Below are 288358 nucleotides of genomic sequence, written 5' to 3'. Positions count from 1 at the left end.
GTCGTTTTTTGACACATACAATTTTTTATATTGCAGCTATTTGGACGCAAAACCAAACAATTTTTTTTCAGTCATGGATAAAATGAGAAAGATATGCCAAAAGATATTAAATGTACACTCCTCACTAATAATATGAAGCAAATCAAGCAACAGCCAGAACTAGGAGTGGGAACTGCATAAAGATATCCGTAGCGAAGTGAGAGCCGAGCTGCTCTTAAATAAAATAAGGCAGTTATGTAAATGACGCTTTGCTCCGTCCCCGACTGCACTGTGTAGCAAAAAAGCCTTTGTTTCAGTATTAGGGTGAGGACATAGTGGGCTAGTGCATAGGTTACCTGATTGTAACGTTTTAGTCAAGTATTTTTCATTGTGAACCATTCATTATATTGTCCATCGTTAACTACTTTAACGGTAATATTTTTACATCTATCAAATTATTTGCAGGTAAACAAAATTGAAGTCGTAATTTTCCATCATTTGGCTATGAAGAAGTCATAATAGTTGTTTTATTTACTTCCAGTGAGAGCCTGGCCCCATTGTTACGTTGCGTTTCGTCGTCCTCCGTTTCATTGAAGTCCGTCGAGGAATCAACATAGATCAATGCAGAAATTGTATGAAGTTTTGACGTACGTCACCGCTCGTCAATGTCAAAACCGTTGAAAGCAACGGCGCACAATGGAGCCGTAACGCGCTGGGGTCGCCGCAATGTAGTGCAAGATAACAGTGAAGCCTGGCTTTTAGGCATTTGCTTTTATATTAGCTGCGTTAAGTTGTATAGTACATTATATCAATTTTATCAGAAAATGGCATTAATTTTCCGCTCGCTTCTTTTCCCACTAAAGACACAACTTAGAACACGAGCGTTACACAATCCGAAGCAGGGTCGCGAACCAGATTACAAAGGCACGTCCTCTATGACGGCCTAATCACAGCGTGTCAACAGAATTATTACTTCCCGCCATCCGACATTTGCGTATTCTATCACATGTAAATGATATCATACAAAGAGGTTAATTAAACGAACCACTTTTTGTTGCATCCATTTTGAAATAATCATGTTTTTTGGCATCCGGCCTAGTGAGTGCGAAAACAAAATGGTATCAAGAAATTCCGTGATTAAGATAAAGCTATTTTATTAATTAGTTTTTTCTAATTAAAGATATGATACTTTATGGGTGGATTGCATCGTTAACTTTGACGGTAACTTTAACGTGCGCTGAATAACGCAAAGTACGCCATCTTGTCCAAACGTCATCGGCGCGCCGGTTAACGTTAAATTTAACGGTACAACTAACCCATGAGCCTATCGTTGCAGATTACATAGAGTTAAAAGTCACGAAACTTAGATTAGGATAAATGATAAAAAATAATTTATCCTGTTTATAAAATTATTTAGGTAAACTGTGTTGTACTATGGTGTGAATAATAATAGTATTTGTGATTTAACAAAATAAAATTAAAAAGCATGATACAAACAGTCTGAGAAATGCATAATCGTGAGGATGTTTATAGCTGCAGTTCAAATCGTTTAACATTACTTCATGCAATTTTATAATATCAAGTTACATCGTCATATTGTAGTCAAGAAATTGTTTATGAAAAAGTATAATATAAATTGAAGTGCAGAGTAAATAAAGCCATTTTCATGGCCGAGAAGTATGGTCAGAGATGTATATGGATATCGCTAGCCCCGCGAGATGCCTATGGTGACCATGATTTGGGATTTTGAAAATAGAACATTCGATGAAAATAAAAAAGATAGTGATGTCGTAAGAGATGACTACGAGACACAGACTTGGCAGCTGATAGGAAACAAAAGTATTCCCAACGAGGTTTGATTTCAGGCTTTGATTCAGGTTCGGTTGTAAAATCACAACCGAACCTTTAAAATTTTAAGACATTTTTTATGCCACAGTGGGATACAAATAGATAAAAGAAATATGGGATACACGAAAATAAAACACCACACAATTTACAGATTCTACACTAAATAGTAATATACAGAGCTCTTGTATGATTTATTCCCATGAAAGCACATTTTTTCTGTTTTACAAGTTACTAGCACAATAAGAAGGATTCTTTAAATACAAACGTGGTACGAAAATGTCTGATGTTTTTCTTTTTCACCAACTATTATTTATTCATATAACTAAGATCGATTATAAAAATATAACTACATAAATAAAATTAAAACGAAATAAAAACATACAAATTACATAATATTTACAAAAATACTTTTGAGGTTGTGTTCTTTTTACTGATAAGGAGTATTTCAAAATATCCCGAATCATAAAACGTGCGGTTTATAGCACAGTCACCATAGCTACGACAAAGAAAGACCAGCCCTCCACATAATCGCTGACCATCGGCCAGGATTATGATGTATTTATTTTTTACGCAGTTCCTCCAGCAAATTATGGATAATTTTGCTGCACTACAACTGTGGGTTAAGCACAAAGTAAAGATGCAACAGATATATAACATAAAAATAAATATATACTACTAACAACACACATACAATAACATAAAATATTAAAATATGTTGTTAATCATGATGTTGAGATATTTCATAGAGTTCCTAAATGCTAGTAGTTGTTTATAGCTTTTTTGAGAAATACTATATTATCAGTAAAAATTAGACAACAAAAATCTGTCTATGAAGGTCTAATTTCCGAATACCTCTAAGTTTCGATTAACGTTTGGAATAAAGCATGGTACCTATGCAACTTAAATATCTGCAGACTACATATTTTTCATTTAAGGTTTTATGATATTTTAATAGAGGCTCGAGGCATTACTCTGTGTTCCCATAACGCCAGTTTTTTACAAACGTTTGCTAAAACATTATATGTATCTCAATTCAATATGGTATATTTTACTCTCTTTTCAATTTGCTTTGTCGTTATAAGGTTTAGTTTGAAATTTGAGTTTCATGTTTTCGATAGTCGAAAGGGTCATGATGGAAAAAGACATATGTATGGACAGAGATAATATAGAAAAATTAAATAAAAATATTTTTATTCGATATTTGAAAAGCTTTCTTTAATTGTCGTCAGAAAGATCTCGTTGCATTCACTCCGGAGCGATCGATCTAATGCGGGATAAAAAATCTTGTGTCCGCGAGGTAAATAATTGAGGTGTTCTCTCTTTGAAGCCGATCCTGGTTGCACCATCTGGTCATGCATATCATAAAAATACATTGTTACCCAAACTAAGCCGGATATAATAGGTTTCAAAATTGAGTCGCAAAATTCCAAACGAACAAAATTTATGAAAGAAATATTGCAAAAGTAGTATAAATATTGAACTGGGTACGAAGCACGCCATATCGTGACATGATGATTAGTCAAAAGATTTACCACGTCTTAGTCGAATTCCGTTCCATTTTCCGTTTCTTTCTTGTGTTTTCACTTATTTACCTCTACTTTAGTTACTTTACCTCAAATTAGGTAGATGTACTTTGAGTTTAGTGTTCAACTATTTTCATATAACATAATTACAACGAATGTTATATTTCTCTTGAGTGCTGTCATTTGCAGTAAAAGATAATTTAACGCCATACCCTACGACAATATTGTCTTTATGGAAATATGATCGCAACATTGTTAACCTAATTTCTATCGCTATGATAGTGTAGGTAAAGGAGATCGTAAAAGATAACTTTACTAGCAAATTTTATGCTTTTATGGTAATTTTTTAATAACTTTACTTTAAAATAAATTGGTTTTGATAAACACAATGGTAATTTTAAAAGAAAATGTATGCATACACGAGCATAAGAGGCGCTCCGACAATTCTAAAATTCTCTTTCTTCCTTGCGTATGTTCCCGGCTTAATTAGTGGCTGTGACGCCGCGTAGCCCGGCGGCAGCGTAAAAAACGAAACCAAAATTTTTTAAAGATTTCTAAAAAACTATTGAGACACAATTTACATTTTACTGTTATAAGGATTGATACCTGTATATATATCTATATACAGGTGTCTAAATAGATTTTTAGAAAATAAACTTTAAAAATGTATGTCGTACGTGTGTCGATGTATGTATAGATATACATATATACATCGATGTCTATAGTTTACTTACACAAAAGTCTTTTAATTGAGTGCACAATTCATGCGTACCTATCCCCATGTTGAAACTTGGTATGTATTTTTTACCAAACAGCATGCCTGGATCGTGTCCGATTCCTTTAAGCAAAACACGATTGGATGATTGCATTCATCAATATTTATAACCCTCCCGGTTTCGCTTGCACCGATGCATCCGAAAAAGTGCATCTTAAATTGTACAGGCTATAAATTAAGCAATTAATGGTAATGGAATCATCTCGTCCGCTGATGATGTAATTGATCATTAATTTAATTGAATAAGTATTCAATCACATTCTAAAAAAAATTATGTTTAGTTGAATTATATATGTAATTTATTTTAGGTTTCATTTGTGAGTTTCCACATATAAAACAAAAATAGTACTTGATATTCTATCATGTAATTTACATTTTTCAAGAAATCATAAAATTGTTATCTAGCAACACTTCGGATTGATGTGAATATTATGAGACCAATCATTGTAAATTAATTTTCCTATTCCCAAATGTCAGTTTTCCAATATATTTTATAATCGAAGCCTGTGCGCACATTCTACTATTAGCGCCATCTATTGATGAGGTAACGAACTATTCGTTGCGAACTTGTTTCGATAGATGGCATTCATGGTCCGATGTTTTAAAATATTTTTTATTAAAATTATAATATGGTTTAAATTAATGAGATGGTTGTTTTGATGTAATCATTAAATTATTCAGAAGTGCTGAAAAATTTATAATAAAAATAAATACAACCAATTAGCGTTTAAATAGCGCACTGGCGGGTCTAACGTTGGGTATGATTTTAAATTAGTCCCTCAGGATCGTTAAATAGCTTCCCAAGGATCGCATAAGGAATATCTCTTGAATTCATTTTCATAACTAAGCAAGTGTTCTTAATATGGATATTTTTGTTTCCTCTGAGTAACGTAAAAATATATGTAGTTTTATAAAGTTTTAGTTTTACTGAAAGTATAATTTAAAATCTATGGAAAACTTGTCCCTAGATTTTACACTCGTTTCTAATGAGTAAGCATATACTAAATTTGTTAATAGATATCTATAATGCTGGCTACACATTATCATATCTTATCATATTTATAATTTGTAGACGATCTTAGAAATGACAATATCGCGGTGCAGTTCACCGAACTTTGTGGATTCGGTATACATTACTGGTTATTCAGAAATAAAAGCTCTTATTCTAACTATACAATTTTTATGTGTTTATGTCGACATAATATATAATAATAAATTTTACATAATAAGTTTATGTCTATATGTCATAATAAGTATATATATATATATATATATATATATATATATATATATATATATATATATATATATATATATATATATATATTTATGTCTGAGTTCGGCGATAGTGTTAAGTCGGTATAATTCTGATTAGAGGAATATATAATAGGAATACCCACCCAGACCTAAATGATTACTTTGAAGCAAGTAATTTCTATAACGTCTCAAGGAGAAATTGAAGAGGTATTTTACAACATAATGTCTTGTCTGTATGTCCGGTACAGGACATAAGGCGCTTTCCCTAAATAATAGACACGCTCAAAGGGAAGTCCGAGGTTCAATTTTCTTAATCTCTCAAAAGAGCATTTCGAATTTACCTGTTCCTTGGTCTTTGGGCGATTGGGACCGCAAGATTGGCGAAATATTCTGTTCACCTAATTATCTGAACGTATTTATTGGGAACCTCATTGGTTAGATTGATTCCTATGGACTTTTATAGGGTATATTTTATATGGTGCTCATGGAAAAAAATACTAGATATGCTGTTAAGAAACTACATCTTTTCTCTCAAAACAGTTCGGTAAGGATGTCAATTCCTAAAAGTTCTTGGATTACTGAGGCCGCGGTCCCAATGTGACCATTCAATTACAGTACATAACGATTGGGACCATAGTCGAAATATTTCATCGTCCCTATCGCACAGATTATATATCAAACACTTATCACCAACTACCCGTTCAAGTGGTCTTTAATCACTAAATAATATTAATTTGTCTGTCGAATAGTTTTAGAAATATTGACATATTTGCCATAGGCTGCGGTGACCACATTCCACCAGGAGTGCCGCATAGGTACCTGGCTAGCTCAGTAGTAAAAAAATTGCTGAAGTCGCAAGGAAAAATAAAAGATATACATAAACAAATGTAAAAATAATAAAGTAGATGTTATTAAAGGATACTTATCTCTCTCATATTCACGTATTCCAGGTTGCATTCCGGCTATGATCCCCAAAACCCTGAGTTCGCGTCAATAATGAACTTTTTTTTTAATTCGGCAGGAATTTCACTATCAGCACGATAAAAAAAATTAATTATGGTTTGCTTATAACATGCCGCGTGAGAAAAATATGACTCACTACGACGTAAGAAGCAAGCTATGTACTACCTACTTTATCGTATTTCCATTTTAATGTCAATACGAGGGACGCATTGATTAGTAACCGCAATGGCTCAGTAATTATCTAGACAGTCGTCACAATGGGAATCGACAAATTAATAGAGAGCGACAGAGCCCAGCTAACTACTAATCACCACTTCAATAGGGAAATGGTGTGAAAATCGGTATTTTACATAGATAAATATATAAATAGACAAGCGATTTCGAGTGCCTAATACGCTGTATTTTTATCTATATCTTTTATCTATAAAATAAGTGTTTAAAAAAGGTAATTATTTCCTAGAAAGTCAAAATTAAAAAATATATATTATAGTTTTGTTTTGGAGACAGTTGCTAATTCATTAAACTGAACATCTACCACCGAAATGCGTATAGAAAAATGTGTCTACATAATATCATGGAAAATTAAAATACTTTCTAATAAAAACCTTTTCCTAGTGGAGCATAAATTAATAGATAATTTTTAATTTCTGTGAATAAATAAAAGATATTAACTTAAAAGACTTAACTTAGATATTAATTACACATAAATTTAGCCTTACTCTAAGATACCAAACCTAACCTCCTAAGAAAGTGATTGGTGTTGACGACTCTCAGTTACGACTCGACGAATCATCTTAACAAATCGAAAGTATTGTACATGTAATTAAGTATAAACATGTGATATTGAACTACATAAAATCGTAATACTATAAAAATCTACATTATATTTCAATAATTTAGATCAATAATCAGAAAATACTATACATTTCTGTGACACTGAATCAGGTTAAAAATTTAATTTTACGCGTTTTTAATAACATGCTGATTTTCGTTTGAAAAATAAATTTGATTTACACAATATGAGTATGTTATTAATTTTCCTCTTCATAGTTATTAACATATGTATGCTGTGTTGTCTATTCCTGCATATTGTCAATAGTATTCGCGATTATCTGCCGCTCTGCCAACGATTTACTGCTGTTGCGATGATTGATCGATGGGAAACGGTAAATTCTCCCGCCAATAATGTTTTTAAATGTGGAATCCTTTGTTTTGGCCTATTTGAATACCTATTAGATGAAACACTTCACTTGTTTTACTGTTAGGAATTTCGAGATGAAATATTAACTATAGAGCTACTCAGCTAATCAGCTATGACAAATCCTAATAAGACTAGTTAGTTTCCTTAGTATTCCAGTATGATGTGAAATGCATTTTTTTTAATCTTGTGTTTTGAAAAGCAGATTTTTGAAAAGTGTTTGAAAGAAATTCATTTTCATACGAATTTATATTCAATTTGGAATTGACAAATTTTAGGTGTGTCAAATACTACATTTTTTATTTCGAATTTGAGAAAAGTAGAATCGAGATTTTAAACGGTGATGAAACTCAATAAATTATTCAAATAGAGTCTTTTTCACACTCGACGACAGAAGAAGGGGAGTTATAAGTTTTTCTTCTTTCTTATAACTTGTCTTTGTATATGTATGTAGATCCGAGGCATCGTGACAGCCAAAGGGCTAAACCAAATTTGACCGAGAATGTTCTTAGCTATGTTTGGATTTTAATCATAACACACCTTTTTTTAGCGATATATTTCTTAATTATGCCTAAATGTTCGAAGAGAAATTTAGTTCTTTTTATATTCCAGTTTACGCACTTTTGAATTTCTATGAGTTTTCTCCGATCAAGAGTGACATTCCATACCTTCAAATCAAACATATAAGTATGTACAATTTTCCGAGATTAAATGAATAGTCAGTATATGTCTTGTCTTAGCCGTAGATTCTGGACCAAGATATCTTTGGTTAATTGATCTAGCAACTTACTTCTGATGCACAAATATATTTTTATGCATATCCGATTTGTCTACTTTTAAACTTTAATATTTAATTTACAAGCGAATGTCTAGCAGATATAGAATTACGGGCACAATGCTTCTTTACGAGAGCATTACACCCACACATCTAAAGATACATGACTAACCATCGTAAGCCGTAGTCGGTCGACTATTACTAAGCCTAGGAACTATATTTTAATTATTTTGTTCTTTGGAGCAAATTCAAATAAGTTTAAAATAAGGCCACAGAGAATAGTGGTAAAAAAATGGAAGGCGTAGAATTGCCAGAAAAAAAATCAATGAATAAAAAAAATATTCATATTTACGCATTGAATTATATATTCGTATATTATAGTTAAACTAAGTTAAAATTCAAGTATATTACAATATATGGGAAAATAGAAAGCGCAAAAGAAAATACAACATAAAACAGGTTGTCGTTACTTTGGAAACTCTTCAGTTCCTTATCTAGATAACAATAATGTAAAGGCTTTATTATAATACGTATTAAATGCAAGCTTTCATAGAATAAACTGTACTAAGCGGCGATTGCTGAGCTTCTAGCGCATAATCGTTTATCAGGGAGCAAACGACGACCTTTATGTCTGTGGAGTAATAGACAATTCCAAAGATTCCAATGAGCGTAAATTCTATCAACAAATATCAGTGCCGTTAAATTAATAGAATCCGAGAATATTATAGCTGATCGGTTTTATGTTCTGCACAGCAAATTGAGTTTACTTTAAGTGAGAAATTATGGAATCTATTTAAACCTAACTAAAAACAGTACAAGATGGTAAGATAATTTTCGAACCATTTTAGCAATAATTCATAAACGAAATTAACTATTTTTATAGGTAACGTATGACATAGTAACAGTTTTTATCTCGTCTTCATTTAATTAGATATGAATAAAAACGTAGGTAACTGAGTGATAAATTGCTTGTGTCAGTCAGAATTAGTCGCCTAAAAGTAAATCCATAATTTGCCTTTTATACAGTCTAGTAAAAGCGGTCAATATGTCTTTTGAGAAATGCAATTTAAAATGGTTTTCTAGGATGAAGTCGATGCAGCGGCAACTGGCGAACTAGCTCACTGGACATTTGTTGGATTTAAACCTCAAACGGTTCAATTGGCTGCGACAAGGGTGCATTTTTGAATTAGGAAATACTTCTCAATTCAGCTTCTTGAAAATTGTAGTGATTTTTGCAATTTGAAGTCTTGACTATGTTGGAAAAATGATAAAATTAATACAGGTATAGCTATTGTTAAATAAAAGATTTCTTGCTAATTAGCGCACAAGTTTATTGCATCATAGTCACAGATCGAATGCCGGGATTGCCGGATTAATACAAACAAGTAACATTTGGCTCTTGATTTTTAAATCATAAACAATGTTCATTCTATTTTTCATAATTCATTCAACAGTTCGTTCTATAACGTTTCACACTGTTGCCATTCCTATAAAATGTCGGTTCGATAAAAATCTTGTATGAGGAATGAACCGACTCAAACGATTTACACAAATGGCAGCACTGCTCACAAGTGTCAATAATATTTACGTGTCATAATAAGTCAATTATTTTCACTAAATGACATTACGGTTTGAATAATGATGATGATAATTTGAGCCTAACTGTAGATTAAAACAAAAGGGTAAAATAGATTAATGGACACTATGTAAGCTCGGCTAAATCATATTTACGTTTCTGTCCAGTTTATTTCCAGGCATACCACCTCTGATACAGATTTATTTAGATGACAGATTTCGAATTACGTTATATTGTTCTAATGATTGATGATGCTTTCATCAAATGGTATCGCATTAGAAAAAAAATGTTGGTCCTAATTTTCACATAAATAAATAGTCATTCTTAAATAATATTATTAATTGAATATTTACAACCTCGCTTATTAAAGTCACGGTCCGCATCAGGAAAAATATGAAAACGAGACCTTCATAAAGGCTCGATTGAAGGCAAAAGTCGTTCGTTGGTGGCTCAAAGTAAAAGAGTCAATATAAAGTAATTCTTATGCCAGACGCGACACAGGGCTTTCATCCCTTCCCATTCAAACTTCTTATGCAAATTATATAATGGTCTTTACGACATGAGATGGCGAACTTTACTTAAGAGTAAATATTTATGTACGTCAGTGAATTTTTGCTTGGCCTTTGCTTCGGGTAGTTGGAATGTTCGTGGCGGTAAGTGTATGTAAATATTTACACTAATACATCTTTTATTTATAGGCACCTACCTACTTGGTTAGATTTTGTAAAATATATTTCATTAACCGATCGATATTTTATGCGATACAATTGAAATAGTTAACAGAATTTGTATGAGCTTTCGAGATACTGCACACACAGGGATATTCTATGGCCTGGGTTCATTCAAGATTAAATGTTCAAAATTGCCTGTTTTTATATATTTATTTAAACTTTATTGCACAACATAATAGTTAACATTAGGGTGGACTTAATGCCATGTTTATATAGATATGCGTATGATATATATTTTTTAATTAATTTGTTTTACAGAAAAGGACAATTTTTCTAAAATAATAGCCTAAATAAGTGTGAGGTGCCTGAATGGGACATCTGTGATCGTCGTGAGCCAAATTGGAGGAGTTTGGAGGTCGTCCAACTGGCGCTCGGTAAGTGTGATCCGTATTAATAAACAAGCCTCAATGTTATCTAGTAGTCTGATTTCGTACTTATATTAGGTTGGTTTCCAACTATAGATGTTATTTATTGGATGCCAAATATCAGCCAGCACGGAGCGAATATTTTTTATTATTTATCTACCGACTTTTTGTACGCGTCTACTTAATGTTAATGAAATATTTTAAGTTTCTCATTTTAAGTGAATTTTGTAGATTCTTGAATGAAAATAAATTTCTTCTTAAACCTTAAATATAATATAAATTATAAGGTCGTGCCGTTAACTTTGACGTGCGCAGGAAAACGCAAAGTTCGCCATTTTGTCTACAAATCAGCGGCGCGCCTGTTGCCGCGCCTACAAAGTCTGATTTGACGGTGCAACTCACCCCGTTACATAGAGATTTATGTCTATGTCTTGTTAAAGATTTTTTGAAAGAGCGCTAATTCGAAAATTTTCTGCTAACATTGCTTCGAAAGATAATATTTCAAATATATGTTTCACTTCGACAATACTATAACAACTAAAATCATCGGCCCACATTGCACTAGTAAATGCTGGTAACAAGCTTGGAGTTATCTGAATAAATACAGTATTTTGCTGGCCAGAGGCAAAAAATAATTTGCCATATTGCAACCCGATACATTACACCGTCGTGTTTTGTTTCAATTTACTCCTAACAATTTATATTGACAGAGCGAGCCAACTGGGTCGGATTTATTAATACTCCAATATTAAAGTTATCACATTATTAAATAATGATGCTGTTGGGACTACTACATTAATTTGGTCTATATTCGTTAATTTTCAATTATTTTGTTCATAGCTTTTATATTTAACTTACAGCTTGCATCTGTGTTTTGGAATTTCAGAGGGTTACTATTATCTATTAGTGTGATCCAGTAATATGCATCGCAAATTCGTAGGTACCACCTAGTTAATTTTTAATATTAATACAATTCATTTCAAGTTTCTAATTGTCCTGCATTTGAATCGGCCTGTAAAAGCTGATGATTAGCCTAAAGATCACGTTTTGTACAAGTAAAAACTTTCTATAATTTCTGAACGTATATAAATTGGCGTGGCGTGTGGTCCCTAGAATATGACCCCTCCATGCATATAATCTCCATGCACCCATGGATGTCGTACGAGTCTACATAGCCTCAATACCAACAATAATATTCCCAAAGAGGGTTGATATCACGCACCGGCCGGTTGTAAAATCATTGCCAAATCTTCAAAATTTTTCTTTTATTTTTTCCACAAACCCAGGGCTTTGGGCAACACATTTTAGCAAATATACCGAAACCTTGCACGTTTTTAATAACGCATATAAATTGTAATTTACATTTCTACACACACCCCTTGTTGGTCGATTTTTCAAATTTTAACAAAGGTAATGTCTGCTATAATAAAATTTTATGGTAAGCCGCACCAAGATATAATTGGGCTGAATATGAGTTTCTCTAATCAGCATCAAGATAAGGATTCAATTTATATTTCCGCACAACCCCTGTCCCTTTCTGTTTTAAATCAAAACCACCCTTGAACCTAAATTTGCTGATCCTTATCGAAAGATTCCGCCCGCACGAATATTGAAATATCGATAAAAATCTATCAAAACAAATAGAGTTATTGCTATTGTAGTCATGGGAATGGTAACACCGTTCAGTTATTATCTGTGGTTAGTTTTTGTTATATTTGATTTATTAATTACTGATTTGAGTTCATACAAAATGATATCATGTAACGATTGAAATGAGCACCGAGGTTTTATAGTCATTTTCAAATAATATTATAAGTTAGTGTATGGTTACGAAATTTTAGGTATCAGTATCATTTATTACTACGCGAATTTCTGATATCAAATTCTGTTTGACTGTCTGATTCTGATGTCCTCTCCACTTGCAAAAGTACACAGTACGAACTCCTATCCTTATGTGTTCCTGTTTTCTTTCTCTAGCTTATTACGTGGACCTTAGGCTTCTGGTGTCACACCAGAAGCCTAAGGTCCTAACCGCTAAATTTTGAACATTCAGTTCTGATTTTAATATAACTTTAAAGGCAGCTGGCCTTCCTGACATCAACACTTTTTGGGAAACGAAAATTCATGGCATTAAATTCTTAATTTTTTAAGAGGCATACATATCAATTGAATTGTTTGACAAACTAATTACACCGATAGTCCATACCAATTCCATATAAATTACATCAAGTCTCATTAGTCTAAAGGTCTAAAGCTAAATTCCTCATTAGTCGGCTGTAGTCATGTTGGCGACCATCAATCCTTCACAAACTATAGTGACGTCTATTAGGACGTGCTCCCATAGAATTTTATCAATAGCTTACGTGGATTAGATCTAGTGTCCGGGGACATTGATTAGGAAGAGGCTTCGGAAGGCTTTGTGGCATGTAATTTCGTTCTCTCTATAGATTCAGTCGTGGTCGATATTGAGTTTTGCATAGAAACACTGTTGAAGAAAGTTATGTCGTTGATAGTTAATTAATTTTCTTGCATCGGTCAAATTTGACGTTTACTTTGACATGCGCAGAAGAAGCAAAGTACGCTATTTTGAAAATATGCCAACGTTAATGTTGACTGATGCAAACCACCCTATAGAGTTTAGTGTTTTTATCTTCAGGAATACACGTGTCAAGAAAGAATCAAAGAAAATGTAAAGAGCGTTGTCCACTTTGTCACCTAAGTCTATTTACACAATACCATGTCATTGTATTGGCCGTCCCACCCATCAAACTGGTGGCTGAAATGGCATGTCATATGTTACTTATGCGGACGTTTTGGTATTTTTATAGTTTGCAGTTTAGAGAAATATTATTTTCAGTGTCTGTAAAGATCTAATTTCTGAAAGTTATTATTTAATACTGATAAAAATTACACTATAATAATTTGGTAAAAAGTATTAAATTACAAAATATATCAAAAATTGCACTCCGAATCGTACCCGGCTAAAAGGAGCCCATAATGTTTGGGCGTTTCCTCGCTGAATAGAGAACCTTGAATAGAATATAAAAATAACGTGCTTAATTTCCGAATGAATGTATTGACTTTGGACCACGTTCTGTCTTTGTTTAAACGTGCTATATTTATGAACTTCCTGTGACATTCCACTAACCATGGTGGCACTTGCACCACTAAATTCTAACATCCGATTCCTGACACTTAATACACGTTATAATGTTTGCACTACCTATTATTTATACCACAAACATTTCTTTAGACAATCTGATAGCATTTTGGGTCAACGTTAGTTGGCGTGCTTCAATGTATACGGGGAAATATTATATGAATGCCTAGCATGCTATGGTAGATTCTGTAGCGTCAGTCACTTCATTTTTATTATATAGAATGGAAAAAAGGGATACTGTTACACAACTTAGAAAATCAAAGTGTACAGAAAAATTAAATCGTAATAAATTCATTTATTTCAGACAACTAGACACATGAACGTACAAATTTTTAATAATTCATTACATGATGCTAATGTCACCGCACAATATTTTTTTTTGCGGTCTGCACATCCCTACGTCTTTAATGTTGGCAACATGCAGTAGACTTGTCACTATATTATGCTGTAGTGAAACCTGGTCAGATGAAACTGTAGAGGATCTGAGATTCCTTGTTATCCTCTTAGATCCTGTAACTTTCATAACATGACTTACATCATTGTAATTAGAAAAGTTATTGCTAATTTAACTGCCTAGTTAAGCTGAACTGCTTAACGAAGCAGTTACTTGTTACATACTGTGTCTATTTTTAGGCTCAGTTACGGAATAGTTCTGTCGCCAAAATGGTTCCGTGCAAGCACTGCGGATTTTGCAACTCGGATAGGCCATAGAAACTCCCACGCCATCCTGTCAGTTGCTTTCAAAACAATTACATCCATTTCATAGTTCACGGCATACTGTGAGCTTGTTTGAGAAATCATACTAATGTTACAATAAGTGCGAAAAATGATGTTCGTTACTGAAACTTGTGAAATACTCATGGGAATTGATTCCCGCAGCGCAACTAAGTACTAGTGAATATTTACCAATAGATATATGAATAACAAATAAAAGAAAAAATGAGAAGTAAAAAAATATTACAATACAAGTAGTATGTCTTTGTATTTTTAATATTTATATATCTATCGTTATTATACAAAATAAAATATTTTTTTCAACTGAAAGAGACAAAAACATATTTGCAAAAAACTTGAGTGAGCCTACACTGGTATATAGATTTTTAATTAGAAATTTGATCTCTATCTAGCCTGATGGGAAGCAGATATGAACTCTAAAATGTTACACGCGACTGCGTGTAACATATTATTTGAGACTTCAAATAATGTCTATTCACTCTTGCCTTGAAGATCTCTAAATTGAAGGATTCGGGAAATATCGAAGCGTAGAGAGAATTCCAGACCTTTACCTTAGCCAAATCAGGAGATACGATGATGTGTAATGTCAACCACATAGGAGTGGAGACTTTGCCCGCACCATGTCGTTCTATAGCGAAAAGGTAGGTACTAGGATAATGAGATCATGCAACTCCTGAGCACACTCGCCGAAGGGCAGCCTGTGGGAGATACACAGACTCTCTACTAGTCGGCGATGATCGAAGCTCTTGAGCTGTTCAATCGTGTCTCATCACCTAGTCTTCTTGATGGTGTTAAAATGAATTTATCAACATCTCAATATTCAATTTCCACGATACAAGTCAAGCCTTTTTGTTGAAGTGTTACGTATTAAGAATATTCGGTCTTCGTTTCTCAAAAAATAATCTATCAAAAAATAATGCATGCATGTATGAAATGATTTTACATATACTTATTTTATTCTATCATCTGGATTCGGTGCAAATTTGGCCTTGCAGTAATATAGTAACCAAGAAAATAAAATGTCTAAAAGTAGGTAGGTATACCTATCTCAGTGCAATATGATTGTGAGAGCCACCCACTTGAGTCCGTTTGATGCACCAACAAGCTCCAATCTAGGCAGCCATCGTCACGATTCTGTTATTTGCATATAATGACTACTTAAAAAGCAACTAACATGAATTGTGTGGCAGTTTGAGGCCATGATCCGCGGAAACATTGAGGAGTTTCTCCAGTTTGAAATTTGATTAAACCGCTGTCTGTTAGATGTTTAAAACTACGTAACGTATTTCATGCGGTTTTATAAAATAGATAGAGTAATGAATAGTTTATATGTATTTAACATGCATAATATTGCACCCGTACGGAGTCGCTAACGTCAAATATATAAAGAAGAACGTATATAACCGCTTTATTAATAACGATTCGTTGCAATGAGGGTGTTCTCAACTAAGCTCTTGAAGCTAAGCGGCTGGAACTGATATTTTGTGTTGAGTTTTTAATTAGTTTCAATGTATATAGTATTCTAATTAATAGTTTTCTCTTCTTTAATAAATTAAAAAAAAGTTATCTGTTTGATTTAATATTTTTTAGTTTTAGCTTGTGTCAGAGTCAATATTGTCTGCAATAAACACATCCCGCATTGATATTGCTTTAGTTATTAAAAGGAATATTTAAAGGAGTTTGAATTCATTGATTGAATTTTAACTCAATTTTCAAGCTAATCTACGCTTTAATGTACTGTAACTTACCTGGTAATAATTCTGATGTTAAGTTTACTAAGTATGTAGTTTAAATTAATAAAGCATCTAGCAATATTCAAGAAAAGGAAAGTAAATATTAATTCCGAAATTCAACAGAATCTGCAATATACTTCCTACATATAGTACGTACAAATCATATATCTAGTTTGTGAAGTGATTGAGGCATATTGTGTTAGAACCTTGTCGTTTCCAAAGCGTTAACTCTGGGATCTTGTACAGTTTCGCTGTAATCTCGGATTGGCCCGACGTGTCATGTAGCCACTACACGTTGCTAACTAATTGGGAGCCAAACCACAAAATAATAACCGTTGAGAAGAATCACCTAATTCTCCAGTTATAACCTAGTTATACATGTTTTTACTGTTGTAAGTACGTTCATTTTGGCTAGTTTTATTTGCATTTAAAGGTCTTGGATTGGACAAAATTGGCAATATCGTATATTTTGTAGGTGGTAAAATGTTAGAACTGTTTTCTATTCGTCTTAATAGAAATTATAATATAAACGTAGTCAGTCATTGTATATTGTGAGTATTACTATTAGTTGATGAGGTTTGGTAGTACATAGGTTAATGATGTTAATGATTTTGTAGTTCTTTCATTAAGAAGCATTAGAAACATTCTAGTTCAACATAGTTCATTGTTTTCTCTTTCCATAAATTCATCGATATGCTTTGAATGACCTATAGTTTTATATTTATATTAAAGGTATATTATAGATAATAAGTATAATGATTCTATTCTCTACACACATTATTGTGGTCAGACTAATGTACAAATGTTTCGGACATAGAACGAAACTTAGATCAAAGATATGTAATTGAAATGTATAGGACAGTACATTGTTAGCAATTAATCCTGCCCTTCTATGGATTAACTTGATAAATCCTTTGATTACCAAACAATTTGTAATAGTACAAGGGTTGTTTCGTATAAGGAGTATTTACGAGTATCATTCAGGAAATTTTGGTTTACTTGATACTGATCCTGATGTGGTTAAACTAGCTTCGTTGAGCAATAATCTTCATATTTCATGATTTCGTGAATAGACCCAAAAATAACGTGAGGGATGTATAGTTTAGTCTTATTAATAGTCAATTACATCTCCGGGTTTAATTAATAGGAAGGTAATTAAGATTATCAACCATTACACTGAAATATTCTTCATATATTAGCAGTATTACAAAATCAGTGCGACTATAAGCTTGGTGTAATTAAACTATTAATTAACTAATTTAGGAAACCCCCGACTCAGACTCAATGAAAATAGCTGACGGTTTCCAAACGTTGAACGCACATTCCACTCATCATATCCTTATCTTTTAAATATAAAGGTAAAAACTATAAATAAAAAAATAATAATGTAAGTTTTAATATGTATTTATATCTGTTTTATGTATTTTTTTAAATTGTTATATATATTTATGTTTTTATTTATATATATTTTATTTTTCCTAAGTATATTCGTTTATTTTCTTACAATTTATAGTCTTCTCTGTTCATATTGTACGTTATTACTTCTAACTTCTCAACATATCGCCGGTTGACTGTAAGAGATCCCTACATGAGATAAGACCGTTGTACATGTATCTTTCTTGTATTAATTTTGATTAATGTACTTATTTTCGTGCAATAAATTTATTACAAACAAACAAACTTTATCAAAATCGGTTCAGCCACTTGGCTGCTACGAAGCCATGGAAAGACATACACAGACACATCAAACTTTTAACGTCCTATCGTCGGGGGTTAATCAAAAGGACTCTGGAATATCTACATATTCTGATAGATAGCTAAACAACAAAGTTATAGGCTACTGTCATAATGCTTTTAAAGATAGATCAAAGACCAAACGTCTGTCACTTACACCCTGATTTAAGTTCCTTTGTTATAGTTAATCTAGCATTTTCAATTACAAGCTTATAATCCGTATCATTTATAAACACGATGCTTTGTATACAAATCGCGTTGTAACCATAGACCACTCTAAATGTAGGTAGAAGACCGAATGATTGAATGATTCAAGTATTCGCGTTCATTGTCTGCGGCATACGGGCACCCAGGGCAGTACCATTTGTCAGGGCACGTCGTTTGTCGTGCGTCTACGTAACTAATTGCAGTTGTAAATCGTGCCCGCACGCGTCGACGAAGCGACGACCGGATGAATGAATGACCGAACGAACGATTGGTGAACTCTTGTAGTGCCCTTTGTGTTAGGTCCTCTACTTTTACTCGTGGCACTGGAAATATTTAATATTGATGATTCGCTGTTAAGTAAACATAAGCATCATGAATCTCAGTGATTCACTTGTTTAAATCAATTAACACAATTAATCAGCCACAAAATAACACCTAGAATATGCTTTTAATATAACATTTTTTAATAGGTCTCAATGTTTCGTGTCTCATGGTCATCAAATGTTCCCGAAATAAAAATTGTAACAATTTTAAAGTAAGTACTCATGTAAAGAAGATAACTAAATTGTTGACATGAAAATGTATCCAAAAAGTTAGTGAAATTTAAATAAACTCATACAGAGTTTTGAAACTTACTTTAACTAACTCGTAACTATTAAAATGAAAAAGAAGACTTGTATATACTTGCATATACCCGCAATATGCGAGAATCTTCTATGGCTTATTGAACCTTAATTGGTGAAGACCAATAAGGATTATATATGCTATAACCTAGCACACGAGCAAATTCTAATATCCTAAAGAATTGAAATCGATAGTACCAAATAGGTAGGATCAACAAGAATATACCAAATGACCGCTCCTGTGAGATGCGAGTGATATGCCAAATGCATTGGCTCGATGAACGAGTCGATACGGTGACTAAGACCGAACTGGATTGTCGCAGAATGTTTGAGAACCACTGGAGATTAGTCATCTAGCTCGGCTTGTAAATGTGGATAGCTGACCGGATTGCGAAAATTGATGAATGAGTCGTTGGGACACGTGAGATATCTTGTATTTGATAAGCTATGTCTTGGTGATTAGGTACCGTTAGATTTACGTCGGTATCCAAGATGAGCGATCGCAGAATACTCAATGTAATAGGATTCAGAAATTAGGCCTTTGTAAACACTTTTTTGAGTTTAAGCAATACTCATATTTCTCTCAAAAGCTCCAAATTAATTCACATTTTAGAATGATCTACTAATTATCATGCTTGTCTCAATCACGCTAGAAGAGCTCGCCATTCTATTTTTTTATATAAGATTTTTTTTCAATAATATAACAAAGGACTTGAAATTCATAGTAAAAAGATAAACATTTTATGAGTGTAGCTGATATAAATCGTTTTCCAGTCAATACTCACACAAGTCAGTAAATTTTACGCGTCGCGCTGCATATTATAGAAAACTAAATTTTAAGGATATTTATAGAAAACTAAATTTTCATTTAACAAATTAAACTTATATTGCACCAATCAAGTTTGACGTTAACTTTAACCTACGCAAAAAACGAAAACCATGTTATCTTAACGATGGCGGCGGCACGCAGGTCAAAATTAACGTCAAAGTTGACTGATGCAACCCACTCTTAAATATTCTTACATCCCAACTATTTTGAGTGACACAAAGTATTGAATTTACTCAAAACAAGGTGTAAAAAATATGGGATGTCATTAGGCATCGGTCATACCACGGAAGGGAATGGAACAGAGACGAATGACTTCCTTGACTCAAAAATATTAGGGTATTTTACTTATTTATTTTAAAGTCCTGGATGGACATTGAAATTAATATGTAGTTTTTCTATGTGTACAAAAATTTATTGAAAACATTTGGAATATAATACTTCAAAAATTCTTAGACGCTTTCAGTGAAGTTATATAAAAATATATTGCCTATCTAAGCCTTTGTACCAGCAAGAACTTTGTGAACTCTAAACTTGCGCGCAATCGTTTAGATAAAATGGCGTACCTTGCGTATTTCTGCGCAGGTTAAAGTTGACATGAAAGTTAATTGGTTTGCACCAATCGACTCTTAAAAAGTAAGACATACCAATTAGTCTCACCTGCGTCACAGAAAATTGATTTTTAGGTTATATGATCAAGAAAGCGCATTACAAGTATATAATCAAATCATAAGAAAATCTTTTAACGCATATAGCTAAAAATACACGCACTTCAGAACACCCAGGCGACACATGGGTGGGAGGTGTCGTAGTGACAAATGAGGTGTGTTAGTGGTATATAACGATGTCTGTCAGGGAAAAGAGACGAAATCTCGAGTACCTATTTCGAATTGATGTTTTTTATCGAATTTGCTGTCTTATATATAACCTAGACATTATAATACAATCAGGAAATGCGCTCAATCAGCGGAATGAATTTCCAGCGTTTTAAATTCTTTATTATTTAGGATGTGTGGCATCGTAAATGTTTTTCTTCTTTTACTGTTCTTTTCTTCGCCTATTCAATTAACAGTCAAAACTACATACAAATCATGTAACTTGATTACTTCAATTAGGCACCGGCACACTGGTTCACTGCACTGGAAAGTTCACTTGAGTGGTGTATGCATAAATTTCAGATTTCTTTAAGTGATTTGAATAAAATCTTACTACATTATTAATAATAAAATACTATATAAGAAGAATATGAATTCAATTATTTCGTGGTCAAGACAACGCATGGTGAAACTACTGGGCGTATAAGTTATTTGTTGACGAAAACGGGAAAAGTTATCAGCATATTAAACATAGAAAAGAAAAATCGTCTCTCTTACACAATACTTTCCCCATCACTAGTTCTGTGATAGACGCAAGCAGTTTGTAATGTTACGATATTTTTACCGATACAGATTTAGCAACGATTGAGTGGTGTGCGTAATGGTATTAAGTATTTAGAAGAAAGAAAACATATTTATTTAGTACATTTACATAAGAAGAAACTAGAATTTATAAAAAACGTACCAAGAGTTTCTACCAAAATGGTTTTCGCTTAACAATATCTTGGCATGGCATGAACCAAGTAAAATGTAGATATATACCACAGTATGGTATTTATTTTGTTTTATTAACTCCCGACGTAAAAAGAGGGGTATTATAATTTAACTCTGTCTGTGGCATTGTACACAACCGGCCGGCAACCGATTTTCGTTAAGTTTTTTGTATCATTGATAATTTTATCCCTAGTGTTCATAGCCATGTTTCATGAAAATTCGGTTTAGCCATTCGAAAGTTGTAGCGAAATGAATATTGAAAATCAGGGTATTTTTTTAATTTGTTTAACAAATAAACTTGTGATTTAATCGCCTGTTTATTTCATATTAGTTCGTGGCCATTCCATAAATAAATGATCGCGCCGAGAGTCCGATTTCATATGATTTTATCCACTTCAAGTGTACTTTGTAGTTGCCAAAACATTCTTCCAGGTCAGTATTTCCTTTCTCCAGTACCAATAACTATTGCATAGATTAATTAACCAATTATATTGATATTAGTTAACGGTAACCATTAAATAATTCGATGTATGATCCCGCTATTGCAGTTGCATTTATCGAAATGAAATCAATTTCATAGTGCTGTATTTATTACAAGCAAATATGAATTTTACATTAGTATGATAATTGCTTGAATATATATTTTAGCAAGGTCAATTTCAATAGGCGGTTTGCAATTTGTTGAATATTTTTTTTACATAATATAAATTTATTTAGCATATATATTGTCATCTGATTTTGATGTGTGTGGTTTCTGCCTTAAAATAGTACCACTCCATATCCGGTTGTGTCGTACGAGGTGTCTAAGGTATAAAAAGCCTTGGCAGCTTAGAGGTAGCAAAAATAATCCCAAAGAGAGTTCACGTCAGAGGTCGTAAAACTAAAGACGAGAAAGCTTAGAATATGGATACCAGGTTACGAGGCAACATAGACAAGAATGAATACAAGAACTACCGATTTTGATTAAATTTTATTTGGGTGTGCAATTTGATAGCAATATGTTTGTAATAATATCTTATATTAAGAGCAAAAACATCTTAAAATTATATAGAGCTTGACTATTTAAGATAAAAAATAACGTCTTCCGGAATCTCTCAATTCAAATTTTTTTTAGTCCCCAAACCATGACAAGGCCATTATTACATTAAAGTATCTTATTTTTTATGCCAAAAATAAGTTTCAAAGGGCGACACACACAGATTATCTCGTCAACGCGTTTAGCTGCGCAGGCGCCGCGCGTCACGAGATGAGATATTGCTTAATTAATAAACGTACACTTTCAAAGAAATCGACGTGAATTTTAAGCCTGTAACCATAAGGGCAGTTTTCGATTGACTTTTGTACAAATTATTATACACGTCATAAAAAATAAAGACGCAGCCGTAGTTTAATATCATATTTATGAGCAGTTATTGACGTGTAGGATAAATTTGATAAAACTTTATATCGATTTTTCATTTGAATTGTCTTTTATTTTCACATACTTGGAATTTCACAACAAATAATTACAGCTTTATTATAGATACATTTATTTAAACAAAATGTATAAATAAATAACAATAAAACAAGTCAGTTATTAAGTCACTGACAGACTTAAACATTCATGAATAATCATCATTTTAACGAATGCCCATGAGCATTTTATTGACTCAATCATTAATCGATTTTTTAAAAGGTTTTAATTATTTAATAATTCACAAATAGGAAACTAAGTACAAAAGTACAACTTATATAGAAAATTCTCCCAGTAGACCCGCGAAAGAAAAAAGCGACCACGACATGTGCTAAGAATTATGGTAGGTACCGATAAACTTCAAGTTTTGTTACATGAAATCTGAAAAATATTTTTTAGGCATAATGCGTAAAACGTAAAATTTCAGCAGCGTTTTGCGTAACTGTGTCTTTATTTATTGTTGCTCGGAAATGAGATGTGCATGCGCTGGGCGGAGTAAATCAAACAGAACACTGAGAGGCGCAATCAACATTCCCTGATGTCCGGCCATTTCCTTGCTTATTTGGGGACTTTATTTATTCATACTGGCAACTCAAGCAACCTTGGACCGGGTGGTGTTGAAATAAAATACAAAATATCAATTGATACTAAAGAAAGTGACTAAACTTCATTGGCTCGGCCACGTGAAGAGGATGGAAGAGGATTGTATAGTTAAAAGAGCATATAAGAATGATATTGAGTCCACAATCTCATAGTTGAATTGGTAAAATGATACCAGTGAGACCGATGAATAAATGATATATTTATTTTACTTAGCTTATATACATACTAATACTAATAATGACGTTGTTGCATCGACTCTGCAGTTACACGTTTCTCTTGAACGTGAAGTGCTAACACAACATTAGATGAAAATAAATAGTCAGCCTCCAGAGCTGATATAAGATTACCTATATATAACAAAAGTATTAAATGTTATCTGATAATAATATCTTTTAATTAATAGCGATCCCAATCGCTACAGTACTTACTAAAATTTATAAGATCTTTCAAAATCCGACTGGCAAGAGGTGGCAGAAATAGAATTGAGTGGATATGTCTAGATTAGGAAGCCATGACCTTCCTATTGTACAAGTGTGATACTATTAATAAATAAATTTATTAAAATTGGTGCCATGAATATAAACTAAATTCAAGTAGAAAAAATGCTGTCCACAAAGAGTACTTTTATAATTTAAAAATATTAGTTTTTGTATATTTTCTACTCTCCTTATTAAAATCGTAATCCTTGCTCATTTACTCTTTAGCAACTAGTTATTTTTCAGCAACTAGTTATTCTTATTATGCATATTCGCTTCATATAAGAGAGTAACCGATTAGAATTTCCCACATCTCATTACGATACGCGAAATAACTCCGCCAATCGATTTCGTTCCGCCATCCCACAGACTAAAACATAAATAGATAATATCAATTATCTATACCCAATGTGATATTATTATATGACATATTACTATCAATACAATTATAACACGTAACTATCTAGTACGTATATAGCTAGGTGTCTTAAGTAAATTGTATGTATACACTTACGTCTTAAGTAAATGTATAGTATACAATCGAAACAATATCGGTTGGAAAATTTAATTTTATTAAAAAATACTCAATAAACAAAACATTACAACTTCATTAATAGAATTATAGTGTAAAAGCCCGAACGCTTATTTTACTCGTACTAATGTCACATTTGATGATGTCCTACATGATCTGTCGACATTTTTGTTAAAATCTTTTTCTAAATTTAACAATTTGCAGAGGTTAATGAAAATTTGAGAGATATAATTTGAACTCGGAGTGCAAAAATATTACATATTCGTAGTCTACTGAAATGAACAGTCAACGTATTAGACACAGTATTTTGTATGCACGCTTAATGCAATCTTCTGAGCCAGTGATCCAGAACCGTAAATATTTATGCAAACCCACGGCCGTACTCCGCTACGCTTTAGGGCGTATCATATGTAGGGACGTTGTGTTTTGACTTAAAAAAATAATTATTATATCCCATCCCACTAATATTATAAAGGCTAAAAGATGGGCGACAGCCAATATGAAGAAATAAATAGTAATAAATAAAAATCTACTATCAGGGTGAGTTGCTTAATCAATTTCAAAACTGACTATAGCAATTCACCCTGTACACACACAGCAGGCACACTAGCACCAGTCAGTTTTGAAGTTAACCTTAGGTTATGTAGGCGTCGCTGTGGTTAGACAAAATGGTGTACTTTGCGTTTGCACAGGTTAAAGTTAACGTGAAAGTTGATTGATGCAACTCACCCTTTCTGATTATTAAATATTGATTATTACTAAATAATTTCTATTATGAGTAGTACGCGTGCCATAGAAAACACAGTAACCTATTTGAATAGAATAATGATTATTTAAATAGGTCACTCGCAATATTCTTTTATTAGGCAAAATGGTTATATTACGCAAAAGCACGTTCGAATTGAATATGTTATTATATTCCCCGAATTGAGTCTTTCATGTTATTTTAAAGGAGCAGCCCAAAGACCTTTCAAGTATGTTTTATATGAGGAAAGTAATAACAGAAGTAGTCACAATAAGAAATGAACATTTGTGCGTTGAGACCCCTTTTCCTCTGAAGGATTTATACAAAGGTCCTTTCGTAAGATATTTATATCAGATGGATTATTACATCTTGTGTTAGTAGTATATTAGCTTGTTTATAAATAAGGTTATGAATAAATGCTTCGTTGTAATGGGAATTTGTCTATCGGCGAAACTCAAAACCTCAACGACACCAAAAATATTATCAAAGACAAGTTATCACCCTGGGCTTCGCTCCCATAGGAATTTTGAGATAAAATAGAGCCTATAGCAATCTTGGATAATGTACCTTTCTAATGGAGAAAGAATTTTTGAAATCAGTTCGGTAGTTTCGGAGTTTACCCGCCTTAAACATACAAACTCACAAACGCTTACCTCTTTAAAATAATAGTAGTAGGTAATGCTAAAAGCTGAGTAACAGACGTGTTTATAAAACGAGGTCAGAGGTGAAACTAAAATAATAAAAAAAAGGCACTAAAAATAATGAATAAATAATAAATTAGCATCAAACATACATTAAAGATGTCTTTGTTTAATAATTCAACCGCCCGTGATGAGCATTCCTTTGAAGCATGCATAGCTTATAAATTTACAATTCGCCACGGCACTTACCTCGAATTCGATTTTGCTAATAAGCCACGAGGCAAGTGGGGTAAAACAATCTTGGCTGGTCACCCCAGCATCCTGGGAGTTGAAATGGCCTCATTTGCGACACCAATGCAATCTGTATAATTCGTTACGGCTCCCCCCATGATTAAGATCGAGGCGTTTGGGATTAAAAGAAAATTAAACGTTTGGGACTGTCAACCCCACGAAACGAACACTCCTACAATATTAACTTTACCATCTCTTTCGCTTTTATCATTGAAGACATAAAGATGATTTTAAATAATTTTATGATTGGTTATAAATGGTTAGTTATCACCACAGAAATCGTGAAATGATCCTATCCCTTCAAGAATTTATTCCACGTTTGGGGCGTTTCTTCGGTAACGGCTGTTGATTGTAAAGCTTAATTAAACTGTATTATGCTGGATCGGTGCAATTCCATCGAGTGCTCAGATAACATCCGCCCTTTTGATGCTAACAACTCTGTAGGTAAAGTTTGCTTAACTTTGTTTTGGTATTTATAGAAATGTTTATAAATAACAGAGGGGAGAAAAACATACAGACATATTGAAAATTAAATTTAACAAATGTAAAAATACTTAATTTATACTGATCATTCACAATGATTTGTTTAATATCACATAAAATAATGATGCGTTATTTAATAAATTTACAAATTATGTGTATCACTTCAAAAACGACAAAGTGTCATATATACTTGCAACACCTATTTCATTCTCCCGTAGGGATGGAATCAATTCACAATTTAACCTTCTTGTCAAATGTAATCTTTATGGGCTTAGCATGGAATTAGTAGGTACTACGGAGTATCTACTAATTCCATGGGGCTAAGTGATTTTTGACATTTCTGTAAGACTTTATTTTTCATTGAATAAATAAAATACATCAATAAGATGAGATTTCGAGATGAGTGAGTTTTTTCACATTGTGTAGATTACACCTGTGGTTGAATGGCATTAAAAAAATAAGTATACAACACTAACACCACAACACAAGATGTATATTTATAAACTTACCTGACATATTGATTCAAAAAAAATTTTTGACCTCAATGTAGTCTACATACAAAACTGCAATACAATTCAAATCAACAAAAATATTTTGTACATAAACATAATTGTGTAAATAATTAGGTGCTTAAAAATATTTTTTTCCAGTTAAGCACATGTTGTGTAATTATTGAGTCTTGTTATAAGATCTCGACAATAATAATTATATGTTAAAGATACATATCATACATTTCTTTATGAAAGACAATGAAAAATGTATAGATTACACCTGTGGTTGAATGGCATTAAAAAAATAAGTATACAACACTAACACCACAACACAAGATGTATATTTATAAACTTACCTGACATATTGATTAAAAAAAAATTTTTGACCTCAATGTAGTCTACATACAAAACTGCAATACAATTCAAATCAACAAAAATATTTTGTACATAAACATAATTGTGTAAATAATTAGGTGCTTAAAAATATTTTTTTCCAGTTAAGCACATGTTGTGTAATTATTGAGTCTTGTTATAAGATCTCGACAATAATAATTATATGTTAAAGATACATATCATACATTTCTTTATGAAAGACAATGAAAAACCTTTTGTTGCACTATACAGGTATATTATAAAGCATATTGTGACAATGGAGAAGTTAAAATTGAATGCTCAAGAAACGTATCGCTGCAAGCCTCCCAATAATATTTAAAGAATAGGTTATATATAGAATACGTAAGGCATTAAAGAATTATTAATTACACTTTATGCAATTTGGGATTACGTAAAATTTCGACAAAACTTTGAAAAATATTGCTAAAGATATTGTGTGAACTCAAATTTTCCACAACCTTCGGAACAACTTACGTTATTTACACAACAAAATTTATTTTTTGGTCAATTTGAAAGGTAAACACGACGGCACGCGACCAACACTTGAGTTTTGTAAATAACACCAATAGCTAGGCTAATATTTGAACGAGTGTTGAAAGTTACGCTTGCTTATTAATGAAATTATAATAAATTGACAGCCTGTCCCGGTTTCGCTCGGGTAGGTACCATAATAAATTATACACTTCTTCAGGAATCACGCTAATCTATTGGTAAAAACCTTAGTACTTACATCATCAAATCATTCGTAGCTGATAATAAAAAACCACGTCCAAAACTTTGAAGTTCAAAAAGACATCAGTCTTTTCATTACTCGATCTCAAAATGTGATTGACACATCCCTCCTAGCACTCAGCACCGAACTATCAACGAATTCCCTCACAAAGACACGTGAGTGCGCAAGTTTTTGATATTGGGAGCATCGCTATTGCATGATTGATAGTGTTTTGTGAAAAGAGCCTTATCTTGGGATGACTATCTCTTCAGGCTCATGGCCGATTTGTAAGGATATTAGAATTTTATAAAGCAGTTTGCTTATCTATTCACAGTTACTGTAACAGGATAATAGGATCTTTTGGAGCGTTATCTTCTTTCGACATGATATTTTGCGAATATATTACATATGTACCCAAAACATATGAACTATGTTGTTAACATTTAGGTAGGTACTTTTATATAGAATACTATAAAGGCATTAATGATTTGTATCACTTAATATTAAATATATGGATCACTTCATAGAATATATATAATAACGTCGAAGCACGACTGGGGACTGGAGCATTGCTCTAAGAATTCATTATTTTCATGGCTTTGTTTTACAAGAACTACAAGAAGATCACTGTCACGGCTACAAACAAACATTTTATTACATTTAATGTTGACGTCAAATTCACAGATGGATGCAAAATCACATAGCCATAAATTTCCATAATTATTACAATTACAGTCTAGTTCTAAACTAAATTACAATATCAATTGTCGGCCGTTATATCAACAAGGAAGGCGTTGACGTAAGAAACCTGGTAGATGATGCTCATCGCCGCCGGGCATTCATCGCGATCAGTCGTGTGCAAACCTGTGCTAATTTTAATCATATTGCAAAATCACCATTGGCTGATTTCGAAAATTACAATTCCTGCTCACTCTTGTTGCCCTTAAATTGCTAAACTCCTCCCATTGGGTGTGTCGAGAGTGTGATAGTTATAGAACAAGAAGACGTCGTTAAAATCGTAGCTGTTTTGAACATCTTATTGGGTGCCGGATTCGAACCCGGTGCGCGCTGACTGCGCATGGAGAACGGAGCCGCTAGACCAAGTACGTATTTACAACATTGAGTCAAAATTGCATCAACAAGTTATCGCCTACGAGAGCACGTCACTGCGTCTACGCAACCATTACCCCCGCCGCGCGCCGTGCCCCCTCCAACACCCTCTCTCGCCCGCCCGCTTCGCTGCTCTGCTACGATAACACCCCGCGCTGCCCTCGCGCCTCCGCCGCCGGCTGCCTGTTGCCGTGCTACGTGCTACGACTGCTACGAGCATCTACGTAACTTAACCGGTTTGCTACGGAGCGCTGACTACATTATTGATATTGCTTGCAAACTTACTGTATTGTGTATTGTTTTGATTGTAAGTGCGTAAGCGATTATTTGTCAATTTTATCATATTAGTTTATCTCACCGCAGTGCGGCATTTACTCTATATCGTTTTGTAGTAATTTAATATGCCGTTAAAAAGAACTCCTCCGAACACTCCGGGAACATCACAGTCTGATCCGGATTTGACAGCGCTAGAAAAATGCGAGTCTCATGAGGCTTACATCACCACCAGGGGCAAACGTATGCGTGCGGAATCTTCATCTCCACGGGACGAAACTAGCTTCCTGAGAGAGGAAATGAAGGAAATGAAAAGCATGATTGAATCTCTTCAAAAAAGTCAATTGTCTTTGTTTGGTAAAATATGTGATGATGTGAGTCTTATTAAGAAACAAAATATTCAGATCCAACAAATGAATTCCGACATTGTTAAAGGCATGGAGAACATGCGAGAAAGCCAGGAAAAACTAAGTCGCAGAATGGACTCCATGGAGGCTGAGAAAAAGAATTTAGTTGCCCACATTGAGCAATTACAAACCAAACTCAGTGACTTACAGATGAGTACCCGACCGGCTGCAGTGGAAATTAGAAATGTCGCCTACAGTGATAAAGAGACAACTGAGGACATTTATGACCACATCATAAAAATCGGAGCTGTGATAGGTAGCGAAACCCAGCTGTCTGATGTTAGGGATGCCTACCGCTTACCTGCAAAACCGGGTAAACAAAGAACAATAGTTGCCGAATTCTTATCGGTTGCAAAAAAGAATAATTTCCTTATGACAATTCGTAAGTACAATGACGGCCGAACAAAAGCAGACAAGCTAAATTCCTCAGTCATAGGGATCACCGGTAAAAGTTGTCCAATATATGTTTCGGATTATATACCAGGAAGCGGTCGTAAACTGTTTTTCCAGTGTCGGGAGTTTTCAAAAAATAATAATTATAAATTTTGTTGGACAACCAATAATAAGATTTATATTCGGAAAAACGAACACTCTAAGTCCATCAGGGTGGACTCAGAAGCTGCCCTGGCAGCCCTTGAGTCACAATGACTAGCCTATACTTTAAACATGTACTATGTTGTTTACCTTATGTTTTTTATGTCATATATTTCATTAGCTTGTATTAACACATGTAAAAAATATGCGTTGCATTTAAAAAAGTTGAATTTGCAAATAATTTTAAATAGCTTTTATTACCTTTACGGTGTTTTTTCTGATAAGAAATTTTTTCAAGGCGTTTTATATAATAAGTACTCGTATTGTTTTTCATTATTTAATATTCTACACTATCCCTCTGCCAAACATCACTTTGTGGTAACAATCTGTAGTATAAAGTGTTTCAATTCATACGTTGAGTTTTGTGTCTTGGGCATCCATTGGTTTTGTATTTTAGAAGTACATAATCTATGTTTGCATCGGTCACATCTTAACACACAATATAAAAGTTGCCATAACGTAAAAATTCCGCCCTTTTACTTCCTTTGTGCTGTGTTCTCGTTGGCTAAAAATCATGCTGGCGATTCTACTAACACCTCTAGTTCAGTTTACAAAACCTTTTATTTAAAATTATTTTTATTTATTTCAAATTTAGTCAAAACATGATTAGAAGCAATTTCAGTAGTATAACATCGGAACTAGAGGATATAGGTATGTCGAAAGCATTTATGTGTCGACCAGAACAATGCACAACTTATTTACAGCATAAAAATAAAACTATAAGTATTTTTCATTTAAATATAAGGAGTATCAACAATAATTTTGACATGGTTAGAGTCTTATTTGCCAATATGGAAATCGCACCTGAAATTCTTATTTTCTCTGAATGCTGGTTATCTGTAGCATCATTTCTTCCTGATTTGGAAGGATATAAATCAACTCAAACTCAAAATAACGAAAATCAAAATAGTGGGATTGTTATATATTGCAAAGATTACATCGATGCTAAAATTTACGAGCCAAAATGCATAAGGGACGCTGGTTGCCTGGTTCTTGAGTATGGTAAAGAACTTGCTGTGGTGGCTATTTACCGTTCGCCATCTCACAAAGATGCTGATAATTTTATTGGCAGCTTGCATGATTTACTTTCAGCCCTTGCATCTTTTCAGATGATCAGTATTCTAGGAGATATTAATATTGACATTAAGCAAGATTCCGAAGATAACTATAAAGATTATTATCTAGATTTACTTGCTTCTCATGGACTCCTCTCTACACATGCTTTCATTACTCGAGGGCAAAAGTGTCTAGATCATGTTGTAGTGAAATCCAAACTGCCTTCTACTACATTAGTGTTGGATACTCAAATAACAGACCATCTTCCAGTAATGCTATGTGCACATCTAAACGGAAAATTGCTAGGCCCCCCGAGAACCAGAACTTATATAGATTACAATTCTATACACACTGCCATATCAAACACTGATTTTTCCCCTATCTTTTCTATGGGGGACGTAAATGATGCTGTTAATCATCTAATATCCACTATCTCTAATATTATAAAACAGAATACACATGTAATCAAAATTACACGAAGAAAGAATCAAATAAAGCCTTGGATTACGCCTGGTCTTATACGTTGTATAAAGAACCGGGATAATATGCACAGACAACTTAGGCGTGAGCCGGAAAACATAATCCTAAAAGTAACTTACGTGAGATATAGGAATTTTGTTAACAAGCTCCTTAAAAACGTTAAAAATAACTATCATAAAAAGATTCTACAAGATGCCAAAAGTAACCCAAAAAATACATGGTCAGCGGTTAAACAAATTTCAAATATTAATAAAAATAAATCTGTGGCGAATAGATTACTGGCCTTGCATCAAGATCGTAAGGTCTCAGCTAATAAAGTTAACCAATTTTTTGCCAATGTCGGTAAGGATTTGGCGGATAAAATATTAAATCGACTGCGGTCATCCTCTATATTACCTACTCCCCACAGGGAAAGGGATTCAATTGTTTTAACACAGGTAGATGAACAGGAGATTGAACTTTTAATTATGGGATTACGGAGGGACAGCTCTGTTGGTTGGGATGGCATATCTTCACGAATCCTGCAAACTTCAAGTCAAATATTTATTCCGGTTGTAACATACATTTGCCAGCTTGCTTTGTCAACGGGGGTATTTCCAACTGCTTTTAAGAAAGCTGTCGTAACTCCTGTCTTTAAGTCTGGGGATGAAGACGGTATCACTAATTTTCGGCCCATTTCGGTATTAACAACTCTTTCTAAAATACTAGAGAAAGTTTTAAATAAAAGACTAGTTAACTATCTAGAGTCTAAAAATATCATAGCTCCAAATCAATTCGGTTTTAGGAGAGGACTTAGCACGGAGGACGCTGTACATTGTTTATTGAATGATGTCGTACAATATTTGGATAGCCAAGAAAGATGTCTTAGTATGTTTTTAGACCTCTCAAAGGCCTTTGATACCGTCTCTATTCCCCTGCTTCTGGCAAAGTTGGAGCGCATTGGAATTCGTGGCCTGCCTCTATCTATATTTAGTGACTATCTTCGAAATAGAACACAATGTGTTAAAATAGGTGATGTTATCAGTGACGCTGTGGAACTGGTTTTTGGCGTTCCTCAGGGGTCAATTCTTGGGCCTACTCTATTTTTAATATACATAAATGATTTATGTAAACTTCAACTCCAAAATTGTCACTTGTACACATATGCAGATGACACAGCGCTCGTAGTTTATGGTAAAAATTGGACTGACACTTTCACAAACGCTGAGCTTGCTTTGTCTACGATTATGACCTGGCTAGACTCGAACCTTCTGACCTTAAACCTTGCTAAAACCACCTATATAACTTTTTCGATAAATGCGTCCACACTACCTTCCGAGGATGAATTTGTACTTAGAGCTCATAACTGTCAAGATCAGTCTTTATGCACATGCACTGTCATATCTAAAACATCTGCAGCCAAGTACCTTGGGGTGTACGTAGACCAACATTTAAAATGGGACAAACATTTGACGTTCTTGAAAAACAAGATTAGGAAACTAATTTACATTTTCAGGAATTTAAACTCAGTGGCTGATTTGGGTACGCTTAAGATTGTATATTACGCACTGTGCCAATCAATTATATCTTATTGCATTACAGCTTGGGGAGGAGCTGTTAAAACTTTACTTTTACCAGTTGAACGGGCACAAAGGGCAGTTATTAAGGTTATGACTAAAAAACCCCTTCGGTATCCCACTCATAAACTCTATTCGGAGACTTCACTCTTGACCGTTCGTCAAGTGTTTTTTTCTATGCTGCTACTTCGTAAGCACTCTCAGTTGGTTTACGACCCCACGCTGCGTAGGAGAAGGCGCAGATGGGATCGTGTCTGTGCAACACCTACACACAGAACTGTTTTTGCTGCGCGACACTTTAAAGTGCTTAGCTGCATAATGTACAATAAGGCAACTAAACTAATAAGAATTTATCCGTGCACAAAAAGAATCGCCAAACAAAAAATAAAGGAATGGTTGTTGACATATAATTATGACAACACTGAAAATCTTTTGCCTAATAGTGAAATAATAATAACTTAGCACCGCCTTACCTACATATTTCATTTAATACTACACGTTATTATTACAACCTATGGAGCTTCACTCTCGCGGGAGGAGGGTCAGGATGGAGGGTGCACATTATATTCTTTCAAAATTTCAGGCAATTTATTAGAGAGTACCTAACCATACAATTAGTTGCAACTATTTATTTATTAGTGGGATCATGAACATATCATTATAATTTTATATCTATTCTTGTACCTACTTATTATATTTTGTTACCACAAGGCGGCTGAGAGCATTTCCATTTTTTCTTTTTATCATAGATTTGTAGACAATACTCTAAAACTAATTAATTCCCAATGTACAGTTTTTTACTAGTTTGGGAATAAATATACTCAAATGTAATACTTTTCTGTTTCGGTGTATCATTTGCAATGCCTTCTGCCACTCGAGATACAGGTTAATTCCTAGTTCGATGGCAGTTGGTTGAGCATGGTCACAGTACATTTAGTATTAAGTATGTCATATGTTTTTATTCAATAAATGTTTTTTTTTTTTTTTTTTTTTTTTTTTTTTTCATTAACTGCGCCTACGCCTATCGCCAATATTGAACTAGCACTTGAAACGCAAACTTGACATTAGCTGATCCAGTTGGAGTCATTAGAGGTCGGTGTGGGTTGTCAGTCTGTCACGAATGATCTCTGGATCTGAGACATTAATATTAGTCTTGATGGTTCCTGTATAGTCAATTGCACACCGATTTACCCTGCATGAACCACTATGTCGCGGTAATAGCGGCGAGTTTGCAATGCATTTGGGTAGATTGATGTGCTGTTGAGAGGAGGGTAGTGTTATGTTTAGGCAGGATTCAACGAAGATAATTTTCTTAAGATCTAGATTATTTTCGGTATTTGTTTGTGATATCTCGAGTAAACTCGAGCTACTATAATGTCGAGAAAAACTCGTAGAATTTCTACATGCGATACATTATTTGCCTTCTAAAAATATAGCGTTGCGACTAAAATGCTTTTAATTGAGATATATTCTACACTAATGAACACCATAACTCACAAATAGTAAACATTTGTTGCCATTTTCCAAGATAAATTGTTGACAACGACAATAAATCCAGAGGCACATTAAGATAGCTGGTCCCAAAAACTATGCATTGCTTAAAATTCATAATGCACTACTGTATGTGGGCTGAATTGGTACTAATCTTGCGTTTTATCTTACTGAGATGCCTTTATAAGACCCGTTTTGTCAACATTTACCTTCATCTCAAACATATTTTGATAAGGGTTATCTTAACGACACTGTAATACGGCTTACAAAATTATACTGGATATTATAATATCTTTATCGGCATTGAAACACTTTTTTATTCTGTAAGTTGCAGCTTTATGAGTGTGTATACAGTAATTTGTTTTATCTCTTTCAGATCTGACGGCGGAATATTATTTTATAGTCTTGTCCATTAAGGTAATGATGGTTGTGATAAACAAAATGCGGAAGTTTGTCGTAAACTTCACTTTATAGCAGTTTTGGTACAAAAAAGTATGTATAAATTGTTCTCCTTTTCGAGCATTTATTGATCTTTTTCTTAGGCTGATTTGCAGTGTCAAATTTGACGTTGACTTTAACCGGTGCCGCTGATATTTAGACAAAATGTTGTATTGCGTTTTTCTGAACACGATATAGTTTACGTCAAAGTTGATGGTGCGACTCACCCTTGCGAACAATAGCTCTAACGTAGAAAAACTCATCTTCGCGATAAACTCAAAAACTAACACTAAACTCAAAGCAACTAAACAAAATAGCAAAAAGAGTAAAGCTATAAAAATTAAAACAAAAAGATATATCTATAAATACAAGTAAAATGCATGAATATAATTTATATATGTATATAACCAATGTAATTGGTGGTTTATGCAAGTTGTCCACTTTTTGATCATCTGATTCAAAATTATTATTTTAATTCACATGTCCAAATGGACATTGAATCATTCTGTGGTAAACAAAACGAATAGTTTAAATTATATCCCGTGGGTGGTTAAGTCCACCTAGCACCTCTGAGAGGCAATAAATGAGTATTAATAGCATAAAACATTGTGACACTTATGTGACCGCAAACGGTCGTAAAATTCGACACTTTTTACGCTATGTCGCAACACACGTCATACTTGTGAGATTTGTCATCGATTAATGAAGAAGTAATATTCATTTTTTTTAATTATAAAAAGATTAATTAGCTAAATAAATAGATCACTTGTATATGAAAAGTAGTGATAAGAAAAGTAATGCGAATACCATAAAGTTATTCCAAAAATGTTCTTTTCTCCCTGTATCGTCTTTTCGTTAAGTGATAGAAAAAGAAACCTTTTCCATGTACTTGTAAAAAAAGTTAAATACACAAAGTAACAAGATTAAATATACATAATAATATATAATATTTGTGACAGATATTGGTAATATAAATTATTCTTTCATTCATGGTTCAGTAAAGGAGATTTACTTTACGTAGGTTTCCACTGTTGGGCAAAAAAGAAAAAGTTTTCTTTTCCCATAAATCTCTATCAGTGACTTGTAATTTAGATTTTTCAATACATAAATTATTAATTAAAAAAAAAGTTTAATCAACCATAGAGATAAAAAATATTTTTATAAAAAAAATAATCTGATCACTTCTAACATTTTGATAGTTCTATTAATTTAGTCTATGACAATGAGTGAATGGCTTCGCAACACTTTTTTAAGCTCGGCGCTTGGCAAATTTTATATCGCGATCGCGACCACAAGAATGTGTTCATCACGGCTAGTTAGTCACACTAACTGACTAATTCAATATAGTGCGGTGGAATTCTTTGTCGGCTTTATATTGTTTGCAGAGGTCTTTTTGCGGTGTTCTCTGTGGCTAATTTATCGTTGTTATATGTGGTGATTTCTCAGCTGCTTTTATGCAATGATTATGTATTTGAGTTATAGAATACGCTGTTATTTGTCATGCTATTCAATCAAATAAAGGTTAAAAAAATATTTTGACACATGACACTAGAATGTAGTTGTTTTGACAGGTTTTGATACTAGTTAATTATACTTTTAAATGTTATTATTGGATAGAAATAATTACCTATTATCTAACAAATATTCCATAGAATAACAATTATTTCTTTCCATTTTATTTTGTTACTCTTTCACGCAAAATCTACTGGACGGATTGTTATGAAATTTGATACACGGGTAGAATAAAACTCGGTTTACACATAGAATACCTGGCCCCGAAATTCCCATGGGAGCGAATCCCAGGGCCGCAGCTAGTAAACTATAAAAATAACTTGCTTTCCACAGTATATGTACCAATCAATAAAAAATCTTCAAACACCACTCAATAAAATAGCTATTAATCAATCAAAAACCAATCTCAGTTAAAACTGAACTATTATTACCTACATCAATTTATTCAAAATGTTGCTTTCAACGCGTCCGAATTAAAAATAAAAATAAATTCTTTTTTGGCATATTATTAAGGTTTCAAAGTAGATTTATTATATTTGTTTCGTAATAAATATCGGGGCTTGTTAGCCTGACGTGGGATATAGAAGGTCTATAAAAATAATTGTATGGTCTGAAATGTTTAGCCCCGGGAGACCACCGGAACACACGGATTAAAATTTTCGGTCGAGTTATAAATTTGGCCTTTAAGTCGCATATTTTCGACAAAATTGATATGTACCTACTTATGCCGAAATGTCATCGTACGTTTGACCGTTTTATTTTTTTGCCCGATAACGATGTAAATATAATTTTTAATGACTACCTGACGTCAACTCTCCTTGGTAATGCTATTGTTGCGTATCAGCTACCTAGGCTGTGTATCCCTTAGTCGCCTCGTACGACATCCACGGGAGGATATTAACTACTTAACGTAACCACACGCCACAAAATAAATAATTACAGAAACAATAAATTTGTTTTTGTATAATATCGTTCTTGAGTTGTTATTAAGTAGGTTACTTAGAAAATAATTGTTACATTATTGACATTTAGAATTGTAAAAATAACATATAAAATTTCAATGCGCTGAACTTATTTCCAGTCGTTCATACTTATTAGAAGCTAGTAGCGCCATCTGTGATTTGACCCGTGAATCAGAAACTCGAACCGCGGCACGTCAGAGGCTGCTGTTCTTACTTGAATTAATTTAATTAGTTATTTACAACTTTCTTCAAACTTTCCATTAAGAAAATTTAAAATACTAGTATGATTTTTTAAACATACAATGGAGTAAATTTTATACCTTTTATGGTTTTTTTAATTAACGACAATGCAACGCGTCCGTGAAAATCGCGAGATTTTTTTTCATCAGGAATTGTTTTGCAAAAGATAGATAAATTTTGCGATGGATTTTTTTCAATCAAAAATGTAAACAAATCTCTTTACAATGGCGCTATTAACATAATATGATACGGCAAGTATTCAGCTGCTAACATATTTCACAAATATCCTCTACGTGAGAAGTAAGCAGAGTTAGGATTAAATTAACTTAAATAGGACCGAAGTGACCCAAAGAATAATTTAGCAGGGGTTCTCATCTGTTAATGAAGAATAGTACTCTCTTGACACCTATTTGCGATAAACTTACCCCATTAAGATATTACTTCGGTTCGGGATACCAGGGTATTCCCATAGCATCTTAAAATATAAAAACTTCGATAGTTAAGCGACTCCATTGTTTTTATACCTGTATCTTTTTAAATTTTTACCGTTTTATACCTTTACATTTTTATTCATTGTTTAAGTGGGATTCAAAGTTATATTCCATAGTTTCATAACTACTTTTGCTGAAGTCAATTAGTAGCCTTCGCTATTACTTTACAGTACACTGTTAATAGCATAGTAAGACAAAAAAATATAATTGCGTAAATCGGAATAATCGATGTCATAAATCAGGTATGACTCATTATAAAACCTCGCGATTCACACCCCAAGGCTGTAAAGGGGAAGTGACTCACAGGGGAGAACAGTTTCAAAATATTCGAGATTATCGAACACTACTATGGACCAATTGGACTATATAGTCCGAGCGACAAGGTATTCATATTTTTATGTCATTAACTCAATCTCATTATAAAATTTCACTGTGTGATGATAAATCAAGATCAATTTCAACGATCATGTTTCACATTTGTGTCGATTAAAATGTAGAAACAAACAATTATAATGTTTATCACATGACACATAAATTACTCGCTATCTTGCAGACGACGCCGGGTGAATAAATCAGTATTATCTCTTTTGATAGAAAATTTGAAGTTGTTTAATTATTCGGAGAGATAACAAGTTTAATTTGACTGATAATATAAGTGAATGAATTTAACCATAAAACTAGTTAGTAACTGAGATCATTGACGCATATATATTGAAGCATATGTATGTAATAAAAAAGTAACAGTTTTTCGAGGACAAAATTTTCAAATTCTATTCTGTTTAAGTATTAACATCTCTGCACAATGAAAATAGACATTTATTTTCTTACTAGCGAGTGTTGCCTGTACCAGCAAGCCAATAAATCAAATATATCAAAATCGTCTTATCAATTTTGTGTAAAAAAAGGTAAATACAATAAAAAAATCTATACGTCTTCGATAAACATCGATAAAATCGTTTTCGATAAACATAACATAGGTACATTTTCAACCTTTCTTCACTTTATCGGTAAGTCATGAAACCGAATAGCATTTAAACCAGAATATTCCAGATCTTTGAATCAATTGAGTCCACTCGGCCTTTATATCCTCTCGATAATTTCGAAATTCGGTTAGATATTGTTTCAAAGTCGAAGTGCCTGGGTCGTCACTTGACGCGACCAAATTCTAGGATGCTCGAAAGTTCTACCTGATATTATTGGCTGCGTCAGATTAAACATGCAATTTGATCTAATAAGATATTCAAAAAGGTAATAAATGAACGAATTGCAGCATTTAGAGAAGAAATTTGAATTATATTTAGGTATTCGAACATAAAACGGAAAAGCGGACAGCTATCACAAAAGCGATTTTTTCTAGCCAATATAAATAGTGTACTTATGATATTTTAAAATTGGTTTGGAAGCAAAAAAAAAGATTGTGCCCGTTGCTTCCCCTGAGGCTGAGATTGTAAAATGTCACTAAATATTCTAGAATCACAAATCCAAAAATACGCCCATTGTCCATAACCTTCAAAGTTCACGGCTTTTGGCTCTGTAAAACTCGTAAGGAATAAAGACGTGAAAGGTACTCTAATTTAACTTATAATATAGGTATAACGCAGCCAATATATTATATACTATCATTATAATCCCGTAAAATTATAAATATAATAGAACTTTAACACCTCAATGTCAAATGGGTGACATTTGCAAGCTCAAGCAGACCGTTAAAAATTAATCATAATATTTAAAATGAAACTTAAAGGCGTGAATATTATTTATATTATTGCTTCACGCATTTTAAAGTTTGTAAGTTTATTTTACATTGTGCGATTTTATGGTGCAGGTTTAGTGGCGAGTGGCGATTATTTACAGTTGATAAAAAAAGCTAAGGTATCTATTAAATTATGTAGAATTAAGTCTTTTTGGTTGTCTTTTTACATCTGCATAAGACTTATTTTTTATAATTAATTAGCTATCTTATCTGTCATAGAAAAAATGTTAATAAATGTATTCTGTTTGAAATAACAATTCGTAAGGATTAAAAAGTACTGTTTTATAGCCTATATTGATTAGTTACTATATTATTAACATAATGTTCTGATAACAATGAAAAAATTTTCACAAAATAACCTACCTACTAATCAAACATTTTCACTTGCCATCCCACTAGACCATTATGACTTGTAGCCGTTGCAGGGTCAAAGTATTGGTAGCAAGCTGGCTCCAAAAAGAAATTGGATTTGCAACCAGATCCCCAATGGACGGTTATTATACTTACTCCTTTGTTCTTTTAATAATATCCGCAGTTGATGTTTCTATGGTAAACTTACAAAATGGAAGCCATATATTTTAACGCTAATTTTTGGTATGACGTAGGTATTTATTAGCTGTGGATCAAAAGGTTCCAGGTTCTAATCCTACTCATGCCACATGAGTTTGTAAACCAATCTAACTTTTGTATAGTAGTTTTCATAGACCACCTGATACCGGTGAAGGAAAATGTCGTGAGGAATCCTGCATAGGGGTTAAGTATTAACTTGTGTGTGAAAATTTTAAGGTCTTTTTTACGCTGACCTCAGGCTTCGCGGCTTCACAATCCTGAACGTGAGAGGGAACATGCAGAAATGAGAGAGAGTTAGAAAAATGCGGCACTGCTGATTAGTAAAGACTGCGGATATTCTTAATTATCAAAAACGAAATTTAAACACAGTTAATTATAAAAACAAATGTCGAGGGTAGATCAACATGAATATGTGTGTACATCGCCATTAGCCCGCAATCACGAATGACTAATCTAGCTAATTAATGCTCGCCAACGCTTGTGCGTTACAATTGACAAGTTGTACGTGAAAATGTGAATTTTCAACTAGAAACTAATGTAATAATGTTTTAAAACCCACCTAGTATATATTTCCGGGCTGATTAATCAATAACTGAACATTTATGGCTGCATATAAAATTATAAATAAATATAACAGATAGTAAGCAGCAAACTAGTAATCTATAATAAGAGTACGACTATCGTCTAGGAATTACGAAACTATATAAAAAATATGCCTTCAAGTGTTATAAATTCTGACATAAATATAAATGTTTGTGTATTTCATTTTACAAATACACTAAAACCAATATCAATACTACGATTAAATAAATAATAAAAATGATTATAAAGCAACTACGATCATTGCTAAAATATTAAAATTACATCTCCAAAACAAATACGTAAAGACATCTAAAAGATTGGCTGAGGAAATGGCAAATGAATTCCAGGAGGAACCTGAACGCATCCCGTTTCCCTTTCAGTCACCGAGGAGACTTATCACGCTTTAAATAAACACAAACATGGCTAACGAAGTGCCGAAGGAAAGTTAAAACGGCAAGGAGTTGCCTCTACTACGAGAATTTTATCGAACAATCGTGTTGTAAAAGAGATAACGTCTTTTAATTTACTTATTATCATTATCATGGGTTTTATTTTTATTGAAAATCCACTATTTTACTCAAGCTTCTCCCCGTGTTATTAAATTGTAATGATTCAAATTTATGGACATAGGCAGAATAATTATTAAAAATGATTGTATTTCTACCTAGATCATAATATTTTAGTAACAAGTTATTTCAGGATATATATAGTGTTATTTGACTTTACAGCGTAATAAATTTACTTGCTCGATCGTAAAACGTAAAAGCGGACCAAAGGTAAGGGTTCTGAATTTATTAATTCCAAAAAAGACCTCGCCACTCCGTTAAATCATATCTGACCGGGCAACTAAAAATTGTTTGAGATCTGGATGCTTTAATATTAATGATTTTTTTTATCTGTTTCTCTGTATATTTCAAATGAATGATGACTTTTGATGATATTACTATAATCATATTAACAAATGAATCATGAATTTGGTAATTTAAGACTCATATTTAGAATATTAAATAAAAACATGATTTTGTTAAATAATTCAAAGACCTTGAACTAGGAATTGTAATTTACTAAATTTCAAAATCCTCTTAGCGGTTTAGGTGCGATGGTGTATCTAGCAGACATTTCCAACTAAATATTTGCAATATTTTATTTGAACCAGTGCTTAATTTGTCATCAAAAGGAAATAGTAGTTCAACGTCCTTTGAAATATCACAACATCTTTTATCTTATCTAAATCCATTTAAAAGTTAAATCGACATGAGTTTCAAGTTTGATTAATTCAAATAACAACCCATTAGAATAACTGGCGTATCTGGCTGGGAGCTGAGAACAGTGAAGGTTGAGATAAGATAGATTTAGATGAAAACTAACCGCCCGTCCCGGCTTAAAGGCTAAATAAATTTTGAACCTAAACCTTCCTTAGGAATCAAAATATCTATAGGTGAAAATCGTATGAAAATCCGTGCAGTCGTTTTTAAGTTTATCGCAAACAGACAGATGCGTCAGAGGATTTTGTGTTATAATATGTAAGGGATATAGATATAACTAGAAGATAAGAATAGATATAACTAGAGTATTATTCAAATATAAGGTATAGATATTGGTCGACAAAAAGGAGATACGTACCTATGATATGATGACCGATGAATAATGTAGGCGCACTAATCAAACTACATCAAAATTGTCTCATTCGGTCGTGTTTAATTGAATAGTATTTTTTTTCATTCTTAAAGTTGACTCCTTTAACTGTAATAAATACGTAAGTGTATTGAAATAGTCGATCGAAGTATGTTGTACACGCAAGAAGCTGCTGTAGGTAGGTTTAATTGAATCTTCTCAAATTACATGTTCAACACGAGAGGCAGGACCAACAAGTCTTCGCACGCTGATTGTGCCAAGAATCTTAAGGTCAATTGATTTGACTTCGGAATCTATCTCTCTTGCGTCTATTGATTTTATGTTCTATTTCAGATTGGTACATCTTGATTGCAAACTGAAAAATATTAAACTATGGCATCATGGAATTTCCGAAAAAAACACGTTATTATAACAATTTAAATAGTGTACTTGGATATAAACCATAATTAGTTGTCTTCTCTTGCAAAATCTTAAAAGTATAAAATGGTAAGTTTGAACGAATTTATTAGTCGCTCATTTCTTAAAACAGAAAATATGCTTAGTAAGATCAAGAATGATAATATCAACATTATTTTCTTTTTTTAATTTTCTATTTATTTTGGCATTTTCTGTAATCAGTCTATGTTTCCCATGGACCTATCAATGTGATTGATTTATGACTGCAGCTGCTGTAGTTGGCAAGTATCTTAATATGTCATCATCGTTTCATTCGATGTTGTAAAATGAAGTCGTCGTGGCCATAGATGAGTTTACGCCGAACAAAAACGTTTAAACTTAGATTACGCCTGGGCGTAAATAAATCTTTTGTAACATCCGCTCGGGCTTTTACGCTCAGTTGAACCTGGGCGTAAATCCATTTCTGATCACGACTACTGCTCTCATGCCGCTGGCCTGAATTTCACCACGCTATTTCATAATATAATTATTTTGTTATCTGTAAATAGTTGTTATATGAAGGTGTAAGGAATTTTCTCTTCATCTAATGTATAGTTGTTTTTATAGTGTGGTGTTAAAATGTGCTTAATAAACTTTATAAACTAAGTTTTTAGTTTGCTTCTCGTGTTATAAGCATATATTACATTGGTCTTAGCAGAAACTGTGGCAATTTTCTTGAAAACAAAGTTTTGTCTACTATACCTAGACATACTAATATTGTTATTATGATAAACGTAAAACATATATTTTTTACGTTTATCATAATAACAATATTATTTTATTTAACTGGTCCGACAAACAAGAAACACTTTGAAAGTTTACAATAGTTTTACATTATTGTAAACTTTCAAAGTAAAATGCCAGCTGCAAACTCAACATTCCGTATGGTTTCATTTCATCCTCGATATGTTATTTAAACAATTTACCATTGTTATTCGACCTTGTCCCAATTTGGTTCACAACGTAAATTTCTCAATTGTGTTTATTTATATTAGAATTAGATGATGATCTTGAATAAACTGTTCTAATACTCGACATTTTGGCAGTGGCATTGTCGAGCTCGTTAGAGGTTCTCTTGATAAATGTCACGATTTCTTTGAGAAATTTCACAACGGACACATCGTGGGTATCGCTAACTACCGAAACCCATGATAAAATAGTTATTCTGCCTTGACATACATTAGAATTCAGTCGTATCAATTCATTGTTACGTCCGTTATAAAATTTTATTAATATTTGTGTAACCTATTGTTTATTGTTATCTGTTGCAATCTGATTCCTCACGACCATTGACCTTTTCTTTCAAATACCTGTTATAAAATGTATTTCCTAATAATTGTATTTATCTTTTAACAACAGGTATAAAATGAAGATTATTTCTTAACTTTTCTGGTTTACTACCTAATTAATGATGAACTGTGATATAAAAGGAGTTTATTTTGGGAACGAGCAAAACGTCAACGATACCTCTAACGGAACCTGTATATCGTAAACTTAATCATACGAACTATAAATTTAATGGTCTCATTTATAAGTAATAAAACCAACTATAAAATTCAAAGCGATGTCTCACGCACGCCTTTTGACTCAATGACAGTAAATCGGATACAATTGAGCTCATGATGTTGACTGTACCGTTGAAAATTGGTCAAATTGATAAATATGAGTTCAAATTTTATGACTTCTTTTTTTTAGATTTAATGTTTTTCAGCCATCACGTGGTTAAGTAATTTTTTATATTGTACTTTAAAAGATTTTATTATGTTACAGACATACTTAGTATCGCGTTTTTATTCCTTGCAGAGTCAAGAGTCAGTAGTCACAACATTCTCCACTTTTAACAGATTAGTGGCCTTTTTGTATGTTTAATACCTAATTTGTGAAAATCCCGCATAAAATGTGAAATCTCGCATAAAACCACAACAGACATACTGTATTATTTTATATCGTCATGTCCTGAGACAATATCTCAAAGAAGTTTGATTCTGAATTAGCAAGCCATGACTTGCTCAGTTAATTTGCTCGACTGGGTAAAGATAATCCGTCCATTAAAACGTTGATCCAATCAGAACTAGCAGTGTAATCTTCGCCTCATTAGAGAGCGCTCGAGCGGGTAATGTTGCGGTCAGACTGAACGAGCTGGTGACCGCAGCTTGCGCCCCGGACTTAAATCTTTTTGTATCTTCACTCCTAGTACGATTTCTGTTCTCGCTGGGAAGTTGTTAGTAATAATATTTTGCTTTGTATTGCCAATAGTTTTGACTAAACTGTCTTAAAAAAATTGGGAATCTGACAAGGATGCTCTAAGGACTAGGTAGAAAATTGTTAAAATATGTTTAGCACGAAATTTTTGAAGTGAAAATTTCTTTAGAGACATTGTGCACTTTTTGTGATAGGTAGAATGTTAAACTAGCGTCAGAACATGCGACCCTGATCGAAAATTCGTAAGACGTCAAAAATGCACAACGTTAACATTATTCAAGTTTTCACTTCTGCCCGCACTCCCGGAGTGCTACCCGTTTTTTTTATGAAACTTGATATAGTGTCATTTTGTGCAAAAGTGTTACTAGAGCCATGGTCGTAAACAGACATACAACGGTTAGCTACAACACTACAACTAAGTCCATTCAAAAAGTTATCGCCAAATTCTTGAAATCACTAAAAAGATGATCGTCAGATTAACAAGAATTAAATCCAAACGACTAAAATCCAAAAATAACCTGGTCTTTACTAGAACAAGAAAATGTCACTCGGCTCGTCGTGTCCAATCTATTGGGTAAGAAACCTGATATTCGGCGCTCCGGTGTCTTGGAGATGGCGTAAACGGTAGCCAAAGGATCGGGTGACGGCGACAACCCCCCGCCGCGTCAGCAATTTGTTTCGATAAAGTGTCATTTTTCCCAGATTTGTGTTTTGACGTGACGCACGCGAGTTTTGGCGCCGCCGGTGTTTTGGATTACTTTTTAGTTGATTTATTTACTTCCTTCAAATGCAGGAGCTGTTAAATGTGAAGTCTAGTCGTTCAAATGTTCACGTTTTTCATTTGAAAATAAAGGAAAGAAATGAGCTTTTATACTAATACGTATTAAGTCTACCCGTCTGTCTGTTGGCTTTCCCTGGTAAACCACTGGTTCGATTTTGATTAAATTTGGTATTATAGTTAATGACCCGAGCTACCGGCAATGACATTATAGTAACAATATAAGTTCTTCTTTGATGTATAAATCCTGAGTTGCATTTCACTAGACTAGCATTACAACTGAAAATAATTATATTTCGGAAGAGACAGTTAAGTACCCTCACTTAATCCATGAGAGGTTCCCAGTGCGCCACGAGACAATAAAATTTAAGATAAACGATTAACTTTCGCTGCTTTCATCCATCGTTAGCGTTTTGGCTGTCTTCCAGTTAAAATGACGAAATTAACAACCAGTCCCGTAGTGTTTTGGCATAAACTTGTACAGATACAGGTTTTCGAGGCTTGTTTTCGGGTCCAGTCCTCAAATCTGTGAAATTATAATAACACCATGTCGCTATTTTCCCTTCAGTGTGGTCTAATTTAAATACGAACTCATCTATTGATATTTACTTTTATTTGAGTACCTATGACCTTTATTAAAATGGAAATTCTAGATACCTAGAATAAAATTGACAACTATAGGAATATTACCTGGACAAGTTAACTCATTTCGTGTAATTTTTCATTGGACATGGAAAAAGTCGCACGTTTTTGTAAGTAGGTTTTTGTTTTTTATGAAGTACTTATTTAAAACTAAATAAACCAATTTAAATACTACAATATTTTTTTCAAATAATTCAACAGTTTTAGTGCGCACATCATTATTTTCGAGCCACGCTATAAAACTGGAAGTATCGTAGTTTTTTCAATTCCGATTCAAAAGTAATTTTAATGATAAATGTTCTGCAAAAACAGATTGGGGCGACCGCTACACGCAATCTTCTGTAATCACTTCGCAAGGAAAGCTCAAGTAGTGATGTAGCTCATTTGTGGTTATTTATTCCAGTTTGTGAGTATAATATGCATAGCGAATAACATCATAAAATATTTGTTTACACGATTGTTCTATGAGCTTCATATAAGGCGTCATAATTCGTTCCTAAATAATACGACGTGAAAAAATCTTCATGTACCACTGTACATGAAGATTTTTTCACGTCGTATTATTCGTAGTCGTATATATTATTATTCGTATTAACTCATGTCACTACATGAGTTGTTGCCCAGGTTAAAGTTAACGTCAAAATTGATTAGTGCACCTTATATGCGTTTTAAAATTAAAATGATGCCAATGCCAGAAATTTATCACTGTTGATTTCTTTATAACAATATGATGACTCCCATTTATAAAATCAATTTTTTTCCTTTTGAGGTACGGAACCCTAAAAATTGTAAGATTTGAAGTCATAAAATCAATTTGGTATATAAATAATTATAACAGCTAATTTTCTACATAACTATATATCGAAACGTCGCGTCATCTTATAAGAAACTAATTCAATTAATGTCAATAAAAATCGTCTTATGCCCATTTTATTCAAATATATTACTGAAATTATTCTCAAAAGAATACCATTTCTGTTTTCCCTTATTCTGCTCAATATGCTATAAATTTTGATCAGTGTCCGCTGCCGTGGAATGGAAGTAATCTTTAATTTTCATGGTAATGTTCCAATGGTATTTGGTGTCTATTCTTGAATTTTGTAACTTTCCAATATCAATTGGTGCAAATTGAATAAGATTATACTTATGTGTATAGAATTTGTATAGAAAAAAATTAATGGTGTAATTTTTATTACGCTGTCCGATGCGCCGGCTAGTTGATATTTTGGAATAAAAACCGTATTCTATTAGGTATCCTCTTTGACGACCTCGGTGGCGCAGTGGTAAAGTTCTTGCCACTGAACCGAGAGGTCCCGGGTTCGATCTCCGGTCGGGTCATGATGGAAAATGATCTTTTTCTGATTGGCCCGGGTCTTGCATGTCATTATCTATATATGTATTTGTTATAAAATATTTGTTATAAATCGTTGACTTCGATCTTACTTTAGGGCTAGCTTAATCGGTGTGATTTTTGTTAATATATTTATTTATTATTATTATTATTTATCCTCATCCATTCATTAGACACGATGTGTAATAGTGAACGTTATGTCAGATGCCTTAAGGCGACTTGAATAAAGTCTGATATCAGTGTTAGCAATTGACACACTAGAAAAGAAAGCAGAAAATACTCGTTTACTGCATATATATTTCGTATGTAAAAAATGATTTTTTTTAACTAATTAAACATAACATCATTTATTCCACATCATTTTTAAATGAGTAACATGCAAATATATTACTTAGTAAAATCATAAGACAAGAAAGAAAGGTGAGAAGTGAACGATTTAATTACTGGATTCCTGCACATTTTCCTATTAGGAAAAAGGAAGTGACGTCATAACCTAACAATTGTAATTTCCTGCGCGACTGCATCGCGGAGAGAAAAATTCTGTTCTCCTAGAGCGCCCTAAACGGTGAGTTTATTTTTTATGACGTCATTAACTGGAGGAAGCGGGGTAAGTAGACCCCGAGGTCGTGGTTTCGAGCTGTTGATTGCAATCTCACTGCTTCAATTTCTGTAAAAATATTTAGCATGAACGAATGTATAATGTTAAATTGGTAAATACAATTTTTATTTTGATCAATTTCATTTACTTCTTAAACCTTGTTGAATGTATTTTGATACAAAGCCTTCTACATAGAATATTTATTTGAATGCATTCGAAGTCGGTAAATATTAAAGATTTTTCCCGGCAAAAACTTACTTTGTAATTGTGTATTTTTACGAACAACCTTTTTCGTGTTAGCATCCATACTAATATTATAAATGCAACGTCTACCTGTCTGTCTGTTCCGCATTCACGGCTAAACCGCTTGACTGATTTTGATGAAAGAAATAAAGAAAACATTTATTTGCCAAAAACATACAAATATACAAATTGATGTCAAACTGAATTAAACCTACCTACATGTTTTACCGAATATAGGTATGCAAATATAAATAAATAATATAATACAAATAACAAAAAAAGAATTATAATGTATACTAGCACTAAATTATATCCGAGTCTATCATTAAAGAAATCATTTAAAGTATAATAACATTTATCAGTTAATAAAGACTTGAGGTGCTTTTTAAATAGATTTAAATTTAAGCTTTTATATTGATTTGGAATTTTGTTGTAAATTTTCGGTGCCAAACATACTATGCTATTACCGAGTAAAGCAGTTTTTGATGGGTGCATGCATAATCGATAGATATCTCGATGATTCCTCAATACAACATCAGCTAGACGAGGGAATAAATGAGCATTGGTTTTCACAAATGTTGCTACCTCAAATATGAGGTATGACATTTGGTATGCATGTAATTAGAGACCGCCATTCAAACATACGCTACTTTTTTATTTTAAATAATGCCCCTCATATGACTATAATGGGGGTTGAAAGTTTATATATAAATCATGTTTGTTTTAAAATTCACGCAAGCAAAGCCACGAGCAAAAGCTAGTTTCAAATAAATGTAACCTATAAGTAGTAAATGCACTAGTAGATTTGCACTTTGTAGATTAATTGTACCAAATATAGTTAACAGTGTAAATTTAAGTTTAAGAATATAATGTACAGTCAACATCAACCTACCTAGATTCATCGCAAACTCGCCGCTATTACTGCGCCATAGAGGTTCATGCATGGTAACATGATGTGCTCATGCAGGGTAACTGTTGACTGTACTTTAATCAAAGCATTCATACAAAATATACCCTTGGAAAATATCAACCGTAGCATTACTGGATTTCACCAAAATAATCAATTGTGTCAGACATGTTCCTTTATTAGAAGTGATTTTTGCTGCCAAATACAAAAGGGGTCTTTCCCGGATGTTACATTTGTCATAATGCTGGAAAATGTGTGCGTCAGGAGGGCAATACTTAAATATTTTATGTGAAAAAGATTATTTTTTATCAGAAGAGTCACATATTTGAACACATTTTACATAGGTCAAATGTGAGAATTATAAAACTATGATTTTTTAAAGAAAATTACTTCAGAAATTTTCTTTGTCGACACATCTGCATATTTTTTCCAAATAACCGTAGTCCGTAAGTAAGTTTTTTAAGTAAGTTTCATTAAATTAGAATAGTACGTCTTATAAGAATGACCAGAATTCTCTTATACTCTTATTTGACCTTCATTGAAATATAAAAATAGGAAAATGTTTGTAATATCTATGTATATGTGTCATTTCATTGTATACATAACATATTAGTAGACAACGAGGACGATATTTTAACAAACGGTCTTGCCATATCAATGCTCATAAACTATAGTCCCCCATTGAGACAATTCGTTCCAGCCAAGCGTATCCAACCTGACGTGCGCCTTCTAGTCCAAGCCACGCGCGCTCTTATCCCAGAACTAGAATAAAACCAAGATAACCTTAAATACAACATATCCAAAACAAACTATATCACGTTGACATAAAGAATATGTAAGATGCAGAAATAGCCGTGTACTTATCTACCTAACGTAGAATTAGTCGAAGATGATGCATTGATTTATGGACAATGAATGTCACATCAGGGATATCTTGGAAGCCGAATACTTAATTAGGGGATTAGATTTCTGATAAGCAATGGGGTTCTGTTTTCTTGTTGGATTTTTTTAAAGTAGGCTGTACTCCCTTCTTTGATTTATAGCTCTTCTTATAAAGTGTACAATAAATCGTTTATTAGCTGTTGTATTAGAAATGCAATATAAAATTAATATTACACGTTGTTTATAAACGTTAGACTTATAATGTTATATTATTAAAATAAATTCAAGAACATACACGTACTTCTGTTGACGGAAATTGACAGTAAAGGGTAAATATGGTAATAAAATTACTCCAAATTTACATTTAACCTTTCATATGTGATTTATATAACAAATTGTATTTCTATCCGGTCTTTTACTAGTTATTCAGTTGAGTCGAAAAAAATAGGTATGTCATTAAATTGATTTATTGAACCGGACGTGCTGACGCATACTAAACTCAATAGTCAAACCATCACATCTCTAACAATGCCAAATTAAGTAATCGTCAAAGACAACCGAAAATGTCAAATTAAAGCTTTTGGACCGTATTTATTTTTCAGAGCAACCTCTGATGTCCGTGACAGGGGTTCGACCCACAAGACAGGAGTCACCATGCGTACAAAGATTCGATTAGGGTGCATCTACGTAGGGACGCTGACATTGCACCTACGAGTACACATTCCAACAGCTAACCGAAATTCGACCTTACTAACTAGAATTTAAAAGTTGAAATCTTGAATGAGGTTTATCTTAAAGTATTTGCCCAGTCGGTGTGTCATTTCATTTCATACACAACACTCGCGAAATAGATCGGTGACGAATGCATGTGCCATTTCATAAAAATGAAATTGCAATATATTGCGGGGCGAGTTTTCTCATTCAAGTTATGAGATTTCTGAGGGTCCGTCATTGAATTGCTTAACGAGGTGATGTTAGGATGATGAAAGAAAATCTAAATGAAGACCAAGGTTTGAAGACATAGGGTCTTCAAAACTTCTATTAAAATTTGTACTCCTTTCTTCAAAACTAGGGTGAGGTGCATCGTCAAATTTGACATTTATTTAAACAAAAAGACGTACTTTTCGTATTTTTTCGCATGTTAAAATTAATATCAAAGTTGACGGTGCACCCAAGTATAATTGAGCAACAATCGAATTTTACACATTTGCCGAAAAAGAGGGTAATGACGCCAATTTGAAAATTGTACAATCCATTAGCTCTACATGTGAACATGTACAGTCATGCTCTCAATTTTGACAACGTAAATGTCGTGAGATGGCGCCACTGATTGGTAAAAGCTCGTCACGTTTAGAGGCAATTTGGAGCGAAATGTCGGTGTTATTTTGTTGTACAATATTGTCTTTTAAGGTTATTTGTAATATATTGTAGAATAGAACTCCTTTTCATGTTAAACTAATTTATTATATCTACGTAAACTACCTGCTACTCACATAATTAGATAATATTTTTCCTTGCTTTTCTGTCGTTATAAAAAACTAGCTTCACACTCAGTAGAATATCGATGAACATATATGAAAAAAATAACATTATAATTTGTCGCAATCTTTCTTCCAATCTAACTATTTCGAACTACATTTGTAATTATTATGTCAAAGACGAAAATGGGTACCTACCTACACTGGCTGGATCAGATTATAGTTTTATCAGCAAACTCATCAGTAGTTTCCTGCTATGAAAAGATGAATTCATTTGCTACGAATTGAATTGAAATGAACAGAGCCCCTAAAAAGTAAAATACTGAGCGGGAGAAAAATAAAAATGGGCGATTCCATTCGTTAGAACAGCTTTCTTGTGCTAGAACTCTTAATATAATGAGAGCTGCAAGTGTTTTTTTTTTTATATTTCAACCTTCTTGAAACCCAGTAATCTTTTGACAATTGTTATTTTAGAATGTCATAAATACATACAATTGATTAATTACATAGATGAAAACGTTAGTCTGCAGTTTGTAGAAGCTAGAAGCTAAAAATATTAACTCTGGGCGCACAACATGATTTAGGAACATGTGTGCTGTACTATAGATAAAATAGCTACTCTAAGGGCGGTGTTATCTAGATGTAGAATTGGAGGATTGTGGATGGTAATGAGGGGAAGGGTGGATGTGAAAGGGATACGGTTCGACCCGGCTCACTTGAAAATAATTGAAGTTAAATTTGTTCATTTATATTGGGCGCATAAAATGACAGTGGGCTGAATGCTAATTTTGTAATTCGGAATAAGTATATATATTTTTTTAAATTGTGTAAATAAATAATGTACTCTTTAATGAAAATACAACGTTAAAAATCTACAGTGAATCTATTAAATTTATCGAATTATAAATAAAGGCACTATTTGAAATATCACAGACAAAACAACAAAATTGATTTCACTCCGCACCTGAATTGAACAGTGCCACGAATTTCCAATAAATTTAGAATTTCCACATTAACACTGTGTGTTCAATGGAATTGGACGGCCATAATTGCCCACAGAGCGTGTTAAAGCGGACTTCGTTCGAACTGTTTCAATTGTCCGAAGCACGTTCAATCCCAAATTAATAGGGACCAGCCGAGATTAGGGTTTGAAGATGGGTTAAGTGCTCACTAATCACCTCTTCAACCACGCATGCTCCGAATTCAGCCAATTAATTTCTATTTCATGTACAACTACAAAACCAATTGAAAGCAAAAACCATGATTCAGTCATTGTTTTGATGACACTCGAGATTGTCATACCTATATAATTTGTGTTCCCACGGATGACAAGTTAAGTGCACCCTCCACTATTGTAGAAAGTCTGACAGAGTCACGTCTGGCTTAGTTTGCATCTCAAACTTTCCCACTATCTGGCTTCGTTGCATCTGTCGCGGTTACCTGATACAGAATTGTGCAAAACAAGTCATTAGGTCACCAGAATGCGGCACAATGGGGTTTACCTCACAATATGAGCAATCGTTATTATTCAATCTTTTGAAATTGTTAGAGGATTTTCCACACGTGTAGGCGTGTGAATTTTGATACAAAAATCATGGAGTTATTATAAAAAGCGACCCAAAATCGCAACGCACGTCGATTGCGTCACACAACAATGGAGTATCCGTGTGCATTGTGAAGAACACGTGGAGAATGGCACTAGAATCATTTAACGTTAGCTCAGGTAACGCATAAAGAGAAAGTACGAATTCTGGCGAATTTCTGCACGATATTTTGACTTTCCCATGTCAATCATAAGTTGTGGGAACAAGAATAAAATTTAGGTGTCTCAAATGTAAATACAAACATATTGTTTGATTTACTAATTGGTAAAAAAGAAGCCTCGTCAGGTGTGAAATAAAATGTGTCGAAAAGCAGGTGTCAATGTTTGTGTTTTATTCACCAGATGTAGACCCCTACACCTGTCTTAAAATCTGATACATTACATGATCCAGATGACTCTAACGCTTTGTATGCACAGGTTGTAAGAATAGTTAGCTTCATCAATAAGATTTATTAAAAGTATATCGGCCTCTGGCGTATTAAGCTTTAGTTCAGAAATATTTGAATATTTTTTAATATGTTATAGGTAAAATGACCTGAAGGGACAATCCTTTAATGGATCTTTTGCTCATACATAAATTTGTGTGTCGTGACCGGGGTAAACATTGCCCCGACTCGGTCATAATTAATGATCATCCACATCTATTTTACGGTCACTAACTCAAAAAGTTATTAACAAATCAGAAAAATGTTCGCCGTCCCTTCACGCACCTGCCCTCAGCCCCAAATTTTTATTTGTTTTTGTTACTAATGAAGGATACAATGGCGTTTGATATAGTAATTTTAAAGTTACTTTTTAATGTACTTCGTAGACGGTTATTGATTATGGAGCTAGAAGAAATAGTTTAACCAGTGATGTGAAACGCCCTTTTACTAGGAGAAAAATAAGATTTATTGCGTATAGATAGATTTATTTCTCGCGATGTTCAGAAGATGTCAAAAAAACTCTGTTCAGAGCATTCTGCGCTTCATTTTACACAAGTACCCTGTGGACTAATTATACAAAAAAATCGTACGATGCTTTTCGCATTCAATATGATAATGCGTTCCGGGTGTTGTTGAGGCTGCCTCGGTTTTGCAGCGCATCAGGCATGTTTACGGCGACGCGGATTGACTGTTTCTATACGAGCATGCGCAAGCGCAGCGCCAGCTGGTGAGGCGCGTGCGAGCCAGCTCCAACAACATCCTGGCTATGATAGCGAGCCGACTGGACTGTGTCTACATCAACCACTGCTGCTGTGGGCTTCATGTAGTGACAGTCAAATAAATTAATTTAAATTGTGTGCATAATTATTCAGTTGTAAACATGTTACCTACTAACCCTAGATTTTTAAATTTATTTATATGTTTACTAACAAAAATTTTGTATGAGTCTTGATGATCGAAATAAAGAATATTATTATTATTATAGATACAGTAAATAAACAATTCTACGTGTAATTATTAAAATAGTATAGATAATAACTCTAATGGATAAAAACTATTGATAAGTACCCTTACGAACGCCACCGTCCACTTTTTAAAATTACTATTCAATAAAAATAAAAGAAGTGCAACGGAACAAATGTTTACATTCGAAAAACAATCTAAAATCACCAAAAGATTTATTAGTTTGGTTAATTTTGATTGTTTTGTTTGAAACTAAAGTGGTTGCTTCAGGCATTTGTTCAATTAAAACTTTTTTGAACCGGTAGACGTTACAATTTGTGAAAGGGTGAGGCCATTATATTGAGTCATTGTAGTAGGCGTGACCCTCAATGATTTAAACAATGCTCTTAGAGACGATGACATAGCTTTCCTTGATCGAATCGTCTCTAACGATTTGTTTATTGGTCTTATTGTTTTCCAATTTTATGCTGTGTTGGGATAATCTATTGCTAAATAAATCCTTTCTTTCATTTCTTATTGCATCATATGCATATCACACATTTTTTTTAAACTTCAGAAGTGAAAAACTTCAGAAAGTTCGTTTAGTTGAATATTAGTTTTATATATTTTACAGATATGTTTTTTATAAAATCAACTGACAACTCAAAAAATGTTTAAGGACCTAAGTAATTAGTAAGACGAAAAATCCCTATTTAACTTTCAAAGTTAATTAGTAACAATATTAACCACAACTACTTTGAAACTTTCACGTTGCATAATTAAATACCTACTAAACAAAAGGTATTAATAGCGCACATACACACATATCGACCAGTGACCACGGATCCTTGTAACAAGGTCCGGAACGTCCGGGAAATAAAAAAGGTATGTGCACGTTTAATACCTGTTGTTTAGTATATAATGTTAACCGTAACCTCAATGGTTACAGTTTTCAATCAAATTAAAATGAAGATACTTGACGTTTGCCTTTACATCAGGTAAAACACTCGTCATACTTAAAAACCCACCGAAGCATTTTTAAAGTCTTTGATTAGTCCTTCAACCTGACAGTAAGTCCTATAAGGGTGTATTTAAATCACCCTAGTAGTCTTTTTTAAACTGTTTGATCTTCACTGTTTGTGATATCAAAGTGGGCCCTTGGGCATTACAGCTAATCTTGTAAAACCTGCGTATTTTTAAGATGCAATTTCCAACCCCTGTTTTTATGCTGTTTAGGAGTCCTTTATAATGTTAATTTTGCCTTCATCTCCTGGACTCTCTACTTGCTCTTTTGAAGACTTAATTATGTTGCTTTTAATCGTTAAGAGGCTAGTAGCACTCTGTTGTTGTTGTGTTTTTAAAAAGAAAGTATTTCTGCAGAATATATTTAATATTCACAAAATTTTGAAGTGCTTACGAACTTGTAGGCCTTCGCGTAGCACACAATGGATATCGCTCATCTTCCTTATATACATAATCTTTTCGCAAAATGCGATTACCAGACGTGTAATTGAAATTTGATTAGCGTATGATTTTAAAAAGTAAAAGTTAAAGATTAGGAAATTAACAAAATCTCTACGAAAGTTGAACAAAAAATAAAGGAACATGCTCAATGAAGCCACTAATAAATATATAATGAAATAATAAATAATGATCTATAAACACAATCAGTGTCCATTCAGGAAGGGTCTTCAGGTTATGTAATACAGTATTAATGGTTAAACAGAATCGATGGCTCCCGTGAGGTTGTCCCTCTGCTTTATTATAACACTATAATATGTACGAGGGACGTTTTATTACCAGCCTATCTTGAGCGATGAGGTCCTTTTGGTGATTGTAGAGGATTTATGAATAGGCTTTTTATGGTAACATGTCCCTTTGAAAATATTGGCAGGAAGTCAAGGTTATAACATGTGTTGAATTTCGTGGACTTATGGAGGAATAAAGGTGATAGACGTACGTTACGTTTTTTTAGATTATATAATTTTGGACTTTAACCATAAAGAAGAGAAATATTAAAATCGTTTTTGACTGTAAAATGGAAATCAGTTAGAAATGCATTTGTTTTAAATTTCTGGCAAAAGTGTTATTACATCATCATTACCCTCACCCACCATTGCTGCGTGTACAGTTCACACTATCGTGCAATTGACACTGTAACATTCTTTATTTCTTAGAGTGGAATGCATCAGTCGACTTTAACGTTAACTTTAAAGTTAAAATGGCGTACTTTGCATTTTTCTGCGCAGGTTAAAATAAAATAGTTTGAAATTTTCTCATTGCTAGCAAAGCAATTGAATTTAAATGCATATTTGAAGGAGGTCTTTGTCTTTAATCGCAGATTTAGATCGCTTTAAATGCTCTCTAGCATTCAAAAGTTCCACAAAAGACGTCAGCCGGTCAGTTTCCACAAAGCGCGGACTTCAGAAGATCAATGATCAAAACACAACAGGACTACGTGTAAAAGACAAAAGACTGTCTGAATCAATTCGATTGCTCTCGACATCTAAAACAAGTCGTAATAGAATTGTACGGATCCATCGGTAGTCTTGTTTGTTATCTTTGAGCACGAACCAAGGATGCGTCCACTAAAGTTTATTCTTAGTTTAAGATTAGTCTTTGATTTTTACCTGTGTAGAACGTACTTATTAATTTATTATTTTAATAAGAATTAATAAATACCTATATCACATTAATATACCAAAGTTTAAAATTTAGGCCTAAGTTTAGAGTTGAAGAATGAAAAATACAGCATGTGTGATTGATCTAAATATATCTCTACATCTTACACTCTTACAATATTTTCTTAGAAATAAAATTGAGATTCACAATAATAAATGAGATACCGATGTGAAAATTAACAAGTACCTATTAAAACATTACTTAAATAATTAAATGTACTTTATTTGTGAGTCCAAACTTTGTAAATGTTCACCTTCGATACATTGTAAGTTTACATTACAAGAAATAGTACCGCCACCTACTGTGTTCACATACAGTACTCAGCGAGTCGGTAATCGATTTAATTCGATTCGCACCCAATGATCGATCATAAAATTACCGATCGGAACAAAATCTTTGATCACAGCGTACGTTAATTGCGATATAAAATCATGTGAAGATTTCTAATTACGTTGAGGTTGTAAACTATATTCAAGTGTTTTATTGGTTTTAAGTTCGTTAAAGTAAACTGGAAGGTAGTGATTTTGTAACAAATAAAATAGTAATAAACTTTTAAGTGACATTTATCTCGTTGTTAATATCCAAACTAATATTACGAATGCAAAAGTATTGCTGTCACGTTTTATAGGCTAAGTTACTGGATTTTAATGATATTTTGAATTGATATTGTTAAAGACCCGGCGTCAAATATAGGCTGCCGCGGGCAACATCTTGTGTTATAATAAAATATATATTTTTTATATACTTTTGAAAGTAGGTATATAGGAATCTCATTTATTCAAGACCAATAATATTTTATAACCAATCATAAAACATGAAGTAAAAAATAAAAATTAAATATATGATCATCACATGTAACATTGAAAATGGTTAGCTTGTTCTTAGTCAGTTCGTTGTTTAACAATGTCTAAAGTGTGGCACAGTATAACAGTCTAACAGTCCCCCACTGTTACCCCCACACGTAAATCACTTACAATTTCAATTTTGAAATTGTGCATTTCCACAATTTCACATTTCATGACTCGTTCAAAGATTTCCCCTGGATTTTCCTCTTATGTAAATGGTAGTTTCGTTTCCGTAATACGGAAAATATCGGAAAGTTCAGTGGCACTCACACCTATTTGTTGCAATTCAACTGGATTTCCTAGCGCTAACTGCAGTTTAAAAGTTTAGGTTTGAATTTAAATTCACCGGCTACGTAAAAGTTGAGTTGTTTGCTGAGATTTGTTGAAATAGAATTTCTGTTCACTTTTGGGTTTTGTTATAGCGTTAAAGTTTTTATAATAAACCTCTCTGTGAATCGTTTTTGTTTCATTAAAATTCTGAGTAAAAAAATAGTACTTCGATCATTGACAAGAGAGCAATGGCAAAAACTAAATTGTCATTTTTAATTATTCTAGATTCTAAAAACAACTTCATATAATATCGACATTCTATATAAAGTATGGAAATACAAATTGTTTGTTCTACTTCAATGTTAAAACTGGATATTCACTCCAATTAACTAAAAAGACAAACTGAAACGGATATTTTTTCGAACGGAAGAAATTTTCGCATGCAACCTAAAAATATCATACCGGCAAAGCGATATTTTCTACTGATTGTTCAAACAAAAACAACATATTATTCAAAATGATACCTCACCCAATAAAGACTATTATTGTATCAATATGCATATACACAACAGTCTGTAGTAATGCAGTATAGCTTGAGAAAGCCAACAGCATCGCAGGTCGGGCCGGCTTTCTATTTGGCCGTTATTAGCGACCCTATGGTAATTGCAGTGCCCTCGCTAATAGTTGTCATTCTGCGTGGCTGTGATTCCGTCACAAAATATCGAAATCGTAGAATTATTTAGCACTATTGCCATAAACTACCTACTACCATAACTATATAAATTATATTAACGGGAATTAGCGTGAATCTTTTTTATTTAATGTTGCTGGCGTTTCAACGACCTAGTAGTCGCGAAAGTTTAAATAAACACTACCTACTACCACTATTGCCAAAAAAGTAGATGCGTATTTTACGAAATAAAATGAGTCTAATATGAGTATTCAAATACCAAATCTTGATTCTAATTTTATACCTATCAACTTAATGCCGGCTACACATATCGGCAAATTGTTCGCCGAATTTGGCTGATTCGAGGTAAATTACTAGTTTTTTCTTGAGGTTAAAAGTTTTCTTACAAACTACATACTGAATATTCACTCATTCGCATCGGCATCTGTCTAAGTTCACCGATATTGTGTAGCCGTCATCATAGCGTATCGGTAGAGAAACATATTTTTTGTCGCAGTAGGCTAACAGCAGGCCATACTCCCATTTACCATATAGGCACCAAAAATATTTGTTATTGTTAGTACTAGGTATCTACTAGCAACAATAATAAATATTGGTATTTTTCGTACTTAGGTATACATTTTTTTAATATTGGAATACCATGACACCATGACCTATGAAGTATGTAGCTTGAATGTTGTCCATTTTAAATTTTAAGGTGTTCTCGCTGTTTCTAATTTATGTGTCAAATTTAGAGAAAAGTGAGCACACATCACTTCAGGTAAGCAATACCTCCTATGAGTTATTTTATATCTATACTCTCGTTAATGTATTCTGCTATTTCTGCAGGTGTTATTATGTGGCAATATTACAGAGTGCGCACCGCTCCGACAATGCTCATAGTATTCGTATTGGGAGTTTATGATAATAGTGTAGATTTTAAGCAAATATATTTTCTTCCATCTCAATATCTTGCAAGATTTATTCTGGAATTGTGAATATCTTGAAGTTTGCAGTATCATTTTCAAAGATTATTTTAGATTGAAACTACGGTATAGAAACAGTAGTTTTTTTTATATTATAACTGAATTCATATACCAATCTGACTCGTGTATAGTAGTTTTCATCGACCATCACCTTGCTTCCGGTGACAAAAAACATCATGAGAAAACCTGAAAATTGATGGACAGTTCAGTTCACTAGTGTTTATATGCGACTACGTGTCACTAAATGGCGGTAGTAGTGCTAAAAGTCATACCAGGTGCCTTTAGGCTACTTGAATGAAATCTGACACCAGTATTAGCAATAGCACATACGATATGAATGAATGATCAATGACATTAAAACGTAGATTTATGTAAAATTGAATATGTTCTAGAATGTCGAAAATTGTACGAACAAAAATTCTTCATGACCAACATACAAAAAAAAATAGGACTACATTTTGAATACATAACTGAAAAATATATTTTATCAAACTAAATATTTCAAGTACTCTTTTGAATTTTCAAGCAGGAAACTTTAAAATTAAATTGCTCTAGAGTAAACCAACAGAAAAACAAATATATTTAAAGCTTATCCACTTGACCGTTCAAGTTTTCATGAAGAATATTAAAAAACTTTGTTCAAACAAGGGGTAAGGTCGCCTAGTAGATTTAGGTGCATTTTATCATAATACTATATATCCATTATTTTAGGATGTACGATATCCATTACTCTTAAATAAAGCTAGCTATAGGAAAAACTACGATAAAAGCGAGCATGTAAGCTACAAATTCAGAAAATACCGTCCTGTTTTTGACTAACGGCCTTAGAGTCATGTTGACATAGGAAGTCACCCTATCTATTACTGTTTTAACAGATAAAAACATAAAATGGATTACAGAACAGTGATTGATGAAATGTGTTGAGATGTGCATTCAAATTGTATACTATACTATACACCGCTATAGGTAATATTATAACGTAAGTTGTTTTCTAGATTAGAAAGGTAGAAAATAATCTCCGCAGTTAACAGCAGCATCTCCAAAGAGGATTTACGCCAGGTAGGGGACGGCCGTAAAACCATAGAAGAATTTTAAAAAAATAGGAAGAGAAAAGAATTAAAAAATAATCTTATTTTTCAAGATTGTTTTGTGGAGTCAAAGAAATTGCGAAACTCGTAGGCCATAGTTATTTAATGTTCTCTAAAACTTTAGTATAATAAACAATATACATATATGAATTTAGCTATACTTATTTTATTACTAGGTAGGTAGTAGCTCGATTGTTTGTTTGCCATAAAAACATAAAATGATGTTATCGTTAAAGTTTCACTTAAATAATAAAAATGTAGTCACGCACGTTAATGTGAATAAATTTCGAATTAATGACGCTCTTACAAGAAAGAAACATTTTATTTTGACATTACACCATAAACATAATAACAGCATGATTGTATGTGCCCTTCAATAGATATTATCTTTTGAACTAATTTGAATCTTACTGCCTTGAAATAAGAGTTTGTCCAAATAGTAAAATTGAGACCAAGTCATAGTGGGAATAATACGTCATTATATTATTAACTTAACTTCTCACCCTTGACAGTAACAATGCCTGTTGAAATATTTGATATCATTATTGGTAAAAAGCCGAAATTTTACTGCATATAGACATGCAATACTTTAATTCAATAGGTTTAGAACAACAGGTGGGATTTAGTTCGGGAACTTTATTGAAGTCAGTGGTTCCTAAACTCACAAGCAATCAGTTGAAAAATACAGAAAAACTACAAAAACCTACATAGATGGAACTTGTTTTTTATAGCCACAAGATTATAATCTAGTAGTAGATAATCTAAAAACTAATTAATTTAATATTTATTATTTTAGTTTTAACAAATAGCTTAAGTGTGTATATACATATATATAGTCACAGAAACATATAGATTGGTAGTTCAGGTAACGATTAAGTAGATTGGTAAATAATTTTCGTTTTAAAATTATCTGACGAATCTAAAAACGATTTGTCTAGTTATATTTCTATGTCAATCTATAGTATGTAAACTGAATTGCTAATTATTTACCTTTTATACTTCAGGAATTAACAAGGCCGAGTATTTTTTTAAGTTTAGGAATATATATTTCTTACATATTTACATTGGAATGCATCGAACCAAATACATGTTTTTTAAGTTAGGAAACCACTGTTCACAGGAAGCGTAGACATAGCACAGTTGTTTAGAAAAACGTGAGTCTGATCATATCTAAACGGACAAAGAACGTGACTGTATAATTTGGTTATTGCTCATTTCATGTGGGACTTTTTGCAATTTTCCTAACGGGATTTAAAATTCTTAATGATAATATTGTATAAAAATGGAAATAAAACGATGCGGAAGGAAATTAATATCAATATATATTTTGCTCTCATTTGAGCAATTTACAGACGTATTTAAAATTTGAAATATATACGTACAAAAAAAATGAAAAAATTCATAAACTGTACTGTTAATACATTACCTGGGAATAATAACAAAATAATAGCTAAACTGTTCGTAACGCAAGCACACAAAGGAGATAATATAATCGAATACATTTTTTTCAATGCACAGATTTCAAGCGTTAATTGAAGCTGCTGAGGAGATACGAACAGAGACCGAAAGCGCACGTGTTTTTCATTTAATACGGCCAATTTCTTAAAAGGTACTAAACCACATATTCTTTTGTCCATGAAATGATGTCGTGCGTAATACTTTTTGTCTAAAATTTTTGGGTCGTTTCAATACTTCATTCACACAATGCAGTTTTATTTTTGAAGATGGTAGTTTTTAAGCATACAACAGAATAGTTGTATGTCAATAAATAACTTTTCAATAAAGACCTATTTTCCATATTCTTGAATATTTTTAAAGTGTTACTACATAGTAGAACCAACTAGGTACATCATAATATGAAGTCAAAAAATATAACATTTCCTAAATGTCCACTACATGTCAGAGAATTTAATATAAGAGGGGAAATACGAAAAAGACCGATTCTAAAACGATGTAGACATGTTCCACTGCCACTCGGCATAAAATAAGGAGGAAGCAGAAAATGAAACCATCTATGTCATACATTTTCTCTTATCTGGGTGACCAGGAGGATGACACGAGTCCATTGAACCGGCGACCACAGGTTTAGGTTATGTTGTGTACGGAAACAACATGGGTCACTATGACCACATACAAATATCTGTCATCATAAGTACAAATTGTATCTGGGAATCGAACTCAAGAACTTCAAATATCAGATGGGCGTGGTGACTACTACGCTATGGAATTCGTCAGATAATGGTAGATACTCATAATTAATAAATAGGTACCAAAATTTTGCACAGCAGTGAACGATAGTCAAAAGTTTAATTCGTTGTAATGTACACTATCCTGCTGGTCTAAAAACAGCCAGATAGCAGCAGAACATGTAGCACATACTTATAGACTATCAGTAGATGAGGCTTTAATATTTATCATGGGTAACAACAACAACGCGCTTGATATGAAGATAATTTTCGATTCAATTGATGCGAAGGTAGTTGAAATATAGATGTCATAAAGTTTGCATCTGTATCGCGTTATTTTCACGTCCATCTACTGGGCTGTTATGAAAAATTTAATACAGCCATTTCGCAACTCAAAGGACTTGGTCAAATAAACCTCTTAGTGAATTGCCGGAGATATAGCTAGATTTGCATAAGAAGGTCCAGGAAGGCTGGTGATCGTGTCCTGCATCTAAATAACGTCTTATATTTGCAAATATTGACTCTTGCCCGCACCCTTTCGAAGGGTTCAGATCCTTATTATCTTAAGATAGTTTAGTAAGTGCCAAGTTGCTAACGCGGGTCGAGTCTTTTTCAAACTTTGTAAGTATTCGGACCACAATGAAACCTGAGAACTGATTCGGATAAAGGATTATGTCCGACGACTTGGGTGTTAAATTTTGGGGGTGGATTTAGTTGTTGTTTGAAAGTTTTGAATCAAAGACGTTGTTGATGATTTCATTTAGTTAGAAAACATGATAGCAAAAATGAAGACCATGTATCTTATATAATAATGCTTTAGAAATTCAAATAAATAAGTATTTTGTTGTGAAAGTCTACTTTCACAATATAATATTTATTAGGCATCTATATGCCTTTCGGTTTTCCTTATGTTTTCAAGGAATACATGACACGTATCTATAAATTACATGAATCATGTTCCACGCCTCAAACAGTCTACTTGGCATTCAGGGGCTTAAATCCTTTAAGTAATATATTTGCAAATCATCGCTAGTGATTCACGGCATTATCTTTCGCGACCAGAAGAATGAGTCGTGGTTTTTAACGCAAAGGTTTTAGAATAAGATGCTATCAGATTATGCCTGCGAAATGTACATAAAACAGTAATGGTTACTCAGAATTTTTTAAATAAGTATCTGTCAAAGCTTGACAGATACTTATTTTAAATTGGTTTTTAGGTTATCTATTAAATTATGATAGTGATAATAACTACTTTATACCGAAGTTGTATTCCTTGGTTGGTTGGTTGTATTAATGTAATTTATTTTAAATTTCTATAATAAAATAATAATGGTCAAATTTCACCTCCCAAGACACCTCACTTGTCATTTAAATAACATACAATTGTAATGGAATTTCTCACATATTAAAATTCAATTCCAGAATGTGGCATCTCGAAAAATTTTACCAAGAATATAGAACAATTAGAGATGCGTTATAAAAATAACAGTTACATAATTAATGTAGCTACCGAATTAGAATAATTATAAACTCTGGTAACATGTTTTGAGGCGGAAATGTCAAATCTAATTCTCTAATTAAAAGTAGACCAACATGGGACTAATAATAGTTTATTATCATTTACGCTACAATAAATCTAGATATGGATAGATGACAAGAAAAATAACCTGATAAATTAAACCGAATAGAAATTACTACGTTGTTTGATGCGGAAATAAGTAATAGTATCCCGCCAACTACCGGCTAAAATTCCTGTAATAATTGGAGTAGCTACTTTTCACTGCATTAGTATAAAATAATAATGGTTAATTTGGTTGAACTAATGATTCCAAATCCAAATTTAGGAAAAAGTATTTCGTAAAAAGATGACCGAGAAGTTTTAATACATTTAAATTTCATTTCGGGTCAGTTAGGTAAATCGTATCAGTGGTAGACAGAGAGAGTTGAACAAAAAAAATTCGTCATTCTTAGAACACAGAATATATTGTGATGCAGTTAACATTTTTCTAGTGGTTGCTGTGTGGGCAGTGAAGAGGTATTTCCTATAGCTGGCTAACGATGAGTGACACACCCACTTGTAAGTTTCGGGCATGGACAAGACTATTACATAGATTGTCATTCACGGAAGTGATGATGGACAGAGTCTGCAATTAGAGATATTGAAAGTAGAAATTTATGTCAACGTTGATCATTTTCTTTGGATGGTACATATTAAATAAAATAATATACGTATAAACTATCAGATAGTTTCTTGAATTGATTTGAAGAAAAATGATAGTTGGGTACAATCATAACAAAAAGACAAAAATCTTCGTCATCCTACACTAGTTTCCGATTCTTACAGTCTGTATATTTTGCAACAATATTGCAGAATATTTACCAAAAAACCAGAGGAAGCGTAACTATAGATATCCTGTCGTTATAATAATATAAAATCTGTAACATGATAGATCCACCTTGGTCCCAACCGCAATATAAACGGAAAAAAAAACAATTGCCTGACACGCGCTGCGGTGCCACCGGATATCGTCAAGAATAAACTATTTGTAAGAAAAAAATCTAGTCTAGTTTGAGTTCAATAATTTATTTACCAGAAATATTTATGTAGGTATATAGAGAATCTAAAAAATATAATCTCTTAGTTAAATGGTATAGACTGCTCGATAAAGAAAGAAGTAGAAAGGCGGAACTTGGGCTCCGACACTTAAAGGCTGTGGAAAGACTCAGTTGAAAAATAAGTTTAATCGCATTAAAGCATTTCCAAAGCTACCTTCTAAATCAAAATCAGATCCTTGCTAGGATATATCTATTGTATTTCATCACTAATTAACAATTGAAAGTAGAAATGTAACTGTTAGCACAAGTAAATTCTTCAAATTGGTTTAAACAAATTTTTAAATTAAATTATTGTTTCTGTTTCAATTACAATGAAGTGACAAATCTGTGATTTTGTAACGTTTTCTTTTCAAATATTCTGAAGTAGTGTAACGTCTACATTACCAATGTTAACCGGCGAAGCATTGTCTAGTTCATTAACACCCCTCACCGTTATACAAAAAGTGTTAAAACCAAGTGCAGCACGTGACCATTGACCACAAACGTCCGTTCCCCACCGGTGGGCATTCTGTGGTTATTGGGCTCTGAACGGTGATTTTGTGCCGGTTGGTGATCATTTATCGACGGATGGGAATTGCAATTGTCGTGGAATCGGAATAAAGGCTTGCATTTATTGCAAATATTTATTTGGAAATTGGAAATTCTTTTTCGATTCTACTTTATGAAGTTTCTGGGAATTAATGGAATAATTATATATATTGCTGATTATTAGAGTAGTAATCAGCAAAATATATTTTTTATACTCTAAAATTTTGTATTCAATTCAAATTATACTGCTGTTGTTTCTAGATTGTTTACAAATTCATCTAAAAATATCTGATTTTGAAAAATAAACGCTAGATCAACAACAGTTGAACAAGTTTGAGAAAACACACCGTATGATCTGGTTCTGTTTCTATTCATGATAGGCTAAACGAAAAAGTAGTTTCCTAGCGATGATAATTATTCTCAGAAATATTTATTTTTTCCAATTTAGGATACTACATAACAAATGTACCAATGATATTTACACATACGTATAATGAGTAAAAAAGCGAGCACACGGCACGAGCACTATACTTGAGCAAACAGTAAATGAACTCATGAAAGCGTTGAAAAGAAACAAACATATCGACGCCAACGACTCTACTTTGTTTAAAGAAATTATACAAAAGTTCACACTATTTCCAAAACCCACGTTCTAACCAGCGGAAGTTTGGGCTCAACCAGTCCAACCAGTTCCCTAATTATCATAAAAACAAAGCTCAAAAATCATTGAACGATTTCTCCTAAACATTCTTCGGTGTCCAGCCACCCATCTATGTGATATCTGTCTCATCTAGCCCTAATCCTATAAATGACATCAGATAAGATAGAGAACACATTGATGTAAATATTTTATCGGTTGAATTAAAATAATGAATTGATTTAGACTCGAGCAACTCGTTTTGATAAGGTTCTCTCATATACTTATTTGATTGCGTAATGGTTTAATGCACTCAGTGGTAGATTAGCAACAAATAAGCCGAGATATTCTGCATGCGTGAGTTATTTGCATAAGAAGTGGGTGTACGCTGAACTACTTAAACGTGCATGGCTTATAATGATTTCTGGTCACAATTTTATACAAAAAATATTATTATAAAAATAAGTTTAGTATCAATTGTGTACATGAAGATTAAGTTTCTCATTCCGTATTTTGTTTGTTACGCGATTTTTTTTTTAATAAAAGGTATTTATAGAAATTTATTCTGAATATACTAACAAACATAAAAAAAAAAAATATACGATGTTTCTGCTGGTCATATTTATATACGTGTTTGTTTCATTAGTGGTCTTATAATGTTTATTTATATGACCATTGTTTTTAATGCAACATTATCCGCTGTATGCTTGTTCTGTAACATCTCCCTAAAACATTATCAGAGCCATCTCGGGCGACAATATACGATCAGTGACATCGAGCCGATCACTGTCGAAGGCTTTGAATTGCCCGAATCATAAGCCGCTTCGTTTATTGTACTGAGGCGCTATTAGAAGATTATTAATTTATGTTTTTATTGATGTACTCACACGTTGTGTAACAGGTACGATTACGCATCGAAAATATGTAGACAGGGTATTAATTTTCAATATTGCTTTATACTGAATTATGTCGCGGTAAATTAAGCAAATTAAACACGTCATATGTTATGTATAACTAACAAACATCTAACAAAGCAAAGCAAACAAAAAGGTTTGAAAAGATTTTTGAAAATATTTAATTCAATAGTTCCTGTTGAAATTATACTCTTTTCTATATAGTTTGCTTCTCGTGGCATTCGAATCTGTGACTTCCAATTAATAATGAAAATATCTTGAATATTAGACTATGGATGCAGTGAAAACTAGTTATAAATGAGAACATAAATGCTGAATAAGATTGTTAAAGGATTTAGTATCGATTGGAACCGGCTGGTCCGAAGCCAGATCAGTGTTGAAACAAAAACCTATATCGCTGCGCGACAATGCCGCGTAGAGTATTATAAGTTCAGATGTGACCATGTTTTGATAAGTAAGAATAGTTACTTCATTACCTTAGTTTTGAAATCGACACGCTTTCACGTGACTATTTTATTTTTTAGTATTATGTATTGTTGTAGTACTTAAAAACTTGAAATAAGAATGATTTCAGTCAAATTTATATTATTTTAGTTTATGCGGCGTCGTAATATTCTTGAATTTACTAATGAGTGATTTTGTAATAACTTTTTCAACATAAGTAATTAAAATATAAGTAATTAAAACCAAGATTCACTTGCTCCTTTAATTAACTTCTTAAAAAAATTTTGTACGAAATGATTTCTATCCATGGTCGTGAACATAAAATATTTTTATCTACATATACGTTATCGGTACTTAGCACGACCTTTTGAATGTAGCCGAGTCCCGTTAATATATATGTAGTTATGTATCCTATATATAATAACCTCCTACTTTTTTTTAAAGTAAATTATTTTTTTGTCAGTTCACAATTTAATGTCATAATCTTTGATGTCCAACCACCCTAGTCCGCGCAGCTGTCGCCGGAGTCACGCGGCAAATAAACTGTTTGCTTACAGATATATTGAATTAGTTTTAGGGCTATTGTTTACAGTTTTATGATTTTTTTGTTCACTATCACGTGATTAATAAATATCAGGAAGTTTAATTAAAATAGATTTTGACGTTTTTTTGTTTGTTTGTAATTGTGAGCGTATCGTGGTAACCAATTTTATCGTAGTCGTTTAAGTTTATAGTATCGTTTAGACTTAAGGCACGTAACGACATCATTATCATCATTGCAGCCCTTTCTTCATCTGTTTTCGGAAGTAGGGCTCCTCCGTCTTCTTCCATGACTCCCTTGTCTCTAACCTTCCTCGTCCAGTTATGCCCGGCATACTTCTGGATATCGTACACCCATTTCGTTGCTCGACGAGCTTCTCCTCTGGTAGTCTCTCGTAACGAAGCGTTTTCCCAGTTATATTCACGATATCACTATCGAATAAAATACCATTAAATTTTGAAAATTCAGGAATTTGATTCTATGACCGGCCTCCTGCGTAACATCGCGTGAATAAAATAACTTATTTTAAATGGTGTAATTTCACTTTTGTATGTAAATATTGGAAAAGTGGATCCGTATAAAAGTAATAATAAGTATGGGTGGTATGGTGACTTATTGGTTGAATAATATTTTTTGCTATATAATCTTCATCAATTAATTTAAGAACTTTGTTCTTGTCGATGGAGCACTTTCCATCTTAATCTGTCTTCAGCCATCAATTTCACCTCCCTATACGACACGACCTCTGCCTTCTCTTTTATTTCATCTAGGAATGCCCTTCTTGGCTTTCCTTTTCTTGCTTCGATTTTTCGTGCTATATAATCTTATGCTATATATATTATATATGTCAAAAAATATTATGTAGATTGAAATTATATTTCAGTATAGTAAAAATTTAAATAATGCAAATTCTAGAACCAAAATTGTTGGGTCATGTAATTTGCACTAATTTGTCGATTCTTTGAGTCATAGAGCCTAGTTCCATTCTCCTGTGTCAAACACATACTTTTGCAACATCTGTTAATATAAATTATAGTATCGGTGTAAATATGAGTAATATAGTTACCTACAAAAAGTTACAAATTGACCTACATTATACTACACTATGTTCGTTGAAGTTCAGAAATTAGCACCATGAAACTAAATTTTAAGCGGCAAACTAACCGTGTGAATTCTTCGGAAAAATTTGTTAAAAATATAGTATAAAAATGAGTCAACGTTAAAATTTTAGAAATAACATTCACATGTCTTTAACCCTTTATCACGGAATACAATCAACTAATTAGTTAGACCATTCAATGAAGCGACAAGTACGGGAATTTTCACTGCCATCAAATGTATATTTAATTGAATTTATTTCCATTGCATTATTCGGAAACAGGTTTAGGAATAAAAGTTATGAAGTGAAATGAAGAAGAAGACAAAATAAGACTTAACGAAAATAAAATGGTGATAACAAAACTCAGATAGAATCGATACAACAAACACAAGTTGTGAAGCGGCCTTTGTCTAAGTTGACACGTTACTTAGCTGCTCTATTTACGAACCTTTTAGCACGCCCTCTGGTGTAAATAGCAAACAGCATTCTGGCTTCACCCTAAGTATAGCTATAATGAATTATTGGGACGATTCTTAAATGTAGGTGGAGATATTTGGGACAATACCGCAATCAGAATTTGTCAATTTCACTGAATCCGTAGAACCAAATATTTAATCGGAGATAATAATCGAACTGAACTTGACTTTGTTTTTACATAATTTGGTATTCTGTAATTATAGTTATAGGAAGTGATACATGTAAGTAATAATACATATAACAAATATATATTTAATTTATTTTCATATATTTATGAGTAGCACTACTCATATATCATCTCACTATTTTACGGATATTATTAGTGATGATATTCATCCAAAATCTCTACAAATAACGTGTTTTCACGGCTATACGGCATATTAAAGCTATAATGTTTTTATTCATAACAATTTAGTAACGCCCCTTTTAGTATTAAAAAGTTTCTAAAGAAAGTAACATATGTAAAAAGCGTGACAAATCTACTTTAAGAGAATTTATTAATCCTGTGTGGATCTTTTCAATGCCACTAGTATTTATTGATAAAAAGTTAAAGTTTTTAACGGATATAAATTGGTCTTTGTTGTGCCGTGATACCCCTATGTCATAAAATTGTTACTATTCATTGTAACACTATTTAAATGACAATAATTTTTCACGATGCTTTTTTAAAAGGTGTGTTAAATGTCATTGAGAATAATGTTAGCCACTTACTTGCTCGTTTTATGTATGTATATTATTTTAACGTATTATTATTTATCTTAAATAAATAAACGCCGTTATTCATAAAAAAAATTAAGCACGCTTTAAGCTAAAATATGTTTTGTCACTATCGCACTTTTTAATTTTTTTCATTGACAAAAAAAGACAAAACATACTTTAACTTAAAGTATGTTTTAACTTTGTTATGAATAACAGGGAAAGTATCTTATATCAATTCAGCATTTTTAAGCAACGTTTGAAAATTCGTGTGAAACTTTCGCATAAAAATAGTTATTACCGCTTGTTAAGTTACTTCTGAATCGGAATCAACAATTATTTCAATGAATATACAATTTATTTTTAATTTGTTTGTGTATTCATTAATGATGCACACAGACTGTCAAGCGCACTTGCTTAATTAATTATTTTTGTTGTTGACAGTACCTGACGTGAAGTGTGTCAAGATGGTTTTCATGCTTCGCTAATTATTCTCTTTATCAAAACCATTATGTGGATGCGATTCGGTCCGTACTTCGTACAGTTAACTGCAAACCAAACATGTACAGACTCGCTCTCTCTCATTCATGTAAAATACCTTTTAAATCTCAAAGATTTGTCACTGATTTCACGACCGGCCTGCCCATCAATTACAAAATACGACTATAATTGAGTTTTTATCTAAATTTTCAAGTTCCTGTTGAAAGAGAAGCAATGAAAAGGTAGTTCTCTCTCTCTCTCTCTCATGTGAGCGTTTTCCCGGTTCCTTCCTCAGATGTTGATCATTGGACTCCAGGTTTCGTTTTCTTACTTTTTCATCACCAATTCCACATGTGGAAGAGAAACAACTCAATAAAATTATAGGCAGCATTTCGTATAAAAATTATAAAATATGATGTAACAATTTTGGAGAGCAATATATTCGAATAACATGTACGAGTAGATAACAAACATTTAAATTCTCATTACGATAACTAATGAGATTCACTCTAGATATATTGCCAGTCATAGTATAAACAGCTTCTATTGTACTGATTGCATTATAACAAACGCTAATATTAGGCCCGTATTCAATGCATTTATTATTAAATGATTATCAACATAACTATTATATATTCGATTGTACGTTTGCTAGTTATAGAATTGATTATGAAATCAATAAAGTGAGTCATTTTGAAACTAGTGGTTTTTTATTCCGTTGCCATTGCAGTATTTTCATTAATATGTATATTCAGCCGAGTTTTTACAGTTTCTTCCATTGCCATAGGGCGTCACCCAAGTCCGCAACCTCTGAAGAATGGAAGAGTCAGCTTTCCTACTTTTTTTCTAACTTTTGTACTTTCGGAAATCTCATTCAGATCATTTACACGCATATTATCATCATGATTTTTCCAAGCCTAGTAAATTTATTTGAGGCTGGTAGAAATAGTGTCCTCTTCTTCTTCACAGTCCTATTCCTCATGGCTGAGGTCGTGGTCATTACGTGGAATTAAACACACATAACAACTTTCTTGGCATTAGTTGTGGAGTGGTTTGCCATTGCCTTCTCCATTTCACACACAAGTTAATAATCAACCAGTGTGCAGGTTTCCTCACGATGTTTTCCTTCATCGGAAGTAAGTGGTGGTCGATGAAAACTACTATATATGAGTCAGATTTGTATACAAAATTTGTGCCACATGGCACGAGTAGGATTCGAACCTGGGACCTTTTGATCCACAGGCGGGCGTCTTAACCATTACACCACAACCGCTTCTTTCTATAAATTATTTATTTGAGATCAGCATGAAGAGATAAACCTAAAGAACTAGGAGCCCAGCATGCTATCATGTCAAACTTCAATACAATTAACGTAAACGATCGAACTAGACGCAGTATCGATGTTCATTAGGTCTTTTTTATCGGACAATCTAATTAATTAAACCAGTTTTGTTGGAAGCCGTAACTCTGTCATCTGGACATGGATTGGCATATGTCCGAACATCTCTGCTCGCCCACACTGTTGTAATTAAGCGAGAAGCATGTCCATTCTCTTAAGAGGAATACTAATCCTATTTAGAAACATGGTAGGTTGTTCATATTTCTCTATGACTTTACATTTTAACGACCGACGAATATTGATTTCATATACCCGGGAGTGGGTTACACAGTGTTGCAGATGATGATGATGATGATGGACTATTAATATTCACCTTTTCAAACTTGTAAAAAACATACAAATCGTTTGAAAAGGTGAATCTTTAATCAATAGTACCTACATAGTTACTACATCTAGTACCTTATTTTCACATACATACAACATGTTTTTTATGTGAAAGTATGGTAGCGGCGTCTTTGAGGCAGTCCCACTATCATATGGTCTCTGAAAGATGATAAGATCTTTTTTAGTCTTTAAACATAAGATTACGAATGAGAAAAAATCATTTTGTTAGACAATATTTTGATAATAATATATCAAGCAAAAAAGGAAAACCTTAGTACAACACCGATCTCCGCGAAGGTCCATACTGCTCTATGAAGAAGGAAACAATACAAAATAAGGTAAGACAAATATAAATAAATGTTATAGACGAAAATTTTCCCAGTCTTGACATTAACATTGAATGTGCCTGCTATACTGCAATCCGAACTGTTCCGAACGTCGATAAACAGCTGTTTGATTTGCATATAAAATCGATTGCCGCTGTAACTGCGTTCGTTATGAGACTGTAGACTAACTGACGATACTCTGATAATATCTCTGTGAATTATTTTTATTATGGAATGTAATGTGATATTTTATATTACACTTGATTCGGAAAATCACTTATTAGCAGCCAGCTACAATCTTTTTTAATCAAATAGATCATAAATAAAAATATTTTTAATTAACACCTACACCAACATTTACTGCACGTCACATTGTTTATCATTGCCGTTAGTATCATTGATATAATGTTGTACTGCGCTCTCAGAGTTTTCATCAAGTTTTAATGTACTAAATCTATGAATAATGTTTTCTCATGTTGAAAACGTATTTTACAAAATCACATACATCTTCCAATTTCTAAAAGCTTTGTAACCTGTAGTTGGCCCTATGTATACCAAATTTCATCAAGGTAGGTTCAGCGGTTTTGCTATCAAATCGTATGAATTGACTTTCGCGAGTATGTATAAAGTTAATTCACATTGACTTTATTAAAGTGACTTTAAATTGACATGTAGCATGTCATATAAAGATCTCATAAATATTAAATTCAAAAAAGTATAAAATACATATTGATATTTTTTCAAAAATTATCTCAGTCCACAGTTCCCATAAAGAGCACCCTTTAGTTATGAAGTGTAAAAAGTGAACAATAGTTTTAACCAGTCACTCGAAATCTCACAAAGTCACGGGCGGTACCCGTATTCGGGTGCGATTCGTTGCGGTGCGTAGCGAATGGGTGCCGACGTCTGCGAATGCGTTTGCGCAACGCTCTCGTTAGGCCGGAACTGAGTGTGTGATGCGACGGGTAAGCTTAGGAGTTGAGAAACATTTATAGCATTTCAATTAAAAAATATTTTCCTGAATTATGACAGAATCCATTCAGGTAATTTCATTAGTTATGCCCATTATGATTTATTAAAGCATGTACTTATACTAAGTATATTAACTATTTATTAATATTCCATCACATACAAACACTTTCTATCATTATATTTTGTCACTTCGAAACGAAATTCTGTGCGTGTCTCTATTAATTCTGATTAGAATGCTACTAGATTTTTGTATGTTGTTTGAAAACCAAAAATAAAACAAATTTGCATCCTACACTTCACAGTCACCGTGGCCGAACTTCACACTGCGTTGACCTAATTTGGTACACTCGGATAATAATCATCTCCGTGTAGGAAGTGAGTGTTAGGATAAAAATTGTTGTACACGCTTTTTGTTCATTGTTAGCTTTACTAAGGAAGGAAATAAATTGCAGCTCTAATGTTAGCAATTTGTTGTACACAAAAAAATGAAGGGAAATTTGACACCGACTGGGGTGTAATGCTGATGAGCGAGTAATATTTACTTATTAGATTTTATGTGATGAGATTTATTTTAATTGACAGATAGACGTTTTATTGTCACTAGTATCTTATGCAGTTCGATGACGGAATAGCTGAATTTTCAATACTAATTCCAAATGTTGATATTTTTCACTGGTATCGTTAACAGTTCCATGATATAACTACTGATGACTTTTTAATTACTTGTAATTTACCTTTTAAAAAGTAAATGAGACGATGGTCGTAACATTTTTCATAAGCGGCTCCACTCCACGTACGGCATATATTTTAATTTTAATTTTAAAATTGAAGCGGTGGTGGTGTAATGGTTAATACTGTGGATCGAAAGGTCTCAGGTTCGTATCCTACTCGTATCATATGAGTTTGTATACCAATCTGACTCATATATAGTAGTTTTCATAGAACACCACTTGCTTCCGGTGAAGGAAAACATCGTGAGGAAATCTGTACACTGGTGGACAGTTTAGATCACTAATGTGCGACTACCTGCCACTAGATGGCGGTAAGTAGTCGTAAACGACATGTCTGATGCCTTTAGGCGACTTGAACAAAATCTGATACCAGTATTAGCAATAACACACTCGATATGATGATGATGATTTTAAATTATACTTAATGAATATAATCAGCTGCCAGTCTATGAAAACAGATATGGTTGGGGTAATGATCATAGAATAATAATTATAAATAATTAAATAAATTAAATTATAATATAAAATGAAAATATAATTCTTGTCTTCTTTATCCACCACCGCAAAAACGGGATCGAGAATATTTTGTATGTTGTTTTTTGTTTTTAGAAAGTCCTATCTAAATACGAAATGAAACCACCAAATAAAATATGGAAACGGCGGGCGATTGAAAAAGAAATACTAATAATAATAATAATATATTGTGGGTTTTCGATAATGGTGGAATTTTGCGAAATCAGTGATGCCGCCTAATTGAACCGGATGGAAAGGAATCAAAGGGAATGATTGCATTCCCCAGGATCTGAGGGGACGCATCGCAGGGGTAGGACACGGACCGTGGACGGATTCTTTTAGGGTGCGGTACCCCACACCGCAGAGCTACTAAAGAAAAATATTGGTTTTTTTTTGAAAATGTTTGATCATATCGTATCAATTTTTTACATGTTTCACGTTCGTTAAATTATTAAATAAAAATTTAGATATGTTTTATTGCTCAGTGTAATTTAATAGAAGCGGTAGTGGTTTTTCAGTTACCTTGTGTATACCAAACTGATACAGTTTACTATATAAATATAGTAGTTTTGATAGACCAATACTTGTCTCCAGTGAAGGGAAACGCGAAGAAAGGAGACCTTTATCATGGTGATGATTTATCAGCTAGTGTGTGAAATGGAAAAGGCTGAAATAGAAAAGATAATAGCCATTCCATTAAAACTTGTGGAGTGTTTACAAGTCCACATTATAGGCTAAGAGTAAGAAAAAATTCTATTACACCAAAATTTTTAGTATGTCGTATTATTGTTAATTACCCGTCGTCTTCATTATTTTTTTAAGTTTTCATCATACTTTTCGATCATCATCATTAGCTCAGCCTCAAAGCTGTTGGACAAAAATTTTTCTAGTTATATTGTCAGCGATTGATTTTAATGTTACATTAGTAGAACGGATCATTATATAAGAGTTATTTAATAAACGTATCACCAAAAATGTCGTCGAATTAGTACTCCATGCAGCTTCTTAACTCCATGGTAACCTTTAGGTCACAAACATGGTGGGCGAAATACCGTTGCAGTAATGTCATTGCTAAGATTTGGGTGAATTGCTTCATACAAATTGTTGGATGGGGAGAAAACAAAGTACTATCAACAGCATTTCGAGAAGGCTTACATAGATCTTAATGTGGAGTAACAACGGCTGGTGTGTATTGATGGTGGCCGACGGCCGTACTATTTAGGATATCTGGGAAGTGCTAGTGTGAGCATGATAAATAAAGAGCTTAGCGCCTACGCCTCTTCTCTTAATAGGATTACTGGTGTTCAAAAGTTCTATTTTATGTCAATTCTTCATTCTCAAGTGCTATTTCTGTATTTTCACCCAACATATAGGTTTTTGACTAGATCTTTTACTTTTTTCATATATATTTTCAAGACGTGTTCAAATCTATAATTATATACTTGAGATGTAGAAAATGTATAGTTTACACGTTACTAGTTTTAACATTCCATGATGGAGTCATAACCAATCTGTTTTGACTGGTATCAAGGCTCAATAAGTATTAAAGACTTACAATAGATAATATTATGACATGCACTGTTCGATTACAATATTGTTCGTCTTCCCGCATTTACCTGCGCGAACTACATTATATAACCTATATTTCATTCCAAGCGACGTTATTTTAATAACAGCAGTTTGATTAAAACTAAAAAGAGGGGAGTTAGAAGGGAAATAGTAACATTCGTTATCAACAGATGTAGATGAAGGGTTCTATGAACAGAAATGGAAGCCACTTCAAAGTCGGCCCGACAAAGTAAACACTTCCACTATTTTTACGAGAACATCTTTGTGATGTTACGTTCGCTTGTGGTTTCGTTAAATCTTTCAGGTCAAAAATGTTACTATAAGAACAACATGTATAGTGAGAACTACGGATGATACGTGGTCAAATGTATAGAAGAGAAATCAAGGAAGATTCGTTAAATTTTCCAGTATTTTACCCAAACGTGTTCAGAAAAATATGCTATTTACAAATATAATTTCAGAACTTGTGGTTTTAATAGTAGTAAGATTTATAATAGTGTATTATAATAGTGAATAAATGAGTAATACCAATGAACATAAACACTCTTACAGCATAATAGGTACGATGAGAGAATCCGAAAGTAGCCAAACGCTAATCCGTTTTTACGCAAAACAAATACGAACATAAAATAAAGGCCATATTTCCGTAATATACCCTGATTTATCCCATAAAACGTTCACTGTTTTGTCATAAATTTGCGAAACTGTGCCCATGAATATAGAGTCCGGCTATGAAAACAATATTAACCCAAATATTTTGATCGCACACAAATGTGACCTATAAAAATATCCCGCTGATTTCTATACACAAATCAGGTAGGTATGATATTTTAATACACCTAAACTGTGTCATAATAAGATTTTTTCTCAGATGACCAGTATTATTTTCGGAATTCGAATGCTTTTTATGGCTTATACGAGTATTCTCGAGTGTTATAAAGGTAAGCATTGTTATACGTCCATTTATCTCTTGAATTTATGGGGTAGCGTCGCGAATGTGTTCCATTTGCGTCGTATTGTGACTTTTTGTGGTAACTACCGAGCCTTCTCGATCCGTCACGGTCTCCAATGCACTATTACCCATTGTTTGAGTCTTCGTTATGCGCCCAAGTAATTTACTTTGGTTTGAATTGTTGCACTTGCAGTCGACATTTATCAAGCGAGGTGCTAAGTCGGGAACAAAGACCACCAAGATTCGTTTACTTGATGGCTACTGTTCGGCCGGTTGCCCATTCATTAATTACAAAACCTTGCTGAAACCTCTGGTTCTTAGAACGGCTTGTGAGTCATAGCTATTAAAATGGGATTTGCAATAGGAAGTAAAAATAGATTGAACATGCTCCATAATAATTACAATAAAAAATGTGTCCCCATTTTAAATCTAAAGTGTTTATAACAACTTTTTATGAAGTTAGAGGTAGTCTTATGGATTTTTGCAATCATTGATAATAGCTAGATACATCAAATCATTAATTTCTCTTTCTGGGATTGGTTTATCCACAAGATCATCAAAGTCTTACTTCAAATGCGCTTTGATGGAATTCGATTCGTAGTTATTGAAAGCTCTTATTTTACTTGAATCTCGGGGAATATTGCAATGAATATATTTTCATTAAAGCTAGCAACTTCTACTGCATCTGGAGCGTAAATTATACTCATATTTCAACTGGCATGAAAAGCTCAACACGGAATATCGACTATTTAGGGCAAGCTACACGCTCCGATAAGATCTGCCTACACATTTGATAAAATATTTGATTAGTTCTGTTCATTAAAATTCTTTCACACGTACGTGATACTGTTTCTGTGGATTCAGTTTGATTGTTAATTAAAAAAAAAATTTCATAAATGGTTTTTTAATACCAGTCCGTAAAAATTCTGATTTGAATCTGATTATACTGATAAAACCAAAATGATCAGCGGTTTTTTTCCTCACATTTATGCTTAGATTAGGATTCTCGTCACGAGTTTACGTGTTATTATTACATTTATACATTTACATTACATATACATTTACATTACGTATACATTTACATTTGAAAATTACATATTAATAAAATCAAACCAATAACTACACTTGTAAATTTTATTACGGGTAACGAATAATATTGACAACAAAAGTAACTGTCGATTATGTTTACCAATTTTATATTAATATCATAAAATAATTCAGAAATGTCGAAAAATGTTTCTGCTTTTTGGGTGTCATTAGATAAAAAACTCTCAAGCTGTGAATGAAATATCCAGATGTATTAGACAGACAGGATCCATATTTAGCTCTCATATATAAGAAGGATAAAAGAAGGATGGAGAACTTAATCCAGCAGTGTGACGCTTTTTTACTTTAAAATGAAATGATCAAAAATCAAAAGCAATTTTCAGAACTGCCTACTTCCATATCCTTGTGATACGAGCATCTCAAACTAACCGTGGAAAGGCAGCGGTCGATAAAATAGTCATCGCTATACAAATCTCAGCAATTACATCGGACACGCTTGTGTTAGTTTTAATTAATCGGTGAATTACACACGTACTGTTTGCGTCCATATCGGGACCAATGCGACGTAAAGGCACTGGTTTATGATGGTATGTTTCCACTGTTTAAAGAACGAATAAGCGTTTGAAAGATTTTTGTAGTCTACCATGTCATTTGGAAATTGTTTACCGTGTTGTTTTGGATATCATTTTGTTATTACTTTTAATCTACAGATTAATGGGTGTAACTTTATATTCTAAAATCTGAATTTAAATTCAGAATGTCAAGTGTCTAACATATCTGCTCTAAGATTTTTCTACAAATGACTGCTTTATCTACTTTATTTAATACATAAAAACCACTTTATATTTGGATATATCGTCTTCCACCAGGATCTAACTGACGAGGTATGCAGGGTGACATGCAAGGCCTTTGCGCTATGGTCTAACAACTCTTTCGTTGTCATGCCAAAGATCGGTCAAAGAGGAGGGAAAAAGTAGGAAAGCGTACTTTGGGCTTCGACACTCTATGGCTGTAGAATCAGGAAAATGCTTACATTAGAAAGAGAGACAGATAAGTAAACGTTTATTAAGTGTCGTGCGAAATAACAGTGGAAACGCGCTCGTCCCATCAATTCCACGCGAGACGAGCAATCCGGCCTGTCGAAGATAGTTACTATTAATGTCACTGACAGCTCACTCTACCAGCTCATGTACCATTTGCACTCTGTGCCCTATTACGTCACTGATTGCTACTTACTACTTTGACGAGCTTATAGTAAGATGGATCTTATTAGGTTTTACGTCAACAATATTTTTATTGCCAAGACAATATATTGTTATTATGTAAATGAATGGTATTCATCCCATTTTTATTACTGCTTAACATTGTCTTTCTGAGAGTTAGCAGATAACAAAAAGTATATTCGAAATAAATATATTATCAATAGTTTATGATTCAAAATCTAAACCCCGAATTTGAATAAAATACAAAATCTAACAAGCTTAATAACCACGTAAATAATATTTACATACATGATGAGATCTGATGCCAATTACTATTAAACTATTGTGGAACCGTCCTTTGATCATTACAAAATTTAAATTCAATGTAGGTATTTATTTGATCTTCATACTGACAAAGTGAAGATGTTTATTGGGTTGTTTTACAACAATAGATTGTTATTTTTTTTATTTTATATTTGTACCTATTTGTTTTTTAGCAAAAATCCTTGATAATTAGTAAAACAAACGTTTTACTGTGTAGTAAATTGTTAACGTCATGTCAGAACCATTGAGTGCAACGTTGTTGATTATCATGTTGGTTTTTTTTTGTGTTATTGACTGACAGTATTTTCTCATTACACATTCATTATTATGACAACAATAACATACAAGTCGTAGTCAAAGAAAAAAATTACTAATAGACATCATCAAAACTATAAACATCATCACATATTTTGTTTCGGTTATAAAGAGAAATCTAAGTATTAAATAGAAATGGGACAGAGCGCTCTTTTGTCCTTCATCGTGTGCATAGTTGTACAATGCCAACACCTTCCAGAAATTGTATGAAAATATTCTGTCTCATTTGGTTACGCCAGCTCATTGTCTTTTGTTTTCTTTGTCTTTGGTATAAATGGTAGTACCTTTATAGGTACCTATTAGACTTCATAGTCCACTTTCTGTATCAATAACAAACGAAAATTTGGTGCTCTTTTCTAGATGAATTTGTTTCTCAACACATTTTTGTCAGATTTGTGTAACAGTATAACGACAACCCTAGCAAGCTAGCAATTCATAAAAGTATACTTAATGTAAATGTTATAGAAAATTTATGTAAATTAACTTTATTACATTACACCCGATACCAATTTACGTCTACATAAATATGAATGCCCGCTGAGTTAGCGTTTAATACGAACGAATATACTGCTTTTGTTGAATTGTAAAAATTGTAGAAAGTTCTCCTACTTACATTATTAATGGTTGTTTTTTCTAATATAGTTTGTCGTAATATTTTGTAGTTGTATCAATTTGTGATACCGGATTTGGTGACTAATTGAATATGTGGAAAGTTAGAAGGTCGTTAGATATAACTTGTTTGTCGTTTAATAACCCATTTAGGATTGATAATGGAGGGACAATGTCTGGATGACCTAAGAGATAAATACTTATAGATTTTGAACAAGTGCATAATATTTGTCGTTTGTAAATGTTAGATAGCATTTTCTTATTCACATTTATTCTTATGAGTATATCATGGAGAGTTCTTTGAAAGATCACAGTTTTCTAGATTAAGCTAATCTTCATGGCTTATATATTCTTACATTTTCATTAATATAATCAAGGAACGAGATGACAAATGGAAATCCCTTTTTACGTATGATATCTACTATTAGTATCATAACAAAACTGCCCAAAAGTGAGTAATATTAGTGTCTCAGTGTTATTAATTCACATAGCTAACAGGATACTCTATTTAAGGCACATTGCCAATAAGAAAACGTGATGCCCTTTAAACAATAAAGAGTCATAAATAACTCATAACCAGTCGCTGAGCTAAATTGTGACAAACAAACAAAACCGCATCGGAATTCTAATAGACTGAATACTAGGAAGCGCAGGTGTTCGTAAAACCAAACTTAAAATACCTATATAATGTTGAAAATGTCTTTACTCATGTCGTAGGTGTTGAGTTTCAATGTCAACAGTGATGCAAATGTTGAAGACCGGCGAATGTATCGATGATTTACTATACGGTGGTCTACCATTGATCCCACTAGTAAGTAGTTCTACCGTAGGACTATTCAATAATAGTTCTACAGTAAAACGAATGACACTTATTTTCTCACTAATTCTATGATTAAAAATAATATAACTTGTGTAACTTTTAAGTCTCATCTGTCCTATTGGTTATTATAATTCATAGGACTAGTGAGAAAAATGTTTAATTGTTCTAACGTAGAACTTATTCAACAGAACAGGTAGGTGTTCTAGTAGTGAAAACGCACCATCGAATAGTCCCATGTTTGAATACTACTTTAATCACATTATTACTAATCTTACTTATGTATGACAGTTTTAATAGATCACCATTTGTTTTTGGTGAAGGAAATTATCGTAAGCATACCTGCGCTTTTGCAAGGTAATTAGATTTAGATATACTTGTGTGTAGGTATACGATAAATTCCTCTAAATGTTGATAGTCGTAAACGTCATTAAGATAATTAAATTGTACCTTTATTTGTGATAATATTAATGACACACTCGATTCAAATTCAAAATTCTGTATACATTATATTGTCTTATAATACAGAATTTATATTGTCTTATAATACAGAATTTGATCACTTTTTGACGTCATAGAAAATATGTGTAAATTGTATTCGTTTTGTTTCTAAAATTAAATACATAAATTTAGCAAATACATTATTTTTGCGGTATAAGTTACTTTAACTGTAAAGTAACTTATACCGTATATATTCTGTAAAATGTAATATAATGAAGCAAAAAAAGCCTGTTCAGTAAGTATATAGTTCAGCAGACGAAAATCAAACAAATCAATTCTATTTGTTAAGTAAATGAAAGCTCGCCCGTATACAGAAAGACAGGATCATAGATTGTGTTAATAAAGTCTCCCCTATTTATTGGTACCATTGTCTCTGTCACAGATAAAGCAATTTACTTAATTAAAACTCCCACACACATAAACTATGTGGTTATTAAGACATTAAGTTGTGTGCTCGAATTAAATAATTGTGGCTTTTTTAACAGCGAATTTATGCTATAATTTATAGATGCTTCTCACGAACTTAAAGTGTATTTGTATATTTATGACAATTTAACCTTTTGTATTGATACTAGCTAACTAACTTACCACGCGGTGTTACCCGCCTATATATTTTCAAAAAATATCTAAGATTTTATGCGCATTAGCGCCATCTACTTTATAAAGCGCTTTTTGATCAAATCCTACTAATTAATATAATCTAATCTTTCGGAATAAAAAGTACACTATGTGTTACTCCAAAGTATCAGATAATTCAATACCAAATTTTATAAAAGTTGGCCCAGCCGAGCGCTAAGAAGTAACAAACATACTCACAAACTTTCGCCGGATGGAATAGTGAGATATCCAATCAATAACACCTAAAAGTATATTTCTCTCTTTCTTATTCTAGCGCTCATTTCTTTTTCCTGGTTGGATTCGGGGCTGTAAAGCCCGGGTATGGTTTCACAACTTACCACGTGCCTGATGTCGACTATGCTTGCGTATGCTACTGTTACCAAGCTGCCGAGGCTAAGTGTTAGTTTTCCCTATTCGCCTTGTACGACAATAATAACATAATAATACGGGAGGATATGCAGTGGTCATAAGACCATTCTTTGAAGTGCTGGCGTGTGGTTCATTCTATTTCAAATTCTCTTGTTTATACTAAGGTTACATATATGTAGTACTTATGAACTGATTGTATGCGTGTGTCAAAAAAGTATATTTTTTAAATCAATTTCTATACAGTTTTAGATTAAATTGGGTACACGGGTAAATATAACCTGGTAACAGCATATACGGTACTTTTATTCAAAAACTCCCTACGGTATTCGGTACCAAGTTTACCCAAAATAGAGTCATGTCAAATTTTATTAGTGTACGCTTTCAAATAAATAAAAGTTGGTATATTGTTTGAGAATCCAAAACTGAATTTAATTAAACACCAATTTAAGGTAAAAGTATTAACAAAGATGGCAAAATAACGATCCATTATAATATTTTAGAAATAAACTAAACCTTCTTGATATTCAATTTAATAATCTTCCCTTTTCGATAATAAATTTCCATTTTATTACGACATGCATTTTGTTCCATTAAAATTTATGAATCCACTGCCACGCCTATGCATCCTTGTTCGAAAACGATATTATTTTTGTTGGCAAGCCTCTCTCATCTTCTGGTGTTCCCAGTTTAATTCTCGGCTGTGTGACTCCGAAATTTTATAATTTTAAGACTGGATGTCTGCCTGATGTCAACTTTCTTTGATATGGCAGTTGTTGGTGTTCTTCTTCCACGCCTCGTAAGATATTCACGGGATAATAACTGGAGTAATTTGGTTAGCAACATCGTACCTTATTAAACTTATGAACGCTCAAAAAATCTCTCTTTTGTAGAGTAGTGTTCATCGACTACCACTTGCTTCCAGTGAAAGAAAATATTGTGAGGAAATCTGCACACTGGTTGACAATTATTAACTTGTGTGTGAAACGGAAAGGGCAATGGTAAACCAGTGCCAAGAAAATTTTTATGCGTGTTTCATTCCTCGTAATGTCTACGACCCTCAGTCATGAGGAAATAGAAGAAAGACATCTGACATGACTTTTACGATTACCTATCGACATCTAGTGGCATGTAGTTATATACACACTAGTGAAAATAACACTGATGAAGTAGTTCGTATATCATAAGTTGAACGTAGGAGGTAAGATAAATATAAACAAAGTTGGGAGACCTTATGCTAATTAGATTCTTCCTAAAAAGCCATAGCTATCAAACTTGGTATACTAATTGCTATGCAATCACCTGTCCGGTGGTTCGTTTTGGATTTAAACGTTTCCGTTAACGTTCAAGTCTATAATTGTCCAGGCCAAACCACCGTAGTCGATAATTACAGGTTTGGATTGAAAAACAAATATTGAACTAAACGGAATTTTAATTGATGCATTTTCGAATTTTAGACAAGTTGAACTATATCTCATTGCTGCAGAATACGAAATTTTGTAGAAACATTGTAATTATATTGACTGCAAAAAGTAAAGAAAATAAGTATAAATTATAAGTCTTTTGTTAGTTAATAATAAATATCTGATTTTTTTTTCTCACTCACTAATAAAAAAATTGTACGCCATCAGTAGAGACAAGAATTTTATGGATAATCTTCTATTTAAAGAATGTCATAAAACTATATAGAAATCTTTGCAAATTTTTATTGTCACGATAAGTATCTAAGTAGTTACTGATAAATGCGTATTAAAATATCAACATGAATCACGAAATATCCCGTTACAATAATTGTACATATCCCCTATATAAATTAGCTTAAAATTATGAATGGAACAAGAAAAAAAAATGTATGTAATGTAAATAAAAAACAAAATTTAGCATAGTTTATTCATTAAACTTAATATAAATTCCCATTTTTCATATGTACTAATACCATAAATGTGAAAAGATATATAGATGGGCTTCGGCACGCTACGGTTGAGGAAGAAACCAGGAAAAGTCTTAAATAGACAGATTATAAATCCAAAAGTATGTAAGTAACACTTTTCCACTACAAAACTGATAGGTCGAGTTTGATGAAACATAGGCTACCGTCAGGCTACGGAGCTACCATCAGCGAGAATTAAATGTGCAAAAGGCAAGGACCGATTGTTGTAAGAAACTTTTAAAATGCATAAATCGTTTTGGTAAAATTACTTGTTAAAAAAGTCATCTCTGAAGCACAGTCTCAATTCACATAATAATCACAAATTGATCCCGAAAACGTCGAGTCATACTCGTCATCGCCCTTCGAGAAATCGATGGGGTTAGAGAATACTTCAACAAAGTTAATTGGAATTCGATTTGCTCAAATTGGGGGGTAAACTACTTTATAGGATTTCCCTGCTGCACCCCAAGTTTTGAGGCTTGAGAAATCAATGGGTTCCGTCGGGGGAGCACTTGTATAAATCGCGATTTGATATAGTTTCATATTTGCACTAATTTCGAAATAAACCCTTCTCTAGATGTACTTTAAAAATTGATATTTAAAGATGAATATGTATGGTCAAAACGTCGAAACATAAAAACGTCAAAGAAGTATCGTTTTACTAGATATTAATGTTGGCAATGAATCTCTTAATTTTAGTTTTATAGGCAATAAGAAGCGGAATTTTGAATCAAATATACAATATCACCTCTTCATTCCTTACGGGAGAGACAGAGCCAAGAGTTGCGATACACGAAGGCCATGTTAAGCTGTGAATCAAATTAATATATTTTTCAAAATAAAACTAAATATCATCACGTGTCGAGATCTTTGTGAGTTTATAAAAGATGTCGAAGACGTTTTTCATTACCAAAGTCGTTAACAAATTGTTTCAAAACTTATCTATAATATAGTAATTGGTTATGTAAACATTGTTACAGACTGACAGACCTCCACTTACGTTTTAACTGTAGATAAAGCTTGTACCATGTAATTTGAACATTTATCGTAACGGATGTATATTATTAGATACTAAGTTATGAAGCTATGGGAATGCGCAATCACTGCCTAAACGTTGTCCAGATGTATAATTTTATTGAGAGAAACAAATACTATAAGGGCCACTTTACATGTACAACCTTCTTAAACCTCGCCTACCAGACCGTTACCTTGTTCTGGTAGCCATTTTTTTATTTACATATTGTGTCTTCATTTTTCGCGATTAAGGGATTTAAATAAATGAAAATTTAAGACATATAAAAATGAAATCTACATTAACCTTCAACTTTATTAAACTAATTTTGTATAATTTGTTGTTTGAAATACAAATATGAAGCCAAATATCAGTAATTATCTACAGAGGGCAGCATAAGACTGAGTTTTTGTACGATTCATGTCAAGGCAACGGTTATTCGTGATCAATGATGAGACATCCGCCAATTATAATGCAATGATCCGTAGATATATGTTGGATAATTTGTTTCTGTTATGCAACATTGATTTGTCAGTGCATTTGATATTAATGGCTTTCAATTAGTTTTTGTTCATAGTACTTACTCATGTATCTGTGGTAATAAAAATATACTCATAGATCTGTTCTAATAAAATGCAAAATTTTACTTATTTCTATTACTTGTAGACATTGTTATTAGGTACATACATATTCTTCACTTCCAATTATTTCACACATAATTCCCAGTGCGCAGAGACTAGACATATTATACATTATACAATATTTTTATATCACAGATAATAGGCACAGCAGTACCAGGAGGTATCCTTGGATACAATAAGAGTATAATACTGTTGACTTGGAGAAATTGGTAATTGGGTTCTATTTTTATTTGTTACTATGCTCACACATTTTCATTTTAAATATTAAGATTATAATAAAATTCTTCGTTGTGTACAGACCCTAAATCGCCTCGTTTGTCAAGTGCTCTATTACTTTTATCAACTATTTTATTAATCACCAGTTTATAATTACTACATTTATTGTTTCTCACAGCAATAAAATCCATTGGATTCAAGAATATAATGACAATAGAAGGCTACCTTCTTTAAGGGTATATTTTAATCACTGAATTGTTTGTATAGTGCTTGTATAGTTTGGTTTAGAAAGTGTATTGGTTTAGAAAGAAGTTATTAGAGACTATAATTTTTTGTAACAATTTATCTACTATTGTAATAATATTACTTTGTGAACTTAATTGTAAAGCCAAATTAACTGGATTAAAAAAATATATTTTGGGTCAACTCGGACAGTGATGTGAAATATTGTAATTTTTTTTTATTCGAAACAAATCGCACGCAATATGAGTCTCTCTTTCTCGTCTATGTCTTTTCCCAGTTTCATCCTCAGTCGTTAAGCATCGGAGCCCAGGGACCGCTTCCTATCATTTGTTCGAAACTTTCGACATCTTAATGCTATGTACGAGAGTCAATTCTATATTTTCTTTAATTTAATATGGGTGCTCACTGCTTGGTCACATTTGAAGCACTCCATTGAATTTAATTGCAGTTATTTATATAATTACTTCATTGGAAGTTACTTTCACGTCGAAAGCTCGTAGACTAATGCGCTCAATAAAAATATTATTTTTAGTACCTACACCTTTCTATTTTGTTAGACAATGCTAACGAGGTGGTTTTTATAGTAGGTTTATAGATTAATAAATTAATAACATTCAATAGGTACTCATTTTAGTTAGGTTTGTCATAACATAATTTAAATTTTATGGTCGACTAAACTGTGACTATTAAATACAACAATACGACAGTATAATTTTTAATATGGAATACAAATTAATAAAATCAAGTGTGACTAACATAAATTTGTTAGATTCTGTCTATATCATGTTTTTGCAAATAAATAATCTTTATTTTGTCTTTGGGTTCTGAGCAACTTGTCGCGATGTAACCTAAATGTTTTTGCGTGATGAGCTAACATATATAGATACAGTCAGATAAAAAGGCAGACAGACAAAAAAATGTTACGTAATAATTTTCCTTTACAGATATTAGCCTACTTACAATTTTATTATATGTATAGAAGTAGCAAAATGTATCGTATTGATACAACAACGAATATCGATCTATTAAACAACATTTAATTCAGAGCTTTTACATTATTTTGTTTACAATTTGCGAATTAACAACGCTGTGTGGCCCAAACAATAATAGTTTCTTCACGCCAGCTTTCTAAAATTAAACAATAACCCAATTCTTCGTGGTCGTATGCTATAAATTAAAAGACACTCAACAGAAACAGTCCATATGTCACCTCTTAAAAGCCCTTTCAAGTGTAAAACAAACAATATTTTGCTACCGTTCCTATAATTGTAAGACAGATGGGAACAATACAATTTCTAACCCTGTTCGAAGGAAGTAAAAGAATTGGGACAATAAGCAGTCGCTCGGACATTGAAATAATGAGTCTGGACTACTGTTGTGTATTGTGAAGGTACACCCCATGGCTCCTGATGTCCATGAGATTCAAATTCCAAGAACAAGGACCTTTACATTCGGACAATTTGTTTAGCTTTTGTTGTATTTACCTCCATTGTACTGTGTATTGTTATTTACCTATCTTAAAGGATATTGAAGAGCTACTGAAATATGATTTCTGTGTGTTGAAAGATGTACTTTCTTGTGCGCTATTTATTCTGAAGAAAATTTATAATTGTTAAGTGACTTAAATGTCAGATTTGAAAAATAAGTTATATGAATTAAAGTAGTTTTTGTTTTTAAAGGAAGGGAATTTACAATACATACAATACATAATGTACAATATACAACACAGAACAATTAATGAGACTCGGCTTTGATTTTATCAGCTCCAGTGAAGTTGAAAATATGAAAATCCATGGTGTCAGTTAGCTTTGTAATACAACTGATGGCTACATAAATATAAATGTCAATAAACTTTGTTTCGTTATTCTTAATAATTGCAAATTTTAATAGAATGTCTCAATCAAGCTTTTAAAGTTGCTAGTCCGATCTATATATCAATATAGTTTTATAGCTTAAGAACTAACAAATTAGAGGTGTGTGGTTCATATCCTTCTGCGAATGTCGTACGAGGCGACTAAGGGTCACATAGCATTGGCATCTGATAGACAACAATAGCATTCCCAAGGCGGGCCGACGTTATGCAGGCGACTGGTTGTGAAATCGCAACGGCATGGCGGCACAGCCTTAATGGCACCGGAAACCGAAAATGAAAGAAAACTGAGAGAGGTATATTGCGTATATTTTTGCGACAAACGGCAAAACGTTTTGCGTCAAACATACTTCTATAGTTTGAGCTTAGCCACGTGTATTATTATTTAGATTTTTGACAGCTAATCAGAAATCTGAGACCGTTGTGTGAGCCAACAAAGGAAGAAAAACATCAGGTATCGTGTATCAATGCGCAATTTATCTTTTGTGGGGACATTGCGACTTAGTATCCATAGCAGAATAACACAAATTGTGTACCAAATGGAATCGAATATTTTGACTACACAATAGTTGTTGAACAAAAAATTCCGGACAATTGCGTCTGTAAACTGAATGCTGATCATTATCTGGATTAGGGATAGGCTTATCTATGTTGTAAAGAAGCCGATCATATTATTCTAATTTGACCTACTGTTCGGATGCTTTCATGTATTTCCTCTCGATTACTCCTAAGTGATTTAATTTGGTACCTATTTCAGTTGGAAAATAACGTCTCCTTTGTACCCTACTTTCCTCAAGGTTTTTGTTCTAATGATGTCATCAAATAAGAAAAAACTGACTCTTTAATAAGTTAAAATTAATTATTAATGTATGAAAGGATGTTTTTATTTGTTAATTTTTAGTTAGAAAAAAATTTAAAAGTTTAAAATTTGACTCATATTTTCTTAAATAATTGAAATTCATAAAATTTTATTTATATTATTTAACGAAAGAAGTAAATACTTTAGTGATAGGTAACAAAAAGTGTCTTATTCCGACATTGATTGATAGAGCGCAGTTGGTTGCACAATGGCATCATGATTATGAAATGTATCCTAAGAAAATACATCCCAACTTTGGATATTCGGTATTCAGTGACTTGGTAAATTTGGAAGAGGGCTTGGCTATTGATCAGTAATATGGTTTGTTGCTTTAACTGCGGAGGGCCGGTTATACAATTTTTAATAAAAAAAAAATAAACCATGCTTTATGAAATCGCAAAGATTTCAAAACTATAATATCGAAAACATGAATAAATAATTATTTAACCAATGAAAATCATAATAAAGCAAAAGATTAAGATGGAATCATATAGTATGCAACATACATGTAATGTAAAAGCATTTATATCAGAAATTTAAAATTTTATTTGAAATGTGAGGTCTGAATACAATTTTTTTTAAAGATTTATCAATTGCTAACCTACTATTTTTCAGTTTTGTTACTTTTTATGAAAATGCTGAAATAAGTCGTCTGCTGTATTTCGGTAGGCTGTTAATTTCAAAGGACACCGTGTCCAAAATACATTGCAGCCGAGGGTGTGATCGACGAAGCGTGACCGCATAAATCGATGAGACTATTAGAAACCTCTCGAGACCATAGAAACACAGTATTGTACTCTAATCGATTGCTAACCGAAAACGACTGCGAAATGAATAGCGCGTCGAAACGGTAGGTGTGGCTCGATATTAAAGAAACAGAAATTGAAATTGAATATAGATTTTTAAATGTAACGGACCTATTGTGAATACGCGTGCGAGTTTTACGGTATGTTATGGCCATGAGTTAGAAAATCTAACAGCTGTCAACCATATCTTCGGAGGGTGACATCGAGCCTTTGTCCTCCAAGATACGACTTCATATAAACGCAGTTTATGTGAATCCCAAAAGAATGGACTCTCAAGAATTTATATCTCACGAAAAAAATACTATTGTTGATTTCCTATACAATACTCGTTGGTCGTATCGCTGGCACATTAAAAAGTATTCATGCGGTATCTTTGTCAGTCCGTCTTTGTGCCAAATCGCAGATCTTGACACTCTGATATTTTGTCATATTTTTTACCTCCATCCCCTGAATGGGTCGATTTTTGGTATCATTAAATTTTGTTTCGGTTTGGGTGCAGCGTTTATTCCATACAATTTAGTTGAATTTCTTAGAAAAGGCATTATGAATATTCGTCAATGAAATATAGGCAACATCATCAAAGTTGTTAAGAATTTGACAATTACTAGATAGATTATGAATTTAAGTGATGTATATTGGACCTAGCAATAAGATAAATGATCACTCATGATAATCTTAGTTAATAAGAAAATACATTTTGTAATTAATAACAAAAAAAAAAACAATTTATCTAATAATCACAACCAATACAAAAAGGTGAGAATGCAATCGAATCAAAAATAATAAAAGAAGCAGTTTTTACTGTTGTCTTCAATTAATGAGATAACGCATAACATCCTGTTGATGAAAACAATGTCTAAAACGACACCGTTGGATTCAGAAAGAGCACGCAATCGTCATTGGTCACAATTAAAGAGGCGTAAAAACAATTGCGAAAGTGGTAATGAACTGGCCGTGATCATTGAGCTTTTTCATGGTGAGGTTATGGATGGCCGATGGTGTGCCGTGACGAGTATTGTCTCAATCGAATGGCGATGGGGACGTTGACCGGGAATGGGGAACATTCTTCGGCATGCGATATTGCGATGCTTCAATGCCGCGAAGTGCGTTGCGGACGATGTTGCTAAAATGAAAACGCGTTGTTTGTCCACTTGCATCATTGTTAATAATTAGTAAATAGTTTTTTAAATGTGTGACATTTTGGTAATTTTGGGAAGATTCAAATTACGTTATTTCTTTTCTTACACGTAAACTTGATCGCTTTAGTAAAAGTAGATATAATTTTATTTAAATGACAAGCAATTTCCATATCATAAAATAGATCACTAATTACTAAAAATATTATTGACAATAATTAAATAATGATAGACGCAACCAACTATTTAAATGAAATTTGTTGGAATTTATTTTAAATCAATTTGAATTTGGGATCGCATCTATTCATTTTATTTTGATCTAAGATTAGAAAACGTAATATCTGGACTTAAACTATAGCGCGTGGCTGCGTTTGTGGAATAGCGATGTTCGATATTAACATATACATCGGTTTAAGTAATGTTTGTGTAAGATGTACTTATCTAGATACCCAGGTTGCATTATTCATGAATCTTTTACAATGTTACATATTGTGCTTATATACTGAAACTCCAATGCGTATAATATTCGATTCTGTATCGTCTACTAAATGAACACGATCAGATCGTCTTATATTAAAAGATTTGAATTAATTAAAATTTATTCAACAATAATGAAGACTTAAGTATATCATTCTAAAGACAAATGAGCGGATGAAGTCATAGGCAATGGTCAATTTTAGTTTTTATACGATTAAAACAAGTTTCTAAATAAAAACATTACGTCACTGTTAGTAATAAAAAACAATCCAATTATATAAATCACATCCACGAATGAAACAACAAAGAACATATTTTTTCTTAAAATACCAAAATTGTGTCCAATAAAAATAACGATCGATGAAATTCTCAAAAATTATTGTGGCATGAACACATATTCTAGGGAGAAGTTATAAATCTGTCATAGTGCTTGTTAGTGGAGCTTTGATTTCTACACGATCAAAGACATTCGCGCGAAGGAATCCTGGTGACAACTAATTGGTTTACTCACCAGCGGTACAACGAAATACGTAGAATACAGAAGTTAGCATTTTTGTTTTAGGTATTTGATTACTAATAATTTGTTTGACTTAACCAAATTAGTAATGTTTGTGTAATAGGATGCTAACATGCATTACTAAAGGCGAATGATAAAATATTATACCAAAAACATATTGTAAAATTTAACACCACAATTCATTTCCTATAATATTTAAATCTATTTTCGACACACTTGTCTACCAGCGCACTGCTAATGACGACACATGAAGTATCTTCTATAATTTATTTAATCTGAACTAGCCATAAAAAGGTAGTTGTTAAAATATAGATAGAACGAATTTATATTCGTAACACATCCTCATCTACATTGAAAGAGATCATGAATCGTCTCATCACGTACGCGGCGACGAAATTCCGATAGTGGATGTTAATGTTCCTATAATGACGTGGATTAGATTAGCTTTCTGTTTATGCTCCTGTTATAAATCAGAAAATAGTAGCATTTACAATTCCATTTTTTGATACATAAAGATAACTTTGCCGTTTTTGGCTGTTGTAACGAAGACAGGAAACTTACTAAGACGAATATGACTAAAAGTAAACTAATGGTGAAAGTATATATACATATTCTCGTAAAAGTTAACTTACGCTAGATTAAATGGAAAAGTTACAGAAACATAAAATAAAGTTCAAGAACAAGTTAGTATATATTATGTAATACCATCTATAGCGATATGTAGATTTTCTTCTTCTTCTTAGCGTTTCGATGGTAACACTAAATTGTTGCGGACCAGAAATTAGCCACCCTAGTCGGTGGCAGCCATTAGGTCCTCCTGCGTGCACTTGTTTGTGGATTATGAGAATAGTTACACATGTTTATATATTTATTTCCATGAAATGGGAGCCTGGTGTTAAATTGATATGTAATACATATATTCAAATTATATTATTAAATACATTTAAACGCTTTATTGGTAGTGAATAAAATTAACTGTCACGCAAATGAAAAAAATATCTCTATAATTAAAACATTGGAAGTATTATATTTAGCATTCAGTTAATTAGAACAAAAACGTTAGAGGACAGGCCACAATGTAGGTGGTTAAATCTTCACTTGTCCATCTGACTGCGTGCATCGGTGCACATGGCTGGGCGGATAAGGGTGATACTATAGTCGCAAGAGGTCTAGGCAATTGTTTATTTTACAAACTATTTTGATTTGCGATATATGTATGTATGTATGAAGGTAACTATGTTAGGGTGGAATCTAGTAACTCTATTTTGAAGAAATCTTTAACCGATTGAGCTGAAATTTTGTATACACTTGCATGCACGATAAAAGCTACATCTACATCTTTGTAAAAAATCATAAATCTAATTTTAGGAGATGCTCCATATCCTACCGTCGATGGCGTACGAGGCTACTCAGGGACACATAACTTTAATCCTTATACAGCATTCCCAAGGAGCGTTGATGTCAGGCAGATGGCCGGTTGTAATATCACAAATTTATCGTCAAAATGTTATGGTGTATTTTTCTAACCACAAGCTTCGCGGTGTGACAGCTCCGAATGAAACCGGGAGCATGTGAAGATGAAAGACAGAGACTTTGCAGGGAGTGGTAGGTATTGGTAGTGATAGAAGAAGAATAGAGAGAAAGATAGATAAAGTAATATTTAACTCGCTCCCTACCGACAGTATGTCACTTCCCGTGACTTCACACGCGATCCGCAGCAGAAACAAGCGTCGCTTCAGGTCAATCCACTTTGTTTTTGCACCGCCCATAAAAACAAATTACCTACGCTTCATTTATCGATCGAAAATTTATTCCTGTTGCTACAGAAGCACTGATTCCTTCATAAGTTGGTACGCTTAAACCAGTTACAGCGATAATGGAGATCTGACCATTTCTGGGACAAGAAGCAATGAAGCTTCATTATAACTTTTATTTTAAATTTTGAGGACTTAGAATGCTGAAAACTTTGCGAAGTAGAGAAAAAAAGCTTGAGGAGTGGATGCTGGACACTTAAGGGCTTCCGAAGAAAAGCTGATGAGAGAATGACAAGTGATTATAAAACGACACCATAATTTGGTCCCAAGTGGAACCAATCAAATCTAAATAACCGCATGCGACTAAGCTAATAAAGGAAGCACGCAACCGGTCCCTCTGAATAGATAGACAATTATTACTCAGTAATTTATAACTCAATTAAGGTATGACAAGTCAAACATGGAGATTCGCGAACGAGTTGACATAAAATGTACAGTCTTATGCTTGCAAAGTTTGATACGGAACTATATATATTGAGACAATGGCATTGACCTAAAATGACTTTGAGCAGGTTGATATTCTGTTGACTGTACCTGTAGTTGTCTTGTCTCTTCAATTTGGCGATATATGATGATAGATGGTGTGATTAAATTTATATAAAGTTTATATGGTCATTATAATGGAAAATAAAGTTCCATACAAATAATTTCATTCAAATGCGGTGAAGTTGTTGATCCATTTGAACAGAACTCCAAAATGTTGTATCTATAATTATTATAGAAGTAATATTCTATTAGGTTTCGTAGATTTAAATTGCATACTGTTCACAGTATCAAATGACGACATTATAGAGAATGCTCTATTATGACAACACAATATTTCTACGAATAAACTAGGAGTACGCTAACAGTACTAATATTTTCTCACGCTTAAGTTACGTGTTGCCAAACATTAAAGTTAAATTAAGATATAATTTGGGTTAATTGAAAGAATTTAATCAATATTTAAAAATACGCTCAGAATACTGATATAATTACAGAAAAGAGGAAAACCGAAATTAGTTATCTAACTAATTTCGTATCCTTTAAAATGATGCAGATGCAGAGCAGGTCATTCTAAAGGATTTGATATCTAGTAGGCCCTCAGACCACACGCACATAAGGATTTGACTAAAAAAACCGAAGTTCATAACGAGGTACCCTAGTATTTAGAAAAAGTCAACTGGACAGCTGTTGCGACTAGCAACATTAAATTTAATTTTAATACTGGCAACATTGTATGTATCATTTCTCTCTCTTCCTGTGTGTGCTAAAATAAAAGGATTGTCTAACTATATACCTGCAATTTAATTATTTAATTGTCCTCAACGACGAACCTAAGTACCACAAATACAGTCCACTAACACAAGGAACAACAGCTATAATGATGCATCCGAATATGCATAACGAGATTTTAGTCTTTAAGTAATCTAGTCATACCTGGCTATTTAGTCATATTTTATATTCTTAAAATTCCGAATAGATACCCTACTTGTAAGCATCCAAATACACTTGCGCAGTAAAGTATTATTTGAGGATGGTATGCAGCATACAAAGAGATAATTAACGATCTTGAGCGGAGATAACACAACTATTACTAAACAAGGCGCGTGGCCATTGAATACTATAGCGACCATCAGTAGTGCATTAACGTGTCTACTCTGCCTGTGTATTCCCGTTGTCTCCTATAGCTGAATCATAGTGGAATATAACAGGCGAATTGCGATGCTATGTTATTTTTAATCAAAATGTTATTTCACGATCGATTGGTTTTTTCTCTTTACTTGAAATATCCATTCTTTTCTCGAGTATACATTACAAATTATTATATTTATATGGAAACTTCACAAATGTTGTAGTACAGTAAGATGATCTTGTTTCTATTTATTAGCATGGATATTTATTAATTTTAACTGGTTTTACTATAGTTATTTCCAAATATTTGTAATATTTGTAATATTTTAACTCAGTAAAGGTTATGAACACCGTTATTTTTTTTTATTATCTTCGCCAGGGTCAGAAATCAGGGGATAATAGGAATCAATGGCCCTGCCCGACACAGATGACCGCATTTAAATGTACATACAAAATATCGATACGGCACAAAGCGAATACTGGCCTATTACAAACATATCTCTCCATATTCGCAAGCCAAGTTCTAATCAATTTTCTACTCTAATGGTAGCGATTTAAAGATGATTCGAGCTAGAACTTGTAGTACCTCGAATGAAAATGTAAATTGGTATGAGCACAATGCTGGACAATAATGCTGACATGTGCTTGAATGCAAAACAGTTTACATGTCATGCCATTTTAACATGGAATCTTGGTAGGAAGTTGGACATGCAAATTAGGTGTTTACTTCTGACTTTTCTCTCTCGTATGTTCTTAGTGAAATTCGTTTCTCGACAGTATAAAAATTTAAAGCTAAACATTTTTTACCCAGGTACTTTATTAGTAAATATAATTTTCGTTAAACAAAAACTACGTACTATCAAATTATTTTTTAGAGCACGACCGTGCGCGATCAATAAGTTTAATACAAACAATTTTAAAATCATTAAACTTTTCCACGTGATAAACCTTTTATTCTCTTTTTCATAAACCTACAATTTTCATGTCAGCTGATAGGCAGCTAATTGCGCATGTTGCATGTCACGCTATCTCAACAACGAACGTTGCAACATTTTATAGTTATCTAGAAAATTTGACAGCTGATAATTTTGCTAAAACAATTTCAACGGCAAATTTACAAACTTCTTGATATAGTTGATATATTAAAAAAAATAATAATAATAATTCGAAGATAGCAATACTTACAAAAGACCATTCACATTATTAAAAACGTTTTGAACCCGCTAAAAGACGGGCAGGTTTAATTTACACGGTTCATCAGGCCCCAGCCGACGTCCATTAAAGTGGCTATTACAGAAACAAACAAGAATTCAGACGATAAAATAATTATCGCCTTTATCTCCGCCGAACCTACGAATCCCCAAAGCAAACATAATATTAAGGAATTTCGAAGACCCTTCTCAAAAAAAGCAATCTAAAATCAGACAATTAAATGACGTAGCCGATTTTAAAAAAGGCACCGCCAACCATGATGTTTGTGGCCAAAACAATAGCGTGACGGCCTAAAACAAACTACGGGCTCACAAATGATATTTTGCCCTACTTTTCTACAGGATTACCCTAAAAAACCTACTTACACCTGTTTTGTGCACCTGTCTTGATGACCTGTTATTAAAAAGTTTTTTTTTTTTAAATAAAGACTACTATTTAAATTTACCTACAGCACTTTTTCACCCATGCATCGTCTAGTAAGACGTGCAGATGATCCAAGTATTAATTAATATAACTGAAACATCTAAATACAAGTAGATAAATAAAAATGTACTTAATAGTTCTAATATTTAATCCAGTTAATTAAGGCGCCTCCAGGCAATCGAGACCCCGAGGTATCATTGGCTATTGAGAGAGACCCATTGCCTCCTTCGGGGTTCATAGCATTGTTGTTCTCTTTAATAGCAAAAATGATTTAATGTCCCTACTGGGAACCAATTCTCATACGAAATTCATAAAGTTTTTAAAGTCTACTGTACCATTAAATCTGAACAAACGATCGTTGTAACATTTTGTTTTTAATTACTACGTTTTAAGAGATATTACGCACAAAATGTAGCAAGGCAAGGTACTAATTAAACCTTGGAACAAAGAAAACGTGTATCTATCATAAAAATCCTTCGGATCCCCCACGTAGCGGGTCTTCTTTTGAAATACGCGTTGTAAAAAAAGTTGTAAGATCACACTGGTATGCTATCGCTTCAAACGTGATTGAATAAAAAGCGCAACCCTTTTAGAAGTCATGGCTAAACGCCTTAAAGTAAGATATACTCTTAAGTACACTCTTAGTGAGGACGATACTAGCTTCTTTATAATCCTCTTTTAGACACCGCTTCTTTTGTTAGTTACCAAGACGCAGTAATCCATCTCGAGTATTATAAAACAAACGATTCTGAATATACATTTCACTTAAAACTACAATTTACTGTAAGTGAACAAAAGATTTCCGCTTCTGTGATATATTTAAATTTATTTTTGTTATCGTCAAGATTTCTGAAGTTGATTTACCTTCGGACTAATTCAAAAGGGGTAAAACCTAATCAGCACTGTCAATCTTAATTAAATTTATTAAAATGTATTATTGTTCAAGCAGATACTCATAAGACCTCGTATGTCTTAAAATACAATGGTCCAAATGTATTTTTTGTAGTTGTTAGGTGCACGGATCCTTGTGTGCGACAGCGAAAGGGTTGGCTTGGTTTTTAGAGACATCAAAATTATCGTCTCATCGCTTTTTACTATTCAAATTTTTGTTTATCTATCTTTATTTACATAAGAAAGGACATTCTTAGACCTAATTTCCGCGTGTATCACTTACGAAATTTTGTTTAAATATAGATAATTTTTCGATATTTTTTCTAATTTAATTTACATTAAAAAAACAAAAATGCACCGGTTGTTATTCTACAGTTATATTGTAATTTAGAGATGCAACCAAAAATTGATAAAATTAACTACACGAACCGTAATATTATCGACACTAAGGCATTATAAATATTATCTCCAGTAAAGCATACCTAATTATTCATAAAGTACCTTAATGCACAGATTACAGTCAAAGATAACCTAAAGGTAGATCAATATAGCCATTAAACACATTCAACTGTCCGTATATTATTGATGGACGTTGCAAAAAACGCAAAAGGAATTCATCTGTAAGGTACAATGCATCGGACCTGCAGTAAAAATTATTAATACCCATTGAGACGAATATCCCAACGCCGCTGCTGGCCGGCCCAGATGTACTCCTTCAAAAGCGACCCAATTAAATAAATGATATGACCCATATTCGTTTGCTTCGATAGAATAAAGACTTTGAAATGGAATTTAATATTCGTATTTGAGACTGAGTTGAGTGGGAGTGTTCAGTTGTTCGTGCCTTGCCGGAAAGATTTATATTACATGCATTTTGGTATGATCTAAAATTGTCGGGTCTGAGGTATCGGGGACTACCATTGTGGTCCCGCCCATGCACTCTTAACGACTATTCAATGAATAAACGATTGCTCTTTGATATAATTTGAGTACGCGATCATTCGCATGTTGAAAAAGATTGTAAAGCGATCTTGCGGTGTAGGGTTTACAGAGTCAGCATAAAGCGAAACCACATGGGAAGTAAGGACAGAAGTTTACGACTTACGAGTTCATAATTTTACATGGTTGGGCCCTGTATAATTAACAAGCTCTGTGTTATACGACGCTAGAGTAGTAAAATGTTGAAAATGTTAGGGTATATTATGAATTCCAAGGAATTTCTTTCATACTGCAAAACTTTACATTTTTAATAGGCACTGAGTTGCAGAATCACTAATTTGGCCAACAGGTCTTATTTATTGATTTGTAAATTATTAGTGTGTAAATAACATTTCAATGTAATTGTTTTACCTTGTATTAATAATAACTACAAAAATTGCCGCATGTGAATGCGTAAATGTTTGTAGGTAATACCAATGAGAATTCTCTTATAGATCGAAGTAAATATTGGTAAATAAACACCCAAGGCTCAAAGATAATAAATAAGTAGAAACAGAAAATACAAAGGAAGCGGCATGTCGTGTAACTAATCAACTCGCTCAAGTTCACCTTATCGGACGACCTAAAGGTTACGACTGAGCTGTGTGACGTGTGGAACGAATGCGACTTTCGTGTGAGTTTCGTTTCGTAACACCACATTTCTTATTATCTTGTCGAAGTTCACCAAAACTCGTCCAAGTGTCAGCGACCTCAAAGGTTAGTAGTTTCTACTGATGGTCTGTAAGGCCTGTATCCTGAACTTTTGGTAATTTTGTCCGAATAAATGGAACAGTAAGTGATGCTTCAATAATACATCTAAATTGCAAAGTAATGTTTGAGTATTTTAAAGAATAAGGCAAATTATTAAAAACGGAAACTTGAGATGACTCGATGAATATAGTTCAGTCAATAAGTATAAAAAACTTTCTTAAATAATTTTGCTTAAAATATGAAAGCTTTTTTGTAAGACGGCAGTTCTGCATAACGCGTTGTCTACAGGTGCTGTACATATTAGTAAACCTTAAGCATACTCTATGAATCCTTGTCGAATCAGAAATAAGATTGCGGATTAAATTAAAATAATTATTAGATATCCTTCCAACTAAATCCAATCATCAATAAATTGTACCGAGTGTAAATACAATACGTTTGAACAAAATAAATATTCAACTAAACAGAAAGCAGTAGCTACAATCGATACAAATGCATTATTGATACAACTCGTGACATTCGGGATGCACTCTGAACCATCTCAGAGCATTAGCTTGAAGTGGGCATTCTCACGAACCACTCGATTGTTCTACATCCTTTTAACTACGGGAGGCCACGACCCGAGAACGTAAAAGCATAAAAACTTTTTGTATCAACCATGGGAGATATGATGAGAAATTGTCTGGTATAATACGTTTTGTTCTAAGAAACCAGACTTCTTTGCTTGGCTACAATTTGGAAATTTATGTTTCCAAAATATTAAGTACCAAAAATATTAAAATTAAAATTTCTGGCTAATACGTAATAGCTTTTGGTTTTCAGTATAATCAACGCCATATGAAACTACCCAAATTCATTGCAAACTCGCCTCTATTACCGAGGCATAACGATCCAAGCATAACTTAACATGCAGTCGACTGTACATGTATTTCGATATTATCTTAGAATGTTACCAATCTGATGTTTGCTAAACATAAGTCATTTAGATAAGTTAGAGATTATACGAAAACGAAAGTATAATGTGATTTTTAATTTCATAACGTCATCATTCGCAAAAAGTAGACACAGGTCGAGGTTTTGTTTCAACATAACAAAAACGGCCTTTCTTATAAAGCCCTGAACAGGTAGTCCTTGTAATTAAAGGGTATGGGCCAGCCAGACATAACACGGCTCACATTATAGTTTCACATTATAGGTTAATTCAAAACATCTCTGAGCACCATCGCCCATGGCATACGAAGATTGATAACCTGCTAATTGAGAAACCTAGTTACATTATAATGTAGACTTTTGTAAAGAAATTACTTTTTTTATGAAATAATTTATATATCAGTTAATTTATTTGTTGGTATGTTCAATTTAAAGACTAATAAAAGATGTTATAAAACATTTATTTATATATCACATTTAAAAAATCTAGAATAATTCGTAAAAAGAATTCATAATATACCAAATAAAAATGAGATTAACATTTCCTGTCTTAAATTAATTAAGTTAAGAGTGTTCTAAAAGATTCCTAGAATTTCGCCTAGATTTCAGGAATTAAATTAATATGATGTCTAAAAATACATTAATAAAATACATCTAAAGCTATTTGCAATAGAAAATAATATAATATAACATTAAAACATTCCACGCACTGGTTGAAGCAACCACAAAAAATTTAACAGTGCAAAATTCTATATTAGTCATAGAGATAATTATAGCCCAAATGAGCCCTCTGGCGGATTTAAATTTAAAATCCTGAGAAGTTGACCTTCGTCAAGTAGCTTATTAGAGTAGAATTAGTGAATAGGTACTATAAAAGTATTATAGGGAAAAATAATAACCTAAGTATACTTTGAAGACATTTTTCAACTACTCTACTAATAAATTTTAACCAACTAGATATATCTAAAGAATTTCTTTGAAAAAATCCTTTGAGGATGCCGAGTTCAGTGTAAATTGTTATTCTTATCGTATATTATTTGGTTTAGTTTGAATTAATACCTATTTGCTTTTATAATTCTAATTAGCCATATCCTGCTTGTTATAAAGAATAGATTTCAAAGTAAATCTTAGATTTAAAATAACAATGGTGTAAAAAATTTCATTGTATAAACAAGAGATTTGCGTATTAAACAAAATCGCTGGTAAATACACATAACGAAATAAAACAGTCATTATCATACTTGCAGATATTATGCAGATTGCCTTTAATGTCATTGTAGTACTGTTGTATCCCCAAATTACAGATAATCAAGACATATAAAAAGTAACGGTTTCTGTGTAATCTTAATATCCCTGAGCACGTAATAGTTTCATTTGTAGTCTCTTATGAAGTGGCTGACATACTTTCAAAATTCTTTTGGATTTTGTGGCCAATCATCATGGATAATTTTCTATTGCTCAATTGTACAAAGGGAGTTGGAATTGTGTGCGAATTTGAAGCGAAGTAGACTGTAAAAGTCAATCAAAGGAAAAGGCATTTGAAATTCTTCTCATAGGCGATAGGCCACCAACCTATCACTAAGGAATTCAGTTTCTCAGTTTATTACTAATCGATACAGTTCAAGTAAAAATACTACAACTTTACAAAGAAATATTTAGTACATATTTGAACTAAACGTTTTCTTTTAACCGACGCTTTTTTATTACCATTTCATAGACATAAGGTACTTGAATAATTTCGCGGATCTGAATGATGCAAAACGCGCACAGAATACGAGATTCGATGCTATAAATCTCACTTAACTAGTCTCAAGTGACAGTCCAGTAACCATATAAATAAACCACTCCGGAGTGTCTTCATTATGTTTAATTATCACGTGTTTTGCGAACCAACATGTGTTCACTTGCTATGTTACTTTGGGATACATTATTTTTATACTAGCGATCAAAATGATAATGCAATGTGTAATTTATATTATTGCATCAACATTGGTTAGATAAATAAAGTTATATTATGTATCCAAATATAGTTTATTACTCATTAATTTTTGTGTCCCAAACTCCTAATTGAAGAACATCTGATGATATTCGATCCTATATTCTTACTAATAATATAGAAACTCTCAAAGGAGTACAGAAGCATTTTTGTTTGTAGGAATCTAAATTTTATTGAACTTGTGGGCTAAAACAAAAAAGCATGAAAATAGTTATAGCTGTAGTTATTTGTGAGCAAAATTAAAGCATCTTTGTACGAGAAATCTTAAGTATATAGACTTGGTGATACGCGTTATGATGAAAAACACTTCCATAATACTTGCCTGGTATGAAGTAAATTTAATACTTAAATGAGCAATGTAAAACTTGAAACAAGTTCTGACGTGAATATATTTTGAAATTAATGTAGACTAAACATTGCTTACAAAGTTGTTGCATATTAACAGTAATCTAATCTAAAGCGATTATGCTCGTGATTCTATCAAGCTTGAGTTGATGTGCTACAATTTCACAAAAAACTCTTTATGTTCCTACATTACTACTCTTTATGTAGGAACGTTAAAACCATCCTTATCACAGTTTAATCTCATAGGATTTAAAATTTTTGTATAGCCTTCTATGAATGTGTCTTTAAAATATAAGTAGAGAAATATATTTTTTTTAATTAGAGCAATGGCTTCCAAGACAAGTCCTTTAGAGAAAGTCCTAATAAATGGTAGGTAGGTAAGGTACCTATTTGTATTTATTAATGTAATAAATTGCTGTACGTATTGTGAAATTAAAGTGCAAATAAAATATCTATTAGTAATTCTTCTCGACTTTTTATATCTACGCTGTCTACTTAAGCCATTAATGTAATTAGTGGTATTTGTCAGGTTGATCTCAAAGATAAGAGCCGAAACAACCGGCTGATCTGATTTCGTAACGCTTCATCAGTATTAAGACACTGACTCAATGTGACCAAATCATTGATTTAAGATGATATATTCAGCATACTATTTATACTTTTATGTTCATTCTTTCAAATTGAACGTAATATTTTCAATTTCGTAATAATTTTCAGAATTATTATTTTATTTACTGTACCTTAGTACCTTAAATATGCATTTAAAGTTGACAATTTATTTGTTAATCATGTCATCATCATGCAGCAAATTATTTTAAATCCGTACTAAACTGACATTCCTTCCTTATAATTCCTAAATTAAGAAGCATAAGCTTTATAACAATACAATGCAATGATCTTTCAAAGTACAAGTACATTGAAACCCAATATGTGTTTCCATAAATAAAAACAGTAATTTAGATAAATACTTATGTTTTCTTCTTCATCTACCACTTTTGCCTAAAACCCCAAGTAAACTGTCAAAAGGGGTGCCTTATGCCAGTTTATTTATAGTGAGGTGTTTTCCGTAGAGGCTCCAAAGCGTATTTTTCTATTTAGAAAATTTTCCATATTGTTTAGTCATGTGTTTGGTTGTCTACCTAAACCGCGGTGCTCATACCATCTTAACATATCAGTAGTTACATTCACGGACATAACCCTGCGGCTCACTGTTAACGTTAACTAACGAACTAGTAATTTTAACCGTTCGGTGGTACAGATACAGTTTTATGTTAATTTTATGCGTCGATACAATATTATACGACTCGTCAACGTTGTCGATCGTCCCTGATTTTGACAGTCGTAAAACTGTGCCGTTAATAGACTGTTTCTTAATATTGTTGTAATTTTATAGATTTTTTAACGTGTTTTTTCATGAATATTATAATTTTACGACGTGTCGTAGAATGTATTTTAAAGTTTAGTGTTATGTTTTAAACTTACTTGTTACACACGTGTCATCAATTTGAGCACTTCTTATCTTTACAATATTAATGGTAGCAAAAATTGATTGTAGCGGCAAACTCTTTGGAGTTTTCTCAGTACATTCGATTTGATTCACTAGCTGATCGGTCAAATAATGATATGACAAAGCAAAAAAATATATATGTATTTAACCTATATGTTCTATTTCCTCACAGGAACTTTAGCTATGAAAGCCATTGTGTATAACTTAATACTTATTTATCAATAATTCTGATAGGTCTGATGGTAATATTTCAGCATTTAATATAAAAAGGAACCTTTAAAATTAATTATTACATTGAAAAGTCTTTAATTTAGATTACTTATTTTTGGTTTAAAGTAACAGCATAATAAGCCTAATGTACATGCACACTAAATTCCATTTTTTATTACTACAATAAAGCCTCAATCACGAGAAAGTCGTTATCAATATTAACTTAAAAGTGTGAACTTCATTAACTCGAAAACTCTCAAAAATATTTCCGCGTACATTCCGAAATCGGAACTTTTATTGGGCGTCCGTTAGGTGACACGACTTCCATTTTAAACTTCTATAAAAGTAAAAGTTTAATATTTGAAGATGCGATAGTTAAGATAACACCAAAACGAACCCTGAGATCCCACCTGCACTCATTTACTTAAACATTTTACGGGAGATTAATCTTTAATGTTCTTTGATTAAGACACATTTTGGTGTGTAACGTTTTGCCAGAAGGAATACTTGATGTGGTAATCTGGTATGCCAATGCTATACTCTCCTGCTGCCTGCATTACACAGGCCGTGATGCGACTATTAAATATCAATATTTTATAAGAAGAGTTATTTTCGATCGTTATCATAGTTAACACCTTGTTTGTTTATATAACTTTATATTTTTTACAATCTTTTGATACAGCATCTGCTACGGATGTTCTAATTGTCATCTCGTGATTAATGCGTTTGGAAATTATTAATGGTTTGTTAAAAATGTTAGAAAAGAGTATATCATATTTCACAATTGGGGAGTCATTAATGGTTACATCTGCCTACCTGTATACTTTTGATAGTATTTATAAATAGTAAGAGACACAGTTTATAAAATAAATATACTTATTTGTAATACTTTAAAATTATAACCTAACATCTTGTATTTGTTTTCACACTTTTTATAAATTATAATATTTTTCTATATTAGAAGAGAATGAGAGATGTGGAAGACAAATAAGGAGGCCTTTGCTCAAAAATTATACACTACACAAAACTGGCTTTAGTAGTATATGAAATATATGTCTTGTCATTTGGTCATAAAATAGATATTAATTTGTAAGTAGGCTGTTTAATGTGCTGTGGAGTTTACTATAAGGCTTATTTTTCTCAACAAAGGCCAAGATCAAGTCAAAACCCATCCAATTTCACATTATACTCCTCCCAATAGACGTGATCTGATATGCAACCTCATACATACGGGGTCAGGGCGAGTCATGAAATAAGAATAACATTCAAACAATGAGGCTTCGTAATATGCTATTTGTAAGGCAGTTTTATTCGCCATTGATAAAAAACAAACAAAGTAAAATATTTTTATTGATAGCCAGTTTCATATTGCCGTACGAAATGATGATTTATTTAAACGTTAAAGATCGGATTATGTATCTATATATTATCTTCGAATATATCACAGGATAATTTTTGACTACAATGAATGAGGCTTGACATTTGACAAAACGCGGATCCCATTAGAACACTCTCAATTTAACTTCAACATGTAGATCAAAATCCAAGATACCAAGATGCACCTAGCCTACTATACCAGCCTCACCCCGTCCTCATCTGTCATTTTTAAATTATTAAAAAAATAGAACAAGCATTTAAAAATAGTAAAAAAGTGACTGGCACCCGCTAGGTTGAGTTCAACTTTATACTTTTTCTGACACAAACTTTTGATCGGATCTCCTTGGACTTTTTTTAGTGAAATAGTTTAGCCGTAAAAATTGAAAGCGGGCATTTTATGTCAGCTATTAACTAATAAAATATTTCTGTTATTAAGGACAATTTATTGGTCGGTGGACATTAAAAGGGCATTTTTATAGTGTGGGTTTTGTAGCGGTTGGTTAAGCCGACTTAAAATGTAGCTGGACAAATATATTATTTTAAAGTGGCGTCTTGATGAGAACATCTTCTGAATAGATCGACCTCTTTTGTGTTTTCAATAATTTATTTAAATAAAAGTCGAAATTAAAATAACAAAATTATTCCCTGCTAGTAGTTTTGACGGTGTTGTTTTAATATCAGCAGGTAAACTAATAACGGGCGCTAAACTAAATACATAGTAATAAATACCTCTATACTTGATTCCCGCGATTTCGTTCGCGTGGGCGAACAATTTTTGGTAAGGAGTAAAAATTATTAGAGAAATTGAACTGTACAGACAAAGCGTAACGTATTTATATATTTCTAAATGAATGACCTCGTGCAATGCCGGGCTGGGACGCTACTCACCAGTTAGTAAAACAAATCACTTCGTCTGTTTTGATGTGATTTTTTTAAATAAATAGTGTTATTCCTGAGGAATTAGTTTCAGTTTTACCCGAGCAAAGTCTGTAATTTATAATACTAATATTAGTTTATAGTACAAAACTCACTATAAATGGTGTAACAATACTTGAACCAATAATAAGCATTAACGTAGTTGTAAATACAACATTATTGGCTATTAGCGAGTGCAGGTCTATAAAATACATTCAACTCAGTACGGAGGAGGGCCATAAACCACCAGTTTCATTTAGCACCTCGCGTTTATTAAAACCTAACAAAGAGTAAACGTCATTAACCTTACTTTGCTCATTGGACCTTTTAAGTTTGCCGCGGCGATAAAAATATAGGTACCTATGGGCTGTTGAATTTAGAATATTAAGACTAATAGAAGTGCCTTTTGGCCCTGGGTCATATGGTTCTCGTTCTATAATATAACTCCAAACTCATTGAAGATGTCGTAATAACAAGTATTGGATCAATATCGACAGCATTTCTAAAGAGGGTTAACGTTAACCCGGCCGACGGGGTAAAATCAGAGCCTGTTTAAAAAAAATAAAGCTTTGGAATAAATTCAAATAAGAAGTGGGAGAAGAGAAAAAATGTCACAACTGCTATCTTTTTAATGAAAATGTTTGTAGGTCTGGCTCGAAAAATCAAGTTCATTCATAGATTTTAAATAATATCCAACATTATCATAAATGTATTATGTGAAAGTGTATTTGTTCCTCCTTCTTTCAACTCAACGGAGCAATATGTAAATGTAATTATTGTACCTATGTAGAGATAATCTGAAGTGTGGAGAATATACAATTATACATACATAGGTTACATTTCGCAACGGGCGGAGCTACGGACGATAGCTGTGACGTAATGTATAAGACTCGTATAACTTTAGGTCGAATTTGGACATTTTATCCAAATTGTCATATTTACATCTAAGATTTGATAAAAAATCTAAATTCGATTTGAAATTCAATTCAATGTAATTTTTTTTTCAAGTTGGCACTTCTTTAGTCTTAATTCCAAATTCTGTGGTTGGACCCATATTAACTTGGCATGTTTCCAGTATGAGCTAATTTTATGAGAGTTGATAAGGTATCATAAGGTTCTACAACGTAACCTGTGATAGTAAAATGACTAGTTCTAAGAATAGACTGTTTTGTCCGTACATTTACACGTTTAATCAAAATCTCAACATTTCTGTATTCAATTGATTGTGAAGGTACATCCAATTTAATATTTACAGCTATGTACCCCGCTTTGCATGCTGTAGCGTATATTTGACTTTGGGTCATTAACTATCAAACTTTTAAATTTCATCCAAACCGGCTCAGCGGTATAGCCGTGAATATGTGACAGACAGACTTTTATAATATGGATAGTTTTGTTAGAACAGTAACAAACAAGAAAGTATATTTATGAAGACGAAGACTTAATATCACTGCAATGTACAATAACTGTTATAGATATCCAAATAAATGTAAGTATAATCATTAAACTTTGATAAACTTTATTTTGAACCCACGAGTGGACTTTCCCGCCAGGGTAACGCACACGATAAAGGCTTGGGATCTCACATTATTAGAAGTTTTCGTGAGCACTGCAAGATGGCGCTGCAAAATATTTTCGTAACTTTTGAAAAAACATTGTACCCAAAAAAAGTTCCTTGATTTTTATTCAATACAGACACACAGCTCATTATTTTTTATGTATATAGGCTTAATATTGAGCGTAATCATAGCTTCATTTGTCTGATAATATTGATTATAAAAATCATATTTTTACCCTATTACGTTCCATTAGAAACCAAATACAGATTAGTTTTACGAATTTAGACAAATAAAAAAACATATATTTGTAAATTTCATAATTCAGGCATTTTCACTTGTTAAGTTATTTTAAAGTGAGTATTTATTTTTTATATTCTTAGTGAAGATATTACATATACGTGTTTATGTATAAAATAGTATACACTCATATTTAAAGAAACATTCATTAATTTTTATTCATTTCGTACAAAAGAATAAAAATTAATTTTTACATTATGAAAAGTTAATATTTCACTTTTATTGCTGCATTGTTGTTCGCCATGTTTGTTCCAAAACGTACAGTTACGGCTCATAGACAAGACAACTTTTTAATTTTCGAACGTGCACTTCAATTACCTCAGTCATTCATCTCAGTCAGACTTCATAAGCTACGGACGAGGAAAAAATTATTTGATACTTGCCCCAAAGATTACTTTTGAATTTTCTTTTCGGCTATCTTGACCTTTTACGATAAAAATAACATCATAAATCTTTATTTACAAAAGTTATCTCTTAATTTTTATGGAGCAGAAGTTTATTTTTATTTTGATATTGTTTTTTTCATTCGTGTAATAAATGTTAAATTAGCATTTGCTTTTATCTTTCTAAAAATATACGTGGTATAAAATATATAGAAATTGGGTAGGTAGTATATAGAAATTTAAGTTGATTTAACCGGTCGATTTGATACCAATGTAACTTAGTCAAGATTGTTGTCTGCGCCCATTGTAAGCATAAAACGGTACCAATTTTAATGATAAAAAACTTTATAACATTTTAAATTAAATAAAGTTTATATAATATTAAGATCCTCAATATGTTTCCCTGTTAAAAATTGTCCAGAAATGGCGTATATTGATTATGCTAATTTTAACCAAATTTCAAACTTGGAAAGTATCAAGACGCCACCATCATTAAACATACAAGAACTCAAGATAGCACCAACCGTTGGCGAGCGAACAATCGGGGAGCTAGTGACTCAGCTAAATTATGATATTGCTTTTTTTAAGTACCATTGATTCAACAAAACTTGCTAATGGCACCTTGTTTTGTTTGGGAAGATGACGAGCGTTAAATATTATGAAGGCAGTCCCTAAGAACGATTAACGGAAAAATTAAAGATGCAATCGAAATAACACTCTATAGATTTCTGTGGCTTGGATGAATCACAAGTATCTAAAGCTACTAAACATTATCTTTGAATATAGATTAAGATCCTGTGTAGTCCAATATAACGTGCCTAGTACTTTGTTGTTGTTGTAGTGTTAAGTTGTACATATTTCTTAAAATACATGAATCATTATATAATAATAGCATCATAATACATCTAATCATACCACTTATATTTCTTTGTTAATTCTGTGGATGTCGGCACTAAGAAATTGACATTTTAAACTTTTGAAAATATTAATGTCTCCCATAATATACAAAATAAAACCAATAGTTTTCTTTTTATATGAACAATTTTATTTCTTGTAATCAAAAACCACTAAAGCATTGAAAACCTAAGTAGCTCATCTGAGATTTATTACTACAGCCAATATTATTGCGTAATTTATATCTTTTTACCTATTTGTAAGCAATAAATACTTCTCTGTTTCGAATAATATTTAAACAAACACGCCTTTCATCGCTATCTCAAATAGTATGATTTGCGTAAACCGCAACTAAGTACATGAGCGAAATAAAACACAAGTGTTTGGTGGGAGATGTATCTCCACAAAGATTATGAATAACCAGATACCGCACCTTCACACAAATACTGTCTAAGATCCCCTTTTTTACATAACTATGTAGATACAAATAATGAAATATATAAAGATTTTGGAATAAAGCCTTCATCATCATTGTGGATAGTAAAAAGAAATCATTATTTACATCGAACTAAACGTGTCCACCGTCCATGGGATAGTGCGATCAAGCATTTGTTACTAGTTACTACCTTTTTGTTTTTCTATTGAGCAACCAAACAAGCATGCAGCCCTCCTGATGGGAAGTGGTCACCGCAACTTTCAAAGTTTCTTGCATAATTAGCAATTTCTGGTATTTTGTCGGATTGAAATTGCACAAAAAAATTGTTTAAGACTAGATCGATATTGCATATGCAGTCGCCACACGGCGTGCGGTATCTTTCCTTACATAGATCTATGCATCTGACCTATATGGAATTCCGGGAAAATATTTACACAAAGCTACAAAACTTGAAATAAGCATTTACGGGCGGATTTACACAATATTTTATGGTCGAGACAAGCTTCCATGTGTTTTGTACGGGAGTATCCTGTCTTCAGTTCTACAATTTTATTACTCTACCTAGGTTATGTCACTCATCACATCTTTTCTCGTTTTGTGCTTACCCTTTGGTCATTTTAACGTTTTCATATTGCTTGTTTATATTAAATAAATAAATAAATAAATAAGTAAATATATTAGGACAAATCACACAGATTGAGCTAGCCCCAAAGTAAGTTCGAGACTCGTGTTATGGGATACTATAACTCAACGATACTATATTTTATAACAAATACATATGTAGATAAACATCCAAGACCCGGGCCAATCAGAAAAAGATCATTTTCCATCATGACCCGACCGGAGATCGAACCCGGGACCTCTCGGTTCAGTGGCAAGAACTTTACCACTGCGCCACCGAGGTCGTCATATTGAAATCGATAATTATAGAAACATATATAATGTTTGAATTAATGGCAATCTTATGATTCTTGTTAGTATTCCGTTTATAGTAAAATTATCTTTGCCTAACTAGTGACTTAAGAGGTATCACAACTAATAATATAAGCGCCAAAATAAGTTTGTTACCTCTTCACACTTTATCGTCAATGTTCTTGAAATTTTGCATACATAGTGTGAAGTACATAGGAGGCGAATCACATAGGATGTTATCCCGAAAAAATACGGTGTCTGTGGGAAACTGCGGGCGAAAAGTAGTTTAAAATATTCTTAAAAATAGCATCACTACTCAGTGTATAATATAGTGTATATGTGAAGTTTTACAGGCTCCATCTGCTTTGGGTTTGGCCTGTATTACTGAACATACCTACAGTGTGTAATTTAGGAAAAGCAATATGTTACTTTTATATTTAATTATTTTCCCAAACTTAACCTACCATTACAGAAAACATATTCTAATACGATAGGTTAACCTATATACTGTGTTATCTCTATTCGAACAAAACAAATGTGCAAACATTTAAATTAAATAAATGGAAAGAAATTTAGGTGTCCAAGACGGAATTTTTATCTTTCGATTCCAGACGCATCGTCCGAAGGGACATCCTCAAGTTTTTGTCCAGTTAGTCCAATTAAGTGGGTCAAAGCTACTTGATAAAATTCCTGAACACTTTCATTCACGAGCTCAGTCAAGCCCGAGTCTGGGATAATGAAATCGTTTTGTAGTTTCTCAACGTGTTTTTTGCCTCTTCGTGACAGTATTTTCGATGTGATTTATCCCGGCTCCGATTCCCATAGAGCAATTTATTTTTCCTTTATTGGCGGTTCATGGGAATAATAACAAGAAAAACAGTGGAGGACTGTTTTTGTTTTTTCGTTAGTCAAACAATTCGGCCTTTTGAAAATTTTGGATTTTCTTCGTTGTATTCTGTTGTTTGTCTTACATCAAAATAGGAACATTTATATAATAAAATGTAAATTAAATTCAAACAATATTCCACTCAATGAATACATTATACAAATTGTGTATCATACTTAGAGATGATTTACCGATCACTGAATAACTGATAGCAAAAATGTCCTCTGTATAAGATTTATTGAATGAATGCTTACAGTTAGCTTCATCAATGTAATTAACATATGTTATCATTTCTGGGTAAAGTGAGTCGTTTGTACTATCAGTAGCAGAACTAAAAGATGCACTGTGTTTACTGAATCATGCTAACAAGAGCAACGTTGTTTTCTGATATTTTATAAAAATGGGTAATTGTGTACCAGTAGATTTTATGCCTGTGGAAAACGTAAACAGTGAAGCTCTTATGGTCGGTATATTACATAGGTTTGTTTTTTGCAAGCATATCAATCGTATCTACTAAATTGTTGGTGATAACGTGTTTACGTCCCGAATTTTTTGTCTGTTTTTATTGATATATCGAAATTTCTTTTTAAATTCCGCCTTTACAATTAGCAATCCCAATATACCAAAAGTTATGAATACATTTTGTTACTTCTGATATTAAATGTTACTTGTATGAAAACAAAAAAGAAGTTGATTAACAGTCAAATTTCAATGTTTGTAAACAGCATGATGACTTACTTCAAGAACTACCAGAATTAGCATCTAGCACATGACAAAATTATACGAACAAACAAAACTACGCCTAACCCCAATCACGGCTCAAACATCTCCTTATTTGACTTACAACAATTTAGTTAGTTCCAAGTTGGCCCGTGTTCCCATGCTCCCATTACTCGTCTGTAACAACGGGCCAATGCATTGGAATTGGCCAGAAAATCACGATAAGTATCTCTCCGTTGTCACGATCCAATTCAGACCGAAGCGCTCCTGGTCGAGATTTGAGTGAGAGGACGTGACCTCTGAACAAACTTGAACCAACTTCGAGTGTGAATCGTCATACACAAAAGCTGAGCGTACAGAATAACAATCTGGCTTCGAGAAATGCACTGGTTCCATTCGAAGAAGACGCTTCTAAAGCTGTTATAATTTATTTGCTGAAATCCTTAACCATATACATAATTATGTGATGGTAACTAACAATATTATAGCCTTAGATCTGATCTAATAAAACTGTCGAAAGTATAAGAGAAAACAACTTGACTTTCGGAACTTGCCCATCTATTCATTTCTATGTAATTGATAATAATAATAAATGAATATTACTAAATGTGTTCACATGCTTAAATGAAAATACCTCTTCCATTGTTTCTTCTGTAGTTTTTATGTTTTGACCCTGAACCAACTTTGAGTGTGAACCGTCATATCTACCAGCGGGTGGCGTCGATTGACCGAGCCGTTTCGTTACGTACAAAACAGAAAAATGCTCGAGCACGCTTTCGGATATCAGACGTCGATCAAACGCCATGGTGGACATACAAATCTATCTGATTTGATTTGACCCTGAGAACTGGGATTAGTCACTGCTTTGTGTGATGGGAGATGTAAAAAATATGAAGAACATATCGTTACAAAAGACAGGGTTTGATTGATCGTAGGAAAATATTTTATAATCATTGACAGGGGTACAAAAACTACCGTAAAGGAAATGATTTAAGTTTGTGTCTTTGATTTAGAGAAAGAACAACGATAACAAGTATCCCAACGCATATATGATCTTTTTTGCCTTGAACAAGAAATGTATTTGAAAATGCTTCTTCGTGAGATTGAAGAAGGAGTACTTTATAATTTGCTAAATATTATAAGTAAACCAACATTATTTATAGCTTATAATAATAAATATTAATACTGTAGGCGTAGATTTAATCGTTATAAGGTCGGTCTCGAAGAATTCACGTGATAACAGTTTTTACCCTAAACGATTGTGACCTTATCAGTTCATCCTCCAATAACCAATGTATAAAGCCATTAAACTGAGAGATTTCAATAAAAGGACTTGGCTTGGATATCTGGTCAATTTCTTATCTAGTTTGGGACGAGACCAAATGGTGCGTTTAACCGTGAAAACCAAGATTATGTACGATATCCGTCGATATTGATAGCAGGTATCCCGTAACCAGAAAATAGTTTTGAAAATCTATTGAAGATAAAAGTTTGCTTTTGACATGTTGATTTTCAATTTGCCCTTTCCTATTTGGTAGATTAAGCTTGGAGTGCTCTGAGGTATCAAGGGTTACGCAGTAGAAAGAAAAATGTATTATAAGATATTATGAAACAATTTTTTTTCAATATCTTTCTTTAAAGCACCGCGCTTCCTTCCTGAATCTATGTGGCTATGAAATTCTTCATGGGTCAATCCTTCCCTACATATTAAGAACAAAGGCCTCGATCGCGTCTGTCTGTTCGCGAATAACTCAAAAACTACTGCACCGATTTTCATGCGGTTTTCAGCAATATATAGTGTGATTCCTAAGGAAGGTTTAAATTTGATGCTTATCTCTTGTATTTATTTCTTTAAAAAATATTTATTTATTGCACATTCATTAAAGATTTGCATCCAATATAATAGAATAGGCCCAACACAAACCTTATTTAGACACATAACATATTACGATCTGCGATGAAACCTTTGTGAATGAAACAGTGCTCACTAAAGGCGATAAATTTGAGAAATCGAATGAGATAGACATTCAAAGCCATGTCAGATGCCTTTAGGTGATTTGAATAAAATCTGATATACCAATGATATCTTCAAAAGACTGGTCTTATGCTCACTCTTTACCAAACTTTTCATTTGTAATACTAAATTGCATTCAGATATGCCCGCATATTAATTTGTTTCCAAAAATAGGAGCTTATTTATGTTTTTCAATTACTAAGAATCAGTTTCGACATCGATAGCCATTGCTTGCTTTCACTTCATTAATCATTCTAAGACCTCTTGCGGTTTGTCAAATAAGTCTATGGTATATTCAAATAATACAATTCATATATCATAGTTTATCTTGTTAGTAATTTAGTGCAGTATTTTCTAACTCAATTTGTCTCATAGTTTTATTTTATGTGCCTTACCTTCTTGCAGCAATGTTTGATTTGATAAAGTTCAAATATCATGGCCTCTAGTCAGATGAAGTGTCTTGTTTTTTTGATATTCTCAGTTGAAGTAAACTTGTGTCTGGCCCTAGTATAGCGAGTGCATAGTCAATATTCAGAATAAGCTAGTAAACCAATCAGACAAGGACGTCATTAAATTAACGTAGGTAGCTAAAAAATGTTTACGCACATATGAATTTTATTCGTTTTGCTTACGGCTTATAAATACTACAGAGAAATTTTATTAATTATTTTGATAAATATGACATTGCAATCCATTAAACATTTCAATATATGATATAATGGTAAGCCGATCTGGCATGATAGGGACCAACACTGTTCAAATTAGTTTCTTTCGGCATTTCTTCTCAGCAGTGGTCGTTCCGAAATGCCAGTAGTTTCTAGCTTGTGAGAAATAACTATAAATTTAAAGATTGACGAGAAAAAGTGCCTGTGAAGGTCTAATTTCTGAATAAATGATTTGAATTTGAATTTGAATATAAAAAATCAAAATATATTTTGTAATTTTATCTGGTGTTAAACCACAAACTTCTTTGCAATACTTGCAAATAATAAATAATGAAAGCAGTTTACGTTGCAACAATGTATGAAAAAATTATACCAGTCGGTCGGCGTTTTTATAAAACGTTGACCATATGTCACCAGCCGTTGAAGCTCACACTTTAAAAACTAAAGAAAAAAATCATTGGACCCTCGGACCTTGTCCATAAGGTCACGTAAATATACATCTAACAAGCCAAGAATATAGAACGTATTGTAAATCTCTTTTATAGCTACTAAGGTATCCGAGGCGGCTGATATATGACTTGGGAGCTTCTACCTGAAAAGGGACTATCATTATGGCGATGATTGTCGGCAAGCCGAAATGATTTCTAAACTTTTTGTTAAAGGACCTTCGTTTCTCAATATAGGAATGGAAACAACAGAGTTAACGGACATTTGGTGTTCTCACAAAGCGACTTTTTTGTTATCTTTCGCGGCAAAACAAAAAGGTTTCGTATCTTGTTCTTCAAATAAACCCACAGACTGTGTGTAATAAATGATGGCAATTAGAAACAGTAAAATTATTTTCATATTATTGTATTCGTGGAATCTGTTTGGTAACAGTTTAGTATCATTTGACCTAAAAGAATAGGTATTATTAGAATTTAAATATGGAACACAAAAAGTAAATAGGGTAACAGGGTAACATGTGCAACAAAAGTATTTCTATTTAACTGGGTATATGTATGTAATATTGAAGTATATTCATGCACAATACCTACTTCAATTAGTTGATCAAAAAGTAATATTATATGTATTTACTCAGAAATATTTTTTTTATTATAATAAATAAAAAATAATATTTCTGAGTATTTATTTCTGAATATTTTTTTTTATTATAATAAATTTAAAAAAATCTGAGTAAGTACATATAATATTACTTTTTGATCTTTTCACGCAAAATCTATCGTTTTCATAAAATTAATGAAATTACCAAGAGGTGTATGTGTAATATAGAAAAGTTAGGATACGGAAATAAAAAATTAAAACTATTTTGATAATATTCTTTTATTTTCTTTTAAATATTACGTAACATTTGACAATGATAATATTATTTAATTACACAAGCTACTAAGTTAATGACATTTAATTTACATCGAATATGTTCTAAACTACAACACTATTTGGCAGGTTAGGTAAATAAAATATCATTAACTATGTAGCCAGAACTATCTACAGTATTAACATTAATCAATTCCTAACTAATGACTAGGCCCTATTTCTATACAAGGATATATTTACAGAATATACATTTAAAATATTTCCTGACAAAATATTTGGTAACAGTGAGATAATATACTATACGAAAATACTTACATATGTTTGCTTTCCATATACTGGCTATCATTCTTAAATTATACAATGCATCAGTCTTAATATACAACAATCTACGTAAATCTATTTTGTTGTTAATACGCTTTTTACAATTTATAAATAACAGTACATTTTATAAGGCTCCAGTCTACATAGATACGTTAAGACATTATTTGACAACAGTCTCTTCAAATAACTTACATAATTATATTACTTTACAAAGGAACAAGTGTACCTACAGTTACAAAATTTGGCCAAAAGATCAGTGACACTGTATATTCATTCGCTTCCGGCCGATAATAAGGCATATTAGTATTATAATATATACAAAGAAAGGAACTTGCATGCTCCAGAAATTATCCTTTGATTTTTTACAGAAACAAAAGGACAACGATTTTTTTTAATTATCACGAATCAGTAAGGCAAGGCGAACATAAAATATTGCCTACACATGTGCTTGGAATGTGTCGTTCCATTAACAAATATCTTTCATAGATAAAAATAGATTTGAACTGCCTTATCATCTGTGAGCTGGATGGGTTTGAGGCAAGCCCTCGTGCACAGATGACCGTGGTTGTAAGTACCCTTGGTCGTCGAGCATGGAAGGGGAATGAGCTACGGGATGTTTACGAAGCGTATTAGGAGGCCTTGGCCTACCGCCATATGGCTGCTCGTAGTTTTGAGTGTCAATTGAAATGTAGCTATGATGTGGGTTATCACAGTCCTGAAGCTGACTCGTCAATGTCGTATTAGTTAACATCGACGTATCATCTTCGACGGTGATACCAACATTAGCAGTAGTGGGAGTCTGAGGGGGAATAGCATCGTATTTATACCAATGCTCGGGCGCGGTCGGCGATGCTGTGTAACGAGATGGATGCCTCCTCCCATTTGGACCGACGCCATGATTGTAATTCATAGTGTCTTTGTTCCATTGTAAGTTAGAAATGTCAGGCATGACAAACCTTATTTTCTCCCAAAACTTCTTTTCACCCCACAAAAGAACGTTGCATGTTTTTAAATAGTTTTGGAAGTCAACGTCTAAATTTAATGCACTTACATCCGTTGTTAAAATAAACACAACTCTATGCCGTCTGATAGAAGGGTGAATAGAAGTTATTATATGCTTGAGAGCTGATTTAAATAAAATTTTAGACCATTCATTCTGTAAAAAGTTAAAAGATACAAATACAAGGATTCGTTTTGAAGATTCAGCAGCATTTGTGATTTGGTCCAATAGATAATTTTCATGCACATGTTGCATGTCCCTGTAATGGAAACACATTGTATAACCTGAATGTTCCATTTCAGGGGCAACAACCTTAGATACAAAGTCGTCATCTAATAAACTATACACCGCATATCCATCATACAAACGGTCTCTATCAAGTTCACTTTCCTGAATCGAAGCACTTTTGAACAGTCTTACTCCGTATTTAGAATGAGCCCACAAACGCACATTTTGTCTAAACGAGAAAGCTAAGGCACCAAACAGTAAAATTAAAATTACACTGATCAAGACTACAGCTAAAAGTGGTACAAAGTTCAGTTTAATTGTGCTCACTTCATCATATTGGTATGGTTGGTTTTCGGTAGGGATAGTATTGTCCATCACACTAGATTCACGACACTTGTCAATCACATCAAACACAGTAAGATTCGAAATAAGTCCATTTTCATCAGCACAAAACATTTCCACTGGATCTTCATAATATTTCTTAAACCAATTTTGAAGCAACAGCACGTTATCACAATTGCAGGTAAAAATATTTCCTTCTACGTTGACGTTTTCAAGATGAATAATATGGGCCAACTTTTTGTCTAAGTCAAGCATCTTATTTCCTTGTAAATGCACAACTCTCAAAGCAGATAAATTCTCAAAAGTCTTGTTTGAGACACTTGTCAAAAGGTTATCATTCAAGTATAACTCTCTCAAGTGCCTTGTTTGTGAGAATTCACCACCAGCTAACTCTGTCAAGTGATTATTTTCAAGGTGAAGTACTGTTAACGAATGTAGTCCGTTAAACGTGTCATTATCTATAGTTTCTATCTTGCTGTTATTGAGATAGAGCTTGTGCAATTTCTTTTTGCCGATGAATAAGTGGCTGTTAAGTGAGCTAAAGTCATTACCATCAAGATACAATTCCGTAGCGTCCATTGGTATTTTTTCTGGTATCTCAGTATAACCAACATTTGAGCAATCAATCACATTGGAGTTCCAGTTACTATCGTGGAAACATGAACATCCCTCAGGACATGTCATTTTACAATCACATGCTTCAAAGTCACAACAGAAGCAGCTCGATGAGCAATGTGTTTCATAGGAACATAGAAATTGAGTTTCCGGAACATCCATCAAATTAGCCTTTCCGCCGTATTTATTGTTTACCACTTCACAAGTAACGGAATCCAAATCAACGAACCTGGGATATTGTCTCATATGATTCCATAAATTAATTTTTTGCAACCAAATCATGTGACAGTTGCAAACGAATGGATTATTCCCAATGAAGAATGTAGGTAATAACCTACTTTTTGGAATATGGGGCAGAGTAAACGCTGATAGTTCAACAGTTCTCAATTTATTATCCGTCACGACGACCTTTTCTAACTTCTTTTTTTGTAAAAATGTACCTGGCTGAATCGTGTGAATTTTGTTGTTATTTAAGAAAAGGATCTCTATTGAATCAGGTATCGATCTTTCATCTATATTTTCAATCGCATTGAAACTTACGTCAAGCATACGAATGTTTTGTTCGGTATTGTATTCGTTTTCCAATTTTGTTATATCGTTGCTGTGAAGATCCAACCATTCAAGACTCTCTGGCATGTAACTAAAGTCAAAATAGATAAGTTTGTTATCAGAAATATTGAGCCAACCAAGAGTATTAAGTTTATTAAAAACTCCTCGAATATCTGTTAGTTTATTGCCATCTAATCGGATAGCTTTTAAAGTTGGATTTGAAAGAAAAGCGTCTTGCTCTATGGTCTCAATTTTATTCGATGCCAAGTTGAGAACTTGTAGTGATGGCAATGTACTGAAGGTATCTTTAGGAACACTGGTAATATGATTGTCAACAAGTCTCAGTCCATAGAGTTCTTCTAAACCTTCGAATGAAGTATTGGATACCTTAGAGATATTATTTTTCCCAATATCGAGTGTTTTCAAAAACCGCAATCGTCTTATGCCATCCGGAACCATATTCAAATTATTACCATTTAGGCCTAGATCCTGCAAGTATGTTATATTTTCGAAACAGCGTTCATGAATGGTAGAAATTTGATTATTGTCCAAGTAGAGCTGACTCAATACAAAAAGATTTGAAAATAAATGCTCATTCAGAACTTTTATTCTGTTATCCGAAATTGAGAGTTGATGAAGATTTTTCAGTTCTGCAAAAGCACCATTTGATATGATTTCTATAGCATTGTTGTCCAAATTTAAAACTTGCAAGTTGTTCAAATCTTGAAATGACTTAGGATCCAGGCGAGTCAATGCATTGTTGGATAAGTTCAGAATAACTAATCTTATTAAACCAGCAAAAGTATCTCTATTAACCCAGTCGTTTGTCAGGTAATTTCTTGATAAATCCAATTTCTCCATTTGATCAAGCCCTTCTAATAATCCGGGAGCCAACACGGAAAGTGAATTGTTCGCTAATGAGATCTCCTTTATAACTCTCGACGATTGAAATAGTTCTGGAGGGACAGCGACTAACTTATTTCCCGACAAGTTCAAGATTTTTAATGAATTCAAGCCGACAAAGGCTCTATCTCCTATTTCATTAATTAAGTTGTTCTGAATATTCAACACTTCTAAAGATCTCAGGCTTGAAAGTCCGTTGTCGGGAAGACGAAGAATGTTATTATGCGACAAGTCTAGCATTTTTAATCCAGTATTGCAGGATTTACCTGGCGCAATAGGTCCTTTGCCCCAGTCTGAAAACCCAATTTCCGATATGTCTTGAATTCTGTTATTTGTCAAATTAAGTGATTCCAAGCTAAAGAGTGGACAGAAAACTTCTGATGGCAACATGTAAATATTATTGTCGCCTAAATCAAGCGTACGCAATTCCATCAATCCACGAAAACTCTCAGCATGAAACTCCATTGTCATTGCAGGCCAATCCGTATTGTAGGAGCGTAGAGTCAAACTAGTTAAATCACGAAGCGGAGACAATACAGTAGCCGGCACGTAACGTATTTTGCAGAATTCCACGCGCAAGTCTTCCAGTTTTCTCAGTTGTCCCAAGAAACTGCCGGTATTCATGTGTAAAGAACTCTCGAAGAAAAGTAAATCAGTGCAAGTTAACTTTAACTTGTTGATATTGTACGCCTGCGCAGTAGTAATATTTTTAAACAAAAAGTCTGCTGATCCGATGGTTTTGATGTTACACGTGAGAAAGTTAGATTCACTCAACTTTGCGTCCGAATAGTCCCACTGACAGCCGCTGGGGGCGGGCGGCGCTGAGCGTGCGCGCGCACCAGCCACCACAACCAAAAACATCCAAACTTTTAACGAAATCATTTCGTATAACTTTTTTGTCATTTTTTCACTATAAAATTGTTCATTTGTCACTTATATCATCACTTGAAGTCCGTGAAGAAACTTTGATTCACTTAACAGTCAATGTTCTAAAGTCTATGTTGTTGTATGCACTTCGGTTTATAGCGAATGTAAACATAGAGTACGGGTCCGCGGCAAAACTTTTGACGCAGCCATGCTCCCCTGCGGTCGGGCGGTAACTGACCTACGTAAGTTTGAACGAACGAAAGCCGCATGGGTGTCGGGCAAGGGGGGGGGGAGTGGTCGCGGGGCAAGGGGGCCACAATGACGGGTGGGACCCGCTCTGCATCGGCTCACAACAGATGGCACGCGTGTTTTATGAATACTCAAAAATATTGGTTTTATGCAGCAGCATGCTGCGTAGAAGACTTATTGCGTGATGTTTGGTTGCACCTACTCAAGTTTCATCTCAAAGGAGGTCTGATTTGAGTCAGATACGAAACAGTAGCACTGGTTACAATAATTATTTTTACGCACTTAACTTTTAATAAAAACTAACATACTACGTATTTTACTAGATCTCTTAACTATTTCTTCTATCGTACTTGTTTTTTTATACAACAGTTTAGTTTAACACTTTATTTGTATAGTTAATTTTAATTTCATTAATAAAAACAGCAATGTAAAACGGATTTTTTTGAGATAATCCTGGTAACATGGAATACTGTAAGAATGAAAGGGGGCGGACATTTTTGCATAAAAGTCTTGTATGAATGCAAAAATGATTGACAGTTTCAAGTAAAATGATATAGAAAACAGACAATACCGTATTGTGAGTTAATTCACTTTAGCTTTACTAAAGTGATTTAAGAGTAGATGTGTAATAACAGTATCTTCTGACTATATAATAATAGTATGATGACTTAAAAATTATATTGGTATGCAATTCTATCAGTCTTTTAAACAATATTTTTATTTCTCATAATACGAGCTTGTTGCCTTTATTGTGTGGTATTAAATACCATGGTAATGAATCTATTATTAACGTTAATTAAATAATTATAAATGTAAATTAGTATTTAGATGAAAAAACGACGTTCCTAAAAACAACAATTGTAATTATTATAAAATATTTATTTAATTGATAGACCTTTTTGAGAATGAGGACTTTGGTGAAGTAAATAATAATTGATTAAATAAAAACAGCAGGAATATAAACACTCCACAAACCAAACAATCTGACTAAAAATATAAGTACATAGTAGTCTATTCGCCATAAACTAAAATCTTAAACGTCATGTGAGCGAAATTCCGATTTTTGTCCTTAGCCATTAAGTGTTGGAGTCTAGGGTCCAATTTCCTAGTTTCCTCTCTCGATTTGCAGGCCCTTCAGCATTCATAGTTGTCAGACCATTAACACGCAAATCGTCTTTGATGACATCAAGCGATTACCTTTTGGATAGGTACCCAAAAAGTAATTGAGTGTATTATGTATGTCTCCTTCACAAGTACCAGACTGGCGAAACGGCATAGTTAAACATTTTTCTCTAAAGGTAACTGAAGGACTATGTTTATTTATGTAATATTTACTTTTTGAAAAGGGAAATATCTCACAGTTCATGTTAGTCTCTCCCAATATCAGTTAAGAAAATCTTAATTAACTAGCGAATAAAAGTTGCTATTATGTTTACTACAAAAACTAAACATTTAAAAAGCAAAGGAATTCCTCAACGAAGATAGTTAGGCATAAAAACACGTTCATTGAAGATGTAGAGGGGCTTCGTGCGTACGGTTACCACATAAGCCAAATATATAAGGACATTATGAGATAAAACAATTTTAGAGATATAGCTAGCCAAATATCCTAATCAAAAGTGAAGGACACAACTGGTTAGTAAATTACAGCATGTTCAGTATTTTGGGTGTTCTGTATACACGAAGTCATAGTAAAATTAGTGTACGAGTATAACCCAAAAGGGGCACCGCTCACGAGATAGTAGTATCCTTGATTTAAGAATTTGTAACCAAGTTCTGATCATCAAGGTTTGTCTGTTTTATATCATTATTATCATTTCAGCTTTTTTCACCCATTGTTGAGCAAAAGCCTTTGGTCATTTTGTACGCCATTCTTCCGTTTGCTTCTCTCAGCCTCAACAACTTTGGTTATATCGCCGGGCCAGCTCATTACAGGACGTTTGAGACTCATTTCTCCTACTCTGGTACTATTCAGCCAGTTCTATGGAATATATTTTTATCAGTTGCAGAGTTTCACCGTCCCATCAGAAGGTCTAGTCATAGATGGTCACCCTACCAGTGCGTCACCGCGAAGTAATCGCAGACCATCGGATGCTCCGACACGTGCGTGTCGAATTGAGTCTACCGTGGGAGACGATCTAAGTCCTGTAAGGCCCGTCCCTCACGTAACTCACTGGCGAGTACCTCTTTGAGAAATCATTGCGTTTACGTCTGCAACTGGTAAAAGTCTGAGCAGGAGAGCTAATAAAGAAACTATTGAAACATGAAAATTTTTACCTTTAAAATAAAAATAACGTAGATAACATGCAGTCGAAAATACATATACCTAAATAAGATGGCAATATACCGGAATGAATAAATCTGTTTTGATGATGAACTTATAGAGACATTGAAATAAGTAGTAGAGGATTAAAGATTAGACAAATGGATCAAGATCAAACCAAGATCACTTTAAGAAATATATTATGAATAAAAAATCGCATTTATCACTAATTACCAGGAAACTTGAATTTTTCAATCAATTTTTAAAGGCCTATAGAATGTTGATACTAAAAAATATAACATTGCTCCAAATAAAACATGTTCAAAGTAAATTTTTTGGTCACATTTACTCACAAAGTATCTTTTCGTGTACGCAAAATAAACAAGAAGAGGCCGATAAAAAACCAAACTCTTCAAAGGTTAGATAGTAGTTACTTGGTTCTTGAAATAAATCTCTTAAAAGGGGTTACAAGACGAAACATTTTACGATCACCGACATCAATTAAAATGTGACATTTAGGACCATTGATCGTAGTAAGTATTCATTTTTTGTTTAGCCATTGAATATTACTTTTTGATTCGTATACATATAGAAGTAGAATCGTTTTTAGACCTACGGTAATTATACCGTTTGTATTATGTTAGACAATAGATACAACAATAATTTCAAGCCGTACTTTAATGTAAAATTAAGTGTATTGAATATAGACACATTGATAGATATTGTTCTGCAAACTACAATTGTTGATCTGTTAAACCCAAGAAAGGATCTGAATCATTCTTAGAAATGCGGTCTCGTACATCAAGGTCGAAATTTATCGAAGTCCAGATACCACTGATATTCTCAGTCAATATTGAAAGTCAATATCTCACGTGCCTATACGGTCCAATATTTACCAGACAACATCAAACACAATATTACCACTTATCTCGTAACAAGCGTCTCCAAAAACATCTTATAGCGATCTTCCCTTAGGAACGTTACATAAGTATTCGAGAGAATATTGACTTTGCCCGATATCTGTGGGCTAAGTTCAACATGACTTTTATGTGAAAGAATGGCTTCGTTTATCTCAGAATATTTATGGCTCTCTCAATCTGTTACAGATTGGCTTTAAATAGGCACTTCAACGTGTGAACTTATGGAGTTCATTATAAATAAATTTCGATAAAAATAATGATCTCCGATAAAAATGATTTGCATTAAAAACCATTCATGAAATACGAGTTGAGGCTATAAAAAGAACACTGATTAAAAATCGATATAGAAGAGACAACGCCCTTGCAACCAATGCATTATTGATGATTGCTGAACCGATTATACAGTCATAGATATTGATAGATTAGTGGGACAACGGAAGGGAGTCAATTATCATTCATTCAATTGATGGATAGCGTTTTAAGTCGATTACTCCTGTAGCGGCTTTATTGAAAATATACATAAAGAACAAGTTGTAAATGACAAAAAAAAAGTTGTAAACAACACAGGAACGGAAGCTCTAAGAATAATTGAAACAACTCTACGTGAGACGAAATATGACAAAAAGAAACTGCAGTAAAATTGTAACCAAAACGGTGACGATAGGTCGCAGCCATTGAAAACAATTCTATTAGGCATAACCAAAAGCTGTTTACGCCAATCGAGGGTGGTTTTAAAACCAGTTACTGGAAAGAAGAGACAAAGCCAGATTGTATAGAATTCAAACAATAGATGACTAGTTTCTCGGATTTTGGACAGAAATATGGTAGGCAATAAAAATTTTTGGACGACCTTCGCTACACAATTGTCGTCTACCGCAATTACTACACTGGCTCTATAAATGTTAGTTGAGACAAAGAACTAACCGAAATGCAGAATTGCTTTACGGCTGTCAACACTGCAACTAAATGAGTATATTGTTCCGAAGACATTCTTGCAATAAATCCGTCAAATGTCATATTTGTACTACTTTGTGAGTGACTTTCTTTTGAACCTTTTCGTAATAAGTTCCAGAGGTTTAATGTTAGTGTTTTGTTTGGTTTTAAATATTTACCAACTTGTAAATTTAAAATTTTTTTGAACACAAATAATTCATGGTCAAAATTCAAATAGCCTAGAAGATTATAAAACTGATTTTACGCACCGTTTACCGTACAATTCAGTGCATGCGTGTTTAAATTTTTTTTTCCAGTTTTTATGATTATAGTTAAGTCTATAAAATCGCATTTATCAATTGATGGTCCTTATCAGCAATACTCGTGTTAGCTTTAAAAGCGTGATTGTTATTTGTTGAATAAGACGTTGCATCTGTTAGGCTCTGAACGTTAAGGTGTTTTAGAGATAATCTGGACAAAATATTGCTCGAGCCTCGATAAAGGTGGTCTCAGTAAACAGGTACTGCCAAGGCACGTTTTGAGTCAAATAACCGGAGAGGGACCGAAACAGAAAACGCTTTGTGCTAAAAACGTCGACCCCTTATCTCTTTCAGATGGGTCGCGTCCATAGATTTAAGAAGATGGTGCCACGGTCACTTACATAATTCGAATATATCAATTTTGTTACTTGAATTATTTTAGTTTGTATTTTTTTTTTATTTTTAACTACTATTTGCTAAAATGGTGATCTTATATTGTAGCTGGTTACCAAGATACGGCACTTTTCACAAATAATTTATTTAAATGTCGTGTAGACTGGACATGATGAATGCCACGTATTTCTTTTTAATCACGAAAGGGCAAAGTATTTTCAACGGCTGAAAATATGTAAGCTATTATAAAATATGTTTCTAACTGAATTAAAAAAGTTATCAAAACACGAATATTTTGAAAAAAAATATTTTCGCTATTGCCGAAATAAACCATTTGTGAGCTTCTCTAATTGAATTTATTCAGCCATTATGTTAGACGGTCATAATTTAAGCGATAAATTTCCATACTCGTGCCGTGTCTTCGCGGATTGAGTCTATCCTGGACCTGCTTCCAGAGGCTCAGCACGAAGTCATCATTCATACGAGCAGATATCATCGTCGCTCGTCGTGGCTTGCCTTGTTAACAATAAAAACGTTATCCACCGCGCACCAAGTATATCTCAAGAAAATATCCAAGGTATTGCTCGTTTTACTTTCTCAACGCATTTTTTAGCTCGTTTTATATTGTATCACACATTAAAGTGATTTTTAACAGCATGTTACCTGTATTCAAAAGGCGATCCTTAAAACTTTCTTCGAAAAGTTCGCTGCTGTATCGATATGAATAATATACAAATTTATTGCATCGGTCCTCTTTGTCTGTTATATATGACAGACGTCCTCCATGGCCTGATGGTCATCATCATCGACTGCAACATTGGACACGAGTTCAATCCCCGGTCGGTCAATCAAGATAGAAAATGCTCTTTTTCAGATTGACCTGATTATTGGATGTTTAATGTTTATCCATGTTATAGAATATAGTATCGAGTTAAGTCAATCAATTAAATCAAGTCAAATAAACAAATTAAGGGTTAACTTAATTTGTCCCTATATATTTATTTATTATTTATTTACATTGGTAAAGTCCATCCCACCCATATAAAAAACCTCTATTGTATGCAGTGTAAATATTATTAATTGCAATTATACAAATACAAATATATACATTAAATGATTGGTTCCATCCATTTAACAAATAATACCTACTATGGATTTTCAACACTAGTAGTAATTTTTGTATTTATTAATACAAAATAGGTTACAAAATGAACAATTTTGTAAAACTTACAAAAGTCTACTACAACTTCTAAGTTGCGTTGTGGCGTGTGGTTCCGCCCTAGAATAGGACAACTATATATCCCGCCGTGGATGTCGTACGACTAAGGGTGTATGTCACCTTTAGCCGTACGACATCCACGGCAATTATAGCTGATAGGCAACAGTAGCATTCCCAAAGAGGGTTTCCGTCAGGCAGGCGGTCGGTTGTGAAATCATAGCCAAATTTTGAAAATTTCTCTTTTATTTTTTCCGTGAACCCTGGGCTTTGGGCGTCACAGCTGCAAATGTAATACGCAAAAATTAGAGCGAGAGAGAGACACTAAAACTCCTAAGTTACAATGTAAATAACCTGTAGCCTATAGACTAGATATAAGAGCACACGTACAGACGATGCGACTAATAAATACAGCCATTATTCCCACAATCAGTTGCATCAGAATCAAATTAAACAGGGTTGTAGCCCTAAAGACACGCAATTAACACACACATTAGGACTTGAATTATGCATGAATCAGTGTACGACCTGTTATCTGCTCCCATTTACATAATTATTGATGTTAGTTCATTTCATATCTTCTCTAGTTTTAATTATGGATTGGGAACTATAATTTTTGTTGTTTTATTACTACTACTAGGGTTGTTTTCTTTCTTTCTATAGCTACGCCCTAGCATCAATTTTTATAGAGAAAAGTAAGGAATTTGAAGTAAATTATACTCGTTAGGTGCTTAGCTAAAGGTCGAACTTAATGATTACTCAAGTGCTTTCTACTATTGGATATATACCTCATTTAAAGAGGTTCACTTTTATATTGTATACTAAGCTTTTGCCCGAGGCTTCGCCCGCATGAGTTATTTTGCGAAAGCAGAACATAAACTTTCACCCCCATTATATTCAATTGGGGGTTGATTTTTTTTTAAATCTACCATATGTTTGAATGGGAGCCTTTAACTATATGTATACGAAATTTCATTAAAATCGATAATCTGTACAGACAGACAGATAGATAGACAGACGTACGCAATTATAATATTAGTATGGATGATTACTATTAGCAAATTTTAAAATAGTTGCGTACTTGTTCAAAATTGTCATTAAATATACCCAAATTGTCATTAAATATATACATAGTGCTAAATCACAAGTATCATTGTTATTTTATTATGGTTTGACCAAGTGGGACCTTACGATATGACCTTAGCTTGTGGTCACGAGCTAAAAGACTTTAACATTGATATATTTTTTTAATACAAGACGTGTTTTGTAATGGAAGTGATTTGATATTACGATTTATTTTAGAGAATATTACCGTAACTTGATACTTTCAAGTTTGTATTAGAATATTATTATTGTCAGGATCCTAACATGACTGATTATAATATTGTAAGACAAACTAATAAGGTTACTATTACGAAGCGAAAGCAGATACGCGTTATTGCAATTTATCAAACAAAAAATTCTGCACACGCGGGGCTAAGGCAGACGAGTGGGGAAGCGGTTTCGAACGCACTGCAATTTATTTTCACGGGTATATGTATAGCGAAGGATCTAACTTAAAGTATGGTATAGGCTTCATCGCGATACGTTGCTTAGAACCCGAGATATTGACAAAAATAATAACACGAAACGAACGCAGGCGACGCCGCGGGCAAATGCTACTAATAAATGTAATTAGTTAGTAACTTTCATTTCCATCGCTGGCTTGAATGAGATGTAAAATTGTGCCAATTGACCTTGGCATGTCGAACACAATGACATCTAATTGTACAGTGAAAGTGAGTTGAGAATTGATGACAAATTTTCACTATACGTACGTGACAGACGAGATATTTTTTACAAGCTTGTTTGCTTTCGTAGTAATAGCGTAAAAGTTTTGACCACAATGGAAATCGAATATTAGATTTGAAACTAAGTATTACTCTCCAAATGTTTAACTTTACCACCAAAATTTAATATTTCAGTTTGATAATAACATTTTACATGTTCAAATATAACTCGTACGAACAGTTAATTTTAGACATGTTATAATAAATGTTAATTTGAGAAGTTTTGCAACAATACGTGATTTCTCTTGTGTACTTAAACATAAACATCAACAATTTTTGCGAAGTATAAGCAATAATATTTTAAATTTTTGCAATAAGATTGTGTTTTTTTGATAACAAAATAAATAAGTAAGTGGCGATTTTAGGCGTTTTCGTCATAAATTGTAAGGACAATCATCTAGCTATATATATCTTTCTTAACTTTTGAAAACTAATTAATGTAAATTATGCATCTGCCATTTCTTAATTTCTGTCTTTATTCATAAACTGCATTTTGGTCAAACAGACAGTAAACAGTAAACTTTCATTGGAAAATATTTAAACTAAATTTTGTTTTAGAAATATAAAAGCCTAAACCATAAGCAAACATAAAAGCCTTTAATAATTCGAAGTTTCACCAATCACTAAACAAATTCGCATTAGCAATAGATTAAATTATTAGGTAATAAATTACCATATTGTTCACTCGTGCGCAACTTATTGTGGTCCAAATTATTCAAATAATTTTACAAAATTGCCTTATATAATTTATATAAATAAGGCAATTTTGTAAAATTATTTCAGCGAATTATGGTTTGGTTTTCCCTTAATTTTAAAAGCGAATACTAAATAAAAACATGAGTGTACATCATCAATAGATTTATTAGTACCAATGTAAGTAAATTTTGTAATACATTTAATGATCCTCGTCTTTGCTAGAGGTCTTTGACATTTAATTTTTTTTAACTCGCAGAGTTACCAGCCAACACGTATATTACTGGACGTCTAATAAGCGAAACGTGTTCGTGATTTTTTGTACTAATATCAATATATCTGTACTGATTTCTTGCATGATTGACGTTTACACGGCAATTACCAGCTGGATATCGTGTTCTGATGATTTAAAATCTTAAAAAATATATGTATAAAAAAGTCCTAATGTAAATAATATTAAAAATAAATTAATATTACTGAAATTTAGATACGTGTAAATTTATAACAAGAATTTAGTGCTGATTTTATATCAAATTGACATGATAATATATTATCTCCCATATAGGCTTATTAAGGCTTAACATTACTTCCTGCTTTAGTTATATAAATTAATTAAACTTCTTTTTAATTAAAAATAAATAATTCGATGTTCATTATATCCACATTATTCAAACGCATTTTTAATAACTTAATTATAATTATAAAATAAAATTATCGAATATAAAGGCTAGCAAAAAAAAAACATGGATTTCACGAAATTTTGTAAACACATCATTACATTATATATACTTATCTATAATTTTAAATTACCTTAGATATACACAAATTGCTGCAAGAACGTCTCAAAATAACGGAAATAGGCTTATCACAGATAATCTCACGTCTCGACTGATAAGAAAGGATCTAATATGAAATGATGCGTGGGTTTTTTGTCTGCACCTGACTGGCCCTCATTCAATCTTACAGGATGCATACAATTATTTTAATCTTATTAAAATCATGTTTTTAAAACTGGCTAAATAATATGGATAATCCATTCACTTTTATTTGTGTCGATAAAATACCTATACATCGTTTTTTTTTTTATTGAAAATCAAAATGTATTTTGCGATAAAAAAATATTTCACCATTTTTAGTACGTTTATTAACTTAACAACTTGAAACATTAAAACTATTTGTCAATAAAGTAAGCAGTTTTAATAAGTTATTGCTTTTCCATTCAAATATTTAATGATAAAATTACATAATAATATTTGTATTCGAAATTATACTCGATTAGTTTAACTACCTTTCGAAATTGAGTAATTTGTATAATTGGAGGGTACATTTTGTTAAACGATTCCTTCGTTTCTCCAGAATAAGTAATTTATTATATAATCCGAAACTTAATGTTATGGTAGCGTGTAGTGGTAATTTCATAATGATATCAATTAAAACTCTCATTAAAGAACAATGCTCAATTATTTTGATAAATTGCAATTTCACTTGCTTTTGTTTGCGACCTACCTGTAAAGTATTTTATTGATTTAATTATTAATGAAACTTTTTCGTTTCAACTTAAGAATATACTAAATGTATTTTATTTTCCACTAACTATTATGAAAAACATAATATCGAAGCTGTGTGGCGCAGAAAGTTCATACAATATTTTTAATTACATTACTTCCATATTCAAAAATAGAACAAACATATTTAAATTACATATATTCATCTGTCCGACTTTTTAGAAAGGGTCAAATTGCTGAGCAAACTTTTATTAAATTGCTGAGATACCTTGGATTGACATATAGGGGACATTTTATCCTGAAAGTAAGCGATTCTCAAATTATTTGGTCAAAAATCAATGGCGTTGAATAAAGTAGATATAGTAGACTGTGCATAAAACGTAAGTTTTTTTTTTCTAATTACGCGGGTACCACGACGAGCAGGTAGTGTATATTTTTAAGTAAAAATGATTATATAAATCACATCCACATTACTTTTAAGAGGACAGCATCCAACATCATGTAAACGGTAATAAGAATCGGACACGTCTCTAGTTAGACAAACATGAGATGCCCGATAACTCGGAACAATACGACGTGGGTCGTATGGGTGCTTTCCCAAACCGTGAAGCTTATTACATTTGTTCCCACTGTCTACTTGTTTAAAAAAAACTACCATTACACATAGTATAAAACAAAGTCGCTTCACGCTTACTGGCTGTCCCTATGTATGCATAGATCTTTAAAACTACGTAACGGATTTTGGGACGTGGAAATACAATACAATACAAATACAATACAAATAACCTTTATTTAGCTCCACAAGTATACAAGGACATAAATAAACACACAGATCACAATTATAAATATAAAACTTGTGGGAGCTCTGGAGACACCAAACTAGGCAAAAGCCTGTGTCTTGGGTCACCAGGTCCCCCTCACATGTTTGACATTACAAGGTATCCCGGAGTAAATCAGTATCTTCATTTATATATATAACTAGGTATTTGTACTAATTATTTAATAGACGTAACTATTTTATTACTTATAAAAAATTATTACTATTCAAGTATTTAATGCAATGTTATTTTAAATTATACACTTAAACCAATATTTCAAGTAGTTGTTCTGTACCATCATAATCAAAACTGTCTAACCAGTGTTTTAATTCCGTCTTTATTTTATAATTGTTTAAATTTTTTGCCGTATATTTTGCATTATACTTATTATAGAGATATGGAGCAAGAAAGTCATATTGAGTTTGTGCAAATTTAGTCCTAGTGTAGGGAACTGGGCAGCGGTCGACTCTTTTATTTTGCACAGGTAGGCTCGGGACTACTTTTGAATGATACCTACGAATGCAATTGTAAAAATATAATTTTCTTACAGAGAGGACTTTGGTAACCTTGTATAACTCACTCGTTGGAAATCGAAATGGTAGGCGCATAAGTACCTTCAAAACCGCCCGTTGTGAACGTTCTAGCTCCATAATAATAGTTTTGCCAGCACCTCCCCATGCACAAATACAATAGCTCAGTATAGATTCGCAAAGAGCTACATATATTCTCAACAACAGACGTGATTGTGCAACTTCTCTTATGTTTTTAAAAGCATATATTAGTTTCCTGACCCTTTTTGCTAGCATAGTAATATGCACATCCCATTTAAGTCTGTAGTCGATTAATACACCAAGATATTTCACACTATGAACTCTGGTTAACTCTGCACAATCCAGACAACACCGTCGGTCCATACGGTTACACGGGTACGTGTGAAGAGTTATTCTATAATTAGGATCTGGACTAGTTGCATCCGTTATTGAAAAACAAATATAGCTACATTTCGATGTATTTAATGTTAAAAGGCTATCTTCTAGCCAACAGCTGATACAAGCCAGACCTTCTTCAGTTAGGTTATTAACCTGTTCCCATGTTTTACCATGAAACAGGATCGCTGTATCATCAGCAAATGCAAATATGTTTGCTTGATTTATATTTAGGCTGCACAGATCATTAATATATAACAGAAAGAGACTAGGACCCAACGTACTTTCCTGAGGGATTCCGTAGTTGCTAACTGCACTGTCGCTGACATGGTTTCCAACTTTAACACATTGTTGTCTATCCTTAAGATAGTCCTTGAACCATGCCAAGGCATAGCCGCGTATACCAACATTCTCCAACCTTGTAATCAATATGGGTAAAGACACAGTATCGAAAGCTTTTTTAAAATCTAGGAAAACTCCGACACATTTCTCTCCTTTATCCAAGTAGGATGTGGCCAAACTCGTCAGTCTTAGTACCGCGTCCTCGGTCGATTTGCCCTGTCTAAACCCATACTGATTATCCACAATACGACCCTTTTTTTCTAAGTAACTCATCAACCTAGTATTTACAACTTTTTCAATAATTTTAGAAAGACTAGATAGAAGTGAAATTGGTCTATAATTAGATGGATCCAACCTATCTCCCGACTTGTATACAGGACATACATTAGCTTTTTTAAATAAATTTGGAAATATGCCGGTTTCAAAACTTAGGTTGCATATAAAACATATGGGTTCTACTAAAAATGGAGAAAAGGTTTTTAAGAACGACGTTGATATCTGGTCCCAACCAGGAGCACTATTTGATTTTAAGCTATTGATGATGTTTCTAACTTCTATTGGGTCTGTAAAAAACAATGCTAGTGATTCTACCGGTGTGTTCTCTTTTTTTGCTGATTTGGCTAATAAAATGTCATTCGTTTTTAGCTTATTTTTTGTTTTAGCTGCCAGGGAACTACCTACACCCGTGAAATAATTGTTGACTACATTCAAAGAATTTACTGGGTTATCTTTTATATTTAATATATTATCATTTGTTGTCTTTGTTCCATTCAAACGACAAATTTCCTTTATTAATCTCCAAGTTTCTTTACTGTTTTTTAAATTTTTGTTAAATTCTGTCTCGTAGTATTGTATTTTAGCATATTTGATAATATTATTGCAAATATTTCTATATATTCTATACGTTTTACTTAGTTCATCATTATTTACATTTCTTTTAGCTTGTTTATGTAATTTATCTCGTTTGCGTATTGATTTGATTATACCTGGAGTAATCCAGGGCTTCAGAGGACGTTTCTTATTAGCGACAACTACACGGTTAGTGTTCTGGTTAAGTAAACATTGCAAATAGTTAACTAAGTATTCAGTTGCTATATTTGCATCTTTGAAATTATATAGTTCATCCCAAGATTTAATTTTCAGATGTTCAAATATGCGGTTATAATCTAGTTTATTTTTATTAAGTGCAGGGTTTTTTTTATTTACTTGAGCGTCAGATAAGAACAGTAATATTGGAGAATGGTCAGTTAACCTATCAAAAACAACTGTCTGCCACTTTCTATCAGTTTTAATTGAAAAATGATCTAGACAATTATTGTATCTAGTCGGTAAGTTAATCCCTTGAAGCAACCCATAAGTCGCTATGAGATTGAGATATTCATTAGTATTACTGTCTGGGTTTGTAGAAATTATATTTATATTAATGTCGCCAGTCAAAATAATATTTTTCGTTTTAATTGATTTTAAGACTCTATCCAATGAATTTATATAATTGTTAGTATTAGAAAAACATGGCGGGCGATAAGAACAAATCAGAGTATAGTCATTTATAGAAACAAGTAAACAATTTCCATCATTAAATGGGGGTTCATCAACAGAGGTAACTACAAGGCCGTTCCGCACATATACCACCACACCATCATTTTGATTTAAACTGATCTTAGTATGATACATATTGTAATTAGGTATTATTGGTGGATTTCGTTGTTCACTAGTTCTACATTCTGTCAGTACCATAACGTCTATGGGTATTTCAATCCTTGAGACAAATACTAAAAAAGAATCAATATTACAATTGATACTACATATGTTACATGTTACTATAGTGAGTGATTTATCATTCTTAGAGCTATATTGCAGTAATTCTGGACAAGTACTAGGGTCCTCTACCCTATGACAAATAATTTGGTCCGAATTGTCAATTTCAGCATTAATAGATGATACTAATGTATTGAATTTTATATATAAAATAAAACAATTACACAAGTATGAATCATAATTTCTTCACTGTTCAAATAGGTATAGCACACATTATAATTTAGATAATCCTTAGTAAAGCATTGCAATACACTTAAAAATTGACAAAACATAAATTTGAGTTTTACAGAAACAGTCTTGACGCACTCATATCGATGACTCATTTCATACTCATGTATCCAATGCGGAATCAAGCCAGTGAATCCTACGAGACAGAAAATAACGGTGGGCAAGTAGTAGCTTGCAAGTTGGGCAAGTAAGTCATGTAATTGAGGTATTAATATTTCAGAGGTACAAAACGCACAAATTAAGTCATTGTAAATTTGTGATTGAGAGCTTTTTACATTGGTGTAGAACAAGGCAAGTATCGTATTCAAGTAAATAAATAATGTAGTTACGTTATATAGACATATTTTATGTATAAAATGTTTACAGTATTTTTTTATATGGTATTTCTTACTATAATATAGGCATATATATATTAGGCACTTATACAATGGTAAACATAATCTACCATGCAAAGTGTAGGTATTTCCTAATTGTAATTTTATGAAGTAATCTAAATCGTTGGAACAGTAGATCTTTATATATGATATTAAAAATAATGTTAATTCTAAATAAGTGTAAAAGTAATTAGTATGCGATATAGATGATTTTTGAGACACAAGGACAACTTTATCAATAGCATAATAATAAAAAGTGGGTAGTTTGACTAAAACAGCGGATCGAGTATTGGAATAGAGGTTTGGGATACACTGAGTTATGGTAAACTTAACGTTAGCAAAATTGAATATATCAACTAAGATTATAAAAATTAGTCATGCCTTTTTCAGTGCTTTTAAATTCTCTTCAGTTTTAATCTCTATACGAGGACCGCCTTCGGATTGCCGCATATAAATACGGCCCCGATTGGTCCAGCAGAATTTGAACCCCGAGATTTTGGCAGTATCCCGGGCCTGCCCGAAAAGTTTGCGATCCTTATTCGTCAAGCTTTCAGTTATGTAAATTGGCACTCGTGGTCCCGGTAGCCCAATCGATGTCGTTGAGAGTTTACTGTGGGGATTAATTTTATTGTACTCCTTGACTCCATCTAGTATTTTGTTTTTCGATAATACAGATGTTAATTCTGTCACCACTATTGTGGATCCAGTTTTATTCTTAATCCTATATATATCTTTTATGTCGGATTTCGTTATATCGACATTTATAGTCCCGCAGGTCTTTTGCATAAGGTCGCAAAGATCTTGTTGTGTTTCCGACCTATTTTGCTGTGTGCTAACAGGTAGGTTGCGGACCTCGACAACTGCGGACTTCGACCTTTTTTGCAAGTCCTCAATTTGATTCTCTAGCGAGGCTATATATGACAAGTTTTCTTTACGTTCTTGCTCCATATTAAGTAGTTTGATCTTCATTTCCTCATATTGTTTGGAAATAAACTGAATAGACTTTTCTACTTCCATGCTAGATGATTTGATACTGGAGTTCTGTTCTTTCAGTTCCGCTATATCAACTGATAGTCTATTTAGCACCACATCTTGATCCTTCTTCCACTGAGTCAATATAGTTAATAATTCTTCTTTCGTCAATAGACTACTATTATTATTTTTTTCTTGGTCCTCCTGACGAGGTCTTTTCATTCGTTTACTCACATAACTCAATGGTATATCAGGATCCAGGTTGGTAATATCATTTTCCGAGGAAACTTGATGTACACTGTTACCAGGTGGCGACCTTAAAACTTTTGACATTTTTCTTTTTGTTCCTAATTTCGCAGTTTATGTGTTTGCAGTACGACCAGATAGCGTAGATCCCCGTAGACACTGAGATTTTATGTTAATGTAGTTCTTGTTAAAATGGATTGAGAACAAAAGATGACCAGCCGATCGCCGCACAAAAACTTAGAAATTATAAGATCAGTACAACACGATATATATTTATCCTTTATTTCTGTCTTCTTCACACTTCGATAAACTTCACTGGTTTATGCGCGCCTAGTATTTCACTTAATTTTTTAGAGGGAATTTTAATTAAATAAATTGATTAAAAAATATTTATGTAAAAAATCGTGGGGCACACGTCTGTTCGCTTACGCGGTCCGAGAGGAAAGTAAAAGAAATTACAGGTTATGGTATGGAACTTGATAATATTCACGTTTATTATTAAAAAATTGTTACAAAAAACATATTTATTTTGTATTATTACTATAGAATACGGCACAAGATTTACGGAACCCTAAACTGCTAAATAAAAGAAAGAACTGGAAAAACCTTTGCAAATTGTAGATAATGTGTGATTCTTATTCCATTTAACCGAACAGAAAAACTACCCGAAAGGAAAACAAATTACGTTAAGAAGGTATCGTGTGTAACCCTCGAACCATCTTATTACTCCTTTTACTTAGTGGATAATAATATTACCGAAGTTCGTATAAGTTCTAAATGTAACCCACTTACCCAAACTACCTTGGTTTTTGGTGCATTTGATGACATAAACAAAGTTAGGATACCCTTTTACGGGACGAGAATACGAAAGAAGGGTCAACAGACAAAGTTTGTGCCAAAAGTTTCGATGTTGAAATTAAATAATAGGATATTAATGTATCTGCTTTTTAATATTATAATTGACGTGGAAAATGTCTAATTTCTGAATGATTTGAATTTGAATTTGTAATATCTATTGTGGAATGAGCTTGTCATGATTATCCCTAGAGACTACAATATAGTTATTTAAAAGTGTTATTTCAGGGCGGGCAACGCGTGTGTGACACCTCTAGTATTGTAGGCTGTGTGGTGAGCACTTCCTATCAGGTGGGTGCATGCCAATTTATTTTTTCAGTAGTATAAAACAAAAATTATGTATTGTGATTTAGATTTTTGGTGATGAAACGAAATATTGTGATAGTAATAACAAATTCTTCCTATTTGAACAACAAAAATTAACTGTCCGTCCGACTGTTTATGGACGAATTTTATTACAATTTGATGTATCAATAGAATGTAACCTGGAATAGCACATAAGGTATGAGAATATTTTATCACAAAATTCTTGAGGAAGCAAAGCAAAGCAACAGAGCGCAACCAGTAATCCAGGAAGCATTTTTCTTTTCGAGTGTGTATTGCTAACATTAGTGTCAGACTTTATTCAAGTTACTTATGGCATCTGAAAATGACTTTGACTACCTACCGACATCTATAGGCAAGTAGTCGCTTATACATTAGTGAACTTAAACTGTCAACAAGTGCACAGGTTTTCTCATGATGTTTCTCACCGGAACCAGTCAGATTAGTATACAAGCACGAACATATTTTTTGGTGGCACGAGTAGGATTCGAACTGCGACCTTTCGATATTAGGCCACAGATATCCGGTTAACCACTGGACCACCAAGGCTTCAAGAACAACAGGAAAGAAATCATTGTATACAGCCAAAGCTACAAATATCAACATTTTTTTATTACGAACATGAGAACATATGAGAACAATAAATCTACAAGTTATAACGAGTAATAATAAATATTGAATGTAATAAAACATACATCAATGAAATATCTTATCAATTCCAAACGTACAAATAGACGAATGACGAAGAGGCGTAACTCTTATTACAAGAATATCGATAACAAATCGTAGATGGTATGGAAATAAAGTTTCACTCATATTATCATTGATTAATACAAATATTAGACAGTGACAATATCAGACAAAATATCAAACATATTTTTTGGTAGGTTAGCATGATATGATGACAACAATAGCTTTCCTCAGGAGGATTGACTTCAAACAGGCGGTCGGTTGTAAAATCACAGGCAAATCGTCAAATTTTTTGAGGTTAATTTTTTTTTTCGTTAGCCTCGGACCTCACGGCGTCACAGCCCCGAACGTAATTGGGAATACACTAAGATAAATGAATAAATCAATAATAAATATACTAGGACAAATCACACAGATTGAGCTAGCCCCAAAGTAAGTTCGAGACTTGTGTTATGGGATACTAACTCAACGATACTATATTTTATAACAAATACATATATAGATAAACATCCAAGACCCGAAACAATCAGAAAAAGACCATTTTCCATCATGACCCGACCGGGGATCGAACCCAGGACCTCTCGGTTCAGTGGCAAGAACTTTACCACTGCGCCACCGAGGTCATCAGAAGATGAGAGAAAGATTCTCCAGATTTATTTTATTTATTGCACCTAATATATTGTATGAGCATTTGATATATTATAATAATATGACAATTTATATGAGCATCTGCAATAATCCTTCAGTATTTTTTCATAAGTTTTGTTTCTGTGTTCTCATCGGTTTATGTTCGAGTAACAATGTTGACAAGAGTGGAATTAATCAAAGACAAATCATTGGTCTTTATGCTAATGCAAGAAGAAGCATCGAAAATATTTTTATATTGTACTTATTTCATTTATTTATGTCTAGTCATCATTCTAATCTTGATAGGCAGTAACATCAATCTTTTTATATGCATAAATAATATCTGATTTTCAACCTTAATCAACGTTTATAAGGGTTTATTTAGAGCAAGTTCAAGATCAAATAATAAGAGGCGGTATTAAGATTAATGTAATGTTTAGGGTGTTGACCAAATTAACATAGCATTAAAACTTTGTTTATACATACTATGAGAAAATATAGCAGTATGTTTAAAAAAAAATAGTTTTAAACTTAAATAATTTAGCATATAATTAAATAAGGTTTAAAGTATTTATTTCCCAAAAACAAATCGGTGCAAATGCGTCAGTCAAACAATACTACTCGTATATCTATTGTGTCTCGATTCTGCGCGACGTCGAAAATAATGTTAAAGTTTTGTAAGTATTATTACTCATATATAATTTTTTGTAGTATGTTGTTATGTCTCTCTGCCGGGTAAAGGCCTCCCCTTCTTTTAATCATATTTAAAAAGAGAAATATTGTCTACATCTTATTAGCTCTATAAGTCCCAAGAGAAGTGATTTCAAGGTCATTATAAAACTTTCCCTCTTCGGAATATACCATGAGATTCGAGTGACGTATATTTTATTACATTATTTACTAACACACGCTACGATTATATTTATAAGAATATAGAAAATAATCTGACTCTAAAATTTCATTCCAACTTGTCTTTTAAACAAATATATCCCATCTACTTCAATTTTGGCACCATCATCAGTAACGAATGTTCATTGACCCCTATAATTGATGGATCCAAGTTAAACGTAGGCATGGATAGATTAATGACCTTAAGGCTACCTGTCCACTTGATCTAAGTTAACATTCTAAAACAAAACTGTATAAAAATTCTGTAGTTTCACTTTCATTTGAGCCAAGCTGAACTGCTTTGCCAAAAAAAATGGTACTTAGAAGCTATGATTTACACCAATAAGATTGATTTATTTTCTACAATCATACAACATATTAAAGCTAGGCGATATTTGAGTTAGCTCAGTAGAACCGCATCCTAAGAGAGCTTGGCCGAAATTCTAGATAATGTATCTGGTCATCGGGCCATTAATTCGCTAGTCTGTGGTTACTTGATCAATTCTAATTCTTGGAACAAAAGTAGTTGTTTGCACATTGTTTAACCCGTTATTGTAATCAAAATACGTGTCAGATTAGACTTTAGGTCTTATATATCTGATATTATTGGAATATTTATTTATATGTGCTATTACTATAACATTAGAGAGTGGAAGATATACTTTATCGGTAATTCCCACTGACTTATACTATTAACGTCAGTAATTCCGCCTTGTGCCTTTAATATTTTTATTAGTTACATTTGAAAACTGGCATAAGAATGTCGTTAATTACTGAACATAAATGTTTACCTTGGTCACTAATAATATTATAAATAATTAATAGTTTAAACTGACAGAAGATTTCATATTTTAACTGTAATATACCTTATAATAACTTAATTTTGACCCAATAAAGGACCGAATTAATTAGGCCACCATCAATCAAAATGTTGTATATTTTGTCGCTAAAAATAAAAACGTTATAGGTGTGCCACTTCAGCATTTATATAATACTAAGGCTAATAAAATTACGAGAACTATTCTTTTTTGACGGTCACTTTCATGAGTATTATAATTATTATGATATTAATTAAGATATTGTTACAATATGACGAATATACTATTTATGTTAGTGTTATCACAGAGTACATTTTTATGATGTGTTTGATTTATTTCAAATAGTGAATAGTTTATTATTCTACACTTTTGTAGTTTGAATATCTGTTAACTATGTCGAAGTAATTTTAATCGAGTGAATCGCAACACTAATTGACGTATTTCAGCTCCAATCAATATTGGCTGTAGCGTCCATGTGTTCAATTTGGTATGCATTCGGGGTTAAGTGCTTTGTTTGGTGGTTACGGGCAAATATTTAAATCTGTACCATGAATTTCTTTGGTTAAGATTAATAAAATTGTAGGTTTGCTCTTAAAATCTTACGTGGTTGGCACTCGCCTCAGTTGCACCAGTAAACTTTGACGTTAACTTTACCTTGCGCACTGCAGTTGATTAGATAAAATGGCGAATTTTGGATTGTTGTGCGCTGCTTAAAGTTAAACGTTCTTAAAAAAAATTCACTGATGCAACTGAGATTAAATAGTAATATGATTTTAATTCCTCATACCTTGGTTAGATATGAGGTAAGTCATGAGTAAATGACCTAATATATAAGTTATATATTTATTCCAATATGTGTGCTTCCCGCCCTAGAATAGGAACACTCCATATACTCCCGTGGATAACGAACGAGGCAATTAAGGGATAAAAACCTTTGATAGCTGAAATGCATCAACAGCATTCTTGAAGAAGGCCAAATCATCAAAATTTTAAGGATTTATTTTGACGGACCTCGGGGTTCAAAGTATTACAGTCGAGTATGGACTCGGGTATAATTTTATTTATACCTCATATAAGGAAAGAAATACCTGTTAAATCATTACTTACCCAAGTTTATCTTGTATAATACTACACAAGACAAATTGTGTTTCGATCTTTGTACATCTTAAATCTTGTTCGTTATCAAGACACCTAACACATACTATAATGATATTAAATAAAATGATCGCCATGTAGCGACATTGTGCCAACAGCGATAAAATATAGTTTGAAATCTATGTAATAATATAGGGTGATTATATTTAAATATTAACTAAATTCGTATATAGAAAATAAAACTTGGCAATATTCAATAGAAAAACGACCAAAATACTTTGAATTTTTCATTCAAAATCTAGTCAGTTGGATCCGTAAACATTACGTTAAAGCAATGCTTTTTAAGGTTCATCTAAAGTTAAAAACTGATATTTATATTAAATTATTTAAAATCACTCGTGCGTCTTTCTGTCCGACTTGCACAGAAAGTTTATCTTTTCTGCTGACATTTTTTATATTTGTAGGTATTCAATTTTTTTTATTGAAATGTTGAAATCCAAACTAAAAGTCTAACCAGATAGTGTGGCGCCTCGCCGCAAATTATGGAGCACTAATCTTGCCCCCTGTGCCCTAATTTCAGAGGACGAAGTGCGGATTCGCATTTCACTTCTCACTATCGAATCGATTCGAAGTGAGACGCAGCGAACCAATAACATTGCAGCGTGGTTGTCATTGCGTCACAATGACGCACTGTGATTGGTTAGCTGCGTCTCACTGCGAATCGACTCGATGGTGAGATATAAATAGCAAAGTCGCACTACGCATACTGTATTCCATGATGACTAAATATCAGCCATCGACAAAGCTGTCACCGTGGCACAACACTTGTCCAGGAGAATCTAATTCCGAAATCGTAGGAGAAGAATATCGTACAAGAAAAAGAAGAATCCAAACTGTGTGCAAAAATTGGCTAATGTTAAAAAATTCAACCTGTATGTATACCGACTTGTAAAATATACTTCCAATCATACAATAAAGCGTTGTCAATACGTAGTCGTGTCTGCACTGTGGTCACAAGTAGAGACACGAGTATTTACGATTGCTGCATATTGGATGATAGATGCCACACATGCTCTGCCTTAATTCGAATAGATGACGCGCAGGGTTATCTACAACGAGAATTTCAAATAAAATTATATTTTATTTGATACTTTTAAATTTAAAATTAAATTTTATTTGTTTCTGCTTAAAACTGGATTAAAAATAATAAATAAATAATTGATATATTCCTTTTAGAATCAAATTTTAATATAAGTTTATAATTACGATTATCAATATCTTAATATTCATAATCCTAATTATAAACTTTCGCTTTCCATTGGTGTAACTACTTGCAGGTACTTGGTAGTTACATTAGCGAATCAGTATCTCAAAAATAAAAATAAAACTGAACTTGACCAATCAAATGTATACGTAACTACTGTAACATCTATAATCGATCTGTAAAAAGTGGGTCAATTGTTTCAAACAATATCAACCATGATCGATAAGATAATTATAACCTTGCGGACGCGAAAGTTGTAATGGCATTGACTTTCAATTGCCTTAAAATGTTAACGATTATATAATAGATCAAATCAGTATCGCCAAAAAAACAATGGTTCGATATTGGTACTTCTAACGTCTTTGTAATTGTTTAAAGTCGAGCAATGCTATGAAATAAGTACTTGCTTAATATATTAATAAGTTTACTTTGTTTTTTTTTTTAATTAGCTTCAAGAAAAATCACGTCTCCTACAGACGTGATTTTTCTTGTAAATGTTAAAGCTAGTGATCTTAGCACTATATGTATTAAATTATTTAATTATTTATATAAGTAATTAAGGGTACATCGCATCAGTCAACTTTGACGTTGACTTTAACCGCGACGCGATAAAATAGTTGATTGTTGACGTACGTTGCGTTTTTTTTTGGGCAGTAGGTTGCACCAGTCAACTTAAATCTATTCTGAGGATGAGTTTTACCAGTCAATACCACAAAAGAAGTTACCAACCCTATTAGGAAATTCATATTAATATCCACTAACAAGCACAGAGCGGGCCATTGGCGATATTGATATAAATTGATTAAGACTTGTCGCGACATTAATTAACTATACTTAGATGCAAATACCATAGTGCCTAGACTTGATTGATTTTGACTTAGCACGTCTGTTTAATGAATATACCTTTGTTTATATTTATATTATATTATTTTCCGTTACAATCACCTGAGCATTGCCTAGTTGCTTCCTAAAGAGCCCAAGGTCATTTCCATACTTTTCATCCACCCGAGGGCCAAGTGTGGGTTTGCTATTTACATCCCACCATTGAGTCGATTCGAAGTGAGACTCAGCGAACCAATCACATTACCCTATTGTGACGCAACGACAATCACACTGCAATATTGACGACTTCGGTGGCGCAGTGGTAAAGTTCTTGCCACTGACCTAGAGGACCCGGGTTCGAACCCCGGTTGGGTCATGATGGAAAATGATCTTTTTCTGATTGGCCCGGGTCTTGGATGTTTATGTATAAGTATTTGTTATAAAATATATTATCGTTGAGTTAGTATTCCATAATACAAGTCTCGAACTTACTTTGGGGCTAGCTCAATCTGTGTCTTAATATATTTATTTATTTATTTAATGTGATTGGTCTCGAATTTCAATAAAACTGTAGATATTATGAAAAATTTAAGTGACTTAAAAATAAATAATAAAATATTCACTCAGGAGCTCACACTATCACTGTAATTCGTTCCAAAAATAGCGGTTCGCAAACGGAATACAATTTTTCGCTTATTAGCCATACTGATGGAGTTTGATGGCCGGGGTCAAGGTCAGCCAATGTTAACTGACATTCATCAATTTTATGTAAATAAATCTCTGGCATCTGAGCACAATGAGCATGGCTCGTGATTGATTGTTTTATTTTCACAGATGTATTGCCACAAAATAGATATGACACAGATGTAGAACAGTATGAAAGTGGAGCTGGAATGCAATTAGATTCGATTAATTTCGATCGCTCCGGAATTTTTCACCGTTTCGGTTGCAGGGGTTTTTTTTAAATAGCGGCCCGAACACACATTTTTTTTCTTTATAATATTAGTATGGATTGACAACGGCAACGTTAATTTTTGGGTCAATTTTGGTCCAAGAATTTGTGAAATATTTTCACGATGCCAAAACGATCTCGCTTCAAAATGTATGTCAAATTCACTTTCATTGCAGGAGGAGGTTATAAATACCTATGTGGCAAATTGGATGTGTCAATTATTATAATTAACCATAACTTAATAATTTAAGCGACATAAATTGTTACAGTATTGAAAAATCTCTATAATAAATGCTAATAGTAGAGACAAATGTCCATAACTATTATACAAAACAACAACTTCGTTTCAACTGTGATGGTACCGGAGTGTTCACTGTGTACACTCCATACTTTGTAGTTTTACTCTATTTTATTGCCGCCTTTTGTTGGACATTCCAAAGCTTTGAGGAAGGCTTAGATGTTTGAACTTTAGATTAAGCTTTTATAGAGTTTGGCCTCTGAATTACAAAGCACGACTTAAGTAAATCCAATTTGCTGAACACATCGTGTATTCATCAGCCTTCTGCTTTCTCTCGAAAATTTGTGAAACTAGCTGGTTTTATTGTTACCGATAATTTAAAGATGAAAGAAAACCAAGGTATATTTTTTTAGATTCTTAAGAAGCGTAAGTCCGCTACCTATGTATCGACACTAAAACATCCAGACTTGAGTCTGAGATTGTTGAGATACAAAGTACCGGAAAAAATGGCCCGAGAGAGGAACCACCGCTTAGTCATGATCAGCCCTGATGCTTGGTACTTGGAAATTGCTAAATAGACTGCGCACTCAAGTAGGTCGGTGCAAAGATAGTCTTATCATGTGAGGTATGCTCAATGGTTTCTTCCCACAATCAAAGGCTCATACGCTCATCTGTGTTGACATTGGTTCATTAGATGTGTGACACACGAGTTCCTCTCGTATTCAAGCCGGTTACGCGGCTTGACTAACTCGCGCATTGGTCTGATAACTAGGGTCTGATGACCGTGTGGAGGCGAAAAATAGGAAAACGAACCCTGGGCTCCAATGCTTGAGTATACAATAAATGTTTGATAAGACAATATACTTGAGTGAGAACAAATGAAATCACGTAATTAATAAAATTGATAATTTAAAGTCATTTTAACAAAAGCTTATACAACTATAGAAAATATATCACAACTGGTTATGAAGATTGGCATAGTGAAGCAATAATTACAGCATATAAGAGAATAGAAATAGAACTGATAAATCAGTGATTGGCCTCGATTTGTATCAATCAAGGCAAAACGCTCAAACAACAATTCGAATTGTGTCAAACGATGATTGGTTGCAGCATGTGTAATTGGCTGAATCAGTTTTCACTTAGTACAGTCGATAGCACATCTATTCACCCTATATTCATGGGAAATTTGTATTACTCTCTGCGTAGAATGCAGGGTAAAAGGGTGACTTGCCTTTCAGTGTACTTGTAAAATTTTACGTTAACTATTCAGTCTTAGATTAAATTATTAATACTTTCGTATTTAAATTCTTGAACAAACAATGACACAAGCATTTTTTTTTCATAAATCATTGTAAAAGGAATGTACTATAAATACATATATGGTGTGTGATTACACTATAGAATAGGATCACTCCATATCCTCCCGTGGATGCTGTATGGGGCGACTAAGGGACACATAGCTAAAACTGATAGGCAACAATATTTCCAAGGAGGCTTGACTTTAGACAGACGGCTGATTATCATCACAGACGAATCTCAAATAATAGTAAAATATAATCTAACGTTATTTTTTACGCTGATCATGGGCTTCACAGCATCACAGTTCCGAATGCAATTGGAAACATGCGGAGATGAGAAAAGGAGAGGAATGAGTTCAAAATATATTTTTTTTCATGTCAATGACAAACCAATATACACAATAGTGCGCGTCAAGCCGAATATACAATGATTGCAATACTTTACTTTTGTTTCGTCGGCCATCTATCATATTGCGCGTGCGCCAATTTGTTTGTCAGGACGATCTCTAGTGGCACTCGCGCATTAAATGCAACAATTGATTGATTGGGTGTCTGTTTATAACGTTTTGTAGTCTTTTATTTATTTTCTATTGCCTATGAGATAGATATGCCTATGAGTTTTGCTTCACGACTTTGTTCTCCAATTTGTGGCTCCTTTTTCGTATCACACAGTTTTATTTCCATGAACGCTATAATCATAAACTTTTTATTACTATTCATCCGTAGACTTACGAGTGCGCTTGAGTGGAAAAAAGTTGAGTGGTTGTGTGATTTAACGGGGAGAGGGCCCCGTACAGATTTCAAAAAATACATGACGCACTTCCAATAGTGTGAGTATGTTTGATACTAAATAACGCAGAATATATTCGAATAATTTCTAATAATTCTCATAGAAACAGTAATTTTTTTTCTATATCCCCCTATAAATAATAAAATAAAAATTAAACTTATAAATAAAATTATTGAATATTCAGTTTAAAAAATTAATGCAAATTCCCCTCTACTATATTCAATATTAAATCCTGATCGGTACTAATTCTCTTTTCCCTTCAGCTAAATCAAATGGAGTTCGAGAAATCACACCAGCTACGTTTAGTTCTAAACTAAAATTAATCATCATTTCTTAATTTTTATAATAATTATAAACAACCAGTATATCAGAGTGAAGCTTTTCTCTTTACGATGTCTAGTAGAACAATGTTATAATAAATTACAAGGCAGACTAGGCCTAATGACTTTACATCGCAAGCCTAACAGGGGTCTAATCGCCTCGAGCGTAACCCTAAAAAGTTGTATTCGTTACGTCTCGAGAGGTTATAGTATGAGATATCCATGTCAGTTTTGATCGTACGCCTCGACTTGATTTATGGGTCGAAACCAAGGAGCTTACAATTTACTTTGGAGTTTGCACTTTCTTACAAATTCATGAGTCAATTTACTGATTACTGAACCAAAATTTTGTATTATGACTGTTTATTTAGACGTTTATGAATTAAAATATTTATCACGGATAATAAAACAATTTGTACTAAGATGATCCCCAATAACAATAATAAAAACAACGGGTTTGAAAGTTCATTGCTAAGTACCTTTAATTTATGTCACACATTTATTTATCCAATAAGTTGGATATCGAATATCTAATTTCATAAATAAACATGGTGTATTCGAATTTAGAACCACCTGTCTGTCTCTTAGAAAGAATAAAAGTAAAGATTTGACAAAGTTTCCGTATATTCAACGCAGATATTGATTCTATTTGTTTATAAATTTCTTGCTCAAAATATAAATTGTAAGGTCATGTTCGGCATTCGTCTTATAGACAGCTTGTAAAACTTGCTATTCGTCATACACTCTGGGTTATCGTTACAAATTTTGTACGTGGTTATTTGAATAGTTTGCTATTTTTTCCAACTTCAGAGAATAGATGTTTTCGTTTCTTCTAAACTAATAATATCTGCATACTAATTTACTTATTAATTAAAAATACGGGTCATATTTTACTTACCGACTTTTGAAATTTTCTATAAATAGATAATATGTGAGTTTTTTATTTCTTTATTACTTACTACTTCACGTGGAACGACTTAAATGTACCTATGGATTTCTTGTAATATATACAAGATCTATCTACATAGGTATTTAGTGAAAAACATAAGACCAGAAAAATATATAGTTTTTTTTATTTTTATTCTAGTTTCAGTTCTATCCAATTGTTTATTCTAGAACCTTGAACCAAACCTAGAACCAAAGAAGCAGGTTCTAGAACCTTCTAGATTCTAGAACCTGCTTCTTTAATCTGAATTGTTTTTGTAAAAGCTACAAACGACTAGCATCTTTCTACAGATGGTTCAAGCCGGTTCTCCATCGAAGTTATCACTAATTAGCATTTCAGAAGATATCATCACTTTCGCCATAATATTTCAATGCAACTTTAATGAGCTTCGTGCACATAATGGCAGTACTTGTACCCTGCTAAGGCAATTCATTACTAACTTTGTCGCTACTTTTACAAAATATGTATAGTACAGATCGATCCCGTTATGTATAAAAAAGTTAAAGCTAAAGTATGTTTTGTCACTGTCACACTTTATAATATTCGATTTATTAATATTATTTTTATATTATTTTTAAATTGTCAGAAAGATACAAAACACGCTTTACCTTAACACGCTTTAACTTTTTTATGAAATAAAAAAAAAAAATAATGGTTTTTTTTATCATTTTGTCAATTTTTTTTAACAATAGAAATACAAAATTATATAAGTTTAAACTAAAAACTAATTCATTAAATTAATATAGGTAATTTATTTATGTAGGTAATTTGTAGTTATTTAAAGTGATAGGTAATAATGTAGTCTAGAATTTCGCATATCAATGGTTGTATATGCGGTTGTAATTGCATTGTTTTTTCGAATCTGATGTTTATACTAGAAAACATTGTTTTATTGTAAAGCAATGTTTCTAAAAACAATAATTATTCAATATTTCTAGTTATTTTTACGATATAAATAATATTGTATCAAGTTTAGTAACTCTTTAGTAACGAAATTAACAGTTTTTTAAGAGACAATAAACGTACTTAGCTAATTTTTGATAAAAAATTTATCGTAGCTCTGCCACAAAATGAGAGAATAATTTCTAGAATTATTTTATATAGAAACGTGTGAGTTATCCTTCTGTACTTTTTTTATTCAGAGCTTTGTCGCTACTTCAGTGGGCGATCTAATTACCGACAACCGAGAACAATAATATGTAAACTGAATATTTATGAGAGGGTAAGCAGCGTCCGTGATTTTTATACATTGTTATAGTGGTAGAAAATTGATGGTTTACTCTCTTTACATCCATTAATAGATGCTTTTACATGCATGGAATCCTATCGAACAAGAGTCTACTTAGAAGGTTAGAAGTATACTCTTCTTCGAATGTCGAATCGTAGTCATAAGTGGAATGTTTAGTACTTGCATGTATTATTGTGACAGTCGTTGGCAAACCAAATAAAAAAAAAGATGACAACAGACTCGATGATGTATACTTTAAAACAAAATCTACGTGATGAAAAGATTTTAAAGGTGATCCTTATTTATGTGAAGTTTCAAGTGAATTATAAAAATATTTTGGGTAGATACCCAAGATACTATATATCTTATTATTTCGTATGTACTTATATGTATATCTTGAACTTACTTTGGGGCCAACTCAATCTGTGTGATATGTCCATGCATATTTATTTATTTTTTACCTACCTACTATGAAGAAACAGACATAATGAAGTAGACACAAGAGAAGTACATCAAATCGGACTTTGTGCGATGAATAATTTATTGTAACCAACCAACTCTGACATTGGCCATATATTAATATAAATCCATCCCGCATATTGTATGCAAAATGCCATTGAATACGGTGCAAGCCAGGATCATTATACCAATACACGAATGCGATATTCATCAACTTGTAGCAGAATTTAAAACAAATCATCTTTAAAGTTGGATGCAGGAATACTGAATCCATTACAATACTTATTATTTTGCTATCATGATTCTGAAATGTAGTATTTTTTTTTGTTTGTGTTCCACTGGTGGGCAAAGACATTTAAAGTTATTAAAAAAAAATGTTACGACAATGATTAATTAATTTACAGACTTTAATTTACCAAAATCATTTTTATTTCTTTCCATCATCTTATTTATTTCCGGCTATCAAATTAGAATACTTTAATTCATTTCTCAGTCATAGATAAGATTCGGACAGATTCGGAATAAAACATTATTTTGCGACATAAGAAAAATAAATATAGTGCATATTTATTATTTAAATTCGTTCGAGGCGTTGTATTATATTATTGTATGTGATAGAAGGGACCCAGGTTCATTGTTATAAACCTCCATTTATGACTGATAATGAAAAACATCGTAAGAAAACGCGGAAGTTTTGTTCACGATGTTTTCCTGGCTAGTCGAATGTTAAGTTCACCAGTAGGCGTTTACTGCCGTCAGATGGCGATACTCGTAAAAGTCATATCATTTGAGGATTTGAATAAAGAACATCCACAATTCTGAACTATATCCGACTGATAAAATAGTATTCGGGACGAATTAGTGATCGTTAGTGTAATGGATGTCCTAGATAGAGCTGTGACAATAAATTCTTTAGTTGCTCCTCTGAGATTCTTCAGCGGTGATGTAAAAGTGATCTCACTCGAGGAATGTCAACAATAAGTTTCGTAATAAACATGATCAGTTAAGAGAAATATGCGAGTTTGGCTCCGGTATTCACTAATATATGAGATTATCTTTGTTAAAAAAACAGTTTTATGGCAATCCAAAAGCGTAATGGTAATATATTTTTCTGTTGATACAAAAAAGAAAGGATTTACGTACTGTGCAGAGCCTACTTAATCGGGAAAAAGTCAAGAATAAAATATAAGTCTGACAATGAATAGTTTTCATACAAACTATAATTATCATCTGACTATTGTAGCGTAGCAAATGATTGACTCCATATCGCATGAATGCAGACAAATCATATGTAGTCAAATCGTTGAAATAATTAATTATTAAAATTACAAATAGATAATCCTTACATTATTATCAAAATGATGTCCCAATGTCATGTCTGTATGTCATGCCTAGTAACAATAGAATCTGCAAGTTAAAGCTTGCAAACATTGATGGAATAAAAAATCTGCGTATTTGAGCTGCAATCAATCAAACATGGCCTGCATACTCCCGAGCTTCCAATGTTAACTTTTCGAAACGGTTCGCTATTATTTAGTATTGATTTTCAAGTTTTTTATATCGGCTCCATACGCTCCAATGTTTGTACAGATTTGGATGGTAAGGTACGATTTCGTTTGATTGTATTTTCATTGAAAACATACGTTTTTATACTCGCTCTCTCTCGAAAAATATTCGATTTTGATGTCTAAAACCTTGCCTACTTTGTGAAGGTTTTACAAAAATATATTGATATATCCAAACAGCACTTGTTTTCGTGTATGTATTGCTAACAATGCTTTTGTCAGATTCTATTCAAGTCGCCTAAAAGCATCTGACATGACTTACGACTATCCACCGACATTTAGGTGACAAGTAGTCGCATAAATGCTAATGAACTTAAACTGTCAACCAGTGAGCAGGTTTCCTCACGATATTGTTTTCCTACACCAGAAGCAAGTGATGGTCTATAAAACAACTGCATATTAATCATATTGGTATACAAACTCATATAACCAAATCGCACTAATAAAATATCACGATGTATATACTTACGTCTTTATGTACCACAAAAAGGGGAAAAAAACGATTCAATTTAAGTCAAATTATCCACCATCGCGAAACATTCTTGAACAAAGGCGGAGATTATATTAAACTCATAAATTGTATCTTATAGTGGCTAGGCTTTGTGTAGGCATATAGCAGTCTCCTACTTAGCCGCAACATGCCAATTTGACATGGGAACAATTTGCAATCGAGACTTTTTACGCTTACTGTATAAAAAACTATGATTTATTGACAGGCTTATTACTGCCACTTATAGAGTGGACACACAGATTCTCTGGATGTCAAATATTAACAGCCGTACAACAGAACGAGATTCAGATAAACATTTGCTACACATATGCTAAACATATATATCAACTCAGAACGGAAAGTTACTAACAACTAGAAAATGACATTAGGCGTGGGTTGCACCATTAACTTAAACGTTAACTTTAACGTGCGCAGAAAAACGCAAAGTACACCATTTTGTCTAAACGTCAGCGGCGCGCCAGTTAAAATGATCGTCAAATTTGATGGTGCAACTCACCAGTGGGTTGCGCCATTAGTAATAGTTTTTAATTTTAATAAGACTTTATAACTTTTTCTTTTAATTATTGTTGAAATAAAATGAGATGATATTTAATGTAAACCAATGAAGAAAAAAAATTACAGGTTCTGCATAATTTTATGTTGAAATTTGTTCTGGCTAGATGCGCTAGTAAAGGAAAAACTAGCTAAAATGAGAGAAGAGATATGCTTAAAATATTGTGACTGGATAGTGAAAATCAAGGTTAAATGATAATAAGTTAACTCTTATATTATAATCATCTGAATATACATATAATGATGATGATGATGAATATACATATAATAAAATCTAAACAAAAAAAAATATTTTAACGATACTGAAATAGTATACGTGGTGGTATCTACACTATAGACACTATTAAATTTCAACTTATGATTTTGTATTTGTTGTCTAAACTTCTTGCCCGTGTGTCTGACGTTTTAACGTGCACCGAGCACAATAGGGTCTTGTTTAAGAATTAACATTGAAGCACCCAATCAGTCGGACCATCGGTTAGCTGATCAAACATAACAAAAAGCCCACACTCAATCAGGAGAGAGTGAGAAAGCAACAATTCATCATGCCACTGTCAAACAGGAGAGAGTGAGAGAGCAACAAGGTGTTATGGCACTATCAATCATCTAGACGGGGACTTCGTTAGACCATTGGATGTAAGCCAAAATTGTTGAATCTCGTTAATTTTTTGATGAGACGGTAGCTATTATTCGGAAATTGTATGGTGGATGTTTTTTTTCCTGTTTTCATATACTTATCTGTATTTATATAATTCATATGTTAAAAATTGACAAGAGAAATACTAATAAATACACCTGTTGTAAATTTTGTATTTTATTTATCTTATCCTTTAAAATATTCTAATGGTGTTTCTCCAAAACCACTATCATTTTCCCACGAAGCTAAATTTAGGGCGTACACGAGGCCAAGAAAAACATGTCAAAATAAATTAGCACACAGCATGAATTGTAAGCAAAATGCAAAGCGCCCTGTAGTCACGATGCCTCAGGGAGAGTAGACAGGGCAGAAAGGGTCTCATCAAAAATGTATGTGCCTTCCTATCCAGTTATGAGACGGCTGTTGACTTAGCTCAGGGCTGTAGCTGCTATATATTTTTACATGAGTTTATCACATCCCTAGAAATACGTGCGGTGTGTGTAAGATTTTGTTTAGAAATGAGATTCTGTATTTAGACGGGAAAATTTGGACATAGGATTATATTTAACTCATGCTGTGTATTTGCGCTTCTATTTGTATAAGAATTCAAAAAGTTACTTTCGTATGTTAGAAGTTACTTTGGGAGTTCAGAAAAGTTTTGATGAGACAAAATTTAAAAATGTTTCACAACTAATTTTATGTAATAGATTACATCAAATCTCACAAAGTAAAAATAATACAATACAATTTTAATTTTGTTAGTTTTTTCTTTGAAGTAACTTTATTGGACGTAACAAAATACAAAGAAGTACAGAAATTAATGATACAACTTTAAAGGCAGCGAATATTCTACGAATTATGTTTCAACAACTATCATCGTTTTCATTTTTCATTTCATCTTCAAAATTCATATTTCGATCCTCATTTCCGCCACAAACAAAACGATAAGTAAAAAAAAATGCTCTAATTACACGAAATAATGAAATCCTGGAGGCAATGCACAGGTCCTGGCTCATCACCTAGCCTAAACCCCCCATTGTGCAGAGTAATAATGCGGGGAAGCAAATATTAGCACGAATCCAGACAGACAGAGCGGAAGAAAAAAGCAGTGGAGTTTTAGACTTTTTTGTCGTAGTTTTTGAATAGTTTCAGTATCAATCCATGTATATTTCCATGTCTAAATTGGACTGCGATTTGAAAGAACGATCTTTTGACTTAAAATGATATATTAATAATTTCACAATTATGTAGGTAGTATATGGGTCTATTTAGTGTTCTTACAGATATTTCTTCTAAATCATAATATAATTGGTTTTAGAAAAAAGTTATCAGAACTGAAAACATAATTAAGGAAGAGCAATAGAAAAGTTCGTGTAATTTTTCGGCAAAAAGAAATGAAAAATATTTTAATTACTTAGGTAGATATGGAATCCTACGTTAATTAATATACTCGTAAACGCACCTAATTAAACGAAATTATAAAAACAGCCGACGGACCAAGTTTCCAAAATCAACATTTTACTGAAATAACATTTAATAAATTAGAGAAAAATTGCCTGAAATTATACAGAAAAATATTCTATGAAGAAATGTAGCATTAATTATTTTTCGTACATATTTAAATTAATGATGATTTCAAGTGCTGTTACTGTCATGTAAAAACTTTACTGTTAATCTTACACATTCTATGACTTTATCCTTACATATTATAAAACAAAGTCCTCTGCTACGTCTGTTCGTTGGCAATAAACTCATTAGGATTTCACCAATAGATAATTCCTGAGGAAGGTTTTGGTGTATAAATTCTTATGTTTTTACTCAAGCGAAGCCAGTAAGGGCCATCATTAATTTGATACAAATAATTCTGAAATACTTAAATAGTAGTTTTTTATATACAGTCGCACTTATAACTCGTCAAGTTTTCAAAACATTTTTTTACTAAACAATACTAAGTAATAATAAAAAATAAATAGAAAATAAAGAAAAACGACGCCTCTCCTTAATGAATTGTTGAAAAACGCAGGCAATGTTTAATCAGATGTCATCCACTGCAATCCTGCCTGTTTGCTCGGCCCGGTGCGGTGTGCGCTTTACCTTTAATTGTGTGGTTTTAAACTTGGCTGTGTTGTTGCTTCCTGCTAGATAAAATAGATATATAGGGATAGACTGTACCGTTTGAATTGGCCAAAAAGTTTCAAGAAAAATTCAAGACTTGTATTAAAATGATACTAACTCAAAGCGGATGTCTTATAAACATACAAGACCCCGGTCCGGATAACCCTGTAATACAAAATTATATTAAAAATGTCCTTGGTTTCAGAAGGCACTTGAACTTAGCGTAAATCGAAACACTTCGTCGGCTGATAGGCATTAAAAAACTTTAACGCAAATATAATGTAATTTTATTTTTCTTCTTGTAAAATAAACACCCCATACCGATCAGAAATCTAGCAACTCGACCGGTTTTCAAATCATATTAAATTCTTATCTTCAACTCGTTTCACTCTGGGTGTTCCAAATAACATTAAGGAGTACATTTTTCCACGCAAGGAAATAGGATCTCATTAAATAAAGCGGTTTATGTCCCAAGTTGCCCACTGCTGGTGTCTGCCAAGTCGCGTTATGGCTAATTAGATATAGTCTTTATTGAGTAGTTTGCATGCATTTTCTATATGCATGTTGAGTTCGTTTTAACTTGTACTTCTTTTTAAATTTCTTTTAGCTAATTTTATTTGTCTATGGTATTTTTGATATGTATTGAATTTATGTACGCCAAAGTTGCGTTGCTATAACAGTCAGTGCGTTGTCGAACAAAGGTTTGGTGTGGCGGTAACTTTAACCATTGAACTTGCAAATACGCGTCAAATTTGACAGTGGCGAAGTGACATAAACCCCCAAAAAATATAAAATCGATTGTTTTCCTTTTCTAGTATTTTTTATATTATTCAAGTTGCCTAAAGGCATCTAATATGACTTCGACGACTACCTACCGCGTGTAGTGGCAAGTAATCGCATACACATAATATATACTTACAATTCATAAATTTAAGAACTAAAACCCAATCCATAACTAAAAGTATATGCGATATATAATTAAGAACAGAGATTAAAAAGAGGTAAGCAAATTGGCAAAACAAAATTTAATTTTGTCGTTGTGTCAAAGGCCTTCGTTCAGTTACTAAATAGTGGCGCCAAAGAATTTTCTCAGCAAAAATCGTATAACAGTATCACACCTCACCCATAAAGGTTTTCATACATTATTCTCAAAATATAATTGGCAGTTTGACCGACTTCACCTAGTTAGGATGTTGATAACGACATCGTTAGACTCATTTACTTGTTTAGTACAATACTGTTTTTGGTCTTAATTGGGTATTACGAGTACTGGGTAATTAGTCAGACGCGTTTGTAACAATTTTTTACACTTAGCACTGTTTGATTTCAATTGTTATTGAAATCGGAACGTGTGAAAGTTTCAAGGTGATATTTAAAATAAGTTTATTTTTATTTTAAAGGATTATATTATTGTATGTACGTTCTTATTTTAATTAAATGCTCTAGCGAGAAATTGATGGAGTCAGAACATAGTCGGCTGGTCCATAGAAATGGTGTCTTTCGTTATCTGGATTTGTCACTAATTTGAAGTTTGTACACAAAAACAAATAAAAAAATGAGTGATCACAGTGTCATATTATAGTTTAGACACTATTCAAGTACCTACTAGTACAAATACTTAAGATATTTCATTTAGAATTGTAACTCATGCAGTAAAGTTTATCACTTATATCCGCTTCGATCTCGCTCTTATAAGCCTTGGCGTTTTAAATAAGTACAATAAAATTATCTTTATTATATTTTGATGAACAATGAACACCGCTAACATAATACTGAAAATATATTCGTAATGTGTTAATTAGAGCTCCAATCAGCATCACATTCCTATGCATAATATCAGGCGGAATGTAGGTCGAATGCTGATTGCACACCACATCGAATCATCTTTTTTGCGAGCGATCTCGGTCGCGCGAAAAATTTCATATCACCGCGTTTTGCAAGTAAAATCAGATAACTTTTGACACTTCAATTACGTCTGATGGTCTAATTTTTTTGGCGCGGAAAAGCCGGGAAACGTGCGTGTCACCACCATACAAAAGTTTCTAGAACACAACTTTTATAAGGAAGCGAGGTAATAAGAGGAGATTGAAAAGTTTCCCGCTTTTAATATTAAATTAAGTGGATCTGCTGAGCACTGATGTTGGTAGATTTTAAAAACAATTCGCTTCACTTCTTGTTTTGGTTTTATAACATAATAATATATTGATAATATTACCACGCGGTTTATAAATATTGACTATTAGTAAATTAATTTTACATAGGTACAAAAATAATATTTATCGTGAATCGAAAACGGAAACAAAGGTTGAATAATTTTAAAAGCAAGTGGTTATTTACGTACAATAAAGAGAACGAACAAAATATATTTTGCAATTACGATATGTGTATCCAGGATATTACGACATGTGTACAATCACGATATTTAATATGTTACTCTCGGTTCTTATTCCAACGTGATAATGTCTAAAATTGAATGCAGTAGTATACGTATCAAATCATGTGACTGTACTATCAGGTCTTAACCTCGGGGCACTAAAATGTTTTGTGTGTTTTTGTTCACGCTTGTTAGTTTCTCATCAACTTTGCTGTACTCGGTACCTGGCTGTCTTGTCTTGATTAATGTTTATGCTATCTTCATAAAATTAAATCTTCATTCATTGCGCGTCTTGAGAACAGCTTCATGAGCGAAATTAGTTCAAAGCGTGGAATAAATTATTTCATCGTATTCTTTTTTTGTGATTCAAGTAATGTATTAGCGAGACGGAGGCCTACAAATCTTCATTATCCGATTTATAAATATAACGATGTTTCAATAAAATCTGAATATTTATGGTCGATTTATTTAAAGACAGCGATTTTATAACCTAATTATATGTTCACTAATTTACGAATATGACGTTGAAATTTTCAATGAAATAAGAAAAAATATGAGTTTTTTTTTGCTCATATCCAAATCTTCTAATAATAATACAATAAATAATATGAAACTAACAAACTCACTTGTTCCATCAAATATTAATGGGTTACTTACTGCATTAACATTTTGCTAACACATTTACATAGTTTTATTTTGTTCATTAATTAAAGTGACGTGAATTAAGTATTTCGTTGACTGTTACAAGTGTCGAAGTAAATGAGCGCATCGAGTTCTTGCTAACATTGGCTGAATGGAACCGACGACGACGCTAGAAAAAAAATCATACTCACTAAAAAACTAATGCGCTTCGAAATTCAGAAATAACCGCGCGGCTGGCATAAAAGAAACCTGAAAGAGCGTTGAAATAAAAAAACTAGATTTATCGTAACGATGAATATTTAGAGTTGATTTTTGAATGAGTTTCGTCCAGGCGCCGAGTAAGTTTAATGAACGTTAATTTATCGACTCTCGCACACAAATTTGTCGCTTTTATAGCCGTTTTGGACTCGAGCTGCAGTCGCGGCATGTGAAGAATTGCAGGAGACTGTGGTTCGATGTTTTGGTTTATGTAATCCCTACTTATTATTAGACGTAGATTTTTATATGTATCATTATAAAGAAGCGTGAAGTCGTTTTTGTTGACATCAATTTTTTAGGAGTTTTTAACAAAATTTTACTCCAAATATAAATTACTTCGCTTAGCTAGCTGTAATCCTAAAAAATTACATAATAGAGGATAGAGGGTGTTACCTTCAGCAATTCAAACATTATAAGTGTTCTTTTTATTTTCCATACTAATAACACTATTGCGACGGTTTGTGTCACAAATTCACAGCTAAATTGTTGACCGGAACAGCTAGTGTCTTATAAGGTAAGTAAAACAGGTCGATAACATACTAGCTGTTGTTAAAAATATAGTTAGAAATATGAAAAAAAAAATCAATGTAGTTAAAAATCTCCTTCGATATAAAATCTACATCTTACGTCTCAGGAATGCTAAAAATATACAAATTCTCTAAGAAAATGTCTTCATTAAAATTTTAACCGAACGCTCATTTATTTCTGTCCACACTTAATCTGCGAATGTGACATGTTAATTTTGAGCTAAGTATATATCTTACACTATCTCGGATAGGTTGATTCATTAAGGTGATTCATTCTAGTCAGTTGGCATTATATCAGGTTTGGGTATTCGACAAAATGAATTATTGTACTCGATACGAAATCTATACTTCTATACTATTATTATAAAGAGGTAAGCGTTTGTGAGTTTGTGAATTTGTATGTTTGACTCGAGTAATCTCCGAAACTACTGAACCAATTTCAAAAATTCTTTCACCATTAGAAAGGTGCTATAGTCTATTTTATCTCAAAATTCCCACGCGAGCGAAGCCCCGGGCAACAAAGACGACTGTAAGTAATATTTAAAAGATGAAAAATAAAACCTATTAAAATAAAAATCTTATGCCATACTTAGGGTGTCTGTAAACATTTTTTACTAAAATTTAAAAACAAGACAGTTGAACGTGAAAAATTTAACTTACTTGTTGCCATAACAAGAGAAATCAATCAATCACTGGTTTACCGCAAATCGAATATTCTGTAACAAATTAAATTGTCACTTTGACCTGAAATGTCACGGATTAAAGTGACAGCGCGTTTTTACTGTCATTAAATTTGCACTTGACATGTTAATTATTATACGTTCTCTTTTCAAAACAAAGTTACACTTTGAGAGAGGACCAGCTTGTTCTTTGTTGTCCTCTTCTATCGGTGGTTGGACGACAGCGGCATGACGATTTTTTACTTTTGCAGCCGCGAAATAGCGATGGGGTACCATGGCAAGAGAGGCGTGTGTCAAGAATTGATCTATAAAATCTTTAGGGTCACCAACTTTAACTATCACCTGCAAAAAAAAAAAAAACAAAATCTTAAATCAACAAGCAAATAAAATATACACTATCAATCAAAAAAGAAAATCTGGAATTTGAATTGAGAACGCCAGCCGCTAAAACGAATAGTTTCATGCACCCACGAAGTACTACTTTACGGCTCACTACATATTCAATTCTGAATTACAAACAGTTTTTAGACGTTCCTCTTTGATGTCTGTCTGATGAATTTTACATAACACTTGTGACGTCTGGGAGCAATATATTTTACCTGTTGGAATCGAATATTAAGGTGTAGGCGATGTTCAAACTGTAGTGTTGTTTTCGCAAATAGCAATTACATTTCTGATAAGTATCTTATATAAATATGATTTCCCAGAATCGAACTTTGGTAAGATAAGGGAAAATAATTGTTTACTTCTCCGACATATATAAACATTTTTTCTCAAATATCCCAGCCAAAAGCTTTATATAAAACATGAAGTTGTCTGTGTTACACGATTTTATTCAGTTTTACGTACATTTCATTTTATTCAGTTACACGTCATGAAAAATAAAAAATGTCATCAAAAAAATTTTTTTTTGTAACAAACTTAATCATCCTTTAAAAACTGTAATCCATTTACGGCTACTATAGAAGATCACAGTCATAGAGTAAGCATTGTCTATAGAGAGTTCTGGCCAAGGGGATTAGGCACGTGTTCTTTTGTTGTGATAGTTATTTATTACGCAGTTAAAGGCAACGTCACCGCGTCGATAGTACACAAAGGTTAAATAAAAATATAATATTGCTGAATATTTTTTATTCGTATCTTTGCGTAGTATAATTTTTAAGTAGTGTTTATGAAATGTTTTTAGTTGGGAGTAATGAATTCTACTTATAATTTATTTCACAAAATCAAGTATTAAATTTATTTGAATAAATAATAATAGCTAATCGCATATAATTTACATTTCATCAACTTAAGTTAACGTACTAGCATGATAATATTATTTTATGTTTTTGTATACTGGGACGACAATATTAGAAATAAGTGTCAACTATACATCAAATTACCCTTAATTACCCTTAATAAATGTGTGGTTTCATGTATGTACTTTTTTCGTTAATTGGAGTTGATGAAATTGATAATCACGAGATCAAATATGAGGTTTGTAGGTTGTGCTACTTTGTTTATCTCAAAAAATTTAAAGAATCTTCATTTTTCTTTATCGCGCACTGTTCTTTTCGAAATGCGCTGTCAAAGGCCCTATTAGTCGCAGACTACGATAGCGCCTTAAGATCGGAGTATCGTGAACACGCACTCTAGTATAAACAAAAGAAATGCTCTGAAATTAAACGTTGTTGTGTGGATCACACCCACAAGTCATAACACGAGTTACATCCCTGCAGGGGCCGTAATTCTGTCAAACGTACCACTTGATATTATGGCTTGTTATGAAATGAAATGTTTTAGTACTGATCATAATGTTCACAGTTCTGATGATTGAATCTACGGCCAGATGACAACGGAAACGTATATTATATATTTTATCTCGGAGAATTAGACGTAAGACATATATATTTTCTACTAGCGTCCCGACCGGCTTCGCTCGGGTATAAATTATATACACCTAAACCTTAGGAATCGCACTATCTATTGGCGAAAATCACATGTAAATCTGTACAATAAATATTTTTTGAGTTTATCTCTCTTTCATCTTTGCGTATTTCGGTTTTCATAACTTTTGTAGCGCCTTTGGTTAAAAAACAAACTTGAAGATATATATTTTATATATATACTCAAAATGTTGAAGACTTCACTCTATTTTTATGACCGGTCACCTGCCTGATTTTAACCTTGGGAATACACTTGTTGTCTATCAGCTGCCAAGATTATATGTACCTCAGTCGCCTCATACGTCATCCACGGGAGTATGTGGAGTGGTCCGTTTCCAGGGCGGAACCACATGCCACAATAAATAAATGAATGTATTCATTCAACCATGAAAAAGACTGCAGTAACTCCACAACATCAGCTAAATATAACAAAGACTGCAATAGTCGTTACAGAAAAGGACGTAAACATGTCGGTATGTAAATAAAATCAATCAACCATCAGTATGAGGCATGGCGGCAAGAGTTATGCGTTATGGAAGCATTGTGTAATGTTTACAGCAAATGCTAAAGAGACATTTATTCGAAAAAGTTATTTTGAGATCTGGAATAAAAATTAATTTGAATATGTAGCGTACATTTTAAGATGTTAACGAAATTTAGGTTTTTATTGATAATATTTGTTTTTGTAAGTACAAAGTTAACCTTAAAACTATAAAAGAAATATAAACTTGCAATTTAAACATAGTTTTGCTGTAACTTCCCAAATTAAGAAGTCCTACTACCATCCATCTAATCAGAAAAGTACATAAGTATATATATTTTATTAGTAGATGACATTCCGCCTAAATTTAAGCTATGGCCGCAAACATTGTCGTCTAAAAATAATACCATTCAGTTCTAAAGCCAAATGTGGTTTCAATATTGCAGTTCACTTGTTTACCACCAGACAAGAGAACCACATCCTACACGTGTGGACCGGGATTTATTACATAGTTGAGAGCAAAAGCACCTCGTAAAGTATTCAAGGTTACATTTGATTGTTGCACGTAAACACCAAAGGCGGTTTTGAGGTCGAACTCTTTGCTTGCATGTTTTAAATAGGCTCAAAGAGAAGAAAATGGACCATTTGGTCGACGGTTTTTAGTAGTATTTAGTATTGCGGAATAAAAGTTTTCTACATCTGGTGTAGGTACATGGTATATCATAGTAGGCAACCGAGTATGCAAGTAGCCTGATGGTAAGCAAATAATACAAGCCATGGACATCAGCAATCCGATACGATTGATTTTGGAAAATGCATTGATGCTGTTGATATCAAATATTATATCTATCAGTTAAAAGTTAATTAACCCCATATAAATTTAGATTTGACCAAATCTCATATAGGTAGTATTCTCAGAAACAAAATCTATGTAGATACATTTTTGTATACGTGATATATGTGACCCTCTAAAATGATCAGGAAATTAGGCAAGATTCAGTTATATTCTCAATGATGTAGCTTATTTTACTTTACTTTTTCATTCTAACGTAACATAAGTCGTATGTTTCATATTTCCTTTCGCTAATGTACCTATTAGTTCCCGAACGTCAATTTGTTTCATAAAAACTAATTACCAGCAGACATGCGTTGACATCTGTCTCATAACGATTCCCAAGGCGATACACTAAACAGCGAACATTCTAAATCTGAATGAGCAAATCGGCGATCCGAACGGAAATAGAAGACACATGATCCCGCGGGAAGCGAAGGAAAAAAGGTAAAGTAGAAACATATGACCTCATTTGTCCGGGGCGAGAATTATTTATTGGGTTTGATATCTCGGCACTTCTACTTTGCTCTTTGCTCTTTGTCTCATTGTGATTTTAACGCTTCTGCGACTAGATTTATTTTCAAACATTTCTCACATACTTTTCAATTAAATGGACCATAGATTACGAAAACATTATTTAGAACTATGTAATACCTCCATATTTAGACAAGTTTGTAATTTGTATTGAAATCATAGACAATAATAGTTTTAACTAACATGATTTGTTTGATGAGTTTCATTGTACCTAATACAGTCTGGTTTTGGTTACTTAAAACTAACATCAAAGTTCAAGTTTCCGTTCCGGTAGGTTACAAAGACTGATGTTTTCCATTAATTTATTTTTACACCTCAAACGTTAACGTACTAAGCTCTCCATAACAAGGTTTTAAAAACCGCATTTATCACTCGTAGCTCTCTCTTTCTGTGCGATACATCCATGTCAAACTACAGAAAGCCATAGCGCCAAACTGTTTGTTTTCATTTTGAAATTTAATCATTTCCAATACCGACGCTGCAACTTTTAAAATGCTTACCACAAATAAAATACATTCAATTTTAAACTCAACTACTCTACAATAAGGCTTAGTAAAAATATCGCTGTGTTTAAATAAACTTTGTTGGACCATTTGTACTCGTCTACCAGATGCGCATGGGCATACAAACCGACGACTAATGATATACTTGTGACGATGTAAACAGTCGTCGGAAGGCTGTCAAAGCCATCAGGGTAGACGAACAAAAAGAATGGGAGTGCTTGTTTTAAGTTCACCCTCATTTGAAGTATGAATCAAGAAGGTTATTATTATTACTAAAGAAGATATTTCTTTAGAATTGATAAATTGTAACACTTTAAAGTCAAAAATAGTTACGTATACTGAACCCTACATTTATTTTTATTGCTTAAATAAATAAAGTGTATAGATATTTCGAAAATTATGTAATAACTAAACCTTGCCTTGATGACACAATACATGAAATAAAAAGTCGAGGCCTATTGTTTGTTTATAAACTCCATCGAAATTGTTAATTCTCACGGATAATACTTATATAACGTTTTTGGTTTACTACTAGACTTTGACTTTGCTTCCCATCTGGCTAGACTTAGGTCAAACGGAATATAATTAATGATTACAAAAATAACTATTTCACAAAAAAAAATATAAAAAACTCCATAAAAATAAATATATATGTAATAAGATATTTATTTACTATGAATTTATGTATAACAAAGCTTAATTTAATAGGAAATACAATGTATTTAATTTCCTAATAAAATCTCAGTCATTTTAAAAATAGCTTACACCTAAAAAGTTACAACATAAAAATTCTTGGTCAAATTGGTGAAATTGGGCGTATAAATAATTTCAACTTTGTATCAAACCAATAATAATGCGAAAACGGGCTTAAGTTTATAGGAAAAATATAAAGCTGCAACACAATATCCAGCTTTATGGAACAAAGGGAACTGTAACCTGATACAATTCTGTTAACTGTTTACCAACGCTCTATGTTTAGCGAAATCAAACACGAATTGAGCGGCGTTCCATAAAAATACAAGAAGGGGAACCGGTAGCGAACACAGTCCAAATAGACTTTGAGGTTTTGTCGATTGAAAAGACAAATAATTAGAAATAATTATTTATCTTTTCAATATATATATATTATATAATAGATACAATCTTTTAGATGATTTGTATCTAAAAGATTGGTTTAAGTCCATACTTTCGGACGTAAAGTGGGCATAAAATTATCGCCCGGGCATAGACCTCTTTCAGTTTCCTTATTAAAGATATCTTTAAAAGTAAATATTTGTATTGTAAGTAATAAAAGTCAATAAAAAGATTATCAAATCATAAAAAAGTAAATAAATCAACATTATAGATGTATAATGTTGATTTCTTTTCTTTTTTCTTTCTCTTTTTAGAACTTCATAGTCATCATTTTCTGCCTATGTTAACCCATTACTGGGTATAGGCTTAATTGTAATCTCAGGAGTAACTTATTGGATATTGATAATGCTAATTAAGAAGCGGTTGTAAATTTTTAAGCGCCAAAATCCCCTAACTATAAACCACAAAGTGATAACGCTTACTATGTAGTAATAATGGCAAGATTTATAGTTTATATTATATTAAATACGAAGCGATGGTGGTCAAGTGGTTAGAATATTTCTCCTGACACATAAGTTTGTATGTCAATCTGATTTACTTATAGGATTTTATAGACTACTGCTTGCTTAAGATGAAGAGAAACATCGTAAGGAAACCTACACAGTGATAAACTATTTAGAATACATCCATGCCTCTCGTATAAATGCGATGACTACCTCGAAGTTCAGTCTCGAAGAGAATGTCTGCTCTATTTATTCACAAGCAATGTAAAGAATAGCATAAATCTGCCAAGATTATTGGGGAATTTGTTTTAAGCCACTTGAAGCAATTGTAAATATTTGCTAAGCTTTTCCAAGGCAGTTCACCTGCCTTAAGGTTTAATGTTGTTTGTCTTATTGTAGGAATCGTAGGCAGGTAATTTTTGTTTCAATCAAAATCAAACAATTGAATACAAATAAACATTACAATAACCTCTTTACTTGGTATAATTATCAGTCGATAATTATATCAAGTTCATTAAAATTTGATACCGTATTGTATTTACCCAAATAATTTTTGAAGCAAGCTTTTTTAATTTACTTTTAATTTTATGTAAGTTTTGACAAGTTCTATCATCATCATTATTATATAAGTACTTGGTTAACAAATGCATAAATATATTTTTATATATAATAGAATTACAAAATATATGACTCCGAGAAAAACAACCCTTCAGTAAGGCAGGGGGTATATTTCCCCTAATGGTGTGGATATGACGACACTGGGAGCAAACAATGCATAACTTCCATTTACACAAAGAACATTTTAGCAAATAAAATTTTAGGCAAAGAAAAATACAAGGATTTACTTTTACGAGGATGAAAAACGTCAAGTACGTCTAGAAAAAACTGTCACGCTAAGATATATTCATGGGAATGGTACTGGAACTATTTGGTTATGACCTATTTGTGAAAGTGTGCTAGTTTCAGCCGATATCATCTCAGTCTTAAATAATTTTAGATAATTACAATTTTTTTAAACTATCATGTGGATGTGTGTCAAAGCCCCCACTTTTTCATCCATTCGTCTTAGATTAGACAAAGTTAATAATAATAAACCTTAAAATTTTACAATGACCTAGAGGTGGGTTTACTCCTGGGCACAAACTAGGCAAAAATGTTTATACCTAATTTGAGCCAGATAGATTCTTTTGGATGATTTGTATCTAAAAGATTGGTTTGAGTCCATACTTTCGGACGTAAAGTGGGCATCAAATTTTCACCGCGGTTTCAGTTTCCTTTCCTTTTTAAAGATATTTATAAAAGTAAATATTTGTATTGTACCTAAGTAATAAAAGTCAATAAAAAGATTATCAAATCTTGGAGTCAAAAAATTATTAATACTCGAGTTGACACTTTCAGATTACCTATAAATATTAAAGATACTCTTACTAACATAAAAGTAAATATTTGTAATAGTCATTAAAATATTATGACATCTTTGAATAATCAAATCTTGGAGTCAAAAAATTTATAATCAATTACTCGAGATAAAGATATTCGTGTAACGTAAAACAGCTAGAAGCTCATTAGGAACTTTAACTTTACTCGTCGTGCCATCTCATCTTTTTTTAATTTAGCGTAATAAATTAAAGTAAAAGTGAGATGTTACGCGCTAACAAGATACTGTACATACTATTTGTATGACGTACAGTCGCACTGAAATCCCTCGGTGGCCAACATGTGTCGTCAATCAATGCGTTGGGATGTTTTCACATCTACAGGACGACGACATAATATATTTTTTCTCAACAGTTGTACCCGCCGTAACAAACAGGAGAACGACATATTAATATAAACATATGAATTTTAAAATGTCCTGTACAACTTCGCCTTTATCTATACTAAAGGTAAACTTAGAGGAAAGTCGTGTAAATATATATCTCTCTATCGGTTCTTCGAAAAATAAATTACAACAATTAAATTAATTTTTTCGGCTACAAAATGTTTAATATACATAGCAACCGTTCTTTTATCTAGTTAGTGTGAATAGATCTTAGAAAGTCGGCGTTTTTGAATGCGCCTTTATGCGTTATGCAGTCATAAAGCTGCTGTAGGGCTGATTGGAACCACGTTGAGATCAACCGAGCATTAAACTGTTGTTTTTAATTAGGAAGGCGATATCAAGGGAAGGAAGTTGTTAGATTAGACTCTTATATAAAGATATTTTTTATATAGCAAAGTTCTATAACATGAAAAGCAATGGTTGCTTTCTCACTATATCTTATATACATCATGAATTTAGGTCTTTCATGATTTTTGTCAATTTTATGATTGGAATTGTTCGTCTTATTAAAAATTGTCAAGTTAAACAAATATAAAAGGGTACTTTTTAGGTGTGTAATACGCATTCAAATTTAAGTTTCCCCTAAATTTACCACTTTCATGGCATACAATAAAATACTCCAACACAATTACATCACACCATTTCATACAGAATATCTAATTTACGCGTGCAATGCTTAATCGAGCGAGCGCTCATGCGCATAATGGCGCCGACAAATTTTCCGAACTGTCGAACATTTTCCTCCGAATGCACCCACACAATGCACCTATCGCTTGCAAAATTGTACGCTATTAAGATACCGAACATACATGATACATTGGGTGGCCAGTTGTGACGAAGTTGCTCATTGCAGCTAAATTGTCGTCGGTACAAATTGGGTACCCCACGTTGTAATGGTGACAATTTAGCTGCAATGTGCCAATGGTCGACAATTTCACCTTTGTACATCATCATACACCAAAACACACGTAGTTGTGACAACGAAGTTAATTTTTTTCGAATATTAAACTTATATGTTTAAGTTTAAGTTTAAGTATGCTAAGAACATGATGACTGCGCGAATTGCTCGTACCTACAACACAAACTTCAAAAGCGTGGATCCCTTTGCATGCTCTAAGTCTACATTTAAACGTCAAATAATAGAGGCTATTAAAAACATCTAGAAAATCATTATATTATCTACTTTTATGTGGCATAACTACTAATTGTACCTCATGGCTTTCAGCTTATGTTGATTGTATAAATTGCATTGAGTGCATACTTTTCAAGAGGCACTAATTTCTTTAATTTTTTTTTCCTTTTTTACTAATAAGTAACAAAATACATTTTATTGTGTATCGATTTAATCATTGTGATAGATAGGGAAACCTCTTATTGGCCTTGTTTTCTGTTATATTACAAAAATTGATAAATGAAATGTATACGCTGTTGGTTTTCTCAATAAATAAAAATAAAAAATAAAAAAAAATGTGTTGTAATTTATGACGACAATGCTCTCAATTTGACATGACATTTAATGACATTTCAGTCTTCTTACCCTTTACTAATAACGGTTTAGATCACATAAATAATGATTTTTTTGTTTCATAAGTGACAATAAAATATAAAGAGTCTCAATGACGTCAGAAGTTGGCCGGAGAGCCAGTTGATAGCAACCCTTTGCGTGTTCATCCGGAATTCAACTCACTCTCATAAAATCAACCTTATAATTTAATCATTTGAGTTTATTTTCCAACCTCCCGCATTCTTAATGATGTCTTTCTTTTTATTTCAGACAACCGATGAAGTGTAACTGTAACACATCTGCCTCACGACGATTGATTCGTAATGATTGCTGTGCGGTTTGGCAACCTACTGCGGAAAGTTCTGTATCAATGTTTTGACGGTAATAATATGGCAACCGTGGAGAGAAGGATAAATTATTGCTGACGGCATAATTTTGGCTCTGACATTTCAAAGGATGCGGTAGTTATCTTAAGAGGCAGGTGGAAAAATGAAATTTTGCAAATGGGTACAACGAATATGTAAGGTAATATTAAAACTGTATAATTTTATAATGTTTATGAATGATCTTTTACTTGCATTTTGTTTATTGAATTTTTAGTGGTTTAGGTTTTATCTGTGGGTTTTATCTTATGATTCAGATTCTATTTGGTATTTCTGATTGAGTAGTTTTAGGACAAATAGAACTAGATGATTCGATGATGCAATTAAAAGTAAAAAATGATTTAAAAGCCGCAGCGCAAAATTGCATTTTACATAAAATCATTTTAAAATATCATACATGAAAATTTGATATTAATTGAAAATGATATTAATTTATCATAGCAATTGTGCTATGATATTAATTTTCATGTACAATATTTTTAATATCAATTTATTCAGGCATAAAATTATGCTCAGATTCAAAAATAGAATTGACAAAAAATATCGTCTTTCCTCCAACAAATTCTTGATTTATTTCTTTAATTTGTATTGTAACTCGATACCGTGGCGACGAAGCGGCGGTGTTTCGGCAGGCTGATATCAAACAGTTGCCTGGTGTTATGACAGAGTGTGTACAAACCTCTTTTGTCTTTATTTACATGATTTCTAAATGGAGGTTTTGATTTTTTGCTTTATAAATGTTTTATCGTGTTTAAAGAGCAACATTTGTGGTCAGCTGTTTTGTTTCGTGATATTCTTTTGCATTTTGTACGGCAACTTTATGATTATATATAAAAAAAATAGTTGTACCTTTTCCAATAGCGCTTTGTAATTTAAATTTTTGTAAATTTTATAAAATAAAAACACAAACTAAACATTTTAATACTTAGTGTTACAAAATATAATATTATTATGGAAAATAAGTATATGACATATCTGTCATATACTTATTTTGCGAATGCCAGATCAGCGAGAGTGATAGTGAAAAGTGTAATTTAATAAAACGAGGTTTATTTCATCTCTTGCTGACAAAGTATGTTATCAGATACTTTATATAATTACGAATAGATAGCGTAAAAATTGCGTTTCACAAGTGTCGGACACGTCTAACTATTCAATCACAGCAGACAAATTTATCTAACAGGTTAGATTATATGTCTGATTACAATATGATATTTTATCAGAGAGTGATGAAAAAGGCCCCAAGTAACATTACTTCAGGTGTTTTTGTATAATCACATGATTATACAAAAACACCTTACCCAATAATCCCATCAATGGAATGCGGCCCAAACAAACTGATTAGGTCAGTAGCAGATTTCGTAGTAAATAAAGAGATTACGGAAGGCTTCCTACTGTACCTTTTTTATCCAACAGACAATGGTGGACTTAACTTGCCGGCGTCATTGCAGTAACGGGCGACATCGAGACTAGGATTGCGCATAGAACAGATTATTGTTATTATTCTTTTGAAAATAATCAATAAAATGAAATTGTATGTATAGAAAGTAATAAATATGTATCAAATTATAAAATATACCTTACTCTATGATGTTTACTGACACTTTATGATTTTTGTTCGCATTGAAAGTCATTAAAATACAAAAAAATAAATTTCGTACAAAATTTGCCTGTACGTATCGTATTTCCGTTGAAAATAAATTTTTAAAAAGCATATAAATGTATTATTGCTTTTATGACTTGTTTACTGATAAAAAGATAACTTCATATTATAATATTTTTCCTTATTTAACGTTGACTAGTAAAACTTTCGCGCCCGAGTTATGCGTAAGTACGTTAAATAAAAGTCCTGTAAATTATTCAATATATAGTAATGGACTGGTAAAGTTACTTAAAAATCCATATCAGCAATGATTTCATCTGCCCATTAGAGTCCATTGTTACTTGTTTGTTGTTGTCTACTCTGTGCGTTAGACTTCAGTGGCATGGAAGTAAAAGTATTTATTCCCAAAACGACGCAAAGTACATAAGCCCTTCTGTAGAAAAATTCCCTTTTGAGATTTATCTGTAATCTTATTTCTTGCTTTTATTGTTTTTCGCACACTGTAATGAATTAGTTCGACTTCCTGTATGTCTGCTTAAGGCTGTTTGGTTTAGTGCATCCTTTTGAAGGGAGAGGGTAAAAGATTTGGATGAGCACTGGTGGGCGTTTGCAAGGGGATTTTAGATTTATTGGGCTGTGTTTTCTTAAGACTTTGTTTATTTTCTGGGAGTCATAAGGTCTGTGTACCAACAGACCAAGTTCAATATTAAACGTTTATCTTATTAATTTTCTTTCGCTAACCACTCAAATTTAACTTCGAAATTTTGGGGTCAGGTCTTTTATGCGCGTAATTATGTAACGAAACAAAATTATGTGTTCGTAAAACTTCCAGCCATTACACATACTTGATAAAAGCCAATTTATGTTGCAAACATTTTTGAAAACAAAATATAAAGGTAGCTGACGGTGACAGTGGTTCACGCACTCAGTCAGCATGGTCAGTCATTGTATGGGTGACCAAAAAATGAACCTTAAACATCTCCACGCTTGGAAAACACGATAAGCCATTTCGGTCTCCACTGTATTTGCAGTCGTAACAAGTTTATTTTTAGACAAATTAAAAAAACCCCGACTTTAAGTATTCATTTCGCTACAACTTTTGATAGGTTGAATCTATTTTGATCAAACATATCTAAGAACTACCGCATAAAAATTAGCTATCAAATAACAAAAACCGCATCCAAATCTTTTGATGAGGTGCGGTGTCACGTACATATACAGACAGACACACTTAGCGGTCAAACTTATAACACTCCTCTTTTTGCGTTGGGAGTTAAAAACTAACCAATCCGCATTGAGCCGGTGTGGTGTGTCAAAACCCATACTCCTTCAGCCATCCATGATGTTGACAAATACTGCAGGGTTACTTCTGTAGTTTTTACTCAAAATAATTCTTCTCCAAGTCCCTTTTTAGACACCAGAACAAAAAATCTACTAAGCAAAAGAATTATTGAAACTCAACTAGCGGAATCTAGATCAATTTAAACAGTACAATGTTGATAATACAAAGCCATTTCTCGTAAAGACAATCTCTTTATGAAGACTTTGATGTAATAAAAAGAAAAGTTTAAGAGAAAATGTTAACATTCCATACGAACGTTCGGCCATTTTGATCACTAACAAGGCGATTCCCGGAAGCTATAATACTTTGTTACTTATGTGTGTGGAATTAGCTTGTTATTTTTCACATAAATTTAGTGAGAACGTTAATTAGGACGTTCAGTTTTCATCGTGTTATGAATTATGCGTTTCGACTTTCTGACATAGTTGTTGTGGAAACTTTTTGTTTTCGCTGTGCTTTATATCAGGATGGAATGCACTTAGTCACTTATACTTTAATTTCAAAGATACAATTTTAAAAAGAATCGATTTTTTTTTCTTTGAATAAAAATAAAAATACGTACTTTTAAGTTTATCATTATCACTTGAATGATCCCAGTGTTGGGATGGGCCATGCCTGTGATCCATGATGCGATACTAATGATGGATAGTGGGGTTTTCACCACTACAAATACTGCCAGAAGCAACTACTTTTTTGTCACGCATCCCTACCCCGACTATTGTGAAGATGTTTAACCGCCAATAACGGAGGTCGAGCGCACTAATAAATTATGCCGTTTAAAAAATAAAGTTTGTGGATGTCGTACGAGGCTACTAAGGGACACAAAGCCTTAACAGCTGATAGGCAACGAAAGAATTCCCAAAGAGGGTTAACATCAGGCGAGCGGCCGGTTATAAAATCATAGCCAAATCGCGAGGCCAAAGTTAGAGGCAGGCTTTAAGTCGTCACAGCTCCGAATTTCCCTACCTAATCCGAAAACCAGGAACACGCGAAGATGAGAAAGAGATTTTGAAAATAAAGTTCTTGTTCTGAAGTAATAACTAAAATAGGCAATATTGATACTGAAAGTTAAATCACCCGGTAGTTTGCGTAGCACATTCCATATCCGCTGAAATTAATGCAGTACATTTGAGGCGTTGTCCAAATAAATTTAGCAAATTGCTGGCTAATGGGGCAGTTGACATAGTGTTTGGATAGTGTGTAATTAAATACTAGATATTATTAGTGCAGATATTTCCTATTTACACAGAATGGGTTTCAACAAGTTGGATTTTTCTTACGATACATTCATATCGAGTGTGTTGTTGCTAACACTGGTGTCAGATTTTATTCAAAGGCAAGTAATCTCACTTTTTTTACAATTACCTTCCGCTAACTAGTGGCAAGTACTCTACTATCTACTGTCCACTAATGGCGCAGGTTTCCTAACGATGTTTTTCTTCACTGGAAGCAAGTGGTGGTCTGTAAAAACAGTCGTTTTTATATAGTCATACATGTCAAGTCATGTCATACATTTTGTATAGTTATAACTATATATGAGTCAAATTGGTATACAATCTCATGTGGTACGAGTAGGATTCAAACCTGGGACCTTTCAGTTCATAGGCGGATGTCTTAACCATTACACCACTACCGCTTCGTGTGTAAGAAGCGGTGATTGTTTCTCCCGAGCATCAACCCCACCAACCCACGCTCAAAGTTTGGAGCACAATCTTATCTTGGATTAACACCATGCTTTTATCAGTCGGCTGATAACTTGACGCAAAGTGATTATAAGATTGATCATGGTAACATATTAATTAAACTTTATCATGCATTACGAAATACTAGCTTTCACCGGCGACATTGTCTGTGTAAACTTTAGCATCCCTTGGGTGAGTTGTACCATCTCATTTAACGTTGATTTTACCGGCGCGTCGCTGACATTTAGACAAAATGGTGTACTTTGCGTTTACTGCGTATGTTAAAATTAACAAAGTTGACTGTGTAACCCACTTTTTAAAAAGCTTGTTACTCACGTACAATGAAATTAAATTAACACATAGGTGACCAAGAATAGTACATACGTAAATAATTTTTATGTTGAAATTATTTTTTTATGCAATTGGGCATACAAGCAAGCGGGTCACTTGGTGCTATGTAATCACAGCTGATCAGGAACTACTGCAATACCATTAGTATGTAATGCTGAAGAAGAGTAATCTGGAAGTGCAAACCGCGGTGAGTGTATCCATAACGCGCGGCTGCACTGCAATCTTCTTAAAATTAATGCTATTCACGCAGCGGGACAAAAGGGAACCTGCTTTTGTGGACCGGGTATAGTTGGAAACAGCTTTAACTGAATTCATTCCTAAGTCTTCATCTTGTTGTCTGAGACGCGGACGCTGTGTTGTGAAATCGTATTGTGTCGTTGTTTATATTTGTTGTAGTTTCGACTATTTCATAATTCCAGGCAAAACCTGTAAAGAGGTGTAATCGTGAACGACCTGTTCGGGAAGCGATTAATGTGCAACATTTAATTACTTCTCTGAAGCTAATAATATCAATTGAAATGAAATGTGTTGATGTTATTTTACATTTCTATGGTTGAGTTTTAACCACCAGTCAATTTTAACGTTACATTAGATTGCCGGCTTAGTTTAGACAAAATTGCGTACTTTGCGTTTTTCTGCACAGGTTAAGGTTTTTTAACGATTACTCAAACATTAATTTATTTTTGGTCAAATAAAATTATATATTTAGGTTACACAAGCCAATAGACCAATGGAATGGCCAAGCTTACATAATTCACAAAGACAGCAGGGGACGGGAAATTGAACAAGACAAAATTGTACAGACACGGCGAAATTATCGCCACTCCTAATTACATGACAAAGTACAGTCGAGCGTAGTTTCCTTTAACACATTTTCGTAATGTTGCAGAAAAAGTTAAAATATAAATTACAATACTTGCAATAATATAAATGAGTACCTGTTTATTCAGAAAATTTTAATTACCTACGTATTTCTCAAAGCTTCTCCAATACTCGGACTCGCAAGAAGCGAAGAATAGGAGAGAGTAGTAGAAAATTCTAGTATCGGAGGCCAAGATCCTCTTTGCTCGTTGAGTCAGTGCAGTAAGAAATTGTTTCTCAAAACTATAATGTAAAAAAAGTGCCTGGAAGGTCTAATTACTAAATACCTACACGTTTTAACTTTGACAAACTATGTACTGCGAAAAATAAGATTATATAAGTAAATTAAGATGGGATGCATGATCTCATCTCAGTTGAACTTTTCTTATTAATTTATTTATCCACTAAATTATCATGTAAGTACTTACCTATTTTTTGTCTTTGTGATGTGATGATAAATACTTCTTAAATTAGATTTTATTAAGCTACTTAAAAATTTCAGACATTTTTAAAATTAATGATATGAAATATAAGCATGACCTTTATTTCTTTCAAAAAACTTAACAACAAAAAGTATTATAAAATTATATTACATACTGTACCGGAATAAGTTTTTTTTATGCCCAAAAGCTTAACTTGATAGTATATTCATACTATATTATAACGCGTGAATGCTGTATCCTCTAATTATATTAACCATCCAAAATCTCACACAATAGAAATAGGGTCGTGACGAAACTATAATTATGATTATATTAAATAATTATCTTCCGATATCAGTTTTATTCAATAACAAGATTCTATCAACAGCGGGTGGTATCAAAGGCGAACAAATAATTTGTGTATCCCTTCATCGTCCATTACAATTATTAAATCCATGCGTGACAATTTACAATAGGTAGGTTACTAATAGAACTTGTAATCTGACAGACGAATTCAATATTCTTCAAAATTTCTCACTGTTATTATATACTCGTATCTTAAAGTTTGCCTTTAGGCGACTTGAATAAAAAAATAACACACTCGATATGATGATGATCTTAAATTTAAATAAAAGTTCACGAATTTTTGTTCCCTAACGATTGTAATTAATTAAAATATTAAATTAAACAAGTTCTATACCGGCTTCGCTCGGGTATCCACCAAAATTATAAAATTACACATCTAAACTTACCTCTTTTATTACTCTATCTTCAAAACCCGCATCAAAATCCGTTACGATGTTTAAAGATCTAAGCATACAAAGGATATATAGGTACATAAATTGCTGTCAAAAATTATAAACTTGGTCTTACATTTTCTTCTAGTCCACTTGTCCATTTTCGAAAGCTTCATCAAACACTATGCGATAATGTGAGTGAGCTGTGAATTAGCGTACAGATTTTTTGTGTTTCACATGTGTTCGGTTGTGTTCGGGGTTGTGACACTACAAAACTTGGGTTCAGCATAAAAAAAATATTTTATAACTTTAATTATAATAAAAAAAATTTAGACTGTGATTGTACAACCGGCTGCCTGCCGTGACGTGAATCTTCCTTGAGAAAGTTATTGTTACCAGCTGTCTAGGCTGTGTCTCATAGTCACCTCGTACGATATCTATAGGAGGATATGGATTACTATTCTAGGGCGGAGCCACACGTCTTACGAAATGTACAATAATAGCTGAGAGTTATTGTAACCTGATATAAAGAATAAAAACTATCGAAATTGTCGTAAGCAGACAGAGTATGGATTATTTACAGTGAGCTTACTGCGGCCATTAAAGATAATATGCACGTAATATGGAGATGGCTTTTTATATTTCATCCAAAATGTCTGCAGTTTTTAATTTAAATTTTATCAATCAAGTGTTTATATAAAATATCTATAAAATATCTTTATACTCTAATCATTATTTCGTCTTCTCTTGTTTCTTTTGATTTTATGACCGGTCCCTGTTTGAAGTCAACCTTCATTGGGAATGCTATTGTTGGCTATCAGCTGCCAATGCTTCAGGTACTTTCCATTTTTCCATTAATCATCTCAAGCGATTTCCGTACTAGATGATATAAAATAGAGATAGTTTAGAGCGGTAATTATACGAATGCTTTATACTTTGAAATGGAAATCCCAAATGTGGACTAAACCCTAAATCCAATATCTGATGGTATTTGTAACTGAATAATTAATTAGATCATTGCTTACTAACTACTTATACTCTCTCATCTGAGCGTCTTCTTAGTTACTTTCTCAGCCGCAAAATAGGGTCCGCTTTTGTACATTCTCCACTACGCATGATTTTCAACATCAATAATTCAAGACTATTCACTAGATATTTAGCCATTGCTTAAACAATAATTTCTTGGCTTCGTTTATTAAAAAATCTTCTTCCATACGAGCCAGTCTTCCGCCCCGCTTGGCGAAGTAATAAAAAGGTCATAGCTTTACATTACATAGACTGCGCAGCGCAACATTGCTTAATTTAATAGCACTATTATGCACATCATTAGTTAGCATTAGGCCTATACACTAATGCTTGCAACAAAATGCTACGTGCTGTATAAAGCGCTACTTAATAGCCATTTACTATAGTCTATTACTAAACAATAGCTACATAGCTATTGTTTAGTAATATAATTTAAACTATTGGTTCGTTTAAAGTAAAATGAAATTTCTATTACATACAGGTGAAGTTAAAAGATAAAAAAAGCTAATATATTATATCGTCAATCAAACGATTAACCAAAATAAAGACCCCCCACTGCTGGGGCACGGATTTTTCTCCTAGATAAGGGGGGGGGGGTCATCTGGGTTTTAACGGCATATACTACAGCAAGAACAGAAGAGATAGATTTAACGTGCAATATGAACACGGTTGAGCTTGACCTAATATAATTTTGATCACTTAACTAAGGACAGATAGCAAAAATTTTATAACTGCCGTTGTCGCAAGCATAGATAAAAGAAATATGTCGCTAGCAAGCCAAGCGCGCGAACCTGTATTTTCTATTTGAGTTCATCAATCCATTATTGCTATACACCTTTAATTTTATCTCTTTCTCTGTCTCATCTTCGCGTTTTTCCGGTTACTTCCGCCGCCACTAAGCAATGGAGACCAAAATCCTCTTACCAACTTTTCCTCCTTCACTTCTAAGGATGCCGAAAATTGCCACTCCATGCCGCTGTCACGCATATCAACCTTGACATCGACATCAATCAAGCCATCTCGATGAGCATAGAGTAATGATTTCCACATTTCAGTATATAATATTAACCATCGTCTTAACCCGCATTATCACATTGACCCAGATACTGTCTTTCATCGAAGATAATGAACGTTAGCATATGCATTATACTGATGACCTCTTTTCTCGCTGCAACTAATGTGATAAAAATGACGTCACCGGTCTTCAGAATACGCTAGACGACTTTAACCCATACTATAAAATGTAAGGATGTTTCTACAAAAAACTTATTTAATTAGATACTGGATTTTTGTTGTCATTAAAGTGTATTATGAATTATTTTTGACTCCAAAATCGTGACATCATTGTACTGTAATACAAGCTCCATATATATTTTTTGGAAATTTGTAAAAACGTTGTAAAAAATTATTTGATTTGACTAAGGGAAAGTTACCAAATGCCGACTTAAACATGCTAATAATAATATGAACAGTTCTCTATATTTTTTTTTTATTTTGTTGGCATGTCTTGGTAATTTATTTTTCAATGAAAATACGATTTTATTAACAAAGCAAATAGGGCAAATCTACTCCCTAAAAAACTGTTTTTGTTTTTTAGAAATCGACCTCTTCCATCGTACTTTACAATTATGCAATGACATCGTCAGTGCAAAATTAAAGGAACCCTAATTTAGTGGTTGGAAGTGGAATGTTTTTTGCAAAGGAAAGTCTGTTCCGAATCACTTTATGCACCGTGGTTTGAATACTAAACGATGAGCGTCTTGAATGAGAATTGAGCGACTCTGCCCTCGGCTTCTTTGTGGTGTTTTTTATTATTATTCCTATAACAATGATCTAGTTAATGATTGATTTACGAATCCAAATAAATTACATAAGTTTAAAGTAAGTATACGGCGCTCTTGGTACTTAATTCTTACTTAAAGGTATTCAAAACAATCAATGTTTAGATTAAAATTAAGGTTTTTAAAATTTACTTTGAATTATAAATTAAGTCAACAGATAAAGCGACAAAATCTATTATCTCCAAATACATAACAGATGTAAAATGAAAATAATTAAAAACTATGGAAAAATATACTTAGGTATATTCCATATGTTTGCAAAACCGGTTTCAGTGGTTCGGAAACCTGAATTCGATATGATAAAATTTTCCATTCATTGCAATTTGTCTGTGGACATTTTTGTTCAGGGGCTTGTAAAAACCTAGGCAATTGAATGGAAACGATCTGAGCAATTCATATTTTTTTGGGACTTCCTCTCCCTTTGTAAATTTCAGTATCTTCATATTCATATGGTAGGTATATGATTTTGTCTGGTTCTATTTCAAAGCAAACCAGTGTTCAAATTTTTTAGTTGGTACAAATTTAAGTTATAAGCGAACGCACGTAATAAACGCAGCCGAAGCTGTGGGCAAAAGCTAGTTTTAGTGTGTAATTTAAAACTATTAGATACTAATTTGCCCCATTCGTTTCCATCAACATAATTTACCTCTACAAATTACAAAAGCAGGTGCACAATGAAATATTATCAGAATATTACTTTTCCCCAACAATATGGCAATCATGCGCATTGAAACAGGAATGTATCGAAGCATTGACAAATTGATATAAACCACTCGATGAATCGTTAATCACATCACTAATCGAATTAAATCTATTTTGGCAAACCAACATGGACAAAAGGGTACCTGCTCGTTTTTAATATTGATTTTACGACGATAGATATTATTTCCCTTCAAACTCTGGCTAGTTTTTTCTTACCTTTTTGTTTTTTTATTTTTCTCAAATTTCAGGTCAACTTTACGTTGATTGGTTGACGCTGACGTTTAGACAAAATGGCGTACTTTGCATTTTTCTGCGCACGTTAAAGTTAACATGATAAGTTGACTTACCTTACGGCGGAACTTACCCTTTTTTTTTGAAGAATGTTTGTAACAGCAAGCCACACTATTAGACTGAGGGCAATGAGCGCGCAAGGTGGTCATTTTCTTTGTGTTGTATCGTAATGAAAATTAATTAGATATTCAAAATAAATAAATTTCATTTGTACAACTGAGACCTATTATCCCTTTCAGAACTAACTTCTCAATGAAAATCTTGGCCTTTGATACTAAATTTCTTCTATCTTTCCTGTTCTTCATCACTCACCATTACATTACATATGATTAAACCTGTCCCCTACCATTGCATCGATAACAATCGCAAACGGAAACGTGCTAAATTACATATTGTCTAATAATATATTATAATTAAATGCGTGGAGTGATCTGTCGGTGGTCGCCGGTGCGTTAAATTGGTTAATCAGTCAGCTGTGTAATACGCGTGGGTGATTAGGCATCGATATGAAATCGACAGTGAAATTTTTGCGGTGAACACGGCCGGGAAACAATTGTAAGTGGCTGCAAGGGAAATTTAAAATTTTCACCGCAATGGGTTTTGTAGTGTAGTGTATATATATATATATATATATATATATATATATATATATATATATACATTGCATTAATGATACTGTCAATACCCTGGAGGCACGTTAAACAAATACCAACAAAAACACCCGATCGACACGTCCAAGTATATTATATTGTTAAACTCTGCAGACTATAACAACCCTTCACATACTTCATGAGCCGTAAATTTGGCGGGAAATGGCCCCTGACGGTTTCCACCGAGTCAGTGAAATGAAGGAAAACAGTCCTCTATTGCAAACATGGAGATATATGGCGAGTGGACAAAACATGCAGTGTCATGATTACAATCTTAAATATGTGCGTAAATTTGACAAAAGATTTTTCGAACACGTGATTTATTTTAATTTTAGGTAAAATTGCACCAGTTAACTTTGATGTATAATTAACGCAATGTATTTTAATTTTATCTAAACGTCGGCGGCATACATATTAGTTAACTAGCGCAACCCACTCTAAGTGCGGTAAAATTAAATTTGGTGAGAAGAAATACGAGAGATATTAGGTGTAACAACACCTTCCAAAACGATCAATCTATACTAAGTTATTTTACAATAATTCTCCTTTTCGGATTCTGAGGAAAGTAATATTCAATCCGTCCATATAAACAATCTATCCAAACAAAAAAGTGTATTGCCTTTTGTAAAAATCGTAATTATATCACAATTACAGATTTTGCTAATCCTAAATATCATAATACTAGCGGCACGTCCCAGTTTGCTCGGGTAAAAACATAATAAATTATAACGTTCCTCAGTCTATTAGTGAAAACCCTATGAAAATCTGTGCAGTAGTTGCGAACAGACAAACGCAGCAAGAGGACATTGTTTTTTTATATATTATGTCCTTACATATGAAATTGGCGTTTGGTATAGGATGAACAAAAAGTCGAATATTTTTTAATATAATATATTTATTTAATCAAAGTAAGAACCATTATTATAAATGCACTTTTGCCATCTCATAGGTAGTTCATTGATCCCTTTACTAAAAAAAAACATTCGGACGGGAATCAATAAAATCTTTGAAGGCGGTTTGAACTGCCCTATCGGAGTTGAATTTTTTCCCTTGGAAGAAGTTTCAAATTTCAAAAAAAATAGTAATCTGTTGGAGCAAAGTCCGGGGAGTACAGTGGATGTCTTAGACATTCCAATTGAAGCTCCTCTAATTTGGTAGCCGTCTGCTGTGCAGTGTGTGGTCTAGCGTTGTCGTGAAGCAGCAGTGGCGTGGAGCGATTGACCAGCCTCGGTTGTTTAGCAGCTAGCTTTTCCATCATAGTTTGCAATTGCTGACAATAGATGTCTGCCGTAATCGTCAGATTTGAGAAAACTGTAATGAACGGACACCGGAACTAGTCCACCAAACGCTTACAAGTAACTTTTTTGGGTCAATTTTCGCTTGGGGCCAGATTTGGCTGGTTGGCCAGGGTCCAGCCATTGCGATGAGCGTTTCCGATTATCGTAGAGAATCCACTTTTCATTACAGGTAATGATTTGATTTATTAAGTGGATTCTCTACGATAATCGGAAACGCTACATACATTACTTAACCGGCACAATAATGAAGGGTTTTTAAATCAAATCAAAAACCCTTCATTATTGTGCCGGTTAAGTAATGTAACGCAGCAGTCGATACGCGTTTGCCGGTTTCCTTCACCAAATTCCTTAGGTTTATTTATTACCTTTCAAGATTCTTAATTTTCTCAATTTGCTTCAAGTAGACGCTATCACTAACACCGAAGCATGAAGGTAACTTGGACGTGGTTTGTGATGGATCCGCTTCCACAAAAGCCTTCAATTCTTCATTACCAACTAGGGTCTCCGGCCGTCCACGGGGTTTGTTCTGCAGGTCGAAATTTCCAGAACGAAAACGTTGGAACCAAAAACGCACTGTGTTTTCTTTTGCGACACGACCGCCATACACATCATTAACCCTTCGAGCCGTTTCCGCAGCACTGGTGCCACGGTGGAACTCGTACTCGTAAATAACGCGATATTTCAAGTTTTCCATTTTGTAAACTAAGTGACGAAAAAAAAACAAATGAATGACGGTTAAAGAAACACAAATACATGTATAAATAGCTGTATAAATTTGAATTTGCAAGCAATTTGGAGAAATTTATCATTAAATTTACCAGTACAACAAAACGCCAATTTCATATGTAAGGACCTAATATAAGAATAAGAATGAAGTCATACATTTGTATGTAATTGAGTATTATTGTCACACAGTTTTGATAAATTTTCTGAATGCTAAAGATTATGACTGCATTATATAGAAGCATATATTTCAACTTTTAATACTATTCAAGATATAATCACATCTATTATATTCACAACAATGTACAACATTATCTTCGACCATACGTCAAAGTCAAAGTAATGGTTGCATTATCGAAACTTGCAGAAATTTTCATACCGAACTGTCCATACTAGATTATTTCACATTTGTCGAACAGGCGAGTGGTGTTGGTATTAATTCTTTCTTATCTAATTATGATATTGTTAACACGTAAGGCATCTGACTAATATCTAGTAGCAAGTAGTCGCATTCACAGCTGAGCTAAATTGTAAACCAGTGTGCAGGTTTTCCTACAATGTTTTCTTTTACTGGAAGCAAATGGTGTACACCATTAATAGATACATTAGAAAAAAGTTTCGGTAAGAATGCGTCCATGTTATCAAAGTAGTTGTTTTTCCAGTGAATGTTATTTATTGGAGACTTTATACGAAAGTAATGGAAAAAAGACATCCGACTCATACATTTTATAAACTAAAATATTCGTCTAAATTACTCTAAATATAAAAGCAAAGCAGTTTCTATTAATTAGTTCGTTATTTTATTAAAAATAAAAACACACACAACTTCGTATGTGAGAAAAATCCGTTTTCCGTGTGAATTTCAGGAAATCCCTTCTTAGTGCTCCCCTAACACTGTCCTATACAACAAATTTCAGCTTTTTACATCCAGTAGTTTCGGCTGTGTGTTGTCTGTCAGTCAGTCAGTCACTCAGTAACGCAAGATTTATATATAGACTTTATTAGTTCGAACAGTAGATGATCTTTGATAGACTTCGTTACTCGACTAATGTAATCTTTATCATATAATTGCCTATGCATATTTTAATATCCCTATCAGATTGCATTACATAAACACTGTTGATTTCGATAAGCTCATGACATGACCTGTTTGCCATAACTCATGTGTCAAGAGCAAATCGATGAAACCTACTAGGTACATAATGTGTTATACCACGAACCAGAAAACAATCAGAGGTTAATTATAATATTAGTTACGTATTCAAAGCGCGAAAGTTCATTAACACTATTGATAAATATTTTATTGAGTGATTCTTGAAACATGTCAATTGAACAACAATTTGAACAAAAATGAATCAGATAGCTACAAATATAGTCTTCGTTTTTATAATTAATATAAGGATTTATTTAATATTGATTTTTGTGTACACAATATTGACGGAACTCTTATCAAAAACCTTTTTTATTTCATGTAGTGGACATTTCATTGACACTGCAGTCGCCGTGGTTGAAGTATTTATGGAGTGAATTGCAGTTTTTTAACAGTAGGTACTACGTTAGTAATCTTAAAATATTATATATAGTTAAGTGTTCAAAAGTTTCAAATTTGTTTTTTTTTTGTAATTTAATTTATTAGTTTCTTCAAATAGATTCTGGGCACATTTTATTTTATTTATAAGTCCCATCAACGTTATTATAATATAATTAGTGTCCAGTAAATATTTTATTGCTTTAGCTGTAATGAAATAATTTTAATGAAATAAATGCTTTAATTATTTCATAAGTGTCATTAATAAATATAATTAAAAAATAAGAACATCGCCAAAGTTATATATATTTCTCGGAAATTCCTCGAGACAACGAAAGTATTATTTTCGTCATAAGTAAGAAGTCGTAATAAAGTGTAGCAACGGGGAGGTTTTGTCCCGAAAACAATACATAATTTTCCCTGACAAAAGTATGCAATATTAAACACGGAAATAACATTTGTTTTGTTAGTACAAAATCAATATTCAGTTATGAAGATCTTCCGAATAATATTATCCGCCTCGGGCGAGAAAACTAAGCGAATTCCTAAGGAAATTAATTAAAAAACTTAATCAAGAGTTATTAAACGTTTAAGAATACTTTTTTAATATCTTGCCAACCTTTCCTTGCCCAAATTCGATAATATTTCTGGGGTACTCAAATCGTAAAAGGTTATATAAAAATGTAAAATTTAATACGAATGATGATCAAAGTAGCTGTTTAAATATTCATCGTCCATTAGCAATATATTTTAAAATACTTACCTTCCGCTGATTAGTAGACGTTGTAAAAATTTATGGAGCAAAAACAGGAAGAATGAAATGGGACGAAAGTAGAATATAATTTAATGAAGACAAATTAATAATGATGTCTAAAATAATAACTTTGAATTGTTAATATATTAATTACTTCGTGATAAAGATGTGGAAAATAATTTGAAATGATACAACAAAATGGTTTCGAGGAAATAATATAAGGATGTTTGTACAAACAAAATATATGGACTGATGCTTACCATAATGTGTTCCACGCTGTTGACTTAGCACTCAGAATACAGATTTTTTTGAAAATATATAATAAATAGTTATTATTATTGAGCCCACTTTGAGTACCTAATGGCTTACATAGTCCTAGAAATTTTTAATTGGTTCGTTTAAAATGATTATATTACGTAATAGGTATTACGACGATAAATCACACGAAACTTATCTAAGTCATCTGGCAATCTGATTTTTGGCTTATTATCATTGACTGTATATAATGTATAGCTGGCATAAAAATATTTTAGGTTAAAACATACCCAGATCATGTCGATTGGTCCATATAAGAACACCAGAATAATTGCAGTATCGCGGAAATGTTCGGTGCGCTATTAAACTTGTAGTGTGCGCTTGCCCTCGGATGAATTTGCATGTGCATTGTCAACCCGTATCGGGAGTTGGACTTCGTCGAAATAGAATGGTTGAGACTACACTGCTCGACCCCATGCCGATGCTACGCTATGTGTCTATGAAAGACTGCAGCTCCGCTCACGGTTTGGACTTCGAATCATTAACAAATATCTTTTCCAAATGTCTTTAAAATCGGCCCAACGGATTAGTCGAGAAAGCGTGATAGATTTTCGGGTTTATTATATTACCAGTATGGATTACGGTGACAACTACTATATAATAAACGACAGACATCAAACGCGCACATTTTTTTTATTTCCCAGACTTTTTGTACCTTGTTACAAAGGTCCGTGGTCACTGGGCGACTGAATAATACCTATATAATTATGCAACGCGAAAGTTTAAAAGTAGTGACAACTATTATATTTTATTGTAACACTTTTACTGTAAACAGTATACGCACCACGCAAGAAGTGCCATGGCAATGTGTACGCCACGGTGTTTTCGCGTAGCGTCGCGCTGTTTTATATCATTAGCAGCTCAGTTAGGACACTGGGTTAGACTTGGTCGGAATAGACTAGCCAGAGCTGAGTACGATACAAACTTTTGTCATTCCATTCTGCATTACCGTTGCGAATAGAAAAATGACCATTCAAAATCTAGTTGTTGGAAAGGTATTTATTTCTCTGTATATTTATTTTATAGTAGTTGTTGATCGTACTTTTGAATTACTGCATTATATAGGTAATGTTGCCTTCTATTTGTTTTGAAAGTATGGAATATAATAAAACTATTGAAAATATGTATATTCTTGAAATTTTAATAGTGCATTAGACGAACTTACTTCCATTATTCCGTGACGTATCTGAAACATAAATATTGACTTCAGGAACCGTTCTTTGATATTCTATGGTGCCATTCGCATTAATGCGCTAAACCGTATACCTCAGAAAATAGTTTAAATAATGGAGAAATTAAAAACAAAGGTTTAAGTACGCGGTTAAACTCTTCATTTAGGTTCAAAAACTGCATAATAACTACACACGAGGCCGTCCACACAGCTGTGAGTAAATTAAAAATTCCGACAAAAGACGCGATATAGGAATATAGAGCAACTAGACGATAGAGAAGACACGTTATTTTTCTTCATATTCGGACGACCACATATAAGGGATATTAATCTTTTGTCTGATATTCACTCCCTAGAATATGATAACTTTGTCGTTTCGTAGATGTCGTACGAGGCCACTAAGGGATAACAATTATAGACAACAAGAAACCGCTAATAAACAATCGTAAAAAAATTACCTTCAACTTGTACATTTTTTGCCACGGATCATGACAGGTATATGTGATTACAATATGAGATTGAGATAAAGTGAGCTCTTATCTGTTTCAGAAGTGGATGTTAAAACTAATGCGTATACGTTTCAAAGTGAACGATATAGTATAACGACAAAAAAGTATAAAATTTTATTACATATACATATATTTTATTTTACCTACAATGAAAAAATAATTATGTTTTGGAAAAGTTTTAAAAATGAATTAAATATGTAGAAATATTATGATCACATCGAACCTGGAAAACGTGCGTACAGTCTATTTCGCGTGTCATCTATAAATAGGAAATTCCTACCCAGTAAGGTCTTGTCGATAATTGAAATAACAAACTACGGTGTGCTTTTGACATAACGATTGACGTTTAATTTTAGTGCTGAACACAACAGTTACTGTCGGACAATGGGTGCTGTTTAGCAGCTTTTTTCCTTTTTAGTTTCCGTTAGTGTAGCATAATAAAGTAGGGAACTTTTATACGTTTACATGCTACTAAAACAAAGTTGAACACGTGTGCGTCATTATACAAGATATTTAGATATTTGACGACTTCGGTGGCGCAGTGGTAATGTGCTAGCTTCGGGCGGTCGGGTCATGATGGAAGATAAAGATAGGCTTAGCGGACCTTGTGCTCCATCGCCTTATGGGTGATGAAGAAATCGAGGTAACACTCAGATAAGAGAGATATAAAGAAATAGAGAGAAGACACTCTGAGCGTTTTTCCTCAGCATTCCTGTTTTTTCTCCGCCTTTACATATGGTCATTAGTATCTTTTTTAGATCATTACTACCCATATTTATTCACTGAAAATAATTGCATATTATTGTACGCATATTATTATATACATTTATTTTCTAAATTACCCTGGTGAAACCATGCCAAATTAAATGTTCTCATTTAATATTTAGTATCTTCATGTATCAATGGAACGATTTCATTACAGTGAATAGAAAATCTTTCTTTGATAAAGTTCGCCTTCTTTCAAATAAGGGATCGTAATTAAAGGCGGAATCACTTAACTTCATGAAAATGAAGTGTATAAGGGTAATTTTCCTCAATTAAAAACAACACAAAAGTGTTCGGAAAGTTTGAAGCGAAGGAAATGTTTTTCCGATACGAGACTCGGCTCCTTTCATTGCCGCTTTAAATGCAAACTGTATGAACTGAATACTAATTCAGACGAACTTATATTTATCAACAGAATGCTTAAGATAAATTTATTTTTTAGCTTTATAATTAAAAATATTTATCCATCTCATAAAAAAATACAAATTTATCACTTACGTGCTTCATACGCATTCGGACATATAGGTATGCGTATTGCGTATAGTTGCACGTTTATTTTATGGAATTATGGCCGGCTGCATTACGACATAATGCACGTATGCGTACAAATTCATGCAATCCTTAATCACATGTACGGTATAAGCAAGCATTTGATCTGCATCAGTTTGAAATATTTTAAGTAAAAATACTGATAGATGAAAAATTACTATACTTTCATTGTGGGAATAAAAACAAACATTTAACATGAAAATGTAAAAACACCTAAATTTTACGTTTGACATTTTAAAGATATGTTTTATAAAAAAAAAACACTGTCACATGCCATAAAAACGCATATAAGTAAACGGATTACCCTCTAATCTCATTCCAAGTTGACTTGTTAGAATGGAATTTTTCACGTTAACTAACCGTTTTTACTTATCGTCATATTTTTATCCTAGAAATTTAAAACGGACTTTTTTAATTTTCCTAAATTCCTTGTATTTTATATCATCAAACTTCTAAAGTATGATCGATTGTATTTTGATTATTTTGTTTAATAGAATTCGTCTGTATTTTTTAAGACGAAATCTCGAAATAATGTGATACCTAATCCAAACCCTGGGTACCTATTATAAATTTTGTATTTAGAATTGTTGTTTCTTTTTACACTAAACCTAAAGAATAAGAATACGTTGCTAGTATTATTTTTCAACATTTCAGCTATTTCTGTAGCAAAGTACCTAAGGCGAATTAATACCACTTTAATTGACTACTACTTTTGTCAGTGATTTTAAGTTTTAATTAAAATAAATAATAAACTTATTACGAAACATAGAAATCGTGATTTCTATGGCTCGTTTTATATAACAATACATCGACCTGCCCAAAGGAATTGCAAGGTCGCTCCTATTACCGCGGCTTAAAGATCCATGCATAACTTGACATGGGGTCGACTGTACATAACGGCATTTAGGGCAATGCGCAATAATTTTAATAAAACCTGATTAATCGTATTTTTTATGAGCAATAAAAATAAGCTAAAGGAAAGTCCAACAGAGCCTTTTAATATTAAAACTTGAGAAAACAATTCGTTTCAATAATGGAGAAATGCCCCGGGCACCGTTCAACAAAATAAAATATTTAGAGTTCAGCCGGGCACTGTTTATTATGAATGAAATTTATCGTTGCTCAAGATCAACTTCAAGAATTGATTAATAATTTTTGATTTAAATACTTTAGAAACATTGGAGCCTATACATAGGGTGTATGTAGGTATAGCATCCATAGTCAGGAACATTTTGTTTTTGAACCGATTTTTTTATAGGTGGTGACTTGAGGTATAAAATACACATCAGTATAAAAAAATAAAAATTATATAAAATATATTCGTACTGCCTTCAAGGTTCTCATTGTTAACATTAATATGATTGTTTCTCAAAATACATAATTTAGTGTTGTTTCTCTTCTTCATAGTCGTATACTCATGGTTGCGGGTCGTGGTCATTACGTGGAATGAAACACACAACAACTTTCTTGGCATTACCTATTCATGGAGTGTTTTCCCATTGCCTTCTCCATTTCACATACAAGTTAATAATAATCAACCAGTGTGCAGGTTTCCTCACGATGTTTTCCTTCTCCGGAAGCAAGAGGTTGTCCATGAAAACTACTACAAGATTAGTATACAAACTCATGTGACACGAGTAGGATTCGAACCTGGGACCTTTCGATCCACAGGCGGGGGTCTTAACCATTACACCACCACCGCTTGTGTTGTTTACCCAACATCAAACCTGAGCCTGTTCCTTCCTAAGGCCCACTACATATTGTCCCGTAGATATCGTACGACGTGATCAAGGGATATACAGCCTAGACAAGGATATTTGACCTTAGGCAGATGGTCAGTAGTAAAATCCCAGCCGAATCTTCCAAAATTTTAAGGTATTCATTGCGTTGGCCGGCTTCACAACCCCGAATGCAACCTGGAACATGCAAAGATGAGAGACTCGACATCAAGCCTAAAATAGTAATACGAAGTAAATTTTGCTGTCACAGCTACGCGAATTACGGATATTGACTGACCATGAACAGAAGACGCGAATAAATTCCAATAATGTGCACTATAACCTAAAAGCAATACAACCGGTTTGACAATCGCGTCAGTGCAGCTCTAAAATATTCAGTTCCCATAAGGCCGACCACAGAACACGTAGACATTTTATTATGCCCTAACGCGACCTCCCTTTTTCAATATAAGGGTAAACCGTAAAATTTTATTTTATACCGGTTACTTTGTCCATTGAATACACCTCGTGTTATGCTAATGTGGAAGCATCACAAAGGCACAGACTCCGCATTGTAAGCTCGTTCAGGATCTAATACAGAAATGGAGTTAACACCACCTTAACCTGGCGGCTTTAGGATTTAATACAAAAAAGATTGGTTCAATTCAAATTCAAAATTCTTTATTCAATTTAGGATGATATACATCACTTATTGACGTCAAAAATTAATTAAACTAAGTCTACGACCGAGGGCAGGTGAAGAAGAAGGGGCGCAACAACTTCACCGTAGCAGGTTACGTAGATAGAGCGTGAAGAAGTAATACAAACAAATAAACTCACTTTCGAATTAATAAGTTAGGACAAATTCATAGTCCAGCAAAAAAATATAATAATTTAAAAGCACATTTAATTTTACAGGGCTCTAAAAAAATTTAAAACGTTCGTCACGAAAGTTTTCAGTTGAATAGCAATGTTCTGCCTATACCTATACCAATAATTTTATGGAAACTCCATTTTGCTTTCAACCTCCCGGAAACTCGCCTACAAATTTGAATAAGTATTTACAGTAAACAGGGCGAAATGCATTAACGTTGGCTTAAATTTTAAAAATGTCTCATAGAGTGTAATGTATGGGCTCTTGAAGCGACTCCGGAGATATCATTAGGGTAGCTAGTTCTCCCAGATTAAGACTGCTTCTGAAAGCTTAAAATATTTAGATCAGATAAAAAGAGATGCAGGAAAATGGGCGTGAAGTTAAACTAGAGCCTTATTAAAGATTGTTTTTAATGTTTAAAATTAGAAATTTTAGTTACATGTTTCACTGTTGCTTTTGTCATAGATAAAACAATATTTTTGTATATTTAAATTTCAATATTACTGCCCTTCATTTATGAATTTCAACGCAAAAATTGATGTTATTCAATATTAAAATCTGCCAATACGGCTCCACTTAAAATTATTATCATAATAATTTATGAAGAAAAAAAATGTTTTTTGTAAAATTAGTCTTCTTTTTGATAAATGAAGCACAAACTTTTTAATTAAACTAATCTCCAATTTCCTGTGATCCTAATTAGAGACTTCTTACTTAGTATGTATCTGATTAAAATTCTCTCGAATAAAATTTCAAATTATTTCTCCTTCGATAATTAGTTTTAGGGCTATAAAAAACAATTATGCTTAGTTTGCTCAATCCAATACTCTTTCAGTAAACTTTTTTCTTTCTTTTTTATTAAGTTTCGACAGAAGTGGTTCATAGAAAGCTTGCATTTTGTTTAGCTATTAAAACTGCTCAAAATCAAAAGCAGATACACGCAATATAAAATTAGAAAGATACCAAATAAATTTAATTGACAAGGATATTACCTTTTTTTTTTCATTTTTTACCAAATCATCATCCCAACTAATATTACACATGTGAAAGTAAGTTTGTTTGTTACCTTTTCACGCTTCTAAAAATTTTACACAGATATAGTTTGAAGTACATAGAAGGATATAGTGTACTTACTTTCTCTTATATATACTTTTCATCCCGGAAAAAAACTGCTCCTGTGGGAAATACACGCGGGCGGAGCCGCAAGCAAAAGCTAGTTAATAAATGTAACAATGAGGGAATAAATTAATGTTTTATAGTATTTAATACGCAACAATGTATGATATGAATTGTGCTTACCACCATCACGTAAATATTTCGCCCATCGAGAAATCTCAAAGGCAGTCAGGCTTTAGCAATAATCTCTCCGACCGCCTCTGCTGTTTATCTTGTCTACTTCGAATAATCCTGTACTCAGTAGTGCCAGCATTAAACGTATTAAGATGCTTTTTAAGTAGTACAATGAGTATGCAAGCAAAGACCCATTTCGTAGATAAACCAATGTATAACATTTGCGTTTTCCAAAATTAGGAAAAGTAAATTATACAGCATTACTTATTTTTTAACTACTGATACCTGATACGAAACCAACATGACAATTAATTAGTATTATAATCTATCTTATATTGTTGATTAAATATCATTATATTTTTAATTCTCACTGGTGTATTCAGAAAAATGTCTCACTTGTTTTAAATTCGATTTCGATTTCAGAATTTTTTCGTCAGAATATTATTTTCAAAATAAAATTAAAAAGAAAATGTAACATGTATAACAAAACCACTTTAACATATTTATTCTAGATAATCTAAATTCTAATTTGTAATTCACCACTTTCTACACAGGTTGTACAATCAAATTGCCTACGCCAAATTAAAAAAATGATAAACATAGAACAGTACTAACTGAGAAGAGAGAGCACACAATTGTAAAAAATGAAATGAATCTGTATATTACTATTCTTGAAAATAAATCTGGAGAAAAAGAAGATTGTACACTAGCTGGAGATACTCATAAAGTCAAACAAAGTATAATTTTCAAAGTAGATCTTCTGCTTAGACTTACTTGTGGCAAGATCCAAAACGCAAAAGCCAACGATGTGGGTGTTTAGACTATGAAGAATGAGCAATTTGTTTCTTTAGAGAGCACTGGACACAGAAAGATGAGGATTTTATTATAAAAGCGCTGGTGGGAGTATGTTCTTAAGTAATAAGTTGCGAGTCAACAAAAGGTGCCACAGACAACCTACGCTTCATGGAATTATCTACTACCGAATAATTCAAACTAAACTGTGTATTCAAGAATGTAGTTTTGCATATTGTCTTGACTTTTTTGCAATCTTCTTCGTTCTATCGCGTGTGTTATTATATTGCTAACACATTTTATTCAAGTCACCTTTTTAGCGTTATGATTCTATTTAGTGATTGGTATACTTCCATGTTTTGTTACAATGATGCTGCAGAATGCTATCACAAAGTTGTTTATTTCTTTGCTTTTTAATACAATTGCCATAAAATTTATATCTGACTTCAGAATCAAGTTAGAAACACTAAATAACAATGTCATCTACATTATTCTTTAGTGTTTTAGACTTGATCCTAGAGTTAGATATTAATTTTATCACTTCAGTTACGAGCAAATTTCAATAAAAGTAAGTGACGCGGCAAATGTTTTGAGCAGGTAAGTTCAAGAAAGTAAACCATTGAGACTAACCGACTGGCTGCCGTCCGACCAAGTCATCTAGCCACAACTTCTTTAACTGCAACCATAACCGTTAGCTAGATTTCTTAAGTTTAGCGTTAAAATAATACCAAGCGTAGAGTGTAGAGAAATCGGCTGCGAGATGGCGCAGCCGAAGTTGAAATAGCGTTATTAGAAGTTTGACGTTCTATTTTTATTATTACAATGTTTTTGTACTGATATCATATATGCTAATATTCTTTTTTCTTTCCTCTTTAACCATTGCCCGTTAAGTATATGTCATTCGAGCCACTCTTTTCGGCCTCGATCACTCCTTAACCAGGTCCTTTCCATCATAAGGGTTCCATCATAATGGTTTGAATTATTTCTAATCTGTAATTATTTGGTCTAATGTAAGATTTTCTGTTAGATATAATAAGCCACTCCCATACATTTTTATATCAACTAGCTAGAAATGATACTTTAGATTATATAAATTATAAGCCGCTTCCGGTGCTGACATAGATTTTATTATTCCTATATTATTAAATTTTCTGAATATATTATGAGATATCAATATTTATTACTTTACACGTTCCATAAGTTGTGCAGAATTCCAATCTCCTGACAATCAAATAGAGACCACGTATTGGTTTTCTACTCAATAATGGCTTGCGTCCATTCTGCATTCCCATTAGGTAAGCTCATCTGGCAAATGCACTACATTACTCGACGCAGAAGGGCCAAATCGTGTCGTCGGTATTCCTAGCTGTTGCAGATTGTCGCAACCACACCGTCCAGCTGATTGCAAGAATGAGAGAAATTGGCTTTGATACGACAAAGATGACAAAGAAATTGCAATTAATTTCTGATAATTGTCACGTATTTGCGACCACATACAGGCTGTACGTGGATAAGAAAAGCAAAGAATGGTGTACAAAAAAATACTTGTGCTCACCGGTGGGCGGAAAGATGTTGAAAAAATGATGATTATATTATTTGTTGTGCTAAAATTAACATAAAAATATTTTTAAGTATGTACGCTTTACACTAAGATTACGACTGATATGCTCGTGATTTTTGTGTGAAGCAAACATTTAAAAGTTAATTCGCATTCACATCGATTTAATAGTTCCTACCTATGTATAACTGCACTGCTACAGCCGCTCGCAGTCGGCAGAGCGTTAAACGCAACATTTTCCCTGGCTATTTGCAACTCGATATCCAGCTAAGCTGCGGGGAATTGAACTGTGGATTGCATACCTCTGGTAACCCCGTTATCATATTTAGATTGCCTTTCTGAAATGTGTATAGGCCTTTGTAAAAAGAAATAAAAAAAACATTGTTGACGTATAGATCTCTATTATTATAAATAATGACGAACTTGAAGGCGCAGTGGAAAAGTGCTTGCCTCTGAACCAAGAGCTCCCGGGTTCGATCCCCGGTCGGGTCATGATTGAAAATGATCTTTTTCTGATTGGCCCGGGTCTTGGATGTTTATCTTATGTATATATTATAAAATATATGGGATACTAACTCAAAGATACTAATCTTTGAGTTAGTATCCCATAACACAAGTCTAGAACTTACTTTGGGGCTAGCTCAATCTGTGTAATTTTGTATATTTATTTACTTATTTAAATAGCGGCATTCTCGTGTCTCCAGTTAAGTAGACAACACAATATAATGAAAATATAGAATCATCCGGAGTGTGTCAAATACACTCAACAGGAAACTTACAAAACATGCTGAAAATTATAATATGCCTACTTAATAATGCCCTGGTAACCTCAAAACTAAAGCCTTTATCTGGACGAAATTATACACCAAGTGTGATTATCTCAGTCTTGTGTAAATATTGGACGTAAAATTTAATCCTGTTACTACAGAGTTGGTGACTTATTTTCATATTATTCGTAAGTGTCACTTGAAAGTGAAAATGATTAAAAAATGTTTTTTTACTAAATATACTATGTTCCGGCTATACCCCGAAGTGTGGCTACATATAGGTGTAGCCTGTTTCGACTAGACCTAGGTGCAGCCGACAGATGTTTAACTGTAGATCTGAGATTAGGTTAGTTGGTGTGCATCTGTTTTTAAAACCTGTAGTTTAGCCTAAATACCCACATTCTCCAAGATCAGTAAATAATGGAATCAGAAATCTATGATAAATTTATATTTTTTTATGTAAATGTTGTTAAAAAAATACAATTGCAAACGTCATAGTAATCCATACCTAGTCAATTAATTTAATAATTGACATTAACTGCCCCATTTTAAGCGAAATTGCGGAATAAACGTAATATATGTGCATATGTCTTGAAAATAACTTATGTAGGTACCTATGTGCACAAACACCTGTATTCAATGAAATAAATCGTACACGACTTTGACATTACGTGTGGTTTGATAATATTCCCATTGAACAAGCACGTGCATGTCACGTGACTGGCCGGATTAAGTACTGGGCGGATAATTAACTGCACAAAATAGTAGCTATCGGGCACGATCGATTGTATGAATACGAGCACAAATGAGGGATTCTACTCTTGACAGAGGGCCCTAAAAGGGACGCAATTTCAAAATGACCGGCTCAGACTCAATCCAATGGGTTTTGGTCGGGGCCGGCAATGTGCGTGTGAGTCAAACATTTCTTGCCGGCCGTGACGTCACACAGTGTGACACCACTTGTGTTGCAAGCGCCCATAGGACGCGGTGACCACTTCCCTTCAGGTGGGGCAATAACCCTGATTACTTGCTCAATAGAATAAAAAGAAGTATTGGCTTAGTTAGTTGCTCGAAATACGTCTTGATCCGGTATTATATGTTCCAGCATCGACCCATTCCAGTCTAAAAAGATTGTGATAAAAATTTGCTCATTAACTGACAGTTTATTAATTATATACCTTCTGTTTATAAAGAGTGAAAGCATGCTTTAAGCTAAAATATCTTTACATTATTTTGATATTAACAGAACGAGACAAAACATACTTTAGCTTATAGTATGCTTCAACTTTTTTATGATTAATAGGGTATAAGTACAACTGCTGTCTTTATATGACAGACAGTAGACGTCAGTCTTGTCTTTAGGTAATATGAGGAAAACCTGTCACTTTATTTAAAACACACTCGAGAAGACAGAATAAAATAATAAATAATAATTATGTTTTTTATTTTATTCTGTCTGTTAATTAATTATGTTTACTTTTTACAGACTTACCTGGATGATATTTTAATGACCGTAGAGGTCAAATTGATGACTTGTCAATTGATAGTAATTATTTATGCGTGTTAAAAACAGTGATCTACTGGATAAGTAAAAAATTCAGTTTAAAATTAATAGGGATTAATTTTCTTTTGCATCCATCATCATTTTTATATAATACATTTTTAAAATTTTTGAAAGATACCGCCAGTCATATCGGTTTTAAGAATTACATATTAAATAGTATTCAATTTAAATAATAATAAATAATGCTAATGATGTCATGAGAAAACTACAATTTTACTTATCCCTACTATCTTTGGAATTATGTATCAAAATAATATTTTCTAGTCTAAACGAGTTCTCCAGACTTGACGAATAAGTTATGTCAATTTTCTTTAATAAAAAGGTCACGTGTAATGCTTTTAATGCAATAAAAATAGAAATATTTCGAAACGCCCTTTTAATTTAAAATCCTGACCTTTTGAAGGGAACACGAGGGTTACTTTCGTAAAAACCTTTGACAGGCTTCTGTATGATTTTAGGGCAAACGGCTACTGGACTGCTTAAGGTAAGAATTGATAGTAATTGAAGATAATAGTCACGACTTTTAAAGTTCCATAAACGAATAAAATAATGCGATACTTTAATAAAAATGCAAATGATATATGATAATATCTACAAATACACATTTTACAATGTAAACGCATGTATATGTTTTACCTTATAAGTACTTAAGTATATTTTAGTAACTAAAGTACTTACTTACTTTATATAAAAATGATATTTTGTCTCATTCTGTCAGTGGAAAATGTTGTAAAGTTCGATAGTGGCAAAACATAATTTAGCCTAAGCTTTGTCTTTTTTTTATGAAAAAGTTAGCATATGTATTTTTTATTTGTTGATTTTCATTAAACTCCAAGAGCTATATGCGTTAGTCCTAACAGTGTCAGATTGCTTAGACTAGGGTTGTAACATAAGAACGTTGTCAACGTCAAGAGTAAGGCAAATCCCTTGATTGACGAAATTTCCCAGCCCTTCCTCGAGGGGAGGCTAAACATAGGTGTCTTGTTAAAGTGTTTTCTTTCAAATGTTGATAAGGATGATGTATCCTCTGAGTTAAGTATATGTTTGACGTGCCTAAAATTGGTTATATTGACAAAAATGACATTTTTCACCAAACTTTTTGTCTTCTTCTCGATTAAAACGCGAATAAAAGTGAAAGTTTTAGATTGTTTCATCTCAAAATGTAGGTACTTGATAAATTACCGTCTTTTATGTGCAACAATACCCGAACACAACATTTTTAAAATTTATTTTCAGATTATTAGTATATCTGAAAATAATTTCCAAAAAAAAATATCATTTAGGCTAATATTAATTAGCAACTCAGTCTTTATCAACTTTTTATTTACGAATACCAATTGCGAAGATTGTGAATTTTATTTTGTCTTATTGCAATTTTATTTACCTTAGTTTATAATCTATCCCTCAATTTGTCCTTAAAATAATAGTTTTGTCATATAAATATGATAAAACTATTGTGTACAATAAGGAGATCATTCTTTCAACGAATATTAGTTTTCTCTCCATGTTTGTCCCATGTAATAAACCCATTACAATGCGTGCATAAAATTTACTACAGCATACGAATCAGGAGAAGAGGGAGATAAAAGTTGTTTTTATTACTCGCAATGGCGCACTACCAACGCACTGCAATAAGGGCATTACTACACTGGTGATTTGCATTTTATTGCGACACGGTTGGAATCAGTTCAAATCAAAATGCGGTAGCAACTAAATAGTGTGATTATTTCACAAAAAAAAAACTTATAAAGTCTTTTTATAGTAATTAGTTTGATAAATTCAGTATTCTTATAATCATTTCAATGATAAGAAATTAATTTATATTTTCTTGCAAATATTACATGTAAGTATAGATTTCTTAATAAACATCACAATGCTCTGCAAAATATAATAATACTTTGAAAGTTCAAAACTGAAAGTTGAAAATTTTACGATCAAACTAATTTTACATGAAAATTCATGTCAGATGGTTTTTCATGTAAAATGTCCAAATTACATATTTCTTTCTATTTACTTAGAAAAAGACCTCTCGCATATCGTCAGTGAGATATTGGCCTTATAGTTACATAACATAGTCGGCTGGGTTTAATCCACAACGTTTACGCACCGTTTGCACCGAACTACAAACGAGAATTGGTAACTTTTTGCAACGCCTACTCGTACGCTATGTTTTCCTGGTACTTGAGGAGACTGCCAAATTTACTCGGTTATTCCGTAATGTATGTCTTGCAGTTTGTGAGCAAAAAAACAATAAGAGTGGATTGCACCAGTCGATTTTGACGTTAACTTTAACCAGCGCAGAAAAACGCAAAGTATCTACGCCATATATCTTAACATCAGCGGCGCTGAGGTTAAAGTCAATGTAAGTGTTGACTGGTGAGTTCAATAATATTTTCCGACACTCCGTGTTTTCTCGATTTCCTCCTCAGCCGTTAAGTGTCAGAGCTTAGGGTCCGTTGCTACAACCTTTTCAATTATAATTAGGTCTGCATAATGTTCTATTATAATTGGAAAACTTGAAGTAGCTACTCTATTTCTTATATTCTATACACTATCAAAATATCCATCAAATAAATGCATGAAACAGCTTAAAAAAAACAAATATTTTTGTACATTCCTCATTTTATTAAATTCAAAAACGAACATATTCATATGTAACCTTTTAATCTATTCAACTAGATTTGACAATATACACATTTAATAAACAGACAAATAAGCGAAACATACCTATAACATACGTAGGCTGTAGCGATTGTGAAATCCATATACAGCAGTTAATACGTTCGTTTATGTGAGTATCGGGTGTTTATACCGAGCTTTACTCTCCAAATGAGCACCAAACGAGAACTTACTGTTATTTCAGCGATGTATCTGTTAATTGTGGAATCTGTCATTTCAAAAAGTTGCATGAAATAGTACTTCGCTGAAGTTGCAATAAAGGTGTTGTTGTGATCATTTTTAACGTATAGTAAGTTTTAATAAAGTTTTGAAAAATAAATTATTTATTTACTTCTACATCTATTTAAATAGATAATAAAACTTATGATTTGAATATAGTATAAACATATTATTTTCAGCGGTATACCAAAAGTTTAATATATTCTTCTTCTTTTCGCAATATATTTACGTAAAGATTAACGAATTCTCCTGCTTATAAATAAGTGGTTAAATTTATTTGTTTGTAAATACATCCAACTTGTTTAAAAGCAAAATGACATGACATGGATAAAATAAAAAATATATACCTATTCGAAAAAGTCATTTCGGAAAAAATCTAAGGCTTATCTATGACTCCAACATACATATTAAGTGTAGGTGGTAAATATTGAGCGTGATTCAAGTTGTGTTATTGATAATGTTATCAAATTTCATTGAATTCTTATTTTACATCTACATATTTAGTAACTAGCTGCTACATCTGCCCATGACAAAGAGCATCTCATAAGTTTTTCACACAAAAACACACACTCCTTTATATTCATTGCATTTCCGGTAACTTCACTGGTTTCACAGTACCTATTGAAATTTTGAGCAGTTTTCCAAAGAAATTAAGCAAGATATACAAAATTATGTATTTTTCATTCATAATAATACTAAAAGGTTGTGAAATTATGTTTGGTTGTCCGTCTTTCACATCGAAATGGAGATACGGATTGAGATGATTTTTGGTGTGTATAGTTGGAGAGCTGGAGAATGTCATAGGCTAAGTACTTTTTGTCGCGGGCAGATCATGAGAGAAACACGAGAATTTTCTTGGCATTGCCTCCTAATTTCACACACAAGTTAATCATCAGTGTGCAAATTTCTTCACGATGTTTTCCTTGATAGCAGAGGTGGTCTATGAAAACTACTATACGTGAGTCAGATTGGTATACAAACTCATGTGGCAGAGTAGGATTCGAACCTGAATTTTGTATCCACAGGCAGGCGGTTTAAACCTTACACCACCGCCGTTTGAAGTTTTCTAATGTGCTAAGCTGAATAATTGTTAGATAGTTATCCTATAAGCGTGACAGCCGCAGTAGATAAGCACTGGGAATAGACCGAAATGTCTGCTAGCTTGTCTAATAGCTGTCTGTTACAATGTTCGATAGAAAATTCTATTCCTTGATATTTATCACAAGCTGTTTTAATATGAAATACGGAACTTTTGTTTATGTTAGTTTATATACTTTTTTAAAATATTTTTTTATATAATTCATTAAAAAGTTAAACCATACTTTTAGCTGTAGTACGTTTTGTCTCTTTCTGCCAATTTCAAATATTATATAGTTCAATTGTTATTTAGACCTTAGAAAAGTATGCTTTAACTTATTAATGAATAACGGGGTTAGTTTATAAACTAATGATAAAGTAAATTAAATATTATCTGCTGTGAAAGTCAAAGGAGAAACAGGATAAAATAAATAAATTGTACATTAAAAAAATAAGTACAGTCGACGACGAACCATTGTAAAATTACGTCTATTACATTATAGTATAGAACTTCAAGAAGGATAACTTAATAGACGACTGAATGTACATTATTAGAAACTCTTCTTATTGTGTCACTAATATTCCTAATTAATCGATTTATTTTCCATAAACTTTAACGATATAAATATGGATATTTTTTTCAAACAATTTCTTTACACTTCTCACCTCATCACGGGCCGTAAAAACCTTAGTATCTTTGGAGTGCTGTCAAATTTTACAGCGTTCGCGTCTCATATGAAAGGGTTCAGAACGGCGCCGTCTAGAAATGAACTCATAACAGTTTTATGGGAACGCTGCCATGTTACCAGCTCCCCAACTCGATGCCCTAGCTGGGCTACAAATCCAACAATATTAATGTGATAATATCAAACGTATAAGTTACACGTATATTCGTGTGACTGTGTTTTCGCCGTATGTTTTTATATACGTCCTAGCTATTTCCCGCAGCTTCACCCGTAGCATATGTTAAATCTTCAATTATAATTATTGTTTGTGTTCATATATAGGACTCGCGATACAAGATTAGCGCTCAATTTAGCTCGTTAACTGTTATCCATTAACTAGATATATCTATTACAAATTTCATCATATTTAGCCCAGAGGTTTAGCTTTAAAAGCGTGATAAATAGACATATTTTCGATCAGTTTATATGGATGGTTAGCGCCACATCGCGTGGAGCAGCATTTAGTCGCTCAGTAAGGACGCTGGGTAAGATATAGTCATTAAAACCGCCCAGCGACCGAGCAATCATACGGTTTATGTCTCGTGTCATCTTAATTAAAATCTATCGTTTATCTTACTTTTTACATTAGAAGAAATAACCGAGATTCGATAAGTTTAGATGACTCGTTTGATCGTTTTCAGTTAGCCAATTTGATTAATAAAAATGATTTTAAACAAGATTCATTATTAGACCGTTATAATTACCATGATCTTTTTTACCACGACAAAAAGTGTTTAAATTTTATCATCTTTGAGTGTGTATATCTCATCTGATTTTGGCTTCTAATTCAAAAATAGATTAATTAACTTAGTTTGAAAAGCTGTTTCAATGTGTTTCAATTCCAATCAAAATGTACCTAATTTCAAATATTCGAAATTTAGCCACACATGAAGAACATATCTCTGAAACTTTCGAATATTTCATTTATTCGAAAGAGGGATGTAAACAGTATAACACTCCGCCCTTGAAACGTCCTGAAATTTTCGTAATCAGTAAAACGTAAGTCGGGGAATCCCTGAGTGACAAAACTTCAGTTATTGTGCATGTGTCGAGGGGCAGATAAATGTACAGTCCTCGCGGAAAACTTATTTTAGCTTTATTTATAAATTATCTTCATATTGTATAATTTATAACATTTGTTTAGTGAGAGGATCCCCAGTGAGTCATGATGATAAATGATCTTTTTCTAATTGGCCCGGGTCTTGGATGTTTATTTAAATAAAATAAATATATGTATTTGTTATAAAATATAGTATCGTTGAGTTTAGAATCCCATAACACAATTCTGGAACTTACCTTTGGGCTAGCTCAATCTGTATGATTTGTCGTAATATATTTATTTTATTATTTATTTTGTGACAGTAGTTTAATTCGAAATATAGTTACAAAATAATTAGGGGGAGCTGATCAGCTCGATCTCTTATTAAAAGTATGTTGTTTGGTCAAATATATATCTTTTTTTTTCTTCATCGACTCACAATCATAATATTTTTCCGTAGTACGTTTTGACTATGTACTTACATCGTGAAAAAGTGCCGTGAAGGTCTTATTTCCAAATAAATGATTTGATTTTTGATAGGACATTATTGTAATTCGTTTATTTCATTCATTTTTAAGTCAGATACTTAAACACAAAAAGTACACAGTTGAACGTCGTAACTTTATAATGTTGTTGGATATTGTAGATTGTACTAAATAAAGAATTAAAAAAAAAAAACCCGAACTCGAGATCTCCAGTTCAGCAGTGCTTAGTGCACCAGCGTGATGCTTATTAAGCTACAGAGATCGTACGTAAAATAAGAGTAGTTATTTAAATAAGTCGAGAAATTTTCGACGTCGATTGTACACGTTATGTGTCTCTAAAAGCGTAAGAAATCCGAAGATTTGTAAAGTTTCCCCTTTATGACGAGTGAAGCCCTGCCGATGCTTTCTGCTTGAGCGATATAAAAAACTTTATACGTTTTGCCAACAAACAAATTCATCCCCTATTTTTATTATATTAGAGCATAATTTCCTGTTTTGCGCGTTCAAAGAAAAACCCATCTATGATGTAATCGACTTTTTTATTATTATTTTTTAGTTAATGTTCACATTGTTCAGTCAAATTGCATACTAAAACGAAATTACGTTATAAGAGAACCAAAAGAGATGTCTCTTTAGACATTTTACATAGATTTCGCAAAGAAAAATGTGCACCCGAAGAGAAGGAGAGCCGACCCCAGGGGAAGAATAGAGAAGAAGATAAATCGATAAATGTAGATATTGTTTTTCTCTTTATTTTCTCTGGTCCCAAAATATCCTTTTCATTTTGCATCTCTTCTTCGTTGACTGGTAGAAAAAGCCTCCGATTTTTAATCTTAAGTTTTTACATATTTTTATAATGAAATTAATTAAATTTATACCTGCTGGTGGATTGTTTTAAATTTATACCTTTGAGTACTGTAATCGTAATATTCACAAAAAGTGATCAAAATAATTTAATTATTTACACAAAGAGCTTTTAGCCAAAATCTCATTGGAATAAGCGACAAGTTTTCCCCAATCCCTGAAACACATTTCAGATCAAACACAGGGCATATTTACCGTCAAGTCCAGTCAAAGAGTTAGCGGGAACGTGGGATCAAAGTTCTGTACTCGAGGCCCCTAAACGTAAATATTGCCGTTGGTAAGTCCTGCCAACTGTTATTTTTATTTATTTCGGTTGTCCGATACACGTTCGTTGAAAAAGTGTCTGTGAAGGTCTAATTTCTGAATAAATGATTTTAATTTGAAAAATATTCGTTTCTTTTTAAACATATTTTTTACACATATCAAAATACTTTTTATATCCAATAAATATAGGTTATTATATATACTAAACCTAATTATGACAGAATATACTTTAAAATGTTTTTGGTTTACATAAATCAATTCAAGCACTCAGAATTCGATAAATAATGCCAAAAGAAACCTTTGACGGATAAGATCACAGATTTTTAAAACTATAGTTGAAATCTAATCTGAACGTGGCCGAGTGACACGGTTTTCGTGTGAAGTGGAAAAGATAAATTAAGAAAGTGCTCTGGGCGGATGAATCGGTAAATTTTGGCAAGATATAATAATTTTGAACTTATTTTGAAAGCAATGTCTGTCAATATTATTAGTTCCGTACGATACACTAGCCAACAATTTATTTTAATGACGGCACCCCTCTGCGTAACACGCGGAAAAATCATGACGTCGTTAGAGGCGGCAATTTTTCATGCGACCGCTACAATACGGTCAGGTGTTAGAATGATTTGTGGTCTGAAGTTTAGCAAACATTGACCAGTGTGTGGACAGAGTGACTTTTGGTTAGGTCAGATTTTTCTCAGTTGATTTTTGCCGATATATTCCATAACATATAGTGGAACAAAATGTTATGGACCTGTTTTATTTTCATAATATGATATTTATAACACGACACTTGACAATATTAAATAAACATGCAGAGTAAACATAAAATTAAGCTCCCATAAACTGATTTTCCGTACAGTTGTTAAAACCACAGAATTTTACAATCGCAATAAAAACAATTGTAAAGCGAAAACTACGGGGCAATTCGTAATAAAGTCTATACAAAAGTTACGGCATTAAGGCAATCATTCCATAGATGCGATAAACAATATATTTTGCTGTTAATTTTTTTTTTTGGTATATACCTATATAGTACAAATAGTCTGAATCCGATTTCGAATTTCCAATATAATGACACACAATACTCCAAAGATAGAGACTATTATTACATATCACAATGAGACTTATATTGTTAACACCCACCTGGATTTTGGATCAGTTTGATACAAATATATCTGTCTGTTGTTATAATTTACTGAAGTAATAAAAAAATAGTGAAACGATCGAAATTAAACTACAATCTAGCTGAAATTATTAGTGTAATGGGGGACGGGCTGATTTTTCTATGAATTCGTGTTCGATACGCAAATCATGGACAACCATTTTTTTTTTCTATTCTATAATACACAATGTACTGGTACTATGCGAATATATGGAGTTCCACCTTTAAGCTTGAAGCACTTTTAATTGGGGGTGGAAATTGTGATTAATGCCGTCAGATAAGCAAAGCCGGGGGCGGCACGAAAAAAGGGGTTTTGGTCGAAAGCCGCACACATTAACCTAATTTGTTTTAATTGCCCAAACTAATCATTCGTAAGGACTTGTAGTGGGTTTTAGTAGGTTTTGTAGGCTGTATGATTTATGTGTTTAGGTAACGTGGCCTCGACACGTCAGAAATAGTGAAAGTGTAAATGTATGTCAACACCTTGAATGTTGATTTTGTGAGTTTTCGTGCGTTAATTGTTTTAGGCTTTATTCACACGTTTGGTTAATTAAAATTTTTACTTTGCTACAAGATGTCTAAATATTTTAGATTATGATTTTTTAAATTGAATACTAAAGTAAAAAATTCCGCATTATTTTTCATAATTCCGCATTATAGTTCCATGTAAGTATAAAGTGTAAAAAATCTCTCTTTTTCTGTAAACTATCATAGGTTATACATACATATCATAGGTATGTTTAAATGGATTTGTAATACATGTCACACATACTTTTTAACTTATTTTTAAAAAACAATAATGAGATCAAAAAATTTTTATATTATTATATTTTTATATATCATAATATAATATGTTTTATTACTTATCATTTATTAGAAATTAAATTTTCTAAATTAGTTCTCAAAATATTTTTCAACAAAAAAGGAGAAAATTGAATAAATGTTTTAGCTTGTCGGCTATGCTAAGTGATGTTTGTACCTAAGTATATAACAGTGGTTAATTTTCATGTCAAACAGGCCTCAAAGTATAGTTTTCACGATAACCAGCAACAACGTACAATTAAACCATTACACACACATTCTTTTTTTGAAAACTACGCAAACATCGTTGAAATAATAAATGGAAATGGTTTCCCGGTAGCAATTATTCGCAGCGAAATAAAATATTTTGCAGAAATAACGACAGGTAATACCTCAAACGACATTCCGACGTAACAAAGCGAGGAGTCACGAAACTGAAAAATAAAGACTGGCACTCACGGTACGGCCGTATTTTTAACATGTAATAAAAACATACATAAAAAATTAAACATACATATGAATTTTAATGAAACCCTAGGCAACAAAGCAGACAACGCGCGTAAGAGCCCTGCTGTTGCAGTCGTGGTGATCGACTGGTGATTTTCATATATGCATGTTTTAAATGTAACTGCTAAAAGTTTATTAGGAATAAGTTTTAGAATTTTTATAGAAGGTACAAGTTTTGTAGAATGTTTACGGTTTGTTCTTTAAAAATCCAAGACAATGTAGCTGGTAACCTATTTACTTCAATGGATATCATTTCAAGAAAATACGTGTGGGATCGTATGAAGTGGACGAAATAAAGTAGGAAAGCGGACTCTGCGCTCCTTAGATCAAAAAAAAGAAGAAAATCTGGGCTCCGACGCTCTATAGTGATGGAACGAACAAGAAAATCGTTTAGACAATAGTGAATGTGTGTTGGATCGAAGAGTCTTGACGAGAATGGCAAGCTTTCCTCCAGTAGGCTACGGTAACCTAGGCTACAAAAAGCAGCGGCGGCGATATGCTAAGTGGTGGTGATAACGGCCTCGACCGCTCACGTGCTAGTGCCGATATGCAGTTTGGACATTCTAGATATGTGGCACTGTGCATGTTTACATACTGGCCGATTGGAAAGCCACTATGTATTTAAAAAATAAAATAAAGAATTTAAAAAATAAGCTATTTCGGTACGTTCAATAAAACGACAGTTTGATGACTTCTACGATACTGATACATCTCTTTTCTGATTTGTCTCAATACAAGAATGCACGTTTGTATCTTCAGAAGTAAACCGTTGAAATTCAGTTCGGTTTCCTTCGTTTTTTCTCGACTTTTCACGGACTGTAATGAATTTAGAATTTGGAAGAACTGTTTTCTCATTTATTTCTTAATTCAAATTTAACCAACTTACGGGTACATTTGAAATTTTATGCAAACGTAACAATATAAAGAAAACATCAAATACATTTCAAACGATTCATTATCGTAAGCCTTCGTAATGAGAGCCTAATTTGAATATCTTCGCTTTTTATTCAAGAATAAAAACGTTTTGACGTTAATAGTGACGTGCGACACGTTTCCTGAAACGCGATGTATATGGAAATACCTTTTGTATGCGGCAAAAGGTACAAACTACCACATAGTTGAAATTAATTTATTTTGTTTCTGGCATGGTAAAAGTTATTGCAATAAACCTCCCTTATTTTATTAAGTACATATTATTATATTACCGGCCGCCTACTTGATGTCAACCCTCCATGGGAATGCTATTGTAACCTATAAATTGACAAGGCTGTGCCACTTTAGCCGCGTCGTACGACATTTACAATAAGATATGTAGAAGTATTATACTGTGGCGGAAGCAGATACCACGAGAAGTAACTATGTGTCCATTTATTAGTCACGTACGGCTTCCATGGAAATATATAGAGTGGTCCTATTCTAGGGCGGAACCCCACCAAAAAATAGATAAATAATTTAATGTAATAATTATTCCGAACCATGTAAACCCGTCTTTACAGTTTCTAGCCATATTTTATGAGGTGGCGGTTCGTGTCTGTTTGCATTACATTTAATTAAAGTCCACATTTTTGCAGCCTTTACTTCATATGATAGTACTTTACATAGTTACGGTACGTTTAGAATGAACTGCAACATTTTCTGTTTTTCTTTTTAGTTATTTTCTTTTCTTTAAACAAACTGGGCTTTTTTTGCAACGATGATTTTTTTATTCAAGCTGACGAAGATTTTTTTATTCAAGCTTTGAAATATCAGCCTATATACGTTATATTTCAGTTACTTTGTGGAAATTCAAATTTCATCTCACATCTCATCACATATATATTAGGTATTTTAGATAATAATTATTTATATAAAAATATTAAATTATACAAAACTTAGGGTGAGTTTCTTTAATCAACTTTGACTGTGACCTGCGTGCGTTTAGACAAAATTGCGTAAGTACTTTGCATTTTTCTGCGCAGGTTAACGTCAAATTAGAATGGTGCAACCCACTCTAACCATACAATTCAGATTATTTTATCACGAGTGCACGTCGAATGAATCATTCATGTTTATAAAATATAACTGATGTTATATTCAACGGAGTTCTTCCATTATACATACAAAATACAAAATGTTACAGATATAAATTAGATGGCGCGAAGAAACTATATTCAGTTTTCTTAGTTAGTTGCTAGCTCAGTGTTCTGAATTAAACGTTTCTTATTATTCAGATCCAAGGAACAATGAAAATATTAAGGGTGGGTTGCATCGACACTTTGTCGTTAACTATAACGTGCGCTGAAAAACGTAATCTACGCCATTTTGTCTAAACGTCAGCGACGCGCCGGTTATAGTTATAGTCATAGTCAAATTTGACAGTACAACTCACCCAAAAAAACATATTCCATTTCGTGGAAATGATATATGTTTCGTCATATGACTAACTTCAGTCTATTGATTCTAAATAAAGTAACTCATAAGTGTAGCAGAATTTCTGAAAATGTTGAATTTCTATAATTAACGAAAGCACAATAGGTAAGGTGTTCACCTTCACATAATTTATCTCCCAATAAAATTGAAATATTAACAGATTTAATGAATGCTAAACTGATGTCGTAAATTAACCCTTCGATCCTGGAGATAATAAAAACAATGAACAACAATAGTATCGCAATCCAATCGGGCCGTGCGGAAACTAAAAGGTGCGTGAACTAATAAATAATAAATAAATGGATAAAACAGCACTAAGCTAGTAACGTGTCCGATGGACACAGACACAGAACAGCAGGCACATATTTGTGATCGCAGATGCAAATATTTGCCCGCGCTGGGACTCGAGCCTAGGATCCATCCAGATAGCGGACGAGCGTGGTGACTAAGTACGCCACACAGGCCGTCAAATTACTTCACATAATAAACTTCAACTATTGTAAACTTGCTCTTACCCGCGACTCGCGTATATTTCGTTCGGGATAAAAGGCTCCCTATGTCCTTCTTCATATTTCAAATTACATTTCAAAACTAAGATTGGTTGAGTATATAGGAACTTACTTTCGCATTTAATTTACAACATTTCAAAAAGAAGATTGGTTGAGTATATAGGAACTTACTTTCGCATTTATTATTCGCATTAATTTATTTACTTAGGATTGCTAGGAACAAGTTGTAACAATAGAAAACAAACAAAATGAAGGGTTCTAAATAACAGTAGCAGTTAACGCGACAAAACAAAGTGAGGTGACTAACAGACAGTGCTATCAGGACTCGGAAAGTAGTAAAAAATAAATTTACTGTCTCGAAATTTCTATACAAAAGGTGGAGTAGTCGCTACGCCCAGCGTTTTATTATTATTTGCTCGAAACACGACAACTGCTATGCGAACAGATAAGTTGGCACTTCATAGCATTTGAATTTGGAGTAATAGATCACTCCCAAATTTAGTCGATTATAAAGAAGTTAAACAAGAATTCGCACTCTAAAAATGTTAAGTTTTGACGTTGATAGGTGGTTATGGCTAAATGGTTATGTACCAATATAATAATGTAAATCCATAGGTACTTAATAACATTATCAACAAAGTGTGTTTGTAATTCACACAAATAAATTTCATGCGTAATCGCCTAAATAAAGTGTTTTGTGATGTATAAACTTTCTGCCGTGAATGAAGCCGCGGGCAATCACTAGTTAAATTATAAATATTCAAAACTCGTCCCTAAATGTCGGCAATCACGTAAATTGAAACACAGTTTACCAAATTTTAGTTAAAACATAAGCTGAACTAAACGTGTCACTCAGGCAGGAGTTTAGATATTTAAATGGGCCATAAACACTGATTTATACGAGTTTGTTTAGATTTTTGGCCCAATCTTTACAGTTTTCATGAGTTTTAGTACCTAGTTTTAATGTAGATTAGAGTAGCAATAACATTCCAAATTTTATTTTGAAACGTTTTCTGAATTAATTTAACGGTGATTAATAAGAATTTATCACATTACTTCTTAGGTATCTTCAGAACTATGTAAACTCCTTATAAATAACTCTTAATAATACTATAAAAAACAAACGTATAGGGACAAATCTCACAGAATGAATTATCTTCAAATTAAGTTTGAGATTTTTAAGGATACTATTACCAACAAAATAGTGATGACAGATTATAATTCTAATTAGTTTACTTTAAACAAACAAGCGTTTATATATTACATGTGGATTTTTGTTTGTCATATATTATGTATGAATGCTTTCACTATTATTCAAATATTTTTTTAATGATTTATAGGTATCATGCAAAGCAGGAGCGGATCGCTAGTAAAACAAAAAAGTCACAAATATGTTTATTCAAATTAGCAAAGTTCATAGGACTTTCAAATAGTCTTAATTTTATGACTTGTAAAATAGTTGCCTTTAATAATTTACTTAAAAAGATTACCAATGCTATGAAAATTTTAAAAATAGAATATATAATTAGGTTGTCTTTACTTCAACGTTTAAAATTACTTTTCTTTCATTAGAGTACTTAAGTCTGAACACACACGTATCGCGTGCGAGCGAAGATAACGGCCGTCATATAGCGGGCGTCATAAGGGCTGTCGGCGACGCGCTGTCGCCGTCCAGTCACCGGGCTCATTACTTTATTGTTCATCCAGCCGTAAAAAGATATTGCTATGAAGGAACAGAAAGGACACTTCTAAACGTTAATAAATCTACGCACCTCATGTCGAAGCCCAAAAAAAATCATCTCTGCATGGATATCATTCCGGGGTCAGCGTAAAAAAAATACCCGTAAAATACTGAAGATTCAGCTGTAATTTTACAACCGGCCGCCTGTCTGACGTCAACCTTCCATGGGAATGCTATTGTTGCCTATCAGTTGCCTAAGCTGTGTGTCCCTTAGTCGCCTCGTACAACATCCACGGAAGAATATGGAGTGGTCCCATTCTAGGGCTGAACCACAAGCCTTTTGAGACCTGTGGTTTAAAAAATATATGTTGTGAAAATAAGCGTTTTAAAAAAACGCACGAGCGCTTTTCCGATAGTGCATCTTTGGTGTTCGATATCAGTGACATTACACACCACATGCTGTAGCATGTTGAATGTATTCAACATAGTGTCCAACGCACAATACTACTCTGCGATAAAAAATATCGCGTTATGAAAGCGCTGACGTATGAATAAAAACACAAATACAAGTTTCAAATCAACTGTTTTTAGCGCGCCTTTGAAAAGCGCATGTGCAAAATAGGACGTTTGTTTTTCTTATTTTAAGAACAATCAATAAGAAAGTAAACAAAATGTTACAACTAATATCTTTTATTTTTATTTATTTATTTAAGTTACACTTAGGTCACTATGTGTCTCTTTCTATATCACACATGCAAATGAAAGGTAGAATTAAGGTGCTAAATGTCTTTGTTTTTAAAGTACATAATGGGGTGTGAATTATTCGTTAGGGGTGATTTAATTATTCCAGATAGCGTTTTATAGGTGTTGCCGTCGCGTGATGTATTAGTGTCACTAATTCAAATTTCATCATAAAATTGTTATCAAAGAAATATTATTTCCTTTATTCGTTATATTAATTTATTTATTTATGATGTGACTTATTATGGATTACAAACAAAGGAAAGTTTCTTTACGTGCAAGACAAAATCAAAAATTTATTTTTGTAATAGATATATATTTCATCATATTTTTTGTAATCAATAGTTTCTTTGAAATAAAAACGTACTTTTTTTATTTTTATCTATTTTTTGAAAATAATAATGAAATTTAAAAATTAAACGTTGCATAAAAAGTTTTCTGCATTAATATTTAAATTAAATGTCCTAATTAAAAATTAAAAAAATATTTATTATTATGATTTTAATAGAATTTCTATAAAAATCATTTACTTTAGATAGTGATTATTGTATTAAAAAGTTAAAAAAATCTATTCAAATATCAAATGGGCGAACGAGCAGGATAACAAAAAAATAACAAAATTTATTGGACTGACTACGTATCGCTTTCCCTGAGGCTCGGTGTTATTTAAAATAAAGGATTTTCCGTTTTAATCGAAAGGCCGGGTAATAAATTAAAGGAAAATACTTGAATTTATTGCTATCTTGGTTACATTGTGAGGCCTGGAGTAAGAAAGGGCACTTAAGCATTGTCTGCCACACTGAACGATCAGTACAAATATTTGGTAAATTAATTAACTCTAATCAATCATCTTAGTTTGCTCAATTGATTAAGGGTGCATTGAACCGGTCGACTTTGACATTAATGTTAATCTGCTCAGCAATAACGCAAAGTATGACATTTTATCTAAACGTCAACTGTGCTAAGAGTTGCGCCGTCAAATTTGGCGTTGAATTTAGCCGGCGTGCCGCTGTTGTTTAGACAAATTGACATTCTTTGCGTTTTTTTGCGCATGTTAAAGTCAACGTCAAGACTAAATTTAAATTATGTGACATATATTATTTACATATTTTAGCCCAGAACCAGTACGCCAAAGAAAACAGAAAGATTTTCACATTAATAATATTAGTATGGATAATACTCGCCTCGCCCACAAATACTGTTTTTGCAAAACATAAGGTAAGAATTTTGTTTCATTAAATAAAACAAATCTGACTCATTACCATAAAAATGGTTCCTATAAAAACATGTAATAGTGTCGCACAGAATAGCCCAGTTTCGATAGCGTCGAACGAAATGGAAAAATAACAGCAAACTAATTGGCGTACTCCTGAATAAACCCTTTCATTCGATTTTCAAGTTATCGGCCTAATTTAAATGGTTTATTTCGATGCTGAATTTCCCAACGATTGTTGGACTTTTTATTCGTAGTAATTTACAACGAACTCCTTTATAGTGAGTGGGCTTTCAGAGCACTTTCGCTCGTTTGCAGTTGTTTTCAACTGACGAATATATACGCGCCGTATAGTAAATTGCTCAAAATTGAGATAGGTTGTTCAACATGGCTGTTATGAAAAATGCGCTAGACAAAAATGCTGGAAAGGGAGTCTGTTTCATTTTTTTTCTTGCGTAACGAGTTGTAAATTAAAGTACACGTCGGATGGAGTAAAGAGCTAATGTAAAGGTATAAATTACTCTGTAGTATAATTAGATTTAATTATTATACAGCCTCATTTACAGTTCTTTAAAATTAATCTCTTCCATTTTACTGTTGAGCTTTGGCTAGTGGGACACGTCACTTATGGTTAAAAAAAATATTGGTTTATATTCTCTGCTTGATCGATGCTACACAATCCAGTATGATTCAGTCCATGAATATCAGCAAACTGAAATAAATTGGTATCCTCATCTTTTTGGTCGCAGAACCCTTTTCTCACCCTTTCAACTAGAACACAGCAAAGTCTATCCGCCGTCATAACGCACGAGCAAGAATAAATTGAGAATCCCATGTTACTTTTGTACCTCTGAAAAAAAAACAGTAGTAGGTATGTACATTTAGTAAGCTTTCGTTTAATCTCGAGCATAAAAATAGAATTAAGTAGAAAATCCTCAATGCATAATATTGTTATCAAGAAGTCGACGTTTCAGATTGCGTGCGGACGGCGAGCGGTTTATAAGATTTGTTCGGGAAATAAATTAGCTGCGACGGGAAAGTTTTCGGTAAATAGAAGGGGCGGGTCTACGAAATGATATGCATGATATTTGGATGCGGCAATATTTATATTATGGTATAGAGAAATATTAGAAAAGTTGTGTACAAACGGATATCACGTAACAATGCTATTTATGATAAAGTTCATCAAATTGATGGCTGGATGGTGATGTCCACCTGCAGTTAAACCATAAATAAATATCTATTAAGATATTTGATGAATTTTATGAACTTTTAATAGAGTTGGTCTGACTTACTATAATCTCTTATTGCGTTCCAGTTTATGATCAAAATTGATATGCATTGCAAATTTACGTTTTATACTGATACATTTTATTTCAGCTAAATGCGCTGCATTTGAATCGTTTCATAAAACTCCATGGTCGGCCAGCAATCCAGCAATTTCCAACCGTACGAGGAAATCTTGCAGTTAAGATTATATTTTACTAGCTGCACCGTTCCCATGGGAATTTTGGGATAAAAAGTATCCTATGTGTTAGTCCAGGTTATATTCAACTCGTGTATCAAATTTAATAATAATAGGTCCAGTAAATTTTGCGTGAACGAGTACAAAACATACGAGTAACAATATATACCTCACTAACTTTTGCAATTAAAATATGATTCCATACAACATTTCTTCGCAGCAGTGAAATTGCAGTGAGCAGTGGAATTGATGAAAATAGTGGTTGTTTCAAAATACTTTTATTAGTATTTTGAAACAACCACTGCTGCTCAATTTAAAAATCAAATTTTAAAATTTTGTTCTTAACTTCTTTCATTTCTTTATTAACAATTAATTTTAATATTACTTATCATGAGTTTTCCTTCTCCATGTCGACTTTTGTCTCAGGGTTGGCCAAGTTAGTACGTCTTAATCGCCGCCAGCGAGCTGATTACAACCCGACATTTCTTTGGCCGACACTTAATGAGTTGCTTTTTGAAATTATGTTATGTTTGAAGAATTTGATGATGTTGTTTTGCCCATACCTCGAGGGCTTTTTCTTTTTTAGGCCATAAAGTTCTTGTTTCGTCAGTTTTATAAGATTTTTTCTATAATACTTATTCTATTTTTAGTAACCTTAATTTGGGTGCTCCCATACTTCAAAATTTAACGTACCTACCTACCATCTAATAAACGATATGAATTTATATCAAAACAATGTATAACATGTATGCAATGGTAACATGGTAATATCTGTTTTAAAATCCGCAAATCTACATTGTAAAGCTAACTGCTGAGTAGCCATATTCGTTCTTAATCCGTCTCTGATTATCTTTTTAACTGTCACAAAGTATCGACTGTATAAACATGATGTTCAGATAATGTGAGTATTATGGAAAAACATGAAAGCGGTAGTCAAGTGATAAATACCGCCGTTTCTGACGGAGATGTCCCAGGATTAAAGCTAGTCAAAGTATTTATTCAGAAATTAGACCTTCACAGGGCATTTTTTTACATCAAATGTTTTATTATATAGGTAGTAATTTCCTAAAAGCTACAAACTACCGGCATTTCGAAACGACCACTACTAGATACCGTATAAAACTCATTACAAATTGTTGGTCCCTACCATGTCAGAAGGGCTTACCATTATTGTTTCTTACATTTGTTTTCTGTTTCTTTTATGTAGTAAATAACAAAGTACATGGTCAAAATTATTAAAAAAAATATTATATTTGTGATAGAATACTGATAAAAATATATAGATATGAAACATGATTAATAAAATAAAATATATGGGCCTCCACTTGCTTCCTGAGACCCGTATATAATATTTTCATAGAGAATCTAATTTGACAACATTAAAATATGTGTTACGAAAATCTAATCAAATTTTAACTAGGCTTTCATAACACACAAAGAAGAACGCCCAACGTCACCGAGACCTCTAATACACTATTATAATTATTGACTGTATATCTTGCATTTTTAAAGATATATGTTTGTATTTACTATATTTTGTACTAGTGGTATAATCTGCCTGAATGAGCTGGCGAACAGTAATTTTCCTCTTTTAATTTGCATACAGTTTGCTACTCATTACTTGGATATTTGCATTCGTGAGTACATAGTAGCGGATTTTCGGATGCAATTGTGTAATGTTTCCGATTTATCTGGCACCAAGACTTTGTGAAAATATTTATTTGAAGTTTCGTTTTCCATATTCTATCTTTTGTCATAATTACTAGTATTACATCTTCCTTGATGTAGTGCGCGCTTTGGATGTCAGTAATAGAAGTTTTAAGTAAATTTTTGACGTCAAGAATTTTAAATTTAAAGAACCGACATCAAAATCTGTAGCGTGAGACAGTGAGAAGCGACTTTGTTTTATATGTAGTGATGATAGTTATTGATATTATTACCATTTTATTATTAACATTTTATAGCAAAAGTTTGCAGTTTGTGTTTGGCTACAAAACATTGTCGCAAATGAACCATGTAAATCGGTCGGCAAATAAATCTTTTATCAAATCGTTGCATTGTTTCAAACGTACACACATAAACCTACCTAATTCTGTAGGGGTCATTCAAATTTAAATTTCGCTCTCCTACAAATCCCTAGGGGTAGGGGCGTAGCTGTGTAGGAGGGGAAGCTAGCGCTAATAAAGTAAATTAAAGATTAATAATATATTGTCATAATATAGGTTTTTGGGGATACATGTATGCAAATTTGTTTGAACCCTCGTGAAATTCAATACAGCTGCTTAATTGAATTTTGTATGACAATATCTGACGTTTGATGTGTTGCAGGTTTTAGTATATTGGATTTTTTTTTCTTAACCGAAGAAATGATTGGTAGTGATTATAATTAATGTCATTAAACATGATCATTAAAAATAAATCCTGATTATTATAATTTTGTGTAAATATATAAACCAAGATCAATAAAATATTTATAGAAAACAGGTTAACTTTGCCTTCTTCAAAATTATGAACCAAGCAAACATCCCGTGGGTATTTAATTTTTTCCCCGATCTGAGTAAAGACGACCCCTTTATTTTTTATCAAAGGGATCCGACTCGAAGTAACTGTTTAAGGTATTTAACACAACGTTAGAAATTTACGAAATTAAAAATAAAACATCTTCGCTGATAAGGGTCAAAGGGACCTTCAGTGTTGCGGATCCATCACTCTAACTCACACTTTTTTGACAGCTGTATCTTATCGCTAAATATGATCCTTATTACTAAGGAAATAAGGTTAAAAATTCGTTGAGAATAGCTTTTTTCAAGTTTAGTTGACACCGTTGACCACCAACAGACATAGCACCTGTAGAATGCTATCGTACGGAAAGATTCAAAGGCGCGGTGCTCGACACTTTTTTAACGAGAAAAAAACTTCGTTATTTTAATTGACGTCGGGTCCTATTAAATGTCCCTTGAGTGAATTATTTGGGGGTTACCGGTATGGAAGTTATTCCCACTGTGGTATGCAAATAATTCGGTGGGAGATTTCGAACGACCGATGAAACGTATAAGGCTCTGTTAAAAAGGTAATCGAGCTATTTAACAATTCTGTAAAGATTTGTCTCAGTGATAACAATGAATGATCTGGAGAATAGATATCACGCTGTTAATTTATCTGTTTATGTTTTGTTTGATAGATAATAAAAAAAACAATTCAAGAAAGCTTAATATCGTTAAACTTTAGCCCAGAAATCATTTTTATAATGTCAACAGAAATAATTCTCACCGGTTAGTTGTGTTTCATTGTGAATTGACAGATTGTAAAGAGCATTCATTTATTTAATTTCGTATAGTTTTATATACTTATAAATCACTTTCAATTAGTTCCAAAATAGGTATGTTACTTTACGGTATATGAAAAGAAGTAGTTATCGAAAATATCAAAAAACTGTTTTTAGATCCCAAAGTTCAATTAGTCCAATACATCAAATAACTTCGCATTTCGGGGGCATTACTTTTCCGATACAGTCATATAATTTTATCGAGTGGAATTAATACTCGAATGTTACCGTAACAAGTATAATACAAATAAAAGCAAATCGACGTTTTTATTATTATTCCGATATATGACATACGGAGTGGATAGTAGGTTACAGAAAAAAGGAAATATGACTCTATAATATCGTAAAAGCTAACGGTAACACGAAGGTATGAAAAAAGAGCATGTAATGTAGAAATACAATGAATATACTATTATTTTGACATTGGTATCTTACAAGACTCTCATTACAACCCACTACTTTGTACTGCCCACTTGTATTCTATATATTTGTTATAAAATATAGTATGGTTCACTGAGTTACTTATCCCATAACACAAGTCTCGATTACTTTCGAGCTAATGAAATCTGTATGATTTTTCCCTGTATATATATTTTTAAGCGCATTCACATACGCTTAAAAATATATATCTCTATATTAATTTAATCACATCTCCTCATTTCTGTGGTGTATCTGAAAGAGTAATCTCGTGAGGTATTAAGAAAGTTATACGAATCTTAAGGGCGACCGACTCACCCCCTGATATTATATCCGCAAAAACTTTACGCAATGATAACTTACACGTGATGAGATATTACTCGTAAACATTGGGAACTTTTGGTCTCTTTATAAACTACTTGAGAAAAATCAGTATAAATAATGATACTAAATATAGTTCTTTTCACCTATATTTAGTAATATTATATTATTATAATATAATATTATTTTTATTTATAAAGGATTGGATCGGACTTAGATACAACCAACAGAAAATAGCGGGCCAAAGCCGCGAGGGTTTCCGTATGCTGACCTCCAAACTTCAATTCGAAGATGATGATATTTAGTTATAAAAAACCTTTTTTTGGAACTCACTCGTTTTTTCCTTCACTCAAAGTATTTCACATGAATCTCGTTAGATTCAAGTGAAGTACTTTGAGTGAAGTAAAACTATATATGGATATCTTTATTCTAAGTCAAAATAAAAAAAATAAAATAATAAGTAATAATAATAAAATAACTTTATTTAATATTATTTATTCAATTCAATATTCCATTATAAAGAAAATCGTTAGTTTTATACTTAAGTAACGCGAATTTTATACTGTATATGGCAACGTGATGAACCAATCGGTAATAATAATTACTTAGGAATAAATAAGTTTTTACATATACATGAATTCGTGAACTCTTAACGTTATAAACATATTATAAATATAACGAGTATAAAGTTTATATAGGTTCGCCATTGCACTGAAGTTTTTTATTATTATAGAACATGCCATTATTTATACAACATACATAATTCTTTCAAATTAATTACACTAGCCGTGAGTCCTGTATAAAATGGAGTCGAAACGATATATAAACACGGGACGTCTCAGCGCTCCACGCACTGCCCGTTGTCTGTGGCCAGTGAACCAGAAACTGAAGCGAAACTTTTAATAGTTTTTCTTTATTCAATCAACATATTTTCGCTGTTGGACACTTCTCCCGTTTGCCAACAATTTGTTTCGGGACTTTTTTCTTTTGCTAACTCCGGAGCGCTCTAACAAATTTGATCTCGAGGGTGCCTTAAAAAGTTTTTCTTCTCTGATATTAGTCTAGACGTAATCTAATAGTGATCAGTTTTATATGGTAGATGGGTATTATTGCTCGTCAATCATTAAAGTGTAATTGCTGATTGAATCATCAGTGATTTGTAAAATAGAGTACAGTAGTGGTTTGGTTACCACGTCTTTCTGGAGGACGAACTCAGGACGAGTTCGATTCCAACGTACTTTTTGGTATTGTGATATTTGCTGGCAAATCTTTGTGTGTTGTGTTTGTTTCTATGTTTGTAGACACAAACTAAGCACTAAACTTGTCCACGATAAGCTAAGTGCTTAGTGCCGTTAAATGTTTTTTGATCTATCAACGATAAAAATATTTTCAACTCGTGTGCTCTGTTTCGAGTAACAGTAAAAATTTCTGCCTCTATTTGGATCGTGTTTGCAGTGATATTATATTTCTTCCCATAATTTAAATATTAGTAGCGTCACTAATGACATCTTTTTATAGCTTGTTAACTTGAGTCAGTTCCGCATTTTTTACTCGAAAATAATTTTCCTCACACATTGACGCCTTCACGCGTATTAGCTATCCCAAAATGATGTGACGAGTGGCAGTTGAGCCTTAAATTTGTGGAAATAATTTGCGTATCATCCTAACGACATGTATTTTTGTTGAAAAACAAATTCCATGGTTTTTTTTCTGTATAGAAACGTTTTGAATAATTTTTAATCTTAATTTTATTTTCATTACAATAAGGTATAATTTTTTTTTCATTCAAAATTATTAGACATCAAAAAAATATTATTTTCATATAATGGCATGGATATTTCTATCCACGGCTTTTTGTAACTTATTCAAGACAATTTGTATTATTGTTCAACGTGCCATAAAACACATATAATTCAAATAATAACACAGATAACATTTTACAGTGCGATATTGTGATTTACACTGATATTTAAAATACGATTTTCTAAGATATTTCTATAGAATATGAAATATGCCGGCAAATTGTCGTACAAAATAGTGCAATCGCAATCGAAAGAAGTAAAAATCAGCGGAGGATCGGTATTGCGCACTCGTGACTAAAATGTCCAATGAGTAATTTTGAGATTCTCCAAACGCTCGTACGGTAAAAGGGCGAATGTCAACCTCTTAATAGCATTTCCAGCGTGCTTGTAATCGAACATGTTTTCTTGTTAAAACTGATGCCTTTTATTTTGCACGGAGACGCCACTGCTATTTCTCGTTTCGACTTCTAGTGATATTGGTATCGCTTCTGTCTGGTGTTAATTTCGTTTATTAGATTTTGTGAGATTTCTAATCAAGAAACAATAGTGTTCGCAGAAATTCTTTGTTAGTTTGTAAGATGACTTTAAAATAAGTATTTTGTGATAGCAGTAGGTATTCTGTTAACATTTTCAAAGTCACATAAGTAAGGTTTAGTAGTAATAATTGTTTAATTTCAATGACATAATTTATTCAATTGTACAAAAAGTTCATTAGTCATTTCCAAATAAAAAAAAAGATAATCAGTACTATCCAAAAATGTTGAAAAACAAAAATACTGTATCGAAAATATTTGAATACCATCATTTGTTTCGAAACTCCGTTCAAAAATTAATATTCTCAAAATGATGGATGCATCACCATCTGTTTAGCGACGTTAAGCAAATAGCGGAACAGATTGTCACAAAAGTAACAAATTTACAACAAAAAATCGAAGGAAAAATGATTTATAATGTTATTTCGGATACAGGAATGTTTATTTAGAAACCGGTAGACGTGCGTGCCGTATCATATTTCTTAGCTGCCGACTCTTTGGCTTTGCGGAGGTTAAGTCGATATAGTTTTTAGGGTTTCTAAAAGAAAATCATTATGAAACATGTCAAAGTTGTGAAATGGTTTTATGTATACATAATAATTTTAAATAATAATAATAAATTAGTTTAGACTTATAATAATAATAATAATTTCTACAAGACTAGTTAGCCTAGTCAGGCTAACTTCTGTCTTGTAGAATTAAAGCCAGCGATTGCTTTATATGTCCAATATTTCCCAGTATAGAGCACAAATGCTTCTCAGAGACTCCAGAAATATTTGGTAAACTCTGTATGTAATATGCTCATTAGATATTTGAGAATGGAATCAAGTTTGCTAAGTTTTTATTTAATAAACAACAAAAACGAAAACATTAAATATAAGTAGATAAACTTAAAAAAAACTAATATTGCCTGTGAGATACTTTGCCATGAACGTTTGCTACATTCTGGCGTTTAGATATCAAGGCTCTTCGAGCCAAAATGTTTTGTTGTCAACATATCGCTGTTGACAAGAAGGCATTTTCGCTCAGAATTTCGGATCACTCGTGGAGACTCATCCTTAAAAAGACATCACTTCAGTTTAGTTTTCATGAAATATGATCGTGAATAGTCACACTGTCGACTGTGAGCATACGTGTCTAACACCGTGCGACATCTCCGGATTTGTTGGAACAGTATCCAGTTACACATCTCTGATTAAACTGAGTTCAAATGCATCAGCAATGAGATGGAGTTAGACAACTTGTTTAGAATTGTGTACTTCTGTATTTATTTCTGAGCAAATCTGTTTTGTTTGATTAAATTTAGATGTTTTTTTGATGTTTTGGAACGAAGATCAAGATTTAGACATCCGTGCGCAAGATTTAGATATGACTTTATAAATTGTTATTGCTGTATCTAAGTTTATAATAACAAAATGGATAAATTGACAACTTGACAGACATGGCCTTAATAATATATAATGTAAATATATTATTAAAAAAATATTTCTTTATGCAATTTTAATAAATATGAACGTTGTTGCGAACAACATTCATGCTACGCTACTGCTTTAGGAATCTATTCATGGGCAACCTAACATTTATATGAAATGATTCTTTCAAAATGAAACGTCCCTCTGTATTTTGATTCAAAATTACTGCCACATAAATTGAAAATTTGTACAAAATATCAGCAATAATCTAAAGTACAAGCGAGTTCAAAAGTGTCTTTCGCCCGTTTTATTTACAACCCAATAAAATATCGTTGTCATTGTATTATTGACTGTTTATTATGGTAATAAGGTTATTTCCGCATTTTATGGACTCGTCGCAGCGTGACGTCCAGCTACCGAGTGATTGAAGTGACGGTTATTGAACGTGGAATCCTATAAATATTATAATGTTATGAGTTGTGATGTTTTTCATATTGGACATGTTAGGCCAAACAGATATAAGAGCGGCCAATCTGAGTGAAGCTGAGTCTGATGTTCAATAAACTTATTATCATATAAATTATTATAGATTTCCTTCGTAACCTTATATTAAAAGCATCCATATTCAGAGAGCATGCTTAAATAGAATGATGAGAATGAGGGTAGTGAGATTTGTCAAGATCGTGGCGAGTCTGAGTCGTTGCCTATACCAGTGGGAATACATAAAATCAATTTACATTTGTATTTATATATTAAGTACCATGTGTACAGGTTTGGACCTTCCAACATAAAAAGCATTCATTCACAACTCGCAGTGGGTGGCACAAGTCAACATTGTCGTTAATTTAATTACAAATTTCGCCATTTTGTTCAAAAAGCTGACTTTAACCTACGCGCCGCTGATGTTTAGATAATTTTATCTAAACTACATACTTTACGTTTTTTTGCGCATGTTAAAGTTAACGTCAAAGTTCACTGGAGCAACCCACCCTTAATATTATATATAAATGACTAATATGTTAATTTATTTTTCTTAGATAAGTATTGTAATATCACGATATACGGAAACCTCGTTTAAACTTCTAAACAAATGTTTCGTATTGCAATTAGTTTATAAACTAAAAGCTATTAACATTTTTAAAACGAAAAGCTGTTTCATAACTGAACATGCGACAGTTAAAATTTTTAATTGAACCGGCATAGTTCTCGAATGTTCTCGAATTCTCGGTCAGTTCCGGTTCCGGTGTTATAATTCCGTCATTCCGCGGCTTTAAAACATTTTCCTAACTGGAAGAGCTTCATAGAAAATTCAGATTTTTAAAACGTAAAATTGAAACGCCGGCTTTTCGACTTAAATTGTCCAGATACAGGGAAACTAACTGGAAACTTTCGGCTGGTAACTTGAAATGGACGGAAAGTACTCAAAGTTGCTGTGCTTATTAAATTCAATTCGGTTAACTGACAAGGTGAGTTTTCAGTTGGGTGATCCGTAAATCATTTTTGCTGAAAACTTACTGTACTAACTGACCTACACATGCTATATCTATTTATAAATATACATTCTTACTAATACTAATACATTCAATCATTTATTTATTTAGATTTTATTAATATAAAATACTGGACACTCACGTGTGATTATCGACGGTAAAGTTGACTATACTTTCAGTCTAGTAGTAGACCTTTTCTGCCCAATTATCACTCAATGATGTCGCCGAAAATCACATTGATGTTAGTGATCCGTTTTTATCCGTCTATTTCTCATTTAGTTTTATTCAAATTAAAATATTTATAAACACATACTTTTTACTGTCTTATGTGTCTAGTAATTACTTCTTTGAAATCAAATTTCAAAAAAGTAAATTTGACACATACCTAGGACAAAAGGAACAAATATTTGACTATGTTACTTGCTCAACAAACTCATATATTTCTCCACAACTTTTTTTACCTATAAAAATCACCTCAGTCCATTTTGCCAATAAAGTAACACAAACATACATATTTTTACATTTCTCTAATATTGTAGAGTTTTATTTTATCTCCGTACTTACTTACTTATTACTCTGGATCCAGAATACTTCTAAATATGTATTACTTCAGATAGTATTTGCATAATCGTCACTTAGCGCATACACACACACACAGCGCCTCCTTCTCCCGGTAATAAAGATCATTTTTGTGTAGCTGTGACGATATTTCGCATTAGGTAGTTCGAAGTCGACCGTATCAGTAAATTGCCTCTCTATATGCAGAAAGCCGAGCCGATTTTCATTAACTAGTTAACTACACACAGCTGGGTAGAAAACCATGTTGGCTGTTAGTTTAAAATATACAAAGTAAAATATATATGTTTAAAAAATGTGACTTAATACAATAATGAAATTGGTTGCAAATATGTTTTCTAAAAAGTGTTTACATCTGGTGGATTTCAGCCGAATCTTATAAAAAAATATTTTTTACATTAAAACCGGGATTTGCGTCAATATTGACCTGAAGTGCTCGAGCGAAGTGTTAGAATGCTATGTTGTCTCCTATTTCCATTTCAATTTACTATGTGCACTGATGAATCAAAAGTAATTTTATTCCTCTATAATTATTTGCTAAAGATCACGTTTTCACAGCTCATTCACGTCAATATAGTACGAAAACTATTAGGCAAAGTTGCTAATCTATTACCCTGGTTCGAACCCGTCTGGTCACTTCAAACTTAGCCCATTGACACGTCTCGGTCTAAAACATTCACAGCTTAATGAAGAAATGGCCGCTGGACGGTTAAGAGCTCTCGACCGGCGATTTAACTTGTAAACTGCGTTTAAGCAAATTATCCATACAAAATTCCACTCGGTTAAACGTTGGTGTAAGTGATAGTAAGATGTGTTCACAGGGTGAACTATGCATATATATTGATTTTATTCAACTTAACTACAGATTGTTTGCCTGTATATATTAAATTTTCTTCTTGGCATTCATTACGTCTTCATCTGAACAAGTAAGGTATTTTTTGTTGACAAACACAATGATTCGACCTTCCGAATGGCCACAGAAGAAAAGGAAGACCGAGAAAGAGATGGCGAGACAATATCGACAAATTCCTACCATAATAGAAAGAATTTGTAATAGAAAAGACTTGTGGAAGAAAAAAGGGAGAGGCATCTGCCCAGCAGAGGGTCAAAATATAGTTAGAAAAAAACGATTAAAATTGAAAACAATTTCTTTTATATAAACATTGGAGTTTGACAGAATTATCAGATCCCCAAGATATGCTCCAATAAACATATTCGGCAATTTATTTTCTCCACGACATATGGGACATTATATTGCCACTTTATTTAGAGTGATCCAGGATCCTATTTGGTTTTATTGAATCTTAAGAGCATTGCATGAAAATGCAATGGTATCCTCTTAGCGACTCGCTCGGTAATGGTGGTTTCAAATCTTATTATTACATTAAATTCTAAAAGAAAATAGATTGAAACACCATTAGAACTCGTTCCGTAGATGAATCTACAATGGGCTTTAGAAAAGTTATAAAAAAATGGAAATAATTCCACTTTTATATAATTTTTTATTGAAATCCATTATCAACTAATCGTCTAAACGGTAATTTCCTAACCTTTGTAAGTGAAGTTATTAAGTCTTATAATATATTTTTAATACATCATCTGACTAGTCAATAATCTTTCTTACAAATAAATATACTTAATGTCTAAACTGTTATTTATAAAAAACATAAAGCATACTTTATGCTAATGTGTATTTTGTCTCGTTCTGCCAAAGCCAAATTCCTCGCAAGTGCAATAATGAAAACATGCTTTAGCTCAAAATATGTTTTATATTATTTATGTATAACAGGATTTAACTACAATACATTTTAACAGGAACTAGGACAGATTCATTCAACATAGATGAAGAAAATCTAGTACAAATGTTCAATCTAAATATAACTCGCTGCTACTCCAGTGTGAACTCACCCTAGCTCTAAGTATATTAAATCCATTGGAACGTATTGCGAAGTTGCATATTAATATTGCAATGGCTCGCCGTTAGTTCTCGGACATTAGTTCCCTCTCAGTTTAATTGTTCTTGGACAATTTCAGAAGTGTATTTATATTTGTTGCAGTACTAGTTGCGTCCCGGTGCTCCGCTCCCGTAGGATTTCCGGGATGAAATGCACACGCGTGCTATGATAGGTTATATCCTACCTGTGTGACAAATTTCATCGCAACTGTGAGATTTTCATGGTCGTGTGACAAACCTCTTTACGTATGCCCTGGTATACAAATTATTAATATAAAAAATCATATTAAGACATATGATAATGTATTTTTATGTAACCATATATACGATAATAAAAGTGTAATATGTTTGCTATGTCTTACTAATAAGGTTTATTATTAGCATGATTATATTCGTATTATTTATGAGATACATAAAAACTATTAATATTTACATTTTAGTAGTTCCACTTTGAGAAAAATGGAAATCAAATATTGTTATCATTACCATTATTATTATCATTATGTAACTTGCGCAGAAAAACGCAAAGTACGCCATTTTGTCTAAACGACGGCGGTAAAGAGGCGAAGGTTAAAATTAACGTCAAAGTTGGTGCCACCACCACACAACCCACACTCTTGAAGTTGTAAATAATTTATATGATCCACATGAAGCCAATTGCTAGACATAAGGCCCCCACATAGATATCCACCTTAATCGGTAGGACACCTAGGTGGTCCAATGAGCTCTGCACGATTCATATTAATATATACTGTATTAATATTTATTGTGTTGAACGTTTTACTATAGGAAATGGCAGGGTTCATTTATTTATTACTAGCTATTACGCGGCAAAAAGGCTGGCCGCTCCAGCTCAAACTAAAAATCAATTTAACCCAATACTCCGTTTTTTTGTGAAATAAGGACTTATGAACACACTTTTATATTTATAATATGTATAAATATAGATTAACTTATTTTTTTTTTTCAAATAAAGAAGTAAAGATATTCACTTATATTTTTTAGTATCAAACTAATTTGTTTGATACCAAAGAAATAATTATTTGCAATTTTTTATTATGTATCTCGTTGATTTGAGTTAACTTTTGACTGCGCATAATAACTGCAAAACACTTTATATGCATCTTATATATAAAAAAAAAACTCTAACGCGCCGCATCGAACCAATGTGCCTGTGTACGTTCATGACTTCATTATAAAATAAAATCTTTTCACACGTTCTGAATTAACCACAGACACAGTTTTAAGTTGAACCCTCTATTGCTCTTAAAAAATACACCGACTAAATAAATGTCGATTCAAATACATAAAAGCGATGTGATCCGATCGCAAAATATCATGCCAATAACAACAGATTTATCCCGAACATTTTTTAATCTATTGTTGTGCAACCCGTGCCCGCCATCATACGGGCACTCAAATCAGGGTTAAACCCTATAAAATTATAAAGTTGCAGTTCCATTTGAGCACAGCTAAGCTCAGCTATAATGTACTATGTTTTATCGTTTCATATTTTTGTATGTTTTACAACACTCATATTATAAAACGTATGTTTTAAGTATGTTTAACAAATGGGCCTATTTAAACATATTACTAAAGTTGTGAAATCTGAAATGATTATATAGCACCCCAAATAAATAAATGTTAACAATATGTACTTATATAAAATCGACGAATATTAAGTGGAGACGAAAAAGTAGGAAAGCGGACCCTGGGCTCCGACGCTCAACGGCTAATGATGAATCCGGAAAGCACATTTATTTTTATCTAGCGATAAAACATATTAGGAGTATTCTACTCCTCAAGAAATAGTTATCTTAACATTCTTAACCACACATAACTCGTATATAGTGTCGTATTATGTTCTTAGCTAGCACGTGCTATGGAACTGCGACGACTTATAACCTAAATACATTACTAGCAACGCGTAGGTTAGCTCAAGTGGATCCTCACCCTTAAACCCTATAAAAATCATAACGCGAACTGGTTTGTCCGTCCGTGCGTTCGCATAAATCTTGAGTACTTATATCGCACCTTGTGATACTAATTTCAGTGTTAACACAATACGCCCCTAAATCATGAATGAACATGAGTATTAGCTCAAGGGTGGCAGAATGACCCAACAAATGTTGTTAAGGGTTCGTCCCTTTGGGCCTGATGTCATATAATACCCGCTTTTTAGTCACATGAGGATGTTTTTTGTAATTCTAATATGTTTTAGAATAAACGCTATTCCGCAAATACTCGCTCGTAAATTACATAATCTTTTTCTTAACTAGTTACTAAATATTACTTCGTTAAAATTGTATTCGTTGTTTAAGTAATGTTAATATCTTCGTCTATCGTTTATTATAGATATTAACATTATGTCATATTATAATTATAGTTTTTATAATTGGATATCAAAATATAACACGATATTTTCTTACCATAACATAACTCGGAGTTCTAGCTACCTACATATATATAAGTTTGTATCTTCCTAAATTATATGAGACAACCACCAACTTGTGTATCATTAAGAAGAATCCCCAACAGACTCGTAAATAAACATTTTATTTAAACACTTATGTTGCACTAGCAATCCAGCACGGCTACGCAGGAACACTATAAATCTTCGGGAATAAATTGTCCAAATTTTAATAACAGTGAATGAAAACTGTATCAAAATCCGCTGTGTATTTTTAAAGAAGAAAACTTAGAAACAGACAGATGAAGGGCGGCTTTGTTTTATATTATTTAGTGATTTCAACTACAACTAAAGTATCCAAAAAATAATATGCCAGATGCGGCACATGACCTCTTCACCGTATGTCGTAGTAATCGCAAAAAACCGACCACCAACGAAAGTTCTAAATCAGTGGGATCTTCCTATAATCCCCGACACAGTATATTATGATCGTTGGACTTAACTTGTACTGGCTAATACTGAACATGTGCTAGGGATACGAAGGATCGAGATGGTATCCCATATGTTGATTAGGGATTTGTCGAGCTGAACTATCTTCAACAGTGAACTATCTACAAGCTGTTAAATAAGTTCGTTGAAAGATCAAGAAAATAGCAGTGAGAATTTCACAGAAGTTCTAGTTTTAGGAATGGGTAAATTTATTAATAATTACATATTTTTTGCACGCATGTCACGTTGTTTGATTATAAATAGATAAGATCATTGTGATAATTTATAGAATGTAACAGTGTTGCTGGATACCTATAATGGTGTTTAATGTGGGTTGGAAAGTCCATTAAAAATAAAATCAACCATCATTAAAAACTAAAATGTTGAAACAACTTTTAACGCATTAATTAAGGTAGCTGTCGAACAAACAGCTTTTTTCACTAAGATAGGTATTACTCTATCGTGACGTCACGTAGAGTATCATATTATGGAGAGTTTGTACCGGTCCATGTGTAATTTTATTTTTGTCATATCTTTGAATTCGTCGCATTGAATAGTCATCAAAATACAAATTAGCCATCTATTAGAGAACACATAACCCTGTCATAATATTCCTGCCTAGGTTATATTTAACCATGCACAAACTCCTGTATTTTTAATAACAATTCCCAAGTTAATAACAAAGTAAACAGTGCGAGCCCAAGTAAACAATAACATTCGAGCTATGGAGGCGTGCAAAATTGACTGCAGAGTTATAAAACGATTAGAAGTAACAATTATTATTTATGTATTAATGAAATAATTAGAATCATCATCATCGTCATCATCTACAGCCGCGACCCACTGTTGGGTATATAGCACCTTCCGTCTACGCCAATAATATCTGTCCTGGGTTATCCTTATCCAGTTATTGTCAGCAATTTACTTTACATCGTCAATACAATAAAATAATTAGAATAATTAAATCTTACACTTATAAATAATTAAACTCAACTTATGTCCAGTTGTATTTGTTGGGATATTTTTAGTGATGATTTGAAACAACGGAAGCTGTTTTATGGGCAGTGAGTGACTGTATAATAAAGAAATAAACAAAGTATTTTCAAATTTAAATAGTAGGTTCAATGAATCGAACCAAACTTTGTACATTTTGGCCAATGGAAAAAAAATGACTACCTAGCGATAACTTTAGCATTTCACATGCAACTCTTGTAAAACTTTTACTCATCTGAGCGATGTCCTGCTTCTTCCTCAACCATTAAACATCGGAACCCATAGTCCACTTTCCTACTTTTCCTTCTCCACTTTGTACAGTGTTCGACATTCTTGTTGCCAGACCGTTCGCACGTATATCCTATGTTAAGCAAGGATACCTTTTTAGTCTTAATTTTCATGATTTTGCGCATACTATGACATGTTTTTACAACATTAAAATTTTTAAACAGTCTATTAATTTCGAAATATGAGGAACTAATTTTCTTCAAAAAAAATCGAAAATCGATTGTATTCCACTATAGCAACTTTCGTCTACTATTAAATAAGAAACAAAACTGCAAAACTTCGTCTATTGCAATTAATAAAACAACAAATAAAATTTTTACAATCGACTGTTTGCTCACGCAACCCTTCCAGTTTGAAAATATATGCACCCTTTTGGAATACAGCAGCATCCATAATAAGTATAGGTTACATGCCCCATTTGAAAGTTTCCTGTTGATTTTGAGTATAAAAGATATAATCTACCGCACTAGTGTAAAATAACCGTATTTTTCTTTTGTATTACGATTCAAACTTACCCTTCTGTGTCAGCAGGCGTGCATTCAACTATAGTTTTTGGGTTGGGTGTAGTAATGTGTGGTTAGAGTTACAATTTGGTAATTTAGTAGTTTAATGATGCAATATTTGCTTCATATCAACATTGAATATAAACCTGATTTATATGTCAAATTTCAGATGCTGTTTTTAGGACTATCGACGAGGCTGTGGTCGCGGTGTGACATTTCTGAGAAGTTATAAAATCGTTGGAGAACTTTGACACACAAAGAAAAAAGTACTCAGCTGCTGTATTTGAAGTTGTACATTATTACTATTATTTATCATGAAGCGGGGTTCATTAGGATATTTTATTCTCACCCCCTTGGCTTACTCGTCACCCATCGATATAGTCCGCAAAGGAATTTTTTAAGGACTCCATAAGCTGTTGGTGTGGTAAGTTGTTTTTTTTTTTGTTATTTTTATTATAAATAAATTTTTCTTTAATGTGTTTTTGGGAATATGTGAGTCTTTTGGACTATGTTTGACAAATTAAATTTTGAACTGAAGTATATATCAATACAGGTATTGAATATTTTAGTAGAACCACAAGTAGTTGTTGGTACGAACACTTAATAATTATATTTTTTAACTTGGCAACATGAAACCAGTTTAAAAATACATTTCTAGTTAGAAATTATATTTTTAATGTCTATTCTAAATAGATATATTAACTAAACACGCAGTACTAATCTCCTGTGGAAGCAAGCATTGCATTAAGAGCTATGCACGTTAGCCGATTATAACGTGTGAAGTGCTCGTGTAGAATTATGCTCGTCTTATTACCACTCGGAAATGCTCGACGTATGTCTATTCGATGCTTGGGTAGTAGCTACATTATGTAGAGAGTGACTTTTTAAATAAACCTCTGTACTTTTCAAACGATGTGAATCTCTTTTGATTCACATCGTCAGATCATTGCTCGAAACCGCAAACCTACGTAGGTATCTATAGTAGGTATATATTCTTATATTAAATAAATAAAATAATTAAATACATTAGGACGAATCACACAGATTGAGTTAGCCCCAAAGTAAGTTCGAGACTTGTGTTATGGGATACTACGATATTATAATTTATAACAAATACATATATAGATAAACATCCAAGATCCGGGCTAATCAGAAAATCATTTTAAAAAGAAGATCATTTTCCATCATGACCCGACCGGGGATCGAACCCGGGACCTCTCGGTTCAGTGGCAAGAACTTTGCCACTGCGCTACAGAGGTCGTTAACTTGTCCTAATACATACTTAATAGGTAGCTAAAAACTTATTGTCTTCAGTTAATATATTTATGAGAGTAACTTTTATCTCTTTATCAAATTGTCAGGTGCAATATTACTAACATTGTTATTAGATTCTAAAGAAATCTGATATGACTCTTTGACTTACGTACGACTAACTGTCATATAATATAATTTATGCAACAACAAGTTTAAGAAATTTAAATTCTATTTAATTTAAGTTATAATATAGTTATTAGGTATATAAAATTCTAAACATTTCTTTAATTATAACATAAAAGCCGATTCCACACTCCGTTACCCAGAAATGGAACATCTAAGTGCGGTATAAGTAATTATTACACAATAACGTTCCCGGAATAGTTGTTCCGGCTCGCTTCCTGTTCCGAGGTACTTGAGTAGTCCAAGTGGGTTGCTGCTTTGGGATCTGGATGTGTGATGTTGTATAGTGTCACTGGACACGGTTTCTTAGGAACCGCACGTGTTTATTTATTTACTGTTGCAAAAAAATATTTTGAATAGCGTTTTAGTCATTTTTACCTCTAATATGTTGCAGGTCGTTATTGAATTATGGTGAAAATTGAAAAACCAATTATTATATTAACGAGTCGAATGAAAAGAAAATATGATTTCAGCCAACCATTCACATGAAATAGTTATATGGTTATTAAAATAAAACGTCACGTCAATATTTTGTATGTACATATTATTATCACGCCTGTCTCCCGTGGGAATTCCGATTCCCACTCGCCACGATCCTAATATATAGATAGGTATTAATCAATGAATCATTAAACCTAATGTACCTATATTTCTGCATTCGATTACAAACCAAATACTAATTTATATTTTGTATGAGATAACAAAATATTATTATTATAAAATACGATTACTCAATCTTGGTTCCAAAATAAAACTATAAAATAGACAATAACCATAAACACTTATTGAGAACACTTGAAAAGTGCAGATTTCAACACCCAGAACTATAAATTAGGACATAAATTCAGGCAAACCAGATAAATGCATTAGTCGTTGACGTTCTTTACCTCATCTTACTGGACGGGACATAGGACTGGAAATATTATAACGAAAACGTATTACTAAAAACTTGAATTTAACGTTATAATATCTTCTCTTTTCGAGTGTGTTACTGCTAACATTGTTGTCAGAGTTTATTCAAGTCTTGGAGTCAGATTTTATTCCAAACTAAATTGGATAACCCAAGTATATGACCTATCGATTATAATGTATTCATGAATAATGTCTATACCAATAAAAATAATACATTTAGGTAATTTGATTAATATAAAAAAAATATTTCATCGATTTTGAATCATATATTATTTTCAGCTCAAAGAAAAGCCAATCCAGCCAAATAGTATAATAGAAGTCAGTGACATAAAAATAATATTTTGTAGTCTGAAGTAAAAATAAGAAATGTAATTTTCTTTTTTTAATTTTTCAAAAACTCTTCTTCCATTGCTAAATTTCAATTACCTATAGGTACCATTATTTTCAAATCGAAAGCTAAGTCAATCCAGGAAAATCGTACAATATAAATCTGTGTCATTAGTTTTACAAAAAAGTGCCAACCAATATGCGAAGTCCTTGAGATTTTTACACCATGTGGTATGTCTGTGCACGTGTATAACGATCATCCCTCCAGAGAGCAAACGCAGGATGGCGCGTCATAACTTGTACTGATTGATGAATTGCCATACCGTTGCCACGCAGATACAATGTAGTATTGAAAAGAGATTTAATTATTGTTGATAGTAAACTACAACATGACATGTAGTCACGTCCTTTTCATATTTTTATTTAATTAAACCGGCCAAGTGTGAGTCGGACTCGTGCTCAAAGAGAAGGGTAAAACCAAGTTTCTTGTATGAGTATTTATTTTATGTTGTGTTTTAGTGTTTGTTCTTATAACGGTAATATAATTACGTCATCAATGAAAATATGGTGCATGACATATAGCCTAGTGACAGAGGGACGAACAACAGACTCTAAGTAATAGGGTCCCGATTTTTGTTTAAAATTATAAAAACCCGAAAATTAAATGATTATAGAATAAATTAAACTACCTACTTATAAATTGTTTTATAAATAAATAACTCATCGATTGAAATTATATGCCCTAAATCAGATAATGGCACAGAATCGAATACGAAAACAGCTCATGCTTATGATAATAAATGTAAAGTAGATTTATCGTATCAATTTTATCCTATTTTCACAATAGTATTGAATGTTTTCGATAGACAATAGCCGTACATGGATGATGTATTATGATGACAGGAATGTATTTAAACTTCAGTCTTACAAAATTATGATATTGAAAAACTTAATAGCTATACATTTACCCAGTGTGAAATGTGTTTAGTTTACAATTTAAAGCGAACAATTTCACATGCTTTGTAACCATCAAACCACGTATCCCCCTTCAAAATATTCCGCAACAGATTTCTCAGTAGAGAGAGCATAACAACATTATGCAGCAAACAACAAAGCTGGCCACACGGGCCCACAAGCCCTTATTATAAAGTTACATTAACTTGCTTGTATGCAGAATTCTGAATCCTAATGCTTCGACGCTAACGCTATGACCTATATAATAATTGCACTGGATCAGAATGTTTTTTAAAGTTTTTTTCCAGTTGGGACTTGAGTAATATAAAAAAATTAGAAAAGGTGTACATTTAGTTAGCATATATATTTTCCGCCAAACTACTGAACTGGTGTAAAAATGATGAACAAATTAAAATTCATGAAAGTTTAAAATTAGTAATTCTAAAATATTTATCAACGTAATTTTTTTGGTATTATAATTTTCAAATCAGAATATTTATCAAGAACTGCCTAAGAATTGACTACCTATCTTTGCAATAGTTTATATTTGAAAGTATTCAGTTGTAAATATTAACTTTTGCAAATTGATCTTGTAAAAATATTGTAAATCTGATTGTAAACTGATGATTAGATGGATCTGATATCTGATGGTTTGAGAAGGTATGACTTAACATAATATGTTCTTAAAATGAAAGATAGAGTCGGGAGGAGAAAGTTACGGGATCGAAAAAAAGCAAAAAAATGATATTACTTATAAAAGCTTTGTAATCAGTCCAGCATATTCATATTTTAGGTCAATGTTCCAGTGGCAGTATTGCCTTAGGTTTAGGGAAATGATCTTGTTATCTGGCTTGTTATGACTGTTGGGGGTAAGGGCGATCTGCTCTTTGAAGAGCTAATTAGTGATCAGACGCAGTAGAAATGGTTTGCTTTGAGGTCAAGTTAGACTATAAAACAGATTTCAATAGAAAACATTTTTGTGTCGACTTTACTAATTGGATTATTTATATTTGGTAAATTGATCTTTTTTTATTTGACTATAAAACAACAAGTATAGGTATTTGCGTAATTAAATAATGTATCGAATAAAATATTATGTAACATCATCAGCCTTTTGATTTTGAGTTCTGTAACCGTACCTAGAGATTCAAGACAAATTGTTTTTATAATAATAATATCTTGTATTTACCTTCAAGCTGTAATAACAAAGTTTCACTGTAAGCATAACGTTTTTAATTCAGTTAACATTGTTAAAAATGGAACAAGAAAAAATAATACATTTCCCAAACGGTTTTTTGTCCTATGTAACAACACCTAACACCAAAAGGAAACAATATGTACATTGAGCCGAACAAGCATCTGTATTATCCGTATAGTAGAGATATCTTGTTTATTAGAACCGGACGCGCCTAACCCTCAGGCAAGGATTCCAATATAATGGAATACTTCAATATTATTTGCAGACAAAGATGGGCAAATGCTCGGTTGCAATTGGCCCTTTTCAATTTGCCCTATACTCGATACATGTAGGTTGAAATAGGGAACTTTATATTTCGGGTTTCGGCCCGGGTGTTATCCCATCTCTATTTACAATACACGGGTACTTGAGAAAGCCCCGGGGCCAGTATTAATGTGAGGTAAACTCAAATCGCGGACAATTTCGGTTTTTGGATTATCTGACAATTGCTCTTTGTGTTTTTGACCCTCGCCAGTTTGAGATTTAGTTTTGTTGTCTTGTTTGTTTAAGTTTGTAACAAAAAATAATTGTATTTCTTTAAGATTGAAATTATAAAGAGAATGAAACGAACGAAATGTATTTAGTAAGTAGTTACTTAGCTAAGTGTATGAAATATCATCGTATAGAAATTTCGAATATTATGTCATTAAAAAAAATTAAACGAACGTCGAATTTTTTTATGCTGAGAAGGAGATTGGAAAATAGTTCATTGCACATACATTTATTTTCATACACTCATCAATTATTATTTTTATTCACTTATTTTCTAGAAATATCAATAAGAAAATTACTCGTTCAACATCAATAAAATGAGCATCAGAGTAATATACTGAAATATTAATATAACTGTAAGACGGGTATGTTTTGAAGGAAACGCTTCAAAGGATTTCTTTGTGTATCTATGAGCGAATTCTCATGAATCGTTCAAGTTCATAAAGACTTCTTAACATAAACGGGAACCAGTAATGGAATTCGGAACTTGGTATTGAAATGACAAAGATCAAGTCAATAACATAAACATTGAAATCAAGTTGGTAGAATCAACAGGGAACTTCAATTGTTACGACTTAATCAGACTCAAAAGTTTAATTTAAATATGATCAAAAATTGATAGACTTTAATATTGTATTCCTTTATTTTCAATTTTATTTAATTTTTATCCTAAGGTCGGTTGAATCAGTTAATTTTGACGTTAACGGTTAATTAAAACGCAAAGGACGTCATTTTATATAAGGGCTGCGCGTAGGTTATGTACACGTCTTAAAGCAACTAAGGTGGATTGCACCGCCAAATTTAGACGAAATGGCATACTTTAAGATTTTCTGCGCACGTTAAAGTTAACGTCAAAGTTGACTGTACAACCCACTATCTATGATGATTGTTTGAATCAAATTTTCCGTTTTGAAAAGTGTATACATAATATAAGTTCTACATAAATCATTACTCACTAAAAAATATTATTGACATAATACAAATTTCAAAATCCCAATTTGCAGTGCCCGCCGATGTGGAAGTAAAATTGTGTATAGGAAACACGAGGTATACCTACAAACGCATAGCATACCAGTTCACATCCCAGCTTATGCAAAGGGCCGCAATAAAGACGTTGGCCGCAGGCTACAGGCGGCTTGGTCAGCTGCTAGGCGAGAGTTTAGTGTACAAGCTGTAGCGATTTTGAATTATTTGATTTTGATCCAGTCAAATTTGTCGTTAACTTTATCGTTAGTGGTGCGCAGGTCAAAGCCAATGTCAAAGTTGACTGGTACAATTGACCTTTGTATTAGTGATGTGAATGAAAAAATAAAATACATAATGTCATAACGAAGCTTTTTAATATATAATCTAGAAAATCTAATTGTTTATAATTATCTTTATGGCAAACTAACGAATGTTTCATGCTTTTGGATAGCTGTCGTTATAAATGATATTACAGTAACTTAACAGTAGAAATACATAACAAGAGTAATATAAATAACACCTAAACAAATATTGACATTGATAAAGATTACACATGACAGAGATAACAGAAAATGTAATATAATTATTACATTTTCATTAATTTCGTCTATTACAATATATAAATAATTATGGCTCTATCGTTCAACTCTATGTAGGTATGTCCAGTTAGGTACAAGAAAAACAATATATTGGCGTCCGTTTTTGTTAAATATCCCAACAAACCCAAAAATAGATTAAGAACTATATTTTGACACTAAGTTTATTTAGCCTATACAGAGATTGTATCCCAGTTTATTTTAAAACAGTCCGGCACCAACCAACTTATCAGTTGATAGACATTTTATGATGAAACTAGGAAAATACTGGGAGTAAACCCCATCTAACTTACTAATTTATCGCTCCTCTCATGAACAAAGCTACAGCCTTATCAAACCTCAGATTCCAGAGCTGTGCACGCCAGCGTTCATAACGGCTGCTCCAGTAATATCTTTATTAAAGCACAAATACGCATTCTTACTTACTAACAAGATGCTTAGACTTACTTACGGTTATGGTGCTTGGATTAATAACGATGGCATATTATAGTCCTTAATGCTAATTAAATAGCGGTGATTATTATTAGAATAGTGTGATTTTAAAATTTGTTATCACATTTAATTTTTTTTAGGTTTACTTTTTCTTTCTCCATTCCCTGTCTAAAATACTTAGTTCTTAACTTGTTTAAAACTTAATCAATACATATAATAAAATTGAAGAAAGGCCAAATTTGTACATTGGATATTTTTTAAAAATTCTTCATGGAATATACTTAGTTACTGATATAGATGACGAAAATATAGTTTTGGTAATTTTTGTCTGTCTGTCTGAAGGCGCATCACTCAAAATCTACTGGACCGATTTGCTTGAAATTTGGTATATAGGTACCTTATATACCGGGTTAACATCTTAGATACATTTCATCTCGGTAAATGGTCAGGTTCCCGTAGGATAACTGAAAATCTAATTATGAATAAAAAATGCCTCAGAATCCCGGGTTAACATCTTATATAAATTTTATCCCGGAAAATGAGGTGGGTCCTGTAGGAAAATTAGATACATTTCATCCCGGTAAATGGTCAGGTTCCCGTAGGATAATTGAAAAACTAATTATGAATCAAAAATTCCTCGGAATCCCGGGTTAACATCTTATAGATATTTCATCCCGGAAAATGAGGGGGATCCTGTATAAAAATTAAAATAACAATCCACGGAGCCGATTTACTTTAAATTTTTGTAGAAAGGTGTACAGAATATAAACAAATTGTTTTTATCGATGAAAGTCTGATATAGATATAATGGGCATAGGATGTATCAATATATCAGTATAAAACTCTTGACTGACTGACTGACAGACAACGTACACCCGCTGGGCGGGAAGCTGAAATTTGGCATGTAGGTGAGTGTAGGTGAGCACTAAGAAAGGATTTTTGGAAATTCTACTCCGAAGGGGGTGAAAGGGGTGAAAAACTGTAAATATGAAAGTTCTACACCGTTGAAGTTACAGTAAAGCTACAGTTAAAGCTAAAGTTGAAGTTAGTAAGGGACTTAATACAATTTTCAAGATAAAAAGCTGAAAAGTGGCACACTTACTTTTTGTAGTAAATAACAGTAATAGTAAATACAAAAAATGTTTAAATCGATCCAGTTGTTTTTGAGTTAATTTATTACAAACAAAGAAACAAAAATACAAATCTTTTCTCTTTATAATATTAGTATATATTTTTACTAAAGGATCTTATAATCTTGTCTCAAAAGTAACATAAATTATCAATTGAGATCTGAAATACAAGATAAATTTAATATTTTGGAAACTAATGTTAAAATCGTAGACGAGCAATCACTTCACCTCCTGGGAGCGCCGTTGTTGGAAGATGCGATTTCTATTTTTGTTGATGACCAAATTTCAAAATTTGAGTCGTCTTCCCACCGTCTACTTAATATAAACCCTCATTTTGCATATACAATTATAAAATTTTGTCTCTTCGTTTCCAAAACTACCTACGTCTTAAGGTGTACACCGCTTTGGGCTCACGATGATCTGTTATCTCGTATAGATGATTGTGTGAGGGGAGGTGTATCCAATATTCTAAATTGCCCCCTCAACAAAAGATGTTGGGCTCAAGCAACACTGCCCGTACGACATGGTGGTATTGGGATAAGAAAAATTCCCAGTGTAGCACTGCTGGCGTTCTTGTCCTAAGTTTATAGTACGCAATACATCATTGGTAAAATTCTTGGCCCATCACTTTGTGATGCAGAGGTTGCATGCTTGGCTGAGGCTAGGAACGTCTGGTTCAGTGCAGTTGGTCCGAATGTCGACATACCTTTGAATCTGGCCTCGCAGCGGCAATGGGACGAGCCGCTTTGCTTGCTTGTCCAGGAAAACTTACTCGAGACTGCTGATTATCCTGCAGAGCGGTCTCGTCTTTTGGCAAGCTGTGAGCAAGAGTCAGGTTTTTTGTTGAACGCTATTCCTTCAACTAGTGTGGGTACACTTAAATTTAGGCGCAGAAAACGTTTCCGAAACAAAGCGAAAAGTTCTTGTACAAATAGACAAATAACCAACATACAATTTATTATATTTGTATCAAAATCTCGGCGTATCTTTACCTCATATTGTATTCATTAGATTTCATTTGTCAGCACCCGTTTCTTTGATGAAATATTCACATACGCAATTTGTTTACACTGCCAGACTATTTCTACTATATGTCTTACGCGCCAGCCACAAAACAATATATTTTTGTATACAATTCTATTTTTCAGTATAATTTTTCATCACATAGGTTTAACTTATGATTAAACGCCTGTAGAAACAGACGAGCAACAGTTAACGAATTATAGATTTTTTTAAAGATAACTATTTAAAGAAATATATTTTCTGATAAAAAATATCAGAAAATATATTTTTTTAAGAATATTTTTTTTTTTTAGAAAATTTATTTAAGAATATTTTTCAGATTTAAATTTTAAATAGACGAAAAATCAATTTTGCATCCACGTATTGATGAAATTTGTCGGCACAGTTGAAATATTTTTGTTTGTAAAAAATAACTACATAAATGTTGATACAGAGAGAATGATTTGTGGACCAGGTTTTTATAGGTATATCTATTAAAGTTAAAACTGATTCGCCTATTTAATTTGGGATTACAATTTCCCACGTCATTTTTATAATTTCATGGAGTAATAAAAAATCGATAGGTCAATCAACTTTGCTCTTCCAGTACAGTTTCTTTTTTTTAGTATAAGGTAATATTTTAAAAATGGTTTAGAAACTCACCTAACCTTATGATACAAACTGTATACTTTTAAGAAACTAACATTTTTCCGAAGAAAGACGTCACAAACATGCATAAACATACAAACGAATGCAATGATCATAGAAGACACACGTCAGCGTAACTTCAAACAAAACGCCACAAACAAATCTTATAAGAATGTACTCCTTTCTCCTGAAGCTCAGGTTAGATCAAAATACAGTATCTGAAACTCTGAATAAAGATTGGAAATAAATGGAAGATACGGCAAAACTTTTTTGAAACCCTCCATTTTAAGGTCCCGTGCCCAAAAAGGTAAAAACGGATCGCTTAGACAAAGAAAACGATTCCTATAGAGGTAAATCGAAATTATCTTTACTTAATTAACTATTTGTTTGTCTATTTACTGTGTAGCGGTATGAATTAATCAAATGTACCGAAAAGCCCTAAGTGTTTTCATTTTCGATCAAATATTTTACTTATCATGCAAATCAGATACGAATTTAATATAATACTTTTATTATATCGGATTGCTGGCGTCCATATTTGCTTATTATCTGGCAAACCGCACTCTCATTTGCCCAATTATCTATTTAAAAAAAGCAACGTTGACCAAAATACAAAAAAGGAGAATTGCCGTGTCTTCTCTTAAATTTTCATCTTTGCACCAAAAGGTGAACGAACACCACGGAAACGTATGAAAAGCGTATGATCCGTTGCTACACGAAAACTTTTCAATAATCATTGAGCAAATCCTTCAATGGCTACCTTTTCGTGTCATAGGGGTGTCGGTCTGTAAGTTATTAGCATGAGTGTTCGTACCTGGTGGTGTTTCGTACAGTCAATAGCACAAGAACCTACCCAAATTCATTGGAAACTCGTCCCCATTACCGCGTTGTAAAAATCTATGCAGGCAGGATACTTCACATGTGGTCGATTATACATATATTATTATATCTCATTTTAGAAAATTATGTGACGCTCACTTTGTAACTGAATTGTACAATTTCAAAAATGAACGAAAATAAATTTGAATCGTCTTATTATTTTACAAGATTACATTGTACTTTTAAAAATATGAATTAACCTAAATCTTTCTCACATCTAACAAAATATTATAGACAGTTATGTTAGGTATATAAAATTGGGTACATTTGTTACGTCATTAATAACATAGTGTTTATTGTACAAATCTCGTAAAAGTTTATGATAATAAGAATCGTGCTTTATTACTCCAAACAAGTCTTACTTCTAGTGCTAATACTCCAATGCACTCAATCCTCCTCCAATGAACATCATAAACTAGTTGGTAATTCTGGTATTTTAAGTTTAAAGGCACAAATACAATTTTACTTTATTAATTTAGTTGTGTATATGTGAAACATGGCTAATGTTCGAGTGACACAAGAGAAAACTTGAAGTTACTCGTACCTAGAAAGAATGTTAATTATTTTCTCATAATTCTTCATCGATTTTCCTGGGTCGAAGTAAAAGAAAAAAAATGTTTTGTAGCTGGTATCATATAAAGATGTTTTTTCTTCCACCGTAACTGGTTACGAACCTGTTATTCGCACGCGTGCGCAATGTTCACGGAGTTGACAATTTCTAGTGTCACGTGGCTCTGAGAAGTAACCGTAAAAACAGTAAGACAGAGACAAGAGAGAGAGAGAAGTAAATAACTTCTTTAGCGTAAAACATATTTTATATAAAATAGCTTACTAAATATTCAGTACTTCAGTGTACATTTGAGAAATCGAAGTGCCCCGATGCAGCGTATTTCGTACGGGTAAATTGTTGTAAATAAGATATCAAAGGCGGGTCTCGGCCTATCCCGGTTTATCCCCGGCTTTTACGTAGATGCGATCTTTTTAGAGAGTTCGGGAATTTCGATCTTCATGTCTATATTTTTCAGATATACTAAATCAAAGACATAAAATATGGCTATTAATTGGAAATATAACTACTTAGACATAATAACTGATTTTGATACCATTAAATACCATACACAGCCAATGTGCGAAACTTTGTATGCAGATATTTAAAAACGTTCAATATCACTCTATTAATATCACTTATTATAATATACTTCGCAAGTATTGCATTGTAAAATATCTGTAGTAATTAAAGGTAAGAGTAATTTGCTAAAAAATATTGTAACTAAACCGTGTATTTTTTTCTTAGAAAAACTAAACATATTTAGACATTCGTGTTGTAATTATTCTTATTTTAATACATGTTCACAAGATCTAATTGAAAATTAATTAGATACCTGTCACTGTTCCATATACTTTTTATAACGTTAAAAACATATTTGGAATTTTATTAAAAAAAAACAATAACGTAATCAAGCGTTTATGTAACAGCAACGAGGCCATCCCATATATTTTCCGGAAACGGCAAACGACCTATACGTCTTGCTTCCAGGGATATTAACACTATCATAGGTTACTCTCCGTTTTATGAAGACACATTAGTCTTTACCACCATTCCATAGGCAGCAGTAATTTAATTTTGCCGTATGCAAGATTTACTGCGATTGGTTGTGAATTTATTACGATCCGAAGATATTTACCATTATCAAAATTCTCAAGATATATGGGCCTATTATATGGCCTTCAAATGTATTTCACGTTGTATTTAAAATAATATATTTTATATTGTTAGTAACAATGTTAACTCACAGTTTCACCACTGAAAATCATAAAATAATTACCTACCAATTCTTCCATTCCAATAGGCAATGGTCTTTGAAAGGTTTCACTATAATTTTGTATTTGCAGATTACTGGACATTTTGATCAAATTACTACTCTAAAACTTCAAACGAAAGCATTCGACATTTTCGGCATTTAAATCCAATTTACGTGTCGGTCAATATGCGCCAGACTTTATTTAGTCGAACCGGACTTACTAGCCAAATTGCTAAATGTCCAATAACTCCCGCACTCAATATTAACTGCTACATAGTTACTGCAACGCGCCGCCTGTTCATTATTACACAGTTTCAGTTTTATGACGTTTCAATTCCAATTTGTATACTTGGACGGATTGTCGATATTTGATATTTGATAAAATGTAGAAATTTTTAATTTTTCTAATTTTGCTGTTGAGCATCGGAGCCCCGAGTCCACTTTCCTACTTTTTCTTTTCCACTTCGCATTTATAATTTTAGTAAGATAATAAAAATTACATGAGCTAAGTATGGTACAGATTTAATGATTATATTTAAAACTGTGACAAGACATAATTAAAATCATAGAGCGAAGACGTAGGACGCAAGTTTATCTCAGTTTCTTGTAACGCGAGCTTCACGCCTTCTTCTTTACATGACTTTAATTAATTAATATTATATTAACTACCCCAGCTCAAGTTCTTGTAATAATTATGTTAAATATTTATACGAGCAGTAACGCAGTGGGTTTCATTAACACGACTACGCTCTGTGTGGTTAACATGACGTTTACGGAAACTAGGCCGGGAGAGTGACATTTTAATAAAGACTTTTTAATTACGTTACTAAATTACTGAGTTTAAAAAAATGCAATTACTTGCTTTAATATGAATTGTAAGAATAGGGTGCAATTTGTTATCAATACTTGTTATTTATTCATTTAATTCATAAATATTTTTGTCTGATATAACTGGCTTTTCTTCAGTATAATATTTTATTTTTATACTAATTGGCAAATAGGCATGCGACTCACCTGATGGTAAGTGGTCACCGCTGCCTATGGACGTCTGTAACATCGGGGTGTAACACGCGCGTTGCTGACTTTATGGCCCAAGATCTATTGCTATAGCACCCTCTTAGGTTTACCTTCTTATGTAACAACTTAATTATATCTAGATAGGGCTTCACTCGGTAAGTATAAGAAATTTAAATTGTATCTAATTTGGTAGATTTTGCTTATGTGGCGTGTGGTCCCGCCCTAAAATAGGACCAGCAAACTTCTCCCGTGGATGTAGTACGAGGCGAATAAGGGACCCATACCTGAACACCTGATAAGCACAATAGCATCCCCGAAGAGGCTTGATGTCAGGCAGGCATCCAGTTCTAAAATTTAATGGTAGATTTTAAGTGGTAGGGATTCGGGGCGTCAAAGCTCCGAATGTCAGGATGAGGGAGACGTTTAGTCGATTTTGCGTAATCAAAGTAACAAACATACATAATAAACACATATAAAAGGTAAATCTTTACAAAAATGCAATTTCTTCGGAATTAGATTGCAATTACTCTTTAAAAATATGCACTTTTTGAAATTGGTGGTAATGACCGGAAGCTAAAGAATGAGAAATATAAAAAATAATATATTGGAAATCAATTCCTTGTTTAACCGTAAATATTTAAAATACGACCTATTTTAATTACCACTTAAATGAAAGCATAGCAAGCAGCATACCTCGCAGATTTGGTCGGATTTCCGTGCGGTGCTAATATGAGCTTCAGTACTAATTACTCGCCTTCAGACGGCTTGAATGCTGCCATTCTTCAGCGGTTGTACTGGTTCCAGAGGTGCTAAGCAAGTTAATAATACATATGTGTCTATCATAAATAAAACATTATTTCATTTTAATAAACAGATTACTGTTTATTAAATTAAAATAAAGTTTTTTTACGTTTACATACATTACGTTTAATACATGTAAATATGTAAGTTTAGTCCAGTTCCGCAGGCGTTCCTGTGGCTATGACTTTGTGGCAATGTGTCACTATTCTTTAAATACGAGAACAATAAATAAAATCTGGCAAAAGTTACAAAGCTTCGTTATTTCTTCAGTTCTCAAAATAAAAATTACTTATGTCATTTAGTTTACATAGGTATCATGTACCAAAAAGTAATTACATACTTTTGAGAAATCCACGTTTTTTTTGGTCGTATATATTTAGGAGTTCTCCAAAAATATTTCCCTTCGCAGATCCTGTCTTGCGGCTAGGCGCTGCGTAACTACCAAGTCGGCTGTGCGGAAAATCTTAGCTGGCTTCGTCAGACATCCTCCACTATTAAGTACCTGCCTAATATTAATGCCCGTTCATCTGAATCTCAGCTTTCAAAGTCTTAGTTTTGATTCATTAATACATTGAATATATTATGATTAGAAAAATCATTCAAAAAAGATATAAGATATTTTATTTGCAAAAACAACCTGTTACATAAAACCTATAACCTGTTACATAAAATCTTAAAACCAACATCCCACATCATAGAATGGTGTGCAAATATAATTGCAGTTGCCTAAATAAATTCCCTTTTATTTATTTATTTATGTACACACCAACAGAGTAAGTATAAAGCTGACAAATAGGGAACTAAATATAAAGTTAATACTTATTTCTATAGACATTTCTTCCCGCAGAAGTTATTGGAAGAAAAAGAGGCATTGGTATTTGTTTGAAAATTATTGCTGCTGCGCACCAGGGATTTGCTCCCGTGGGAATTTTGGGATAAAAGTAACCTATGTGTTATTCCAGGTTATATTCTACTCGTGTACCGAATTTCATAACAATCCGTCCAATAGATTTTGCGTGCAAGAGTAATAATAAACATACATCCTCACAAACTTTCGCAATTTTTAATATTAGTATGATAAATTTTAGTAATTTCAATATTACCTCACAAATATTGATTTGCAATAAAATTATGAAGTAGCAACAGTTCAGTTAACCGGTCTACCGATTAAAGTGCTATAAACTAGTTAAAAGTTAACTTTTGTTATCTCTGATTCTCCATCAGTTATTTTCATCAACCTTATAGTAAGCTACCTATTTAGCATTAAAATTAACAGCACACTATCAAGCAAAGTTAAGCACTTACCTCATTTCCTACGAGACAGGCATGACTGTAAATAAATACTGATGAAATAAGTATATTGTCTCACGTCCCGCGAGTGACATCGACCACTATTGCGGGTAGATTACCTATTCCTAATATTGATAGTTCTTAAAGAAAATTATATTGTGTTATTTTAAAGATACTCAATGTTCGTTGGTTAACAATCTCAACATGACATGGAAGATATAATAAAAATATGGAATTTCTATTCCATATTTTTATTGTATCTTCCCAGATGAGAAGGAGAGATGTATAGAAATACATATTCTCTCCTTATCATATGCACATTGACTCGCATATCATTCTTAAATGTAAATAAATCATCCTTACTAATATTATAAACAGAAAATATTTGTATTTTTGTTTTTTTATTTGTAATGAATAAACTCAAAACGATTTTGATGAAATTTGGCACAGAGATAGACAAAACCTTCAGGAGTAATATAGGCATTTTGATTTTCTTTATTATATAAATAAAAGGGGACAAAATGGCTTGCGTGTTAAAAATAACAAAAATTTGAGCAGTGTTGTTGCTTTCAATTCAATTAGATATCTTGTTTTTTCTGTATATTTGTATGAAATTATTCGTGTCTAATAACGGTAGTTGTCTATGATACGCGGAGTTCAACAAGAGTAGGTACGCTTAATATTTATCGCGTGTGCCGGCGCAGATTGAGTAATTTGGCGAATTGCTAATTTTGTCTTGCACTTAGTTACGTGTTGATTAGTGAACTACTGCAATTCTAATGAAATTTAGAGTTGGAAATTATTTAGAAGTAATATTATTATCTTACTAATACGAGAACGGCGACATTTTAAAGCATCTTATTGTATTAAGAGTAATGTAACGCATCTTACGTTACCTATAATGTCACATCGTTTGATTAAGAAACTGCTTGCGTCATGTAGGTAGTATGCTACTAATTAAATCCAAATCAACAAAGTGAAATCTAAAATACAAAAATGCCATACTGATTGACAGTTTGTCTTCATTAACTTTGATGAAGACGAACTGTCAATTCAAAGTAGCACATAATGTTGGAAATCCCAACACTAAATTTATCGATGTTAGTATAATTTTGCACATAACAACACTACGCTACGATTTAAAAAAAAAAACGCTCTTTTCCGTTAAGTCTTTTGTGGTGAATAAACGTGCTCCTGAAAAGATCGAGGAATTTATTTAAGCAGCTCCAAAGTAAAGCACCTACTTCAGTCCACTGCCACATAATAAGAAAGCTATAATTATATAAAATATCGCTAACATGTAATAATTAACACCCCTCATCAGCACGTCATGAGGCAACATTGTGGATTAGGCTAATGTTTCCACGCCTCCGTGGAAGAAAGACAGAGCTTATCAGATGAAAACTAAATTAATTGCAACGCGACGCGAGCAGATTAGCAGATCATTGACGATGCGCGACGCGACGTGTGACGTGATGAGTGAGACTTCGCGGGGTGCGTCTGCGAGGTAAGTTATTTGATGATGATTATTGATTTTGATTGACTGTTTACTTTGCTTTTATATCACTAGCGTATGGTTATTTCGAACGCGCGTCAAGTACTTTACAATACATTTTTTTTTACTTTTCATCCTCAGCCGTGGAGTCGGAGCCCACGATCCGCTTTCCTACTTTGTCGTTTATTCTTGAAAAAATATTAATATAAAGACCTACATACTTTTTCCTTAACCTGAAACCAGATTTTTAGAATAAGTTGTTCTATAAATCTAAGCAAACTAGTTGAAATTTGTAATAATTAGTCTAATTTAAAAAATGGCAAATAATATTGATAAAACCAACCATTGATCTCACGTTCTTTTACAAAACTTGATAGTGGGTGTCTCAAGTAAAAGACAGATGTCGAAAATTATTAGACCGGGCTCGAAATTATAAAGATTCGCGTAAAAATAATTTCAACTGAGTGTTTAGTATTAGAAAGAAAGTATTATTAGTAGTATTAGAAAAATAACTCTTGATTTTGAAAAATGTTATATTTATGGCCTACATTCAAAAAACCAAACCATACGTACTACTGTGAAATTCAGATCACATGTAAAATTATTCAAAATAAATGTCTATACAAATAAGTAGTACCTTTGTAAGTAGTTACTTATTTGTAAGTTTTATGTTTACATTATATATTATTGTGTACATAAATAAATTAATAAATTGAACTACATACCTACTTACTTCGAAAGATTCAAATTTTGATTCTTCCCGTCAAAAATTATTACTTCCCACAAATATTTTAAACGCGTAAAAATATTTAAAATGTTTGTTACCCATTTGCGCAAATACTATTAGACAGATTTCATTGAACTTAGTCACATAAGTTTAATTAAAATCTGGAATTCCACATAAAGTACTTATAAAATACAATTTTTTAAGGAAGCGAAGCTCAGCTTGTATAACTATAACGAAACTGACAAAACATGGCGTCTTTAGTTCATAACTTACGCAACGATGGATACGAACTCTCTAAATTAAATGAAACAGTTTGACTCATTGCAATGTTCACGTCTAGACGCAATAGCCGCTTCTATCGTTTTACGACATCTACGCAGTTATAATGAAACGCCTGTAGGAAGGTACCTTATGAATACTGACTACCCTCACTAGACTACCTCCCCTTCTAGACGTGGTCTTTACTTGTCAGCAGTAACAAATGACGTGATGTACGGACGATCAGCTTGCTTCTATGTTTAATTATGATGATGTGCGATGGATAATGTTGGAGGGAATTGTGTGATACTAATTTTTATTATTGTGTTGGTACTATTCGACAGGATATAAATATCTCATCTCAATATAATTCTCAAATATTTAGTTTTTGCAGAGTTAGGTATAGGAGGCCGTACTGCTAGTATATCAATACTTCTATACTTTCATATTTCTAAACTAATATTTGCCTGTCTGCAACGCTTTCATGGTTAAACCGGTGGGCCGATATCGAAAAGAGAAATAAATTTTTTGAATAGTTTATTATTGGTAACGTGGTAATAGATTGTCGCTGCGCGCACTCGGTCAAATCACGAACTTATCAGTCTTTCGATACAATCGTCCATCCCATTTTATGAAACTATTCCTCCAGGTTGCACAGCAGAAATACAAAGTAAAATATCCCCACAAGCTATACAAATGATAGGAATATCTTTGCAAAATTCCCTTTAAACATATTGCTATTAACCAAAAGCACACGTGATCGTTTGATGATGTCTCGTACGCAACCAAAATGAATTCTAATCTAAATTAATGGAAATACCTGCGCGTTAGATTAACGTGTTATCTCCTGTGATGTTACCCTGAGATACTGGAGACATTCGGCCATATTCGTTCATGACAGTGATGATTATATTTTGGAAGATACGCTATTTAATTTATGTAATGACTTGATAATCGCAGCTCAACTTGCGGCAAAAAATAGCCTTATTAATGTCTCTGTTCAGGTCTCTTTCCGTATCAAAAATTACTTTTGATATTTTGATGTGAATATGGAATATTATATATGTACATTTTCATTTATACTGTATAATATTAGGATTGATGTCATAGATAAATAAAATGTACAAAATCATAATGTTAATAATTAAAGTTCACTTCAATCTCATCATTCCATTGTTCTCTCTCCATAGTATTTTTTTTTTAATTTACTTGATGTATCTTCCTTCCAGTTCCTTCTATAATGTATCGAAAAAAGGTCATGCAATATTACACACAATGTATTAATTTGTGAGGTTTTTTTTCATTCCTGTTATCCCTATATTTATATATAAAGTGTAACACATCTCTATTCCTAGTCATCATTGTAGGGTGTATTAATCTTTACAATCTGTTTTGAATTAGAAACAAGAAACCATCAAATTTAGCGCCGGTATGTTCGTGAGTGAGCCTACATAGAATATAATTTCCAATGAATACAGAACAACTATAATTAAATTAATAAAGTATGTCATGGACTATGGTATAGAATTAGGAACAAAAATTTATATACTTTATAGTCCCAATAATAGACATCCAAAATTTGGGCAAAACAAAGGGCAAAAACAAAGGGCAAACTAAAATCAATACAACAATTAATTATTAAAGATCCTTCGTAATTCGACCATTATTCTGACAAGTTCCCTTCTTATTAGAGGGCCACTTAGGGTTGCCGCTTAACACATTAGCCATGTTTAATTTATAGGCTGTCATGCAAATTTTCAAAGGGAATTTCACCCCTATTATTTTAAAGTTCTCTCCTCGAATATCAGAATCATTACTAGGAATCTTTTGTGAATAAGATACGAGCACGTTTGATCCCGTGTGGGTACAAAAGAATTTCCATAGCAATAATGTTACCGAACCTGCGCTCTTGAGCACAAAATAGACCTTTTTGAGGTAGTCAGAAGGGCGTTGTAATATAATAAGCAGATGATTCTGACGACGTTATGTAATAAAAATAAGAGTTATATTTTGATGCATAATTTTTTACTTTTATGATTTCAGCAATTTGAATCAGCTGTTTGAATATGTACGCATAGAAATCATTAGATACATTATATCAGTTTTGTTGTCCTAATAAAACGTATGAATTTCTTTTCTCCATAAGTCCATAATACGGGTAAAGTAAAATGGAATATTTTCAGATTCCGAAATAGATATAACCTGGTCTTTGTTTTACAATAATTGTATATAATTAAAATATTTTGTAGCAAATAAATTTTCCGTTAAAATATACAAAAATGGCGTTAGATACAACAATACACGGAATTACTGAAATATCATAATTAAGCCAACTGAATTCGGTCCTATTTAATTTGCTCGCGCGTGTACCGCTCCCGTTTACAATGAAGAATATTAACAATCGCTCGGAATTGGGTCGTAAATAACACCCGATTACTCCGGAATATAAAATTTAATTTAATTAACTTTGTAAATCAGCTAAAAGTGTAATAATAATATACATATACTATTGCGTCGTCTGTTTGCTGGAAAAGATAAAATAAAGGCAATTTGAAAATAGTTAACATATTTTTAACAAAGACAACGTATTTTAAAATTATAGACAAAAATACAGACTCCAGTCGCAAAAAAATTGTTTGCGTAACAATAGCGGGAATTTGTGTATCGTTTTTTATTTCCAAAAACATAACAGAAGCCGAGTTAAACCTACCGTAGATTTGTGGATAAAAAAGCAGCCATTTTAATTTTCAATAGCCTGAAGGCGCTGCAAACAGTTGTCGCGATACAATGTTTTATACCTTTGAAATTTTATTGTGATACAATTGAAAAGAGTGAAATTTTAGTTTATATAAGTAGGTACTAGTATTTCTGAAACTTTTGCGCTTTTACACACAATTATTATATGAATGTTGTATTTCGTCCGTTTCTGTGTTTATGTTCATCGAACCTGCGATTCAAGCTTAGTGCGGATATTGAGTGTTGTCCATTTATCGCAACACAATCGTAACATTTGTACTACGTTCGGTTAATATAATATTTAATTTATTTACCATAATTATTTTGCACATGCACTTGTTTATGTAAATACGTTACACATTTAAAAACTACAACAAACCAAACAATAAAATTCGATAATTTATTAGTTTTTAAATAACCTAGTTTCACTAATCTATCAGCTAATTGGAGTGGCAAAAGAGAAAATGTAACAGCACATATAAGTCTGTGTGTAACAGTTACGAAAAATCGCTCCCGCTTGTAACTTCAATTCTTTTGTGTGAATTTGAAACACGTACCGTAACATTATTTCGCGATCCAAAACTGACTTTATTTTAACCTTTTTTAAGCTTTTCTCCTTTATGTGCTTAGCTACCCCACACCTGTTTGCTTCGGGGCATTGCCCTTTTATTACATTTCGTTAAGTAATGTAGAAGCAAATAGAGATTTGTCGCAAAAAAGGGATAGTACAGAATTACGACAATATGAAGTTGTAAAATACCAACTATTCCCATGGTTGTTCTAGTAGAAGTTGTATAAAACAATTCTATGTTCTATTCTTGGTTCAGATTAAAAAAAAAATGTTTATAATAAGATAGCATTGTAGTTTTCCATTACAAAATGTATTTGTAGTTTAATACACGGATATTCAATGTTGTAAACTGTGACAACATTGTATATCTAATATAAAAAATATTATTTTCTGAACATAATCTCATTGTCTCTCAGAGTAGCATAATTTGTTAACATATTTTTTTTCCCTTGGACTTAAAAAGAAGAAATTGGCAATTGTTCATGCATTGTGTCGAGATTCTTCACGATCAAATGATAATTTTTTTGCTCAGTTAAGGTTTCAAAGAGAAGAATGCATGTAGCATTTGAAACATAAAACACGTGGCATGCTAGTGCGTCCACACTCTCTTTTTTACATAATGTACACGATATGCCTGGTAAAAAGAGACAGCATATAGACATTACTTAAAGAGCAATGTTTGTGTTTCGTGGTAAGCCTTCTGAAGTATAACTGTAATGTGAAAATATTTTCTTGATCAAAGCGGGTATTCGTAGCGATCCTTATTTACAAAATGTATGCATATTCAGTATTTAGAGATATAACTAAAGTTATCTCTCTTCGGTGCTATAATAATATGTAATTTCCCGCATTATTTCAATTCAGTATGTCGTATGTAAATTGACTTTATCTTATGATGTTTGCTTTGGAATGGATAATGAAGTTCCAGTTAATAACCAATTTTCAATTACATTTACTACGTATGTAAACTTAAAAACAAGTATTTTAAATAATACACAAAAATTAATGCATTATTTTGGTATCCTTCAATCGACAATGAGAATTCGTTGTTGATCGAAGTTGGTATCTCATTGTATTCAAGCATTATAAATACCGCCATCTGGTGGCAGTATTAATATTTAATACCCGTAATATTTTATAGGAGTTGATATATATATATATATATATATATATATATATATATCATCATTTTATTTATTTAGATTTAGTAATGTACTGAAACAATTTTTTAAATTTTTCACTTTTTATTTTTAAATCCGATTTAAAACCGTTTAAAATTTTATTAAGTCTGTTTTATTTTATAATACCTTAATAAATACTTAATGTAACTGAATACATTTTAGGGAGTTCGAGAAACGAAGTTAAAATTAAGATTCATGTTGATTAAAACTAAGAGTATAAAAAGGAAATATTTGTATTTTTATTTATAGCGCTTTAACTTAAATACTAAAGGACCGATTTTGATGAATAGATGATACTAGAACATCAGAAGTAACATATATTTATTTTTATTTACCGTCGTACCATTTATTTTAAAAACAAATTCCCACCCAAGGACACGTATACTTATATTTAACCTGAAAAGTTTGCTCAGACTTCACATCTTTCGCTTTTTTTTAATTTCGTATGAACTTCCACACGCACCATAACTTAGAGGTACGTGTTTCCTTTTCTAATTTATGATTTATAAAACATTAGCCTAAAAGCTTCCGAAGTTCAGGCCATGACGTATAAAATTGTTACCAAGGGGATGCCAAGAGTCTTTCAGAAGATAATTTTAGAAGTAATTAAGCATTTGTTATGGGAAAACAATCAAATTGATTTAATTAAAACATAGAACATCAAATGGTCAGGAACAGTTCAAGCTTGTGTTGCCAGATTTAAAAAAAACTTAAAGTTAACTAACTTGACTATAATTGTGTGTATAATAAAAGTGTCAAGTTAGACACTCGAAAATAACGCTGACATTTAAAATATATATATATTATTACAATAATAATTTTTACGTATATTTATTTACAATTCGATTTAATTAGCCGTCACCTCGTTAAAATTGATTTACTATTAACAATATCCACCGAATAATAGACAAGAAAATTAAAGTTGCATTCGGGACGTTTGTACGACTGCTATGTAAATCATTTATCATTAAAATTAATTTCAGTTGAAGTCGGAAACTCGCTAAACGCTCCTTATTCATTTCATTTCCTTATTTCCTTAATTAAGCAATCTGTTTACAATAAAGCAATTAATTGGTTGCTCCATTGTTTGAAGTCGCGACCGAATTTTGACCTCGGTTTAGAATTCGATAATTTCAAATTTGAAATTGGAATATTTCGGTTATATTTAAGTCAATTTCTTTTTAATCCAAGTATTTTGTAAAACAGTATTTATTGGTATAATTTTTGCAAGCAAATTATTTTAGATATTGAGTTTAAAGTTTATTATTTTAAAAAAGTCATTTTTTTTTTGATGTCATGCATAAAATAATGGATTTACACGACCAGTAATGGATTTACACGACCAGTATAATACTGCGACTCCAACTATATGTTATACGCGCATAAATTATTTCTTCTATTTGCCCTTCGCGTCTGTTTATTTCTAAGTTTGTTTCTTTTAAACCACGCAATGGATTTTGATGCAGATATCACTGTAATTTCGACAACTTAGTCCCGAAGTTTTTTAGATCTCTTTCATCTATATGTGTATGCGTTTTATTTATTATATTATTGATATGTAAAAACATATAAAAATATACTATTCTATGATGGACTAAATAATTTAATATGTACAAAACAAACTTATCTTTGTAAAACTATCTAATGTGAGCTGATACCCGTATAAAATTGTTTATTTAAGGTCTTATCCGCGGCAGTTTTTCCAGTTGCATGTCAGTTGGCCATTTATAAGTCAGTGGGTGAGAGCCCTTAATAGACTGTCGACAGCTAAATGTCGCAACGTTTATTTGGTTACATTTTCGACGGTATTTTTTCGTGACTTTATTATGGGGTGAGCAGAATATCGTTTGTCATAGATAACCTTCATTTAGAACTGGGTTATTGGGGCTTTGGTACACGTTTTTAAGATTCTTTTTTTTTTCAATACATTTTTTTTTTGGAAAGTAATAAAATTGATTTCAAAGTTTTACTAATGTAATGTTAGTAATGTTCGCTGATATTGACGTATCAGTGTATTTCTGTGTTCAATTTAATTTGATACTTATGATAAAGTCATTAAGCTGACTCCTTACAATTGAATTTTAGTCTGCTGGTCGTTTATTTTTAGATCTAGCTGTTGCCGACAACTCCGATCATGGTAACCTATATTTTACCTCGTGTCTTGAACTATATCTATTTAAATTTCATAAAAAACGGCCCCGCGGCTTAGCTATGGAAGCATGACAAAAGGAAATTTGGAAGTATGAAATATATTTGTTTAGTTAGTTTTCCATAACACAAGTCTTTAACTTAATTTGGGGCTAACTCAATCTGTGCGATTTGTCTATACGTATTTATTTAATTGTTTATAGATATTATTATTCATTCTATGTTTTCATACGTCCTGTATAAGCTGCCATAAATCTTTAACGACAACTCTCCCGCATCAGAAACAATAGAAATCCAGCATTTATGACCACAAAATGGGCATTTAATCTTTACCACCTATTTCCCCAATAAAATAAAGAGGCCGTATAACTAACCAAATTTAAAAGGTCGCGTGCCAAAGTCCAATCCCGTGCGTTTTAGCGACGTATAAAATATACTCGGTTATACACAGTCGACCGCCAATTTACTTGATCTACGACGGTCGCTTTCATATAAAGTATTTATAAATTACCTTCTGTTAATAAAATGCTCAAAAGTGTTATTATTAATGAAGTGAAAACGACTGGCTGCTTAATCATTCACGCTATAAGCTGCTCGTATTTTTTTAATCGCCCGTTATTTTTTCTTTTGGTGCGACCTTCCATTAGGGACGGTGTCGTGATTGAAAGCGTTAACTTTCAGTGGTAATCAGTTATTGTTTTTTTTTACTATTTAAGGAGCTATTAGTGTGATACAATCAAGACTTATAACAATTAAATTTTATAGTTAACATATTTAATTTTATTGTTGAGAGTTTATGGTAATTTTAAATACGACACAAAATTTAACGGCTTATATTTTGTATTTTATCCGTTATAATCACTACATAGTATAAAATCAAGTAGCTTCCTACTGTCTGTATATTCCTATGTATCCTTAGATCTTTAAAACTGATTTTGATTCCTGAGGAAACTTTAGATGTAAAATTTATTATGGTTTTATTGGATAAAACCATAGTAAAAAAGCGAAGCCGGGGCAGGTCGCTAGTAGAGTGTTATTTACCAAAAAAAATATCTTACCATTCGGCTCACTGGTCAATTAATATCCAAAATAAACAATAAAACGTATAAATCTAACTAACAAATACTCTTGCTCATCTCCAGTGCATATTAAATAAACAAAGAATGTGTTAGGAATGAATCCTTTAATGTCTCCTATAATTTATGGACAGGATCAGGGGTTTCCTGTCGGTGTTATTCTACTAGAGGAACCGAGCGGCGCCAGTCCAGTCCAATGTTTTTGTAAGGTTCGATCCGATGTGTTGTGATTTGGTCCAAGTGATAGGCAATATAATCTTTATAAGAATATACTTGGGTTGAATATTTTTATTTGAGTAATTTTAATGTGATTACACCACACTCGTCAGAATATATTTGTCAGTTTAAAAACCAACCATTATGACAAACGTGGTATGATGGGAACTAAATTACTTTTGAAATACGAAAAAATAGGGCTCATCTCTGAATTTCAGGATATAAAACATAAACATCTAAATGATTATAACAGCGATCTAATAAATGGTAATATTGTTCTGTAATTATATACTTTTCAAAAAGCAAAAATTATATGACAAGAATCTTCCCGATTACCTTGAAAAATTCATTTATAAAAATCATGTTTGTATACAATACATACAATACGCTACATCTCATGACCCTCATCACCACAGGCGTGAGAGTCCGAGCTGTCATTAGCTAAGCCAAATTAATGTCAATCACTTTTATCACTGGGTAAATAAAAACAGTAGCTGTAACCGTCCGCCGCTAAACTATAAATTTAACTAAACGGCAAAAGATAATTATCTAAAAGTTCAACACCACCCTTAATTTATAACTTTCGTGCCGCGGTCAGTGGTTTTATAAGTATTTTCGGATTAATTAAAATATTACGGATTTTTAATCAACTCCGATATTGAGGATTTTGAGAATTATTTAATGAACTATGTGAACTTGTTGCTCGATAAAGATAAACTCATGAATCAAAGTGATTAAGATTAGAATAGTATTTAGGATATTTTATTCTTCAAAACCTACTTAATTTTTATTGACATATTTGTAAAATATCCAATATAGAAACTATTCAATATTACTTTTTCATGATATTGCTTTAAAGATTTTTGCTCTCAATAGCCATTAGACTAGAAAAATATGTAGGTGTTAACTAATAACGAAAAAAAAAAATACAAAAAAAAAAATATAGTTTCGTTTTTTCTTTATGTTATTTAAGTTTATTTCATTTTTTATTTCGATTAATACTTTCAATCCATTCAAGTCGCACTTTAATTAGTTGGGTCTTTTGAAATTGAAAGAGGTTTATGATAAAGTTAGTTTACCTAATTAATTTTAATTACTTGGATAACTTCTTTGAATTTACTCATTGTATTGAAGAGCATATTAAGTAGACTTTCAACGTACTTTCACGTAAGGTTTTGAATTAAATCCAAAAAGTCACAAAACAAATGTTAATAACGATCTTTATATAATGCGAAAGTCTGTCTGTCTATCTATCTATACCGCTTTCGCGGCTAAACCGCTAGAACGAATTTGGTATGCATATAGTTAAAGATCCCCGTTCAAACATAGGCTACTTATATTTTGAAAAATCCACCCCCAAATGACTAAAATGGGGGGTGAAAATAAGCGCGGGCGAAGCCGCGGGAAAAAGCCAGTTCCGTTAAAACTAGTAAAGGTTGAGATATGACATGGTACTTCCTGTCTAGTTTTTCAGACTGCCCTAGTTTGGCAGCCTAGATTTTTTATTATTATATATTAATAATTTGAATGAGTTTTTGATAATCTAGCCTGATGGAAAATAGGAACAAAGATGAGATGTAGGGTGTTACACCCAAGATCAAATTTTGTCAGCTTCTTATTCATTATACGATATCTTATATTAACAAAGTCAAATCAATTATTCAGTAATTAGACTTTCGCAGGCACTTTTTTATATAATACTATCGGACCGTTGCGACTTCGCTCGGGTAAAAACACAATAAATTATACACCTAATCCTTCCTTAGGAATCACACTATCTATTGATAAAAACCGCATGAAAATCTGTGCAGTAGTTTTTGTGCTTATCGCTAACAGACAGACAGCCGCAGCAGAGGACTTTGTTTTATAATATGAAAAGATTCCTCAATTGTAGTTGTTTATAAATAAGATCCGTCCAAAAATAGTTCACCCTTAGTCAACCCCCGTTGAAATTATCTGTCACCTAAAATAATTCTAATAAAGATATTACTCACATGTCGGCAGTAAATTTTGGAAATCTGGGCAACGATTGAAGTCGGCTTAGCGCAAGACGCGCCATTTTTCAAAATGTCTTCAATAAATCAATTGGTTATTCGCTCTTAATTTCAAGTGACTTCAAAGACTACAGTCGGGTTAAGGGAAAGGGTAAACTCGTAAAAGTTTGTGGTTTTTTAATGGGAACATAAAGTGCGAGTTGACGTTAAAGTATAGATTGAATTTAAATGATTCTTAAGGGAATTTTGCAATCCATCTTCAATTCCATTTTCAAATTTAACGGCAATTATTTTTTTTAATCTTTTTAATTAGATACTTTGAAGTCGGATCGATAATATTAAAATGCTGTGTAATAGTTGTCAAGTGGAAACATCGCAAATGTACAAGCTCTATTACTGTTTTATAAATTTGGTCTGAATTTTCACACTATTCCAGGGAACTGGAATAACACAGAATAATTCCGAATAGATCAAGAAGCCAGCTAGCTGAAGTCAAACCCAAGACTATGATAAAATTTGTGTTTACTTTTATAGTATAATGAAAGTCTGCCTCTCAAGGGTAAATTGAAACACTTTTTGTGAATTTTTTTTATGAAAAAGCAATTATTTTTGTAGTGTGAGGCCCATAGGAGCGAATGATAAGACGTGGGCGATTTAGGCTACACCTCCTCTATTGTCATTGTGTATTGGGTATATGAATACTAACACTCATGTGTATCAATGGTCTGACTTAAATTGATGTTAATATAATTCGATGAGTAATAATTCAGAATAGAAGTTGTTGAAAATATATAGGTACTTAATTTAATTTTCATCCTTATCCTTACGTATATTATAAAACAAGGGACTCTACCGCTGTCTATCTGTTCGCGAACTCAAACTACTGCATAGATTTTCATGCGGTTTTCACCAATAGATAGTGTGATGGTTTAGATGTATAATTTAATATGTTTTTACGCGAGTAAAGCCCGGACGTGTCGTAAATAACAATATTAAATAACATGCAAACTGCATTATACCCGCAAAATTTGAAGCGTGGCTGTGACCGGTATCATAAAATGGATCACTTAGTTTCGATTAAGTTTGAGGCAAACAACGAACGCCGGATATTACTTTTTACCCGGCTTTGCTCGTTTTATTTTATTTAACGATACAACGGTCGCGGTTGATAGTTCATTGCTGCTGTGGTTTTCTTTGGTGTATTCTTTTCATTTTGCTTTATTTTGACAAGGGATTTTTCAACGTTATTTAATAAGGATACAAACTTTGGAATCCGAAATACAGCATTAAAATATAAATATACAACACAAAACAAAAAAAAATACAAATGCTAAAGCAGTTATAATAAATTAAACTTCTTGTGTCCCTTCGAAGAGTGTTAAAAACGATCCAAATACTCGATTATTTGAAATTATGTAATCAATAAATGTAATAGTGTCTATCGATTGTACAACAATGTAGATTATGAGCATTAAAGCATATAATTTACAAGCTGAACGTTTTAAAATAAAAACAGGAAATGACACGTAACGATTTTTTCGTAAACGATGACATTAAAAAATATGTCCTAAACGAAATGAAGCGTTTCGCTCCCTCCTGTTACAATAAATCAATCGATAATATTAACCAACATATTTCACGGGCTAAAGATACACTAATTAAGTTTGTTTGACTATTTGCATTGTAAATTGTTTGAGTTGAGCCGTTATTAAGACGATGTTTGCCGATCCCCAATTCCCATGAGCGCACTCAAGTATTACCCGGATAATTTTAATATCCTCTATAATTATGGAGTTACAGAACGCGGTGGAATTTTTGAATCGTGACTCATGTGCTTTGTTTCAATAGAGCAACTAACATAACTATATTTTAAAAGCTACGTTGTTGATATTTGGAGATTACATGTGTCTACAGGTTTTTTTATTTATTTCTAGTGCTCTTAGCATAGCCTTCTTTATCATTACGTATAATAAAACAGATGTGATGATCGGTTGTCTGTCTGTCTATGTATGCTTAGAGTTTTAAAACTACGCAACGGATTTTAATGCGGGTTTTTTATAGATATAGTTAAAAGTCGTAAGAGTAGATATAGTCAAAAGGAAGGTTTAGGTGTATTTTTGTTTTTTATCCGTCTGGCTAAACTATGACTTAAACCTAATAATTTAATATATGTATATATATATAACTGGCTGACTTAAATCTATTTAAAAAGCACCTCAAGTCTTTATTAACTGATAAATGTTATTATACTTTAAATGATTTATTTAATGATAGACTCAAATATAATGTAGAGCTAGTATAAATTTATTTTTGTTATTTGTAGTGTATCCACTACAAATAGCACACTCCTCTTTATTTATATTTGCATACCTATATTCGGTAAAACATGTAGGTTTCATTCATTATAACATCAGTTATTGTATATTTGTACTCATGTTTTTGGCATATAAATATTTTCTTTCTATCTAAAAGTTATCTTGCATATATAAATATAAATACACTTTTTCACTATGAATGGTAGCACAATGGAAAGTATCAATACTAATCAAAATTAATACCATTGACATTACCCCGATAATTGAGTACTCTGCTAGAAAAATATATTTTACCTTCCGAAACTCCATTAAAAGAGTTCTAATAAACACAAATGGGTGCTGCCAGTGAATATTCTTGTCATAATATTGTTGTAACCCCACAGCTCGTCAAGTTGGAGCATTTTTTAAATATTATTTTGTCTTAAACACTTTTTTAACTGACACTTTTTAGGGGCATTGTTTTCTTTTAATACACTGTCTTTTTGATAATAAATCTTAGGTATAAGTTAATATTTTAAAATATCACGAAGAAAAAATATTATTCAAGTTGAGCTATCATCAGAACTGAATTCATTTATTGATAAAAATACATAATTATCGATTTTACATATTAAAATGTTTATAATAGAATTCATGAAGCATTATTGAAAAATAATTTTGAGTTTAAATCAACAAATACAATTCGGAAGGAAATCTTCAAAATTGCAGATACCATCGCACATCCTTGACCATAGGAAGTATTCAGACATTGAACTACACACTACAAATAATTTTGTCGATTAAAATCATACGAACAAAAATATTAGGTCCAAAATACATTGCAGTCCGTCACTGTAAAGTTCACGTCCAGTGTATAAGAGAAAAAAGCAAGATACCACCATGTCTGACCATATCCGACCGCTATTATTCTGTCTCCCTCTATATCCGTTTCCGCCTGTCGCGAAAACAAAATACTGCTGCAGACAAAACAGAGCCGCAGCGTTGTGCAGTTCCAACTATGTATTGTAATTTTACATACAATTCGTTGTTTGTAATTAAAAAATTAAAGAATGCCCGTTTTGGTGCTTACTCGTTGATGAAAGAAAATCAAATTGTGAACTGATGTAGATCAGTCAAGATAACAAATGATTTAAACTTTACGTAAATAAGCACAATACATAGCCTTTTGGAGAAGCTGTACGAGCAGTATTAAAATCTATTTTTTTGTTTCTAAAATTCATCTTTTTTTTTCAAGTAAATGACTGAAATGCAATTTAGTTCGCAAAACTGTACGTTTAAAACAAAATCATACAGAATTCGAGAATTTCTCATTTCCGTTTAAAACTACTACGTTTGCAGTGTATTTTAGTTTCCCGATGGATTGTTTTGTTATTGTAAACAAAAAATCCGTCTAGCTCCGCCCGGGTAAAGTACATTTAGAGATTTTTCCGAACGTCGAGGCAAACACGGGCGTGTAAGTGAAAAGTTACTTGTTTGTGCTTTTAACCAGTGAACAAAAAACGGTATATTGGTTATAGACATTGATAACTTTTAGATAGATCGTATTGTTTTTCATAATTTGAAAGAAAAAACAAGCAAGTCGGGCTAAAAAAGTTGCGATTGCAGTATCAGTCTAAATTTTTGTATAATCTACTATATAATAGTTTGTCTATATGAAGGAGCTCGCCTTCATATTCTAAGAAAGGCTGCTTCCGCTGGGGAGCGCCCTTAATGCTAAACTCTGACATCACAACAGATCCGCTAAAAGACCGTTCATACTGTAAAATAAAAACATTGCAACAAGGAAATACATTTTTATTTATGTATGTAATTAAATATCATTTATTTGTTGAATACGATTTTGAAGAAATAAGGTGTGTCATCTATTTCCATATTTATCTATGATATTGACGTTTGAAATCATAATTTAATTTTGTTTACATATGAAGTGGTGAAGTTAGTATAACTTTGCAAAATTAGGAGTGCTCCATAAATCACTTAGTTATATTTACCTAATACTGCTATTTACCTTGGCATTATTCTATGGAAGTTTTTGCTGAACACGCTATCCTGTCACGATAACTTGGTTATTTATTGTGGAATTGATAAGTTAATTTTAATTTAATGCAGTTTAAAAGATAATAAATTTCATTTTCTGCACTTAAATTTTTCTTTTTGCGCGTTATAAAAGTTTTTTTACAGCTGTAATTCGAATTTTATTTTCGCTTGTTTTTGTTTTGTAAATTTCCACACTCTCTTTTATACATATATTTTTTATAAGAGCGTCTTTTTTTGCCAATTAGTATTGTACTTACTACTATACTTAATTTTGTTAGGCATTAATTTTTACAAAAATCTTTTCTTTAACTGCCATTACATACTGATAAATTAATGCAATGAAGTAAGTTGGTCTGCCGCATTCAAAATATTATTCCAATTAATCACAGGAAAACAATTTACAACATACATGTTGTCGATTAATTAATATCAGATAATTAATATAAACACAGATATGTTTGACAAAATTATGTCCCTCATTTCACACATTTAGCCTAGAATTAACAATCACTAATGCAAATTACTAATTAATATTTATAGCTAGGTATAATATTAACATTTCACAATATTAACTTTAATCCAAACGCGATAATTGAAAATCTCATTGTGTTAGTACGGAAGTAATATTGTAGAGTTTAGCTCGACTATCTTTCATTAGCTCAGGAGACAGCATTATTTTTCCATTCAGCATTGAAGCCTATGTCCGTATTGGTGCACTCACAGATAAATGTATGCGAAATGTCAAAAATTTATAGGAGTCGATTGAGATGCTAGATATATTTTACAATATAATGTAAAGCCGGAGTCAAATTATAATAATAAATAGCATTATCATAGTGTACGGCCACTCCCTGTCTCCCGCGGAAATTTATTCCAAGCCTAGTTAGTTTTAATACGGGTTCAGACGTAATAAAACTATTCGGAAAACACTCCGTCATCGTTATCAGGGGGGATAGTAACAAAAATGCGCCATAAAATCGACGCAAGCCACTGTATATTTCTGAATACACTGCGATTATGGCGTCGATCCTAGGGTCTAATCTTATTTACATACATGCATAAAATCATGTATAATAATATAAAAATCCCTTTTTTCACATTATTTTAAGTGTACATACATACAACAACGCATTGGTTTCATGTTTCAACGCATTTTGTCGGTAGTGTCGACGATTAGTGTAGGATTAAACGATTTAAAGATTTCAGTTTATATATATATAGTATAATTTTTTGGCGTTTGCACTGCCACTGAATATAAAGAAAACAATTATATTGGTCAGTTTTAATACGGGTTTAGACGTAAAAGAACTATTCGGAAAAATAAATCTCACTAGTCCAACGAATTAACAGTTGGACTGGTAGGAACGAAAAACAGATTTTTAACATTAAAGGGAATAAGTAATTGGACAATCGAACCACCATTCGTATTAATGGGAATGAGGGCAATCTACGCTTGTTTTAGTATTAGCAATAGTAATTTTAAACTACGTAATACCTATTAAATTTGCAGCTCGAAATCAGTGTAAACTTAACACATATGACGATAATTTATCTTTGCTGTCCCTTTGGGGTGAAATAGAGATATATCTAGATAGTTCCCGTAATCAAAACGTTCATAATCATTATAGGGAGGGTGTTATCTATGGCACTTTGTCAAAATCAACTCGAAGTGGGGAACTATATGGGTTGATTCAATTTAACGTCTTCACAATCGAACCTATGAAAGAAGACAGAATCAGACAGTCAGATTACAAAGATATTTGTATATTGACGTATATTACAAATATATTAATCTGTATGAAGAAATATATCGTATATTGAGGCAGCGAATTTGAAATGAATTTAGGTGACCTATCGTAAAATCAAGAGCCATATGTACAAAAATTATATGTATATTATATAAGTATATATGAGGTTCCCGGGCGTTGTAGTCGTACCAGTTTCATCAGTAATATGTTTTGATGACAGAGAAATAACTTCAGTTCAAAAATCCAAATTGTGGTGTACTGAAACATGTAATACAAAACCCTTTTATCCATACTATACTAATATCATAAATGGGAAAGTATGTTTGTTTGTCAAAATGATTGAGTTGACCGTATATAGTGTTACTTATTACATCCACGAAATTTATTGAATTATGTATCACGTGCCAAGTAGGTGACACAGTCATGGTTCATTTTTAACGAAGATGACATCACAGAAGCACATTTTCGGAGTCGAAATAGTAACTTTGAAGACACAAACTTTTTAATTGAGACATAAAACAGTCTTCACCCTTTTAATAATATCAAAAGGGCAATCTTCCGGCCGGATGAACTACCAATGAAGCTTGTAACTTGGAAATTAAACTTTACCACAATCTAATAAAGTCGAATTTTGCTTGGAGAATCCACAATCAGTTATCTTAGAGTAATTTCAAAAGTTCCAAGAATAACGACTCTATCATATTACGACAAATTCGTTTTTGATTTGTGAAAATCTAATTCCGTTACTTGTTCTTTCATGTTTGTCAAAGCTTTTAAACCCAAAACATTTTAGTATCAGGTAACATGATTTTATGTGTTTCGATTTAAAAGTTATCTAGTTTTTCAATACTGAAAGCTATAGAATATTTTCTACAGGCTGTAGTGCTATCAAATTATCTAATCGAAATATATACTATATATTACAATTTTAAGCAATGTTGTGACATTACTTTTGTGTCAATCCAGGATTCTTGTGTTTAAGGGTATCTCTTTATATCTCTGGGTTTATCTTAATCAATTTTAATATCTATTTGAAGTCTGATTCAAAATAATTTTTCTTTTTAAAATATCTTCAGCAGTCCTTTTAAAAATTTTGGTTTTTATATTATTCAATATTATTAATAGCGTTCTAAAATTTATTATTTTAAAATCTTTTATACCTTTCAGTAGTGTAGCAAGACTTTGTTGACGCCCACTCAGTCATTTCACTAAAAGGAATGAAAATTTTACGTAGTTCACAAAAATAGCATTGTATTGTATAACTCGTGAAAAGTTTTCATAATCCGTTGAACTGTTACGTCAATCTATATTATGTGTACTTGTACGTTTCAAATAACAAAATGTTTACGTTGTGTTGTAACAATAAATTTTGATGTTACCTTTAACCTGCGTGCCGGAGTCATTTTCTGCGCAGGTTATAGTTGACGTCAAAGTTGACTGGTAGGTAATTTAGAACATAATATTTTTAACTTGGCGATAAATTTATTTTTATACTTCATTACAATCATTAACAATAAAAACCTAACCGTTTTTCATATTGTTAAATATTTTTTATAAAAAATGTGCTAAATAAAAAAAATAGAAAGTTTTCGATAGCTGTCATTTCATATCATGGGCTGGAATTATTAATCGACACCATGTTGTGCCAAGTATCAATGTGTTTAAACATTCTTAGGGATTTTCTGTTAATGTTCTTTAGTTTAAGATTATTCATTAGTATAATGTAAATGATACCATAATCTCAGTCGTAATCGCAACATTAAATATACTGCAAAATAGGGACCATTGCCATAAACGGGTTGAAATTAATTAGTCAATAAGAACCGAGACAAATGATCACCCTACAATAATTATATATAGCATTTTCCATAATAATATTCACCTCTCTCTCAAACAAATGGAGAGTAAGCGAAAGGAATAATGCAGTGGAAATTCATTCACTGTGTAATACCGTTTTATGATGTCATAAAATTTACTTAGCATTTTATCATGCGTGCCTTACAATGTACGTCTAGACATTAATATTTCATTTAATATAAGTGCATTAATTTTATGAGGCCTAAGGTGGAAACAAGCATTGGAATATTTATTACTTGATGTACTTCCGAAGTACAAAGTATGGAATGAAGAATGGGCTATTTATAAGAGAATGTTTCGAATATAATAATTTTTTATAAGTAAATAAAATGTAAAATTTTCATTTTTTATATATATATTGACGCCAAAGATAAGCAATTGTGATTTATGTCTTAATTGTAATAGTTTTGATAGCATAGAAACCTTTATTACATTAAAAAACGAACAAAAACCGATATTACATTATAAAGATCTTTGACAAATTCGAAAGTCAGCGATGGCGTAAAAAATAATTCATTCGTATCAATAAAAGGGGACGAAGTTTCCAAATGCCATTACGATGACATCCATAATTTTAGGAGAAAGATCAGTAAAGAAAATAAACTAAACAAAAATAGAAGAGCTTGGGAATTTTTTGTGGGAGCTTTTTGGGAATAATAGGGTTACTATATTTGTGTTTTTTTTCTTTGTGGTTTTACATTTGCGATCTTGTCTACGAAATAGTCCGCGCTGTGTGAAAATTATGGAATTCTCTCTCCATCTTCACGTCAACCCTCCTTGGGAATGCTATTGTTGCTTATCAGCTGCCTAGACTGTGTGTCCCTTAGTCGCCTTGTACGACATCTACGGAAGGATATGGAGTAGTCCTATTCTAGCGCGGAACCACACGCCAAAGATTAGGGAATTATATTTGCATTTATTTTGTCTGATATAGGGTATATTATTGTATTTATTTTAAAAAGATATTATAAAGTTGAATCAAAAACGAATCTTAATTCTCTTGGCACATAAATATTACAAGTCAATTATATTTCCATCCCCATAAGTTTAATTTAAACTAGTTTTTGATTCTAATAACTATACAAGTTTTTATAAATATTTGGTAACCCTATTTTTTAAGTATATTTTCATAGGTCATAATCATCGGAAGGCGAACTTTATTACGTTTCACGAGTCGCTTAGATGTGAAATGTAAACACGGCACGGGGGATATGCAAAATGTAAACAAATTAACGAACGAGATACCTCCGGGTGCTTTATGTAAATTGCTACAGTAAACATCCTTTTAATTTCATTTTTTTTCCTCGAATTGTTTGTTATTATTGCGAATTTTTGGCGAATGCTTGATTTAAAATGGCGTTATATCGGCGCTTTTATGTAAATAAACAAAATTATTGATATATTAATTTAGGACAGCTTTGTATATGCGTTTGGTATATACAATGTTGATAATCAATTTGTTTCCTTACCGTTCATTACGCTGTAGGCTAACATCTAAAAATGGAGAGGAAATCAGTATGTCACCTTTACTCTAATACTAAACTCAACTAAATACATATAATACCTATTACGTTGTTATAGATATTTAAGTGTTCGAAATCTTACTGTTGTAAGCTTCCTTCAGTTGACACTAGTGGCATGACATCAGTTTCTTAATGCTTCAAATAATGATATTTACAGGTTTTTTTCATTTTTGCTTGAAAGTACTAAACGAGTCTTTAACTTTTGCCGGATCAGTGCAGTGCTAAGAAACATGAAAATCTCATAGTTACTGAGTAGCTACTTACATTTATTATTTTAAACTTTGTACACCTTAAACAGTCAATAAAAGCCGGACTTGATACATATAAAATATATTGACCAAAAAACATTTTAATATATTATTATATATAATACAAATAAAAAAATCTATACTTATTTCGATACAAATGTCTATTTAGCAGATTTTTAAAAATAAAATAGCAATTTTTTTTTTGTTTTCTGCTTCCATGAAACGAGTTAAAAAACATAATAATTCCCCCAGACAATACTGGAAGAACAAAGGAAACTCAAGAGTGGAGCGTTTAAACGTTATATTAATTTTTTCCCTAAGCTCCTCTGTAATAAACTCATTCGCTGCAATGATGAAAAATACATAGACCGTACCATCTCCGTCCATGTGTTTACTAATGGAGGAACGGCGCCAAAAGATATGCAGATGTATCTTGTTGTATACTCATGTAGGGATCCGTAATGAAATAAAAAAAAATTCGTGACATTTAACATAATTACGAGTATTTTTTTAAATTAATATTCTGGACCGAGAGCCCGTCTATTGTGTGGCAAACTGACATATCCATACCGCTATACTATTAGTATGCATATTATTTATAATAATATGGTATAATATTTATATAATATTTCATGGGTTTTGCTTGGCAAGTAGAACGACACTCAAGCATTAGTCTCAATCTCTCAATGTAAAAATACACTCAGCCGAATGTATTGACTTGGTCGTTTAGTCTGTACATGTGATCAAGTCATCAGGAAGTCAAGAAAAACAAAGAAACACCTGTAGTGATTAAATAAATTTAGTCCGGAACACTCTGATAGCGACTTTGCTTGACGGAGTTTGATCTTAAAAGCTCAATGCTACACTTCGTTGACGTTTTTATGCTAAAATATGGAGATCAAGTCATTAGCAATTTTTACTTTAATGAAAAGATGTCGCTTGACTCCCCTTCATGGTCAGCAAAATATTATCATACAAATCTTTCTATCTCCAACCAAACGTAATAATTCTTGAGACATTTTCTCAAATTAAATTGGATTTACTCAAATAAAGTCAACCCTTTAGCTTCTGAATGTATTCGTTTGGAGTTTTATTAAAATATCAAATCTGGGGGATGTTTATAAGATGTCTGGATATAGCATTTTGCGAAATTCGAACTTGAAATGTCATGAATATTTTTAAAAATAAATATATAGTACAATATTTTTCAGTTTCCTTTCTCTTAAGCTTTCATCAAACGCTCACAAATGGTAAATATGGATCAAACTGCATTCTACAGTCTTTTTCTGAAATTTAGTCACGAAATATCTCATTTTTATATTCGTCAAAAAAAAAAACATGAACGACTTGCTCAGGTAATTTTTGTAATAATTGCTAATGGTAATTAAAATATAAAAGACATTACTTTTGACGACCTCGGTGGCGCAGTGGTAAAGTTCTTGCCACTGGACCGAGAGGTCCCGGGTTCGATCCCCGGTCGGGTCATGATGGAAAATGATCTTTTTCTGATTGGCCCGGGTCTTGGATGTTTATCTATATATGTATTTGTTATAAAATATAGTATCGTTGAATTAGTATCCCACAACACAAATTCGTTGAATTAGTCTCGCACTTACTTTGGGGCTAGCTCAATCTGTGTGATTTGTCCTAATATATTTCTTTATTTATTACTTTATACTAAATATTTTGCACCCACTTTTCATTATAGAAGATCTCAAACGCAACATTCCAGCACCATATGTGCTGACAAATCTGTATTTGATTTGGATACACAAAAAATAATCGTTATTGTAATTCATGTCAACTTCTCCCACATGAAGTCGCTTTATTTTTACTCGTCACCGACTATTTCCGTACTGTTATTGTAGGCCGACAGATGACGGCGTCGCCAGTCCTCTTAATTTCCAGTAAATCGTACTTACTCCAACGATGGACCACATCTGAATAAACATTTGGGCGAGCCGCGATTAAGGGTGGCTGCATACGTACATGTGATGAATAAAACAAATGAATTTTGTTAATTGAAGTTCGGTTTTATAAAAACGCGACTTTATCTCGGTAGAGTGAGTTTAAAATTTTTTGGAGGCTTATAATAGCTGTATATTTAATTTATAATAAATTATGCTTCACTACATAAATCGGGATAACGATAGATCAGTCAGGTTAATGTTTCATTTTTCACTTGATAAAAATGTCATGGTATCAGTAATGTGCGCGTATGTAGATTTTTATAATGTTTCAAAATACATATTAATTTCTATTTCATTTACTGCTCTCCTCATAAATTTGGGTATATTTCTATAAATATATTATTATAAATATGAAAGATTTGTGTTTTTGGTATTTTGATTGTAATCAATAAACTCAAAAACAAATGGACTAATATTTATGAAATTTGGCACAGAGTAACATAGACTACTTTTTTATTCTAGTTTGACCCGAGCAAAGCCGGAACAGTTAAGATATAAAATGCCAATCGTCAGCGTGCAATAAGCCTTATAGGAATCAGATGTGGATAATCTCATCGATATATCAAGTGCATTGAGCTGTCGGTTTGTATAGTTATCAACTTTGGCCGGGAAGTGACTAACGAATACGGTTAGATATACATTGATTGAGCGCGTATTATTTTATTTACCTATAAATATATAAAGAAAAATAGTACCCTGACTACACATACGTAAATGAAAATGAAACTATGTATTATGTATGAAATACTATAATATTTAATGTATGTGTGACCGCACTGTAATATACTAATCACTAATCAGCCAGTCGCATTGCAGGTCTTCCTGTACTGATAAAATAATGACTATTTTTACTCATTGCTGCATTGTTTTGTTATCAAAGCTGACAGTTACACAACTTTGTCGCTATATGAGTCATCGATTTGTCACTGTTAGGGTTGTAACATTTAATTCGACATTTCGTTTGATGATCTCGGTTTTAGTGTCTGCCTGAATAATTTAGCCATATTATTCGTTGTGTTTAAAACATAAAAAAAAATACATTTTTTACTTTAATTCGCATCAAGAATAACTTGGCGAAATTTTTGACAGAAATTTCAACACTAAATTAGTTGGTCTTTCATGCCGTTCTTCTTTGTCATCCTGTTTACAAACAGAAGAAGAAATAATTTTATCACACATTTTTCGTCTACAGTGCTCGCTGACGACCTCGGTGGCGCAGTGGTAAAGTGCTTGCCTCTGAACCGAGAGATCCCGGGTTCGATCCCCGGTCGGGTCATGATGGAAAATGATATTTTTCTGATTAGCCCGGGTCTTGGATGTTTATCTATATATGTATTTATTTGTTATAAAATATAGTATCGTTGAGTTAGTATGCCATAACATAAGTCTAGTACTTACTTTGGGGCTAGCTCAATCTGTGTGATTTATCCTAATATATTTATTATATACCTATTTATTTATTTAGTGTTGTCCCTAACAACGTCTTATCGACAAATACCTTTCCGTTTATCCTGCTAGATAGTTTACTGGCACTTTAGGTAATGACCGATTTCATTAAACGTCCCATAACATACTACTCAAGCACTATGTTGAGCATTCCGATAACGAAAGCTCGTTTTCCAAATGGTATTGTTAAGGTGTATTATAAAACCTCGTTTAAACTGTAGTTTGCAAAACAATTGGAAAGCAATACGATTAAAGTAAATAAATAATTTTGCTCCAGAAGTATGTAGGATTGTTTTTTTAATATTCTAGTTTTTTATTCGCATAGATTGAAACAAATATGTTTATTATTTCTCATTTAAAATCCTACGTTGCAACCTACTTGTTAAGTAAAATGAACTTATTTCCTCTTGATTCTTAAAGAATGTGCAAATAAAGTCATCAACCCGTAGTGGGTACCGTAGTCCAAATTTCTATATAGAGTACATTAATTTTAAGACACACAAAATTCTATTTCATGTAAGAAAGCAGCTATGGTTCTCTTTTTCTCAAAGCAACGTTAAATTAAAATTGAAATACCTAGGTAACAAAATAGTATTAGAATTTACAACTGGTAAAAAAAATGTTCTCACATTAGTGTCATTTCATGCCAGTCATCTTTTATGAAAAATCTCATACTAACCAAATGCATAAAAAACCTATTCATTTATGTATTAATCCGAGCGTAAATTGAAAGCTCGCCTTCACTCTGTAAATGAACTTTGATATGCACGGTGCAAAGCTACGTACGACTTGAATCAAAGGCCGAATTCATGTCAAAATGTTTGAAAAGTGTGCCCAAATGCATCAAAATGTATAATAATGAAAGTGCAGAACGGTAACGTGTTAATTTTAAACACTATTCACATTTGTTATGGGTATGCGAATCACATTTTGAAATACTTGTTAAAAATGTGAAAGAGCAAGCAAGCAAGTCGCAAGCAATAGCTCGTTTCAAATACGCACTTCTTATTGGTCATAAGTCAAATTTATATTTAATTTTTTTTTATATAACTTATGTCACACAGATAGTACAAATGTAAGTAACTAGCTTTTGCCCGCGGCTTCGCCCGCGTGTATTTCTCTTTGAAAACTTAACAGACATGATTTTCATAAAAAATTTCACCCCTTATTGTAGTCATTTCATAATTGATGTTTGATAAAAGGTAGCATAGGTTTGACCGGGAAATTTTAAAAGACAGAAAATCTTTCGCATTTATAATATTAGTATGGAAGTATGGATTTAACTTAGCCCGAAAGTAAGTTCGATACTTGTGTTATCAGATACTAACTCAACAATTTCATATTTTATAACATGTATATGTATTTTTGAAAATAATAATGAGGCCATTCCCGCTCGATTCCAGAATTTTTTCATCTCATTATTATTTTCAAAAATAAGTTAAAAAGTATGTGTGACATGTACAACAAATCCATTTAATACATACGTATATGTATACATATTCCATGACCCGGATCAATCTAAAAAAGTTAGTTTTCTTGACCAGAACGCGGATCGAACCCAGAATCTCCAATGTCCAAGCTGTCCGGCATGATAACCATTAGGCCACAGAGGTCGCCAAAAGAGAAACATTGATACTATCTTTAATTTGTTTTTAAAACCTCCGGAACTTTTATGTGAGATTTAATGTTGCATATTTAAAACTACTGCAATTCATCTAGTACAGGGGCCGAGGATAAAATACGGATAGATTTATTTATTAGTCGTAACTCTTGTCCGTTCTTTAAATTTTCATTCGCCCTACATTGCACTGGTTCAGAATTTTTCATCTTTGCGCTTAATAGAGCCACTCTATTCAGAAAATATTTTGAAAATATATATATAGTATATAGTATATATATATATATATAAAATAGATATATTAGGACAAATCACACAGATTGAGCTAGCCCCAAAGTAAGTTCGAGACTTGTGTTATGGGATACTAACTCAACGATATTATATTTTATAACAAATACATATATAGATAAAGTAATACATATATAGATAATAAGACCCAAGCTAATCAGAAAAATATCATTTTCCATCATGACCCGATCGGGGATTAAACCCGGGACCTCTCGGTTCGGAGGCAAGCACTTTACCACTGCGCCACCGAGGTCGTCAAATCGTCAATGTGATTTTTTTTCTGGTCAGTTTAAAAAACCTCGCGACCTGCTAAGTAATGATGATCACAGCTACGTCTGTAAATTTATTTCTTTGTATTTTAGTTTAGGTACAATATTTATTCAATTCTTACACTATCATTACAGATACATTCATGTAATGAATTAATTTTAAATATAAATCGTTACAATTACTACCTATCTAAATAATTATTATAAGATAACACAAAAACCCCGTGTGAATTCAGTCAAGGAGCAACTAAACAAATCGACTGGAGTAGCGACCTGATTTAAAGTCTATTTTTTAAATAGTTTCGTACGTAGGTACCTGGGGTATTATTGCAAGTAAAGGGGGTCGCCGACGTCGCCACACATAGCAATACACAATGTCAGACAGAAGACTATGGATATTGATGTAATGACCACCACAGAACGATATGGGTGTGACAATTGGAGATGAGCTGGACATGATGCGGCAATATCATGCTTTTTGATTTTTTGACCAAGCCAAAAGTATTTTAAAGCCATTATTTTAACTTGGTGTATATAACATTAATAATGTTTTATTTATAGGAAAACCAACAGTAATTATTTAACAATTTAACAGTGGGTTTACATAATTGATTACCAATAACAGGTCTCACTAAACAAATATAGAGAAGTGGTGCGAACAAAGCAGATTATAAAACTATATACTTACTACTACTATATATATCAATAAAAAAAGATACAAAGAGTAAGACTTGACACTTGCCAAATAAATCATTAATTATATATAATGACAATTGAATGATACTAAAAAAAGTACTAACTTATCATTAAGTTAGTACTTTTTTTGGTATCATTAAAAATATCATTATTTTTTGATGTTTTTAATAGTTATTGATTCTTTCTTAAACACACTCTCTAAATAACTTTCAAACTCAATTAACGGTAACCCATGAAACATCAAAAGCCATATCAGAATCATATGCCCATTCAAGATCATGAAACGAAAATATTCCCTTTGGGTCCGACTGCTATCCAGACAGGCTAATCGAAATCTGTAATATCCGGCGACTCTAAACACAAAGGGCCAATAATACCCAGTTATTAGGGGTTAATATTACTGGCAACACTGTTATGTAATACCAAACGAACGCCCCATAAATTTTAATTAAGCATTTGATACCTTCGACCCGTGATGGCGTACTTTTGAATTAATGACGTCAATTATTTACTCCATAAACATGACCCTTTTTACGTATTAAAATTATTTGTTATGTATTGCTATTTGTGTATTTGCTATATGTGTTCTGATTTTGATGGAAGGATATGTTTTTGTTCATAATTATGATTCATTTGCATTCATTATGACTTTTCCGTTGCTTTTTTAATGTTTAAAAAATTGAGTAAGACTATTTCCATAATGGAGTCGAAAAAAATAAAATCATAAACCAGTTTATACCAGCTACATTGAAAAATATTACTATGTATGCAATTTATTGTAAGCAAATGAAGTATGTAGTGAAATTTCTAATTACATTCCTAGACGCTTGACAATTAGCAATCGAACAACCAGGAAGACAGCCAAGAAGACTTAATGGGAATAAAGCCATCTTAGCAATTTAAAGCTGAGGTTACACTTAGATTAAGATGATATTTTTCAAGTATAATTCTTTATTTTCTCTTAAGAGGGAAGCTTTTGTACAGAAGTGGAATCTAAATGGCAGTTGGTGATAATTGGACCACTATTTTGAACAAATTCTTGTCGCTGGAGATCTGAACATCGGTAGCGGACTATGGATCGATAATCGAATCGATATTTATGAAATTTGGTATGCGTGTAGTAAAAGTCCCCGTTGTATGTTTGACATAGGCTACTTATATTTTCAAAAATCAACCCCTAGGCCGCGGTATAAAGCTAGTTACATAATAAAAAAAATAATTTCACATACTATATTGCATTGGTATCTCTTCTTATTACAGAACAACAACCTGCATTGTAAACAGTAATATCCATAAATATACCATACCACAAATTTTACTAGCCAACTTTGACAATGGGAGTAAAAAATAAAAATATTTGGTTATTTTCTCTACTTAGATGTCCTTTACTCATTGTATCCTCAGCCTAAAACAAGCGCGGATTTACAAGCGTCTATTTGCGTCGTACCGCCTGCGTGGTCTCAGGCAATGGAATTAAAAAAGAATTGTCACGGCAATTACACAAGTCAAGCAACACTAAATCTGGCCAGTCGGTTGGCGTGTTGATAGATAAATGTAATTAGCAACTTTCACTAAGATCAGCAAGAGATTGATATACTTACAGAGATTTTTTTTACACTGCACAAACTGAGTCGGTGTACAAAGAACAAACTGATGTCAAAAAATTACAAAATTTTTTCATATATCTATTCATAATCTCCCAATGAAATTAGCTGATCTGCTGATCGGACTTAGTATGGAAATTCAAATATTTCACTCTTATCTTGTCTAAATTATTGTATTCAATATACATGTGTTCTAAAAATGTATGAACAAAAAGATACCCTGTATTACAAGTGGTGACTGGTTCGTTTGTTTCCTAATTATATTAAATGCATAACACATGTATTTACAAGAAACCTGTAAGTTTCCCGAAAATAAATAAAGAAAAATTCTGAATTACATGCCTAAAACTAGATTCACAAGAAAAAATCCAACGACAGAGCGATCAGCGTGGCCAAATACTGGTCGAATACAATCGTCTATTAATCAGGTGACTCACGTTTTAAGCATTTTGAAAATGAAAATCCGTACATTTTTTTGATTGGGCTATGTAATATGTATTTAATCATACAATAGTAAATATCAGTTCATGAACTACTACATATATTTTGTGCATGTTTACAATCGCTTCGTATTTGGCCTTATGAGTCCACCAAAAGCAGCCTTTATTTATACTCCCGTGTACTCACGTGAAGACTTAAGCTCAAACTAAAGCTAAGTTAGCAAGTTGTATCGTTCGATCAATACGCATTTTGTACGGGCTCTATATTTGCCAGCTTAATATACCGCGCCGCAACTTTGAAGCTTAAGTTACCTTATCTGGCGTCCTGGTTGAGTTACGAAATGGTGTACAATGACATGCGACGCGCATAAGGCTTAAATACTAAATTAATAATAGTATTCAAGAATTGCACCGCGTCGTGCTGCCTTGTCGTTTTTGGCGCTCAACTAGGACATTGTGTTAATCACGATCTTATTGGTCTTCCTAGTTCGCGCCAACTTAATAATGTAACCAATCAGTTTAGTTCGCTTGTAATTGTAACTATCGTATGAATTTGTTGTTATTTTTAACTCTTCCGATTGATCTAACATTGATAGAGAATCACGATCATTTAACATGAAAGCTAACATGATCGTTTTTAAACGCCTACAAAATTCTGAGTCAAGTGATCAGTGATAAGTAAGATCATTAGAATACACAAGGAAGTAGACGCAATGAAAAATAGAACATATTTCACATAATTTTGTATGTACCGGAAAAACAAACAAATATATTAAATTACATAATGTAAGCTGCAAAAATGAATATGGAAGCTGCAATACGTCAATCGTTTATAATAATGGTTTGCAAAATAATAAGTAGGTACTTACATTGGCATAAATGAAAATAAGCATTAATTACAACCACGGTTAGATCGCGTTTCGTGACGTGATTCGTGGCATAGAAAAATATAAAATTATAAATCACAACTCCAATTTCATGCAAGAACATACAGCAATATTTCGTTCCAAAGATTAAAAAATAATCAGTCATAACTCGATTTGAACTATTTGGTAACGCGGGTGGTCACCAATTTGATTCATTATCTGTAGGTGGGCTCTTAGACTACAAAATGACCCATAATTCCCTTGTTGAAGCTTGGGAGATAACTTGGGACCAAAGTATTAATCAGGCACAATAAATTCTCAAAAAGATGCTAGGACCATACATTTTACTATGCTAATTATACTGTTATAAAATTAGATTTGTTATTCTTATGAAACTGTTATCTGAATAAATGCCATTATTTATAGGTAGGTATTTATTTATAGAAAAACAGGAAAATGTCTCTATTTAAGGTAGATTTATATTTTTGTCTTACGATTCAGTCTATTTCATGATTTATGATTAAAGTAACTAAAACACAATTTGATTCTTAAAAACTGAAATGTCAGTTTTACCACGCTAACTAGCAGTAAGTAAATTAGTATTTTGGATAAAACTGACGGAAACAAATGCATATTTTGATATATATTTAAAGCGCAAATATGCATATTATCCTAGTATATAGTAAACCTAGGTTTACTAAGAACCACACTTGATATTGATATATATAACGATGCAGAGTTCTACTTGCTTGCTTATATATGCAATTAAAATCGGAATTAAACGTAACATAAGATAAGAAAGACCGTTAAAACGTTACAAGTACCTACTTAAAACAATATTGAACCGCAAAATACTTCCATCGGTAATACCATCCAAAAATTCAGGTGTATTTTTTCCCAGTCCATCGAAGCGGTCGGTTCATATCGCACGATTCACACGTAAGGCAAACCAAACAGTCTGGACCACGGAATTTTGAAGTAGTATAAGCTGAATAGAAATGCTATAGAAGAGAGTGTGAAACGTCATAGGTTCAATCGATACTGTTTTGTTTGTCGTCGACTATGAAAATGTGCCTTTTGTAACGCGCTCCCACAAAACCAATCGAATCATTGCTAAACTTTTTCCATTATATGTGTATAAAATATACGAACAACAATTTGAAATAATAGTTGTCAGATTAATCGCAATTTTAATTTTAAGTACATGTGCTTATAATCTCCAGTTTGCACTTCTACTTTCCTATCCTTTCACAATTCCGTGGTCTGGATCAACTTGCTGAAATAACACCGCCCGGTCCACTCATATCAGATTTCTTATTGTTCCTAATTTCATTCCATTAACGATTGCTAGGGACACTCTCGCTTAATGTTTTCGTTCAGGATTTTCTGAGATAGCGACTATTGTTTTTCTTTTGATTTATTCCTTATATTCTGTCAATACGAAAAGGAATCATGTTTTTTTTTATGAAATGAAGACTAGCAAGTACTCAGTCACATCGACATCGACATCTTGCTCTATATCTTGGACCATTTAGCTTGTTCCGAAGTACCATGAAAGATTATCTAATTTGATCTAGCTGTCGGCTACTTACCGTAAAAGGAAAAAAATATATGTCAATTTTCAGTGGACCACTGGAATTAGATCAATTTTCTTTATTTTTGTGAATAGATTTTTTTATAGAGTAAGTTAATTGAAAACTGTAGTATGCTGATAAAATAAAAGACAATGTAAAAATCGTATATTTACATATATTATAAATGCTACAGTTTGGACATACGAATGTATGTATAGGTGCAAGATTAATACTTAATACATAAATACCGAAATATCCATGGTACTACATATATTCCTTGGAGTCAGTATTAAACTATATCACAGATTATATAATACCTCCAGTAACAATATAGATAGACAACAGAGTACAGATAAGTTTTCCATAAGTTACCCTATCTTCAACATCAATTCATACACTCCGCGATAACACATTCCGTTACAAGCACCCTCGTTAAACTTTGAGATCCCGATCTTGTTGCTATTTTATTTGATCTTGTCGAGCTCATTAAATATTAAGCTCGTTTAGACTTGAGTGAGGCGTGATGCGCTCGCAACATACGCTATATAAAATAATATGGAAACAGTACTTCAACTTCGATGTTTCTTATATTTTTCAACTGTATGATTCTCTCTCTGTCTCTCTCTCTCTCTCTCATGGCCGTTTTCACGGTTTCTTCAGCAGACGTTGAGCGTCGGAGCTCAGCTTACTTTTCAACTTCACTTCGTACGGTCATCGGCATCCGTAGTTATCAGACCATATGATAACTACGGATGCCGACGAATAGACACGCTATGATCTTCGACAATATCAAGCCAGCACTTCTTGGTTTAGTTTGCCCTTTCTGCCACGGCCATACCTACATGATTGACACAGACTTATAATCTTAAAAACAATCGCAGCATATACATATCATATATAATAAATCCGTTATTTCGAATTATTTTGTTCGGGTTGCAACAGAGTTTGCAAATCTGAAGTGGACCTCTAGGATTGAAAAAGCACAATACGAAAAGAAGAATCATATAACATAATATAGTAGTATTAATTGACCTTATTAGAATTTGTCATCTCAAAATAAACATTGTAAAGTTTTACCAAAAAAAATTTTGAATAAAGTGGTGAAGAATATATAAGAATATAAAATATACTATTAAAGTATATTTTAGAGATGACTTTCTTTTTATCAAAAATATACTATGACGATTTCGATACACCGCTGCAGTGACTTCTTGAAAAGAGTCTTACAGGCTTATTTATCTTTTATACCTTTGACACAAGTCCAGTAAAGAATTAAGTCTTCGAAATTCGACATGCAAAGTCTTTCGACAGAAAAAATAATAAATAAGTTCTATCGGGTCATAATATTTATCTACGGAATTATACAAATTATCGTTTGTTGCATAAAAATTAAAATGTCCATTTTGATTCACATTCGTTTTATGATTATCTAATTGAATTAGTTTCAGTTCTTACACAACTTTGGCTTCTTATACGCTTAATAGACTTAAGTAGCATTATCATATAACGAAGTCTTTGATTTTTAAAGCTATTCAACAAGAAATTACATAAATTAGGGACGAATCATAGGGACGAATAATAGAACAGGTACTTATTTGGACTCACCTAATACTTTTAAAGGTTAATAAAAGGTGCAGCCAGCGCAATTCAGTTGCCTCATTAAAAATATCACACGGGGAATAAAAATAAGGCTTGGCCAAATAAATTACCACCAACTCCATATAAATCTTGGTTTCCAGCATTTAGGGTTGACAAAACTACTTTTATTTTTACTGGCTCTAACAAAGGTATTATATGTATAGTATAATATTTCATATAATACCGCTCCATATATAGATAGTTAAATTAAATTGTAAAAAATCAAAAACTAAGTTACGTAGAGAATATCTTAAGTGATAATCTTATATTTTTTATTGGATGCAATTAAATAAGTAGCGCTGATTTTCAGCCTACATCCTCAAATCTAAACCAAAGCTATGAAAGGTAATTATACGAAAAAAGATAACTGTACTTTTTATAATTATTGTACTGAATTTTAAACACAGATTCAGTAGGTAGGCGACTTGAATAAAATCATTTTTCACCAATGTTAGTGATCTATTTGATAAGAAAATTGTGTTAAATTTAATTATGCTAAAGTTAAGTTAGTACATATCACAAATATATTATCAAATCTTTGTCCCGACCCAAGCTGGAGAAATTGTTTGGCGCAGCCCTAACCAGGTCGACTGGCCGCAATGAATACTCGAGTTTTCTACCGCAACTGAGGGGTGGAAACGTACGGCGATATGGGAATAAAATCCTGGATTTAATCTTCGCACAAGTCGCCGTTTAATCTTGCAGCAGATATGGCGGCAAGAGTAAATAATAAATGTATTACGCAATCAGGTTGAATTGCATTGCGGGACCATAGAAGAACTAATAGTATTTACAGAGGGTTCGCTTGAAATACAGTCAGAAAATGTGTCAAATATTTAGTTATCTCGTGGTATGAACGATCATTATTAATTATTTGGCGCCGATCACCTTACATATACACCTGTTAGACGAAATCAAATTCTTATTACCGGATTTACTAACTGGCTGAACAACAAATAAAATACCTTATACAAATATACCAAACAAGTTACCATCCTTCTTGTAGCGAACAGAGCTAGCCCATTTTGATATGATATCAATCGTTTAAAATTAAAATTTTTTGATTGACCTTACGTTAACATACGAAATTAAACTAAACTATATTTATTATAAAATACATTCCTAATAGACTCAATTGAATCATTAAATCGCGTGGCAATATGTAAACGTTTGTAACAATTAAGTACGTTGGTCGAACAGTATTGTATAGAAAATACATTATGGGGTCGACGATGGTGCCTAATTTTGGAAGTGACGGGGTGTGGTCGACAGGACCACACATTTGAGTGTTATTAGTTGGTAAGCCGGGATTAAAATTCGCGATATTATGCCATATGGCCTTTTATGGTACTAATTTTATGGCCACAGTAATGGTTTATATGCTGCGGCTCATTTGCTTGTTAATTATGTAAATCATGGTTAGCCCGTTAATATTAAATCGCACGATTTTGTGTATTTGCAAAAAGAAACATAAAACTGTAATACTTTCAATCTAT

The 288358-nt window shown here is 32.6% G+C and overlaps 2 protein-coding genes and 1 long non-coding RNA gene across 3 annotated transcripts; 1 reads left to right on the top strand and 2 right to left on the bottom strand.

Moving 5' to 3' along the window:
• Positions 1–120498: 120498 nt before the first annotated feature.
• LOC128671967 (toll-like receptor 6) lies at positions 120499–125556 on the bottom strand. Its single transcript, XM_053748824.1, has one exon. It carries the CDS (start codon positions 125369–125371, stop codon positions 121343–121345), a length of 4029 nt encoding a protein of 1342 aa, XP_053604799.1. The 5' UTR covers positions 125372–125556; the 3' UTR covers positions 120499–121342.
• Positions 125557–140477: 14921 nt separating this feature from the next.
• LOC128672168 (uncharacterized) lies at positions 140478–141407 on the bottom strand. Its single transcript, XM_053749115.1, has one exon. The coding sequence runs from the start codon at positions 141405–141407 to the stop codon at positions 140478–140480; it is 930 nt and encodes a 309-aa protein (XP_053605090.1).
• A 10263-nt stretch (positions 141408–151670) lies between these two features.
• Positions 151671–251565, top strand: LOC128671972 (uncharacterized). Its single transcript, XR_008404891.1, has 4 exons — positions 151671–152024; positions 174250–174504; positions 236571–236825; positions 251443–251565. It is a non-coding gene; the product is annotated as an uncharacterized LOC128671972 (long non-coding RNA).
• Positions 251566–288358: the final 36793 nt, after the last annotated feature.

Source organism: Plodia interpunctella, chromosome 8 (assembly GCF_027563975.2).
Source record: "Plodia interpunctella isolate USDA-ARS_2022_Savannah chromosome 8, ilPloInte3.2, whole genome shotgun sequence".
Lineage (NCBI taxonomy): Eukaryota > Metazoa > Arthropoda > Insecta > Lepidoptera > Pyralidae > Plodia > Plodia interpunctella.
Note: the sequence above shows the minus strand (reverse complement) of the source record. Positions and strands in the feature narration are given on the sequence as shown.

Bases quoted from the DNA above. Each gene is read 5' to 3' on its own strand.
- LOC128671967 (XM_053748824.1), bottom strand. From the start codon at position 125,371: ATGACAAAAAAGTTATACGAAATGATTTCGTTAAAAGTTTGGATGTTT.
- LOC128672168 (XM_053749115.1), bottom strand. From the start codon at position 141,407: ATGTCAAAAGTTTTAAGGTCGCCACCTGGTAACAGTGTACATCAAGTT.